This window comes from Mya arenaria, chromosome 2 (genome assembly GCF_026914265.1).
Source record: "Mya arenaria isolate MELC-2E11 chromosome 2, ASM2691426v1".
In the NCBI taxonomy this organism is placed as follows: Eukaryota; Metazoa; Mollusca; class Bivalvia; order Myida; family Myidae; genus Mya; species Mya arenaria.
In genome coordinates this window covers 50,847,573-51,091,365 of record NC_069123.1, presented here as the reverse complement: position 1 = coordinate 51,091,365, position 243,793 = coordinate 50,847,573, and the positions used below count along the sequence as shown (strand labels likewise).

The following is a 243,793-nucleotide window of genomic DNA, read 5'->3' as shown; positions in this document are numbered from 1 at the left end:
ATGCGCCTTGGCGTGAACTCTACAGTAATCGCATAAAGAAGCTAGCGATGTCTAATATTTTCTTTGTAATCTGTCGGATATAATCACATAAAGAGGAAAATCTCTTTTCAAGGGTTTTTCGCTATTCGTTTAACACAGTAAAACCAGGTGTCCTCAGTAACGATTCATTTCATCGGCAGGTACGCTGTTAACTTTTGATATGGGATATTGCACCGTTTACATAGTGTGTGTGCTTTTAATAAATTTTGTCGTCTGCTAATATTATCGACTGCTAAATAATTGCTACTCTGGGATCTTTCAACATTGTTATTCTTTTCAGCGACCTTAATACAGCGATTTATTTACACTTAACAGAGAAAATCTTCTAGTATTCAGTGATTTTGATAATTTGATTATTTAATTCAGTGAAAGTGGCAGATCTGAAGTGATCGTTGAAAAAAGTGGAGGGACAGTTGTTAGCAGCAGCAGACGGACAATTTATCGTGCTATAAATAAACTTGAGGAGCTGCTGGAATGTGCACAGGAGAGTGACTGAAGCTTATTAGGAGCAGTATCCCTACTTAAAGGTAATTGAGCTTAACTATCAGTATTATTTACTGTTAACTGCTAATAAAAGGGTTATATGGTTAATGTATTCAAATAGAATACGAGATGAGTTTTAAGGATAATTCTAGTAATAGAAGAAGTTGTTTAAATATTAGATAGTTAGGAATTTGGTATTACTGTTATTGATAGCTATATGTTGTACTGGCGGTAAGACAATATTAGATATATTTGTCTGTAGATTATATTGTAGCTCAACAATGATTCTTAATTGATGTTGACATTGTAGTTATTGAAAAGTGATTGAGTGGCTGTGCGTTTTGAAACGAGCATTTAATTTGTAGTTTATTACAGTGTTTCATTTGATTGATAGTCCTTAAAATTGATAATGTAATTGGTTTTTGTTAGCATGATTTAAAGGACAAATTTGAAATACTGTAATGATGAAGCTGATTCAATTAACATTGCATTTAAGTGGGAGAAAAGTGTCAGCATTACTGATGTATCATTTTTTTATGCTGTGGAAGGAGGAGGGCCTAATGCAATAGTTCCGTGGATGGGAAGGTGAGCTTGTCTGTCAGAGTTTTGTTTTATACCTTTCTCCTCGATAACATGAGCTATTTTCATTATTTAGTGGCAATTAATAAAGTATATTCACCAGTATGCATAATTCTACACAATTTTTGTGCAAATACATGGCCCTTTAAACATTAAAAAACTTCTAATCAGAATTACCTTTAACCTTCCAACGCTTGATAAGCGACTGGAGTATATTCAACATGATTCGCAACTTAACATATTTGTTTGTACATATTCTTTCCCTTTAAGTCCTTTGAAATTGTTCAAACCATATTAAGGTTAATGTTAAGGTCAACTTTCCAACATTACTGTTGTTCATGTCGAACTATTGAGGAAATTATGGCATGCTGAAGATCATTTTGTTTAAAACTCCGGACAAATGTGTCATAAAATGGATAAAAAATTGTATTGATACAGCCCAGTATAAACGTACAAATATATATTGGATGACCCACTCTCAAGATTGGGCAATGTTTTTTTTTTTAATAAGACGGTCAGAGGTTGTTCGGGTTAGGGTTTTTCATGTTGAAGGCTGTAACTTTGTCATGCAGGGAGAGATTTTTAAATTAATTGGCGCATTTGTCAAGTACATAAAGGTGATGTGTTGCATGCAAGACCCATGTCCCTACCTCAAAGATCGAGGTCACAAATACAGACTTATCAATACAGAATGTTGCTTATTCACATATACAGTATAGTTGGTCGTGTTCTGGATGTAACTTTGTCATGCACTGAGGGATTTTAAAAAAATTGGCAAATGTGTTTGTACAAAAAGACAAGGTGTCGCGAGCCAGACCCACAACCCTACTGCAAATTTAAGGTCACACTTAGAGTTTAATCAATATTGAATGCTGCATATATGCGCATAGAGTATAGTTGGTTGTGTCCAGGCTGTAACTTTGCCATGTAGAGAGGGATTTTAAAATTACTTAGCACATATGTCCAGTACATTAAGACAATGTGTCACGTGCAAGACCCACATCCCTCCCTACATGACCCTTTTAAAAATACTATGCGTATGTGTTTGGTAGATAAAGATGACTCGTAACATGCAAGTCGTATTTCTACCACAAAGGTCAAGGTCACACTAACAGGATTATCATTATGGAATGCTGCATATGCATATACAGTATAGTCAGTTGGCCGTGTCCAGGTTGTGACATTGTCATGCACAGATGGATCTTAAAATAAATTGACACCTGTTTTCAGTTATGATAGCTCTTCCTGAATGTAGGCATATTAGTAATTGCATAATCCGGGGGCATTTGTCACTTACTAGTACAGCTCTTGTTTCAAAATTATGTTGATCTTTCTTAATTAAACGCTCATTTTTTTCCAGTTATAGCCTTCACAAAATGGAAGCATTTTTTTTAAAAACTATGAACATCTTACAAAGGGAGATAACTAGCTTACATAAAATCAATAACACATTTACAGGACAACAGACAACAAAACTGCCACAGATACAATATTATAATTGTATATTTGTATATATGTGATGTTTGTGATGAAGAAGAGGTTTTTTTAAATTAATAAATAAGGGAGGTAATAAGTCTTTATTGGATAAGTTTTAAATATGCCTGCCTTATTTCCAAATAGTGGATCACAATGAACATAAATAAAACACTATTTTAACAATACAGGGAATATTGAAATATGAGCATATTAAGATTTCACAGTGAAATGGTTACAATAAAGATTTTTTCAAAATTCAATATTTTATATTTCATAAAACTGATCCAACAACAACATTTTGGGAAAATATTGCTTCAAAAATGCTGTTACCTGGAATATAAATATGACATGAATTATTATAAATGGAAGCAATGATGAGGGTGATTTAAAGGAGTTGAATCATATAGATACCATTTGCAAGATGTCTACACTGGAGGCTTTGTACATGAGTACTGCCTGACTACTAGGACCCTGGAAACACACAACATGTTAGAATTTCAGATTTGTTTGGGATAAGAGCACACAGCTTACTTTTTTATTTTCATAATTCATTTATTGCAAACAAACTGTTGATTGCTAATGACATTGTCATTGGACTATTTCTTTGATGGACATAATTGGAAAATTGTCAGATGGTCTTAAAACAGCCATATTTGTCACAGTGATTACTTCAGCTGAGTAACTATGCTTTCAATAACTTGCAATTTCTGATTCTTTCTCCATGACAATGCAGAGGCTTTTTGACACAAATAAGCTACTTTAATTAATAAAATTGCTTGGGATCCAGTAGACAGCCAAGTTTAGTGTCTAATCAATATAAACACAATAATAAATCTCCATTGATGATATTGTAAATGGGAGGAAAAGACTGACATATTGCATGGGGAAACTAGTTCCAGATAGACATTTTCTGGACAATTCTGTCTCTCTCAGAAGATTTTTTCACACAATTTGCTGGTGCTGAACAGATTTATCTTAATGATGAGTCCAACAAATATTATGGAAACCCGTGAAGGACAGTAAATAGGGGTGGAACAAGGAAGAGAAACACCAAACACTGAACACTGACTATCGCCTCGATTTAAGATGCTCCTTAATATGAAATATTCTTTGTTTGCAAGATTTTCACAATAATGATTACAACTATTTACTATTTCGGAAGAATTAACTTAAACATGCCATGTGGTATTTAAAATATGCCAACTGCTGGTCAAAACAAGGTCATTGTAACAGTGCTGATGCCAGTCAGAAGGGACAGACACAGTCTGTATAATAAACCTGGTCAAGGTCATTGTAACAGTGCTCATGGTATTCAGGGAGAGCCATATCACAGTCTGTATCACAAATTGTGGACCAAATAGCCTTGGTCAAGGTCACTGTAACAGTGCTCATGGCATTCAGGGAGAGCCATATCACAGTCTGTATCACAAATTGTGGACCAAATAGCCTTGGTCAAGGTCACTGTAACAGTGTTCATGGCATTCAGGGAGAGCCATATCACAGTCTGTATCACAAAGTGTGGACTATATAGCCTAGGTCAAGGTCACTGTAACAGTGCTCATGGCATTCAGGGAGAGCCATATCACAGTCTGTATCACAAATTGTGGACCAAATAGCCTTGGTCAAGGTCACTGTAACAGTGTCCATGGCATTCAGGGAGAGCCATATCACAGTCTGTATCACAAAGTGTGGACTAAATAGCCCTGGTCAAGGTCACTGTAACAATGTTCATGGCATTCAGGGAGAGCCATATCACAGTCTGTATCACAAAGTGTGGACTATATAGCCTAGGTCAAGGTCACTGTAACAGTGCTCATGGCATTCAGCAAGAGCCATCACGTTCTGTATCACAATTTTTGGACTATATAGCCTAGGTCAAGGCTACTGTACAGCGTTCATGGCATTCAGTGAGAACCATCACAGTCTGTTTCATAAATCCTAGACTAAATTAACCTTTGTCAAGGTCACTGTTTTAGTGCTCATGACATTCAGCAAAGCCATCACAGTCTGTATCATAAACTTTGAATTTATATCCTTTGTCATGGTCACTGTTACAGTGCTCATGACATTTAACAAAAGCCATCAGTCTGTATCATAAACCAAGGATTTCTTGGCCTCATCAAGGTAAATGTTACTGTGAGTGTCATCACATTCAGTAGGAGCCACCACAGTCTGCGTTACAGTACTTATTGTGGTCTTCCAGAGCAGATGTTTTGACAAGATACCAGCAATATAGCAATACCATACATTTTATATAAATGCACAGACCTGAAATTGCAACAGGTCAAGGTCAAAATAATTCACTCAGCATATCTACTTCTGGTACCAATTTCTCGAAACTTCTTAAGTCTCTTATAACAGGATTAAGCTAAACTCTCTATTTTTGTTTTTCAATAATTTGCTTAATATTTACTTCTTTAAGAATTTTTATACTTTAGATAGGAATTATCTGTATGTTTATTACATTGAACCATTTTTCATTAATTAAATTAATTAATTAAATTTAAGTATGTATTTTGGCTAATTGATATAAGCTACTTAAGCCTGTTAAGCTTAAGAAGTTTCGCGAAATTCGGGCCTGGTTCTTTTCTTCAGATGTGGTTGGGTTAACTAGGTATTTGGGTTCAATTCCCAACCTGGCTGTATGCATGTTTTTGTTGGTGGTTGTACATCTTCTGACATGTTACCCCCATGAGACCACATTTTCACATATCATTGTGGAAACAAGTTACAATTATAAATTAAATTTATGCACATCACTTTAATGTTGTATGTACAAGAAAAAACTGTTTTAGTGAAAGATAAGTGTACTTTAGTAAGCCCCCATGGTAGATTTTAACCATAAAGACTAAAATAATGTGACAAGACTGCTTAATCAAAATAAATTGGGTTGTATATTTTGACAGAGAGAAGATAGGTTATTGTATTCACAAGATTACATAAATGAAACTTTACAACTTAAGGAAGTGTGTTTAAATCAACTCTTAAGTATCCTTACAATTACCTTTATAGATACTTCTATTAGAAAGAAAATATCTATCGTCTAATGTCTTTATTGGAGTTGGCATATTGAAACGATAAAAAATGAACGTAGAAAGTTTGTTATCTTTTGAAAACATCTACAATGTTAAATCATTGAAAGTAAATAAAAGATTTGATTTCACATGCTGGATAAGAGCTTCGGAACATTGTGCATGACTATTATGCAATTTGTTGAAGGGCTTAACGTTATCAGTTTTGGTCATCAAACGAGAAAAGCAGAAAATGTCAGTCTTCAATTCACAATGGGGCAATATGACTTAATTGATTTGTATAAAAATCAATATTACAATACATTTAAACAAAGAGTGGTTTGCTAAGCAGACATCAGTGCTAGGAGATATGTTTTGCAGGAAATGTACTGCCCGTAATGAAATTTGTCTGGTAATTAATTCCACACAAGTCAAGATACTCAATGATAAAATATTGATGCTTAAATTGATATTTCAAACACATTCAAAATGAAATTTTAATCATCTAAAGGTCCTAGCAGTTGCTTTGTCCAGATTTCTATTACTTATCAACAGACAAATGTAATCAATGCTTTGATTTCTAAATTGTTTTTTCAGTAAGATATTTCATCAGGGCCTCATTATGTGGACACAATTATGTTCAGGGTTTTTCTGCATCAAAGAGTGAAAACTATGCATACAGTACCAACCACAGTCTTTTGCAAAAACAGGTTGCTGTTGAGGGAGAATTTATGTCATCGCTGTAAATCGTGGGGATATTCTAAGTAAGTACTGCGGTAGCCAACGTGGTGGTACATGTATCACCATGTTCATCTGCTGCTAGCGCACATGCCTTCCGAATACGTTCATGCGGCATATCAGCGAGATGGGGTTTAAGGCAACATATGGTATGTTAATAGGTGCCATGGGTACAAAAAGAAGATTGTAATTGGTACCTTGCTTTTACACAGAATGCCTTTCAAACAATTGCGAGGGTAAACAATGTCGTCCCCTACACGTGATTATTAGGTGGCTGGAATATTGAGTTTTTGTTAAAGACTTTTTGGAAATAGTTAATTAATGCTAAAATTAACCTAAGATAGGGCTTTCACCGCTTAAGGAAGACTGCACCAGTAGCTCCGTTCATTTTAGTTTTACACACATCTTTTTTGGAAAAGCAGAGGTTACTGTACGCTTTTGTAAGTGTCAAAACTAATTAAACAATAATGAAATAAGTTTTTACTTAGAAAGGTATCATTGCTCAAAGTGTTTGTTTAAATGTGATTTGTTATGTATGTTACTTTAAGGTTTTTGGAAAATCATGATTGAAAAGTGACTGAGGTCAAATACGCATTCAAAGTTCAAAGCACATTTAAAGCCTTTTTGCCTCATATTCATGTGAAGAATTCCCTTTAAAATCACTAGCTTTTTTTTAATAACAAACAATAAATATCATATAATAATATACTATATTGTATTCAATATATCATATATTCACATTCGCGCAAGTTAAACGCGGGCATTCAAATTTTAGATTAGTGGGAGTAAGGTGACAATAATGTGAAAAAATGGTCTTCAGAAAATTGAAAACAGCTACTCTAGTTACTGTTAATAAACACTTCACAATGCTGCATATAGAGTTGACTTGATGTGGGGTAGGGATGCGGTTAAATTAAAGAAATGAACACGTGTACAGTATGTTATTATTGTGGGTAAAATAGATTGAAAAGAATAAGTGCTCATTAAGAAAAATTTGCTGCAAAATCTGCAAAAAAATGCGTGGTTGGTAGCGTACGCTGTTTTATATGGTATGGAAAAAACAAACAGTGTCAGTGAGATTTGTAAGTAAAATGTTATGGGGATGATATTTTCATACTATGCTTACACACATATATAATATGAACATACTCTTTAGATAAGAGAAACAGCAACATCAGAATCAGCACCATTGACAGGAACAGCACCATCTTCTACAGTAGTAACAAAGTTCTGTATGTTTTTCATTATATAAACGAGTAACAGTTTGTTTTTAATTGTTTTGCTTGTTTTTCAATTAAAGCATTAAATATAACACCTCGACTGGTGAATAGAAATATTTTTTAAAGCAACATTATGTGAACTGAGTAACAAATTAAAATAGATAACTCACTAAGATGCTATATTTAAAGACGTATCATTCAATTTGGCAGCATGTTTCTTATTGATAAAACAGTCAATTTAAAGAGATATTCAATTTTAATTTTAATTAAGTTGAAATTTGAAAATGTCCTGGACGCCTTTTCCCAAAGATACTTACATTGGTAGGTCAAAGATACTTACATTGGTAGGCCAAAGATACTTACATTGGTAGGTCAAAGATACTTACATTGGTAGGCCAAAGATACTTACATTGGTAGGTCAAAGATACTTACATTGGTAGGTCAAAGATACTTACATTGGTAGGTCAAAGATACTTACATTGGTAGGTCAAAGATACTTACATTGGTAGGTCAAAGATACTTACATTGGTAGGTCAAAGATACTTACATTGGTAGGTCTAAATGTAGAAAGGCACTGAACTGGTAAGAGTAAAATTTTAAAATGTCCCTTTATGTAAAGACTGGATGAGATGAGAATGCAATTCTTTAACCTAAATGTGGTCGTACTGCTAATTTATAAATGATTTTCATTTCTAACAAGCTTTTTTTTGTTAATGTGTATGTTATTTTTGGATGTTAAATGACTAGTCAAAATTCATTGTCAGCAGTAACTGCCATGAAATGTTGAAACTTGATGGGTTTTTTTAAACAACTCAAAGTAAAAGTGAGACATTTCCACATTTTATTGCCTTCATGATATTCGTAATACCAATCATACATAAAACCTAGTGAAGTGAGGCTATCTCAGTGTACTATATATTTACTTTACAGCGTTTGAATTTAATATCTGATTTAGTAATTTATTCCGTTTCACACTTGTGATAGGAAAATTATAAACACATAAAACGCAGCATACCGCTTTTGATATTTTGTCGTTCTTTTCAATTTGAAACGGAAAGGAAAACATTTATCAACCCATGTTTGAATTAAGGTGTCTTACAAATTTGTAGCCCAGTGTATAGATTTGTTAGATAATAATCAAATTCAGAATGTGAAAAAAAACGCCTAATAACGTCAAATGCTTTGTAGCATCAATAGCAGAGTTAATCAACAGTAATAATCAGTGGTAAGAATTATGATTTGCGACTTTTAAATAATTTTTATGCAGTTTGAATCACACATATTTCAGCAGACTCATTGAATGGAAACCAACATGAATGAATAAATGTCACTAATTACCATAAGATATAAATTACATCGTTTGTAATATCACTTAAGATGATGAGATTAATTATTAATGTGAATACTTCATACTGTGGTAGGTCCTGATAATGTTTATAAGAGAACTGAAAGGTCTGCCATGCAACAAGAACAAGTCCAGAGTTGCTGTTGCAGTTGATTTGTCAAGGTCATGGAATTAATTTAATTATTTTATTTTTATGTAATAGATTAAACAGCATATTTGAATGTGTCTCAGAGAGACATTCTTGTTATTCTGGGTGGCACTCGACAGCTTTTCAGATAATTCAACATCTTTTTTTGATAAGCTGTAATGTTATCTCCCGCTGAAAGGTTTCGTTAGGTTTATATGTTCTGACGTTGTCTGTCCGTCTGTCTTTACCTCTGTACATCTGAAGCCATTGGCTGCAGAACTTATTGACATAAGTTAATAAAACATGTGTTAAGTGTGTACAACCATTGGAGCACAGACAAGATTCGTCAGGATCGGGTCAGTAACACAAGAGTCATTGCCCTTTTATTAATAAAAATGAAATAAAAAATGTTAATATATCATTACCTTACAGGAATTAATAAAGTTGATGTGATGTGTATATAACTATAGTGTGATGGTGCATGAACAAGGTTTGTCTTGATTTGATCAGTAAAACAAGAGTTATTGCCCTTTAATTACACAAATACAATTGTATCATGCTTTTTTTCACTATTTCATTGATAACGGTAATATTTTAAAATTTAATTTTTTCCATTCCCATTACAATTCTTTTGTCATTTGAATCACTCTTTGCAGAGTTTTGCTTAAACTGTCTTCAAAATGTTCTCGAAAACGATTCATCTGGCAGGTATATCATTTTTCGAATTTGCTTGTTCCAATTACATATTTTTTTGTTATTTCACTTTTAAGTCTGAATGATGAATAGTTCCATTTAATACTGTAATATTTATTTTTGAAATTGTTTTGTTTGCAGAAGATTATTCTTTTTCATTATCTGCTTCCTATGAGGTATGGAAAGTTACAAAAAGAAAGGGAGACTTAGGGACACTTACATATTACAGTCTTGTCCAAACCAAATAAAAATTGTCAAGGAGAGCTTAAGTTGAGATAAATTAAAACCCTTCACTGCATTGTGTAGATTACAAATCAGTTGAAATAGTTTTGAAACTAACTAGAGAAACAGTTAAGAGTTAGAAAATGAGGATAATAGATCACCCTGTGTTTCCACCATGAGAAGAAATATGTGACTTATCTGTCAATCACTGATAAGTGATATTCTTAAAAAAAAAAAAAATCACCAAAAATGTGTCTATAAAAATTTGCATGATTATTGAACATGCAATATTTTTAATTGTACAGATACAAAATTAAAATTTGCATGAAATGGTCCTCTAGCGCATCGTCATCTCAAGTTCAATATTTTGATCTTTTTCTGACCCATTGCTAGTAATGAGATATAAAAAGGAGTATTATGATAGATTAAGGCACTGTCACATATTTGTAACTAAAATCACGGCATTCAACAGGTTTATAAATACAACTTTGGAATGGGCAACAGATAACATGTCCGGCCTTGTCCAAGGCATCACTGTACATAAGAGTGCCTTGTTATTGGCAATTTTATAAACAAAAAGGTAACAGTGTAATTGGCAGGACATTGTCTTCAGAGCAGGCATTTGCAATTGTCTGTACATTGGAGGATGTTGTCATGGCAGCAGCCTAAATGTCATTACTTGAGCAACAGTATATATGGTAGAGTTTTGAAGATGGCCAAATAATGCATGACATGTGCTTTGCAACAGGCTTTATGACAGGTCTTTGTCCTAAGCAACATGCTTCATGACAGGAAGTTGTACTATGGCCAGACTTTGTCCTTGGCAACAGGCTTTATCACAGGAAGTTGTCCTATGGCCAGATTTTGTCCTTGGCAACAGGCTTTATGGTAGTTCCTTATCCTAGGCAAAATGCATCATGGTACATAAATGTCTTTCCTTGGCAACAGGTTTCATGACAGGTACTTGTCCTAAGCAAACAGGCTTCATGGAGGTTCTTAGTCCTTTGCAACATGCTTCATGAAAGGTCTTTGTTGGGAAACAAACTATTACAGGTGTTTGTCATAGGAAGGGCAGGGTTTTGTGTGAGGTTAGGCAACACTATACATGGTAGGTTTTTTTCGTTAGACAGCACTATACATGACTTGGTTTTGTGTTGGCCAACACTTTCACTGCTGGGTTTCGTTCAAGCCAACACTGTACATGGCTTGGTTTTGTGTAAGCCACCACTATCCATGGCTGGGTTTCGTTCAAGCCAACTCTGTTCATGGCTGGGTATTGTGTGAGGTTAGGCAAGACTATACATAGCTTGGTTTTGTGTAAGCAAACTCTGTCCATGGCTGGGTTTCATATAAGCCAACTCTGTACATGGCTGTGTATAATGTGTGAGGTTAGGCAACATTATACATGGCTTGGTTTTGTGTAAGTCAACTCTGTACATGGCTATGTATTGTGTGAGGTTAGACAATGCTGTACTTGGCAGTGTTTGGTGTAAGTTTACACTGTACATGGCTGAGTATTGTGTGAGGTTAGGCAACACTATACATGGCTTGGTTTTGTGTTAGCCAACTCTGTCCATGACAGGGTTTTGTGTGAGGCAACACTATACATGGCACAGTTTGGTGTCAGGCAACTCTGTACATGGCTGTGTATTGTGTGAGGTTAGACAACACTGTACTTGGCAGTGTTTGGTGTGAGGCAGCACTGTACATGGCTTGGCATTGGCAACAATTCATGTGACAGGATCTGGGCAGAAAATACATGGTGACTAAGTGCTAGGGAACATTGCGCTCTGCAAGAAAGTGGCCTATGTAAAAAACTTTTTGTTTTATGAATAGGGTACTTAATTTTTGCAAACACTGTAATATTGGTCGCATTGCTCAACCAGGCCCTCATAAAACTGTGTTCTCTGCAAGACATTTTTGGACATGATTTCAAATTCTTTTTGCAGGATTTCTCTTTGCTTTGAATATGTGCAAATCATTTAAGGAAATAGAGATCATTGTTTTGCTCATCAATCGGAAATTTGGAAAATATTACATAAGCTTTCGGAAGAACATTGTGTTAGTTTATATAATTATTAAGAGATAAGTTATGTAAAATGCTTGGCATGAAGAACAATTTCTTGAGTGGTTGGTATGATGCTGAGTGAGGTTTCAACACAGGTGGAATTTTCATCTATCTTTTTTTCTGACAAATCTTAGATGTGTTTTTATCTGTATTGCTTTGTTGTTCAACACAAAATCTACTTTTTACTCCACATAAACATGAAATATGGTATACGGCTTCTAATGATAGATCACACCTTGATTCATCATAGGTAAAGAGGGTTGTTTTTTTCCTGGGATTTTTTCCCTCAATTTAGTGATGAGGATATGTGTTTTCTCTTTGAGACTTTGTGATCTAGATGTAATTACCTGGTAAAATATACTATATTTATGATGGTTTTATTACTCACAATAGTTTTATTAGAAGTGTTTTATGGAAATGAATACTTAATATAGCTTGCAGCCAGGCTTATTAAGGAAACAATGTTAAACCTGATATGGGCTTGTACCCTTAATTTGTTTGGTCCTTGTTGTCAGCCTTATGCAGAATAAGTAATAGTTATGGCCCCCCTCAACCCAAATTCCCAGGAAAATAGCATGCTAGCGCTTAAATAGCCCCTGTCTATTATTTCAATCATAAGGGTTAACTGTTTTGTACCATATTGTTCAAGGCCACCGTTCAATAAAAAGAATGCAGTATAAGTGAATAGCTTTGTAACTTATCTGACCAAAAGTTATAGAAGGGTTATGGTAATTCCATGGCATCCATTAAAGGAACTTTGGAAGTATATTGCTCCCTAGAAATGAACTAAAACTTCCAAAATGGATTCTTAGGAAGTGCAAAAATTTCCATCATTTTGGAAAAAACTTCCAAAATATAGTGTCAAAAAATGGTGGCAATGTTACTTTTATGAATACACACACTTTCAAAGCAGAAAAAAATGAAGTAAAATCATTATTTATGATATATAATGGTGAAGTTGACAAGTTATAGTTGCAAATTATTTGATTTTTAACCTATTAATGGAACAAATTGTGGTGTTCAACAGAGACTTTAACTTCTACATTTTAGTGAAAAACTTCCAATATGGATTGTAAGGAAGTTAAGACTTCCATTTTCAAATTCTTAATGGAAGCTCTGGTCATTCTACTTGGTATCATTCAAATGTCAGGGAGTTAATGTGTTGACCATAAGTAAAAATTAATACAGGTATTTATATGTCAAGATTGCCAATATTAACATCATATGCAAGACTTATTTACTGCCAAAATTCTTATCTACTATAAAATAATATCAGAAAAATTAAAAAAGCTGCTTATTAACTGATCAACATATGACAGAAGCACATATTAGCCACAAACACATTGCGGTTGTTAAAATTGTAGACATTTGATTGGGTATTTAATAGCAACAATAAGTCTGACAGCACCATAACTGAAGCAAAAACAACAGCAAAAATAGAAATATTGAGTATTGGTTGACAGAGTTGTGTGAAATGCCTCCAGAAATGCAGTAAAAGATAGTCTTGAGGGAGTGAATGTAAGCTCTACTTTGATCTGTCAGTGCAGCCACGTGCAGCATGGGAGTAATATATTTACTTAGATTCATTTGTGGCACATGAGCTTAGCATTAATTAATCTGCAAATTATCCTGTACCACCCCACAAATAACAGATTCTGTTGACTCCTTGCAGGTGCTGGCAAAATATGTTATGATCTTTTTAACCAGCAAGCAATTTTGTATCCTATCAGATAACATTTTTGCATTATGTTCAAGATTTGCAGATACTCAACCGAAACATAAATTATTACATTTGGTTAAGAATGCCATATCCCTTTTGCTCAGAAAGAAACAAATTACAACTTTGATATAATAACATCTAAGAGATGCTAGATATATATATACTTACTATTATTTATTATTAATATGCTTAACCTTCTGTCATTTGTGTTGATAAAAGGTTGTGTTCTGCAATGCACTTTCTTTAAAAGCCTGCACCCTTCTCTGACAAGCAGTGCTGATAAGCCACAAACTGGCTGGTTTCAAGTAGCACCCTACTCATAGCTTGGGGTCCAATTACAAAGCAAACTGAGAGTAAAGACAAGGTCTTTATCATTGCTTGCAGAAATATTTGACATATGCTACATGTTCTTTCAATGTTTCCAACAGCTTTATATGCTGCTCAGCAAAACTCTCCAGTGTGGTGATGTGTGCATTTAATTCCTGGAAAATTTCTCATGTAAGTTATATATTTTGTTTCTAGATGGATAATTCTGTAATATGTTATTTGTAAATTGAAGGGAAGATCCAGTTAAGCTTTATCTGTGTGGAACATAGTGTATATTTTGGGGGATAATTATTCACTCAGGCTTTGTCAAAACAGAACAATATTGGCATACAGACTGACATATCATTAGAGATGCAGCAGAGTAATAGATGTTTATTGGGATACTGATCTTGTCAGAATTATTATTATGTCTACTGATGCTTGATAACATTGCCACAATCTGTGGCACTTTTTCTAATCCTCTTATATCCCTTTGAAATATATATATATTAATAAGCAGGTATAGTATTTAATGATTAAATTTAGGTTTTTGATAGCCCCTTTCATATTTAGTTTTAAGTTTTTTTACCACTTGGGTAAAAAGCTTTTAGTTTTTGTTGATCCCTCCGGCATGCAGTTTTATTTTATTTTACCCATTTAACACACCCCTTATTTGTGTAGTTAAAGTTTTTTATGTATGTGGTTTAAGTTTTTGTTGACCCATAATGTATGTGGTTTAAGTTTTTGTTGACCCATAATGTATGTGGTTTAAGTTTTTGTTGACCCATAATGTATGTGGTTTAAGTTTTTGTTGACCCAAAATGTATGTGGTTTGAGTTTTTGTTGACCCATAATGTATGTGGTTTAAGTTTTTGTTGACCCATAATGTATGTGGTTTAAGTTTTTGTTGACCCAAAATGTATGTGGTTTGAGTTTTTGTTGACCCAAAATGTATGTGGTTTGAGTTTTTGTTGACCCATAATGTATGTGGTTTGAGTTTTTGTTGACCCATAATGTATGTGGTTTAAGTTTTTGTTGACCCATAATGTATGTGGTTTAAGTTTTTGTTGACCCTTAATGTATGTGGTTTAAGTTTTTGTTGACCCAAAATGTATGTGGTTTAAGTTTTTGTTGACCCATAATGTATGTGGTTTAAGTTTTTGTTGACCCATAATGTATGTGGTTTAAGTTTTTGTTGACCCATAATGTATGTGGTTTAAGTTTTTGTTGACCCATAATGTATGTGGTTTAAGTTTTTGTTGACCCATTATGTATGTGGTTTAAGTTTTTGTTGACCCTTGATGTATGTGGTTTAAGTTTTTGTTGACCCATAATGTATGTGGTTTAAGTTTTTGTTGACCCATAATGTATGTGGTTTAAGTTTTTGTTGACCCTTAATGTATGTGGTTTAAGTTTTTGTTGACCCCTGATGTATGTAGTTTGTTGAGTTAATGTATGTGGTTTTGATTTTTATCAACCCCTGATGTAAGGAGTTGAAGTTTTTTATTGACCCCTGATGTATGTGGTTTTAGTTTTTATTGACCTGTGATGTATGTGGTTTTAGTTTTTATTGACCCCCTGATGTATATGGTTTAAGTTTTTGTAGACCCCTGTTGTATGTGGTTTAAGATTTTGTTGACCCCTTACATATGTTTTAGTTCTGAATTACTTTATTTCAAAGATACTGCTAAAGAAGATTTTTTAAACAAAAAGGTGACACAGCCAAAAGGGGTCAAATGTTATAACATCAGCACTCTTCCTATACTCTACCGCCCAGACATATCAATGCACAGAATATGTTCATAAAGTTTTGATAGAAGAATCATGAGAATCCAGGAGACTGGTCAGTAATTCTGGAATATAAAACAAGTCATAAATCAACAGATCTGAAAGGGTCAGGAAAGGGTCAATATTCCCATTATGCCTGCTTGTTTTCCATGAGAGCTGGCAGTGTTCAGGCCAAAGTTGACTCTAATCATTGCTGATAAGCCACAAATGCTGATAGATCCATAACAAGCCAGTAAACAGTGTTAAGAAGCTGTTTTACCTTGTTAAATGCTAAGAACAATTAATCATGCTATTACAATCCCAGCATTCTGGCAAGTATATTGTTAATTGGTTCATGGATGATGGAATTTATTGCCACATTTGTGTCCATTACTTCTTGTCTGGTTTCATGTTGTCAGGTGTGTTTTCAAGTTACCTGAGCATGAAACAAGCTGCAAAAACTGAGGTGTTGATACTGTCTCCCCATACTCTCACTGTGGCATTTATCTGGGGTTTATTATTAATTTGCGTGGGCACAGGCACATGCAATTATTAGGTTGTATTTTTTTGTGACATGTAAGACAGATAAACAGTGACCGCCTGTCCCTTAATTCCATGTTAATTGCTGGTGTGTGCTGTTCATTAATTAATTAAGTCATCTCCACCTTCCTTGCTCACTTATATTGTGTGGTTGAGAGATAATTTATAACATTGTAACGAGGTAAGTGTTTAAAACAAATGATAAAACATTATGGAGGAAAAAGTAAATAAACTTGAGCTATGACAGAAACTTTATTTGAGTACACTCCTATGCACAGGGTACAGAAGGTAGAAAATTCAGCTCTCTATATGCTTATCAAATAATGCTCACACTGAGCCAATTTCTGACCACTGTGCGCAAGAGTGAGTATGTAGTTGCGTTTCTTTTGAGAAACTGATTTTTTTTTTCAATAGTCTGTTTAACAATGAACTTTAAATACAATCAAACCCCGTTGGCTCGAAATCCTAGGGACGGGAAAAAAATATCTGGAGCCTTGGAAAAATCAATCCAAGCAGAAATGCTTACATTCAGTATATAGGAATCGGTCCTTTACATCCAGTTCGAACCAACGAGAAATTTGAGCCAAGCGAGTGTTTGCCAGCGGGGTTAAACGTATGATGCTATGTTTTAATCATTTTGGCATTGTTTCATTTAGTAACTGAATTGATAATCTTGTAAATAAAATGTAAAGCAATTTAAAAATGAAAATGCTAACATTAATCCATTTCCATTATTGTTTAATAACATATTTGTTGACAGTGACACTGAAAAAAGAGCTTATAAATTGTCTTGGCCTTAAAAGTTAATGAATGAAACTTAGCTTCAGTTGTAAATATAATGTTTTAAAACATTGTCATCATTATTATAAACATGAACAGCCTGAATCCTCTTATAAAATGCTGCAAGAGATAAAGGTTAATGCATCATATATCATACAGATGCACCACAGTTGCATAAGCAAACTACTGTCAAGAAAACAAACTCAACTTGTCTCTACAATGTTTTCTGTCATGTTTTTTATGCTTCAACAACTTATGACAACCTCTTTTTGACAGTTTTCAGCCAAATATATTTATTCATTATCACTGTCCCTGTGGCCTTGTTACAATCCAGATAGGTTAATGCCATAGCTCAAATCAAAATCATGAGATCGAGGTTGATGATCAAATCAATTGTACTAGCTGACTTTGATTTGAGTATTTTGTCTGATGCCATTCTTTGGTACAATTGCCTTTTTACCGAAACACCAAAGTGGATTAGAGGTTTTCTTTTGATCCCACAACATCTATGACAACATGCAGAGAACCAAAAACATACTCCTGGTATGAGAACTAACCAGCTTGAAAGTTTCTTTACATATTTGGGAAAAATTCCACTGCAAATAGTTCCTCTGTAGTGTTGTCTGAAAGTTTGCCCTGTACTTAACACCCTAATGAAGTTGGGAGAGATGTAGTGGTAAAGGTATATTTAGCCTCTCACCCAAGTGGTCATAGGTCCTAGCCTCACTGGGTGAACATCAGCATGGCCTCTTGCCCAATTGGTCATAGGTTTAAACCTCACTGGGCAAACATTATCATGGCAACTCACCCAAGTGGTCATAGGTTCAAATCTCATTGGACAAACATCAGCATGGCCTCTCACCCAAGTTGTCATGGGTTCCAACCTCACTGAGCAAACATGATCATGGCCTCTCACCCAAGTAGTCATAAATTCCAACCTCACTGGGCGAACATTTTCATGACCTTTCACCCAAGTGGTCATGGGTTCAAACCTCACAGGGGAAACATCATCGTGGCCTCTCACCCAAGTGGTCATGGGTTCAAACCTCACAGGGGGAACATCATCAAGGCCTCTCACCCAAGTGGTCATGGGTTCAAACTTCACTGGGCAAACACCATCATGGCCTCTCACCCAAGTGGTCATGGGTTCATACTTCACAGGGGGGACATCATCATGGCCTCTCACCCAAGTGGTCATGGGTTCAAACCGCGCTGGGAAAACATCATCATGGCCTCTCACCCAAGTGGTCATGGGTTCCAACCTCACTGGGCAAACATCATCATGGCCTCTCACCCAAGTGGTCATGGGTTCCAACCTCACTGGGCGAACATCATCATGGCCTCTCACCCAAAAGGTCAAGGGTTCAAACCTCACAGGGGGAACATCATCATGGGCTCTCACCCAAAAGGTCATGGATTCAAACCTCATAGGGGGAACATCATCATGGGCTCTCACCCAAGTGGTCATGGGTTCAAACTTCACTGGGCAAACACCATCATGGCCTCTCACCCAAGTGGTCATGGGTTCCAACCTCACTGGGCGAACATCATCATGGCCTCTCACCCAAGTGGTCATGGGTTCCAACCTCACTGGGCAAACATCATCATGGTCTCCCACCCAAGTGGTCATGGGTTCAAACCTCACAGGGGTAACATCATCATGGTCTCTCACCCAAGTGATCATTGGTTCAAAGCTCACAGGGGGAACATCATCAGGGCCTCGAACCCAAGTTGTCATTGGTTCAAACCTCACAGGGGGAACATCATCAAGGCCTCGAACCCAAGTGGTCATGGGTTCAAACCGCACTGGGCAAACATCATCATGGCCTCTCACCCAAGTGGTCATGGGTTCAAACTGCACTGGGCAAACATCATCATGGCCTCTCACCCAAGTGGTCATGGGTTCAAACCTCTCTGGGCGAACATCATCATGGCCTCTCACCCAAGTGGTCATGGGTTCAAACCTCACTGGGCGAACATCATCATGGCCTCTCACCCAAGTGGTCATGGGTTCCAACCTCACTGGGCAAACATCATCATGGCCTCTCACCCAAGTGGTCATAGGTTCCAAACCTCACTGGGCAAACATCATCATGGCCTCTCACCCAAGTGGTCATGGGTTCCAACCTCACTGGGCGAACATCATCATGGCCTCTCACCCAAGTGGTCATGGGTTCCAACCTCACTGGGCGAACATCATCATGGCCTCTCACCCAAGTTGTCATGGGTTCCAAACTCACTGGGCAAACACCATCATGGCCTCTCACCCAAGTGGTCATGGGTTCAAACCTCACTGGGCGAACATCATCATGGCCTCTCACCCAAGTGGTCATGGGTTCCAACCTCACTGGGCAAACATCATCATGGCCTCTCACCCAAGTGGTCATTGGTTCAAACCTCACTGGGCAAACATCATCATGGCCTCTCACCCAAGTGGTCATGGGTTCCAACCTCACTGGGCGAACATCATCATGGCCTCTCACCCAAGTGGTCATGGGTTCCAACCTCACTGGGCGAACATCATCATGGCCTCTCACCCAAGTGGTCATGGGTTCCAAACTCACTGGGCAAACACCATCATGGCCTCTCACCCAAGTGGTCATGGGTTCAAACCTCACTGGGCGAACATCATCATGGCCTCTCACCCAAGTGGTCATGGGTTCCAACCTCACTGGGCAAACATCATCATGGCCTCTCACCCAAGTGGTCATGGGTTCCAACCTCACTGGGCGAACTTCATCATGGCCTCTCACCCAAAAGGTCATGGGTTCAACCCTCACAGGGGGAACATCATCATGGGCTCTCACCCAAAAGGTCATGGGCTCAAACCTCATAGGGGGAACATCATCATAGGCTCTCACCCAAGTGGTCATGGGTTCAAACTTCACTGGGCAAACACCATCATGGCCTCTCACCCAAGTGGTCATGGGTTCAAACCTCACTGGGCGAACATCATCATGGCCTCTCACTCAAGTGGTCATGGGTTCAAACCTCACTGGGCGAACATTGGCATGGCCTCTAGTCCAAGTGGTCATGGGTCCCAACCTCACTGGGCAAACATCATCATGGTCTCTCACCCAAGTGGTCATGGGTTCAAACCTCACTTGGCGAACATTGGCATGGCCTCTAGTCCAAGTGGTCATGGGTTCAAACCTCACAGGGGTAACATCATCATGGTCTCTCACCCAAGTTGTCATTGGTTCAAACCTCACTGGGGGAACATCATCATGGTCTCTCACCCAAGTGGTCATGGGTTCAAAACTCACAGGGGGAACATCATCAAGGCCTCGAACCCAAGTGGCCATGGGCTCAAACCTCATAGGGGGGAACATCCTCATTGCTGCTCATAATGAAAACCAGTTCAGTGATTTTTAGATGGAAATGGACTTAAACATGTTTCTTTAAGCTACCAGTTCTTGATACAACCAATCTAGAAGAAGACAATATAAACTAAACCACACTAGAGATCAAAACTTTTTCTTCAATACATAGAATAGCATCCTTTAGAAATGAACATTTTAGATACCAGAAGATAATAGTGCCATATTTATAGTTTATTCCAGCCTAGCCTCTGTTAGCCATTAGCAGAATTGATATTGAACCAAATAATATCCTACTTTTGTCATTTATATGTGCTGTAGGTTTTTGTAAATGGGAAAGAGGAAATGTCTGTGAAATATTCAAGGAAAATGAATAAATATAGAGGGCTTTGAGGGAAACTTACTTTGTCTTCCATGAGTTTCTTGCTTCCATTATATTAAATCATAAAGCTTTGCATATTCCCATTTTTCAAAAAATGTTATAAAAAATACTTAAATGAATAGTTTTTTTTATTAACAGTCATATATTTTTTTTTTACTTTAAACATTATTACAAGATCCTGTGTAGTAGTTTATACATAATTGTAAGATTTTTCTCCCTTTGAGCAGAAAAAACTTTCATTTATTAACAGCTATTTAACGCTGAGTGTTTGAGTACTACAAATAGGCTGATTATGTTAGCGGAATAATTTTTACCCCAGCTTTGATAGTGTGATGATTTACAAGAGCCTTGATAAAGTAAATAGTTCCATCACCAAGATGACTTGATATAGCCACAATAGAGTGGCTGTTATCAGGCTTAGAAGTTTCTTTGTGAGGGTGTAGGTATTCTGGTGCACAAGTCACAGTACAGATATTATTACATCAAAAGTAGATCACAGTTGTATATATTTTAACCATTAAGCAGCATGCTTTTGTGACACATTTGTTTGTTCTTGTAATGTGAATCTTGAGAGTGAAAGCAAAAGCTTTGTCATCGTAGTGTAAACACTAGAGGATCAAGGGGAAGGGGGAGCCGCACTCAGCGCCCCCCCCCAAACATATCCAAGTTTACTTTTTATTTCAATATACCGTAGGTAACCATAAGAAATTAATTATTCTCTAAATGTACAATTTCAGACCCCAATCCCCCCTGCCAACACTTTAAACCAAATAAATTTCCCTTCTGCGTGAAGGTGAAGGGCACCAGTTAAAAACTTTAAACACATTAAAAAGTTATGCCCCCTCTCACGTCAAATCCATCACCCCAAGGTAAATGTTTGTATTAGGAGTATATATCAATTTTGAAAATCATGATCCATTGTCTTAACAGTATCAAAATTAAGCCTAAATTAAGTGGTTTCACATTTTCAGATAAGAGGCATTAAACCTTTTATATCAGTACTTTATCAGCCAAGAAATGGAAACTTTGTGCAACACCTAGAATTATGAAAGATTATCTGATACAGAATTTAGCCACTGTGATCATTTACATAACATTTGGCAAATTGTAACTCAGTTAACAGGAACCCCAACAAGCAGAATTTGACCCCCAACAAGCAGAAATACAACTTGTAGTAAAGTACACAATAGGCAGTAAAAACAATTAACAGCATAGGATCTTGTGACTAAAAATATAGAAGTGGTTTCTATAGTGTGAGAGGCTTATGCCATAATCACTTTTATGGTATATTGTTTTTTTTGATAATGTTCTAAACATATTTATTTAATATGATGCCAAAACTAAGTCTTACTTTATTTTTGTTCACTCAGTTTATGGTCTGGAGTCTGTTAGCTCCCAAATCATAGGCAAGAGTCAAGTATCACCTAGGTGTCTATATGCCTAAAAGACAACAACCCTGTAACATCTGGACCAATATGTTCTTAAAAAGAATAACCATGTGGGTCATCTATATTATTTTGTTTTTATACACAATCTTTTGCCACCTATCACATTTTATGGCTAAGAAAAAAACAACCTTTTACCACCTGGAATTTCTTTTTGGATAATAAACAAAAAACCTGTGACACTTATGCTATTTGAAGTCTAATAAACAACAATGCTGTGTCCCCTATGCTATTTTATAACTAATAAACAACAAACATGTGACACATATGCTATTTTATGTCTAATAAACAATGAACGTGTGACACCTATGTTATTTTGAAGCTAATAAACAACAATGCTGTGTCACCTATGCTATTTTGTAGCTAGTAAACAACAAACCTGTGACACCTATGCTATTTTGTAGCCAGTAAACAACAAACCTGTGGCACCCATGCTACTTTGTAGCTAGTAAACAACAAACCTGTGGCACCTATGCTATTTTGTAGCCAGTAAACAACAAACCTGTGGCACCCATGCTATTTTGTAGCCAGTCAACAACAAACCTGTGACACCTATGCTATTTTGTAGCTAATAAACAACAAACTTGTGACACCTATGCTATTTTGTAGCCAGTAAACAACAAACCTGTGACACCTATGTTATTTTGTAGCCAGTAAATAACAAACCTGTGGCACCTTTGCCATATTGTAGCTTAAATTAACAACCAACCTGTGTCATCTATGCTATTTTATGTCTAATAATCAACAGTGGTGTGTCACCTGTGTCACCTTTGCTATTTTGTCGCTAGTAAACATCAACCCTGTGTCACTTATGCTATTTTATGTTTTATTTTATTATTTAACAATTAACAATGCTGTTTTGCCTATGCTATTTTGTGGCTAGTAAAGAACAACCCTGTGTCATCTATAGCATTGTGTGGCTTGCAGACAAAAAACTTTCTGTCACATAGACCATTGTGTACAATCAAACCCTCTTCCACACTCCAAGTTGAATCCCTCTCCATTTTGTGTCAGGGATTCTGTTTTCCAGTGCCAAGACAAAGACTAACTGTTCTGCTGTCAGAGGAGATTGTTAACCAGACCATCCAGTGCCTTCATGAGATGATAGGACTTCTCTACAGGCGATTTAATAACCATGTTTGATATAATTTTAAGTAGGAATAAAGTTGAAGTTTCAGATCCCTAAGGACTCAGATTGGTTTATTTGCTACAGTTAGGCATAATTGATTGTCGTTATGCATATTTCATAGTCGGCATAGTTTTGTTCTAACTATCAGATGTGCTGTATTATGTAAAAAAATTAAATCCAAGCAGAAGCCTTTATCTTGCACTTTGTGATGTTTATTTCTGGTTCAAACTTTGGCAAGACTATCAGAGATAACAATTATTATGCACATTGTTGACTTGGACAATATCCAAAGAGTGAAAACTGATTTTTGTTAATACTTGAGCTCTGGAATGAGAAAGAAACCTTCTGAAAATTTATTTCTATTATCCATCATTGTCAACAAATGTTTAATGAATATTGTAAACATATATTTGGTCACTGTAACATAATGTTGTAAAAACATTATTTTCTTTTTTTGTTCATCTTGTGGTTTTTGTTTGTTTTGCAAGTAAACTACTTGAAAGCAAAAGTGGACTGGTGAGTAAACAGCATTAATACAGAGACCAATTTTAAGTAAGACAATACCAGAAAAAAATGTCAAACAAAAGCCTGCAAATTATGGACCTTCCTTGGACATTGGGCTCAGTAGCAAATGTCAAACCAACCTCATAAACAAAATATATTTAAGTCCTAACACACACAACAGAGGACGCTTTCCTGTGTGTGGATGATTTGATGATATATCTATAAACCACTTGAGGGAATGGAGAAGAAGTAATACCTTTATCTGACAGGTATTATGAAATAAGCAATTTATTTATCACATGTGGAGGAATTCCCACTACACTTGAGGTCATAGGTTGGCTTGTTAAGTGACATAAAGATGAGTTTCAGTTTATTTTAGTGTCATTGGATGCAGTTTTATAAAATAAAAGACTCTCAAGTCCACATAAAAACATCCATCACTCCAAATTATCTAGTATGAATGTATGGTCATCTGGGTTTTGCTTAATTTTATTGATAGTTGCAATATGCTTTTAAATAGGTTTTGAAAGATATTTTGCAGGAAAGATAGACACTTCTATCATTTATTCCTGAAAAAGTAATTTGAACATTGTCACAGATAGGGGACAGAGTGAGAGTGCTTCCTTCTTTTAAGTTTCATTGGTCATTAGATTTGCTGTTGTGGATGTAACATCTTGTCTCTTTACAACTTGTGTTTTTTTAACATGCACTTCATGCTTCAATCTAAATGTTGCATTCATACCATCCTTATCAACATTCCAACGAAATCATTGATTATATGACAGAAACTAAATCATCTTTGTTACAAAAACAACAACAACTGAAGCATTTTTTTCATTCCACCTCAAACTATACCCCCCATCTATGTTATGCAACTTTTTACTTGGATTTAGACTTCCTGCCAATTACTTGAAAGTTTCTTAATTACAGAAACATGCATAAATATGTATCTAGATTTCATGGGGAGAAAATCATTAAAAACTTTGATGTATGTGGAGGGAACCATACAGCTGTTCAACACATATCATAGTTGTCAAAATCAAGTTAAACTGTTTATTTTAGCCTGTGCTATGCTACACTGGCGGAAAAGTAGGTGCAATTTGTATGATGGTAAAGTTTCTTGTTTTAAGAAGTTTAGGGGAGGAGAATCCAGATTATGATGTTTATCAGTGCTGGGCTGTGCAAAGATAAATGATGCTTGTGATATATTAGAGAAAAAAGAAAGGAAGCATTGTTTTTTTTATTCTGTATAAAGTAAAAAAATGTGTCATAAGGAAGACAACAATAGCGCAAGATCAAACAAATCTTTTATTTTAGAATTTTAGTACACATTTTAATTAAATCAACACAATTAGTTTGTGAAATGCTGAATCTGTTCAATTGTTAAACTATTTACAGGGTAATGTCTGTTTCATTGTTTATCTATTTATAGAATCTGGTCTTTAAGTTTTTGCAAATACATTTTTTTGCATTGTTATTTTTAATGATATTTTTATCATTATTCTTTTTTATCTCAAGTGAATGGCTATATTTACTTGTTGTTTTTTTGTACTTATCAACAGAGAATGAATTGAAAACTCCTGATTTTCTCAATATTTTTAACAGTGTATTACTCTAGAAATTGAAAGCCAACAGCTATTTAATTTCTTCTGAAATGCAACAAATTAATCATAATGCAGAGGCCTGATATGTTGCCATTTTACATATATGTTTTTTGCATAAAACAATATCTTTATGGAAGTAAATGTTTACATGTATGGCAGTTTCATTTCTTTGGCCCTTTGAATCAACATTTTTGCAGAAGATAGTTATTACTTCATGTATGCATGTTTACTGCAAATCATACCACTATGTAGTAATGGGGTTGAAATCTGAAAAAGAATGTGAGCAAAAGGGATATTGTTTCCATTCAAATGAATAAATAAGCACAGCTAGGTGCATTCATGACTGTAGGTATGTGCATAATGCATGAACTGTTTGTCTTGTTAAACTGTCAGGGAATGATGCTATGATGATTAATGATTGGATAGGTTAACTATGGTGGTTGCTTAGAGATTATGTTACCTGTTTCACAGAAATTGAATCTTTATAAATTGAGATGTTTTCATTTTTTCTTATTTAAAGATTAGACAGTATATGCTTGTTTACTTCTACATACTTGAAATTTAACAGTTTTTTTGTAGTTTCAAAGTTATTAAATATTGTTTTACATTTTAAAGAAAATAATGACAGTTGGAATGTTTGGTAGAAATATTTGTTCTTGTTGGAAATCCTTTTAATTTTCTTATATATTGTAGTCTGATAAGTGTATTATAATGGCTCCTGTTTTTTTGAACTTTTGACACCTTTGTGGACAGTGCCCAGTTATGATCATGGCTCCAAGAGGACAAACATCATGACGTGCGTGTTCTTAAATGCATTCCATTATCTCGAAAACTCCAGGAAAAATAAAATTGCCAAAGAAAAATCAATTGTTAAGTAATACAATAAAAAGCCACAATTTTATTCCAATGAAAGTGATAAAGATCCAGCTTTATTGTCTTGAAGATACTTGTAGGGAAATGTGACAGACTGAACTGGGGAGTATTGTATCAAAACAACTTCTTTAGACTTATTTTATTGTCATCAATTGTACAAAAGATATTTGGTGTATACATATCGATATTAAATTTGATAAATTTTATTTTAAACATGTTTATGTAATTCATCTTGCAGTTATTTTTGGCACAGTCAACAGTTACTGTATCCTATTTCATTATCTTGTCATAGAAGAGTTATATGTTCTAAGGCACAGTCAACAGTTACTGTATCCTATTTCATTATCTTGTCATAGAAGAGTTATATGTTCTAAGTACAAGGTAAACTGGTGCTTTATAAAATGTTGTGAAATCATTAACAAAGCTAGTGTCAAATAATCTTTTTATTTGTTTTGATAAAACAGCGTGCAAGGTCAGAATTAGTTATATTTTTGAAATTGTGCATACCCTAATTTTGCATTGTTGATTTTATTCTTAACTTTATTGTATTCTTTAGCATTTAATGTAACACTACAGGCTGTTATATGGATATTAACAATACAAGTTTCAATGGTCTTAAAACTGATGTAAATTATACTGTGCTTTGTTCTGACACCATGTTTCTGTTAAGATGTCATTAATTCATTGCATGATCACATTGCTTCAATAAACCTGTCAGAGAATATAACCTTGTGAGGGAAAATTGTGGAGAAAATGTTTATTTATACAGGTTGGGCCATATATTGTCATGGAAACATTAGAAGAATGATACATAGTCAGCCAGAGAGCAATACAAATGTGAGGGCTGATCGAAAATTTGCTGAGTCTATCAGAAGCGTAAAAACATATTTATGAGGATATCGGGAAAGTGAGTTACCACAGTGTCATTATATACATCATTTAATTGCCTTTATTTTGTATTTTTTTATGAAAACAGAAGTTACAGATATTATACTACTAGCTACATAAATTTGTTTTATTTTAAAAAAAAATAACGGAACATTGCTACATACTAATTTTAATAAATTATGTGTCCTGAAACTTTCATCTCATTTTGAGTGCATTTTGCATTATTTATCCGCAAATTTTATTTTCTTGCCACGCTAATGATGCCAATATGAAGTTCAACAGCTTTTTTAATTCTCATTTGTAGCTTTAGCACAACCCATACTGTTAGGACACATTTAAATGCTCATCTAATTTTCCAATAAAAGCAAATGTCCCAGACACTGTGATCAGCCCTCCTAGGATTTCTCTGACATTAGATTAATCTATTGCAGCATTCCCAAGAGAGAGGAGACCTCTACAGACTAGATTACTTTCCAGGAAATAATATTATAAATTGGAAAAAAGAAATCCTCATAAATTGATAACAATGAATACACAGTGGTGAAAGCCGAGGCTGCTCAAGATCAATGTAAATGGTGCGCATCTACGCTAATTTACAGATCACGGGATTGGGTCGTCTCTCCTGTGTCTTCTATCAGGGTTTCTCGGTGCTTCATAAAAAAGAGATGGTTTATTGATAGACTTGTTACAGCACCATTTAACAACATTCCGTGGCTATTATGACATACAATTGTTTTAAGGCTTCTGAAATTGTTGATGTTGTTTGAGATGGAAACCGGCTTTAATTGTTGTCATTCAATTGAATATGTATACCACTACAATGGTACAGACATGGTATGTTATACCCACAAGTTAATTTTACTGATGAATTAGTGTAAAGGTTGAAACAAAATACACCAAGTATTTGGTTCCTGCTGTTAACAATTGTTTTGGGGTACAAGCATTATTGAGAACAAATGAATGAAGAAGAAAAGTAAATTTTGAAATTATATCATTTGTTTCGTCTGAGGTTAGAAAAGATAGAGTAAGTTATTGGCTTGGTAAAGGCTGCATATCAGAACACTGCAGTATTGGAATCATGTTGCCAGTGTCCCATGCGGTCTGAATTCTTTGCAATCTGTCAGTTATGTTTCATGTTCCGGTCACATTGTGTCTACACATGTTGTTGATATGTTTGCTTTATCTTAATCTAGAATAATACATTGTTTGCAGCAAGTTGAAGAGGATTGATAAGTATGAAAAATGGTGTTATTAGGTTACTTTTTGTATGTAGGTATTTAAAGAAATTGAAAGTTCAAGCTCAATGCCATATCTTTATTTTTATTTTTTTGTCAGAATCCTCATCTTGGACAAATGTATTTAGGAAATTGTAAAGGAGTAATTTTAGACGAAGGTCTTAAAATTATACAATTTTATTAGCATTTACAATTGAAATATTTATAGATATATTAAGTACATTGTTTAAGAATGGTTATTTTTAAGTAAAATCTCACACGAAAATTTGAGCACAATAGATAGATAACAATTAAAGCTTTAAAAAAAAAAGTTTTTGAACGATATTATCGTTTTATGAATTTGCATTTTATGTCTCTTGTTGTGAAATCGCTTAAACAATTAAGACCAAGCATTTCTTTTATATCTGATTTTGTTGGAAGTAACATAATTAGTCTTTGTAAAACTACAGTTATTACTATAAAGTTTGTGTTTTTAGTTTATAGTTTAATAATTATCATATCAAAATAAAGACTGTGTTCGGGACTTAGCAATATCATTCTGCAATTATATTTTTCAAGTGTTCACTTCTATTTGCAAATAAAACCAGTTGTAAAATCATGACGTTTTTGTTATTCGTATTGTATTCTATTGAAAGAACTTATTAATAAATATGGTTTAAATGTTAGTATAATGTCAATATTAAAACGACGTAGGTAAATATTGAATTAGTCCTTTTCAATTATTGGAAGTCACTATGCCAATTTGTGATGACAACAAAGCAATCAAAGATCGAAAATATGTAATATACTTTATATTTTAATAGCTAGACCAAATAAGTGGTCTTCTGTTTTGTTAATTTTGTACTTACAAGTTGTAAGTCTTTGTCACTTTATATTTTTTGTTACAGTGCATGAAAGTGATTCGAGTTAAGTTCCTTCTCTAAACATCAAGAGAATTGATCCACGTCGTTAAGTAAATATAGTCTTTGAAAATGATCAGCGATACAGTTATATTATGACAATTTTAAGGATGGCTTAAAAACACCTAGTTTTGCACTTTATATCAGCAGTTGACAAGTTTTATTTCAAGCAATAATTAGAATTAAACTTGAAGTATTGTACATATCAATTATATGAACAATATCTGTTGATTTGACAAAGAAAGCCTTTTATTCAATGTCAAGTATCTGTTCTAAATGTGTTGATGTCTCAGTATTATATATTATGGCATGTTATGAAGATGTTTACTCTTCCTTTAACAACACACATTGTAGTGGTTTATGCTTATGTTTTATTTGGCTCTGTAATTCATGATACTGCTGAGAAATCCAAGAAAAAACAATTTCATTGTTTTGTTATAAGTACAATACTTAGTCTCTGCAGTTTAGAGTACAGATTGCAGCTGTCTTGAGTGCATTACCTGGACGGAGGAATTAACACTTGCCTCTCCCAACTCATTTCGACACATTTGACACTGGAATGCTAGAGCCTGTCTTGTTTCCGATGGCAAAAACAAACTACCCTCATCTGGAGCCACCTTTGTTTCCTGTGGCAGAGTAATTGTTTGTTTTTTCCAAGCATCTTCACCTTGTCACTGTTGGATAAAAACATTTATAGTTGGTTTTTATACCTCCAGCTTAGATAACGGGATTCTCATCATGTAGAGCAAATCGTATATTTCTTGTTTAATTGAAAATCTTTTGATGTCCTATTCATCAAAAAATATATTTTGAATGTAATTTGTTATGTTATTTTTAACATCATTAAATTGGTACTTTATGTAGAACACATAAATTGCTTTGTTTCTATTAAAGTCGGAGAGTAAATGACTTTTTTGGTAATAGCTGACAAGTACGTACGTTTTGTAGAGGTCAGGTGATTTCCCTTGAAAAGAACAAGTTACCTTCATACTGTACCTGCTAGTTTATATTCAAAAAAGAGTTGCTTCGTTTATCGCTCTGTATTCTGTTTGACCTTTTTTCACATATGATATTTGTCATTTAACTTGTAACCGATGTGTAAGGTTGACATATTTCCATTAATTTCATGCAGTTTTGGGGCAATGACAAATTAATTGCTTTAACATATACAATAAATATCATTGCTTTCAACATTTTATGTTATTAGTAATTGTTTAATGTAATATACTAAAAGTTTCAGTTGATGGATAAACACAACTTAATAAATCCTCAAACAGAACACCTACGAATTCCAAGAAGTACCGCTCATTCAAGAACAATATAACCGGATAACTGTTTGATAAATTGTCTGAAATGTTCATTTTGGCATATCATTAACAATTTTACAATGGAATGGATTTAATAAATCTAAAAAAAAATAATCTTAGTTTCAAAGCATTGACGGAATAGATAAGCATGACATTATTACATTGGCGAATCAAAGGAACAGCAGTGCTCACCACAGTTCGAAGCAAAACATGATGATGGTAGCAATTCATGGAACATTCTGCTGTGCCCAGGGCCTTGTGTGACATGGCCCGGTATGCAGAAGGATTTGGGATATGCAACAGTCTGATTTACACGCTACATGAATTAATTGAATCAAAATACTTTACCGTTTTAGTTTATACTTATTTTTTCGGCTCGTTTGTGACAAAAGCTCATATAGAATCGCACTCGAATAGAAGTATTCCTGTGTAGAAACCAGTTCTGATGTCCATTTAGGAGGTAATGAGAAAGTTTCCTAAGCGGGGATCGAACCCACAACCTTTTGGATGCGAGGTGGACACCTGTTCCATTAGATCAATCTTTCACCTTTCAATGTAAAAGCATGTGTTGGTTTGCTAATAAAATTTAAAATTGATCATTTTGAATTTGATTGGAGATCACCAAGCTGGACTGTTTGGGTATCCTAATTGTAATTCTAATTTCAAAATTCTAACAATCATGTATGTTTAGGCTTATAAAAGCTTATATTCAGTTGTGAAATAATAAAATGTTCTAGTAATAGAATCATAACACTACTGCAAAGGTAAGTACTGGGACAAGTCCGGTTGCCACTTGTTTTTAACATGACCCTATTTTATGGCGCAATGATACATACATAAACAGGACGAAAAACAAAGAAGTACACACGACACATAATGCTCTTTTTGTGACAACATTATTTTGCTTCTCTAATTACATAAGCTTTGCATATCTTCCAGAAACTTCTACTTAGTTTATCATTGCTGCACCTGGACTTTTAAATGGCATGCAAGTAATTACTTCTATCATATTATGTCTTCTATAAATTTTGCTTCTGGCGAAATTCTGTAACATCTTAGCATCATACATCTTTGCAACGCTGTCATAAAGGTCTGCAATTGGTTTTACAGCTCTCGCTGTGCAAATTAATGTTGCTGTAAATGATTGTTTAAACCCTCTTATTGCTTTTCATTTTCCACTATTTCCCAGTCCTTGTTATTCTCAAACTGTGTTATTTGTCTCCCTTTGAGCATCTCAGCACGCTCATAAATCATTATCATAAATGGATCAGGTAAATCCTGGCCAATATTTGTTCTCAACTTGTGTTTCTCTATTGAAACAAAACAGTTAACATATTTTTATCATTTCCTGATAGGTAAGCAGGCATAAATATTAATTGTAGACATTCCTTGGCAAACTTCATCCCTCATCTACACCAGGCTTTCTGGAAGTGGTGGCTTGTTGATTATAATGGTGCGGATTAGGGAGTAATTGTATGCCAATAATACTCTCGTGCTGCTGTGTATTGTTGTCTGCCGGGAGAAAAGTGCCAATAGATATATATTTTTCTCAATACACTAGAATGAAAATTATTAGTTTTGCCTCTTGTTAGACTTGCGGGACAAAAGGACATCATCAAATTTCTAATGCTGAAAAAAATCAAAACAATTATTACTACGAGTGATTTAGTTTTGTAGTTTTTGCAAACAATTTGTTTACTGAAGACTTTTTTTTCACTATTACAGGTTCTGCACCATACATCCCTAACTCTTAATCTGATATAAAGAGCATGTTAAGGGGTAATTTGGTATCAATTGTGAACGAGCATTGGTATACACAAGGTTCTATTTCTCTTGTTGCAGATTCATTTCCATGCACTGAGTGATTGTAGAATTCCCCAGCTTATTGTCAAATGCACAGTAAGTGATAATAGAAAAACACTAAAGATAACACAAGCTAGGGACAGGTTTGCACAGGAAATTGACAAGTGCATGGGTAATTTGGGAAATAGCTTTCCTTCCAATTGCTGGAAACACATGTCAGCATTGCCTGCCTGGCAGTAAATTATGTAGAAAAAAGAGATGTCACTGTTGAATTACAGGCTGGTTGCAGAAGTTCTAGAGACTGGTTTGAAAGTTGTATTGTAAGAAAATAATCAAGCAATCTTTGAGTGTAAAGACTGATATGATAATTGAAACAAATGATCATGGAACAAAATAAGGAAGCACTGAATGGTGCGTCTATAACATGTTTTTGCCAGTAGTTTTTACAAAGTATGTACTTTTGTAAATCATCAACATTAATTGGGAATAATTACATGAATTTCGTGGTATTTAAGTTAAAAATGTTGAAGCACAACTGGTCTACCGTATATTATTTGAAGGTAAAGGCGAATGAAAGGCACCTATGCTATGCATCATGCTTCAGTTTTGCTCCAAGTTATTTGTGTTTGACAGACGTTCCTACAACAGCCTTCGGGTTCAATAATGTTATGACAGTAATGCAGCACTTTGAAGCATAATGTCATCTCCTGAACAAGGTTCAGCTGGTGGTAGAAGGATTCATTTTGCAAAAAAATAGAATAATAAGGAAGACAATTTCTGCCAAATTGCCAGCGTAGTCACCTAGAAACCATGAGTAAATACAACGGAGTTTTTGCAGTTTGCAGAATAAGTGCAATTTTAATGTCAGACGACTTTGCTAAAAACAAGAACTGCTTGCAATACTTTGTATATATAAAAAAGAGATAGATCATACATGTTCTCATTGCATTCTTGTTCATTCATGTACTTTTTTCACCATTTATTTAGTGATGATTCATTATTGTTTTGATTTTTAAAATAAGCGTACATTTTATATGACAATAAACAAATGTACCTAATCTGATATCTATTACTATGAATATCATTTCCTGTTAAAGAAATCATAATAAAAATATTCACAAACATCTCGTAATTATGTAAATATTATGTGATGATATCCTACTCATGTTTAATGAAGTCGAAAATGAAGAAATTAACCATGATGTTATATTAAATGAACTAAATGTTGATCTTTTTGTTAATTGTTTGAGCTCAGCCATGACATGTTAAATATTTTGAGCTTTTGTTTATTGAATTATTTTGTTGAGTTGACATTTACTAGATTATGATTGTAATTTGTGTATGTTACCTACTCATGTCAAGGTATAAATTTATTTATGTGGCTGCTATACTTTAGCATATTTACTGTACCACCTTCAGCGGTCACCGCTTGTACATTTATTTGAACAGCACCTCCATTGTCTAATATTTTTTGGAGAAAAACAACTATAACAAAAACAACAGGAAAACAAATACAGTTACAATTATAACGTTTTCATGGCATTTGCTAAAATTTTATAAAGATTTTAATAAAGTAGTCATGTTAATTAATTAATTGACAATGTTTCAATAATTCTATTATATCTTAACTGTCATGTTACCAAATAAAAATATGTCACCCTGTCCTGTAAATTTAACTTTGTCAATTAAACAATATATAAGATAAAAAAAAATGTTTTTTAATATTTATCAAGATAATTTTCTTCGTATAAAAGCAGATTGTTTTTTTTTCAACGTGTCGATGGCTAGTAGCTTTGCGTAATGAATTTAAATGTAATTTATATAGTTAGGCATTTGGCCACAACATGGTGGCTATAAAACAAGGACAGGAATGTTATTATCTAATCACTTAAAGCAGTGTTGATTGATGAGACAAGAAAATCAAATTAATAATTCATTGGTTTGGCTTTTAATCAAGATCTCCTTTAAACTGTTATAGGCTGGCTACAGTTATTGGAATGGGTCTCCTGTGATGGTTAATAGTGAAATTTGTTAGCAAAATGGTAGTTTGTGCTTCATAAGGAAATTTGCTCTAAAGAATGTTTTACAAATGAAATTGTATTGTTTTACAGATTAAGTAAAATATAATGAATGAAAAATGTCGTTTGAACTAATTTAACTCCAGACTCTTTTAAAAAGGTTCGCCTCACATCTAAGTATTCGCTGTATCCCTATTTTATTCTAGACTAAATATGTTGCTTTCAATGAGCACAAGACACACACGGCTAACAGTTTTCGACATGATCTTACATCTTCTGCTGTCTCAGGAAACTGATTTTCTCGCAAAAATTATCTTGTCACATTTGGGACGTCGTTCATGCCGTATTCAGCCATTTATGAGGAAAAACAAGCTGAATGATCATCATGGCCCAGACTAATGCCTGTTTCCATCATTGCCTCTGTAACTACCGGACAATCAATATTTTTATAAATATTTAAGAACAAATTGTCTATAACTGGTGTCTTCTCCAAGTTTGATGTAAGTATGCACATGAGTTGCCATGTCGTATGCATTTTTAACGAGCCCTGGTATGTAACACCGAGGGCTGTGAGATTGTTTATGTTGACAGGTCACGGAAGAGATTAAGATGATGCCATCTCCTTGTCTGCACTTCTGCAATGCTCAGTATGTAGGTTATAACTTCTCCGACCTAATATCTTAGAAAGTATGTTTAGAATTAAAGGTCATATTACCCTGCATAAAATATTATTCTAATGTACAGTGCAGCAAAAAACTTGCAGTTGTTGTGCCAACTGTTTGGTTCTGTATGTTTTAAGATCGCCCAGGGTTGCATAGACATTCTTTGAAAGTTTTGGCCATTGACCTGAAAGGCTACGTTGAGGTTATTTGTTGTCATATGCTCTATCAATGTGCTGTGGTTTATTGTGGTGCAATATTATGTTCTCAATGCAGTTATTTTTGGAGCGTTTTATTTTTCATTTAACTTATATATTTAAAAAATGTATTTGCTTGTAAATAAAAAGTGCTTGTTTGCGAATTGTATGGAGTGGGACAATAAACATAGATCTTAACCAAATGTCTTCATTGTGTGAAAGTTACGATGTGAAATATGATAATTTACTTTACATTCTTTCTGAATGAGTTAATTGTTCATTTAGCAAACTATTTGATGTACTGTGTTAGGTAAGGTATGATTCATGTTAATTTCGTGTATGACTTATTCTGCACATAGTAGTTTTAAATGATTACTTGTTTTATTGTTAAGACATGCTAATGTAAATGATTGACATTTTGTTGGTTGCAAGGAGAAAATGAATCTTATTGTTGTTCTTCGACTTTCATTTCTCCACAGGGCAAACAAATTTAACACCAAAACAACTGCAGAGAAGGGATTGTTAGTTTATTGTTTAACTGGAATATTTTAAGATAAATGACATTTGAAAGACAGTAATGCTTGCACTAACACCATGAAGACTTATTTGCTGAGCTTCCTCAGTTTATAAAGACGTCACTGCCCATTTTTTGCCACCCACTAACTCCTATGCAAAACTGTATACCATGTTTAGAGATTGTTGAATCCTAATCTTCGTTTTTTGATATTTATCTTTAAGTCGGTTGCATGAATTTTGATAAATTCTTTGAGTAACCCTCTGAATAAAATATCTGGGGGTAGGGGGTCACAGTTAAGGAAATCAATTTTCATCCTTTTGAAGAAATTATAAGATAACAAGGCGACCTAGCTGAAAATCAGTGTGTTTACATGTTAAGACCTCATCTGATTTATGTGAATTGCTAAGATACAGAAGTATTATGATATAATGACAGGTTGTAAAACCAGCATTATAACATATGTATCACACCGGGATCCTCTTGCATTCCGATGATTTATCATTGGGGTTAAATACAACAATTGTCAGATGTGATTTTTAAGCATTATTTAACTCAAAATTTGAAGTGTTTTTACGAACTAATTTATGTTTGTGTTAAAATAGAGACTAATTGTGTACTCAGTTTGCGTTTAAATATGTTGGAATGATTACAAACTTGTAATTTTATGTCAATTTGGTTATGTTTCCTTTTAAGATGCCTGGAGTGCCCAACTTAATATTTCTTCATTTATATTTTAATGTTACTAGCATCTGAATCATAAATCATGTCCTGTATTTTTCAGTTGGCCTGGTGACACATGTTTGTTTGTGATGTTGGGGGAGCGGCCCGGGTCCCTGCCCCACCCACCATGTGTCAGCCATGACTGATATGGACAAACACATCAAACAGACCAATGACAGACTACATTGTATTAGACAGGTACAGTCAGCATACCATGTGTTCACAGACCTGTTAATTATCATTTGTATGAGGACTGATTTGTAAATAGAAGTGTTTGAGGAAAACATTATTTGTAAAAAAGAACAAACTATTTGTTTAAGTGGAATATCTTTTTTTTTTCGAGAATATCATCGAAAGATAAATACATCCAAATTTAATGATACAAGTTATAACTGGGTTTAAGGGTGTCTCCTTGCTCTTGAAGAGTTTCTGATAAAACATTATATGTATCACCTTTATCATATCTTTGATGAGCAAAATAAATAATGAAAAATATATAAGAAATGTTTTGTCGCTATTGTGCACCATAAAGGCTGAAATTCACTAACAATAATAGAGATTTGCAGACGAAATGGGCGAGTAGAGTATGCAGATCATCATAGCTGGTCCTCTCATCAGAAGGGTGTTGATTTACTTTGTTGGATGTATGTACTTTCCAGAGACTAATTAAGAGTCATAAAGATACAATGTGAAAGATTTTGCTGAGGTTATTGCTACATTAAGCTTGAAGCTTGTGATTTCAACACCTTGCAATAATTGTTATTCCATGTTCACCTTGGAGACTTCAACACATGCGATAACTATATAAGTTTAATCATTTTAACATTCTGTTTCTTGGCACTGTTAAACTTTTCACGTTTTCGGAAATAATATCGTTAACATAGTTTGGGGTTGAAGCCGCACATTTTTTATTTTTAATGCATATTCATATTTAACTCATTTTAATGATCAAACAAAAAACAACAACATATGAAGTGTGTACATATAAAACATATTAGCCTTTACACATGGTTTTTAATTACCAGCTACGTGGCCAAAATTTATCCGGTTAAAATGGCGCCAAAATATCGCTATTTTTATCTATACCTTATGAGAAATAAATCTTCAGGTTAAGATGTAAAGTATGGCTACCCTTTTCACAATGACACTGAACGTATACGCATTCTTGGGTCGTCCAAATACCATGGTTACAGCATTTCTCGAATTATTTTCCTTATTCTTGTCAGCTGAGAAAAACGTGCGTTGACCTGCATGAACAGTTTTCTGGAAAAGGTGAATACACATTTTATCGAACTACTTATATTTGATAATACCAGTATTTTATTCATAAAGCTGATCCTTAAATTTGGTCCACATTAGGGATAAAAAAAATATTACAGCTTGGAATTTTTAAAAGTTTAATATAAAATACATAGTGCTATGTTACATGTGCGTTTAGGAATTTTGTTTACTTCTATTTCATTTTTTTCATTAAATTATTGATTAAGAATATTGACTGTTAAAGTAAAACACGAAACACGTGTTAAAACGATAACAAAATTCGAAGGTAAGTGTCACTGTAAAATTTATGTCATACCAATAGGGTTGACGCACATTTTTTCACTCCCAGCAAAATGCTTAATTGGGTAGAGTATCGTTTGTTTTTGTTTGAATTTGTTGTTGCATAACTTATTGCGTTGATAAAATACTAATTTTACACAGCTTTAACAAAAGATGGACCTCCTTCCGTGGTGGCATGGCATTTAAAAATATTTGTAGCATAAAATGACTCATTAAGTTTCTTTTCTACAGTTTCCTGGAATATCATTTGTTTTACGAGTTGGTGAAAGGATATAAAATCTGGAAAAATGCAAAATGGGTCTGATCTACATCTCAGATCTAGGAAACGATGAAGTTGGTAAAGTGTTTTGTTAAGTTTCTTTGCAATTTATAATTGCATGTTCAGATGAAATACACATGTTAAAATTGTTGCAGCAATAATCCAGGACACATGCTGTGCTGAGTGTTTTAAAGGAAACAGATTTATTCAGAAATCGGTGTTTATGTGATTATGTTGTATCTGATTATACAAAATATGAGTAGTCAATCCGACGTGAATTTTGTCGTTTTAAAGCGTATTAATTGATTCATTTACATTACCGATTAATCCAATACATTTCTAATGATTTCAGCCCAAAACAGTTGAAACAATCTTTTGCTGATTGAACATTCTGAAATAAGTACTCATTGTGTTAAGGGAAGGACATTGTATTATTTCAAGGAAATTGTTGTTTCAGCAACTTCAAACTCCAGGGGGGTTCCAGAATGCAGCACGGGAACTGCTCGAGTGGTGTTCCGATGTCAGAGCCTTTCAGGGACAGTTTGAAAACATTCTCATAGCTTGTCTTACCGTAAGTATTCGACCCCAATATAAAACAGTCGATTATTGTATGTAAGTATCGGTCATTGTCGTTCGATCATTTCCTCCCCATTTGGTATTTGTAAAAAGTTCATTAAACATGGGTATATTTGGTATATTCCAAAGATATTAACGTATACATTGCTTTTTAAAGAACTAGAGAAAATAAGATGTTACACTATTTGTTATTTAGTTAAAAACATAAGTATATTACTTTGTCGCGAGTGTCTTAATGTTAAGACAAAATACCTTTTATTTCTTATTTTAACTATTCTATTAAATTTTTGAGTTTTCATATCAAATTTGTCAAATATATGTACGTTGGCAAATATTGTTTGAATGTTTTCAAAAAGTAAAACGTTCTGGAAGACAATATACACATTTTCGGAAAGCTTATGAATTGGTGCAGTCGGAAGGCTAGGTTTCAAACTTAGGAGCGAGTAAAGAATGTGGAATTATGCTAATAACTTACCTGAGTTGTTCTTTTTTTGCCCTACTTCGTGTTTGTACGTTAACATTTGTGTGTCACGTGACAACTTTTTTCCCCACACTGGGAATTAACATGTCCTGGAAGAGAGCTATCAACGTTTGAAACCATTTTATTGAGATCATTCACCGACTGCAGTTGAATGTATAACACTTTCAACAACACCTGGCATTGATTTTAGCGGTATTTTTTTTTAACGAATCATGATCCCGAAAAAAATATATAATAGGATGACTACCCGAAGTATATGGCGACATTTTTTACGACCGCCAATAAACACGTTTGCTTTAGTGACAGCTCTTTTAGAGAAACCCGTGTAATGAAATTATTTTTACCCGGAGTTCTAGACCATGTCTATAGTTTTCATTGTATTATTGAATTTTAACGAATCAATTTGTAACAGATGAGACCCTCCGTTTTTGTTTTTTTTTGGTCTTATAACCGGCACCAAAACATATTTATATCATAATTATGTGTGTTCCCATATTTAAACAAGCTTACCCAAATCATTCCACAATCTGATGCTGGCTGTGGACATTCTGCTCCAATATTTATATTTAGTCCATAAGGACTATATTACAAATGAATTAACCCCAAACTTCCGATCCATGATTCAAACTCAAAAATTAATAACGATATCCATTTAAATCATATCATAAACAAAAACTATCAACAAATTTGATGCGATTCAGCTTTCTAAGAATGCTTATTTCATAAGCGGTTTATTACAAAATCATTAAAAAAAGGTTTCATCATTCATGTTTTGATATGCGTACAAGGGAGACTGTATCTATTATAATGAAAGGGAGAGAAATACTTATTGACTTGAGGTTTCACAATAATTCGCTAATATTTGCAAAGATCAGTCAGTTAGTGAAGTTTACCATTGACAGTATTATCCTAAGTCTATTGAATTGTATCATATTGAAATCTAGGCCCACGTTTTGTTCAAATAGAAACTCTGGACGACCAAATATTTTTATACAATTTCATTCAGGGCGTGGATCGTTATTGCGATGGTACAGATTTAGAATTACATTTGGAACACGCAAAAAGCTTATTGCAAAAATAAGATGTAATTGATAGCTTGATATACCACAATAAGCATATTGTATTGTAGATTGGACTTCATAAAATGATGATAGCAACTTATGACAAAATTTTACTGCTCCGATAATTTATAACAAAGTACGGTTTTCAGTGTTTTCTTATTGTCGAAACTTGCTTAATGTATATTGATATTGAATTTTATGTAAATGTGATAAATCAATGCATTTTCAAGCGAACGTGATTCAGTTTTAAATGACAAGTTAAACGAATTATTTTAAACACTTCCTTCAATAAAACTTCAACATCACAATGATTTTATAAAAGCTGACCGATCTACTTTGTTTACATTGTTTAAATCCTTGTAAATCAGATAGGAGTTCTTTAGTGTACGTCAATGAGTATAAAAACTGTGTATGATATGATTTTTCGGGTCATTGATCTTTTTTTTAAACGAATAGGTAAAGCAGTTGCAGTTTTACGAACAAATAGATATTTAGCTGCATTTTATCTATGATAAGAAACCGAAAATTCTCAAGATAATTCAACTATTTCTTGTAATTGTAAGAGTTCTTTAAAGCTGCACTCCCACATATATACCATTTTTACAACTTTTTTATTTTTTGTCTTAAAAAGAGCAAACTTTTGCGTAAATTTCTGCAAACAAATGATAAAAGATTGCTGACTAAAAAATCAGATCGCAGATTTTCATATATCTGTTCGAAAAAAATATTTTTTATGGCTTAAAGCTGCACTCTCACAGATCGAAGGTTTTGACGATTTTTTTTATTTTTGTCTTGGAACTAGCCAATTTTTGCGAAAATCCATGGAAACCAGTGATATAAGACTGCTGACAAAAATTTAGATCGCAGATTTTTATATTTAAGTTCAAAAAATAATGTTTTATGCATTTTTCTTAAACCGTTAGTAACGGTTTAAGCCATAAAACATTGATTTTTGAACGGAATTATGCAAATCTGCGTTCTGATCTATTGTCAGCATTCTTTTATCATAGGTTTGCAGATATTCACGAAAAAAATGCTCTTTCCAAGACAAAAAATAAAAAAGTTGTAAAAACGGTAAATCTGTGAGAGTGCAGCTTTAAACAACGGTTTAAGCAAAATGCATAAACATTAATTTTTGAACATAAATATTAAATCTGCGAAATATTTTTGTAAGCAGTCTTAAATAACTGGTTTCCATGGATTTTCACAAAAATTGGCTTGTTTCAAGACAAAAAAAAATCGTCAAAACCTTCGATCTGTGAGAGTGCAGCTTTAAGCCATAAAGTACGACCACTCTTATGACGTAAATGTTCCGGAGGAAAATATACTTCTTATTTTCTAAAGGTTCCAGCAGAGTCATTAATGAGAAAAATATGAAGATGGTCATAAGTTGATTGACTGGTCATTGAGAGGTTACGACTTCCAGGATTCTCGCATAAACATTGGCATTCATATTTCTCTGATTAAACGTTCTAATCCTTTTCTCAAATATGAGATATTTAGCCGTTATGATGAAATATACGTTCTTTTAGTATCGGTGGTGAATTTGAGGTTTTCCTTTTGATAGTAACTTTTATGTGGTGATTGATGTCCTTTCCGAAGATAAAACACTGATACAAAAGAGATCGAAACACAATGTTTAAAAACTCTGAGGCAAGGCAGGTTGCAGTAAATCATTTCTTGTGCTCATTCAATTCTATGTAACTGCCAAAGTTTACTTATTCTTGAATGTAGATATGTCAGCAAACTAGTATATATTCACATACTTCCTTAATTCAACAGCAGTGGACCAGAATGCATCAACACATAATATCTGTGGATGAAAAAGACCGATAGCGCTTAATGGGACTCGCGACACAAAATGTATTGAAATGCCATTCTGTACAAGTGGAAGAGACAATAAATGTCACAGGTTGATTTAATGCAATAAATATGCCCCCACGTTTTACAGATTCGCAATAACAAATTTCTCAGAAATGAAGAAGAACATACGTTGTAAACATTTTAGTTGCATTATTCTTCGCCTTTTGCTAAGAAATACTGAAAAGGAAATTTTGATTCATGTTTAACACTGTCATGGATATCAATTAATATAATTTAAAAACAAAACAAAACACAAAAACAACAACACAAAAACAACAACATAGGTTTGATGTTGATCTAGGTCAAATTAATATCAAATTAAGAGGTACTAGTAAGGTTCTTGCGAATTAATATGGTAATTCTGAAAATCCGTTAAAGGCAGGCTGAAGTGGTAATTGAGTTTTGTAAGGCTTTGATTCGAATCAATATCTGTCAGAACAGGATGAGATTTATTCACTGTGGACAATAATTGTCCAATTAATGGGAAAACAGAGTATTGTTGACCCTGCCGAGAATCTCGAGGACAACATACGAGATCGCTAACGACAAGAATGCTGGAGAAGGGTGATCCTAGGTCTGCATGTGCTATATGAGATAGGTTTACAAAGAAACAACTATGCGATGTTGTTTAAAAAGACTTGACGATGAATTTCTTTTATGTTTCAGGTCGTGAGTCGTGTTGCAGCTCAGCCAGGGTTTGATTTAGATCTTGGGTACAGGTTGTTGGCAGTTTGTGCATCAAACAGGGAAAAGTTTTCTCAGAAAGCGGCAGGTAATAACATTTCCTACTTTGACCGAGATTGTGTCCACGTTTCCTCATAATCAAAATAAAGTTGTATGTCTGAAGACCCATCAATTACAATGGTCCAAGAACACAGGGCATATTGTTGGAGCATAATGTGCCGCCAGATGGTTTTTACTGTAAGTTTTAACAATATTAATAGTTCAACAACATGTACATGTAAACGTTGCAGTTGAGTTTATAGTCGATTGCGAACTCTCCTTAAACTTGCATTTGAATGGTTCTTTGATACTCATGTCAATCATTATCCTTGTATTGTCATTATAAACTTATACAATATACACATACTTTGATGACGTAGCGTACAAAGAGCAGTGCACATTTACGCGTAATCGAAAAATATTTATTGTCTCTATTAGGAGGGAGTCCTTATTAAGTTTACCTGAGAATATGACTTCAACATGAATAATATTTTTAAAAAAACCCAAAGAAGACAAATATTCATTTTCATTTTTTTTTATTCTAAAATATTAATACTCACTTTTTTCTCATATATAAAGAAAAAACAATACAACCAAATTTTTAGTACTAATAATATTTTGGAATAATAAAAACATGAATTTTAAGAAGGAACCACATGTACATGTATTAAAACATATCCTTTCAAATAAGTTTGATTGTATGTGAAAGGAAGTTATTCAACCCGATCCCGTCAAAAAAGGCATCAAATACTATTTAGATGACATCATTTGACGTCATTGAGGCCACATCGTTTCCATTTCTATTTCTAATGCAGTTGTACTGTCCATTTGTTAATTTTTCATATATTCCAAAGATAATCGAAAGCTACACACCCATAGATGACTCCCTTAACATCAACAACACCATTTATAAGCATTTGTATCTCCGCAACCAAGAACTTTCAAAAAGTAACCTAGCTACATTATTTAAAATTACTTACATTTTCTTACATATAGTTTTATTAAGACCAATAATTACTTACAGTGTCCAATGAAAAAATGATACAATTTATAACAACAACAAAAATACAAGACCATATTCTGATGTAACATCGTGCTAACGAGACTGATTAATATAATGTTGTAATAACTTGATTCACAATCAATTTTGAATATATGAGTTTAAACAGACAACAATAGTACAATTTATTGTGCAAATAGGTGGTTTTGTATCTCAAGAACTTTCATATTAGAGCAAAACATATAAATTGAGTGATCAAAAAGTAAAGTAGCATATATATTTTAAAATTATTAAACTTGATTAATTTATAATTAAAACCAATTATACTAGCCAATACGTTATACATTGATAAACTTTACTATCCAATGGATATAACAATAGATAATTAATAAAAAAGAAGAAGAAGAGAGAAACGCTACCGCAAGAGAACATCGTTGCAAAGGGAACCGTTGCATTTTAAAAACGATATTCGGACCGGACCTGATTGAAATTGGTATACACATAATAATCCAGTTAGTTGTAATGCAATTGACAGAACGTCATAAATCTAAATATTTAAGTCATTGTACGACAATAACATAATACATGAAATTGAAAATTTAACATTGCAACTACCATAACATATATCACAAAAAAATCCAGGCTGCGCTTTCATCGTAGTGAATGATTCCATTATCAAGGTCTTAATTCACGGCAATATTAGACATGTTGAAAAGGAGACACACTTGACCATGGGTCCAGCGGCGCATCACTCAAAGATGACGTTGCATACTTCTGCTAGTATCAGATTTTGAAATTGAAAATGATGAATATCACCACAATGACACTGCAGAAACAAACCTGGTAGCACAATTTGACACCCAGACACTGCTTCTAGGAAAACACAACATTTTAAATACCAATACCAGACCTTCAACAAACATGATGCCGACACATCACACGAACAATTTTGATGTAGGCGTCCAACAAGTACAATTTGACGACTCAGGCTTATTTTCAGTTATTTTAATACGCTTCATTTTGTTGGTGTTAAATGTATCAAAAACAATATAAAAAATCTCTTAACACATTATGTGAGACCAGAGTGGAACTGTTCAACAAATGATAGGGTGGTCTCTACCAAATATGCTAAAATCAACATTTTTGCTTTTGGAAAGGGACCGAAAGAATCAACCAAACATCAAGTCGTTTTGGTTTTTGCCTTGTGCCCATAAACCGGAATTATTCTTGAATTTTCGACTACTGGGCTTGTCCCTGTATTTTTCACTGTATTATAGCATTCGTCTAAAGATCTATTAGTCTGACATTAGCCGCGATTTTGCATGGGCTTCTAGGAAACGCTTGAAACGAGCAAATACATAGTGATCACAGAAACACAATACTTCCAGCCAGTGTTGATACAGTATCTCGCAATTTAATCAATTTCATTATGTGCTCTGTTCTGGCTGTCTGCGAAACAGTTCCTGGGTTCATTTCTATTATGAGTTTTGTCACTCCTAAATATTGACATTTCTCCATAAATCGCGTCATACTATGTTTCTATATCAGATATGCCCTTAATTAGATGAAGAACATTCTATTGTCGTAGGGAAATGCACAGAAGAATTATTACGCCTTAAACGAAGTTGAATACGATTTGTGGGAGAAAATACTTTTATTGACTGTCGTGGGAGAACTTTTATTTTGACAAGTTCGTGGCAACTTATTTCTTTATTTAGTTTTGGTCACTATCTTTAATAGTGAAATAATCTCCAATAAAAGGATCCAAAATATAACATTTGAAATTCTGCGTATTGTAGCTATGACAGAAATACATTTAAGCTGTAAAATAGTCCACAAATGGATGTCGCTTTCTCGGTTTTCTCGGTAATAAGCTTAATGAAAACGTTTAACTCGAGTGAATGACTCGTAGCAGGAGCTAGATAAAATTATTCGAGCACAATCAAAATCTGATATAGCTTTCGGGGCGCTATATATTATTTGCCAATATTGATTACGTGCTAGAAGGGATGTCTCCGTATGGCAAGGACACTCGTAAATCATCAGACTCCATTTACGGAGGCTTAATGTAGGCCAAACTCTTTTTGTAAGTAAAATGGTAATGATATTTGTCATTGATCAAGATATAAGAATAGACCTCAACTGAGACAGAATGACTCATTTAATCGCTTAACATTGGTGTTTTATTTCATGTTTATATTTGTGTTTCTTGCGCACGGCTTTTAAGCGACTGGGCCCAATTTCTCGAAACTTCTTAAGCTTAACAGGCTTAAGTCGCTTATTTCAATTAGCCAAAATACATACTGAAAATGGATTTTGATAAATGAAAAATGGTTTGTTCTGATAATCATACAGATAATTCCTACATAATTTCTAAAAAATCTTGAAGAAGTGAATATAACACATTTTATAGAACAATAAAAATAGTGAGATTAGCTTAATCCTGTTATAATGGACTTAAGAAGTTTCGAGAAATTGGGGCCTGGTGTTTAATCACTGAAATGAACATTGCAACAGTAAACTAATTTTAGTATTGATATACATTTGATGTAGTTTTAGTTCGCCACGTTGTTTTGATTGCGATTTTCGCAATTTAACAAACCCGGACCATTTATATACGCTCTTTAACAGCTACGTTTTTGACGTGTGCATGCTTAACTCGGCAACGTTTTTATGCACATGTTTTTAGCTAGAATATGCCACCCACTTTTAACTTTATATCATTCTGGTATGTTGGTATATATATATATATATATATATATATATATATATATATATATATATATGAGGGTTAGTAAAAAAATAACTGAGCCCTAGCTCATGATTTTTTTCATTATTTAATTCACGGTAAAAATATTTAAAACGATTGTTGACCAATATTTTGTGGTGCATATTTTGCGCGGGAAAAACTCGCATAGAGTTACGTGACGTCTCTTTTCCTAACGCCATGGCGGAGGAAACGTTCACGCTGAACAAATTGCTAGACGAGGAAAAATGCATCTGAAATTCTAAAAGCTCTTGAGGAAGTTGCCTCAGAGTCTCTACCCGGATATAAGCGATGAGTGCGATAATTTAATATTGCTCGAAAGATTGTTAGCAACAAGCACCTGTGCGGAAGGACTTTGCCTGCGACGAATAATGAAAATGTTGAAAATCTAGCAAAACTGTGTAACACTGATAGACGATGATTATGCGATGAGATAGCTCATGAGTTAAATCACGGGTCGGCATATCACATTCTGACTGAACGTTTGCAAATGAAGAAAATCACCGGTCGCTGGGTACCCAACATTCTCTTAGAAACGGAAAAACACCAACGTGTGAATATCGCTCGGTCACTCCTACAAAGGTTCGATGAAGAAGGCGATGAATTGCTGCAAAGAATTGAAGCTATTGATGAAACTTGGATGCGATCCTTTGAACCTTAACTGAAGCGAGTAGCGAATGGCACAACAAAAAATCGCCAAGACCGGTAAACTTCCGCCGAAGTCAGAACCGTCCCAAGAGGATGTTGTTATTGGAATCTGTAATGATGGTTTAGATGAACTAGAGTGTGCCGTTGACGGGGAGGTCCAACGAATCAATTTCAGTTGCCTAACAACCGGTATCCAGGCGTTGCCAAGGAGTTGGGATTGAGTTATTTGCTCCAAGGGCGATTACTTTTAGGGATTGTAAACAAGTAGTTTTTTTGTTTACCTAATATAAAAAGTCATGAGGAATGGCTCAGTTATTATTTCACTCGTATATCATATATATATATGTGGATATATTAACATATAGAATATGCTTTCGAATGATGTCAAAAAATTTAGAGCTTTATGATTGGTGGAATATTCTATGCTTTAAAGCATGTACAAAAATACGTTGCCAAGTAAATATGAAAAAAATTCGAATTAATATGAAAACCTAGATATTTGTGGGATTGGGTTATGGAAAAATAACTAATTTCTATCGAAATACCAGTGTTAAGAACTTAACCATTTTGCAAGTACACTATTATTCCTGTCGTTCCATCATTACGCTCAGATATCCTTTGTCCCAGTTTGAAGTTGTAATGGCTGGTAACCCCACATAAAGTTGGTAATATTCGAACATATTTCGTACGAAACTAGAAACATTATGTATTAATTAGTATACGCGTATGGTTCTCCTCCGAAGTAATTCAAATAAGTTCTAAAAGCGCGTGTTGTGAGCTATTGTGAAATAGTTTTGTCCGTTATCCGACCGTTGTGCGTCGACAACGATTGTCATGTTTGTACGAATCTACGTCAACCTCGATTGTTGGTCAGTTCGAGTTAAAAGTAATGATGTCCAATGTTCGAAAAATATTCTAAAAATAGGTCATTAGGTCAAATATTACAAAATCCTCGTTGACACAGTGGCTGCTACCACATTTTTATTGTAAATCATCATGCATCTGATAAATTGTTAGTCTTTAAAAACCTATAAACCAATCTCGTAGCATGACGGGTTTTAAGTTATATCTTTATAGCCATTGTTCTGGATACTAGATTATGGTGGTATATAACTGCCGTAAGATAACCTGTTAACGTTAGTCTTATGATATTTATCTTACCAAAAAATATCGCGAATATTAACTAGATAGCTAGATAATTATCGCGAAAATTATGAGGTTAACACGAAACAATTCGCGAACGCTATCAGGTTATCTTATGGCAGTAATATGCCACCATACTAAATAAACTCTGGTACGCATGTGTGTGTGTGTGTGTGTGTGCGTGCGTGCGTGCGTGCGTGCCGTGCGTGCGTGCGTGCGTCGTGCGTGCGTGTGTGTGATATAGGGCCATTCTTGTCCTCTTATATAAATTATTCTTGTGAGTGTAGCTCCATCTAAAGGAGATCGGGGCACCTGGGTCTATTTGAATGAAATACATAGTTCTATTTGAATGAAATACAGTATATAAATAAATTGAAAAAAATATGTGTTTAAAGTACGTATAGAATGCGGGACCGATAGATTACTTTGATGTTGCAAAACGTATAACTTTTAAATAATCTTCGTACCCTTTTTAAGGTTTCATTTAAATCATTTTCATGAACAATATGGAACTAAGGGACAGGCTAGTCCAGTATCCAACAAAGTAACGATGACCCCGCTTAGAGGCTTACAGACACACAACGAGAGATACACAGCGTCACAATGTATATACTCTTGAGGCCCGAACACATACAATAAACAATATGTCTCGTTTGAACTAGAAACACGATGGGTATTTGAGCGGTGCGGCCAAGCGTAGCAAATCCTATTCATTCAAGGGAGAGTACTCTTCAGCGCCATGAACGTAAAATGGGTTATGTGCCCATGATCTTGAAGTCCTTATACAAATGTAAAAAACAAACATTTGAAGTTCCATTGGTCAATAATCATGGTGTATATATGTATAACAGACATGCAGCACAAAACAGTTCATACATTAAAAAGCAATAAAAGGCTACACAATCAAAGTGACCACGAATTTAACGTGAACACGAATTAAGCAAAATAGTATAATACTGGATTGCTTTGGCATGCTCTGAGAGAAACATGCTGTTAAAATGAACTATTTATATGTACATTTCGTGAAATGTTGTTTATGAATGGGAATATAGTTGAGACCATTAATAGCATTGTAACGGTTTCGGTTGAATTCATCGCATCAAAATACCATTTTTTTTTTCATGGAACCTCTGCCATTTAAGTTAAGCAAGGAGAGATCGTCGCATCAAGTAACGTTCAAGAAAGCAGACGGGCTAATCAACTCCTAAAGCAATTAATACCCGATGAAAAGCGATCTTTCTTGGCATTCATTACAATGTGTGGTTCTATTTTGTAGCATGGGACAATTAATATTGATCACAACTTCTGATGGAAAAATCCTGAAGCAGTCAACAATACTGCTCTTAAAAATAATCGATTTAGTTTTCTCTGTTTATCCAATTTGCTCTTCCTGGGCGGACTAAAAATACACATTATGCGTTTTAAACCAGTGTTCATATGACAGCAAATCATTCATTAAGAATTAATCAATTAGATCAGTAGATACGTTATTTAAGTCAAAACCGGCAGTGTCCTTTGTATAAATGCTACCATACATTGTACTTAACTTATAATGTATTAACAGTCTATCTTATTTAGTGTACTAAATCAATAAATTTTCACCTGGAGTGATGATCTTTTCAAATCGAGGTTTATTGGTATGTTTGACCTTTTGTTCAAATCATCTCAATGCTGTCCATCAACTCGAGTAAAGCGATCGTCTGCTATAGAAGAATTTTACATATGCGTTACCAGTGCCCCCAAATGAATATTCATTGTCGGTGCTTGCTATTGTGTCTGCTGTGTATCAACTGATCATTTGTAAACGGTTACAATGCTAAGTGGCAAAAGACACGTTGTGATCATTGTTAGCGTCTTAATGCTAATTAAATTATCAATTAGAAAAATAAATTTAAGTTTGTGAATCCAGCTTTCATTTATTGTTTTAACGGATTGTTTCGTCTGCATGACAGTGGCTGTAAGTTTTGCTTTGCGATCTAAACAATATATATTGGTGTTTTATCCTGTTTATGTACGGATCATTGATAACAGCACGGGTATAATTTACTGGTGTTAAAGATAGTTTGAATGGCGGGAGGTTCAAATATTCATCGACTTCATTGTAGTGATGTTGGAAAATTGATTGTAAATTTATGATACTTCGTTTAATATTACACGAACTTGTGTTGTTTTGATTGATTTAGGCATTGAAATATAATTAATTGAAACTATCAAAAACACCGCTTTATATGTTAGCGAGTTTGTTAGCGAGTTTGATAAAGTTGTGCCTCTTTTAATGATTTAATTGAGCACCTTTACTTTTATTGAAAATCAGTTTGGCGTAACATAAATTGTTATTGTGTATGTAAAGAGTTATGTATTGTCGTTATTTATTGTGTGCTCTCAAATGTCACTTTTGAAATACTGTAATCGAGATTTTCTTTCGGAGAAGCTAATTTAGCTAATGTTAAACGCTACTCATAAGTTTTTACTTATTCACACAAGTTTAAAAAGTCAATGTGTTTAGATATAACATCTTTTTTCATCCTATAATGTATATTAACAATTTAAGATCATATTAGATATACTATAACAGTAATTTAATTTTACACATTAAACCCAAATAGGCAGGAAAAAACATTGAGTATATGAATGAACGGTTTCTAATTTGATGTTAGAGTCATATCATTTTTAGCTCGACTATTCAGAGAATGAGGTATGAGGCTATACTACTCGCCCCGGCGTCTGCGTCTGCGTCGGCGTTCGGTTCAAGTTTTATAGCAAGTTGGCGTTTTCACTTAAAACTCCATACCCATCAGTCAGTTCACTTAATATTTAACGCATATATGTCCAGGATCATAACACAATGAGGTTACATAACTCCATATTATCCTTTATACAAATTTAGGCCCTTGATCGACTGACGAACTTGGGTCAAAGTTTTAGGGCACATTGTGTTAGGTTAAAGTTTAGGGTTGAAAGTTGGGATTTTAACTAAAAAGTTCTATACCATTCATTCAATTGACTTAATACTTCACACAATTATGGACGACCATCTAATTAGATTACATGACACAATTTCATCATTAATACAAAACATGGCCTATGAATGACTTAGGAACTTACGTTAAAGTTTAAGAACACATTGCGTTCGTTTAAAGTTTAAGATCAAGTTGGGATTTTCACTCAATTAACTACATACTTCACACAGTGGTTAACGGCTATCACACTATTACTCCATATTATCCTGAATACAAATTATGGCCCTTGATCGACTTAAAAGGATTGGGGTTTTGGGGGCAATTTAAGGTTTTAACTTGGATCTCAAATACTGCTCAGTCAATGACCTTCATATTTTACACAGTAGCCCACACAGAAATAGGTTACATAACTCTAAGTTAAATATAAATTATGGCACTTGATTGACTTTTTTATTACTTTTGACAGGTTTTCACAATGTGACCACCACTTGGGTACCATAATAAGCCATTTTCGGATCTAGAAATGCCAATGGATCACACTTTTTTAAGAATAGTTGTCTTATTTGAGGCAGGAACATGAAACAAACAATTATAATTATTCCAATGTAACGTTATAAATTTAAAACTATTTTACACAAATAAATGATCGACGACAAATACTGTGTAAGCTGATATCTGGACAGAACTCATATATATATTATTGCAAATGTAAATGTTTATGGTGTACTTACATAAATTAAAAAAGAGTTAATTTTGTATGATGCGTATTCTAATCAAATTCGTTTTAAACGATGGCTGTACGATTGGAAAACTTCTAAGTTGTATTTCTAGTCAAATTTATATAAGTTTTGTCACCCTAGGGTTAAATTTCTGATTATGTATGTAAATCGTCTCTGTTTGTGTGCCTTGAAATAATGACATAGTAACACTCCTGGATTTGTTCCAGTTGTTTCAATTGTTATGATAATGTGTTTATTTTCGTATAATAAAATTGTCTTGGTCTACTGTTTTGAATTAATAACGTAAATATGTTATGCTTTTTAGCACCTCAGAAGCTTTGTCTGAATGCTTCAGAAAAAATGAAATGAAAGAATGACAAATTGAAAGGCAAAATCATAAGTGAAAACATTTCGTTAATACAGAAAACGTTTATTAATTGAGTCTAAACTGCTGTAAGACTTATTTATTGTAATCAAAAAATACTTGCCTATTGCACGAATGAGGTTTTTGTTGTAACCCTAAACCGCTATTTGATGTATATTGATAACGTTTTAAACATCATAATCTTGATTTTACACAAATCATGATAAAGCTTTTTCTTTGTGAAAGTTAACAGTCTTGAATAAGACGATCAAATAATACAAACATTAAAGCCGAAATGTGCAACGTCTTTTGATAAGAATTTTGTTGACATTGGGAATTTGCATTATAGCTTAAATGAACTCGGGTAATTTTTAACGTCATAATGTATCAATGATCTATGGAATTGTTTGACAAAATATCGTTTTCTAATGCAATTTGCTATTCTTGTCGTTCAATCGTTGTTTTATAAATTCTTCTGTATTTTAAGTAGTAACACAAACAATTTGGTCAGGTTTGGATATATCAAAACATTTAAGATATTCAAACACCCTTTATTTATTTATTTATTAACTTCATTAATTAATTAATGATTTGTGTACGATTGACTATACGACGATATATACACGAGTATTTATATACTATGATGTAATCGTACATTGTAATGTGCTCATGTATGTCTTCGACCTATTGCACATTTTTCTTCTACACTTCTTTGCTGAGAAAGTGGAAAACAGAAGTATAATTTTCAATATTTTATGTTATTAGCAGGATAGGTGTATCATACCTAGATCGGTCGAAAATGTATTCAGCTGGAGTTTTGCCAAATACAAAATGGTTTGCCTCATCGACCAATATTTTGCTTCTTGAGTTATCAACACTTTGAACTTAAAATCCTACTTTAAACATTATACATTTATCTTTTATCTAATTTATATATCCGGATATGACAAAAAAGAAAAACGTTTTGTGTATGACTAGAGACATTTCGTTTATATTGACTTCTACTTTAGCATTTAGACAAAATTACTGCTGGCTTTCAGATTGCTACGTTTAATATATATATATATATTTATAACGATATTCTAATATTTGTAAAATTTGTGTTTTTTGTCTCGGGGTATTGTGTGTCTCGTCGTAAGTCGTTGTACCTTTAGTTAATCGGATCATGGCTTAGGTTTCTAGTCCAAGGGAGAGAAATGTGAAGCATACTTTATATGCGCTGATCATTGGATGCTAATATAACACATACAGAAGGTTTCATTAAGATAATAACAACAACAACAATACTAATAATAATAAAATAATAATAATAATAATAATAAAATAATAATAATAAAGAACGATGATGATAATAAAAGCAGGGACGGGTCCAGGATTGGACGTAAGAGGGGCGCACCAGGAGCCCCCGAACTTGATAGGTTATAATCATGTCGAGTGAGGTGAGGGGATCCTCCATCAATACAGTTAAGTAAAAAAATGGCGCTTTTTGGTGTAAACTATGTTTTATTTTTCGACTATATTGACATGAAATGTTCGCTTGGACAATCTTTATGGGGGGGGGGGGGGGGGGTGAAAGGGGGATTGTATTTAGGAATGCACGTGGCAAGGCCGAATAAAATTGATTTGTAACGAAAAAAACATTTGAATCATTATAAATGGCAATACCTGAAAACTCTTATCAATTCCTTTTGTAACATATGAAGATTGTTTGCTATTAAATTTGATGAGGTTTTCATATGATGCATATTCTGGTTAAATTGTTGAAAACTTTATGGAACCCAAAAGTCAAGGTCAGTGCTTTGGTACCAAATGTTTATATATGACCTAGAAATTTGCTCTAGTAATTCGCACGCCAATGTCGTTGAAATAAGTAAGAAGAAAAACGTCCCAACATTACTCATTTATACTTTATTAGCTCATATGTTGCTGTTTAATTTTGTCCAAGGAAATGCCGACTGTATCGTCTTCGTCTTAGTGTCGTTGGGGGCGTTGTGATCTTGCAAAGAATGACTGTTGAACGCATCTGTGATTTTCGGACCAGTGAGGTCACCGTTCATGTTATCACTATATATGTATTGAGTTATGTCCATGGACCAACTAAGAAAAAAAAGATTGTTGAACCGATGCTCATGCACGTTGCTTTTCATTTTAATTGAATCATTTTCTTTAAGTACTTAAAAGCAAATTCTATTAACCATACTTTTTATCCATTGACCATACTTCGTTATCTCTGTATTTTAAATACTGATTAGTTAGTTAGAATAATGCTGCATTATACATGCGGAGATAGCAAGGTAATGTGTTTCCAAACATAAGCAATTATTACTGAAAACGCTGACTGTTGAAAGACTGCGTGTCAGTTTATTTTCTGGAAACTCTTCGTGCGCCGAAACTCCCCTGTAACATGTGAGCACTAACAGTGTGTGATGGATGTGCTCAATATGCTAATCACTGCGCATACGATCTCACTTTACACTTTATTGTGAGCCGCTATTTTCTCCAAGATAAATGTTTCAAATTTCTGGACTGGGATTTGTTCTCTAACCTTTCACCTTGTTCTGACCCGTCAAAACTCTTTCCCTTGGGCCCCGAGTCGAGCATATCTAAACACTTGATTCATATCCCATACTGACAATAAGTTAGCTATCAAACCCGCAAATTATTTGTATCAAATACCGTCTCTGTATGCTTATTAGCCTAACACATATACAACACTGGTGTACTTACTGCGACCTGACTACAAAATCTCTGTTTAGAGAGCATACCTGTTGAGCGTGAAGTATGTTTGTATGTTGATAAATATATTTCTTCATAGATACGGTAATATATTTATCCGTCTGCTGATTCAGAGTAAATGAAACGTTTAATGATGCGGTGTGGTCGTAAAGTAATGGGTTCAATTTATAAATTTACTTGTAATGTTATCACTGTTTAAAATATGCTCTTAGATGTAATTCTAAATTAGATAAATATGAAACCATGCCAAAGTAAGATAGAGTTTCAGATTTACAAAGGCCCTTATATTTATTGCAGACTACTTACCGTTTAATACTTTAACGACTTGTTTCTTGCCTGTGTGTAATTGGGTTTAATGTTCTATATTTTGTATTCGTGATACTGCTTTATCGCTATCAAAATATATCCACCGTATAATCATCTCAATATGTTTGAAGCTGGGCAGCGCGTGATAATCAGGAAGAAAACACATTTGGGGGAGCTACTCTTGTTTACAATGATTTATTACATTTGTCGAGTATCTGTATGATAAACCGTGATCTATTAAACGGCCAGAATGCTGTTTTCAGTACCCGAAAAGCATTGCGATTGGTATCATTTGTTTTCAAATACTTTGGGATTTGGTGTAAATAAGACCATGAATTCGTTTTGTTTATAAATATAATTCCTCAAAATCATACCATTGTGTTAAAGGATTATTGACTTAGTACTGATAACCGTGCAATCTTATTTGTAATGATGACAATCAAACCTGCTACTGTTTTAATCATCCACTCCCCTACAATTGTCAATATCTAACCGGTGTTCGCGTCGTCAACTGTTTCAAGCTGCTTAATTCAATGACTATGACACGATTGAGCCACTTGAACAATTTGATGATCTCTATCGGGACGTTAAATGGGTGACGGATTCTTTCTTCCCATTCTTCATTGGGTTATTTTACAACCATTGATTTTCTGCTTCAAAATAGAGAAGGCATGTGGTAGGGTCCTTTCGCCGTCTTGTTTGTACACACTTGGGGCCAAGGACAAATTGTCGGTGACGGAGGTGTCCCCGAGTGATAGAAGGACATAAAATAAGCTGCGGAGATCTGAATCATAGCTCTATTAGATTGCTCCATTAGCCCGTCAAATATCGGAACAGAGCCTTTCCCTCTGTGGGCGAATGGTATTTTGAGATGTTATGTATTGATTATTGTTTTATGTTTGGAACTCCGGTTGATGTGATCTGTTTAAATGTTTCTCCAAGATTGATAATATTGTCACTAGCTAGGAATAATTAACCTGAAAGCGGATCATTATTCTACGTTCTCCAATCTGAACAATTTATTCCCGTTGTATTGGCTTTTGAGTATTAATATTTTATGCGTCTGCAGCAGCGATAGTTATTGCTGATTGAGCTGAAGCAGTGTACAAGTAGCTTGATACTGTGTCCTACAGATGCGGTAATGACGTGAGGAGGTCAATAACTATCTAATAGGCTTCTCAAACACTTCAGTTGCTCCAATTTTTAACCAAGTTGCATTGTAAAACAATTTTTATAATCACATAGATAATAGCGGTGTGCTAAGTGAAAACGATGATGTAGAATAGCTGCTGTGTCAAGTATGTGACCGATAGCATTTAAACGATGGTGTATAGCATGCAAACGATGGTGGGTTAGCTGTCATTGATAATGATGATATCGTTATTATCGTGCTGCCTGTTAATTGTGTTGTCATTGTTAAGATTGATGTAAGGTCATAATTGGAAGAAAATCTGCTAATCACTTGAAAACATGAAGTGTAAAAGTTATTATTACTTGTCTTGTTTATTTGTCGTAAACATGATACGTGATTGTTTCCACGAGGTTCAAATGTCTCTATTGGTTTCTGCTATTTTGATTTGCCAATGACCGGATTGCACATCAAATGTCTGTCTGTATTTTTTATCGAACGAACGTAGGCCGACACATTAAGTCCGTGTGACATCAGACTGACGTTGTATCCTGATGTCGGATGTTTGTTGTTTAACTGCCGTTGGTTCAAATTAAAAATAAATTGATGCTAAAGTTGGGCTTTAATGTGACAGAGACCATCGTCATTATCTGAAACTAAATTGAATATTGAATTAGAATCATACGTCAGATTGACGTTGATTTAGAGTTGATATTAAGCATCGGTATAATGGTATGCATTTTGACACCGTAATACTAGTATTATAAGAGTTGTTATGTGAAGCTGTATTATTACCTGACATCACAGCCTCTTCTTTGCAATGTTAAATCTGAAGAGATATAAATCAGAATAAGAGTGGTATTTATTTGTTTTTGTTTTTTTCTGTATCTTTGGATGTAAATATTAAGAAGAAATTGTGGTCACCGTAGCTAATGGTGCGTTCATGCTAAAACATGATTGTATTGAAAAATGTTGCAAGAATTATTTGAAAAAGGATGGTGTTAAAGGGAAACATGAATTACTGAGAATAAATTCTAACAAAACAATTAAAGAAACAACTGCCATATGTAATTTAGCTAGGAAGCATAAAAACTGCTCCATGATATGCATGCATGCATTTTTCGTCAATCGGACAAGATCAGGCAATGACGATAATAAAAACAACAACATTCGTAGCGTTTTTGTTTTTTTAAATCCAATACCAGTTTTTAAAAATTGTGCTAGATACTTCAGAAAATAAAACAAAGTTATTGTTGCACTAAAGGAACAAATATGTTTTACCTCTAACTCATTACATCTATGAAGGATTTTCATAATACAATGGAAACTACATAGACAACATCAAGTAGTACAACAATCAAATATAAACCCTGCTTAGAAGCACAAGATGATTACCAAAGCGAAACTGAATAGGAGATGCAACCCTACAAATAGATCAAGAGCGCATCAAAATAGCTTTATCAGTAAATTATCGAATGACCGCATTGGAACGGTCAGAGAAACAAGAGTTTTCTGGAACTAGAGCTTACTGGGGAGTTTAACTCCTTCATATGCGCATTTATACCCCTCACTTGTTCCGCCATACATCACATTGCTACCCTCGTATATATATGCTTACTGTCGAACGGAAGGAAGTAGCTCCTAACTATTTTAACGTCTTTTGATATGACGCATTCGGGGTCCGAACCCGGACCTTCAGCATAAGCGGCGATTGCTTACAGAAAGAATTATCTACAGTTTGGAAAGGTAAAGGTTATAGTTTGAAAAACTTGAAACGAAACAGCTACAGGAACTTCTCAAAAACACTTTGAGGGCGATTGGAAAGATATCGAAACTATACTAGTAAACATGTCATAAAGTAATGAGTTACCATGTCATAGAGAAATGCAATAAACTAGTATACAAATGTTATATTGAAAAAACATATTGAAATGCATGATTGTTTTTTTTTAAATTTCATAAGTAGTAGACTGTGAGTTCCGTTGTGTGTGTGTACATTGAAACGACAACTAAGAGGTCACATGTACCTATACTATAGGAAATTACTTGAACTAGTAATGCAAATATAAATAAACGAAAAACAATATCGACAGTTATATTTTAATGTCTTTCGGGGCCATTGATTACTATGTCTTAGCGTTCGCTGAAAACAGAATACTGTTCAAGCCCTGGCTATGGGACGTTGACAGTGTTGCACGTATCGCTGCTGTAGTGGACAACCGTCAATGTTCAATCCAACCCAATTTGCTGTTCTCACTTTGGATACGATTTGTGCTCCCGAGGGATCTCTCGTCCGAAATGTATAAAAATCAAAACACCCATACAAGTGAGGGGTATTCCAAAATGGACGAAATTGTCTTCTTTTAGCGCCGGTGTGTTACTCTTCAGCTTGCTATGGGCTGTTCACAGAAGACTTAGCACTTGATTGGCGTTTAGTCTAAAGTATACAAACAATGTACAACAGAAATATCCACGAACATTCGTGCAGCTACTGAGTCAATATTTTTTTTTTAATTCTAAATCAACATTGTAACATCAACATGTCTGACATTTATAATTAATTGAATATGTCTATAAAAATACTATATAATAAACGGAGTTTAATTTACAACCAATCATAATTCAATATAATTCAACTCAAGGAATAGCCAATACAGATAGATAATACAGGACAAAGAGCAAATGACAACGGACACATAGAATACAGGGAATAAACATATTGATATCAAACACAGAAGACAGGGCAAAACATAAGAATATAAACAATTGATATCAAACACAGAAGACAGGGCGAAACATACACGAATTCATATAAACAAATTGATTTCAAACTCAAAGGACAGCGCACAACATACACCAATATTCAATTTGATATCAAACACAGAAAAAAGGTCACAACAGATATCAAATATGATATCAGTGCTATACTTTTAGGTTCTTGTGTTTTTGATGTCTATACATTTGGACGAATTATCTTTTTGTATCTGTAGCGATTGCATGAATCATTTATTTTATTGGTTTCATCGGGGAGCATTAAAAAGGTGACCAAATGTGTAGTAACTTTCGTATTATGTACAAAATGGATGGTTTGTTTTCACACAATGACCACTGTTTTCTTGGCCTTCCAACTGTTCGAGCGATTCCACAGATTCCAGGAACACACCTGTTGTTCTCTAGTGCCAGGTAGCGAAGACCGAGAAACTGTCGGCAATATGATGGCTTCTTTGTATGATTGACATGTGTATCTATTAGGTCTAGATAAAGAGACCTGGGTAGATGTTGCCAGTCGCAGCGGAAAAATAATAACACAGTGGGGGAAAGAGGTCGAATGGTAAACACACTATCATCTCTTGTAGGTTTTGTAATTTGCGAAGAAAAACTTGAGAACAAAATTGAGATTAATAACGAGGTCTACAGGTAAGTAAAATCCAGGGTTAAAATATAATAGGAACGTGATATTGGTGAAGATATTATATTCCTGCGACAAATGATCAGTGAGCAAAGCAGCACCGAATCATTATTTTAAGGGTATATTATACACTCACGAATAATGAAAAGGTTATTATTTTTAATTTTAAGATGGTAACGTGTCTGTGAGTTAATATAAATAGCACATGCATGTACATTTCGAAGAGACCAATATAAAATTGTGCATGTTTAGATTTGCAGTGTCTCAAGTGTGTTCCGGGTATCTGATGATGGGATGAAGGGTGTTTATCATGGAAATTGCATAATCTCTTGGTTTTGAGGCGCTTCCTGGTCAGTCTTGACCTCTCTTCATAAAGTTCATTCTTCTGTTTTTGTGGGAAAGTAAACAGTTCACAAGGAGGTGGAATACTGTTTATTATAGATTTGTGATTTCCAAGACACTCGACTGGCATTAGTTTTCTAGTAGATTTGTTTCTACCATCGACTGTTTTGTGATTTATTAATGGAATTGCAAACCACTATAAAGTGTTCTTGATTAGGTGTGGATCAAAGTTGGCATTGGGGAAGGTTATCATGAATAATAGAAATTAAACGTAATGTATACTTTTGGTTATTACTACTGTTTGGCAACTGCATCTGCCTATTAGGCCTACTGATTGTTCTTTTTTTATATTTTACTTGGCTCAGATATAATGTTTAATTAGTGTTATGTTGCGGAAGTGGCACAATTGTCTTCCAAAAACATGGAGTTATCTAGAAGCAAATCCTTATTTAAGCGTGTTTGATTATAGTAATTGACATCAATTGGAAGCAAACTACAGATTGTGTTATTTAACTCTAATTTGATTGAAGACAAAGTTTATTGAATGCATACCGAAGAAATGCAAATAAAAGCCACAGAGTGCTTCCGCAGGACACATTTATTGAGAAGAACAGTGCTGGAGTTGTCAGAATTGGCCTGCGTGCATTTTACACAAATTTCATGACTCGCGTTCAAAAATCGGACCAATAGCCTGCGGCAGTGAAGCCAGATTTAAAGCAGTATCGCATTTATTGTCCTAACTCAAATTGATGGATAATACTTGAAGACCTTTGCGCTTGTGCGGAAAATCAATTGTATTCATTTTTGTGTCAGCGCAGAAACAGCCTGTATACATCCAATATGGACTGTAGAAACATTCTGAGGTTTTTTAGAGGCAGGGAGATAACTTCATCATTACACTGGCAATGAAATAAATATCTGTTTTATTATGCTGGCAGCTAGATTAGATATCTGGGGAAAAGACAACTTCATTTTTGATTTTTTCTGTCAGAATTTTCCAGTGGTTTATCCACATTTATTTGAACTTAATGCTGAGAATTATGAACATGTTTTACGCAACATCTCTGTGCTTCTACCACTTCATTTAAAACAAGAGGGGTAAAATACTTAGAGTTACGGGTCAAGATGTCGCGTAAAAAACAAACAGTATTGTTAACACTCCACGTGTGCAACGTTTGCTTTGCAATACTGGATGTATTCATGAAACTATTATGGCATTTCATGTTTTGTTTAAAAAAAACCACACACACGCCGTTATCACCTTTTTACCTCATGTCCCATGTGTTTATGATTGGCACTTGCACATTTGGCGTTTCAACTAGTTTGTTAATCTTCTGTACCAATTATTTTTTAACTTCGTTCGAATGCTTATTTTCACATTAAAGGGACCCGCTCATGTTTTGACACCAAAATATGTTTTTTTTCGGAAATGAATCTGAAAACACTTAATTTAAACACTACATATTTTACCTCGATTGTTTAAGAAAGCAATGATAGCTTACACTAAGTCACTCTCATTGGCAAGATGTTGCGCGAGTGTGGTCTTGTGTTCTGAAAACACTTATATTAAATTATTCATATTGATACCGTAATTGCTGAAAAAATACATTAAAATTATAACAACCTATTCAGATTTCGGTGGGGTGCGAACCCACGCCGGTATATTCAAGGAATATTTGAAAACTGACAACAAAACCTCACGTCCTCTAACGCTATTCAAAATCTTGGACTTCAAAGACAATATCTGAACATAATATTATATTAACATTTGTTTAAGGGTTCAATCTATCAATATCTTAGTATAATTTGCCACCTTTTATTTTGTCATACAATTTACTAAAAAACATGAGCGAGTCCCTTTAAAGGCTTTAAAAAAATATATGGTACAAAAATGAGTAAAAAGTATGACCTTCATGGTCATCTAATTCTTGTTTACACCATAATTGATGATTCGACATTTTAGTGGTCGTGCTTTTAAATTTGTTTCATTTGTTGTTTGTTAAAACTCTTTACAATCGTTCAGCAAGCCTGATAGAGGATTGAATTTCAGACTTTAAAATGTCAATTGGAGACTAAAATAATTGGAATATTATGTCAACCAATCGATGCAGTTGTGATGTATTTGTCTTTTGCTATTTTCCAATTACGGGGCTGATCGTCTGTTGAAGAATCAATGATTTATCAGACAATGAAGATAATTGCAAGATAAGTTTGAGCTTCGGTTTCCGTTATATGTGTGCAGTGTCTGCAGTCATTAAACAGTTGAAGTAAATACATATACAGTTCTATCACAGTTTTTTTTAATCGTTGTTAATGTGGTTCTTTGGTTTCATTCGGGCGCAAAGGAAAATTAAAAGCATTTTAAATGTTAATGTTAAACGTTTTTGTTGAGAATTTTAATGAAGAGGTATCTGATACCTCTGTTGCATTGATAACATTAACAACGTGATCGCAGTCAATTATTATGAGCTTCATTTCTCCTGTATTAGTTTAGACATAGCACCTTTTCTGTTTCCTTGGTGACAAATGGAGGAAAACACGACATTATCACTGTTAAAATGAGCGCTGACAAAGAGCGTTTAATTATCTTATGGCCCGGCAACTCCGCCATTGTGAAGTGATGGCCGGAGTGGGCAGAGAATTGGAAAAGTGGCAGATTTGAGACCCATGGTTGGCCTCTTCATTATTTCCAGATCAGGACATCAATATTGATCATCAAAATTCATATAGAGAAATTGTGCACGGCATATTGTTGTTGTCTTCAAGTTTGATTAATCATGACGAAATTAAGTGCTTGTTATTGCAGTATTGTATGGCCAGTTTAGAGAGTTGTTTTCAGAATTTGCAAAATAACGGTGACCAGCATTGTGATGTTAGTAGCTGGAGATAATACCATAATTTTAGAACTAGAATAAACAGACATAACTGAGCATACTACATGTTTAATTTAAATAAAAACCGCTGGTGTGAAAGTAAGACTAACATTAGGGAAAATCAGTTGACATTAGACGCCAAATTTCTTTCCAATCTTCATGAAACCGTCAGTATGTGTGTCTCAACAAAATCCAGGCCATGCTTGAAAACAGATTTCGGATAAAATTCAGGTCAATAGGTCAAACTTTCGAAAAGTCTTATTAATACATTAAAAGGCTACATTCTTTACCCGGGTATTTAATGTACAATTCCTGTCAAAGAGTATATCATGAGATTGAATTAATAATACTGACCATTTTCCCTCCAAACTGTTTAATTTGCCCGGAAAGCGTGTCTATATAATATATTAAGTTAGGTTATGAGTTTTATTAGGTCAGACATGTAGGTAACTTAACGAATCGTTCAAAAGTCTTGTAACACTTACAAAGCCCATTTTATTCAAATTTCTATGAAACCTTGTCATGTCTGCTATTATACAATCTATCAGGTCAAGACCGATCCAAAAGTAGGGCAAAAGGTTAAATGATACAAACTTGTATTCTAGGGGCACATTTTACCATATTTTAAGATACATTTACTTATTAAGAATGTTTCATTGAACTGAAGATATATATGTCAATAATTTATTATCGATGTCCTGTTCAAAGTTGGTCATTAGGCAATATGTATGAATACCTTATAAACATTTAAAGCTGCCATATTTTTTTCAAAATGTTCATGGCACTTGATAAAAATATTTGTCTTATTATTATCAGAACCAAATTGTACAAACAATACATACAACTAGTCGAGTATAGGTCACGTCCGGTCAAAAAGTAGGTCACTATGTGAACCTTTTTTAGTACCATTTAAACATTATATGGAGCCGTATTATCTATTAAATATTGAACATGTTGAAACTCGTTTTCATAAAGCAAGGGTTCTCAATTGAACTATATTTTGCCTCCAATGCCATCTAGTAATCTGCTGTTGCATCATAACAAACACTATTGTATTTTTTTATTCAAATGTGCATTAATCAAGTGGTGTGGTTTGCAAACATGTTATCAAAAGGTTGAAAGGAGCATGAACAATATATTGGCAGAGATCAGGTCGTTCTGATGCCAATCCTCGATCTGAGGTGGCAGGAATTTATGGAGAGCTCGGTTGAGCACCTAATTCTGTGCTGCTCCTTACTGCAGGTGGTTTCCATCAATTGTTTTATCGTCTGTGCTGCAATAGACATGTCTTAACACTTAGAACGTTAATCCATTTGCATTGTTACGCGTTGGAAATGTATGCATTTTCTTTGTTACGTGTAAGAAATGTATCTATTTCATTACAATAATGTGTTTGCTTATTAATTGTTACATGTTGGAAAGATACCGTTCCATGTAACGTGTTGCATATGCAAATACATTGTCATTATGTTTTGGAAGAGTATGCATTTTATTGGAACTTGTTGTTAATGTATCTATTTCCTCACAAGTTGACAAATGTATGAATTCTAGGGTGTTTTGAGGGTTCACATTGCTTCTTTGTGGAATATGTTGTTAAGTAGTTATCTTAGTCTGTACTGTGCACTTTGAGCTCATGTTCTCCTTCTTGTATCCTCTTGTTTGTAAAGCAAACAGTTTTAGTCACATGTTTACTGAAGCATATTCGTCCGAGTAAACAAATGCATAGAATCGTTTTCCTATATATATATATGTTGTTAAACAAAAAGTAATTCCTCCAAAGTTGACTCCCGTACACACCGTTTCATTTTTGCGCCTAGCTAATTGTGGGATCTCTGCCAATAAATTTCAATGTCTGGTATCATAAACAGTTAGATTTGCAGGAACAAAACACATGCTTTTATTTTAAGAAAAGTAATAACTGTATGTAACCTTTCTGCATTTGTTGAAAACGACCGATAAAATATTTCCAGATGATTTCCGACGAGGACTATGGTAGACTATATTGTAATATTTTATAAAGCCCTGACAAATTACATTGGAAATTATTAAGTATTTAGCTGCCGATATTAGCCCCTCATAAAGCAACGGTTGTGAATGGCTCGATTCAAAGTAAAAAGTATCGTATCTAGCAAATAATGCAGCCACAAATACATTATATATATATATATATATTATCTATGCATCATGATTATAACCCAACTCTTTATATGTATACTCTGTTCACATGGAATAATAGTGTTTTCACATGCGTTTACTTAGATTTGAACTGTGAAATAATAAAAGAATATTGAGTTGCGTATTAAACATTTTGAGTTGATTACTTCTAATGTTTGGTTGATGGTCGAATTCTGCATTACATATAGGCATTGATTTATCTGAAATCTGCATTACATATAGGCATTGATTTATCTGAAATCTGCATTACATATAGGCATTGATTTATCTGAAATCTGCATTACATATAGGCATTGATTTATCTGAAATCTGCATTACATATAGGCATTGATTTATCTGAAATCAATGTTTTTAGTACTTTTAGGCCACATCAACCATGACCTTCGGGATATTTTGTAATTAAATCTCTAATCCATCTTTAATGTTCAGAGTCACAGCCACGCCCCATCCCCTCCAAGATGATGTAAGGAAGTATCCAAAGAGAAATATTTTCGATGGTGAATTAAGGTCCATTGTCTCTAACAACCAATAAATTATTGCACTTGCAGGTCTTCTGTCTACATGGTGTGAGGAGCTAGGTCAACAGTTGCTGGTGCGGCACGAACAATCCAGCCCACCAGACAGACGGACAAACGGTCCCGGGGACATGCACCCCCACCTCCAGAAACCAATGGGGGCAATGGGAGTATGGTATGCATTTAGTAGTTATAAGCTTTTACTTCTAATGTGTTAGTATTCTTCCAAATAGAATCTTCATTTTATTATGTTTACAAACGTTACTGTTCAACTAAACATACTGTGTTGTTTTTATTTACCAGTGCTGTTTAACTGCTGGACTTGCATAATAATTCTTGACATTTTAAATCTGTCCTAATTTTTAAAGGAGATCTCATCTGAAATGAACATTTTTCGCCAGAATGGTATGATCGATGTATAGGTGTTGAAGATAGATGAGTTAATTGCAAGCCTTTTCAGTGCAGTGCAGAAATAGTTTTTACCTTCATACCTACATTAAAGGGAAGAATATATCATGAGAACCTGACAACAATGTTTTGATGCACATTATAACGAAGTGTACACATTAAGTGTTAAGTACCATCATGATTAGTGAATATGACAGCTCTTGTCATAAAACTGGGGTTAAGGTTAAAACAGAAGTTTTTATTAATAGACAGCTATATACGTTAATAACTTTTGTTGTAATAACTACAATGCTTAATACAATTAGTACGTCTTGCAAGTGTCAGGTCAACAAAGGCTTAGGTTAAAGAATATGTTATGGTGTTCTTCTTGCTAGTTATACGCCAGGGTCCTATTTCATTTTAGAATCTTAGTCGTTACTTCAATAATCTTAAATCTGTTTGAATATCACAACCTAGCAAACACCCGACGTCGGTAAGACCTGGAATTTTGGTGTTGCCGTCCAAAACCCCCGTCGAGGCGACGTGGAAACCCTGACGTCCTTGCGAGGAGGATTTACGACGTCGTCTCGACGCGTGATACTCGTCCAGTGCCTGTCTAAATGAATTTTCATCTGACAGAAATGATTTCAATAAAACTGAATCGCACTTGATACAGTAATACAGTAATCTCGGTTAACAATACAAAATACATGAATATTTGAGCCGATCGGAACAGATAGAGGTCCAATATAGGACTGATATATGTTTTCAATATTAGATTGATATCGAAAACGCTAACGGACCGTGATAAAAATCATTCTTCTTAAAAAAAGTATTACCTCTTTTAATTAACTTCTTTTTGCATTGATTTGTTTGAAACTTCCATTTTAGATATCCCGAATATGATAAAATAAAGTAATTTATGAAAACAAATATTATAACTGTATATAATTTGACATTTATAAATATGTTCATGTAAATATAATTATATTGTTGAGCTTCATACCCGCATCTTTGCGTGGTACAGCGCGTAAAGTCCACTGTGGCATGGTGGTAACCCCACGTCGGATTTCGACGTCGAAGCGACGTCAAATGTTTGCTGGGAAATGATGTTTTGTGTTTCTATTATTCTGTGTTCATTTGTTATTGCAAAGAACAGAACTTTTCTGCTCTGATAATTTCAATTCGCTACCAAGATTGACCAAGATCTTAATTGAAACAGACCACAGTTGTAATGGAGAAGTTTTATATTGTGACATTAATGTAAATGATGTAAATATTGTCCCATGTTCCATAATATTTAAAGTGACACTCGTTTTTAAAATCAATACATGAATACACATGTCTGACAAACATATATTTTGAGTGATAACCCTTTATAATAAAACTACTTACTAATTAATGCATTAATGGAAAATATGAATTACTGATAAAAATATTTTAACCGTGTATAAATAGCTGAAAACGCACAGATATAAAACGAAAGGTGAGTGCTAAAAGATTTACAGTGATAGACAATCATCTCAAAATGTCGAAATACCGTGTTTTCTGCAACTTATTTTTCAAATTAAACACAGCATCCTTCTTCGTAATAACCATTGTTTTCGATATTTATTCATCTTTTTTCGGTAAATTAAAACATTTGCATTAATTGTGGTACATCTTTTTGGGGAGTAAGGGTACATCTTTAAGAAATGCTTATTGTTATATGTAATTTTCGGCAGAAGTTAGATATACTGCATTTGTTTTAAAAGCATGGTTACTTAGGAGTATTTGTTATTTTATTTCATGGCCATATGTATGAAAATGAATGGTTCAAGTTAGGCATAGAAAGCTGAGCACATTAAAGAAAAGTAAATACTTTATATTTTGCTAATTCGTACAAATTTGCATGTCAAATAGTTACACTTGCTATTCTTTATTTTAATTTAAAAGTAGCAATTTAACACTACCTTTTCATGCATATTTAATATATATGTGTTCACAGCAAATAAACCCCAAGATTATTTACATAACTGTTAACTGAGTTTTGATGGAGATAATAAAAAGAGAAGTGATGCGTGGCTGAATATCAGTCACAAATAACAAGACCGCTGGTAATTTATCATGTAGCCAACACGAATAGATTTGTTATGATGACATTAATATCTGACACACTTACCGTATTATCGTTCGTGTGTGGAGGGATACGATAGTGCGATAGGAGTCATACCTGTGCACTACCTCACTCATAAATGGCGTTTAAGTTTTATTAAATCCGATAGGCAGTTGATACTCATGTGCCTAATTGTCAACGTATAGAAGCTTCAGTTATTCAAATAAAATGACAATGAGTTATCTTTGTTACATGATTAGGCCATGTAAATGGCAAGGTTAATGCAAAGGCTATATATATGGGAACAAAAACAAAACACCACAAAGGGCTGATTTTGGTAACTGACAATGAGTTAATTATTATTTTCTTCCAATGGCTTTATGACAAGAGTTTTGTTTTATTATTATGTTAAGTATATTTGTTGTTGTTATTGTTTTAAAAACATGATGAGTTTTGATTTCTTACTGCAGTTTTAAAGTAAAAGAACATTGTTCATAATTAGGTTCAATACTGTATTGTTCAACCCGATTGGACTGTTATACGATGTTTCAGTTATAATATTCTCCACTGTTTTCGTAAATTAACAGAATATTTGTTTAAATCAAAGTGAAAAGCTACATTCTGTTTAATTTTGTCTCGGTTTTACCCTAAAGCTAAATAATAACATTATATTAAACCATTGTAATGCGCTAGTCAATTATTTGAATGCTTCTGTGTAAAGAAGTTTATTGTAAAGGTCACAAATTTAACAGGTATTAACTGGTCTAGTGAATACTGGGACAGATTTTAATGTTTTGTCAAAGAAAAGCTAGAATATCACATTGACGTCTTTTTTAAACATGTTTCATCCTTCTCGCATGAAGTACATTGAATTACATTCATTTTGTTTGCATGTTCAAATATCTTTTAAGCTAAAATAGCCATTTCGTAAAAATAAATGTACAAGTGCAGCTTCAGGATTTAGGGTTTTTTGATGTTTTTTTACGGGGGATACTTTATGGCTGTGGGGGTAAACAAGGCGCAATATCAATTGTGCTCCCTCCAAACCAAATTAATTAAAGCTTAACGTATGATACTGTGGTTGCCTTCCAATTTCATTTGTCTTATAAAACTTATGATACCCCCCCCCCCCCCCCCCCCCCAATTTTGTGTAAAAGTAATTTCTTATTAAACTACCATATATTAAAATTGTTAAGACTGAAATGAAAAAGTAGCTTTTTGGTATTTGGCTTTCAATTTTTTAACTTTTTAAGACAAAAATATATTGCCTAAATGTACGTTAAAACACATTGTTTACTTAAGGACAAATAAATTATAGGTCAAAACGGCAAATTTATACTGTCAAATTGCCATTGATATCTTTATTTATTCCTGAAGCTCTTTTTCAAAGGCTTTTATGTATTATATGTTTGAAGAAGTAATCCTTGACAGAGAAACATCTATCAGAAATCAATGTGTTACGCCATTTATTAATATTCATATCACCAGTGTAGCTACATATCATATCCTTTTGTCAGCACATTGTAATGGGTTTTCTTTGAGTTCGATTTAATGAAATAGAAAATTGACATTAAGACATTAAAAGGACTGCCCAAGTGATATCATTTCATTCTCCTGTTATGTTACGTGCTGAGCTTTAAGATTGAACTGCTTTAAAAAACAACAACAATTAAATAATTCAGATAATGCCAGGGTAAGTGCATAAACTTGAAAGTTTTAGGACAAGAGATGGCTGTTTCAGAAAAACAAAACATTTTGACATTGCAGGTACAACAAGAAGTTTGGTCCCACATACTGGTAATCGACTTACCATTGTTTCTGCCAACTTTCACTTTTTTTCGATTGAAAATCAGACAAAAAAGTTTTTGATTATCAGCAATAATTGGAGCTGTCATCTCTATCAATCTTCGATTTCATAATCGAAACAGAATCATGCAAAAAGAAAAATAATTAATGTAATTGTTGGCTTTATTTTGGCAAGTGTTAAAACATTCATGTGTAAATCAAACATCATCCATTCTAAGCCCATAATATTATGCAAACATTTTATGTCATATACATTTCAGTTCTGAAGGAGGGGTGCACATCAAAAGGTTTTGCCCTTTAGTCTTATGTCAATCCCTGGATCTGCCCCTGCTTTTTTAAATGATTGGTTTTTGATAATAATAAATAATCATTTTATGCCAAGTTTGCCTCCAGTAATCATCAAAGCTAGATGTCCCATTATTCTTTCAAATCCATTGCATAATCAGTAAGCATCTTTGCGTGGATCTTTAAAATAATATTACTATTTATGTTCAATAAGGCTTGTAAAACTTGTGATTATGAAAATAATTGTATTAAGAGCATAATTATTCATTTTCATTATAATAAGGTTTCAGTGATTTTGTTTAAAAATTGCCAAAATAGAATTATACTCCTTAACTATCCTCCATAATCAGAGGGTAGGGTATTAGCAGAAACAAAGAACTGCCTTGCCCTAACTTTCCTGTATTGTTTTGTGTCATTTAATGATTTCCCTCTTAATAGCAATAATTACATTATTATACTTGGATGGAAGAAGTAACACATCAAATATTGCTGCTTACAAAACATCAGCTGTTGCAACATTGATTCCATGTTTGCTATGATGTTCACATAATGTTATTGTAACTTAACACTAATGCTTGTAATCACATTTACAAGATGTGTTGTTGCAACTTGGTGCACAAATTTGGCAAGTGCTTTGCAAGTCTTGTGTATTATATTTATAAGCTCTTTACTCAGTGTATTTAATACAACAATTTCATTATTCTATCAAACTATTACTGTTCTATGGAAATTGCCATAAATATAAACTCCAGTTCAAAACAAGACTCTCCAGAAATTGTCGCTGTATATTGTAGACCATTTGATACAAAACAATTTCTTCACTAAATTCATTCTGTATACCTGATAATAAACCAAAATTTAAGTTAAAGACAAGAAAGAAAGATTTTTTTTAAAAATGGGGACATAAGGGTGATTTAGGGGGAAGAATTTTGAACTGTTATGCTGCTTTCAGATAGCTTTATTTACAATTTCAATCCCAATACAAGTATTTCCTTCTATTGCTGGCATATAAAATGATTTGTTCATCCATACCTCAGCTGGGCAGGGCAGTTTATATTAGAGAAAAAACAGTTGGATAATTCTGCCAGTTCCTAATGTTCATTAATTTGAACAAGGACGTGGACTTTGATTATGTGTTTCAGATCAGGCTAATGGTTAATATTGGGATAGAGAAGTCACTATTACAATATTGTCTTGAGCAATTGCTTAATCGCATGTCATAGGGCAATTTTGATATGTCTCCATCTAAGAGACCTTATTGCTATGATTTAAACTGCCTGGAAATCTCACATTCTCCGAGCACTGTAGATCAGCAATTCTCCTTGAGGACTGACAAACGCGAAAAATCAATTGTTTTCTATATGACAGGAGTGAAAGACGGACTCTAAGACTTGCAGTCTGATTGAAATCTATTACATGTTGTAGGCAAACGATTACTCGATGCATTATTGATGAGAATCATATAGTGTATATTGTTCCGTAGACACTGTCCGCAAGAGAGCCTGTTACCAAAGAGATGTATTTTGTCGTGATTAGGATTTCCAATAGAGAGAAAATATTTCATACTGACACTTGTTTGACGCAAATAATATTGTGCTGGGATACATGATCAATAGCACTTTCATATTTAACCACTTGATGTTTGCCAAACCTTTCTTGAATAATAATGTGTGTTAGGTATGCACCATTGGAAAGAGGAAACCGATAATAAATAACTGAAATTTGAAAATCAAACCTATACTAATATGTATACATTATTACATACTAATAAGTATGCCTGCCTATAGTCGTCTGTTTTTTTTTTCACTAAGCTTGCAGTCAGTCACAAATCTAGTTCAGGTTTCTGCTATGTACAAGGTCTTGTTCTACAGAATGTTCTTATGAATGTTATGGGCACCTTCAAAACTTTAAAGCATGTTGTATTTTATTTCACTTTAAAGGCAAAAATATTATATGTGTCTTATTTATGTTTACCTAAGGTCAAGGTTGCTCTTTGACTTAAATATTCTCTTGTCTGATACATTTATTAGGAAATTTCCAAATGCTAATTAAAAGTATGATGGCAGTGTATACTACAGAGCTTCAGTATCATTAGTATTAATTCAAGGTCAAACACTTGTAAAGATAAAAATATACATGTCTTTATTGCTTCAGCAGTGTATCAGACTATTATTAGTTGTTGTTTGGACAATAAACTGAAATAACTAGAGATATTTTGACAAAGCAATACATAAAAAAGAACAGTATTTTTTACATAAAACAGTATTTTTTTTACATACTTAAACATTTCAATTAGAGTGTGTGTAAATGATTGACACACAATGTTTTAAGTGATACCTTGACCTTTGGTATAACTGTGACCTTCAGGGTTCAGACCTTGGTCATGCACTTGGTAAGCCTTGGGGAAAAGTTTGCCCAGTGTGGGGCTCAAACCCATATTTATGAGAAAAACTATAGTAATGTGAAAAACTACAGAAACAAGCTCAGTAGCCAAAAGTTTAAACATAAACCCTGCTTAATGGCACTGGGTAAACGCCAAAGACATAGAACACAAAAAAAATCACAAACAAGGAACATGGAACAACAGCACAAAACTCCACAAACAACACAGTGCATATTTATTTTATATATTATATAAAAAAATAGGTATGTTTATCAAGGATTGTTAGGTACCGCCTTGGAACAGTCAGTAAAATTAATTTACTGGGGGTTTAAACCAGTTTACGTGCACAAACCTCAGTCTTATCCCAACGGGTCACGGACATTACGGACCATGGACATTACGGACCAGACATTACGGACCAGATTTAGGGACACTACGGACCAGATTTAGGGATATTACGGACCATCTTCAGAAACTTACGGACCATGATTTATAATGTTTTTAAACAATTTTTTTTTTAATTTATTCACTCATTGGTCTTAAATTTGTTAATAAATACTTCAATATGAGTGCTCAGTATGGCAATTATCTTTAATGTAACTGAAAAATCCCATGAAATTCCAATGTTAAACATCAATGTATTTTTAATATGGAAGATATAACGTCATACTGAGCACTCATATTCAAGTATTTATTAACAAATTAAAAACTAATGAGTGAATAATGAGTGAATAATTTAAAAAAAATATGTTTAAATCATGGTCCGTAAGTTTCCGAAGATGGTCCGTAATGTCCCTAAATCTGGTCCGTAATGTCCCTAAATCTGGTCCGTAGTGTCCCTAAATCTGGTCCGTAATGTCCATGGTCCGTAATGTCCATGGTCCGTAGTGTCCGTAATTCATCCCAACAATCCTGAATAAAGTAAAAACATAAAAGGTAAATCTTATCAAAGTATGCATTAACTTGAGGAAACTTAATAATAAAACAAATAGTAATAGACTAATAAGGAAACCCCAAGTACTTCATGATTAGGGATCCCAACTCTACTTGCAGAATACAATTCAGAGTACCTAATGCAAAAACCTTTTCAAAGATATAGTGACAACCAGAATACTATCTTGGCACTCTAAGTAACAAAGTTAACCAGGTGGCTAGTTTTTACCCTCACACACCATCATCCTCTCCATTCAACCATTAAGGCAAATCCATGCCTTTTTGGTGTATGCTTCTGACATCAGTGAACTAAACCTGGAATAAAAAGTGCTCCTGGTGTATGGCGGTAACCCATTACCGCCGGGACACCAGCATGTCACTCTAACCAACTGAGCTAGCTGGGTGGCTGGTTCTTACCCAAACACTCTACACTCCTAGTTAAGTAAGTATTGGTTGAAAAGTGCCCCTGGTGTGGGGCTCGAACTTCGAACTCAAGTGCACTTGATCACTGGAACAGATCAACTCTTACCAACTAAGCTCACCTGATGGCTGCTTCTTACCCACTTCTACACTACATACCTTGACAATATAAAAGTATGAAATAAATCCTATATACATGTTAGATCTAAATATATGCATAAGATAGGAAAGGGGGCAACTGCCCCCCCCCCCAGTTAATCCAAGTGTTGTACATTTCATTTCAATATTTGGGGTACCTTGGGAAGGGGACACATGCCTCTAAAGGTGTGACTTTTAAGTCAGCCCCCTTTAATGTCAAATCATTACCTGTACCATCCCCTGTCTGGATCCGATTTAAATATGACTTTCACACGCTGATTTTGTAAGTAATTAAATAGTTTTATTTTCTTTTGAAAAAAACAAACAAACAATTTTTACAAAATAAATGCATTGCAATGCATCATTTTTACAAATTCTACATGAAACTAGGGGAGCGCGGCGATATGATATACCGGGTACTGTAATTATACCGTCTTATCAATGACACCAAAGCAGTCCATGGTTCTCTTATTAAGTCAAACAATTATAGTTGGAATTATCAGTTACTGTATATAATCTACTGTTGGCCTAAGCAGTAAACTGTTAAAATCTGTTATTAAATAACTTAAAAATCATGTACAGTATGACTTTGGTATTGATAAACTATTTGCTATTTCATCTGTTTGCTTTGTCCAATATCTTCTGCTCAAGTTTGCAGCAGTCAACAAGAGTGACTGGCCTTTGAAGAGTTTTTATTGGTTGTTATTTATACAGTAACATTTGACTGTATCAGCATGTTTACAGCAAAGGCATTGTGTTTACACGCTGATATTGAGACATCTCGCATAGTTAGCTGTTAGGATAGATTGATAGGGTAACAGGTATCATTTAACAGTGATTATTAGACAATGAGATGTCAAATTAATTATATCAATTAATAATTTGGTAATATACTATCGTAGTGACATTTTTTCATTCATCAGTTAAGAAAAAGAAACCAAAGAAGGATAGAGTGACTGGACTGGATTTTAAACTTTGAAAAAGAAAGAAAAACTATTGGAAGCAGACGATAAAAGTTGGACATTAATTATTTTATTTTATTCTGACCTATGGATTACAACTGGTCTAATTTGGCCACAGATTTTCAGATATCGGTACAAACAGAAGCTGGACTGAAAAGGTAAATCCTTTTTCTCTGTTGACTGTTGTGAAAATAGATCATTAGAGAAGTAGTTTCACTTTACCCAACATGTATAATGTTTACAGCTGAGATCAGCTTAACAGTTAAAGGGAGACAACACAGATAATTGACAGTTAATTTGTATCTGATATTGAAATGCTTCATAGGTTTTAAATGAGATCTTTTTGTCAAGTGGTTGTTATTGTTCTGATATTCAATCTTCTGTTCTGTGTGTTAATCTTAGATCAAACAATTGATACAAGATTGTGCTGTGTTGATCAATGCTATATATATTGTTTTTAAGATGATATATATGATGGGTAGTTAAACAATCAGTACATGAGGTCATCAAGTCTGGCATTTTGAATCATTTTTACACCGAAGTGCCCTGACTAGCCTTTTTGTTGGTACTGATATGTTTCATTTATAGCCACAGGTACAAGGTGACTGTAACATAATACAAATTACATACTGTACTGTACACGTAAGAGGATGTTTACTTAAAGAATTAATAGCTGTTTTGTGGGGGAGGGGGTGGGGCCATTTCTTTATGTATTCCAGTTTAGGTATCAATTAAGTTAATGTTCATAATGGCATTTTAGACATTTTAACATATGTTGAAGGGTACAATACCAAAATATAAGTACTGGTTACTAGTAATCTACACTTGCATTAGTCCATACTCCATCAAGTCAGACAATTTTTGACTTTTTCAACTAAGGCCAGTTAGGGAACAAAATGAATGTTAAAAAAGTTACCTTAATGTGCATTATTCTGTTACACACTAGCATCACATGATTTGAAACACATTCTAGCACTATTATTACATCATTATTTGAAGAAAATAGATGCAAATTAAAAAGCATGATAAATCTGTATGTTTGCAATGTTTGGTTTTATGCTGTAATATTGCACCTATTGGACAAGGTCATTCAATATTTACAAATGTCTGTCTACCTTAACTGCTGTCATAGATTATGGTAGCAGATCAATTTATGGACATGAAGACATTTTTAGAGACATAAATTGCATTGTCCATGCTGACTAAATGCACCAGTCCACTGTAACCACACCCCCCCCCCCCCCCCCCCCCCCCCCCCGATCCGGGGAATAGCGGGGACTTTGACTTTCGTTTAACCAACCCCGGGTAAAATCCCCATCCTGCGGGGACGAACAGATGGTAAAATCCCCGCCAAATGCCCCCGCACCCCAGGGACCCTATGTTAGGCCCATTCCCGCTATATTTTTGTGAAGACAAAACCACCTCATTCACCCAGCACTGCTGGGCCACCTGGAAGGCCCATTTTCCCGGTATACCCCCGGACCTGGGGGGGGGGGGGCGTGGTTACAATTGACTGGTGCATAACAAATGACTGGTGCATGCATTTCTACCTAACGGTAGGAACTTATTATGTATTGTTGAAAGATCTTGAACTCTTTAAATAACACTCTTGTCTTGAGTACTCTGACCAGTGCTTTAATAACTTTGCAAGTAGAACTACAAGGGGTCATATCTAGCATTGTAACACTATCTCAGTGGACATATCCATGAAGCATCTTAACCCAGGGGCCATATCCATGAAACACCCTTACTCTGGCCTGACTTCAGGGCCATGTGATGATGTCCATGAAGCATCCTTACCCATGGGCCATGTCCATGAAACATCCTAACCCAGGGACCATATCCATGTAACATCTTTACCCTGGCCTGACTTAAGGGCCATGTCCATGAAGCATCCTAACCCAGGGGTCATGTCCATGAAACAAGTTTATTACCATTATATATATTTTTCATTAGAATGATCTCCCGCCCCGTAAACTGAAAAACACCTGTTTTGGGAATGGAATACTTAAGTTTTTAAGGGTAAATTATAAGTTAAAATTTTATTTTAAAAATATGTTTGCTAAAATATTTTGCAAACAATGTCAACTTTGCATTATTTAAGCAAAATCTCTGACAGGGTACTAATATTAAATAGCTAGAACAATATGTTGAATTGATCATATGGACCAATAAATACCTTTGTAACTTCACAAATACTGTATGTTACTTGATATTTGCCCATGATGGACATACTGATAGGTCAATAGTGGACACTTGAGTTCAACCTTTCTCCACTTTATTTGTAAATAGTTGAGCTGCTTATGCCTGAAAAGTCGAACATTCTGCCCTGAAGCATTGTTTATCTTGTTGTAACCAACTCTACTAAGCATGCAAACTTTATCATAACCTGATAACGGATTTCTAAAGTGGAGAAAGGGAGGTACAGATGGATGTTAGAATTTCCTGTTCTTGTTTGAACAATGCACTGATATACTTATCCTACCTGTAAATATCGGCATGATCTAGACCTATAATTGGGTGATAATTCTAGTTCATTGCAGTTAAAGATAGATTGCTCATCTTCTGAAAGTATGCATAGCATTCATGATTTGTGGCTAGTTTGTTTTTCAACTAAGACATATAGATGTTTTCATTCAAGCCTTCGTGTTATCGTCTGTCAACTTGTCAGCATCACTTTAGTGCAAAAAGGTACTCGCTAAGGTTTTTGGAACAAAAATTAGTTTTTCCTGGAATGAATTTGAAAACACTTATTTAATCATCATTTTACTCTATGAGTGTGGTATCGAAATTGCAGATAAAATACAATTATAGTATAAAATATTTTAGTTTTAGTTGAGTGCGATCCCATGCTGGTATATTAAGTCAAGCAAAAATGGAAAACATGACACCTTCACCACTAGGCCACCAGGACTTAAACAGAAGTGATGGATAATTTGACCTTTAAACAATACATTGATAATATCATGTGATAATGTCAATCAATCATTCACCAGTATAAAGCTGTAATTAAGTGACCATATGAAAACTGTGGTCTTCAAAGACGATTTTTGAGCAAATATCAACATTTGCTGTAGGCTTCCAGCTTTTTGGTATCTTTGTTTTAACACTCCTTATGATTTGCCACACTATATTGTCATATAAAAAAAGAGCATTTTACAAAATTTAAGTGATTCCTTTGGCCATAACATGAAAAGGTTTTAGGGATTTAAATGAAACTTTGTACATGTGTGGCGCGAGTCAGTACACACATGACCATGTATGGCAAGGCCCATATTTCTGTCTAATATCATGTTGAAAAAAGAACAAAATATGTAAAGTGTTGGCATTTGCTCTTGTTTTGTATGTAAGATATTGCTGCCTAAATACTATTCAAACATAAAGCAATGTTGTAAATATATATATATTATATAATTAAATAAATATATGTATATATTATACCTGTTGAAGATAACATCTCAGATACCTTTTTTTCAAGATACCATCCTGAGCTGTCGATATATACTCTCTTAACAGTTTATTTTCAGCTCTTTTAGTTAAAAACATACGGAATTAGTTGAAATTAAACAATATATCTTTTTTTCTTATGGTTCCGAAATAGAATAAGATGACTGGGTTCAAATTTTATTATGGCAGTTGTAGTTTTTGCTGAAAATTACATCATAGTTAATCTATATATTTCTGTTTGATATTGGAATATTTCGATCAATTAATTAATTTTCAAGCTTTATATTGCCAAATTTTATTCAGCAGATTGCCAGAATATTATACCGCTCTGTGTCCTAAATTGATGTTCTGTGATATATGACATACCTTGTTTGTTGCATGTACAAAACAAAGCTAGAAAAGGCAATAAAAGTGTTTTTTTCTGAAAAGATTAAGCACAAAAACCTGAATGGTTTACAACAGGCACTTGGAACGTTTTTTTTAAAACAACAAAGCAAACATTGTGACTGTCAAAGTTTTACCCCTGTCTGAGATCCATCCCGCTAATGGTGTATACATGTATATTAAAGATAAATTATAGTCTAATATTAAGTTATCATTAAAACATCAATATAGAGCTTGCTTAGTTCTTATGGCCTGAAAGTTCTTTATGGTCACATTTGTGTGTGATACAGGCAGTCTAGAACCATGCCTCCTCTGACATTTCCTCAAATTTGATATAAATGCTCCTGATGTTTCTGCATATACTGGATTAGGCTGTTTTTCAAACTTTTTTTTCACAACCATATATAGTATGGTGTACCTTTAATATATAATACCCTACATCTGAGCAGTTATTAGGCGGGCATGAATTTATACAGAAATCAAATATTAGATAGTCAAATCAATTTCTGCAGCATTTTCATGTTAATTATTCAGATGATTTCAAGAAATTTTATGCTTGTTGACGTTTTCTCATCATTGATTGTGAAAACCCTTACCCTGTTAAGTTTATAGTAATTTATTAAAACATTTTCATTTGAAAAAATCATTTTTGTTCTTGTTTTTCTTATTGTCTAAAAACTGGGCTTGCAAATTGATTATACTTGCATTATCTTCACAAAAAAACAACAGCAATGAAATAATGTTAAAACACGCAAAGGACTTACAGTACCGGTACTACTATAACAAATAATCTTGTCATTACTTTGTCCCTTATTATCACTGGTTATTCAATAAAATTCCTAATTGGCTCAATGCATGCAAGAATTTATAGAAAATCATTTCACTAAACTTGTAAATTATAAAGTACAAAAACTTCCTAAAAGCATGTTAAAACCAAAAAAAACCTGATAAGTACATGGTGCAGTGAAGACCATGTCAGTCATTGACTATTGTTCTTCTGTACTTGATCATACTATATAGATACCATACTACAGCAATTAATCAATCAGTAAAAATCAATTAGTTGGTTGTGATTGTTATATAGGTTCCGTTTGTAGATTTGATATACCTGTTTGCAGTACACCTTGTCTTGTGGCTGATTATAGATAAGTGACAGGTAGTTTAGCCCTAGGGTCATGAACAGCAATCTCTGTCAGGTAGGCAGCCTAACTGTTTCTGGGTGATATAATTAGTAACAAAGTGGTGCATAAGAGATATCACTGAGGATACATTTACACATTTTTTCAAGCTGCATACATGCCCTCCAAATAGCTTAGTTTAGTTTATTCTGTTTATCCTCCAAATGTGAAGAGAAGTATAGTTTATATACACATACACAAATATATACAATACAATACAAAGTATAAACATAGAAAAATAACAACAAAAAACAAACAAACACACAAACATTATGGACACATATAAAGCATAAGGTTATTTACAATATACACAAACAATACATTGCCTCTGTCATATGACAGGAACTGAACATGTAACAATCCAGTTGGACATTCATGATAACAGTTTTGTATATTAACAAAAGCACCCAAGCTTATTTTTTTATTTCAATATTAGAAGATATATTTTTTATAATTAACTCAAAAGTGAACCATTTGGACAATTTGTTCAAATAATCATGCCTTCTTTTTGTCTTTAAATAAGTAATATATGAATTGTTTATTTTCTTTACTAAATCATTATTTTGGCATAAGGAGGTTGCAGCCTGTCTACAGCATGAACTGTTTGGTAGAGCAAAAATAAATAAGTTAATAGTGTGACTGCCAATGCATAGATCTATACTAGTGAGTGTGTATGTGCAAACTTCAAGATAATCACTTAATAAAGCCAATTAATGACTAAATGGATATGTGGCAGTAATCTTAGTCAGAGGCTTTCCCATATGATTAAATGTGAATCCTGCCAGTGATCCAATAGGTGGACTGGAGGCATGGGCAGAAACACAAAGGGTTTGAAACAAGTGTGCCATTTCCTTATATGCAAAAAATAACAGAACAGAATAACACGTTATTGGTCTCAGACTCTCCTATATGTATGATTGACAACTTGCGCCTGTTTATTAGTAATCCTTGAAGGACATAAAATGATGCAGGCATACTAGAACTGTATACATCAAGAGTCAAGATGAATAATACTTTTCAATTAGGTGCTGACTTATTTGTGTTGACAATAAACAGGGTTTGTGTGGAAAAAGATTTCATTGCAATTTATCTTGTGTACATATATGAGAAGTGATAAACATTGACATTGGTATGTGGAGTTCAGCATTGTTGATAGTGTAACAGCTCTGATAATCATGATTTTGTTGTGAAAATTTGAATTGAGTAAATTGCACTTAAGCGTTATCTGTTTTTGAATTTACAATTGAAATAAATATGGGTTTTGAATTCTTTTTGCATTGATTTGCAGTAAATTACAAAGTGGCAAATTTGCTAACAAGGGAGACAATTTTTTGAAGTTAAGGTTGCGTAGCACTACTGGCATTGCTTTATTTGATGTACATATTTACATGAGATGCTGAAATAATTATATTTTGGAATATTAATAATAGGTTCATTTCACATTCTGTCATTATGTATTGAGACCTTTTCAGTTTTCTAGAAGTTGACCTTTGGTTTGTACAATACCATTTCTAAATCTGTCTAGGACATGTCACCTCCTACCACATCCAACATTCCTTATTTAGTCAATCAATAAAAAATCTTGTGGGCAATGTATGAGAAGGATTGCCTAATACATGATAAAGGTTAGCTCATTGAAATAATTGCAGTTGTTTTCCCCAAGAAATACTGGGAAACATCCTATCTGTGTAGGCTGACCGGCAAAAATCACTGGCAAAATTCAGTCACTTATGGTAATTATCATATAGTAAGGTGAACAGTGATTTAATCAATGAACAAGCAGCGTGTTTTCACAACATTCAAACACTTACTAAATGTCTTCATTGTGATGTAAATAACTACAACCTGTGATATGATTTTCAGTGGAACACAATACTTGCTCTTGCTGAACATGTCATTTTGTCAGCTTGTAAGTAATACATAAAGTTTAAGCATACAAGGGTTTAACATTTTGAATGACAGCTGAAATTGATAAGTGACATGGTGCACACTCCAATGTTACAATGCTTAGAGGTTTAAAGAATGTAATATTTCATGATTGTTAACTGAGTACATTGTATTGTTGAAATGATATATTCAAATTATTGTCGCTCTAATAACGCTTTTAAATATATTTATATTATGGATAATGTGCGGTATAATTCATTTGCCTTTTTACAAAGCTTGTCAAAAATGAAACAAACTCAAGTGACATTACCCTGGTATATTATTAATGATTCAAATGATCATGAATTTTTTTTCACGATGCTTTAATTACCAAAAGCATCAATTATTGTTGTGTTATACTAACTAAGTGACTAAACATTGATATATAACGCTTGAAGTTTTTTTTGAATGTTTTCTATCTGTCAAGTGGACATCACAAGTGCTCACTAAGCTGTTACATATTCATAGGGAACTGATCATGTTGTCAGCCTGCACAAGGGCGCTGGAGTGTATATTTCCGATGTTGTTCTATTAATCCAAGAGATGAGTGTATTTGCCAGATTTGTTACAATTATTTTTGCATGCAGCTTGACGCTGAAAAGGCACAGAACAAAAGCATTATAATTATTGTATAACACATAAACAGGAAGTGGTTGGCTATAAAATGCAAGTTGTCTATCTCGGTTTCCCTGCCCCACTTCAAGTCTCAAACAATATTAAATGCTTGCTGATTCTTATCTTGGAAAGTTGAAGAGCCTTTACTGCTAGGTTATTTTCAGATAATCTGAGACTGGTTTCACATATTTTAGCAGATGATTTGGTGTGAAATTAATTGTAAAACATTGCCGTTTTCTTGGCTGGTGTATTACATTCTTGGCTAGATGAATTGGTCTCAAGTATTTGAATTCATCATTAGATTCTCTGAACAGGAAACATTGCTTTTGAAAATATTTGTGTTGTTTTGTTTATTACTGTATCCTGTTACTCTTTAAAATACAATCTCAAGTTTGCATTCAGTGGTTTCTAATGAAAGATGACAATGCTGCTTACATTTGTTCCAATGCACGGTTTAACCATCAAATATGCAATCATCACAAAAATTTTCAGCTTCGTAGTATCTGAAATAAAATCTTAAAGACTGAATAATTCCATGAAAAGTAAATGATAATGGCAGCAGTGTAAATAACTTGTGTGTTTTATTTTCAGTGACCCGAATGTTGGATGGCAAGGCCAGGGCGGGGCGGGCCCTCAGCAGTCATTGTCCGTGGTAACCACGGTGTGGGGGGTGACGCCCACCACACAGACGACGCCCTACAACCACAGCACCCCTAGTGGCTACAACCACACAAGCACTACCATGTCCAACACTAACTACACACAACCACCTCAGGTACTTATGGTATTTTATACATCAGCAGAAGTTTTCATAGGGAGTCGGACAATAACAATCTTAATAGTGAGGATATCCTTATAGCAGTAATTGCACCAAGTCTTGCAAAACCACTTTTAACATCAAAATTACTAGTTGGCAAAGATTTATTTACTCTCAAATGAAAAGTTTGACAATAAGTAAACAGTCCTGACAAACATACAGATGCTCAATTCACTGAAGAGTCCCAACAAGTTGTCTGACTGTGGATATTAAGATTGATGGTTGTACGATATTTTACTGATGCTGTTCGATACTGTTCCAGGGATTTCCGGGCAACCAAATGCAGAAAGCTGGTTACGAGAGCAACACGGCACTTTACCACCGCAGCAACTCATACCCATGTCAGAGGTTGGTTACCATGGATAACACAGGGTAGTTGGTCTGTATTGATCATCAAACCAATGCCATGTTTTTACAAATGTTTTTTTTTGTAACTTTTTTATGCCCTGTATGAAAAAGGTGTGACACACAATATCTTTTTTCATTTTTTTTTAAATATAGATTTATAAAGAAAATACAACTGCAAATCAAATTTTTATGGAAGTATTTGCCAATAACAGTTGACAAAGATGCTTTAAGGTGTTATTGTAGCTACTTATGTGATAATCACAGTGATCAGAGTTAAATCATACCACAGAGTGAAACAAGTACTAAAAACCTTTAAGATAATACTATAATCCAAATCCAAACTATAAACATTTAAACCTTGCAGTGGTTATCCTCCAACTCCAAACACTCCTGGGTCCAACAACCCTGTTTCCATGCCAAAGAATGACAACTACCACGCCCCTCAAGCAGCCCTCTCTGCGGCTGCCCTCGTAGCAGCAGCAGCAACAGCCACTGCAACAGCGACAGCAACAGCCACCTTGATACAGGAGCAGCAGAACCAACAGCAATATGATATGCAGTACAACAATCAATACAACTCTCAGATGCAGGTAATCACAAAGGCCAAATTCACTTGGAAAGCTTGACAAATAATGAAGTTTGTAGTCCAAAGATATATTCTGAGTCAAATAGGCTCATTATTATTACTATTACAATATACGATCAATACTTAATGTAGTTTGCAATAGCGTTAAGAGTTTGAAATATATATCATGCCTTTTTTCTGCCCATATTGGCAAAATATGTGTCACGAAATATGCTATTTGGAGAAAAAATAATCGCTTTACATAAAAATGGGAAATTTTACAGTTAAACAAAGTTTTCTGTCTCCTGCAAATGAGGAAATTATTGGAATATTAGTTTCTTTTCCCTTTCAAAAGACCTGAAATAGCTTGAATATCAATCTGTGTGAGTATAAATTTCTATTGCAATAAATCATGACAGTTAATATAACATACTGATCTCTGAATGTGATGAAAATCAACAATTTCTGAATTCAAGGATCCACAAAACTTGACATAAAACAATTAATTAGGATGTTGAATGAACCATTACCAGTAAAAAGACTTCCATAAAAAAGTATGATTTTATTTTATTTGTACTTTTGATTGGCACTTTTTTCTCCAGATTGGGAAAAAATCATATATTTTGCTAGGGGAATGGGTCTGCCTTGTGGGAACTATAGAAAAGGCCTGTTATACAATACTGATTTATTTTTTATTTTTTTGCATCCAGATGGTTTTAATGCATATCTTACAAAGATAAATTAGTGAGCGAAATTACAGATCACTTTAATCTCAAATCAACGAGTCTAGTATGATTAGGTCATATTTGATTGATATAGCATGATTTAAATGTTTGATAGTTTTATTTGTAAGACTGAAATATTTTAAATGCGATACTTGAGGTATTTGTGGTAAGGTGATGAATTAAGATATAAACCCAAAGGCATGTTAGTGAAGTGTACTTTTTTTTTTTTAAATAAAAAGTTAAGTAATTGGTTAATTTTTAGAAGTACTTGAACGTTGTTTATTTCTTAATTACAACAAAACCAGTTCTGCAATGTTGCAAATTATGTTTCTTATGTCAGCGAAGCAGTTGTTCCTGTCAGACAGATTTGAAATGATCACAATTTCTGTTGACCAAATGGCTGTTTTATATGAAATCCTGAAAAACATTGCGGAAATCCTTTGTCAATAGTTCTGCCATCTGTTCCATTATTCACAGACTAAGAAAACAAAGAGCAACTTGTCATGATAATTCATTAAGAAATAATCTGAGTGAGGTTTCTATCCAGACTTGAATCGATTCCTTTTGCCCTTTTGAGTGAAATGCTCTGTAGGATTGTGAAGTTTTGATCTCTTTAAATGAAAGTATTGCTTTTTTGAGGGACAAAATGTATACCTTGGTCAACAATGTGATATGAAATGCATTAAGATGAACACATTTTATTACACAGTACTTAATTTGTAAATGAACTTGTCTGGTAAAGTGGGCATCAGAATCCCTGTTTTGTGGCTTGAGGGGCGGAAATCAATACAAACCATCAACTGCTCACTTGCTACATTGCCTCAATGGAAACTTGCAGAGCGAAAATGTCCCATTCACAGTCACAAAACAATAACTGAATATAACACTCCCATTTTTGATGTGTGTTTCCTATCTTGTGAATGACCGTTTTCTTTCAGTGGATAGTGTTATTTGACAGTAAATAAGCTCATGTTTAATGAATCATTTTCTACCATTTTTTCAAACAATGTTAATCTGAATTTTCTTAAACATTGTTCTAATATTTTTTTTTAATCTTTATTTAAAGTGTTTGTTTATTGTTTAGCAAAACAAATTTTCTGGTTATTGCATTAAAGCCTATTTTGCTAGGTTGTGATAATTTCATGGTTGCCTGTTCGATTATTTATTTTGATGCACATCATTAATATCAACTACAGAGATTAGACATTAAAATGATGTTAATTCTTTTGACATGTAACGATCCAAATCAAATATTATGAATTAATTTATTCAGTCCCGTTATCAATGAAATATTTTATGCTGTTATGTTATTTATTGAGCAATGGCATAAAGATTTGTTAAACTTCTGAAGCCCATTAAATTTATGAAAAGAAAATGAGAGTTTCACTTCAGTGTTAACTTGAAAGTGAATTTGCTTTATATCTGTACAAAAGTAAACATATTGATTCAAAATTAAAGTGATTTAATGGATAATCTCCTGATATGGCTTGTATAGCTTTTCAGCTTTTCAACAAATTTTATGCTATTTTGCCAGCAGATTATTGATTTTCCTTTTTGAATGCTTTGTTTACAGCTATCACCTGACGATTGTAAATTGACCTCTTCGCTTGTGTCTATTTAAAGATTTGTCCCGTTTATATCTGATTTCAATTGATGTTTCATGGTAGTAGTGTGGAAAAGACCGCAAAATGCCTCCATTAAATAGTTACAACAATATTAGTTTATCTGATAATGAGTGGCCTATAAGATAATACGTTTTTGAATTGTGTATGAGAACAGTTGCTGATATCAAGTGTTTAAAAGTGAAAAACGGGTATGAAGAAAGTTTAAAGAGGCACATTCTTTGTTGAAAGAATCAATGCTTGGTTGGGTGTAAACTTGTATTAATGTATGTATTGAAGCTTATGGTTGAGTCAATGTATCAAGTCTTTGTGATCAGTTAGCTTCTTGAGCTAAGTTTATGAAAGCTGCAAATGAACTTGTGAAATGATACAAATAAGAATGGTTTTTAACTCTTCAAAATGGTTTAAACACTTAATCATGCTCTAAATTCCCATAAAGATAACATGAGACCTCAGCATGTCAAAACTAAGAAGAAATGAAAGTTTATTTCTTAAACCCACTAAATGCCGAAGGTTTATTCATGATTTTGTAAAGGTCACTCCAGTTAATGAAATGTCAGCTTTACAGTAGCAAATACCAAATGCTATTTGTGGCCAGTAATGCTTCAGTTCTCTCTGAAGACAATTGATCAAAGTTCTATTACATGAATCAGTGTCATCATTTTCCAATGTATACACTGTCAAGAGAATAGTATACATAAAGACATTGTTCTCAATATTAAAATTTAATAGATAGGGTTTCTGTTCATAATATATTTTTGTAAATTTGTGGTTTAATATTAACTCGAAGTACTTTTGTGTGGAAAAACAGCATTCATTTATGTGGGAGGCTTTTATATAACCAGTAAAATAATAAAAGAAAAAAGTTGAACCAACTCTAGTGCACCATTACATAAGACAGATGATCAATGTTCTTGTATCTTGACAAAGTCTAAACAGACTGTTTTTCTTTATGTAAGAGAAGTAAGCATTATCAGTTTTCAACAGTCAACAGTTTCAAGATTGTTTGTGTTTATAATGTTTGTTATAACTTAAAGGTCACACAATATGAAGCTTGTGTGTAGTGATAATGTTGATACTTTACAATTCAATAAATGTGCTGATATTTAGTAAGCTACTTAATACTGACATTAACATACCGGCTATCTGTGCTTCATAAATAAATTTGCTTGCCTTTTCGATTGTTACTACTATGCCTTAAGGTTATAAGATAAGATGTCGACTAAATTGCTTGATTTAAATATTCATAGTATATGGGTTGTGTTTCTTGTAGTTGTATTGTTAGATTTAATAGACATGAAAGAGACTTAGTTTAAACTTTACAAAACCTGTCACTCCTAATCTATAACATCAGCGTAGGTTATTCTGATAATACATGTACTTTATGTCCATCCTTACGTTTAATCATTTTCTATTAATCTAAATATGGCACTGTTTATTTGTAAAACGTCATGGATGTAATTTCAATTTACCAATCATATTTCCCCCATTGTCTCAAATATAGAACACCAGTGGGTGTAATCGCTCTGACGAATCTGAAAGCACTAATTATTGGAATGAATTGTTGGAAGATTAATTCTACTTTACTCAGATTTCTACTGAAGTAAAAGAAGCAAAAGCATCTGGCAAATTTGCTGGGATTAATTCGGGGGTCAATATTGTATTGTATTTATAACTACTATAATTTCAAAAGTTTGTAATTGAATGTTATGTTTGGCCCATATACTGATAAAGTAAAATCATCCGGGTTTTTGATGTGATAGTATTCCCCTTTCATTCTTAAAAAAAAACATATATAACTTCCTCTGGAGTGTTTCAGTGGGCAATATATATATATATATATTATTTTTTATACAAATGTTTCATATTTTTTGGTCAGTACCTGGAGTCATTGATTTTGGTAGGGTTATAATTGAACTAATCTGGAAAATGAATTTAAACTGCAAAACTACCTATAGATAAATTCCTTCCTATCAGTTTCCAATAATAGGCATCAGTACATTGTATATCATCTAGATCTTCTAGATAATTTTAGCTGTGTCAGCCTTTAATAGATGACTGTTATGGATAATGAAACAGTTATGTAACATGTTTACTGTATAGAGTTTTGGCAGTTTAGTAACAAGACATGTTTTCATTTCCAGATGGGACCAGGAAGCCAGCCCCCACAGTACAATAGCCAGGGGTATGGGGGGATGCCTCAACGCCACCCAAATCCCATGGGGATGGTTCGCACGCCTGGTCCGGGCCCAGGACCCATCAAGAACAATATGATTGGGGGCATGTACCAGCGGCGGTCTGCCTCTGCTCCCTATCCCCCACAGATGATGAACAAGATGCAGGGCATGCCCAACACCCGCCCTATGTCACAGTATGGGGCTCCACCAAATGGGGCACAGGTACGTGGGTTACCATAGAATTAACAGTTATGGGGATCTTGTTGGAATCATTATTTAAGGCCTATACTGAAACATCAATACTAGCAGCCCTTCTATATATTATGTTCAGTTTCTATAAATCTAAAATAATCATAATCATTTATGAGGGAAAATCGAATTTGCATAACCTTTTAGCATCGAAATGTCAGACAGTATCAAATTTCTTATTGTTAATTAAATATTTCTGGTGATAACATTTTCCAAACTCATTTAAAATTTTAATTGTACCAGCAGCTGGTTAGGCATCATCCCACTAATCTGTTGTTAAATGGACATGAATATAAATATTTTTCGCATTGCTGGCTTCATTGAAGTTCAAGAAGACTCTTGTTTAATTTATAAAAAAAATAAGGTTTTTCATTTTAACAGTTTGAAAAGTTTTTTATGGATTTTATTTTTTTATCATTTACATTGCGCTGAGTGTGAGGCAGTTTAGTGAAGAGATGAGCGATGAATATAATATTATCAGAACTTGGTTAATCATTAATGCTTTTTATATTACAAGGTGTTATAATTAGACAATTTTTATTCTGTGGTGTTACGTCCATATGTTTTTACCAGGATGTGTAAAACTTTAGTGTTGTGTTTCAGTATGGGCCTCAGGTACCCTACACCCAGTTCCCTGGGAAGCCTGCATACCCGAGCCAGCAGCCCCTGCCCAGCCCCACCTACGGCCCCCCAAACCCGGGTGCCATGCGGCCAAATGGACCCTATCCTAATGGCCAGAACCCATACATGAACCAGGGTCAGTTCCCGCCATCACGGCCAACTATGAACGGTCAGACATACAACCACTTCAGCTCCAGTCCTACACAAAACAACTTCCAGGTAGGTGATGAAAAGAGATGTTACCTAAGTGAAGTGGAGATGAAGGAATAACGCATCAAATATTAAAATGATTATATGCGTTGATAGCAGCTGACTGCACTAGTGCAATGATCAGCATGATTATGTCAGATAAACACTTGTTGAAATAGAACACTTGACTTTATTCATGACTGTGTCTTTAACTCATTATCTTTAAAAATACTTCTTGCTTTTCAGATTTCATATGAATAATTTCTCTTCCTTGGAGTTCTCTATAATTAGAAACTCAAATGAGGTCATTACACTGAGAGAGGTTGAAATGTCATTGCCTTTGTGGAGGTTGAGGATTCATGTTATACTCATCCTTCACAATCAACAACCATATTTCAATCCCCGATTTACTGAGCATGCTTAAATTTTTCTTAAGTATTCATTAATATATATTCATTTAACTGCAATTTTTGCTCTTCATAAATGATTATTGTGTATATACAGTAACAGCTGTCTTTCTGTCAATTGATTTTTATTAAGAAACCTATAACATTTCAACATGTAACCACTTGTTATAAGGTTATTATTTTCTCTATGTATGGGCTTTGTTTGTGTCACTTTATATGCGCGTTACTGTTAGGTAATATGAGGCTTGTGCAGATTATAAAGCATAGTTGTCATGAACGTCTGATTAAGATGTCTTGCCTGAAACAGTAATCAAACATGTATTATGGTCTGCTTTCAAGAAACTGAAGATAAATTACTTTCGCTAATTAGGCCACCTGTTAACTGGGAGGTTAATTATCATCTTTGTTTGCTTAAGGCTTTAAATAACTAGTAAGTTGCAAAATTATGAATGAAATCATAATGTTTATGCTAGGCTATTTATGACACGCAATTGAACAAAACTTGATGATTCGTCTGTTCCTTTTAAATAATGAATATCATTTTGCAAGATATCAGTTTGCAGTTTATCTGTTTCACTCTTTCAGCCAAACAACAACATGAACTACCCACATTCTCCGTTGTCAGGCAACCCGACCCCACCAATGACCCCTAACAGTGTCCCCTACCCACCAGATGTGAAACCCAACATGATAGCACCGGTGGCTATAAAGAAAGGTAAAGCTGGAAACATTTATATTCATAGGGCTTATCAGCACACTGCTGTGCATTTGGGTGTAGATGATGATAATGCCCTTTGCAATGAAACGTGAAAAATGAATTGGAAAAGTCGTAGTCTTTCTATGAAATATGTAAGGAATCAGAATGTGCCCAATACCGATAATGAACAAAGGTGAAGAAAGGGTTAGTGCTACATTACTTACTACTTTTATGTTGACATTTCAATAAAGTAATATTGACCCCTCTGTTCATGAATTAACATGTAATGATGTCAATTTAGTAAGAATATATGCTCAACATAGGGAAGTTTCAATTTGCAGATTTGGAAATTGTTGTCATCTTTTGTGATTGGTCTTATATTTGCCCCTGTTACATAAATTTAGGAGAAAAGCCCTTTGCATTTTGTTGACATTTTGTTGAAACAGTTTAAGTAAGTGGAGTTAACACCAAGTGTGGTATTCACCATGTAAATACTGCAGACATAAATAAAGCAGTATAAACCTTCTAACAATAATGTTAATGCATGATAGACATGTACTTATTGCTTTGCCTACATATTGTACTGTTATTTAGCAAATCTTCCTTAATGGTGATTATTGACCTCAGATATTGGGTTTTTTTTATTGTCATTCGGCCTTAGTTATGTGCAATTTGTTATCTTAAGGGGTATATAGTGCTTTAAATCATGTGTCTTCCTTGCATTCAAAGCTATTTGACATTACAAGTATAATAAATGAAATCAGTTCTCGACTGGTTTGTCCTTTTAAATGAAATGCTTGTATGTGCATCAGATACCTTGATATCATGTGATGTCTCAGCACACATATATGCCTTAAAACAGCGATCCTTTAACTAGGAGTTCTGTGCATTTCACAAATATACCACACAACAGCGAGCCTTTAACATGCAGTTCTGTGCATTTCACAAATATACCACACAACAGCGAGCCTTTAACGAGCAGTTTTTTGCATCTCACAAATATACCACGCAACAGTTAGCCTTAAATGAGCAGTTTTTTTGCATCTCACAAATATACCACGCAACAGTTAGCCTTAAATGAGCAGTTTTTTGCATCTCACAAATATACCACGCAACAGTTAGCCTTAAATGAGCAGTTTTTTGCATCTCACAAATATACCACGCAACAGTTAGCCTTAAATGAGCAGTTTTTTGCATTTCACAAATATACCACACAACAGCGAGCCTTTAACGAGCAGTTTTTTGCATCTCACAAATATACCACACAACAGTTAGCCTTAAATGAGCAGTTTTTTGCATCTCACAAATATACCACGCAACAGTTAGCCTTTAACAAGCAGTTTTTTGCATCTCACAAATGTACTACACAACAGCAAGCCTTTAGCAAGCAATTAGATGCATCTCAAAAATAAACCATACAACAGCGAGCCTTTAACCAGCAGTTTTTTGCCTCTCACATACATACCACACAACAGCGACCCTTTAACCAGCAGTTTTTTGCACCTCGCATACATACCACACAACAGTGAGCCTTTACCCAGCAGTTTTGTGTTTCAGACGTGGATGAGTTACGTTTAACGTTCCCAGTGCGTGATGGTGTCGTGCTCCCACCATTCAGACTGGAACACAACCTGGCAGTGAGCAACCATGTCTTCCACCTCCGAGAGTCTGTCTACCAAACACTCATGTGGAGGTTTGTGCTGTCTGCAATATGTTGCATGATAATTAATGTGTATTTGTGAACTATGTGATTTATGGGTTAACTTTATCTGTCCTCATAATGTTCCACAGCACTTATTGTGTCGTTGTGAACTTGAAGATATAAGAGTTAGAATGATCAACTTTTTACATTGGTTTGCAGTATCATCCTGAAGGAATCTTATTTTGTAGGATATGTTTGTGAAATACAAATAGATTAAATGATGAACCAGTTTTTATGTTAAATTATCAGGAATGAATACATCTCTTCCTGCACATACATATAAGATTTTGTAACAGATGTTCTATTCAGCTAAAAATATATTTTGATAAATGAAAGAAAATTAAAGCATAAGCTGTAAATGTTGACAGATCAGTATTGTTAGTTTTACTAATCTCTAAAGTATTTGTGGTGTCAGAGAAATATTAGTCAATTCTCGACTTGAATGTAAAGTTTTTAAACCCAAGTTTTGTTTCCTTAAAGATAATGAGACATTTCCGGAAGAAGAAAAAATCAAGCAAATCAAGATCTAATTTCATTTAAATTAAATTTACCAACTTCCTTGTAGTTTCAGCCTTGCATTGTTTAACTGATTGTGACTTTAACCCATTATCAGTGACAAACATTCCCGATATAATTACAAACATTACAAGCTTTATAAACCGAAGGGAGACAACCCAGTTGTAATGACTTAATGGCAGTTAAATATTTATGAGTCGTAGGCAAGGTGTTTATAAGAGATGATGGGTGATTAAATTACATTAAAGAAATGTTATTCAGATAATGTGCATAATTAAACAAATCAGATGCATCTATGGAAACAGCTTTCTTACCAAAAAGTTTGTAATTGGATTCACTTGTTTACTTTGTTAGTTTTACTTTTGTTTTTAAGCCCGTAATATCCCTTGATTTATGTCATGTTTGGCCTGATGACCATTGCCATTGATTTCAGATCTGACCTGGAGCTACAGTTGAAGTGTTTTCACCATGAAGACAGACAGATGAACACAAACTGGCCAGCCTCGGTGACAGTGAGTGTAAATGCCACGCCCCTTCAGATAGAACGTGGGGAACACAAGACCGCCCACCGACCACTATACCTGAAGGAAGTGTGTCGACCCGGTCGCAACACCATACAGATCACCGTGACTGCATGCTGCTGTGTATGTATTGGCTGATTCATATCTATTTCATGAACCAGACTCTTTCAAATAAGCTATAATTAAACAATCTGAAACTGAGAAAAGATATTGGCAGGCACATTGTACTGTGCAGTTAGTAACAAGAATGATTAATTGTTAGGATGAACTTGTAAGTAGAATTTCACAAGCCTTTAATAGTGGCCAAATAAGAACAAATTGTAATGCTTATTTTTTTTCTGTTAAATTTTGAACAGCTTCACAATTCATTAACTTATGTGAAACTGAAGTGAGTTTCATTCACTTTAAACTTGTATGCATGTTTCACCTATTCCCACACAATATCTTTTTTCTTCCAGTCACACCTGTTTGTGTTACAACTGGTACATCGGCCGAGCGTGAGGTCTGTTCTGCAGGGTCTGTTACGTAAGAGATTGTTGCCTGCGGAACACTGCATCACTAAAAGTAAGACCGTCTATATAAATGTGAACGTTTTTAACAATGATTTTGTCATATCGCTGATGTTAATGAAGTTTTTTTTTTTTCACTTGTCTAAACTTTTTTTTGTTTTCTTTACCAATAAATTTGAAAATTTGGCAGGAAAAACAAAACAATATTTCCTAAATGTATCCAACCCCATTTGATTTGTAAAAAAAGAAAACTTGTTCTGGATATTTATTGACACCTTTCTTTCAGTTAAATAGTTATGAGTAGATTTCCTTTTGTGATTAATTTATCAAAAATTACAAGAAAGAAGAAATCAAGAAATTGTTATTTGACTTTGAATACAATACCCGGTACATATACTGAGATATTGTGAAAATAACACATTCATTTAGCTTTACTTGTATTGAACTCATAGAAAAACATGGAAGCAGCTGTCACATGTAATGTTGTAAATAATCATTTAAAGGCAGGTCTTTGTTGAATATACCTAGTTTTTCAGCAAGTTTAGTCCTTAAAACATGCAACATGTGTCATAAATAGCTTTAAAGATTGTCAATCAGTAGTATTATTGTATGCGCTCGTTTCTGTTTTGCTTTTAAAGAATAAGGAACAATGTTAATCATTTCATAATAAACAAAGATTGTTAAGTAAAATTGTAATAGAAAAAAAGCAAAATGTCAATAATGTTTCTGGTGCATAAAGCATGAAAAGATGGATTATTAATGGTTAATGCAGAATGGGACCTCTGCTAGTTCCTTGTACCCATATGTTGTTGAATATAGTAAGGAAGAGATGGACCTGAACCCATGGTCTGGTCTTTTTCAGGTTATTTATTTTATTTGCATTTGAAAGGTCATTATGTGAACATTTCCTTACGAAAGGATGCTTAATAGCCAAATTTAGATGCATATGCGTTTTCAAAGTTCAGATATATTTTATGATGAATATGCTGGAGATATGTTAATATGGATTCAATGTTTTTCAGTCAAAAGAAATTTTACAAGTGCTGCGTCGAACAACGGCATGGCAAACGGAGATGATGGGGTGGAACAGACAGGCATCAAAATCTCGCTTAAATGTCCGATCACTTTCCGACGGATAGCCCTACCTGCACGTGGCCATGACTGTAAACACATACAGGTACAAACACCATTCAATATATTAGTTTTACAATCAAAAGAACATTAGTCATGTTTTGTGAGGATTGATTTTTTTCAAACATATTTTTTTTCTTCCACATCCAGTGCAGAGCATCATGTTGTAATATAAATATAAAGCTGATCTAGCTATCAATATAATTGCCTTTAACTAACCTATACAGTTTGTACGAACTCAGACAAAATCACATTCACCTGGTTGGTTGCTTTTTTTCTACTATCAGTTGCCCAGAAGTTTTCCATCAAAGGAAGGGCATATTTCTCTCAATGTTATTTAATTGTTTTTTTCTGGTTGTCAAACTGCTGACATGAGTGATAATATGCGTAGGGCGAAGGTTCTTGCTTTTGTAAATAAATACTAATTTTTTTCAGATAAATTTGTTTATCCCCTGAAAAGAAGTACAAGAAACTTCAAGATATGAAAAACAATTTTTAGATCAAAGTAAATGGCACACACATAAAACATAGTTATATAACACTATAACAATGTCATGTTTTTATAAACAAGTTCTTGAGACATTTATATTTGGTGATTTTAAATGTTGATAATTCTGTTGCAGTGTTTTGACCTGGAGTCGTATCTGCAGTTGAACTGTGAGCGAGGCCAGTGGCGGTGTCCCGTCTGCAAGTGAGTGTACAACATCATGTTTGATCCCTTTATTATTGAGTTAACACTCTTGCCAACCAAACATCCAGTTTAACTATAATTATGCCACCATTGTTGGTAGTGGTAAATCCCTGTTAATAAGGTAGTCAGATGGTGAAGTCCGGCTAAATAGTCATTTTTGTACGCATTGTTGATTAAATTATTTATTGATCAGATGTCTATATACACATAAATGAAGCAAAACATTGATTAGGCATTGGCCTAATTTTCTGTTTATCACAACTAGTGAAAAATGTTAGCTTTGGATTATTTACATTCACTTATATGGATGCCCATTATGATAAGACTGTGTTGCCATCTTCAGCCCTTATAATGTCCTCTCCTGTGTTTTTTAGTAAGCCTGCGTTGCTGGAGGGTCTTGAGATTGACCAGTATATCTGGGGCATCCTTACCAACCTGAATAACACAGAGTTTGAGGAGGTGACCATCGACCCCACTGCCAGCTGGAAACCTGTACCGATGAAAAACATAAAGGAGGAGGATGCTACTCGTATGTCAATCTTACATAAATTAACTTGAAAATTAACATATTCTCATTCAAATATTTCACTTTGATTTTTTTAAAAGGTGTCCTATTTAATCTGCACTGTCTACTAGTTCTATAATAACTTAAAATATAATTCTTTGTACTTGATATGGCTTGAATTTTATGAGTGAAAGACTGTCTTTACCATTTAAAAAAACAACTTTTGTTCATTCATGGTGTGTTGTATTTCAGCTGATCATGTGCGCGATGGTTGAAGGCAATGTCACCAGCAAGCATGCAGCTCCCCACCATGAACAACTGGGACATGGGACCCCAACACTCGCCATACAATAACATGAACACTTCTTCAGGTATGAAAGGTTTTTGCAAATATTGTTTGTTCATATTGTTACACTGCTCTTATTGTTTGTCATGTTAAAGACTCAATTTACAAATGAGTAATGTCTGTAATAATGTTAAACTCAGAAGAAGAAACTGCTTGCATCCTTTCTACAGTCCTCCTGCACTCTTTCTGAAAGAGAAATTTTGTGAATTGCAGGTCCACCATACTCATCAGGAAACTTCACAGGAGGTCAGTCAGGCGGTCCAGGCACACCAGGCTCTTACCCACAGAACGTTCCCAGCCCCCAGAATGGCAGCTTTAACATGCTTCCCATGTCACCCATGAACAATACCATGGCAAACTTGACTATGAACAGTGGTGGTGATATGATGAACAAAGGCATGAATCCATCGAGCCAAGTCAAGGTCAATACCCACTCTCACCACCCGCCAACTCCCCACTCGTCCGTCACACAGACCAAGTCATGAATAACAATACAGTCACCTCTACCAACACGAGCCAACCACAGTCCATGAATAACCATGTCTCGTCCAATGGGACGTCCCTCCCTCCACAGCAAGTCACACCCTGCAGCCAACCAAACACCTCTGTAGGCGATGACCTTAATTTTGACCCCACCGCCATCATTGACGATGATGGTTCAGGTCCTACCCTCGATGTAAGTTGTGTAAGTTGCATTATTTTGTATAAACATCTGTTTGACAACAAAAACAAGCTGTTTCAACTTTAATGTATCAGTTCTTAATAAAACCTTTTAAAAAAGTAGACCTGCAATCTTTTCCAAGATTACACATACTGTGGAGTTATAATTCAGAATTCTTGCAAAATGTTCCATTTTTCTTTTCAGCTTGACACGTTGGGAGGAGATCCCCTGGAGTTGTTATCATATCTCGGGCCAACAGACGACTCGGACAACCCTCCAAACAGTTCCAATGTCACAAACACTACAGCCTCAAATAACGAGGACATTCTTTCTCTGTTTGACTCATAGCTACGGCATGACAACATGTCATTGTTTATTTATTCAAATCAAAACGTACACTTACGCAATTGTGGCAGGAAATTGAAGAATAATGCTGTGATGAAGGGTTAGAAGTGTGAAAATGGCAAACTGGAATTTGCTGTAAATTCAGTGATACTTGCAGCATTGGTGTGATGACGTCAGAGGGACATGTTGTTGCTGAACATGACGGCAGTATTAAGGGCGTGAGTGTACAGCGGGCATCTCCGATGTCGTACAATGGACTAGCAGTGCTAACTGAGACAGCAGCTGGAATGTCTCTATACTTCGTGATAATGCTGTAAAGCATAAACAATGTGCTATAGGCCAGTGATTGCGGGGCAGTGCTTCGTTGGTATTTGTTACGTTTTACTTTTAGGTGTTATTTAGATTTGTTCAACCGAAATGGTGCAAGATGAAAATGGCATGGTTACCGGAGTTGTTGGATAGAGGGTGCATAATGGTAAGACATTGGTCAGTGAAACCAAAACCAATCTCCTGTTGATTGCTGACCTCACCATGTGTACTGGATGCAACAAATAATGAAGTTCTGAAAACAGCAAAGGATTCTCAGTCGAGGATGAGTGATCTCAAAACATACGCGAAAGGTGTTAATTTTGAAATAAAGTGGTTGCAAAACTTAACTACCGTGCTTATTGTGATCTTTAAATTGACGGTGTGTTTATTTATTTGAAAGCCAAGACAGTATTGTGCCCAAAATATTATTAACTTTGTGCCTGTGTTACTCAGTTAAGTGTAGTTAAGTATGTACTTACAATATCAGAAGACTACTGGAATCCCTGGGAGGTTGTTGATGTAGTACAAACTATGACTGGAAACTGAAATGTTTCCAAACAACATTGTGGGAAGGGTTGCCATCCTACGGCAACTCAATTTGTATGGTTTTAAGAGAGATGTGTTTGTGTAAAGGAGATATATTATAGTTAATTTACTTTTGATAGGCAGCAGAGAGTACTATAAATGTGTTGACCATGGTATCATTATAACAATGAAAAAGCATCTCAAGTCTCGAATGACAATAATTGTATTTAACTATATATAAAGTTCTCGCAAAGCGAATATTTTATCCTTGTTGTTAAGAATTGTTCAAACTCAGCAAAGCAACAGAACATTGTTCTCATTTTTGTCTGGCAAATTGTTATTCTTGTTGAAGATTGTACATGTTTTGTCATCTTGGATTCATTTAATGTCAATTTGGTGGCTACTTGTTAATGTACAGATAAATAGCAATATTAAAACTTTGATGCAATAGAACTAAAATTAGGTGTGTGTGCCTACGTTGCTTATAAGTAATACTAAATAATGTTCATCAGAAGCATTTAGCATTACAAACCCTTTAACAATACATTTCACACCTGATCTTATCGTTGTCTACACTCTGTGGCAAATGCAAGTCACACAAGTGTTGACAAGTTCCAAGACGAACAAATTTTAATACTATCTTGACAGAATTCTGAAAAAATGGATATGGCTTTACAATGTACTAAATGACCAAACTTATTAAATTTTCTGTTAATACCTCTTCATTATTCTCAGGAAGAAACTTCTTTATGATGCTGTTGATGACCTTAGTTTCTATTTTTTTAGTACAAAAATTTATTCTTTTCGATAGAATAATTGATACACTTAATATCTCAGAAAAAGCTTGAATCCACAAATTATAAGGGTAAAGTTTGGGGTAAATGGAAGAATCATGATGACCAGAGAAATGTTTATGGGGGTAAAGAAAATACAAGTCTTGTCTATCAGATAACATTTTTTTATCAATGTGCATGTTGTAAGCAATATAAAACAGGTTTTAAATCAAATAATTACCATTTGCTTGGATCAGATAGTGTATTAATTGAACTTTCGCTTTCGTATTTATAATTTTGCTAGCAATGTATGTGCTACACAAAGCTTAAAAGTTGGATGCTTAATTTTTTTTGTTTTATGTGAATTCCTGTAGGGCAGTTAATATATATATATATATTTTTTAATGACAGGTTACACAGATTGTCTTTTTGCACCATAAAATATATCATAATGACTACACAACTAGTTTTACTGTTATTTGTGCAAACTGGAACAAAAATTGTGGTTTCTGGTACATTAAACATATTTTTGAATGAATGACGCAATATATATTGATAATTGGCAATTCTCATCATACCATGTTATATCATTTGAATGTAAATTCATCATTAATTTTACACATAACAGCAATTTATGACTTATTTGATGTTATATTTATTGAAACATGTTTTAATTATTATTTTCTGGACAAATCTTGTATGTTGGTTGAAATATGACCTTTTGTATATTTTTCCATTGTTATTTATGTTAATGTATGATGCATATTACTGTACAAAGTTTTGTTTATATATTATTGTTTCTGTATTTTTAGACAACAGTGGTAGATAGTTGTTGCTGTATATATGTCCATATTATTATATTTAAATATTTTGAACAAAATATTTCTGACACATACTGACTAGCAATTTGGGCTGAACTGGCTGGAAACATAGATGTCCATACAGATACCATGTCAAGTGTTTAAAACTAAGGCAATGTTATGTTTTGAATCAACAATATATATGTAAACTTTTATTAAACCAAAGTAATGTCAAAAATCTGTTAGTTACATGGGACTGTCTGTGTCAGTATTTTTTGTGTATTTTACATTCAGTGGCCAGTAAAATCGGAGTTTGTGTACCAGTATTTTGTAAATGGAGCTTTAAAACCAACAAACGCATTCAATCTTTCAAATGGCTTTTGATGTGTTCCCTGTAACTAATAGATACAAAAAAGGAAAGTTTTATAACAAATCTCAAACCTAGTTCGTTTAGCAGTCTGTTTCTTGGATGACAAAGAAATGTCAAAGAAAACTCCATAATGAGTTGCGACTAATAAGTAATTTGGATTATAAAACTAAGGGATATGTGTACAAATGTATGGTGTCATATTTCCAAGGTCTGACCAGTGTTAGCACGAAACACTCTCATTACATTGCTTGGTACAATCTCTCTTGTTAAGAATCTTCTTCTCATTACCACACATTTAGAATCTGGTTGTGAATTTATTAACAGAACCCTTTCCTGTGATGGTACACATCTGCTCTCTTACTGTTATCTCAAATGGACTAGATCACTTGGAATTGTCAAGGGATTGCTTTACTGTGACGAGGGGTTACCTTACCATGAGGGGTTGCCTCACTGTCACATGGGGTTGCCGTACTGTAACAAGGGGCTGCTTCATGGTCACTGTCACGCAGGGGTTGTCTTATCGTCACAAGGGTTTGCCTCACTGTCATGAGGGGTTACCTTACTTTCACAAGGGTTTGCCTCACTTTAACGAGGGGTTGCCTCACTTTCACAAGGGGTAGCCTCATGGTTATGGGTGGTAGCCTCATTAACACTAGAAAACTGTCACATGGGGTTTACAAAGGGTTACCTCACTGTCACAAGGGGTTACCTCACTGTCACAAGGGTTTGCCTCACTCTGTCACAAGGGGTTACCTCACTGTCACAAGGGTTTGCCTCACTGTCACAAGGGTTTCCTCACTGTCACAAGGGGTTACCTCACTGTCACAAGGGTTTGCCTCACTGTCACAAGGGGTTACCTCACTGTCACAAGGGTTTGCCTCACTGTCACAAGGGGTTACCTCACTGTCACAAGGGTTTGCCTCATGTCACAAGGGGTTACCTCACTGTCACAAGGGTTACCTCACTGTCACAAGGGGTTACCTCACTGTCACAAGGGTTTGCCTCACTGTCACAAGGGGTTACCTCACTGTCACAAGGGTTTGCCTCACTGTCACAAGGGGTTACCTCACTGTCACAAGGGTTTGCCTCACTGTCACAAGGGGTTACCTCACTGTCACAAGGGTTTGCCTCACTGTCACAAGGGGTTGCCTCACTCGCAAGGGGTTGCCTCGTGGTCATGAGTGGTAGCCTCATTAACACTAGAAAACTATCATGAGGTGTTGCCTCACTGTCACGACCGGTTGCCTTATTGTTACAAGGTAACTGTCACAAGGGGTTGCCTCGATGTCACAAGCGGTTGCCTCATTGTCATGAAGGGGTCGCCTCATGGTCATGTGGGTTTGCCTCACTGTCACAAAGGGTTGCCTCACTGTCACGAAGCATTAAGTGTCAACCTGTCACTTTTGCAATACATTTCACTACTTCAGACAAATGACATGACAAGATGGTATTTATGATCAGAATATTTGTAAGACATAAGTGATAATCTCCATTTGAGTCTCTGTCCCTCCCATTGTTCAAACCCTTCTGAGAAGGGACTCTTTCAAACCAAAATAAAGAATGCATTATCATCATTGTTTCAAAATGGCTTTTAAAGTGCAATTTCACTCATTTACTGCTATATCAAACTTAAAGCGAAATATTTGCAAAGATTGTTGCATTTTTTACAAAGAAACTTATTTTTTCTTTGTGGATGTCGGCAAACTCTGATGCTATTTTAACAAGTCTGTTTATACGTCTTCCATTCTTTTGACTTGTCCAGTACGTTGTTTCATTGCAAGCATTTAAATTGATCAGGAACAAATTCATAAAGTGGACCGAAGATTGTTACCCATTAACTTTACACGTCATCTATGATTTTATGTACATTCGCTCAAATTCTGACCCTCTGCTCACTCCTGTATAATCTTGCTCTGTTTCTTATCTGCATAATGTTTGATTGTTCAAAATATTTAAGACCGCAACAAGTTGCTTCAAATGTCGAACTTCTCTCCATCATCAAACATGAATGTATTAAGCTCATGTTCATGACAGTAGGTTCAATAAGATATGTTCAAAAGGATTTCTAAAATGCATCTGATACTTTAATGTTTTAAACATACAACAAAATTATTTTTGACTAAACATTTTGGTGAACATTTTGATTTGCTTACAAAATGCAATATTGAATGTTTCTGTAAGAAATAAACTCATTCATATCTTTTTAAATTATGTTCACATTTTAATTGACTATTGTCAGGTGTACATTTGATTAAACATCAGTCTCGGCAAGTTCAAAGTGTCTAGACAATTATCATCTTTTTTTTCTACAAAATCTCCCTTTTGAGGTATTTTCTTTTTGAATACTGGATGTAAATTTTATGTTTCTGTACAGTTACAAAATGTGAAAGTGTAGAAGACTTGTGTACAAAGCCGTGCAATTTGCCTGCTGCGACCAGCGGACATTGTTTGCACCAGTTACTATATATCTTAGTCCCTTTCATGTGATCATTATTTATCTAATAAAAACAAAATATACTTGATATCTGTTCTTGTTTTTTGCATACTCGTACATGTCATAGAATGGTAGTTCATCTGGTGTCAGCGTTTTGGAACAACTTGGACATAATAACTGTCCAAATATTCACAAGAAACTTAGTTCACAAAGTTACAATGACAATACATATGTAACAAGGTCTATAGCACCGGCTTTAGTCATTGTCGAATTATGCGCCTTGATCATCTTCAAAAACAAGTGTTATAGGATAAAGAACTGCTACAAAGATGGTTTATATATGTTTGCCCTGAAGAAAAGTTTTATTGGACTGTATTTTTTATTGATAGTACATCTGACCTTGACTCGATAGGTAGGTCACTTGGTCAAGATCATGAGAATTTGTTTTTATCTTCTTTTTAAGAATTTACTCTAGGCTGTGATGAAATTGGTGTGTGCTTAAACATTGAGCTTTAACTCGCAAGATATGCATGAAACTTGGTTTGCATGTTTACAATGTCTTGGGCATATATATATATGACCAAGTATCTTAATTCTGGCTAAAATACTTCATGAATGGTGCTCCTAGACCAAATAAAATGGATGAGCATTAGCATTCATTTGCAATGCCCTTGTTAAATCCCAGTTTCAACACTTTTCAAGTTGCCTAAGATTTGCGGTCACAAACATTGTTCATGATTGACAGTGATGCAACCATTTTTATCCGCGCCTTTTCAGGCCATTAACCATTGATAATTGCAATATTGGACAGTTCATGGCAAAATAGTCACTAGTTTTCTTATTCAAGATTGCAACTGTGCCACAGTGATATTAACAAGCAACCACAATTTTGATCAAAAACGACTAAGCCAATAGAATTAGAGAGAAATATGACCCTCAAGGCATAAATACAACTGTTGCTATCACCCAGGGGGTTGTACTTGCAGGACCGGTGTGGCTTTAACCATGGCCGAGGGATTTAACAAAGCATCATCACTCCTTAAATGAATTTTTTCATGTTTCATTGAAGCAAGATATAGGTATAATGGGTGAACAGTTATTAGTGCCAACTTCTTATGGCATAAAACAGTTACTAAATGCCAACTGCTTATGGCATAAAACAGTTAAATTGCTAAATGCCAGCTGCTAACAGCATCATACCAACTGCTCATGGCATAAAACAGTACATACCAACTGCTTATACCATAAAACAGTAAGTACCTGTCAACCGGCTATGACATAAAACAGTTCATGCCAATGGCTTATGACATTAAACAGTTGTTAACTAACACCATCATATCAAAATATAATATATAACATAAATAGGTTTAGCTTGTTTATACCTTTATTTGATGCCATCTTTGACATACAAGTCATTTCATATTGAACCTAATTTTAAAAGGAAATCATTTCACATTAATTTTATATTCAATGAATTCAGTAATTTTACTTCAATAGGTCCAAGTTCTACTTCTTGAAGTTATGATGGAACACTGACAACTGGTAAATAAATGTAATGGTTATCATTTTCGTTCAAAAATCATTATTACATGATGGTATAGATTCCAAATTATCATATGTTTAAACAAGGCACTTTATCATCTATAGATCTGTATCAATGCTTAATATTTGTTTTCCAATCCAAGGTGCAATCCCTCTCAAAATTCTGAATAGTTATACATAATCAGTATGTAGTGTCCGTATCATTATCATATTTTACACATAACTGGGACTAGATGATCTATAACCATCAGTTTCATCACCAAAGCCGTAAACAATCTCTCCACCTTCATATTCAGAATAAAAGCCATATGGAGTTTCACAATTCCAACCATCCTCATCAGTGTCCCCAGTGAGATCCCAGTACTGCACCCTGTTACCCAGCTCCGTGCCGGTGTAGCCCTCGCCTGCCCCAGTCTGAGAAGTTCCCACAGGCTGCTCCCCGGTTGAGTTAGGTCCGATCCACATGTGGTCAAGGGAAGCAAGCAGCAGGTCAAGCCTGTTGTCAACATCAGACATTGTGTACTTATCAGCATTCCGAGCCATCTTGTTTGAATCTGAATGACAGCAGTTACTCATATTTTTATAGGCTTTTTTTAAGCTTTTTACTTCTTTGACACAAATATATATTGATCAAATACTACTTAATAAAAACACTGAATTTTCTATCAATCAATTAAAATACAAATTACTGCCCATAGCTGTTTCATTTAAGAAGTTCTTATTTTGTTTTATTCCAAGGATCTCTTTGCTGCCATGAACATGATAACAACATGAAAATATGAGCAAACCTTTTTTGAACTTGTGTTTAACCTCTGCCAGGACTTTGTCAAGATCAAAGCCAACCCAGGTCTTTAAATGTCCCCACAGGAATTCCAGAATTTCGTACTCATTTTTCTGTTGGGTCACATCCCGGTGAACCATGGAAAAAGCTTCATTAAGGATAGTAACAAACATATTCAGAAGCACAAACATAACAAACATGAAAAACAGGAAGAAGTATATTGGTCCGAAAACACGGTGAGTATCTATGATGTTTTGAAAGTTGAAAGAGCCTAGGGAAAAGGAAAGGAGAGTCTCAAATCCCTGAATGATGTTCTTAAATCCACCAGTGGTGGAGCCGAAGAGAAAATGTCCACATGCAACAAACGCAAACAGCAAAATGGCCAGTATGAGGGTGAATGCGGACAGTTCCTTTGCGGCGAGCTTCAGGGTGCCAGCAAGCATGGACATGCGGCGATTGAAGCGGAGAATGTGAATCAGCTTCAGAATGGAGGAGAAAATGGCAACAGCGAGCAGCGTCTGAAATAATTCATCCCACGATGATATACGCTGGAAGTTGTAGAACTTGTCTGAAAGAGTAGAACAACAATTGTTATCTTAGATATAACAAACAAACAAAAAATGTTATTCAATGCCAAACTACTTAACAGTCAGTAACCATGCATGGCTATGTAACGTACATGATCATGAAATTTGTAATCAACTTATTAGCAGATGCTTAGCAGACTTAGAGGCATTGCATAGACATTTACTCATAAATGTAATGAGAATCATAGCTAGCAGCATCAGTCAGTATAATTACACTTAAAAAAATAATTTCACCATCTCTACTGCCACTGACAAGTGTAATTAAAGTCAACATTGATAATGGTGATCTTAAAACAGAATTTCCATGACCATTACTGCTAAACATTTCTTCCATCATTGTAAATCAGAAAAAATATTGTGGTGAAAGATGTTTAAGAATTAGAATATAAAGAGGATAATTGTATGTTTCAGAATAAGTATACTAATGAATTATTTACTTTTAGTGTTCACGAGGGTAAAATATATTGCAATCCTACACTCAAACAACTCTTATTTTTATTTCATGCCTAAAATTCATAAAAAAAATATGATTATAATTGATTTTTAATTGGAAATCATGCCATATTCAAGCAAAATGATGTCTTTCTGGAAGTGACATAATTGATTTTTCCCCAGCAATGTGTGCATTTATGTTCTTTTTTTAATTGAAATGGGCTTTAAAAAATGAGAGAAACTGTAAAATATTATTTTGATAAACTCACTTTTTCAAACGATGATATATAATGCACCATTATTTTTAATTAATCACTGGAAAGCGTGTGTTAAAGTAGCAGAAATTACGTTTATGAAACAAGCAAATGTTTAACAATGAACATTAAGTATAAGTAACAGCATTAAAAAAAAACACATCAAAGTATTGAAGAAATAAATCATACATTTCAAACACATTATACTACCAATGAAACATACAACCTTTTAGTTTTGTGACACTTTCCACTGCAATGGCTGTCATGGCATGTCTCAGCAAGTACATGACCACACATATGACTGAGATGAGTAATGTCAAAAACTGCATCATATTCCAGAAGCTACGAAAATGTTTTCTCCCATCCGTCCTGATCTGCTTCAACTCCAAAGCTATGAAATAGACGACACAAGCAAAAGCGCATAACTCACTGATGATGACAAAAATGCCGTATCCCCCAAGGTATGAAAAGAGTCTGAATGTGTAGATTTGCGCCTGTGAAAGAATAAGCCCTGTTGTTGGTAGTTCAAATGACACTTGACCCACAGTGAATAAGTTGGTGTTCGGGTTATAGGTTGTAAACTCTAGCATCACCAGTCTTGTGTACCTGTCAATCCAGTTATTCATTTTCAAAGTAGCAACCATGTTGGTCACATGACTACGAGGACCAATAAGATCAGCCACATAGCCTCCACCATTGTAAATACCCAGCTGAAAATGAATCAGAGTCATTAAACATGGTGAAATCCCCAACCTAGTATTCTATTTGGAAAAAATACAAGCTTTGTCGGTAAAAGTAGCATTGTTTTCACATAATATTTAGAATATGTATTAAATAATTCAAATATCTAGGATCTGTGCATAGGAATGGTTCAGACTGTTTACTATTATTGTGTGATGATATGGTGTGGACAAAAGTGTAATGAAAGGACATCCATGTAGAACAACAGACAGACCAATAATTGGAATGATGCCTACCATTACCATGGCATGAAGCATCCTCAATCAATTCTTTGTTTCAAGGTTAAGTTCCTACCTGACCAGCATATGGTACCCCATTCAGCTCCATTGTAGACTTGTAGACCCAGTGACTTGCAGTCATGTGATCCGCCACAGACTGATTTGTCACTGGTCCCCATCCCTCACTATATGACCTTGTACTGTCATGACCTTCAGACAGGTCAAAGCTGCAAGCCTCTATATAAGGAATCATCTGGTGTGCTCTGTTGCATGTATCTAATGATAAGAATTGAATACAAAGATAACAATTGACATACATTTTTTTTTTTCATATTTGTAAAAGATGTGGTTTAAAGTTTAATCAAGAAACACTCAATTACATCTATGGGTTACAAAGAAACATAATATTCATAAACCTAGGCTATGTGATTTAAGTACAGTTAAATTTGAGTACCAACCTTTTTCCACTCTGTGTTGTCGCAGCCTGAGGGGCCCAATCCTGTATGCAGCCTGTGTGGCAATCAGTCTTGACCCTGGTACTAGGGTGGCCCCATTCCAGTCTTGGGCAGGGTAAAGGGCTGGAACCAACAATGTGTCCACCCAATCCCAAAGGTCACCAATGTCATGCACCTAGAACAGAACAGTACTGATGCAAGTTTCAAAAGGTTTATGATATGACATTCAAAATTGAATTCTAGGAGTATACTACTTATTTCCGATGGTGTCCTTTGGTTGCTGCTAAAGATACAGATGAGGGAAAGCGATAGTGCACAAGGGAGTCCAGGATAAATAATTTAGCTTTTATTTCGAATAGAACTCTTCATTCTTAAAGCACTTCTAATGTAAAGCACCGATGGGAGGCAACTTTATTTAGATTAACCAGTACTCAATACCCTCGAAGCTGAGCATCAGAACAGGGATCAACTGGTACCATTTTCATTATTGTCTCTGGTAAGATGCTGTTAAGCAAATGGACAGTCTACGCCTAATATACAAAAACCCAAATATTTGAAGATATCTTTAATTAATTGGAGAGCTCTTTAAATCAATTAAGGAACTCTTCAAATCATATGAAGAGCTTTTTTTATTCAATCATTTCTTGCTATCATGATATAGTTAGTGCCAGCAGGTATTATTTTGTATTTTTACTAAATATTTGTTTGTTATTTATTCTAAATAAAGAAACTACGAATAACAACTTTTAGACCATAACTTTCATAAGGAAATCAATTATTTGCAAGTTACACCTTAATATAGGTTTTTTCTAAATATTTACCTAAACATGTAAAAACCTAATAACTGATCTGGTTCAACACTGAAAGTATTACTAACTTCAATGAAGCTCCCTGTATGCCTCAATTTAAGTTGAATTTGCAAAAAAACGCTTTTAATGAATATTCACCCTAGAGAGATTCTTCTTTGGTGAGATCATGCTTAGCAGTGTCTCCTTGGACCTGTATGAGTTGTGGTCCCTGTTGTGGGAGGCAACTAGAATCAAGATGACCAGGTACATCATGTAAAAGCCAATCTCCTGGACCACTCGGAACATCTTCAACTCATTTAAACGCTTGCTTCTCACGGCCGCAAGCTTCTTCTCATTTGGAGGTTCAACTTTTAGACTCAACCTTTTTGCTGTAATATACAGGTGAATTTTTCCATTTTTAAATAGATAAGGAGTGAAACTTTCTTAAGATAATTTGCTTTGGGAACAATTCATGTCACAGACTATAATAAGAAGTATGTAAACCTATGCATCCAAAACATTTAAAATTGACCTCACCCCAATTAAGTGATTAAAATAAACTGAAAGAAAAATGTAACTAAAATAAAACAAATCTTAAGCATACTCCTTGTGGGTGTGGCTGTCCTGCTGATGTCCCTGGGGTGAAGGTCAGGTAGGTCAGAGATCTCTTCCGTTGCAGATACCTCCTCTGTCTTACGTAATATTGCGGCCACAAATATACCAACCAACAGGATCTGGAGAAAGTTGGATAAGGGAAGTAGTACACAGCTATTAGAACAAGACTTGTGTATTGATGTAATATCAAGTCACACACAATAATGACAGAAACACACTTGATATTCTTAATTGTTTTCAGCTTCTTTTAATAGTCTTATAAATTCATTTATAGCATGTCTGTTTTAAAAGAAAAAACAACAACTCATAGCATTGTTAACATCAGTGCCATATTTAGCTTTGGCCATCATACAAAAGAAATTTTCATGTAAACATGTTGCCAGTGACAATATGGAGCAGTCCACCATAGCCTTTAACTTTGACTTTAATTACAGACGAGTTAAGCCACTTCTTTATGAAACAACAAACAAAACCAACCTCATGCTGTAAAAAGGTATTATATTTAAACACTAAATTACCTTAGCCGGCTGTATAATCGAGACAGATTCCACGATGGTCAGGAGCATGGAGGTAAGCCAGGCAAGAGACTTTTCTTTCCCCCACTCGATACTGTACAGAAATGTTATTCCAGCAGATATAGAGGATGTCAGAAACACCATAGTCCAGGCAATGTACACACACCAGTGGGGTAGGAGTAGCTTCCCTTGCCTTGCAGTTGTCCCCCTTGCAGGGTTGTTTTTCATGGTAATGTCTTCTATCTCGGGTGAAACAGAGTCAAAGGAAAATATGGATTCAGTTGGTGACCTGGGCTCAGCCCTCGGTGAGATGGCTGGTGAATTGGTGAAGGACATTGAACGCCTTGGAGTTAAATGTCTTTGTGGTAATTTAAATGGCAATTTTTCTTGTTCTTCATTTGAATGTAATTCCACATTTTGTTTAAACCTCCATGCTTGAGAAGTTTCATTTGCAGTATTGAGGTGGAGGGGTGGGGCTGGAGTGTGGTGGTGCCGGGCCACAGGTACAGAGGGTGGTGAGGCATTGTTCTTGCTGGATACAAAAACAGCTGGGGCAGGGGTTTCTGTAGGGGTCAGCAAGTCTAGATTGCTAGGAGTGCATGGAGGGGATTCTTCAGAAGCAACGTCTTGAAATGTAACGGAAACTTTTTTACTTGGCCTGTATGATCTATGCTTTGGACTGGATACATTTTCAGAGATAGGAGATACTTGAGTTCGTGTTTGAGGTCTAAATATATTGTAAAAGTTCTGTGTGAAACTTGATGCTGGTCTATGAGGACGAAATGCCTGCTCTTTTTGTCTTTCCTTTGGTTTGCTTCTGCGAAAAAACTGATCTATCAATATGGTGACTGGGAACACGAGAATACTTGTTACTACACTAGTGTATATTTCTTGAAGAGTAAACTTAAAAGGTCCAAGTGTGTACCCCTGAGCATTCCGTAAATTGTCTTCAGCGCGATAGAACATGGCACTGGCCAACATAGACATCATGAGAAGTGAGAAGAGGCAAGAAACCCTCTGGACTCGTGTAAAATTACTCCTGTTAGGCCTAGCAAACACTGATATCCACAGGTGCGAGTCTGTGAGTCTTTTTCGCGTATCGGAGTAGAAGATGTTGCCAAAGGAAGCGATGTCCTCATGAGCGGCAACGGGAAGCAGACGGTCCACCATTCCATCATCCTCTTCCACTGCCAGCCACCTGTTACACAGGAACACATACCTGAAACATTAATGGTGGGTAATTCCTAACTGTTGTCAGTAAAACACATAGGCAACTTTAAAAAGGAATTTGTCATTGCTTTGAACTAAATTTGCTTGCTTTGCCACAAATATCGGGAAGTTTGCAGAAGTTTTACATTAAGATAACATATTCTGTTGAAATTGCATGTAAAATGGTACAAATGAATTTCAATGCACCCACATTGATGGTAAGGGTATGGTGTATTGTTTTTCAACAGCGATATTTAGATTTCTCGTATCTACGAAAACAAACATATGTGCACTTGACACATGTTACACTAGCCCAACATTTGCGAGTATGGGTATAATCTCAATAATATAATAATACCATACTTTGATCAAATAATTTGGCGCTGTAATATCTATGAAAACAAACATATGTGCACTTGACACATGTTACACTAGCCCAACATTTGTGAGTATGGGTATAATCTCAATAATATAATAATACCATACTTTGATCAAATAATTTGGCGCTGTAATATCTATGAAAACAAACATATGTGCACTTGACACAAATTACACTAGCCCAACATTTGTGAAAAAGGTAAAATATTGACAATATGATCATACCATATTTTGATCAAATAATTTTGCATTAAAATATGTGATGAAAGTGTTGAAGTCTTGACACCATGTCCTGAAAATTTCAAGACACCATCTTAAGCAAGAAATTGTAAACAACTGTTTACTGAATTTTTCCTTTATTGTCGGCAGTTGCCAACATTGAAGTATGATGAGTTTTTTATAGATCTATTCTAAAAAAAATCTTCAGCGTAGGCATTATTCAGTTTATTGAGGAGTCTAATGCTTGTAGAATTGGGGGAGGACTTTGTCTACAAGTGGGATAAAACATTTAGGAACAGTAGAACACCAGTAGACTTGGTAGACCATCAACCACTCTGACTAGAAACAAGGATCCTAGTCAACGAAAACATTGTAACTAGCATGTGAGACTCAACCACCAAATTTCCATAAATCAAATAAATCAACTGTAACCATGTTGCTTTTATGAAGGAAATCAATACCCAGTAATTTATGCTCACCTCTTATCTGTTAAATGAACTAAATGTTTATTGGTGAATGAAACATGGAACAGTTCTGAGAAAGATTACTCTTTGACCTTGATTTGTAATTGTTGTAAAACTGATTGCAGTGATGTAAAAAAAGCAAAACAAAACAACAATATATCTGACCTCTGAGTATGACCTTGACCGTTGACCTACAGAAAGAAAAAGGTCAAGCAGACGACACAGCATTTGTGAACATTTAAAATCCCCCATGCATTGCCAAGTTACAGTCTGGACAAGCCTAAATACAAGGAATTTTGACCAATGACTCATGACTTTCAACCTACAGACATGGGTCTATCACCAGACATGCCATCTTCTCATGATGAATATTTGTACAATGTTATTTTAACACTCCATGCATGTCCCATTTAGTCAAGAGAAGCAAAAATTCAAGAGATTTTGACTAACTAACCTTGAATGTGACCTTGACATTTTTCCTACAGACATGGGTCATGCACATGACATACCATCTTGTCATGGTGAACATTTGTACCAAGTTCTTTAAAAATCCCTTGATGCATGGCCAAGTTACAGCTGCTCGGATAAGCCCATATACAAGGAATTTTGAGCAATGACCCTTGAGTGTAACCTTAGCATACAAACATTGGTCTAAAACCAAACATGCCGTCTTCTCATGGTGAACATTTGTGCGATGTTATTTTAAAACGCTGATGCATGGCCAAGTTTCAGCTCAAAAGAGCCAAAGCACAAGGGATGTTGACCAATGACTCTTGAGTGTGAACTTGACCTTTGACCTACAGACATGGACCTTGCATGCACATTGTCTTCGCGTTGTTAACATTTTTACCAAGTTATTTTAAAATATCAATACATGCAAAATATCAAGGAATTTTAACCAAAGACCCGAGAGTGTGACCTTGAACTTTGACCTACAGACATGGTCTCACACAAGACATACTGTGAACATTTACTGTAAAGTTACTTTAATACCTCCCAATGCAGGGCCAAGTTACAGACTAAACAAGACGAAATAAGATGGACAGACGACAAACTTATGCACACAGGCACATAAACCCATGAGCCATTGTGACAACTATGTCCCAATGAGTTGTGAATTTGTTAATGACAAACTCTACAGTCCAACAGATCAAACTTTAATAAATTTCAGTTACTTCAGATAGAGAAAAATTATCAAAATTGATACTTGTAAAAATTATGTTGTTACTGTACATAGTACTACATACAAGTATGAACAGCTTTTTTTTTTTATACAGGTATGTGTGCAAGATGAAATTGTGTAGTTGATATCCAGGACACATGGAAAATTTATGGTATAATCATACAGGTTTTTATGGGTAAGCTGTGAAATGTCAATGGTAATCACATGTACAAAGTTATCGAGGAAGCATTTAATGAAAGAACTGGAGAGCCTACCATAACAGATGGAACTAGAAATGTGTCCATAGGACACGGATGCCCCCACTTCGGTTTTTTGTCACAGAAAATAAGCCATAATGATTTTTGAAGTATTTTTGGCAAAAAAGGGCCGTAACTCCTAAATGACTAAAGCGATTTCCATGACTATCGAACTTGATCAAGATATTATGGTCACAAACATGTGTTTAAAGTTTGGTGAGGATTGGACAAACAGTTTTCAAGAATTAGATCGGAAACAATCTTCGGGACGTATTTTTCAAGTCTTTTTTTGCAAATAAAGGGCCGTAACTCCTAAATGACAAAAGCGATTTCCATGGCTATCGAACTTGATCAAGATATTATGGTCACAATCATGTATGTAAAGTTTGGTGAGGATTGGACCCCTTCTTTTCAAGAATTAGATTGGAAACATATATTTTTGAAGTATTTTTGGCAAAAAAGGGCCGTAACTCCTAAACGACTAAAGCGATTTCCATGACTATCGAACTTGATCAAGATATTATGGTCACAAACATGTGTTTAAAGTTTGGTGAGGATTGGACAAACGGTTTTCAAGAATTAGATCGGAAACAATCATTTTTGAAGTATTTTTGGCAAAAAAGGGCCGTAACTCCTAAATGACTAAAGCGATTTCCATGACTATCGAACTTGATCAAGATATTATGGTCACAAACATGTGTTTAAAGTTTGGTGAGGATTGGACAAACGGTTTTCAAGAATTAGATCGGAAACAATCTTCGGGACGTACGTACGTACGGACAGACGTACGTACGGACAGACGTACGTACGGACAAGGGCAACCCTATATGCCGCCACTTTGTGGGGGCATAAAAAGATACTGCAAATGACTTTAAAGGCATTAAACTGCACCAATAGCTTAATTGTAGAGTTTACGCATGGGAGGAGAAGGTTGCTGGTCTGATCCCTTGCTTTGTCATAACAAAGAATGTAAACAATGGTACATTGGTAACAGTAGGCCCTCTAGCCTGGTGCTTGGCATTAAAAGGGTAGTACTGGAAGAAAACCAGAGCTGTCGTAAAACAGAGGATTTGACTTAACGCCTTTGAAATGAATAAAATAAAGATGTATCTGTGAAAAACTCTCGTCAGTGTTAGGTATCATGTCACTTGAATTAACAGCATCAAGAGATTTGTCAAACAGTGCGACTATAATGCTGCATTGTATGAGGTACTTAACTAGACAGTATTCATAATTGATAAAATTTTAAATAAACTTCCTTTGTCATCAAGGGTCATAACTTGTATATTGGATAATATGGAGTTATGTTACCAATTGTGTAAAGTATGAAGTCCATTGAATGAATGGTATTTGATATCTGAGTTAAAATTTACCTCAGGTTGCCATAAAACTAACCAAACAGTTTAAGTCAATCAAGGGCCATAAGTTGTAGGATGATATTGAAATATGTAACATAATTTTGCGACATCAACGAACAATTGTGAAGTGTATTAAACTAATTTGGATCAATGGTATTCAAGATATAAGTTCAAGTCACAACATGCCCTACATCTGATGGAGGAAGTTATTGAAGGGCCATTATCTGTATTGAGTGTCATACAACATTGACAAACTTAACTGTGTGATGGCCCTGAGCCACTGTCTGAAGTAAGAAGTCCTTTGAATGAATGGTATTGGAGATCTGAGTTAAAACCCAAAGATGCCCTAAAACTTGAACCAAACTTTCAATCAAGGGCCATAATTTGTATTAAGTATAATATGGATTATGTAAACTTATTATGATTGTGATGGCCGTAAAGAATTTTGTAAAGTATGAAGTTAATGGAATAAAGGGCTTGGGAGTTGTAAGTGATACTCCCAACTAGAACTTGAACCAGAAACACAACATGCTAAAACTAAAAACCTGACACAACCTGCCCTTAAACTAACCTAAGTTCCTCTGTCAATCAGGGGTCATAATTTGTTTTAAGTATGATGTGAAAGGTACTAGGTGTTATAATGAAAATGCCAACCTGTATTTAAACTTTAACTGGCCATTGATACACAGGCTGAGTTGAGTAGTATAGCCCTCCTTATTCTTGGAATAGTCAAGCTAATAATTCAGGTAGGTATCAGTGAATAATTCTGTGGGTACCTGATGTGTCACAATACAGTTATGTTACCTGTTTCTGAAAAGGAATGATAATAAGGATTCTTTATCTTTTATCATTATTTTTTTATCTTTATCTGAAGGCCAACTGCAACCTTTACATGTTCAGCTATTGCGATGACATATGTGTGTTGAAATTTCTCTAATTTCAATGTTATTTGCGTTCTGTGAAATTTACATTTTTAAGATTCATCAAAATAAACATTCTTTTTTTCAAATGGACGCAGTAGATACAAGAAAACACAAAAAATATTAACAGATGTTAAACATTCTATGTATTACAGTAATAAATACTATGCATCACGTCTGTTCATTTAATTTTCTGTGCTTCCTTGTGAATAAACTTATTCACTGTAAACAACGTACAGGATAGCTGTGAACAACTTATTCACTGCAAACAACATACGGGATAGCTGTGAACAACTTATTCACTGCAAACAACATACGGGATAGCTGTGAACAACTTATTCACTGCAAACAACATACGGGATAGCTGTGAACAACTTATTCACAACAAACAAGTAATAAAGGCAAACTGCAAAAATTTGCACGAAGAAAACTTTGCTATGTTCGTGCCCAAATTTACCATATAGTGAAAAGATACTTAATTTGCTCTCTAAGATTTAGAGCAAATGTGACAAAAAATAAATATGCGGATAATTTGCATCAACCAAAGAAATCCATGAGAAACATGTTGCTTTCTATGTTAACAATCAATACCCAGAAATTGTAAATCATTTACCTTTTACTAAATTGGTAGTTTTTTGTTTTGACTTCATGTATACAAACACTACATTTTGATTCAACTTCAAGAAATTTCTTCTTTCTACATATTTTTCTTCTTTTTCATTTAGGTATGTGTTCTTTGTGCAATATTAAAGGGTGAAGTTTGTAGTATGTAAAGATATATCACCAATTACTTTTAAGGCATTAAACCAGGCCAATAGCCTAGTGGTAGAGCATATGCCTGGGGAGCAGCAGGTTGCTGGTTCAATGGCACGGCATGTCATACCAAAGCTGCTATGATGGCAACAGTACATCCCCTTACTGGTGCCTGTCATTATATTTTTATAAGGGTAGTACTGGGAAAAAGACAATTCAGGTATCTGTTAAAGGTGAACTTTTGTGCTTAGCATACAACAACACATTGTTTTTCAAGCCTTTTTATTGTCAATGATTTTGCTGACCTTGAGAAATGTTGTATTGACATCTGTGATACTGAATGTATTATGTATGTAATACGTCAATTGATATTATGTTGTCATTCCTTGTCCTTCCTTTCTATTAACCTTCCTTGAAAATATTGTCTGGGATTTGTAAATTATTTTCATGCTAATTTTAGTATAAACAAGGTACATGTATTCACAAAAGCAGTCACATATGTGAATAATATGCCCACTCGCAGTCTTGACACTACAATTGTAAACTGTTCCCTGATTGGCCTTTCATCAACTTTTTTTGCAATTTTTGTTTTGTAAACTAATATAAAAAGGAGCCTTACTCTCTCTTACATTGGTGGATTGTAACAAAAGTCGATCTTGATCTGTATTTTATAGTGTAAGACCTGTGTACCAAAATTTATTTAATTCCGCTGGACCTGTCACAAGTTATCATATTGATGCTGTTATTTTTGCAAATTCTTCATTGAAAATGGGAAAATACTCCATGTAACCAAAGTCGAAATATCTTTTAGTTTATGGTGTTAAACATGTATACCATAAGTTATTGAAATCTGTCAACGCTTTCATAAGTGTCTGGACACCAAATTTTTGCTAAATTCTAAGTTGCAAAGGGGACTGAACTCTGTCACAACTCTGCCACTAATTTGTTGTTTGTAACCAGAATCAAATTTGACCTGCATTACATAGTATTAAACCAGAGTACTAAATAGTATTCAAATCCATTGTAATAAGCTTTCCACTGGACAAGGCATGTATTGCAAATTCTAAGTTTGAATGGGGACATAACCCTGTCAAAATTATTGGGGTTTGTAACCAAATATCTGTATTTTAAGGTATTGAACATGTGTACTAAAAATTATTTAAATCTGTCACCCCTTTCATGAGTTATCATTCAGACAAAACCGAACAACCAACCAACCCACAAGCTCTCTTCAAAAGTTAAAACCCGATAGTTGTGAAAAACTTATTCACAGCAAACAACAAACCAGTAGAGGTGAGAAGACTGATATTCCATGACAAACATTGATATAAACCTGTTCTTATAAAACAAACTGAACAGTTATTGAATCAAACACACTTTGCATGGTTTTCAGTCAGTTCAAAATAGTTCATTTTTTACATAAAGAAAAAGTTTTTTTCTTAATGAAAAGAATCTGTAGTTAAGTTATAAAGTTATTGAAACCCATGTCCTACGTACACATTTTCATGTCCGAAGAGTTCTCGTACAACGACCCTGCTGAGGTACCATCCCTGGCGACTCCCAGCACCTGAGTTATCGTGCCAAACTCTCAGGAACACAAGGGAACCCAGCTGCTCGTCTGCACTCAACACAAAATTATTAATGCTCCCTCGGTTGAACTCCTGAAAATATGTGTGTACATGTATATAGGGTCTGCGTGGGATTCAAGCATTTATGTAACATACATGGTTATAGCACTTGTTCTTGAAGACCAAGATCTTTGTTGTTGTTTGTTGTTTAATTTACCAAGTGAACAATAGGAATGTCTGACTATAAGAATTAAAGGTGCAACAATTTGCTTTGATGTATTGAAAAAAACGGTTCAAGACTCGCCAATTCGATTTGACACAGAAACCGCAAAAATTTGATTTGATCCGCATATTAAGCATGCATGCCACAAAATGACCCGTGGTTTCCGCATTCTAAACAAGTGGACTTTTGTTATGCGGTGTGGGATTGGTTAATATTTAATCTGGCATGAGGATGAACATTGGCAAACCTTTAAACGCTTCTCATCCCGAAGCTGTCTAACACCTGTGTCAATGTGGTCCCCTGCCAGCACGAAGCTGATATTAGAGGCTGTTCCTGCCCCCTGCCGCATCCCTGTGTACACAGTCATCTCATAGAAGTAGCTGTCACTCACAATATTGTCAACCAAGGGCAACACTCCCCACTGTAAACAAGGGGTGAAAAAATAGGTAAGGATAACTGAGTCAAACACTGCATCTGGTGGGCAACACTCCCCACTGTAAACAAGGGGTGGAAAATGGTAAAGATAACTGTGTCAAACACTGTATCTGGTGGGCAACACACCCCACTGAACACAAGGGTTGGAAATATGGTAAAAATAACTGAGCCAAAGACTTATCTTGTGGGCAACACACCCCACTGTAAACAACAGGTGAAAATATGGTAAAGATAACTGAGTCAAACACTGTATCTTGTGGACAACACACCCCCACTGTAAACAAGGGGTAAAAATATGGTAATGATAACCGTGTCAAACACTGTATCTGGTGGGCAACTCACTCCACTGTAAACAAAGGTTGGAAATATGGAAAAGATAACTGTGTCAAACACTGTATCTGGCACGCAACACACCCCACTGTAAACAAGGGGTGGAAATATGGAAAAGATAACTGAGTCAAACTCTGTATCTGGTGGGCAACTCACTCCACTGTAAACAAGGGGTGGAAATATGGAAAAGATAACTGTGTCAAACTCTGTATCTGGTGGGCAACTCAACCCACTGTAAACAAGGGATGGAAATATGGTAAAGATAACTGAGTCAAACTCTGTATCTGGTGGGCAACTCACCCCACTGTAAACAAGGGGTGGAAATATGGAAAAGATAACTGAGTCAAACACTGTATCTGGCACGCAACACACCCCACTGTAAACAAGGGGTGGAAATATGGTAAAGATAACTGTGTCAAACACTGTATCTGGTGGGCAACACACCCCACTGTAAACAAGGGGTGGAAATATGGTAAAGATAACTGTGTCAAACACTGTATCTGGTGGGCAACTCACCCTACTGTAAACAAGGGGTGGAAATATGGTAAAGATAACTGTGTCAAACACTGTATCTGGTGGGCAACTCACCCCACTGTAAACAAGGGTTGGAAATATGGAAAAGATAACTGAGTCAAACACTGTCTTTGGTGGGCAACACACCCCACTGTAAACAAGGGTTGGAAATATGGAAAAGATAACTGAGTCAAACACTGTCTTTGGTGGGCAACACACCCCACTGTAAACAAGGGCTGGAAATATGGAAAAGATGACCGAGTTAAATTCTGTAATCTGGTGGTCAACACACCCTACTGACAACAACAGGTGAAAATATGGAAAAGATAACTGTGTCAAACACTGCATCTGGTGGCAACTCACCCCACTGTAAACAAGGGGTGAACATATGGTAAAGATAACTTTGTCAAACACTTCAAGTAAGTCTTTAACAATCTAAAGGGAATCGCCGATTTTTTAACAAATGATTCTTTTTAATTAAATCATGCAGAAAAGGGAAACCGAAAATTTGTTACAAAATTAAAAAAATAAACATCATATCAGATCATAACAACACTTTATTGACACTGTATCATGATATACCTTTTGTATGTCCTTCTTATCCTGTCTCCAAGCCCACACAACACCGACCACGTACAGCACTGTGACGGTACACAGCAGGGCTAGCACCGCATGGTTGTCACGGAGATCTGATTCCATTGTGCTGAACACACGCTCAAAGTTGATATGGTTAGGTGGTACATAGAACTCTGAGCCGAATGATGTCAGGTGGTTACATAGACAGCGTGTGAAGTTGGTGTTTGACAACTGGCTCGTCTGAAGGAAGGTTTATGTAATTAGACCTAGTTTTCAGAGTAAATAAATGAACATGTACTGACTTTGATTTCCTGATTTCCTGAAAAAACAACAACATAATTTTGTCTTGAACTACAAGTATAATTATAATCATTATGTTTTGGGATATTTTTTTCTAAAACTGGATGCGCTTGAATTCCTTTGCATAAAGAATTAAAAATTGGATGAAAGTATAGCAAATACCACACATCCGTCGCTTGTCCATGAGTCAGCTTTTACGTTCCAGTAATAACATCCTGAGGTCACGAGCTGAAGGTCATAAGTGATGGTCACTCCTTGCTCAAGGTCATTGTCATAGTATACAGACAGGTCCTCATAACTGTTGGGTTCAAAGGCATTTTCATCTGAAAACAAGATAAAAAGAAATTGTTTAAGTTTTTTTGTGGACAAAATTTGCTCTACAAACAGTAAAATAAATAAGTTTGCTAGTAATGAACTTAAGCTGAAATTTTGTTTGGAATATATTTCATTTGTAATACATCTCAGCATTTAACATCAGCTGTCAAAGCCTGACACAACTTATTAAAAGGTGATGAGCTTTTAAACACTATTATCAATTTGAATGTACTCTAGTGTCCCAAATAAGTGAATGAATCTTACCATAATTTCTGATGGCCACATACCACCAGCCTGTCCCATGTAGCTGTATGAGGTCTGCTGTCACAGTAAGCGTGTACCTCAATTCCAACTTGATCGCCTCGGGTAAATCTGTCACACCTTCTATATTGTCCACTGATTTGGGTAGAGTCTCTGAGAGTTAATAAAAGACACATAACCTCAAAAGGTCTTAATGTTTGCATGTACTAAAAGACTCTCCATGGCAATATTTCACAAGTACTTGGAAGGTCCAAGAAAGTTTTTACATTTAAAAAAAAATGATCAAAAAACATTATAGTCATTCCATTTATCACACCATTTTCCCAAACTGAGGTGGATACAAGCAATGAATGTCTGGCCAGTAATCATTGACAGGACATACATGATCACCTGCAGGGTGGAGTGGGTGTTATCAAACCACCATCTCACCACCAACAGCCACTAATGGAACTTCTCCAGAAATGTTCAGCAACTGAATGTCTTGCATTTGGACGTTGCAAACTTTATTCATGCATTGTCAATCGCAGCATTAATACCATAAATAAATTATAGACTATAATCTACTTTTTGTAGACTAGTGAACAGTTCAGTTATTGGTAAATGTAGATATAAATTATTTAGAAATATGGCTCTAAATTATTTATATCTTCATGTAACAATAAATAAACTGTTAACTAATCTATAAAAAGTATTTGACATTATTTTGAGGTTTCTCATTGCTTAGAAACAATGATCAGCTAACAAGAATTCTACAAGAAAAAAACATTTAGCAATATTTGACCAAGGGAAATAACTGATATTAGGGCAATTGAAAGTCGACACCAACTGAAGTTGTCTCTCTTTAACTAATCCGAAAACTTAATAAAAATTAAAAGATAAGAAATAAATCTACCAAATTTTGGAAACTTACCATGCTGCAAATATTTCAAAGCGGTAGGATTTTCACCATGTTGTACGAACACCTCCAGTGGGACGCTGGTGTTTTCTGGCAACACAATTATGTGAATACTGCTGGTGTTCGAGTTCACCCAGAAACTGTGCACATCCATGTCTGAACGGTCTTCCAAGTATGCCTGCAATAATATGACACTGGTTTGGCTCAAACACATGACCTTTTGATGAGAGGCAGACATTTATACCACTAGACAACTCTCCATCTATTTACATTTGGTAAGTCTAACAATTAATTTTACTGTAGAGAAGTGAACATCTTTAATGTAACCCCGGTCAATTGACCAGTTGCAAGTTGTCAATGGAACAATCATATGCCCAATAACAGGATAATATCTAATGAGTAAGCAAAAGCACATGATTCCATCACCCAATGAATTAACTGAAAACCTCGCCAAATAATCTCAACAATTTGTTGCAATTGCTTTGGCAACTGGTCAATTGGCTGAAAAAAACAACATTTCTATTATTCCAAACTGATTAAATACTGCCTTTGATAAAAGTTTTAACAGTTAATTATTATGGACAAGGTGCACACAGGCGATAACTTAAGCCTCACCTCTACATGGTGGGTAGAGATCTGGGCAGGGTCCAGTGTGATGTCCAGTTGTATGCTGTGTGAGAGGTTGACCACAGGAATGTCATGTCCACTGCTGTCCACAAGATTTAGACTGACTACTGGGGAGTGGATGAACTGGGCACTGTGACTCCAAAGGTATGGGTTCATGGGAAACTCCACTAACTGGAATAGGCAGAGAATGTTAAAAGAACATAAAATGTTAATGAAAGCATGCAATTTTATCTTTGTTTATAGATAAACAAGAGGGCAAATATAGTCTTATATTACGCCTCCAACATAAATGATGCAAGGCCATTGGTCGAGGACTGGTCACACAGTGACCCCATATTTTTCCATATTGGGTGACCAAGTTTATATTGTACCAAAAAATGGCATCTATTTTCCGATTCCGATGAATATTCTGATAAATAAATGATACATTCAAACATATAAACAGGTTGTCAACGTGATATATGTTACGGGGTTAGTAGTGACCAGATATCAGATATACAGGGCGCAGGAAACCATATTCAGGTTCGAACTTCGCTCTCACTCGATATGGTTTCCTTTGCCTCGTATGTCCCATATCGGGTCACCTACTCACCCCTTCACTAATAACACCGCTCACCTGATAAAAGGCTTTGACAGTGCTCTAGACATTTCTATAATTAAAGGGCAATGACTCTGTGGTGACTGCAGCAATTTGGCTGGTTATCAAACTTGTCCGATGTATAATGCCACTACACATTCTTAACATATTTAGTGATGATTGGACAAAGGCTTTTAAAGTTATTAATTGGACAAGACCAAATTTAGGTAATTATCATAGTTAAAGGGCAATAACTCTTAGATGACTACAACAATATGGCTTGTTATTGATCCTGTCCAAGATATGATGCCTATACATGTTCTGATTGGACAAAGGCTTTTAAAGTTATTGATCAGACAGGACCAATTTAAGTTAATTTCTATAAATAAAGGGTGATAACTCTTGGGCGACTAAAGTGATATGGCTGGTTATGGTACTTGTCCTACAAATTATGCCAATATACATTCTGACCAAATTTGGTTATTATTGGACAAAGGCTTCGGACAACATATATATAGTGAATACTAGACCCACCCCTGGCGGCAATGTTTTCTTTATGAATCACAATTGGGTGAAGGAATTTGATATATGGTAGGCTAAGAAACACTTCTGTGAAATTATTTTCTAAATCGGGCCAGCTGATTCTGAGGAGAAGATTTTCAAAGTATTCCATAACGAGATATATAGTGAAAAGTACTTCTGCCCCCTAGTGGCCATTTTTATTAACAAATTAAAATGGGGTGAAGGAATTTGATACAGGGTTACCTATGCTAAGGAAGATTTCTGTGAAATTGTTTTGAAATCGGGCCAACAAATTCTGAGATGAAGATTTTTAAATCTTTACATTTGGTTGCCATGGCAACAAGAGTTCTGCATGGAACCACTTTTATTGAAGGAATCTGAAAAAGGATCGCCAAAGGAACAGTCCTGTGAAGTTTGGTTGAAACTGTCCCAGTAGTTTAGGAGAAGGAGAAGTTGTTTGAAGGGAAATGATGATGGCAGGATGGACGTCGAACTATGACAGACTATCACCCTGGCACAATAGCTCACACAGGTGAGCTAAAAAAACTTGATAGCAAAGTAAGTATACATCAGCTAACATTAAATACTGAAATGATTGTAGTAGATGCTCACATTCACATCTACATAGGGATCTGAGAGTGAATCATTGGGTAGCAGGACATCAGCTCTTGGCAACACAAACTTCCCAGAACTTGTCTCCATATTGCCTTCTCCTGTCAAAAAAAATAATACAGTCCTCTGTCTTGACCTTTAACAATTGTCAAATTGATAATGAACTTTAAAAGGGCTTTATTTTAGAAATATTATCAATAAGTTTTACACTAAGTGACATTTATCTAATTTTTGAAATTGACATTCCAAACAACTATGGATTATTTTCACCTTATGAAAATACCTCACTGTTTGTAATGTAATCCAACATATTCTAATACTGAAGTGTACAGACCTATCTTGTTGATCTCTTGCCTGCGAGTGAGTATGGTGAATGCGTCGGTGTACAGGTCGAGCTCCTGGCCAGGTGTCTGTGTCTTCACCAGCGTCTCCACTATACGGTCTTTTACTGCAAACACCGCAGTTATCACCTTCTTCGCCTGCATTCAAATGCGTATAGTGAATGGCAGCATACACTATTACTAAATATTTAAAACAGACACTTGGTACTAATTTCTGTTCATTTATTCGGAAAATTATAGTTGAGAAAGAAATGTACATTAATTTTACCATAAACATCCAATCTTGTTTTGAGCAAATTGGGTCTTTTTTTCAATGACATAAAAACATTTATTTTTTTTATTTTGCTATTTTTTTTATAACAAAAACAGCACATTATGCATACAATACCTTGCTTAAGACATCAGAGTTTGCAGTAGCCTGCTCCTGTTGCTCCAGCTGCTCTTGTCCAGCCTCTGTTCCATCTGCAGCTGTAACCTCCGATATGAGCTCTGTATCCACCGCCATGGTTTCCAGTGTACTGGAGGCAGAATGCCGAGCAGCCAGCATCACATTTCCCACACTTGATAGCATCTCTATAGAAATATAGAACATCATGTAAGATTTCATTGTTACTAACAAAAACTCCAAATTACAAGAACTGTCACTGACACAGCGCGCTTGATTATTCCGCCACTTTTTAGTTTAATGATTGCAAAGTTTAAGTGAACCATGCATGGATCACTGCCAAATTAAGTTAAATGCAAAACATATACCAGAATTTCAAATAACAAAGGGGCAAAATTTGCATTATATGTAAGATAGAGTTATCATACTTGATTATTTAAAAGTTTTAATGCAATATATCTAGTAGTTGCTGAGTGCCTTATATGTGCTTACATGTAAAACCTTAACCAGAATTTTTAAGCCCATAATAAAGGGATAATTATTTGCATTACATGTATATGCAAGATTATTAATATCTTCCAAATATAGTGTATAGTGTAGGATAGGTTCACTCTAACCCCGAGCATACAAAGTAGGCTGTTTTGCGGAAACGAGGTTTACTGAGTTACAATAGAACAAACTGCGCAATTTGGGATGAACCTAACTTACACAAGCAGCCATGGTAGATGCTTTTTCGTCCACCTCAGCTCAACAAAATATTGTAAAAATGTATTTTATTTATATTTTTACATACAGATTCTTGACTTAAATGTGGTTACATGAAAAACCTTAAACATAATTTCTATGTCAAAAAAGGCCCATAACTTGCATTATATTCAAATCAGTATTACTGGGGGGGGGGGGGGGGGGTACAGTGAGTAGTATAACTCTCATCATTCTTTAAATAGCTGAGTTAAAAATGCTTTTTTCAACAGACTGCATATTTCTCAACTTTACACCCAACCACCATAATGTACATCAGGAGTTGATAAAACTTAATGCATAATTCATTTATCCATCAATTGAACCTCAAAAAGCCTTACATCACATTATTTGCATTTATTTTGAATGATTTCAGACTCTTAACATTCTTCTACTGGGCTTAGTGGGACAATGAGCTATGATGAATCAAGCGCACCTTTGGCAGCAAGGATGACCTGGTCTGTGGACTGCAGCTTGGATGGCTCAGACATGATGGTTTCAAACTCCCCTGACATCTTTGTTATAGCTGTCATTGCTTGGGACTGATTAATAAGTACAAATTTCAGATTTAAAATGATTATAACAATGAATTATTGAAAAAAAGATTTGTTCAACAATAGCCGTATTGTTTTGTTGTTTATTGGCTTTATGATTAACAATCAATATTTTAATAAATATAATATTGCAGTTTCATATTTCTGCAAACATATATACTGAAATAGCTTTGTTACCTGTGTATCAGCTGTCAGTTCGTCTGTCTGTACAGTAATGACCTTGAAACACAGAGCAGTCTGTTGAAGGGCATCCAAAGTCACATGGTCAGTGCCCGACAGGTGCTCGACAATTGTGGAACGGATCTGAAAAACATTGCAATTGCTATTAAAGAAAAATATTGTGTTCTTTTCACACAACCTTTTCTTATAGTAATTTCTTAATTTTATCTATAAAATCTTCGTATAAGCATTCAGCATAACAAGTTTTGTCATAACAAATTCTTCACTGAGATAAACCAATTTTTCTATTTTCAGTTACAGCAACATTGACCTTGATCCCAAATGCAATCTCAATATACATCTTCACACAACCTTGCTTTATACCAAGTTTCAACATGTTATTCCTAATTTAAGTTATTTGGCAAAAATCATCCCTCTTGTTTCTTGACATTGACCCTACTGACCAAAAACAATCCCAAGGTAGGTCTTCACAAACACTTCCTACAAAACATTATTATAGAATACCCACTTTTTTATCTTTGGCTACCTTGCCCTTAATCTTAAAAGTAATCTGAGGCTAAGCCTTAATATAAGCTACCTAAATGCTAAGCTTTATCACTATCCATCGATGCTAGCTGAATTATTAAATGAAGACCATTTTCTATTTAAAGTAACAGTGACTTTGATACAACAAGCCCCAAAAGTCCAAAAGCAACCTAAAGATATGTCTTCACACAAGCTAGCTACATCTACACACAAAGTTTCAACACTATACATTACTGCTAGTTGAATTTAACAGAAACCATTTTCCTTTTTTCAGTAACTGTGCCTTGACCTTGGCCAGGGTACGCCTTCACATAAGTTACTTACACAAGAAATTCAATCATGATTATTCCAAGCGAACTCATGTAATAGAGTGGAAGCCATGTTTCATGACCAACCTCTCGACCGGCAGCAGGCCACCAGTCAGACAAACAACATACCCCAATATGATAAAAATTTATCTTTCATATATATGCACAAACCACAATGTTCTTTTGCTTTTCAACATCTTCTAGGCCTTGTGTCTCAACTGCGTCTTCATTGTCATCTACATCAATGTTGGGAGTCTCACTGGTACTGGTTACTACAGATGGGATGTCTTCACCAGAGTCCTTGTATAAAACATACATCATTATCTTAGAAAAATAATTCCATACTCACAAATAAATGAAAATAGTTTTACAGAAGGCACTTGTTTAACTTATAGCATCCTTTTTATGTCTGTTCCTATCACTAAATTTGCTCATTACTAGAACTCATATTACTCCAGCTAAGGTTATGTTTTAGTTTAGTTGTGTCTTCTAACCAGTTTTTCCTTCTTTCTTAGGTCTGTCTCTCCAAATTTTCACTCACCTTTAGTTGAGGATAAACACCATGGCAACTATGAGCTGTTACCTTTATCCATTGCCTTGAAGCTAAGAATGGATGACAATGCAGCAATAAGCCATTTGTCTCCTTTACATTGTAGTTGAGGACAGACACCATGGCAGCAATGAGCAATTTGTCACCTTTACATTGTAGTTGAGGACAGACACCATGGCAGCAATAAGCCATTTGTCTCCTTTACCTTGCAGTTGAGGGCAGACACCATGGCAGCAATGAGCCGTTTGTCTCCTTTACCTTGCAGTTGAGGACAGACACCATGGCAGCAATAAGCCATTTGTCTCCTTTACCTTGCAGTTGAGGACAGACACCATGGCAGCAATAAGCCATTTGTCTCCTTTACCTTGCAGTTGAGGACAGACACCATGACAGCAATAAGCCATTTGTCAACAGTACATTGTAGTTGAGGACAGACACCATGGCAGCAATAAGCCATTTGTCTCCTTTACCTTGCAGTTTAGGACAGACACCATGGCAGCAATAAGCCATTTGTCACCATTACATTGTAGTTGAGGAAAGACGCCATGGCAGCAAGTAGCTGTTTTTCTCCCATACCTTGTAGTTGAGGACAGACGCCATGGCAACAATGATCTGTTTTGTCTCCCTTACCTTGAACTTGTGGACAGAGGCCATGACAACAATGAGCTGTTTTTTTGCCCTTTCCTTGTTGTTGAGGACAGACACCATGATAACAATGCACTGACTGTCTCCCTTACCTTGTTGTTGAGGACAGATGCCATGGCAACTATGAGCTGTTTGTATTCTTGGTCCTGTCCAGCTTCTTTCATCGTGAACAGAGGGCCAGACCTGTCCTCTGCCAGGGAACGCACTTCTGCAAGATCATGCTGTGGCTTCGGTAGTACCTGAAATTATCCAATATACTGAATGACAAATGTTTTGAGAATCTTTCTTATTTAAGATGCCCAGGCACAAAGACTCTAATGATCTGTTAAGATAGTTTTGTGTGTAGCTTAAAAGACTCCCATAAACCGTAAGGGTAATTTCAACCAAATTTAACAGAAATTTCACCTAGTTTGAAATTTTACTTGCTAAGAATTTAAGTTCTAATGAATGTTCTAATGTTCATTTAATATTGATTTCTAGCTTTAGCTGACCTTTGATTCAAGAGTAGTCTCCACATATTCTCCAATAGCATTTGAGATTCGGACAACAATGTCATGTGCATACTCCATTTCCTTTCTTCCAAGCGGAAACTTGGAGGGTGCTGTGAAGGGGTCTGTGCCATAGTAGAGGAGCTGGGTATCAGAGCCCCCTCTCACTCGTGTCCAGAATTGGTACAGCAGCCCCTCCCCCCTGAACTGCTCCTCCCCAGGGTTCAACCAACCACGACATGAGATCTCAAACACTGTGCTCAGGGCATAACCTGAAAAGTTACTTCCAGCTATTTTTTGTTGTTGTTTTTATTTGTAAAGACCAACAAAAGCAACAGAAAAAGAACTGAAATAAGCTTTAAACAACAACAAAATTGATTTACAAAAACTAACTAACTAATAGTAATTCTAAATTTGAATCTAGAATATAGAATAAATTGTCTGAAGACAAAAAATTAAAAATATCTTTACTGATTTTTTTTTTAGATTAATTTAATTAAATTTGAGATTTTAGAGATGTTCTAGCACTGCTGAAACTTTTTTAGAAACTTTATTTTTACCAAAAGACCAATCACTAGAGACATTTGCCCTTAAAAAACTCCTCGAGAGCCTTCTCTCTATTTCATTAAGAATCTAATTCTAAAACATCAATTTATACCATACATTAATAGAAAATTCTAGAAACTCTAAATAAATCCTGATATTAATGCATTCTAAAAAGTGGAGAAAAATATAGTTGACTTAATCAATCTAGAACACCTAACAATGGAACTAAATTTTAAACAATGAGGTACTGAATTTAAAATATATTTATATTTGCACATCCAAGCCTCTGAAGTTTCATTTATGTTACAAGGTCAGACAGCTTGGATTAAAAAGATCTGGCAAATATATCCAATGCCAGACGATTTATTAAAAATATTAAAAAGCATTATGTAAAATGAAACATGACAATGTGACACAAAGTTGAAGTACTTAATTTGAAGAACATATACATGTAATAGTTTCAAGCAATTTCTATACTTACTAATGGAAAGATGTATCTATAACATTTCCATTCTAGTTTGCAGATGTGCACAACACAAGTATATATATTTCATAATGACCCAAACATTTTTTTTACATCTTTACAGCTCAACCAGACTAGTCTTTTTGCAAAGCGATACCAGTATCAACCCTTAAATATAATTTAAGCTTACCTGAGAGAGGTTCTATGGAGCAGTTTCCCCCGTAGGGTGGCAGGTTAGTGATGAAGGCGTACTCAGTAAATGTTGCAGTGTAGCCATGCACTTTAACATCTAGACGGAGATGGTACCTGCGGCCCCCTTTAAGCACCCCCCCAACCAGGGCTAGACCAGCACTCACCAGGTCTGAAACATAGAAGAATGGAGATTAATGTGAAGCCTGAATACGTTTTGGGCAATGACACTTTTCCTCTGACATTCAATGCTTTCTTATAGTGGGAAACAACTGTTTGTATGAGACAGCTAGTATACCATACAGAAATAAAAGATTGTAGCAGTCCAAGATCAGTCATCATAAAAGGGAAATAAGGTAATAATTTTTATCATATTTTTATCCTACAAATAACCTTTTAAGAGCTTTTAAAGTGCAGTAAAGAGTTAACCTGTGGAGGTAATGTTTTCAAGGTCATGTTTTAACACATTGTCATGGTGATCATGTAAGTACAGTGACCAGTGGAAATCTATGGTGTCCCAGTAGTGACATGTCTCACACACAGCCAGCAGGCTAAACTCACTCGATGGGTTCATCTTCACCTTACAATTCACCATGCACCTAAAACATCAATTAAAGTGCACTGCAATAAAAATCTTGTAAACTAAGAACGGTTAAGCAAATGTGAATCTGGATTATTTTTAGTTTCTTGCACAGAATAGTATTTGCCAACAATGCTCTTTTTTTAGAGCTCACAAGATATGCAGTGATTTGAATGACATACAGCTTTTAATCATTTACTTAAAACTGTGTTTTCCAGCACACTTGGATTTCTTTTTATTTTATGTGTTTGGTTCCATCTTTAACATTGCAAGGTATAATAGTTTGATGTAAAAATTAAATGCCTTTCCCATGACATGAAAAGAAACGGGTTAAACTATGGCCTACCTGATTAAGACTTGAGGAGGGTCGCCTTCCACCACATGGACATGTTGTTCAAACATACTTCTCCTTTCTTTATCAATTACTACAAGTCTGAACACATTCACAGATGTTGGGTTCAGCAGCAGTGTAGATATTTCAAAACTCCCTGATGTAACATTAATCTTTCCTACACCAGTACCAAAGCAACCTCCTAATGAATCATCGGAAGAGTTCTTTCGCTCTTCAATTGAAGGTATATAGATTGTAATAGGAGAAGTTTCATCAAATTGTTCATGCTCCTGTCTGCACCACCATTCATATTGTAAATGTGCTTTGGAGCCTACTGGATTATCTGGATCAGAAGACATTGACATTCCATCTATTTTGATAACTTTACTGTAACTAACTGATCGAGCACTGCCACCTTTGATTGCGGCAACTAAAGGTGATGGTGATACTTGTAGAAATGTATAATCATCTGAGAATAGGCCAGGGATGCCTTTCATGGAAACATTTAACGTAATTTTATAAACTCCAGGGTCAAATGACCTTGGTTGGAAGTAAATCTTAAGTTTGTCAGTTTTAGCTATACTGATGTTATATGGCTTCAGCAAATAGTCCAGATATGTTTCTCCTGGCACAACCTTATACACATGCCAATCATAAACTGCAGCATTTGAGGATTCACAATTTATAACCGCTGTACTGCTTGTGACAATCAATTCTGAAACAAGCCTTTTCAGTGGTAAATTGACTGTGTTTTTTCCACCAATTATGTTTACTTTTGGATAGAAGCAGCTTACACCACGTACAATTGCAATGCTTGAAATGTTTGCACTTGAAACTTCATTGAATATAAATACAGATACAGAAAACATTCCTTCTGATGTGAACATGTGCTGATGGTGCATGCCATCTGAAACACTACTGGATATGAACTTTATCCCATTTTGAGAATGAATATGTCCAAGGCAATAGTCTCCTCCATAAAGTGTCCGACTCCCCGTGACATCCCAGAGATAGCAGGACCTTGTGCCTTTGTAGCTCATATAAAGGGTAAAGACCATGGTCGTGTAGGCTTTCAATGGTCCATTATTATTCAGTTTGTGGGGGTAGACAATTTCATACATTTCAATGTCAACTGAACGTTGTCTTGAATAGAGCTCGTTATAAACCGTCAAGGTCACTGTATACATACCTTCATATTGAAAATTGTGTTCGATCTGTGAAGCAGAAGTGACAGTTGTATTTCCATCATTAAATTCCAACTTATACTGTAATTTATTCCCTGTCGATGTTTTTATTTTGAAGATCACAGGCCTTTGTAATGGAAATATATTGCCCAAGTCACCATGGCCAAAGTTGAAAACCCCGACAGTGGCACTTTGCTGGTAAAATCGAGACATATTCACCCCAGATATTTCCTCCAAGATCCAAATAGTCCTTAAAGCTTTTTGACTTGAAACAGCATTCCAAACAAAAAACTCCAGTTTATATTCCCCTGGATGAGCATAAACAACAGTGTCAAGAATGGTTTTGTTTTCAATTAGTTCCAAAAGAAACTGTCCAGTTTTATTCTGACCAAAGCCAAAATTGTAGTAATACTCAGCATAAGACGCTTTACCAATGGTAAAGGAGACATGTAATGCATCACCGACTTCTAAGTATGATTTATCAGTCTCTACTTTGACATCTGTTACAACAGCCTGTACAAAGGTACCTGTTTCAAACGTCAAAAAAGAAACATGGTTGCTACAATTTACAAAAATGTCCACCCATCCGAATAAAGATTCATCTATTCTGACATCAACAGTTAAAGGATGGTCTTTCTCAAGTTGTGCCACATCAGCAGTATTTGTCCATGTGTCTGCAACAAGGGCCTCACAAATGACAGCAGTGGGAGGAGAGGAATCAGCCTTATAAGCAACTGTAGTTGATATAACACCTGGTGGAGATGCTGTTACCGGGGCAACGGAAACCTGCACTCTCTTCAAGGGGTGTTCGACATATATGGGCCCTACTGACTTGTAAATGAGTGAAATTGAATTTCTCAATGTAATATTCAAATAAAATATTCCAGGGCTGTCATACAAAATGAAGAACATTGAGTTTGTGAAACCTCTCACTTTGTTGTTTTTGTCAATGACATCCTGCCTGCCATTCCCATAGTTTAGTTCTATGACGATGCTGCTTCCTGTTGTAGTGTTCACAGACAGGTTCAAGTAGTCCCCAGGTTTTATGGCTTGTTTCCCCACCATGACACTGACACCACTTATTTTCTCATCTGAGGTAATCTCATGCTCTAACAACATCCAGCTTATCACATTGGAAACATTGACTTTCACTTCATACTTTCCAACTGGAAATGAATGCTCTACATATGTCGGTACATATTCACTTATTTCATCCAAGTCGTAATGTGTTAGATCGCCATCACCAAATGTCCACTGTAGATGTAAATTGTTGAAAGTGCTGTATGATCGCACCTCAAAGCGAACCTCCCCTGTGTAGAGTGGGTCAGGGTGAAGGACATCCAAGGTCAGAGAGGTCAACACCTTCTCAACTATGATGTAGGTAGACACAGTGGCTTCACTCTCTCGGTTCGTCACTGTGATGGTCACTGTGTAGTTACCAGCCATCATGTAACTGTTTGGAAAAGAACCTAACTGATGATTGGCTTTTCCATATTGAAATTTGTTATAGGTAATACAGTTTAATAAAATACAAATTAAACTGTTTTTTGAAGTAGTATATAAAAAAAAAAAATATATATTGAATGGAACTGTATAACAGTATAAACTATGTCTTTATCAAAACCTTTAGCTAAGCAAACAAGTTCACATAATATGTCTCTTAAGACAATGCTTTTTAAATTTTAGATTTATTTCCTTTAAAAATATGCTTATGTTATCATAAAAATTGAGTTGGCCATCATTAAAATTTTGTGCTGACACTACTCTTATTGACTAATTAAAATAGGCCTTAACTCACCTCTTGTCTAAGTATTTTTTAAATGATCATCTTACTTATGTTCCAGTTGGAGAGGGTGTTGAAATGCAAGCATCTCCATAGCTGTGTGCGTCCAGGCCTGCCCATCCCCATACTGCACCCTGTAGGTGACATGTGACCCTCTCACCATAGTGACGACCCAGGTTGCCATGGTACCAGCAGGAATGGCAACATACGATTGGCTGATTTTCAGACCATGGATAGGGTCTTGATTTTCATCAGATATTGCTACAAAAATGAGTTATTAAATCAATATTTTATTCAGCATTGTAATGAAATTCCAAAAGATATATATGATCTGTCATGAGTCGTCATATAATACACAATTTTATTCAAGGACTTCAGGAAATATGTTAGTAAGCTACTTGTGTAACTTGCTCTAGTGATGAGCTGAATACCACAAAGCAATGCAATTTCCCGCGCTACATGCATTCCAGAAATGTAGTACCAGTTACGAGTAATAATTTAAAACCACATGTACATCCAATCATTTTAACTATGTTTATAAGTAGAATTCATACTAAAGATGATATCCAATAAGAATAACAACAAAAAACACTTCACTTTAAACGTCATATCCGGCACGATGACGTCATAATTTGTGATATGTTCATGACGTAATTTCCAGTTTCAATACACTAAGTAATGATCTTCAATAATTTGTTTACAAACATGTGGAGTGATATATTTTTCTGACCAATTAATAGAAATAGAGCAATGTTATATTACACATGTATGTATAATACAGAAAAATGTGTGATGGCTATATTGAACCGGAAACAAGGTATAGCATGTGATAAAACAGTATTTGTTAGTTGAATATATTCAATAATATATTCAGTATATTTTTTATTAAGAACAATATCAAGTCACAGATACATTTAAAAGAGTTTGCTTATTATTTCATGCAAGCATGTATAAGATCACAATGAACTAGCCCTACCAGCACACAAACGGCCTGGTCTGAAGGTGGATATGTCCAGGTAACCTGGCTGACACTGACATGTGTATGAGCCAGGCAGGTTCTCACATACAGCAAACTCGGAACATTCATTCAGGGCTGGATCTGAACACTCATCGAGGTCTTTAAAATGTAAAAGTTCTTATTCAACATTGACATCATTACAAGTTTTGTCTGACTAGCAAGAGACTTTTGTACACACAAGTCATTTCATGTTGGTAAGTATTTAAAAATTTTTTTTAATTAATTCATAAAATAAGTTAAATTTAAAGTTTAATACATATGAGTACTGTTTTAGCTTTTGTTTACAGATAACACTTACCCTGAATTATGATATATGTGACATCCATATCAAACTGTGTCCAAAAAGACAGGTTGCTCATCAGCAAATTAGTCGTGTTCTCTGTGTCATATGTGTGGTTGGCTGGGAAGAAAACAGTCAAGTTTACTAGTAGACTGCCCGAAGTAACTACAGTAACCTTGAGGCCATATAAAGGAAGCCCTAGAGATGCAACATAGTTGGACATCTGAAAAGGGATAAAGTAAACTATATATATATATATATATATATATAAATACGTATTTCAAAAAACTATATAAACGTATTTCAAAAAACAATTTCAAAATAGTGTCCTCATTATAAAATATTAATAATGATGAAATATGAAAACAAGAAACACAATAACTGTTCAAATTGAGATCATCATCAAACCAAAGAATCACTATAGTGTAAAATATGTTTATTTACACTTCGGCTGTTTTTTTATTCTTATTTAAAAATATATTAAATGTGGCACATTGAAAGTAACTGTATGGTTATTCAGTGTGTGTATACCACGTGATAAATTTTGTCATATATATATGCTACGTCGGAAGGGAATGGTTTACTTAAAATAAAGACTTAAATCAAGGATAACTTTTCGCTTACTACACCATTTTAAATGAAACAAAGACGAGTCTATGCCACTTAAAGAGCCCCACCTTTAATTTTAACCGGAGTTTGATAAGGTGATTAGTTTCATCAAACACTTTGACAAACCTGTTTTCAAAACAATGTTTTGACAGTGCTCTGTCAGACGGCCGTATTGTGAAAAGGTTTGTCGAAGTGTTATAAGAAACTAAACTCTCAATCAAAATTTGGTAGAAGACTGAAGGCTGGGCCCCGTAAGCGGCATAGACTGCGCTATGTTTCATTTAAAATGGTAAAGAAAATGAAAAGTTATCATTGTTTTAAGTCTTCAATCGAAGCAAAATATTGCCTTCTGACGTAGCATTTATGACGTAATTTATCACATGGTATACACACACTGTTATTGGAAGTAAGGAAAATACCACAATATACAATATGTCAACATTTGTAAAAGAACATTCAAATGAATCTAGAGCTTGTGTTATGCAAGACAAACTAACCGCAGCGCCCACAACAGTGGTGCTGTAAATAATCTGGTCCTCACTCAAGTTTTCAAAGTGAACTTCACTGCCATTCATTGTTACGATATGGACACTGCAGCTGTACACTGATACTTCTAAAACAAACAACACAATCGAAAATGAAATATAGATAAACAAAGTTTTTCTCTCAGTGTAAAAGTGTGCATGCATGTGTGCGTGCGTGTGTGTGACATCACTTTTTACTCTTAGATATATTAGATTTGTCTCTTATTTGAAAATGTATCATCAAAATGCCAGAATAATGTTTCAAATCTTTTGGAAAAAACAACAAAATAATTCTGTTTATATACAAACATATAAAAATATTTGCGGTTAGATATTGCTTAGTTCAATTTCCTCAAACTTCTTACACCAAAACATGTTGCAAAGGATGTATTTCTTACATTAGAGTGTACCTCAAATCTAACGGATATAAATAACACAACATGATCAACATGATTCTGATTTTTTTTAAGTTTTGCCTCCCCCACCCAATTTGTATAGTAACAAAAATAAAACTACACTATATAATGAAGTTTATAACTAGAAATTTCTTTGATAATCTTTAAAAACGTTACCCTTACATAAAATGACAACATTTATCAATGTCTTATGATAAAGCGTGATAGCAATGGCGTACTTCTAAGTAAGGGAAATAACTCAATGGTACTTCGGCTACTTGTAATACAAACATACATGTACCTTTACATAGTCCATTTTCAGTCATGTAGAAATCTGGCAAACAGTGACATTCAAAGCTTCCCAATGTGTTACTGCAAGAGGCGTTAGGAGGACAAGGTCTTTTCTCACACTCATTGATGTCTTTCCAGAAAAACAAAGAAAAAGAAGCTGATATACATGTACATTGTATTTAGGGTAAGGTCTAATGGTTTATCCGCACTTATTATCAATTTATATAAATAGACAATTGTATTTTTTTTTCTTTTTGTACTGTTTAAGATTCTTCTTTGAAATAAAACAACAATAAACTGTCTACCTTCGCACTGGTTTGAGCTTCTGTAGAATCCTGGTTCACAGTCGCACACAAAGGAACCCGGTAAGTTTCGACATGTTTCCCTCTCGCTACACGTGAGGGTGCTACACTCATCTATATCTATGTCCAAACAGCGTGATATGAAATGCGGGCAACTCTCTAAACTACATGTTATATTGTATATAAAACTAAATAGAAAACAAAACAACAGTGTTGGGATGGCATGAGTAAAATTTTAGTTTTGTTTGAAATTAAAGAAAATCTGCTGCATTTTGTTAGACACAAGCAGTGCCTTAGAACTGCGGGTCACGGACACTACGGACCATGGACATTACGGACCAGACATTACGGACCAGATTTAGGGACACTACGGACCAGATTTAGGTACATTACGGACCATCTTCAGAAACTTACGGACCATCATTTGTAATGTTTTTAAACATTTTTTTGTTAATTTATTCACTCATTGGTCTTAAATTTGCTAATAAATACTTGAATATTAGTGCTCAGTATGAAAATTATCTTTAATGTAACTGAAAAATCCAGGAAATTCCAATGTTAAACATCAATGTATTTTTAATAAAATATTATAATCATTTGAATAATAATGAACGAAATATGTGTTTATCCTGTTTTCATATGTGATCGATTGCTTTCTGAAATAAACTTTGAATCGTCATATTTGTTTGTTTTCCGTTTCAACTGTTTTAATTGAAAGGTTCAGTCAAGGCGGGGAATCCACGTGACCAAATGGTTGGTTTCAGTGCAAGACGGCGTCACAAAAACGCTCGACTCGAGCCGAAAATCAACGTTATATCTATAATTATGATAGTTTCTTGGAATTTAAACATAGCCTATCATATGCCTACCTACCTAGTGTGTATTTACATATCCATATTTTCCTTGAAACTGTTACCGTTTTCGAGAACACTTCTGCAATGTTTCCAACATGTACACAATCCGACTGGAAGGTTACAGTTCCATTTATCATTTTGGCTCAGATTTAGTAGAAAATGAGATAAAAGTTCAGGAAAACCGCATAAAACACTTAAGTTTTGTTTACATATAACAGGTACGGGTATTTGTGAACAAATATATTAATGATTTTAAAAGATATGAGAACGAAATGAAAATGATAGGTTGCAGCTCCGATTTTTACAAAGATAGGTTGCAGTTGTTTCGTAATGTCAACATGCCATAACCTCATTTTCCGCTAAATCTGAGCCAAAATGATAAATGGCAATGTAACCTACCAGTCGGATTGTGTATTGAGCCGTGGGTTCAGTGAAAGTGCGCCGTTACAATGGGTTTTCACACTTTTATGAATGCCAATTAAAGGTTGTCAGTATAATGTTTGTTTCTTTTGTTATACACCGCCGATAATTGCGGGTACAATTATAACTAATAAAGACTAATTAAGGCAACAGAAATTGCCAGTTTTAAACATCAGTTTGCAAGAATTGCAACAAACACACATCGTTTATTTAATATATGCTCGATTTATTTTGGTAAATAAACTGTTCTGGAAAATACTTCTGCTCGATTTATTTTGGGAAATAAACTGTTTTGGAAAATATTTCTTCTGTTGCTTTTAACTGATTTAACTGCCGATCTTTCAAATTTCGTTCATTATTGTTTACATAATTGTTATAAATGCATAGGTCTTTAACACCTTTTGAAATTTCACAGGATTTTATATTGCGATCTATTCGAACTTCACGGGATTTTTCAGTTTTATGGAAGATATAACGTCATACTGAGCACTCATATTCAAGTATTTATTAACAAATTATAAACTAATGAGTGATTAATTTAAAAAAAAAATATGTTTAAATCATGGTCCGGAAGATTCCGAAGATGGTCCGTAATGTCCCTAAATCTGGTCCGTAGTGTCCCTAAATCTGGTCCGTAATGTCCATGGTCCGTAGTGTCCGTAATTCAGAACTGCGATGATAATTCTTTTACCAGTCAAGTACTGTTTATTGTTGTGGATCCAGAAATAAGAAAGGGATCAAAGACTGCGGGCAATACTGAAATATTGTATTGCCGTAAACATTTTCCAAATTGAACTGCTTTAAATGATATCAAAACTAAAGTCAGTGAAAGGAAGTGGTCATGATCATACGATGACAATTTTGATACATGTGTTTTCTTTAGTCAAAATGTCATTGCTGCAGCAGAAATATAAAAATTGCTCAATGTCATGGTTATACAAGTAAAGACAGTTACACATGGTCCAATTTTCACTGCTATAGCTTCAAAAAGTTCTCACCCAGGACACATTACAAATTATGTGAACTTATTTTTAATGAGAACAGTTGTTTTAGAGAATATTTTACTACAATTGTATAAGGAAACCCAGCAAGGTCCATGGAAGCCATGCTTGCGTAAGCAATGAACATGGCTGGAAGGAATTAGAAAGAGGATCACATAAAGAGCATGTCTTTAAATTCATTTCGAAACCATGCCGAGGTTTTATTGAAGAAGATTTTTTAAACTGTCCAGTACAGTCTTGACAGGCAATACATATCCGATTCTCCAGTCGGCTAATATTTAACAAACTAATTGAGGAATTTAGTAGATGATACCATAAAGAAACTTGTTCAAGAAAAAACAACTCGAAACTGGTCAGGACATGCAGGGAATTTCCACTTATTTCAACGGTCCTGCATCAAATTAAAATAATCTGAAAAAGGACAAAGGTGGCCTCAATTGAACTAACTATCGGAGGGTTTACACTGGTATTTCTTAACACTATTCCATCAAAAGGGCAAAAGGGAGACTCGAGAAAGTAAAAGTACAAATTTTGTACTACTATATGTCAATTTGTCTTGTTTTATCTGTAGTGTACATCGTTAAATACATGTACCTTCACAAAAAGATGGTGATTTGAATGCAAACCCATCCAAACACTGGCAATGGAATGACCCTGGCGAGTTTACACAGACGGAATTTTCCTGACAATTGTAAGTCTCGCATTCATCAATATCTGGAAAAAAAACAAGACAAATATATGAATACATAACAGGAGTGTTATAAGGATTAGTCTAATAATATGTGAAATAAATTCCAAACACATGGATTTGTTAGGCCATAAAATTAAACTGATTCGACACTGGAGTGTAAAACTAATATTAAAAAATGACTTGTTTCACTAAAATAGTTTTGTTCAAAGCTCAGAGAGAGCATTTTAAAAGTTAACTCATTTCGAAAAGTCATGTTTGAAAATAAAAGTTTTAGATATAAGGACAGCAGATGGTACCTTGACATGCGCCAGCGATGTTGATGAAACCTTCCTGACAACTGCACAGGTACGATCCAATATTGTTGTTACATATCGAGTTGGTTTGACAAACATCAAACACATGGCATTCGTCAACGTCTGTTGAAAATAACACATCTGTTAAAAAGTACTCATGATTATACGTCCTTAGAGGAATACTTTAAAGTGAATTACCATTTTTTCATATTAAAGCAATCATGGCCAATAACACTTCTTTGCCGAGGCTACAAAAGTCGTGTATGGTGCTCATACCATATCATAGCTAGACAGTGCGTGTCACATATATTAACTGGTATCAGTAGTCTTTCTTGTCATCTTGTACCTTCACAATAAGCCCCTGATGCTTCGAAGCCGTCGTGGCACTGGCAACTGTAACTGCCCACAGAGTTGATACAATCTGAGTTGGCCCAGCAAATATATGCATCTTCACACTCGTCTGTATCTAAAACAAAAGAAAGCATGGCTTTATAGTTTGTTTGTGGTGTTTGTATTTGTGAATGTGATGTAAGTTTGTTTTTAGTGTTTGTTCATGTGATGTTGATATATTTGTGTCTATAGTACTTTGTCGTATGGGCCCTTGCCTCAATTTGCCCCTAAAAATGGTTTATTTTTGAATTTTCTCCTTCTGGGTTTGGGCCTGTTTTTACATTGTATGATGTATGTTTGCTTATAGCAGCGGACATATAAATAACACAATGAAATATACAGAGAAGAGCACAGTAGCCTAACAATTAAAATCGTAAAATGTTTCTCTTAATTTTCTATTTTCCAAGGTAAGACATTTCAGATTTAGGATCTTGTAGATGCAATAAGGTTATATAATTCATAATCCCACGCAAGTAAAAGCAAGAATGCACGCTTGTTAACGCATTAACGACACATTATTTTATCAATTTGATGCCGATATAAATGTTACCGATGCACAGTCCCTGGTCAAATTGGAAGCCGGAATCACAGACACACTCGTAGCTGCCGACTGTGTTGTTGCAGGTAGAATCAACCATGCATACATTATTGTTGCATTCGTTCACATCTGCAAAAGAACTATAAGTTATCAAAACATTAAACTCGTCTTAAAGGAAATTACAAAAACATATTATTGAAAGGAATACAGATACTTTTGCAAAATCATGTTTCCAATAACGGTAAACACGAACTCATAATAGGTTCTACCTATACACTCATTGTCTGCAGAAAGATGAAATCCTGGTTGACAGATGCATTCATATCCACCAAAAGTGTTTGAACATTCAGAATTCAAATTCGATATGCAAATGGTTTCTTCCGAGACACACTCGTCGATATCTGAAGTTGGCAATAAGGACATGTTTGTTAAAGAACAGTGTAATACGATTGTAGAACTTACAAACATCATTTTCTTTAGCTGCTGTCAAAAATAATATATTTACTGTCAAATTGTGAAAATCAAATTAAAATTAACAACAAAGACAACTCGTTTACCCTGACACAGACTGTTTTCCATTTCAAATCCAAATTTGCAGATGCATTCAAAGGTGTTACCCTTCATCACACAATCAGACCGTTGTGGGCAAATGTCCTGTTGTGTACACCAATCTGTAAAACCCATCAAATCGAAAACATCATTAACCATACTACTGTAGCATGTCTCTTAACAGCACAAGAAAAAATGGTAAGCCAGACGATTCTGACACTTAAAATGTATGTTGATTTAATTGAGTTAGTGTTTTACCTATTTTGGTAGTATATCGTAAAGTGGTGTCGTCTTGTTCAGGAGTGGTGTTCGGAGGTTGCACTTTCGGCGCTGTTGTGACTACTGATGACGTTTCGGTGCTCAGGAGAACATTATAAGGACTTGTGGTATAAGAACTCCCAGTATTCTCATTTTCTTGGTCAGAAGCGGTGTTCGTTGGTGGTACATTCGGCTTTGTTGAAACTACTAACGGCGTTTCGGCGCTCGATGGTATAGAAGTTGGTTTTGTTTTATTAACACTGTCTGTGCTGTCATTTCCATTCGGAAGTGTTGCATTCGAATCTGTTGAAATAACTGATGGACTTTCGGTGTTCAGCAGTATAGTAGTTGGAGTTTTGTTATCAGAACTTTTACTTTGTTCAGTTTCTAGGTTGGTAGCGGTCTTCGTTGGAGCAGCATTCGACTTTGTTGAAACAACCGATGGTGTTCTGGTGCTTATGAGCATTGTAGTCATATTTGTGTTAAAATTACTTACATACGTTTTAGTTTCTATGTCAGGCAAGGTGCTTGTAGCTGGTCCATACGTGTCTGTTGAACCTACCAATGGAGCTTCGGTGCTCAGGTGTATAGTAGTTAGACTTGTACTATCAGAACTACTAGTATTCACAGTTGCTTGGTCAGGAACGGTGATCAGAGGACGTGCTGTCCAATCTGTTGAAACTGCTGATGGAATTTCGGTGCTCAGCAGTGAAGAAGTAAGAGTTGTGGTATCAGAGCTTCCAGTTTTCTCAGTTTCTTTGTCGGGAGCGGTGTTCGGAGAAGGTGCATTCGACTCAGTTGGAACACCCGATGGTGCTTCAGTTCCCAGCATAGTAGCAGTATAATCGTTGTTATAAGAACTAACAGTAGTCTCAATTTCTATTTCAGCACGGATGCTCGTAGGAGGTGTAATCGACTCCGTTAAAACTACCGATGACGTTTCAGTGCTCGAGGGTAAGTAAGTTGGATTTCTGTTCTTAAAACTGTCGGTACTCTCAATTTCTTGCTGAATGGTACTTTGAGATGGTTCATTGGACTCTGTTAATACTGACAATGTAGTCTCGTTGCTCAGTTGTATACTAGTCGAACTTGTTTTATAAGAACTACCAGTATTATAAGTTGCATGGTCAGTAACGGTACGTATAGAGGATGCACTGGGCCCTTTTGAAGCTTTAAATGGAGTTTCGGTGCTCAGGGCCTTAGTTGTTGGAATAGTGTTATAAGATTTGCCAGAACTCCCAGTTTCTGAGCCAGGAACATTGCTCGGAACTACTGAAATAACCGATGACCTTTCGGTACTCAGTAGTATAGTTTTTGAACTTGTGATATAAAAACTTCCAGTATTCTGAGTTTCTTGGTCAGGTTGAGAGTTCGTAGATGGTTCATTCTGCTCTGTTGAAATTACCGATGGCGTTTCGGGACTCAAGGGTAAAGAAGTCGGACTTTTTTCATAAAGACTGTCTGTTTTTTCAGTTACTTGATCAAGAAAGGTGCTCAGTGGTGGTGCACCCGATTCTGTTGAAACTACCGCTGGCGTTTCGGGACTCAGTGATAAAGAAGTTAAATTGTTTTTATAAAACCTGTCTGTGCTTTCAGATCCTTGATCAGAAACGGTGCTCTGTTGTGGTGCATTCGGCTCTGTTGAGCCTACCGATGGTGTGTCGGTGCTCAGGTGCATACTAGTTAGATTTGTGCTATCTTTACTGCGAGTATTCTCAGTTGCTTGGTCAGGGACGGTGCTAGGTGAAGTTGCATTCGGCTCGGTTGAAATTACCGATGAACTTTCGATGCTCAGGTGTGTAGAAGTTAGACCTGTCCTACCTGAACTGCCAGTATTCTCATTTACTTGGCCGGAAACGGTGTTTGGAAGAAGTGCATTCAACTCTGTTGAAACTGCTGATGGAATATCGGTACGAAGCAGTATATAATTTGGAATTGTCTTATTAGAACTATCAGTTTTCTCAGTTTCTTCTTTGGGAGATGTGTACGTAGGAGGTTCATTTGACTCTGTTGAAACAACTGATTGTGTTTCGGTTCTCATGAGTATAGTAGTCATATTTGTGTGACGAGAACTGGCAAAAGACCCAGTTTCTAGGTTCGACAAGGTGCTCGGAAAGGGTTCATTCTGGACTGTTGAATCTACCGATTGAGTTTCAGTCTTTATGTGTATATTAAAAAGACTTGTGTTATCAGAACTGTCAATATTCACCGTTGTTTGGACTGGTACGGTGCTCGGATCTGTTGTATCTACCAATGGAATTTCGGTGCTCGGCAGTGTAAAAGTCAGAGTTGTGGTATCAGAACTTCCGGTTTTCTCAGTTTCTTTGTCAGGAGCGATCTTCGTAGGAGGTGCTTTCCACTCTGTTTGAACAACTAATGGTGTTTCGGTGCTCAGCAGCTTGGCAGTATAACTGTTGTTATAAGAACTGACAGTAGTCTCAGTTTCTATTTCAGGATGGATGCTTGTAGGAGAGGTATTCGACTCTGTTGAAACTGCCAATTTGGTGTCGGTGCTCATGGTTATGGTAGTTGTATTAGTGTCAGTACTCTCAATATCTTGCTCATGAATGGTACTCAGAGCTGTTGCATTGGGCTGTAATGAAACTGACGATGTAGTATTGTTGCTCAGTTGTATTGTTGTCGGACTAGGATTATTAGAACTACCAGTTTTATCAGTTGCATTGTCAGTTCTCGGAAGTGGTGAATTTGGCTTTATTGAAACTACCAATGGATTTTCGGTGTTCAGGTCTAACGTTGCTCGACTTGTGTTATATGATTTGCTAGTAGTCTCAGTTTCTTGGTCAGAAACATTGCTCGGATCTGCTGAAACCACCGATGACGTTTCGGTGCTGACAAGAATAGTTTTTGAACTTGTGATATAAAAACTGCCAGTATTTTGAGTTTCTTGGTCAGAAAAGGAGTTTGTAGAAAGTTCATTCGATTCCGTTGAAACTACCGTTGGTTGTCCGGTGCCCAAGGGTATAGAAGTTAGATTGTAAGAACTGCCTGTGCTTTCATTTCCTTGGTCAGGAACGGTGCTCGATGGTGGTGCATTCTGCTCTATTGAGCCTACTGATGGCGTTTCGGGACTCAGTGGTGTATGATGTGCACTCGTAACTGTTGAAATACCCGATGGTGTATCGGTTCTCAAAGATATAGTAGGCATAGTTGTGTTTACAGAACTGACAGTAGTCTCAGTTTCCAAATCAGGCAATGTGCTTGAAGCTGATGCATTGGGTTTTGTTGAAACTAGCGATGTAGTATTGTTGCTCAGCAAAATAGAAGTCGGACTTGGGTTATCAGAACCATCAGCATTATTAGTTGCAAAGTCAGTAACGGTACTCGGAGATGGTGCAATGGTCTCTATTGAAACTTCCAATGGTGTTTCGGTACTCAGGGCTAAAGTCGTTTGAATTGTGTTATAAGATTTGCTAGCAGTCTCAGTTTCTTGGTCAAAAACATTGCTCGTATCTGCTGAAACCACCGATGACGTTTCGTTGCTGAAGAGTATAGATTTTGAACTTGTGATATAAAAACTGCCAGTATTTTGAGTTTCTTGGTCAGGAATGAAATTCGTAGATGGTTCATTCGATTCCGTTGAAACTACCGTTGGCGTTCCGGTGCTCAAGGGTATAGAAGTTAGATTGTAAGAACTGCCTGTGCTTTCATTTCCTTGGTCAGGAACCGTGCTCGATGGTGGTGCATTCTGCTCTATTGAACCCACTGATGGCGTTTCGGGACTCAATGGTGTATGATGTGCACTCGTCACTGTTGAAATACTCGATGGTGTATCGGTTTTCAAGAATATTGTAGGCATAGTTGTGTTTAAAGAACTGACAGTAGTCTCAGTTTCTAAATCAGACAATGTGCTTCGAGCTGATGCATTTGGTTTTGTTGAAACTAGCGATGTAGTATTGTTGCTCAGCAAAATAGAAGTCGGATTTGGGTTATCAGAACCATCAGCATTATTAGTTGCATGGTCAGTAACGGTACTCGGATATGGTGCAATGGTCTCTATTGAAACTTCCAATGGAGTTTCGGTATTCAGGGCTAAAGTTGTTTGAATTGTATTATAAGATTTGCTAGCAGTCTCAGTTTCTTGGTCAGAAACATTGCTCGGATCTGCTGAAATCACCGATGACGTTTCGTTGCTGAAGAGTATGGTTTTTGAACTTGTGATATAAAAACTGCCAGTATTTTGAGTTTCTTGGTCAGGAATGGAGTTCGTAGATTGTTCATTCGATTCCGTTGAAACTACCGTTGGCGTTCCGGTGCTCAAGGGTATAGAAGTTAGATTGTAAAAACTGCCTGTGCTTTCATCTCCTTGGCCAGCAACGGTGCTCGATGGTGGTGTACTCTGCTCTATTGAACCTACTGATGGCGTTTCGGGACTCGATGGTGTATGAAGTGCATTCGTCACTGTTGAAATACTCGATGGTGTATCGGTTCTCAAGAATATTGTAGGCATAGTTGTGTTTGAAGAACTGACAGTAGTCTCAGTTTCTAAATCAGGCAATGAGCTTGGAGCTGATGCATTGGGTTTTGTTGAAACTAGCGATGTAGTATTGTTGCTCAGCAAAATAGAAGTTGGACTTGGGTTATCAGAACCATCAGCATTATTAGCTGCATGGTCAGTAACGGTACTCGGATATGGTGCAATGGTCTCTATTGAAACTTCCAATGGAGTTTCGGTACTCAGGGCTAAAGTTGTTTGAATTGTATTATAAGATTTGCTAGCAGTCTCAGTTTCTTGGTCAGAAACATTGCTCGGATCTGCTGAAATCACCGATGACGTTTCGTTGCTGAAGAGTATAGTTTTTGAACTTGTGATATACAAACTGCCAGTATTTTGAGTTTCTTGGTCAGGAATGGAGTTCGTAGATTGTTCATTCGATTCCGTTGAAACTACCATTGGCGTTCCGGTGCTCAAGGGTATAGAAGTTAGATTGTAAGAACTGCCTGTGCTTTCATTTCCTTGGTCAGGAACGGTGCTCGATGTAGGTGCATTCTGCTCTATTGAACCTATTGATGGCGTTTCGGGACTCAATGGTGTATGATGTGCATTCGTCACTGTTGAAATACTCGATGGTGTATCGGTTCTCAAGAATATTGTAGGCATAGTTGTGTTTAAAGAACTGACAGTAGTCTCTGCTTCTAAATCAGACAATGTACCTTGGGCTGATGCATTGGGTTTTGTTGAAACTAGCGATGTAGTATTGTTGCTCAGCAAAATAGAAGTCGGACTTGGGTTATCAGAATCATCAGCATTATTAGTTGCATGGTCAGTAACGGTACTCGGAGATGGTGCAATGGTCTCTATTGAAACTTCCAATGGAGTTTCGGTACTCAGGGCTAAAGTCGTTTGAATTGTGTTATAAGATTTGCTAGCAGTCTCAGTTTCTTGGTCAGAAACATTGCTCGTATCTGCTGAAATCATCGATGACGTTTTGTTGCTGAAGAGTATAGTTTTTGAACTTGTGATATAAAAACTGCCAGTATTTTGAGTTTCTTGGTCAGGAATGGAGTTCGTAGATGGTTCATTCGATTCCGTTGAAACTACCGTTGGCGTTCCGGTGCTCAAGGGTATAGACGTTAGATTGTAAGAACTGCCTGTGCTTTCATTTCCTTGGTCAGGAACGGTGCTCGATGGTGGTGCATTCTGCTCTATTGAACCTATTGATGGCGTTTCGGGACTCAATGGTGTATGATGTGCACTCGTCACTGTTGAAATACCCGATGGTGTATCGTTTCTCAATAATATAGTATCCATAGTTGTGTTTAAAGAACTGACAGAAGTCTCTGTTTCTAAATCAGACAATGTACTTTGGGCTGATGCATTGGGTTTTGTTGAAACTAGCGATGTAGTATTGTTGCTCAGCAAAATAGAAGTCGGACTTGGGTTATCAGAACCATCAGCATTATTAGTTGCATGGTCAGTAACGGTACTCGGATATGGTGCAATGGTGTCTATTGAAACTTCCAATGGAGTTTCGGTACTCAGGGCTAAAGTTGTTTGAATTGTATTATAAGATTTGCTAGCATTCTCAGTTTCTTCGTCAAAAACATTGCTCGGATCTGCTGAAATCACCGATGACGTTTTGTTGCTGAAGAGTATAGTTTTTGAACTTGTGATATAAAAACTGCCAGTATTTTGAGTTTCTTGGTCAGGAATGGAGTTCGTAGATTGTTCATTCGATTCCGTTGAAACTACCGTTGGCGTTCCGGTGCTCAAGGGTATAGACGTTAGATTGTAAGAACTGCCTGTGCTTTCATTTCCTTGATCAGGAACGGTGCTTGATGGTGGTGCATTCTGCTCTATTGAACCTACTGATGCCGTTTCGGGACTCAATGGTGTATGATGTGCACTCGTCACTGTTGAAATACCCGATGGTGTATCGGTTCTCAAAGATATAGTAGGCATAGTTGTGTTTAAAGAACTGACAAAAGTCTCTGTTTCTAAATCAGACAATGTACTTTGGGCTGATGCATTTGGTTTTGTTGAAACTAGCGATGTAGTATTGTTGCTCAGCAAAATAGAAGTCGGACTTGGGTTATCAGAACCATCAGCATTATTAGTTGCATGGTCAGTAACGGTACTCGGATATGGTGCAATGGTCTCTATTGAAACTTCCAATGGAGTTTCGGTACTCAGGGCTAAAGTTGTTTGAATTGTATTATAAGATTTGCTAGCAGTCTCAGTTTCTTCGTCAAAAACATTGCTCGGATCTGCTGAAATCACCGATGACGTTTTGTTGCTGAAGAGTATAGTTTTTGAACTTGTGATATAAAAACTGCCAGTATTTTGAGTTTCTTGGTCAGGAATGGAGTTCGTAGATTGTTCATTCGATTCCGTTGAAACTACCGTTGGCGTTCCGGTGCTCAAGGGTATAGACGTTAGATTGTATGAACTGCCTGTGCTTTCATTTCCTTGGTCAGGAACGGTGCTTGATGGTGGTGCATTCTGCTCTATTAAACCTTCTGATGCCGTTTCGGGACTCAATGGTGTATGATGTGCACTCGTCACTGTTGAAATACCCGATGGTGTATCGGTTCTCAAAGATATAGTAGGCATAGTTGTGTTTAAAGAACTGACAGTAGTCTCAGTTTCTAAATCAGGCAATGTGCTTGGAGCTGATGCATTTGGTTTTGTTGAAACTAGCGATGTAGTATTGTTGCTCAGCAAAATAGAAGTCGGACTTGGGTTATCAGAACCATCAGCATTATTAGTTGCATGGTCAGTAACGGTACTCGGATATGGTGCAATGGTGTCTATTGAAACTTCCAATGGAGTTTTGGTACTCAGGGCTATAGTTGTTTGAATTGTGTTATAAGATTTGCCAGCAGTCTCAGTTTCTTGGTCAGAAACATTGCTCGGATCTGCTGAAACCACCGATGACGTTTCGTTGCTGAAGAGTATAGTTTCTGAACTTGTGATATAAAAACTGCCAGTATTTTGGTCAGGAATGGAGTTCGTAGATGGTTCATTCGAATCCATTGAAACTACCGTTGGCGTTCCGGTGCTCAAGGGTATAGAAGTTAGATTGTAAGAACTGCCTGTGCTTTCATTTCCTTGGTCAGGAACGGTGCTCGATGGTGGTGTATTCTGCTCTATTGAACCTACTGATGGCGTTTTGGGACTCAATGGTGTATGATGTGCATTCGTCACTGTTGAAATACCCGATGGTGTATCGGTTCTAAAGAATATTGTAGGCATAGTTGCGTTTAAAGAACTGACAGTAGTCTCAGTTTCTAAATCAGGCAATGTGCTTGGAGCTGTTGAATTGGGTTTTGTTGAAACTAACGATGTAGTATTGTTGCCCAGCAAAATAGAAGTCGGTTTTCGGTCATCAGAACCATCAGCATTATATGTTGCATGGTCAGTAACGGTATTCGGAGATGGTGCAATGGTCTCTATTGAAACTTCCAATGGTGTTTCGGTACTCAGGGCTGGAGTTGTTTGAATTGTGTTATAAGATTTGCCAGTAGTCTCACTTTCATTTTCAGGAACATTGCTCGGATCTGCTGAAACTACCGATGACGTTTCGTTACTGAAGAGTATAGTTTTTGAACTTGTGATATAATCACTGCCAGTGTTCTGAGTTGCTTGGTCAGGATGGGAGTTCGTAGATGGTTCATTCGGAAGTGTTGAAACTACTGTTGGCGTTTCGGGACTAAAGGGTATAGAAGTTAGATTGTTTTTATAAAAACTAACTGTGCGTTCAGTTCCATTCTTAGGAATGGTGCTCGGTGGTCGTGCACTCGGCTTTGTTGAAGCTTCTGATTGCGTTTCGGTGCTCAAGTGAATAAAAGTTTGACTTGTGTAATCTGAAATGCGAGTTTTCTCAGTTGCTTCGTTAGGAACAGTGCTATGTGATGATACATTCGGCTCTGCTGTAACCTCCGACGGCATTTCGGTGCTCAGTTGAATAGTTATAAGACCTGTCTTATCTGAAATGGCAGTGTTCTCAGTCACTAGGTCAGACACGGTGTTTGGAAGTGGTTTATTCGACTCTGTTAAAACTACTAATGGAATTCCGGTGCTGAGCAGATCAGTAGTTGGAGTTGTGTTATCAGTACTTTCAGTTTTCTTATTTTCTTGGTCGGAAGCATTGTTCGTATAAGATGCATTTGACACTTTTGAAACAGCAATAGTTTCGGTTTTCAAGAGTATAGTAGTCGCATTTGTCATATAAGAACTGACAGTAGTCTCATTTTCTAGTTCAGGCAAGGTGCTCGGGCGTGGTTCATTCGGGATTGTTGAATCTAACGATGTAGTTTTGGTGCTCAGGTGCATAGAAGTTAGACTTGTGTAATCTGAACTGCCAATGTTCTCTGTCACTTGATCAGAATCGTTGCTCGTCGGTAATGCATTCGAATTAGTTGAAACTGGAGATGGAATTTCGGTGTTTAGTAGTTTAGTAATTGGAGTTGTGTTATGAGTACTTCCAGGTTTCTCAGATTCTTGGTCGAAAGCAGTGATCGTATAAGGTTCATTCGACACTTTTGAAACAGCTGTATGTTCTGTGCTCAAGAGTATAGTAGTCGCATTTGTCTTGTAAGAACTGACAGTAGTCTCAGTTTGTAGTTCAGGCAAGGTGCTGGGACGTGGTTCATTCAGGTTTGTTGAATCTACCGATGTAGTTTTGGTGCTCAGGTGCATAGAAGTTAGACTTGTGATATCTGAACTGCCAATGTTCTCAGTCGGTTGATCAGAAAAGTTGCTCGGAGGTAATGCATTCGAATTAGTTGAAAATATAGATGGTATTTCGGTGTTTAGTAGTTTAGTAATTGGAGTTGTGTTATGAGTACTTCCAGGTTTCTCAGATTCTTGGTCGAAAGCAGTGATCGTATAAGGTTCATTCGACACTTTTGAAACAGCTGTATGTTCTGTGCTCAAGAGTATAGTAGTCGCATTTGTCTTGTAAGAACTGACAGTAGTCTCAGTTTGTAGTTCAGGCAAGGTGCTGGGACGTGGTTCATTCAGGTTTGTTGAATCTACCGATGTAGTTTTGGTGCTCAGGTGCATAGAAGTTAGACTTGTGATATCTGAACTGCCAATGTTCTCAGTCGGTTGATCAGAAAAGTTGCTCGGAGGTAATGCATTCGAATTAGTTGAAAATATAGATGGTATTTCGGTGTTTAGTAGTTTAGTAATTGGAGTTGTGTTATGAGTACTTCCAGGTTTCTCAGATTCTTGGTCGAAAGCAGTGATCGTATAAGGTTCATTCGACACTTTTGAAACAGCTGTATGTTCTGTGCTCAAGAGTATAGTAGTCGCATTTGTCATGTAAGAACTGACAGTAGTGTCAGTTTTTAGTGCAGGCAACGTGCTCGGACGTGGTTCATTCAGGGTTGTTGAAGCTACCGATGTAGTTTTGGTGTTCAGGTGCATAGTAGTGAGACTTGGGATATCAGAACTGCCAATGTTCTCAGTCGGTTGATCAGAAACGTTGCTCGGAGGTAATGCATTCGAATTAGTTGAAACTAAAGTTGGAATTTCTGTGAACGGCAGCAAAGTAGTCAGAGTTGTGGTATCATCACTACTTGTTTTCTCAGTTTCTTTTTTGGGAGCAGTGTTGCGAGGAGGTGCATTCGACTCTGTCGGAACACCCGAAGGTGTTTCAGTGCTCATTAGATTACCAGTCAGATTGGTTTCGTTAGATTCAGTATCTGGTTCAACAAGTATGCTTGTAGGTGATGCTTTCGGTTCGTTTGAGACTACCGATGGTGTTTCGGTGCTCAGGGGAAAAGAATTTGGATGAGTGTAATAAATAAAGTCAGTGCTCTCAATTTCTTGCTCATGAATGGTACTTTTAGCTTGTACACGAGTCTCTGTTGAATTTACCGATGTAGATTCGTTGCTCAGTGGTATAGTTATCGGACTTTGGTCATTAGAACTACCAGTATTATCAGTTCCATGGTCGGGAACGGTACTCGGAAATGTTATATTGGGCTCTATTGAAACAACCAATGTGTTTTCGGTGCTCAGGGATACACTTATTAGACTTGTCTTATCTGAACTGCCAGTATTTTCAGTCACTTTGGAAGTCACGGTGTTTGGATGTGGTGCATTTGACTCTGTTGAACCTAATGGTGGAATTTCTGTGCTCAGCTGTAAAGAAGTTGGATTCGTGTTATCAGAACTTCCCGTTTTTTCAGTTTCCTGGTCGGGGATGGTGTTCGTATGAGGTGCATTCGACACTTTTGAAACACCCGATAGTTTATCAGTGCTCACGAGTACAGAAGTCATAGTTGTGTTAATAGAACTGACAGTAGTCTCTGTTTCTAAATCAGACAAGGTGCTCGAAGGAGGTGCATTCGCCTCTGTTAAAACTACAAATTGCGTGTCGGTGCTCACATGTATAGAAGTTGGACTTGTGTTATAAATACTGTCAGAACTCTCAGTATCTTTCTTTGGAACGATGCTTGCAGTTGATGCATTTGGCTCTGATGGAACCGATGTATTACCGTTGCTCAGCGAAATAGTAGTCGGACTTATATCTTCAGAACTGGCAACATTATGAGTTGCATGGTCAGTAACGATACTCGTAGATGATGCATTGGGCTCTTTTAAATCTGCAAATGGAGTTTCGGAGTTCAGGGCTAAAATTGTTGGAATCGTGTTATAAAATTTGCCAGAAGTTTCAATTTCTTTTTCAGGAACATTGCTTGGATTTGCTGAAACTTCCGATGACGTTTCGGTGCTGAAGAGTATAGTTTTTGAACTTGTGATATAAGAACTGCCAGTGTTCTGAGTTGCTTGCTCAGTATGGGATTTCGTAGATGGTTCATTCGACTCAGTTGAAAACAGCGCTGGCGTTTCGGTGCTCATGGGTATAGAAGCTGGATTTGTGTTATAAAAACTGTCAGAACTCTCAATATCTCGCTTTGGAACGATGGTTGGAGCTGATGCATTGAGCTCGGAAGAAACTACAGATGTATTATCGTTGCTCAGCTGTACAGTAGACGGACTTGGGTTATAAGAACTACCAGCATTATCAGTTGTATGATCAGTAACGGTACTTGTAGATGGCGTATTTGGCTCTATTGAAACCAACAATGGAGTTTCGGTGCTAGGGGAAAAAGTTGTTCGAATTGTGTTATAAGAACTGTCAGAAGTCTCGGTTTCTTTTTGATGAAAATTGCTCGGATCTGCTGAAATTAACGATGACGTTTCGGTGGTGAGTAGTATAGTTTTTGAACTTGTGGTATAAGAACTGCCAGTATTCTGAGTTGCTTGTTCTGGATGGGAGATCGTAGATTGTTTATTCGACTCTGGTGAAAACAGCCCTGGCGTTTCGGTGCTATGGTGTTTAGAAGTTGGATTTGTGGTATAAATACTGTCAGAACTCTCAATATCCTGCTTTGGGACGATGCTTGGAGCTGATGCATTGGACTCTGATAAAACTACCGATGTATAATCTTTGCTCATCAGTATAATAGCCGTACTTGGGTTATAAGAACTACTAGCATTATCAGTTGCATGATCGCCAACGGTACTCGTAGATGGTGCATTTGACTGCATTGAAACTACCAATGGAGCTTCGATGTTAGGGGGAAAAGATGATCGAAATGTGTTATTAGAACTGCCAGAAGTCTCAGTTTCTTTTTCAGGAACATTACTCGAATCTGCTGACATTACCGATGATGTTACGGTATTGAGGAGTATAGGTTTTGAACTAGTGATATAAGAACTGTCAGTAGTCTTAGTTTCTTTGCCACCAACATTGCTCGGTTTTGTTGAAACCACCGGTGACGTTTCGTTGTTCAGTAGTATAGTGGTTGGCCTTGTTATATAAAAGCTGCCAGTAGTTTTAGTTTCTTGGTCAGATACGGTGCTCGGTGGAGGTGCATTCGGCTCTGTTGAAATAGCCGGTGGAATTTCGGTGCTAAGAAGTATATTTGTTGGGGTTGTGTAATCAGTACCTCCGTTTTTATCAGTTTCTTGTTTGGGGGCGGTTTTCCTATGAGGTGCATTCCACTCTAGTGAAACATCAGATGATGTTTCAGTGCTAAAGGATAGAGTTGTCGCATCTGTGTAATAAGAACTGACAGAAGTCGCAGTTTCTACGCTCGGCAAAGTGCTGAGAGAGGGTCCATTCTTGACTGTTGAATCTAGCGATTGTGTTTCGCTCTTTAGTTGTATAGAAGTAAGACGTGTGTTATCAGAACTGCCAGTTGCTTGGTCAGAAACGGTGCCAGGAGGATGTGGATTCGAATCTGTTGTAACTACTAATGGAATTTCGGTGCTCGGCAGTAAAGAAGTCAGAGATGTGGTATCAAAACTTTTGGTTTTCTCACTTTCTTCGTCGGGAGTGGTGCTCGAATGAGGTGCTTTTGACTCTGTTGGAACTACCGATGAAGTTCCGCTGCTCAGTTGTATAGTTTTTGTTCTTGTTTTTTGAGATTCTTGGTCAGTATGGGTGTTCTTATTTGATTCATTCGGCTCTGTTAAAGCTACTGGTGGCGTTTTAGGGTTCAAAGGTGTAGAAGTTGGATTTGTTTTAAAAAAACTGTCTGTGCTTTCAGTTCCGTAACCAGGTACGGTGCTCGGTGGTGGTGAATTCGGCCTTTTTGAAACTACCGTTGGCGTGTCGGTGTTCATCTGTAATATAGTTATACTAATGGTATCGGAAATGTGAGTATTCTCAGTTGCTTTGTCTGAACCGCTGCTCGGTGAAGGCGTATTCGGCTCTGATGAAACTACCGAAAGGTTTTTGTTGCTCATGTGTAAAGTAATTATACTTGAATTATCTGAACTGCCAGTATTCTCAGTCGCTTGGTCAGAAAAAATGTTAAGAGGGGAAGTATTCGACTCTGTTGAAGCTACTGATGAAATAACGGTGCTTAGCATTAGAATAGTTGGAGTTGTGTTATCAGAAATTCCCGCTTTCTCAGTATCTTGGTCGGGAGCGGTGTTCGTAGGATGTCCTTTGGTCTCTGTTGAAACACCCGATGGTGTTTCGTTGCTTAAGAGTGTAGTAGTCGCACTTGTGTTAAACAAACTGACAGAAGTTGCAGTTTTTTGGTCAGGAATGGTGCTTGGACGTGAAACTACCGATGCAGATATGGTTCTCAGGTGCATTATTGTTTGACTTTGTTTGCTATCTGAATTGCCATTTTTCTCAGTCGCTTGGTCAGAAACGGTGCTCGTATGTGGTGCATTCGAATATGTTGAGACCTCTCGTGGTGTTCTAGTGCTCAGCCGTATAGTAGTTGGAACTGTATTTTCAAAACTTCCAGTTTTCTCAGTTTCCTGGTTTGTAGCAATGTTCGAATAAAGTGCATTCGACTCTGTTGAAACACCCGATGGTGTTTCTGTGCTCAAGAATATAACAGGAACAATTGTTCTCTCAGTTTCTTCTTCTGGAAAGGATCCCGTAGGTAGTACGTTTGATTCTGTTGAACTTACCGATGGCGTGTTGGTGCTCAGGGGTAAAGCAGTAGGATGTGTATTATAAAAACTGTAACTACTATCAGTTTCTTGCTCAGGAACGATGCTAGGAGCTACAGCAGTTTGCTCTGTTGAAAACCCCAATGCAGTTTTGTTGCTCAGCAGTAGAGTAGCCCAATGAGGGTTATCAGAACTAACAAGTTTATCAGTTGCATGTTCGGGCGATGTCGGAGACGGTGCAAGCGGGTCAGTTGGAACAACCGATGAAATTTCGGTACCTAGGTGTTTTGAAATTAGTCTTGTGTTACCAGTAATGCCAGAGTTTCCAGTTGTTTGGCCAGGAACGGTTCTCGTAGGTGATTCATTAAGATCTGTTGAATCTACTGATGGGATCTTGGTGATCAGGAGTAAAGAAGTTGGAGAACTTCTAGTTGTCTCAGTTTCTTTGTTCGGTGCGTCGTTCGTAGGCGGTGCGTTCAACTTTGTTGGAACATCCGATAGAGCTCCGGTGCTCAAGAGTATAGCAGTCGAAATCGTGTTATAGGAAGGGACAGGAATCTCAGTTTCTTGGTCAGAAATGGTGCTCGGAGGTGGTACATTGGGCTCTGTTAACAAATCCGATGGCATTTCGGTGCTCATGAATATAGTTCCTTGACTTGTGTTATGACTTGTGTTATAAATACTGTCAGTACTTTCAGTCTCTTGGTCCTGAACGGTGCCATTATTATGCGTTTCTTGACCAGAAGCGGTATTCGGAGTCTGTGCATTCGTTTCTGATGAAACCACAGATAGAGTATCGATGCTCGGAAGTATAGTACTTGGGTTTATGCTATTTAGACTACCACTAGTCTTCGTTTCTTGGTCGGTGTTTGGAGGTAATGCATTCGACTGTGTTGAAATAACTGATGGAATCTGGGTGTTCAGGAGAATTTGTGCTGGTCTTGTGTTGTACGAGCGTTTAGTATTCTCAGTTTGTTGGTCAGGAACAGTATTCGTTGTCGGACCATTAGACATTGTCGATCTCAATGGTGGAGTTTCGGTTTTCAGGAGTATTGTAGTCGGACCTTTGCTTTTAACACTCGCACTATTCTCAGCTATTTCGTCAGGAACTGCGCTTGAAGAAGATCCATTCAGCTTTGATGAAACTTTCAATGGGGTTTCGGTGCTTAAGAGTGATGAATGTGGACTTGTGTTGTAAGAGCTGCCACTGGTCTCATTTCTTTGCTCAGAAACTGTCCCTGGATTTGGTGCCTTTGTCTCGTTTAAAACTGCCGGTGGGGTTTCTGTACCGAAAAGAGTGGAAGTCGGACGTTTGTTATCATACCTGGCAGTATTCACAGTTTCTCGGTCGGGAATGGTGCCCAGAGTCGGAACAGTCGGCTCTGTTGAAACTTCCAATGGGGTTTCGGTGCTCAGGAGTAAAGAAGTTGGACTTGTGCTATCAGGATTACCAATATTCTCAGTTTCTTGAGAAATAGTTCTCGGTAGATATAAATTCGGATCTGCGGATATTACCGATAATGTTTGAGTGCTTAGGAGTGCTCCTGTTGGATTTGTGTCATAATAACTGTCAGAAATCTCAGTTTCTTGGTCAGGAATGGTGCTCGGAGGTTTTGTGTTATAAGAACCCACACTCTTCTCCGTTGCTTGATCAGAAACCGTATTCTGAGTCGGTGTATTACGCTCTTTAGAAACTACCTCTGTCGTCTCGGCGCTCAGGAGTATAGTTGTTGGACTTGTGTTATAGAAACGGCCAGCTATCTCAGTTTCCTGGTCATGAACGGTACTAGAAGGATATGCATTGAGATCTGCTGATGTTACCGATTGAAGTTTGTTGCTCAGGAGATTATTTGTCGGACTTTTGTTATTAAAACTGTCGGTTTTCTCAGTTTCATGGGCAGGAACGGTGCTCGAATATGGCTCATTTGATTCTGTTGAGAATATCGGTGTAGGTTCGGTGTCCAAGGATATAATTGTTGGACTTGTTTTGTAGTGATCGCCAGTATTGTCTGTTTCCCGGCCATGAACAGTGCTCGAAGGTGTTGACTTCTGCTGTGTTAAAACTTCCGAAGGTATTTTGGTACTCAGGAATATTGTAGTTGGTTGTGTGTTGTAAGAACTGCTATTGTCTGTGTTTTGTTCAGGAACGATGTTCGGATATTTTTCATTTGGCTCTGTTGAACGTATCGATTGAGTTTCGGTGATCTGAAATATAGTATTTAGATATGTGTTAAAATAACTGCTAGTATCCTCTAATTCGTGGTCATCAACTGTCTTCAGTGTCTGTACATTCGGCTGTGTGGAAACTACCGCTGCAGGTTCCGTGCTCTTGAGTATAGTAGTCGAACTCATTTTATAATAAGTGCCAATATTATCAGTATCTTGATTAGAAACGGTGCTCGGAGGTTGTTCATTTAGCTTTGTTGAAACAACCGAAGGCATTTTGTTACTCATGCGTATAGAAGTTAGACTTGTGTTATAAAAACTGCCTGTGTTCTGCGTTCCTTTGTCAGGAACGTCGGTCCTAGGGGTTTGGTTCGAATCTGTTAAAAATACCAAAGGAGTTTTGTTGTTTATAAATGCAGCGGTTGGACTTTTGTTATATGCACTGCCAGTATGATCAGTTTCTTGGTCAGGAACGATTCTTTCATGTGATGAACTCTGTTCATGGCCTGTTGGAACTCCTTCTGGTATTTCGGAGATAAGTTGTTTGGTAGTTTGACTTCTGTTAAAAGAACTAACGGTCTTTTCAGTTTGGTCTGGAACGTTGGTCGGATGTCGATCATTCGTCTCTGTTGAAACTACCGATAAAGTTTTAGCGCTTATGAGTATCGTTGACAAATTTAGGTAAAAATAACTGCTAGTATTTTCATTTTCTTGCTTAGGAACGCTGTTTGGAGTAGGTGCATTTTTCTCTGTTGAGACTACCGATGGAGTTTCGTTGTTCTGTAGAAAAGTAGTTTGGATTGTGTTAATAGAAATGCTATCAGCCTTTTCTTGCTCAGAAACGGTGCTCGGAGTTGGTTTATTCGGGTGCGTTGCAGTTTCGATGCCAAGGATTAAAGTATTCAAATGTTTGTTACCAGAACTGCCATTATTCTCAGTTTCATGGTCCGGAACGGTGCTCTGAAAATGTTCGTTGGACTCAGATGAAACTACCGATGGTTTTTCGGTGCTCAGGAGTATATCTGTCGAACTTATATCTGTGTTATAAGAACTTCCATTATTCTCAGTTTCTTGGTCCGGAATGGTGCTCGGAAATTGTTCATTGACCTCAGTTGAAACTACCGGTGGCGTTTCGGTGCTCAGAAGCTCAATAGTTTGACCAGCGTTATGAGAACTGTCAGTATTCTCAGTTTTGTGAGCTGTGATTTGATTTTGTGCATTCGGTTCATGTGTTGAAATTTCCGATGGAGGTTCAAGGCTCTTGAGAATAGTTGTCTGACTTATGTGATAAAAACTGTCAGTATTATTATTATTATCTTGATCAGGAATGGTGCTCGGGTTTGGTGCATACAGGTTTGTTGAAATTACAAATGGCGTGTTGCTACTTATCCGTATAGTAGTAGGACTTGCGTTATTAAAACTTCCTGTATTCTCAGTTCCTTGGCCATGAATGGTGCTCCTGGGGGGTTGGGTCGGATCTGTTGAAACTACTAAAGGAGTTTTGTTGTTTAGGAATACAGCAGCTAAACTTTTGCTGTATGAACTGCCTGTATTATCAGTAACTTGGTGAGGAACGTTGCTTTCGTGTGATGTACTGGGGTCTATTGGAACAACCGATGGTGTTCCGGACATGAGATTTTTAGTTGTTTGACTTGTTTTTAAAGAAATGCCGGTGTTCTCAGTTTGGTCAGGAATGGAAGTCGGATGTGGTTTATTCGTCCCTGTTGAAATTACCGATGGAGTTTTAGTGCTCATAAATATAAAAGGACTTCTGTCAAAAGAACTTCCAGTATTTTCATTTTCTTGGTCAGGAATTTTTTTTGGAGTAAGTGCATTCGAGTATGTTGGAACTTCAGATGGAGTTGCGTTGCCCAGAAGAATAGTAGTTGGGATTGTGTTATCAGAAATGCCAGTATTCTCCGATTCTTGATCAAGACCTGTGAACTGATTCATTGCATTCGGTTTTGTTGAAATCACTGATCGAGTTTCGGAGCTCAGGAGCAAGTTAGTCGGACGTCTGCTGTTAGAACTGATACTTATCTCAGTTTCCTGGCCAGGAATGGTTCTCGGTGGTGCATTCCGCTCTGATGAAACTACCAATGGAGTTTTGGTGCTCATGAATATAGTGCTCGAATGTATGTAATGAAAACTGTCACTGTTCTCATTCATTTGCTGAGAAACGGTGCTCGGGGGTGGTTTATTCGGCTCTGGTGAAACTTCTATAGTTTTGGTACCAAGGATAATAGTAGTCAAGTGTTTGTTACCAGAACTGCCCGTATTCTCAGTGTTTTGGGCTGGAACCGTGCTCGGTGTCTTCGCATTCGGTCCTGTTATATCTACCGATGGCGTTTCGGTACTCAGGAGTATATCTGTCGGACTTGTGTTATAAAAGCTGCCATTGTTCTCAGCTTCTTGGCCCGGAACGGTGCTAGGAGATTGCTTATCGGACTTATTTGAAACTACCGATGGAGTTTCCATGCTCATGAATATAGATGTTTGACTTGTGTTATAAGAAATGTCAGTATTCTCAGTTTGTTGGTCAGGAGTTATGACTGGATTCTGTGCATGCAGTGCTTGTGTTGAAATTACCGATGGAGGTATCGTGCTCTTGAGAATAGTAGTCGGTTTTATGTGATAAGAACTGCCAAATTCAGTATTTTGATCAGGAACGGTGCTCGGAGGTAGTGCATTCATCTTTGTTGAAACTACCGATGGCGTTTTGTTACTCATGCGTATAGTAGTAGGGCGTGTGTTATCAAAACTGTTTGTATTCTCAGTTCCTAGGTCAGGAATGGTGCTGCTATAGGGTTGGTTCGGATCTGTTGAAACTTTCAGAGGAGTTTTGTTGTTTATGAATACAATGGTTGGACTTTTGTTATATGAACTGTCAGAACTATTAGTGTCATGGTCAAGAATGGTTCTTTCATGTGATGTACTCGGGTGTGTTGGAACTACTGGTGGTGTTTCGGAGATGAGTTGTTTGGTTGTTTGACTAGTGTATAAAGAACTGCCAGTGTTCTCATTTTGCTCAGGAATGGAAGTCGGATGTGGTTTATTCGTCCCTGTTTGAACTGCCGATGGAGTCTCGTTGCCGAGAAGAATAGTTGTTGGCATTGTGTTTTCAGAAATGCCTGTATTCTCCGTTTCTTGGTCAAGAGCTGTTAATTGATTCCATAGATTCGGTTCTGTTGAAACTACCGATTGAGCTTCGGTGCTCAGGAGCAAGGTAGTCGGACTTCCGCTATTAGAACTGACACTTATCTCAGTTTCCTGGCCAGGAATGGTTCTCGGTGGTGCATTCCGCTCTGGTGAAACTACCAATGGAGTTTCGGTGCTCAGGAATATTGTGGTCGAACTTATGCTATGAGAAATGCCACTATTATCATTTTCTTGCTTAGAATCGGTGTTCGGAGTTGGATTAATCGGCTCTGTTGAAAATACTGTATTTTCGTTGCCAAGGATCTTAGTAGTCAAATGAGCGTTACCAGAACTGACAGTGTTATCAGTTCCTTGGGCAGGAACGGTTCCCGGAGTCTGCACTGATGAAACTACCAAAGGCGTTTCGGTGCTCAGTAGTATATCTTTCGGACTTGCGTTGCCGTTATAAGAAGTGCCAAAATTCTCAGTTTCTTGGCCAAGAACGGTACTCGGAGATTGTTCATTAGACTCAGTTGACACTACCGATGGAGTTTCGGTGCTCAGTTGTATAGTGGTTTGACCTGTGTTATGAGAACTTGCGGAATTCTCACCTTGAAGATCAGGAGAAGTGATTGGAAACTTTGTATTTGGTGAAAATACCGATGCAGTTTCGGTGCTCAGGAGTAAAGAGGACGGACTTCCGATATATGAATTGGCACTATTATTAGTTCCTTGGGCAGGAACAATTCCCGGAGAAGGTACATTCGGCTCTGATGAGACTTCCAATGGAGTTTCGGTGCTAAGAATTAAAGTAGTCTGACCTTTGTTATCAATTTTGCCATTATCCTCAGTTTCATGGTCAAGAATGGTGCTCGGATTCTGTTCATTTGGCTCTGTTGAATATACCGATGTCGTTCCTTTGCTCGGGAGTATAACAGTTGGACTTGTGTTATAAGATATGCCATTATTTCCCGATGCTTGCCCCGGAACGGTGCTCAGAGGTGGTATCTTTGTCTCTGTTTGAACCACCGATGGGGTGTTGGTGCTAATGAGTAAAGTTGTTGGAACTTTGTTATAATTTATGCCAGTGTTCTGACTTTTTTGGTCATGAACCGTGCTCGGAGGTTCAGCAATAGGCTCTGTTGAAACTACCGGTAGCACTTTAGTGTTGATGAGTGAAGTAGTAGGAGTTATGATATAAGAACTGCCAGTATTCTCAATTGTTTTGTTAGGTACGGTCCTCGGATATGGTGAGTTCGGCTCCGTTGAAACTACCGATGGCGTATTGGTGTTCAGAATCATAGTAGTTTGATATGTGTAATAAGAACTGTCAGAATCGTCAGTTTTGCCATTTGTCGTTTGCGTGCCTTTGATCTCTTTTTGTACGAAACTATTTACGGTTGATATATAGTTTGTTTTCTTTGTTAAATTATTTTCAGAAGTCAATGTTGCCTGTTCAGTTATATCCAAACGTCCACTTTCTGTGACGCTATGCTCAATTAAACCATTGTGTGTTTTCTTTGTTATATTCTTTTCCGGATTTAAAGTTGTCTGTGCAATTATTTTTACATGTTCACTTTCTGTGAAACTATTTGCGGTTGTTTCATTGTTTGTTTTCTTTGTTGTATTATTTTCGGAATTTGAGGTTGTCTGTTCAGTTATATTTGAAGTTATTTTATCTGTAGTAAATGATGTTGTTAAACCAGCACCTTCACTCAATGATGAAAACGTGTTTCGAATGTTGCTTTTACTATCTGGTACAATCTCTCTTGAAGACGATAAAGGCCTGGTCGTCAAGTTTGTATAACTGAATGTTTCTACTATGTTTGTGATTTCTGCTACCGGATCGTTCACAGCTATGCTTGGCTTAGTTTGATCTGTATGTGTAACATCATTTAATGTAACTGTTTGCGTTAACGTTTCTTTGCTTTGTTGTTTATTCTGTCCACTTTCGCTGTATATTTCATTGATTCTCGTGCTGAATAATATAGTTTCGTCTATATCTGAAGTTACCTCGGACAACACCTTACTCGTCGAAGCTTCAGTTGTATTCGTTGTCGTGTCAGGATCTTTTGGACGTACTGGCGTTTCAAACATATGTGTGTCCAATATCGGGGATGAATTTGCGGATGCTTGTTTTGTAAAAAACTCTGCTTCGAAAGAAAATCTTTCTTCTTTTTCAAAATCAGAAAATTCTTTAGTTGTTGACATTGTACCAGAAGCCGCAGACGTTGAGGCCTTTACATCAGAAGCTGTGTTTTCGCTCACTATTGCTTCAGATGTAGCTCTATGTGTAATATTATTATCCAAGGTTGTCGCTACAGATGAATATGTCTTCGACGTGAATTGCGTGGAATCGTTGAATATTGGTAAGATCGATGCACTCGTTGTTGTTTCGCTTGTATCATGTGAATGTTCATCGTTTGGATTTACAACAGAAGGCGATGTTTTCTGCTTCGCTGGTGCACTTTCGTTATATGTAATTGCTGGTGGCGTTTTGGCAGTTTGAAGGTCAAATTTAGATGAATCCTCCGACGTTGTCTGTTTTGCGTCCAGGATATCGATGTGCGTATTTGTTGACTTCGTTGACAAGTTTGGTGCTTGGTCTGCAAGAATTAATGTCTTCTGAGTGGTTTGAACGAATTCTTCAGTTGAGTTTTCTGTTGGTTTCTGTTTTGAGTTTTGGGTATGTTGTGAAGTGTGTTGTGAAGTGCGTGGACTTATTGTGGGCGATCGCACAGTCGAATCGGCCGCATGTAAGCTTGTTGCATTGTTTAGGTCGGCATTAGCGTCTTTACCTACAAACCCCATCACTGTTGTCGTGCTGACGGCATGTTCTATATTCAACATTGTAGGTTCTTGTTTAGCTGTTGGTAACATTGAATTGAACAAACTGTTCGTTTCAGTGTGTCTTTGAATTTGTCTTGTATTCCATAGAGTATGCGGCTTTGTTTCGAGCACGTCTGTTGCGGGTGTTATTTCCTCATCGGTTGTTGAATTCAGCTCGATATTATTTGTAAAAAGAGCTGCCTGTTCTGTACTTGTATCATCTGTTGAAAGTAGTTTGCGTTCAGGTGAACGAACGTTATATCCCAAAACAGATTCTAATGAACTAGTTTGATACATAGTTGCTGTACTTAATAATTCGCCATTTTTATTTTTTGTTTCCGTTTGTTTAGTTCTGGTTGACAAAATACCGTTCGAAGGAAAACTATCACCACTGTCTGTTAATTGAATATCGCCGACGTGTTTCTCATCGTAAGGGGAAATTTTACTGGTGGAAATAACGGAATGTGAAGACGTAACAGAGGTTGCTTCATTGGTTGTGGTTTTAAAGTCATTGATCAAACTATCATTGACATATGTATTATTTGAAATATTCATAGTATTGTTTTCGACATCAATATCAGTAGATTGTTCAATAAATTGTGTGGTGTCGTATGGAATGTTTTCTGATTGTGTAGAAAATGTTTCTTTACTTACTTTTTCTTGTGTTGGCAAAAGCGTTGTAGACCTTGCAGGCATTGTCAAAGGTATTGTTCCGTCTGAGTTTTCACGTGTAGTATGTGGGATTCCATCTTTAGTTTGGTAAGTCATTGGAAAACCATTAGTTAAATAATCCGATGATGTTTGGGTATTCACTGGCTGGGATAGATCTTTGTTAGATATGAAATAACTGATTGTTTCACTCACTGATGTTATGCCGACTTGACTGTCAGTGTCAGCACGAGAATGTTCCGTAGACGTGTTTTGCACCTGTGGTTTCTTTCCATGATATTGCGGAGTAGTCTCGTTGTTGGCGGGGGTATCTTTCATGTTATGATAGGTCGATCCCTCACTGTTCGCGTTTTGGGTTGTCACTTGCTTATAGATACTTTCCCCTACTGAGGTTCTAGGTATTGCAGTCTGGCCCTTTCGGTCAATTATCGATGTTTCCATAGTATGGGCAGAAATAGGTACACTATGCATTTCAGTGTCGCTTTGCGTATCAACTTCTAATGCCGTACTTGAATGAGTGGATGCATATTGTTCACTTAAGTCCATAGTTCCTTCGTATAAATTGACTTTGCCATGTGTTGTAATACTGATGTCATCGATAATTGGTGTTTCCAGTATGGGGTTCTGTGTTGATTTTCGAATAGTTTTCATAACATTTGCTTCGGTGTTTAGTTTTGAATTCTCTTCTGGTGTTATAACTGTATCGTCAACTGTGCTTTCCCAAAACATTGATGTGGTTCTAGTGGTTTTAACCGAGTTTGTTTGTGTGGTATGATACTCTGGTGCACCAGAAACTGTTCGAGTAGTTGCTGGAAAATGTATAACATAAAGAATAAAATAAAAAACGCAATAATTGCCAATGCATGCCTTAAACATAAATAATAAATGTAAAAATATATATATTTCTTTTCACTGATACGTACAAGGGCCTTAAACTGTGGTATTTAAGTAATCAAATAATAAACAATTTAGATATGTTGAAATATCTTTATAAACATAAAAGTATAAACAAAAAAATCTAATAAAAACAAAGGTAACCTATAAAAAGTGTTGCGGTACCATATGTAAGACCTGCACCATTTGTTATAAAAACTGCACCATGTGGGAACTATTTTAAAACAAGGCCTGCACCACATGTAGATAATCTACACCTTTTGTGATATGTTTGCGCCATGCACCATATGTAAACAAATCTGTACCATATGTGAAATTAGTTGTGCAATGCACCATATGTGAAATTAGTTGTGTCATGCACCATATGTGAAATAAGTTGTGCCATACACCATATGTGAAATTAGTTGTGCCAGCAGCAGCAGCAGCAGCAGCAGCAGCAACAACATCAACATAAGCAGCATTTGGTTCGTCGTTATCAGGAGCAGCAGCACCACCATAATCATCTTCTACGTTTTATTTACTTCTATTCAACATACATTATGTTTTTGCAAACCATTTAACAGACGCAATTGCAACTACGATCTTGGACATTTTTTGTGTTCAAAACTAATTAAATAAGTGAGAAACTAAAAAGGAACTATAACATGTTATTGTTTTTTCTTAGCAGCCCAAATCAAAGTAAACAGATCATTCAAGGGCAGATAACAATGCAGTACAAAGTTAAGATTTATAGCAAATTCCTTCACGTAGTTTCAGAGGACTATTTAAGACAATAATTTTGAGGTAAAGCAATGGAAACTGGTAGATAACATTGCAACAGGTCACTTTTAACACTGTTATCAATTAATGTCAAAATTGCCGTTGAATTCTTTTTCGTAGCTTTGGATTGCAAAAAGAGCAAAAAAGCCAAATAATTGACATTTTTGTATTGTTCACAGCTACATGTTGTCACAATCAAAATCCAAAGTTCCATTACCATCCTTCAAGTAGTTACAATGTACTAAGTTATGCTTTAGGCAACTTTTCGAAAATCATTATTTGGGAAAAAAATCAAAGTTCAAGGGAAGAAAACTTCGCAAAAACGTTCCCAAGAGGTAAAATGCATATGCTCTGCAAAATATCTCATTGTTGTATATGAATGCTCAAAGTTCAATTAACTTTATTTCAATAGTGTTATGTCTCAGAAAAAGAATTGTTTGAAGAAAGAGCGAATAACTTTGCCAGAGAATAACGGAGAGTTAAATTTACTTCGCTGCGAACAAGGTCAAATGACTGTCTATAAATAACCAAATTGTTATTCTATATCTGCAAGTACTCGTAGTTTGCAAGTTATGCTTTGAACGAACTTTTTAAGAATATAAAATAACAAGGGGAGATTACTCTGCAACAATTAGAACAAAAGTTATAAAACACTTATAAGTCTTATGTTGTATAAAACGTCAAATTGACATCGTTTACTGTTCAAAGTCTCTATTAATTCCTTAAAATAGTTTTGAGTAATGCCCAAGACAAATTGTTAAATTGAAATGAACATGGGATATTACTTTGTTGCAAAGTAACAAAGAGTTATGATTTTTGCAAGGTGCTCAACTTAAACATGCCATCTATATTTACTCCAGGTTAGATCCAAATTCTTGAAGAAGTTTCGAAAATCTGCTTTGGAAAGAATGGTTTAAGAAGAAGAAAAACGAGAAGAAAATATAAAGATGAAGAAAAATGATAACTACAGGTATCCCAGGATGGATGAACCAGGCACGCAGCATGACACAGGATGTTACTTATTCGGGCAGAAACTTCTACAAAAATCAACAGGACTATCATTCCCCACATACACAGCTTGGGCACAAGACAATAAACTCCATGTTACATGATAAGTTACATCCAGATCAGGTGAAGGTGTTTTGGAGATAAAGTGCTCACAGCGATATCCATGTTCACTTTATTGAAAAAAAAACATAGCAAAGGGACGGCATATACCAAATTGCCTTATACCAAACACTACTGTGAAGTTTCAACCAAATACGACCATGGATTTTTAGGTATACCCCAACACGAGATGAAAGAACCCCGAATCAAAATTCGGATTTTTTCCCCATATTTTACATATATATAGAATAGTATTGTTTTTCATGATACACTGCAGATGTAATTCACATATGATGCTGATTTTCTATATGTAGTACAGAGATGATTTAAAAATATTTTCCATACGGTGTAGTGTTTATGACAGATGGTAAAGCGTTTTACGTATGGTGCAATTAACATATGGTACCGTAACACGCAAGAAATAAACATATAACATCAAGATCGGCAGTAGCATTCATTCCCGGGACCTCCGTACTTGAAGACATGATCTTAACCGATGGTCCACGTAGGCATCGATGTGTAACGTGTGCTTTGTTATACTATAAACACTATTTATGATATTTCGATGTTTTTTGTTTACGTATTACATGTTGAACATACTTTTGGGCAACGTTATCATATTTGTCGACACTTTTCGTTGTCGAAAAAAACGTTCAATCAAGTATTCCTTGTTGTGTTTTATGTATACAAGCGTGGCTTTAATGTTGTTTAAGAAATATGTAGGCTTTAAAGCTGCACTCTCGCAGATTTACCGCTTTTACAACTTTTTTTTATTTTTTGTCTCGGAAAGAGCAATTTTTGCGAAATATCTGCAAACCAATGATAAAACATTGCTAACAAAAGATCAGATCGCAGATTTGCATATTGCCGTTCGGAAATTAATGTTTAATGGCTTAAACCGTTACTAACGGTTTAAGAAAACTGCATTTATATAAAACATTAATTTTTGAACTGCAATATAAAAATCTGCGATTTATTTTTTGTCAGCAGTCTTATCACGTGTTTTCCATGGATTTTTGCAAAAAATGGCTCGTTCCAAGACAAAAAAAAGTTGTCAAAACGTTCAATCTGTGAGAGTGCAGCTTTAAAGAGGTGGACTTTTAATCCTCTCAAGAAAGCGCCTTTAATCCTCTGAAGAAAATGCTTGGTTATATATCTCTCTCAATCTCCAGTTTGTCGTTAATACAATCATTGTAAAATGTCTCAACGCTACACTTCATGTATGTATCTTTAACTTCGAATTTTGTAAATATGTTTCACTAGTTTGCATCAAAATGTTTACATTAAAATTATAAGAACAGTCATATGTTATCTGACTGTTGTTTCCCTACTAGCATAAAACATAGTGACCATGAAATTATTGAAGTGAAAACCTTCCTACCTGACATCTCTCCGACTGTCGGTGACTGCCTTCTTTCAGTATTTCCTGTTGAGCTTTGCTCAGTTGCAAACACAAAACGTTCACTATTTTGTGTTTTATAAGCTGTCTCTTCTCTGTTAGTGAAATGGTTTGTGGAAAAGCTCTCTTCAACGGTTTCAGTAACACTTACTACCGTTGCTGGATATGTATTTTTAGTTCCTTCTGAAACGTTGCTGTCAAAAGCTTTTGTAGCGTTGTCATCAAACACTATTGTAGAATTGCGCTCTGGAGCTGCTGTGAGTTTGTCTTCTAAAGTCCCTGTAACTTTTAACGTCTGTGTAGCTTTGCCGTTTGACGTAGTTGATCCTTCGGATTTTCTATCAAACGCTGAAACTGCTTTGTCGTCTAACGTTGCAGTGAATTTGTTCTCACCCTTTATAGTAGTTTTGTCGTCTAACGTGGGTGTAGCGACGCCATCTATTGTTTCCGTAACTGTGGTGTCTAACGTTGATGAATCGACACCATCTAACGTCCTAGTTGCTTTGTCGTATATTGTTGTTGTTTCTGTATTGCTTACCGTTGATACAGTGTTTTTGCCATCTGAAGTTGATGTTGCTTTTTCGTCTAGCGTCTGTGTTACTTTGTCGCCAAACGTTGATGTAGCTTTGCCGTCAAGCGCTGATGTTGTTTCCTTGTCTTTTAACGTTGATGTGGCTTTAAAGCCAAACGTAACTGTTGCTTTGCTATCTAACGTTGATGTTACTTTGTCATTTGGTGATGGTGCTGCTTTGTCATTTAACGTTGTAAGTTCTATGTTGTCTACCGCTGTAGACACTTTGTCATCAAACGTTACTGTTATTTTGTCATCTAACGCTGTAGTTCCTTTGCCATAAAATGTTGCTGTTATTTGTTCATCAAGCGTTATAGTTACGTCATCCAGCGTTGTTCTGCTTTTGTCATTTAACGTTGCTGGTACTTTGTCGTCTACCACTGTAGTTCCTTTGTAATATGGTGTTGCTTTTGATTTGCCATCTAACGTTGTTGTTATCTTGTCGTCTAACGTTGTTGCTGCTATTTTATCTAGCATGGAAGTGTCTTTATTGTCTAATGTTGTAGTTATTTTGTATCGTGCCGATGCTGTTTCCTTACCATCTAAGGTTGCCGTTGTTTTTTCATCTAACTTTGGTGTTCTATTGTCATCAAATCTTGAGGCTGCTTTTTCATAAAACGTTGTAGTTGTTTGGTTGTCAAACGCTTCAGTCCCTTTTTCGTCTAACGTTGATACTGGTTTTTCATCTAACGTTGGTGTTGTTCTGCTTCCTAGTGTTGTTGTTGCATTATCATATAGCGTTGTATTTGCTTTGTTATTTAACGTTGTAACTGCCTTGTCAGCAAACGATGTTGTTGTTTTGCCATCTAACGCTGCAGTCGCTTTGCCATAGGCTGTTGATTTCGATTTTTCATCTAACGGTGTAGTTGTTTTGTCATCTAACGTAGTTTTTGCTTTGTTTTCGAACGTCGTTGTTGCTTTGCCATAAACCGTTGTAATTGCTTTGTCATCTAACGTTGTTTTTGCTTTGTTTTCGAACGTCGTTGTTGCTTTGCCATAAACCGTTGTAATTGCTTTGTCATCTAACGCTGTTTTTGCTTTGTCATCTAACGTTGTTTTTGCTTTGTTTTCGAACGTCGTTGTTGCTTTGCCATAAACCGTTGTAATTGCTTTGTCATCTAACGTTGTTTTTGCTTTGTCATCTAACGGTGTAGTTGTTTTGTCATCTAACGTTGTTTTTGCTTTGTCATCTAACGGTGTAGTTGTTTTGTCATCGAACGTTGTTTTTGCTTTGTCATCTAACGGTGTAGTTGTTTTGTCATCTAACGTTGTTTTTGCTTTGTCATCTAACGTTGTTTTTGCTTTGTTTTCGAACGTCGTTGTTGCTTTGCCATATACCGTTGTAATTGCTTTGTCATCTAACGTTGTAATTGCTTTGTCATCTAACATAGTGGTTGCTTTGTCATCTAACGACGCTGTTGCTTTGCCATTTAAGGTTGCCTTTTCTTTACCATAGAACGTTGTAGTTGCTTTATTATCTATCGTTGTAGCTGCTTTGTCTTGGAATGCTGCATTCGCTTTGTCATATATTGATGTTGTTGTCTCGTCATTTAACGTTGTTGTTGCTTTATCATCTAACGGTGTAACTCCGTTGTCATTAGACGTTGTTTTAACATCACCTGGCACTCTAACTGTGTCTGCATACGTTGGTGTATTTATCTCAGTTAATGTGCCATCCAACGCCGATGTAGCTTGTTTGCTAATAGACATTGTAGTTGTGTCGTAAGACCGTGAGGTACTTTTTTGATATCCTAAAGTGTTGATTGCGCTATCTAACGTCGACGTGGTTTGTTTATTGACAAAGGAAGAAGCTTGATCATACAACGATTTGGTACCTTTTTCTCCCCATGTTGATGCAATGTCTTCATTTTCGGCGGCCGTTGATGTGATGTGTAAAGCTGTCGAACCATTCCTGTGTTGTGTTGATGTATCGGTTCGGTTCGTCGTAGTGCCGTTGTTATCCGCAACAGATGTTGCTTCGTCGAATAAGGTAACAGTTATGTGTCCATCACTTTCGTTTGTGCCGGTTGTTGTTGTAATATATCCTTCAGCAGTTTTATCCCCAATTGCTGTTTTTTCGTTGGGTACGGACGTTGAACTGCTATTGTGTTCGGTCATTACTACATGAAAACACCATAATAGCAGAACTTTCAGCAGATTCATTGTACCAAAGTGATTCATAGGAAATATGATAACCGTTTGAAAACAAGGGCGTGAATTTCATAGTTTTATACTAAGCCATCTCTGCAATTTGTGTCGTTCTTAAAAGACATGCGTGTTTGAGCCTTGCGAAGCAAAAACGACCGAATCATGCGAAAAAAATGAAAGTGAGACTTAAGAAAATTCTTCTTTGATTATCTGAACGCGGGTCTTGAGTATGACGGCGGTAAAGAGGACGCATCTGCCTCGGAGCCGAAATAATAGGTAATCAGAGGATAATGTGAAGTACGTTTTGGGATCTCCATGTCATAATTTTGCTTGATGTTGGTGTCAAATGGTGTTTACCAAACAAATATATACAATAGTAAACTCAGCTCAGATCTTCATTGTTCATTGAATTTATTTTTGAAGAAGTGTCAAAATTACAGTTACCGACAATATACGAGGGATGCTGCACATATCATATGTGAAATCTAAACAGCCGTAACGAGGTATAAAACACTACCTAAGTTCTAAGTTTTGCTAGTGCGTTTTCGAGTTTTCCTAATGAATGTTTAATATGTAACATTTCTGATTTAGTATATTTTTTTCTAAGCTACATGTAGTACATAATATACAATAAAGTGGTCTAGATTATGAATTCATATGAACAAGTTTAATGAAAAAGAAGATGAGTTTCAAAGAAATATTGTCAAATATTAGGAAGTGTTCACTAAGTTAACTTTTTTTATATGTAATCGTCCCCAGGGATTTACTGAATTAATGAAATGAACTTAAATGTAAACTATACAAGTTAAGTTTGTGCACTTATTTGAAATCAATTACTAGTAGTCGAAAATATTTCGTAATGCAGTGGCCATTTATTCGGCATTTAGATTGGTCCTACGGTATCCTTTTGTTAGTTAAAGCATTCTATGATAATTAATAACACAAAGAAATATAAATGCTACATCTCGAACCCTGGTCTTGCTAAACTGTTACGATCACCTGCGATCAAAGTATAAATTCGAGATGTAATTTCCGGGCAAATGATGCAGGCGACGCATAATTTTAGTACAAGAGACAATAAAAAATGGTTCTAGCAGGTGGATGGACACGCCAGTGAACAAGATAAACAATTACCGTGTTTGATCGTGTAACATTAATGATTTCTAAAATAATATACTATTTCACACACGGTTATAATCTTACATGTACAGTACATATTTTAGTATGTCCTAACACAGAGGGCTTCGACTTTTTTATCTAAGGCGACTATAAATTAATTGCTAGGTTTTCATACCCGCCCGCGCCGGCCTCTTTTTTACCGCCGCGCCTTAACTTTTATTGACTCTAATAACAATCTTGAACTATGGTCTGTTTCTGCGTTTAGGTTCCGGTACTCACTAGCGGTTTCTAACATCGTCCAATTTTATTTTTGATATCAATTTTGGGAGGAAAAAGGCAATAAAATATGCTCATAATGCACCATTTCTGACTACAAATTGTTAAACTTTCTTGAGGAAGCAACCCCAAATCACGATGCAAACAGTTTATGCCATACACTTTCGCTTTTGTGGGAGGGCGCATGTCAAAAGGTTGCGCCCCTTAGTTACGCCCCTGTAATGTCAATTCCTGGACCCCCCCCCCCCACCACTCCCGGTATTGTCCGGCCGGAACGGCGTTTCTTCAGACCTACGGTACGTGTCGATGTACAACATATACATGTCGCAAATAGGAGATCATGTTCGTGGTTCGTCTTGAAACACATGCATATGGTCCATTACCACCCCCCCCCCCCCAAAAAAAAAAAAAAAAAAAAAAAAAAAAATTAGCATGGACACATATTTACGGTGAAATAGTCATCTAAGAAAATAATGAAAATTAATAAACAAGTCACGACTGCACCCATTTAAGAAAAAATGGGTACAAAATTAGCAATTAATTAATATTGGCATAACTATCGAACTGTGGGTGGCCAATATTAACAAAATTATCACGACATCACCCACAATACTTATCACTTTGTTTACATGTAGTTCGCATTTTGTAATGGAACTAGAATTTGACAATGTTCTATTTTCTTCCGTGTTAAACTATCTTATGTTTATAATTATGTCAGTGGCCAGACATGAATTGATTACTGTATTACCAGTTAAACACTAGTGTTCAACTAGATATCAATTTAAGTATTTAAACAGTCATGGAATAAAGTTAATCTCAGTCAAATGATCTTAATCCGATAAAAAATATTCATGCAAGGGCTAAAATGCGGGAAAGTAGGCGTGACTTTTGCGGTATTGTGTCATATTTAGATTGTGAGTGTCTCATTGGTTGGTTTACAAATTACGGATAGCTTTGGTCGTTGCCGCAGTTAATAGTTCTCGTTAGGAGTATTGACAGCACACGCTTGTATTAGTTCCATTCGTGAATATGGAAGAATTATCAAAAGATAAAACGGCTAAACTCAGGGATAAGTACATTGGGTATGTAAAGTATTTAATAATCAGCCTATTTCGAGTTGTCATTTGGTTTACAGCATTGTTTAATGCGTCTATGGTACTGGTTTGGCGGGCAGTAGCATGGATGCTGGTAGGTAATACTAATAATAACGTTTAACAAGGTGAAGGTCATTTACAGTGTTATTCACAGTTAAATCAGAACAATACGTAATATTTGTGTGAATGCATATACATATTTTGATTGACTTTTAATGACTATTTATAAAATATTTGCCAATTCGTTCTTTTAAATAATAACATGTATTAGTATTAAATTCAGTACGCTGGTCACTGCCATTTTCACTCAAGGGTCTCACTCATTTCTTGTAAAATGCATTTTTTTTGAGTAAATAAAGTGTGCAAACCATTAGGAGTGTTAAAACAGTGAGCAGTGTCCGCCAGTTTTGACTGGTTTTTGAAAGATTTTCTTACTAGAACAGGTATTGACAGAGTAAAACTTATGGTTACATGTACATAAACTAGGAGTCAATGACCTATCATTGTTAATTATTAAAATTTGTGGCATTGTGTATCTCGCGTAAAATCAGGGCAGCAAAGGGGGCAATTAATAAGGCATTTTTTAAACATAGCGTGTGAAGCAGTGCCCATGACATTACTCATGTAGAACCCAATAAATATTTAATTGTCATTTTGAATTGAATGCTATCTCAATAGAAGCTCTAATAAACAACATGTTTAATTCATAGTAAAAACGAGATGATCAAAGAGTGTTTAAGTGTAAATTGAATAATCTAATAGTGAAGGAATAGATCACATGAAGGTCGATTTCTATCAAAATTCTGCCGATTTCCTTTTATACATACAAAATTCAGCACTTATTTCTCAAAGAAGTACTTCTGGGAATTAAGCAACAATTTAACTCCTGAGAAACCTTGCCAAGACAAAACTAGGCGAGCATATGTTTTTACGAGTTCTTGCTTGATATATGAAATTAACAAATGAAATCAAGCTTATGCACCAGTCAGTTGTGACCACGACCCCCCAGGTCCGGGGAATAGTGGGGACTTTGACTTTCGGTCCAGCCAACCCCGGGTAAAAGCCCCACCCTGCAGGGACGAACTGATGGTAAAATCCCCGCCAAATGCCCCCGCACCCAAGAAGGCCCATTCCCCGCTATATTTTGCGCAAAGACAAAACCACCACATTCACCCGGCACTGTGGGGAAACCCGATAGGTAAAAACAGGCCCCTTTTTCCCGGCTATCCCCAGACCTGGGGAGGCCGTGGTTACAATTGACTGGTGCATTATTTTTGTAATCAGGATGTGGACATTGGTGTTGCATTTATGCCTGTTTTCAATGAAGCTATTTAATGAATTACCATTTATGGAGTTTGTCACACAAAGATTTTTACAATGCTGGCAATACATTTGGTTGTTTTTGGAAAACCGATTGCTATAAATAAATATGCAAATTGTAAGAAAAGAAATTAAGGTACATTGTATTGTCCCAGCTTTGGTATTGTAATGAAACTTGGTATGCATGTTAACAATGATAAAAAATAAATGTACATGAGTACAAAGCTGCTAGTACACATATCTCAGGCTTAAGTATTTATCAACTGGCAAAAACAGAAAGGCATTGGAATCTTCTTTGGGTGCTCTTGTTTCAATTTTATATCATCATATATCTGAATAACTTTTTTGTAGGGAAGCATGCCAGTTGTTTTTCGCAAGTGACCCTCTGAAAATAACAAAAGCCAAAGGCCAGTACATGTATGATGAAAATGGCAATCAGTACTTGGATTGCATCAACAATGTTTGCCATGGTAAGTTAAAGTTTCACACATCTCATTATTAAAGGGACTGTACACCAGATTGGCACCAATTTTTTTTTTCTGTAACAAATCTCAGGACAATTATCTAATAGAATGTGTTACGCTTTGATATCATAATTGTAAAGAAAGTACCAAAATGTAAAAAAAAAAATTGTTTGGAGACCGGGTTTGAACCCGTGTTGCCAAAATTTCAGTCCAGCATCGTATCTACTGAGCTACGACGGCTTACTCTAATCTGGTGACATAATTAAGCTATACACGTACTTCGGTAATATCACGTGATAACACCGACTAGCCAATCACGCATAAGGAATGAATTCTACCTGGTAAACATACCCAGTAATCTTTTTTAATTGTAAAATACGAAATATTTGCTAATCTTAAATATATTGTAAACTATGTAGTACTTCAGTTAGTAAGTTTCAATGCATTGTACACATCTATGCCAAGTTTATGTCAGTTTTCGACAATTTTCTCTTTTTTTCGCTATTTTATCATACAGAGTACAGCCCCTTTAAGTGCACTGTTAGCATTTTATTTAAAATGAAGTGTTTTGTGGTCATTAACTTAAAGTGTATAACTGATATATAACTTATGTAAAAAGAGAATGAGAATATGTCTGCAGAATAAAATGTTATCTTATAAATATCATGAAATATCCATATTGTTTTATTAGATTGAAACACTCAACCAAAAGGATATTTTTTAGGACTTGTTTGTATTGAATAACTACATTTCAATGCATGAAATATGTAAAGAGCTGTACTTGAGACATTAAATATGATAGGATCATATGGCCTTAAAAAAAATTCATTTGGTTAGGGTTACCTGACCCTACTTACGAAATAGACGCTGATCCAACTGTTTTTATAGTCAGCTTCTTAAAAACTAAAAAAACCTGCGCTTTATACAGAATTTTACTTTAATGTCATTCTTCAATGATGAAAATAACATTCTTATATAAAGACTAATAAATAAATAGCCTACCTATTATGAAAAGGATGTAACCCTAACCAAACCATTTTGTTTAGGCCTATGTATTTGCATGTTCATTCATGAAATTCAACATTTAAACAGTGACAGGGCAAACTCTTATATTTTTCTATTTACTTTGAATTTTACATTTGTAAGTATAAAGTTATTCACATTGTTTTTGAGACATTCACATATCATTCAAGAATGTTTCTTAATGTGTCTTATAGGAAATTAATTGGACTATTCCAGTGTTGTTTTTAATGAAAGAATATTATGTTGAATATTGTGTTAATTAATGAACTTAGCATACAAAAGATATGCTTCTACAGACCTTCTGGTGGTCCTTGAACTCCTAAAGCTTTCTGCTATGCAGTATTTTTTTATTTTCTATTTTATTTTTTTTTTTTTTTTGGGGGGGGGGCTAAAATAATCTGTTTGTTTTTAGTAAATTATTATTTCATGATTACCCTAAACCCTTTAACTCATAATATTGAAGAGTCTGAAAATCACTTAATTTTATGTTGACATTTAGACTGGATCCTATACTGTGAGCAAAGCTTATCTTTAATAATCTTACATGAGTTATGGAATAATCTTTCAATGGTACATAAGGCAAAATAAAAAAATAGGTCCGTTTCAGGTTACCCAACCGACCCTATTTTTTTCCCGTCGACCCTAACCTATTTTTCCCTGAAAAAAATTGATTTGGGTACGAAAAGTATTTGTTACGAAATGTATACGAAAAGTTGACAATATTAGAGTTGGATTTCTGATTGTATTTACCGTAATTCACCTTAGAGTTCGGACACCTTAAAAATAATTATTTTTTTCGCTGTCCGAATTCATTGAAAATAACCATTTTTACATTTTATCTCATGTATGTTAAACCTGCTTTTTTCTTCATGTCTGCATTTTACCACTTATTAATTTATCCGTAATTATCGATGGTTATAACGCCTTTAAGTGTAACTCCTTCATCAAGTTAATTAAAATCCCATTCAACACCATTTTATACATGCATTGAAATGAATAAACACCTTCTATCGGCTTCAGATCAAACAGTCACACTGTGTGACGTCACATAACTCACAGTTATACCCACGAGGATCTCGTGAAGAGCATGGATATAGTTATGCAGGATTAATGTGTCTGGGTGGTGTTTTCGATTGTAACTTAAGTATTGCATTTCTAACTTTAATTCATCACATTAAATAGTTACCTGTATCATTGAATGTGTTGTTTTTTATTGTTCTATTGATGTTTCAATGTGTATTACTGTACGATTGTTGCTTCATAAAGTCTATATTAAAAGTGTGGTACAAGTTTATTGGCAGATCGTTTTACAAACATGTCATGTCTGTGTTTTCTTAATCCCTTGATTGCCCTTGTTGTTTCTTTAATCCTCCATTTAATATATATCATACTTCCTTTTCAACAGGCAATAAATCGTTTAGGATGGGTAGTTACTAATTAACTTGTCACAGTGATGTATACGGTTAGGTAATCTAGCCAGGCAAATACATTTTACGGATAAAGATCAATTATCTTTGTCTGTGAGACTTAGTAACTGTAAAAGTCATAATCGATGTCCTTTGGCTGTCCGAAAATTAGGTAGTCACTACACAAAATAAATTATTTTTGAAATTAATAATGGGTGAATTACGGGTAGTTTGTGCTTGTGTGACAGATATATTTCAATTCTTGAACTTTATTTTCTTGTCAGATACAAATGTGTCAGATACTGACTTTCGGATTGATATGTCAGACTTAAGTATGCAATTTTGGCAATAAAACCTGCATGTTACTTGTTCATCAAACCTTAACCCCCAGGTCCTCTTGACAGCATTGAGGTTTCCTTGGCTGATGGCTAATATGGTAAATTTGCTGTCCCACTCTCCATGTAATTATGTAACAGGCAGGTTAGCACACTACAGCGGGTGATTGAAAGCAAAAGAGTGCATAAAGAAAAGTAAAACCGTTTGTGGAAAGAGTGGTGTACCATAACTTAGTTGAAATCCAACCATCATTGTCAAAGTATTTAACCAGACAAATAAAGATTGTTTCCTTTGAAGCATGGAACATGTTTAAACACTGCTGATAAACCTGAAAATTGATGACTTTTATTTTTGGTACAGTCTGAGTCAACAGTTACTGAAATCGATATATATATATATATATAAAAAAATATAAAAAAAATATAAAAATATTCCGACCTACCTACCCTATTTTTTTTAGCAGCGTTACCTGAAACGCACCTATTTTTTATTTGGCCTAACTGCAAAAACTATAAAAAAAGAGAGTTATAATTGGGTAAAAACTCATTCCTTCAAATAGACAGTATTAAATGTACTTTTGATAACAAAAATAGACAGTATTAAATGTACTTTTGATAACATAATCAGTGCTTGAATTGAAAGAAAATTGCAAAATAAAGTGAGAGAAATGAAACACATTTGGATAGATTTAACTCCATACAAAATGTGCAGTTTAATTTCTGGAATGGAAATGCTGCATTAACTATATGCATTAGAACCTAATAAGTCTTAAAATATAGAATATTTATGATACCTAGAAATTAAAAACAACCATTTTCTTTACTTCAAGTAGTGAAATTTTGCTCTTTTCAAATTTGATTTGTTATTTTTGTGAGTTTTCATACATTTTTGTCCCAAATGTAATTTTTGGTGAGTTTTCGTACATTTTTATCCCAAAGGTATCTTTTTTATACTTTTAAAATTAACACATGTGTGCCTTTAAACATGAGTGTTCACATTTATGTCAAAATCTGCTACAGTATTAATAAAATACCATTTATGAACAAAGAATGTTATGATAGAAGAAGTGTTTTTCCTGCTCTCAGTTGGTCACTGTCACAAGGATGTAGTGGAGGCTGGCTATCATCAGATGAAGAAGTTGAACACAAACAGCCGGTTCCTACATGACAACATTGGGAGACTCGCGGAGAAAATCACAGCCACCATGCCGGAGGAGCTCTGTGTTGTCTATCTGTGTAATTCAGGGTCAGTACACAACCATAATTATGAAATAAATTAATTATTTAATAGCATTCCTGATATAAAACAGAAGTCAGAATATGGTACCATTTTTGTGGCAGTACATGTAGATTATACTGTATAATAACCAAGTTTAACACTCTTCATAATAAATATAATAATAACCATGCTAATGAAATAGAGATTAAAATTTAAAATTCAATAATTTGCCGTGTTATTGATGATGATGATAGACACAAATTTCTGAGATATGAGATACAGTATATCAAATAACCTTTATATAAGATACTTAAAGCTGCACTCTCACAAATTGGACGTTTTGGCAACCTTTTTGTCTTGGAACGAGCCAATCGTTGGAAAATCTATGAAAACCAGTTATATAAGACTGCTGACAAAAAATAAGATCGCAGATTTTTATATTTAAGCTCAAAAATTTATGTTTTGAGCATTTTTCTTAAAATGTTAGTAACGGTTTAAGCCATAAAACATGAATTTTCGAACGGAAATAATTTATGAAAATCTACGATCTGATTTTATGTAAGCAATCCTATATCATTGGTTTGCAGATATTTATGCAAAAGTCTGCTCTTTCCAACACAAAAAACTAAAAAAAGGTGTAAAACTGGTATATCTGTGTGAGTGCAGCTTTAAAATATATGGCTTAATGCAAAGTGGTTAATTCTTGTTATTTCAGGTCAGAAGCCAATGACCTTGCCTTGAGGCTGGCCAGACATTACACCAAAAACACAGAGATGATAACAATGGACCAGTTAGTAGATAATAGCCCAGCTTTAAATGATAGGGAAGATTGCCTGAATTAAGCCATTCTGTTTTTATCTTATTTGTCATCAGTGAGAAATTGCATGAAGCATAAGTGTTGAATTATTTATTATGTTGCTTGATCTCAGGCATATAACTGATGTATCTCCTGATTTTGTTTTTTGGTGGTTGTTTTCGTGCTATCTTTTGAGAAATTGTATGAAATGGCCATAAAATACATATCTCGATTTCTGTTTTATTTGATACATGACGTCAACAAATCTGTTCATTTTAGACATTAATACATTTAGGCAAATTAGTTGTATTGGCAAGACTAAGAAAAAGGTTGAATAAGTTGTAGTTATTAAAATTGATGCAGTGTTTTGTGTTGGCCATTTCAGTGCGTACCATGGTCACATAATGTCCTGTATTGACATCAGCCCATACAAACTCAAAGTTCAGAGGGACGGTGTGCACACTTGTCCCTCAAATGTCTATGTGGTAAGTCACCAATCTCCTTAATAAAATTATCTTCATCTTAGTATTTGCCCAGGTTGAAAATTCAAAGCTTGATGTAATGAATGTTATTGTTTTCGCATTATGAATAAAGGTCAAATGATATTTAAAAGCCAACTAAACATTCAAACTGTTATTATATCAATTGGATATCTGTGTCCTTCTATTTTTGAAAGTGTTATAAAGCTCCCTGTGTTGCTTTCAAATATTTTGAGCAGATTTTTATATTAAAGGTCATAATTTGAAATATGTAAATTTGGCAACCTTCAGTAGCATTTTGTAACAAGCTGCAATATTTGTAAACAACCTTGATGGATTGTGTTTATTAGCTAGCCAAGCAGATGGGAGATGTTATCAAAATAGGGCCTAAAAAATAATTCTGGTTTGGGTTACTCGACCATGCCTGTGAAATAGGTGCCGACCCTAATGTTTTTATTGTCCATGTGTAAAAACAAATAAAAAATTGTTAGTGTGTGTTTTAATATGTTGTTTAAAAACATTTGAAGCTTTATACCAAAGATAACTTAAACAGTATGTATACCTCATTGATGACAATAACATTGTTACATATAGCCTAGTAAGAAACAAACAAAAACAAGCCTACCTATCTTCCTTACCTGTTTCTGGACCAGATGTCACCGTTACCAAAATATTATATATTTTTTTGCCTAGCCTTAATATTTTTTTTGCCTTGCCTGAATACTTTCACTTTGCTTTCATGTCCTTTGCTGAAACGTTGGAATGATTGTTCAGAGCTTTGTTAAAGTTATGGGCGTTGTTAAGGACACGTCGTTAACTTGAAAAGGAAAACTAGTTTGTGATATGCTTATATATTTAAATAACATGTAACAGAAAACTGTAACTGAAATAGAAATCTTGTTACAAATATTGCAGATCACAAATGTATTTATTAAACTTCCAGAACAGTAAGATTTTAATGTTAAATAATGATGATGATGTTAACAACACTCGAAACAATTGCTCAGAACAATCGGTCAATTGTATTCAAGGCATTCTTTAAAAAGACACTTAAAGGATTATGATAGAGATATATATTTATTATATATCCATCATAAATTCACACGCAATACAAAATCGTAGTCCACTCTTGTGACGTCACGTCATAACAAGTAATGTTGCGCAATGTTAAAATGACGTCATAAAACAAAATAGTGCCTAGTTACTAAAATGATATTTATTATTAAAACATGTGGCTTTTAAGTGATATAACCAGTTACGTATTCAATAAAAGGGTTATTAGTACTGCGTTGTGATCGGGAACGTCATATTCGACTCTGGTGGATTTTTGCAGATTTTTTGCTAGCGCCTGGTGAAATCTGTAAAATCCACTCGAGTCGAATACAACCTCCTGGATCAAAAAAAATATATATATATATATATATTCATTTTTTAGTGCATGTAAAAGATAATTAGATTCAGCATCTCCTAAATGGAAACAAATGATGTAATACAACACTTGATAGTTTTCTGTTGAATTGCTCAGATCAACTGGCTTACAAAAAACAACCGATTACCAAAAAAGTCAACCTTACAGCTAATTAAACTTTGTACAGATAACATTTTTCCTTGAATAGTGTGAAACTAGTGTGAGATAAGTGTTCACATTGCCTAAACTATGATGTTAGATAAGTGTTCACATTGTCTGAAGTATAGTGTGAGATAATGAAGTACAGTGTGAGATGAGTGTTCACATTGTCTGAAGTACAGTGTGAGATGAGTGTTCACATTGTCTGAATTATGATGTGAAACCAGTGTGAGATAAGTGTGCACATTGTCTGAATTATGGTGTGAATCTTGTTTGAGATAAGTGTTCACACTGTCAAAATTATTGTGTGAAACTTGTGTGAGATGAGTGTTCACATTGTGCGAATTCTTGTGTGAAACTTGTGTGAGATGAGTGTTCACATTGTCTAAATTATTGTGTAAAACTTGTATGAGATGAGTGGTCACATTGTCTGAATTATGGTTTGAATCTAGTGTGAGATGAGTGTTCACATTGTCTGCAGTAAAGTGTGAATCTAGTGTGAGATGAGCGTTCGTGTAGTCTGAAATATTGTGTGAAACTATTGTGAGATGAGTGTTCACATCAATTGTCTAAATAATTGTGTAAAACTAGTGTGAGATGTGTGTTCACATTGTCTTAATTATTGTGTGAAACTGGTATGAGATGAGTGTTCCCATTGTCTGAATTATGGTCTGAAAAAAGTGTGAGATGAGTGTTCACATTGTCTTAAGTAAAGTAAATGATTACTCTTGATTTTGTAACTCTCCTTTGTTTCATATCAGGTCATAGTATTAGTCATGTTAGAATTGATTACTTAATATTTACGCGCTCCCAGGCACCCTGCCCAGACACATACAGAGGGAAGTTTGTTGACTGTGATTACCCAGGTGAGGATCTGGGGAAACTGTATGCTGATGAAGTGCGGGACATCTGCAAGGTTGTGCATGCCAAAGGTAGAGGAGTGTGTGGCTTCATCGCAGAATCTATGCAGAGCTGCGGAGGACAGATCGTTTTTCCACCTGGCTACTTGCAGAAAGTATACAGGTAAACTAAGCAGTTCTTTTTATTTCTGCGCTGTAAGTGTGTTGTATGTAGTTAACACTTAAACAACTTCTAAATGGATGGACTGGTATATGTCCACGTTTTATCCCATAATTTGGATGGACTGGCATATGTCCACGTTTTATCCCATAATTTGGATGGACTGGCATATGTCCACGTTTTATCCCATAATTTGGATGGACTGGCATATGTCCAGGTTTTATCCCATAATTTGGATGGACTGGCATATGTCCATGTTTTATCCCATAGTTTGGATGGACTGGCATATGTCCAGGTTTTATCCCATAATTTCATAGCTTCATAGTTTTTCTTGCTTACAAGTCTTGTTTCCAGCTAATTAAGCAGCACAGAGTTCAGAAATTTCAATTCACACTAAATACACCTGAATGTTAACTTTGTTTTGCATTAAATTTCACCTCCATTAATATTTGGCATTGTATGATTTATGTAGTTTTTGTACATTTCACAAAATGATGTGTGTAGTTTTTAACTGACATAAATTCCATGAAACTCTTCGATTCAATGTTTAAAAGTTTTCAAGAAATGTCCAAGATAATCTTTTTAATATTTGTTGTTAATTATCATTATTATTATTTTATTATATACTATGTTTTAAAGATAAAGCATTGCTAATATTCAAGAGTGTATCATGTATCTGTTAGAATATTATTCGGAGATCGTGTGGTGTGACACATGAGGTGTCTTACCCATGGTAGGGAAAACGGGGAATTCCAGGCCTGTTAAAATGTAGAAGTGTCTTTAATAAAGTATTAAATATTCTCTTACGTTAATGTTGACTGAAGACAAATACATAAATAATAACCTGTGGCACATGTTTATTGAGTATATTTACCTGACCTTGGGAGGTCAACCTTCTTAAACTAGATTTTGGTCAAGGCTTGAGCCAAGTTATTGCAAAGGCAGATAAAAGTTGATCAATGTTATGCCTTAAATAATTTGACCTCATATTTTATCTTCACTCTTTTCTATATTTGAGGTTTTCAGTCATGCCTGTTATGCATTTTAATTAAGATGGCCTGACAAAAAGACAGATTGCTCCACTCCAAAGTGCTTCAAAAGTTTATGCAAATTTCAAACATTTAATGAAGAAAAAAATGGTAATTAAACATTTAATGAAAGTAAAATGTCAATGCATTTAAGATACCATATTGTTAACTTAGACACTGAACATTCATAATTAAGAAGCTGGTGGTTAGTCATTGGATTTCCTTTTTTGTATTGCTATGGCTTTGTCCTGGACAATATTGAATAGAACTGATCAAGTCAACACTTTGCTGTGGGGTATTGAAAGGTTAAAACACTCACCACTCTGCAGGCTTTAGAAAACTCTTTATTGAAACATGTAAAACTTGTAAATACTAACCTCAGTGTTTTCTTCAATTTTTATGGGGTGTTGGTGGGGCCATTTGATAGGGGAAAAATAGCATTGTATTTGCAAAAAGGGGGAGAATACTAACATGATTCATATACTGCACGACTTGATTTCAAATCTTTTATTCAACAAACCTATCAACATTTTCATGCATGGCACTATATTGCTACATTTGCTTAATGTTAAGACGTTAATGCTCCTCTGTATAAACATAGTTTTTATGCTAAAGGGGATTTTTTACCTGGGTAGCAAAAAAAATGGCAGAATGCAAAATCTTTCATAAGGCTATTATGATATGATTAGTTGAATGAACACAAATATTGTTGTCACTGGCATAACTTACATTATTTGATAATTGAAAGAAGTTGATTAAGTTATCATGAACATCTCAGTATTTAGTATAAACAACAACATAATAGGCATGTTAGACATGAACATAGAAATGAAAATTGCAGTTTTGAAATTGTTGCAGATTTTGGTATTCAGTGTTTCTTGGTGGCAATTTGATAGTTAATAGTTTTAAGCCAAGCACACACACAGTGTATATTGTATATATACACATTGTTCCAGTCATGTGCGGGCAGCTGGTGGGGTGTGCATTGCAGACGAAGTCCAGGTGGGTTTTGGGCGTGTGGGTTCCCACTTCTGGGCCTTCCAAACACAGGGTAAGTGGCCACAGTAATGAAGCTCCTGCAGGGTTTGCACATAAAGTAATGGTACAATAGCATTGCCTTACAAGTGATTTAGGTCAGTGTTGGTGTTGACTAGCAGTCATACATGCTGCATGATGATGCCATACTTCTGAGAGGCTTAATATCTCCAAAGTTATGTATCTGATTTCACTCTAAATATGGATGTGATGTTGTTACATTTAGCTGTTTACAAAACACACAAGTGTTTACATTGGTTTAAGAATGCTTGAGGTTTTAAGTGTGTTGTCAAGTGTTGTTAGATGACATGAGAAGAGAGGTAACATCAGTGTATTATATGGTTCTGTCTTTGTCTAATGACATCTATAATGGCTGTCTCATTAAACCAATTAAGATATTTGTCTCCTTGATTATTGTGGATAGTTTATTGTGAGATGAAATTGATTTGACTATTGGAACACTTTTTATCTGTTCTTAAGTAGTTTTTAAAGTAATTATACCACTAGTATTGGTAGGGCTGTTTGTCTGGAATCAGGTGACCCTGAAATATATGATCACTTAATATAAGGCTGCTACCTCTTACTTAGAATCAGTGCCTGGTTTCATTCTATGTTATTGGATTATTGGGAAAAACACTGTCAATTATGGGGAGCATTGATTATTTCTCCTGGTTTTGTATCTTATAGAAACAGACAAGCCCATGACCACCTTCTCCCATCTTATATCCATACAGTGATCAGTTAGACACCATCCTGTATTAAACTTACATCAATTTTGATTTCAACCAGCCAAGCAATTTTATAATTTGCATTTTCAATACAATATGATGAATCCACTTTTTACAATGATCAATGGAACTGTTTTTGCCCTATTAGGTTTAATGTTAAATGAATGCACTTGTCTTGAACACAGTGAAAGCAATAGGACCATTTTACCATCAATTGCAACATATGTGTGATTATTAGAATTGTTTATTCTTTGTTGTAATGAGACAGATGTTGAAACAAATAGCTAGGCTGGAGAGGTCTTACTTGTATTTAGATAATACTCTATTTTTAACAGTAATGATTATTCAGAACATGCATTTGTAGAATGATTTAAAAGCTCATGTAATAAGTTTATGACTTTAATAATTCAACAGGACAGTCAATTGATTTGAAGAATTGGATATAACATGTATTGTTATATGCATCTAGATTTGAATTTAGAAGAAGAAATCTTAATCTCATTTCTTATACTCCCTTAGTATTCAAAGTGACACTCTTAATCAAATTCAATACATACACTTGTATAACAAACATAAATTTTGAGTGATAAACCTTTAACTACTTACTCAATAATGCAGTTAGGCCACACCAAATTAATGTTTAGTTCCTCTGATTTTTGGGTAAAATACTGCAGGGACACACTGCTGGTAAAATCCCTGCCAAATGGCCCTGCAACCCCTAATACCTATGTGAGGCCCATTCCCGACTATTTTCAATATGAAGACAAAACCACATTCACTAGGCACTGCGGGGCCACCTGAAAGGTAAAAACGCAGCCCATTGCCTCTGCTGTCTCTGGTATACACCTGAAACAAGGGCGAGGGGTGGGCGAGGCAGTGGTTACAATTGACAAGTGCATTACAATCCCGGATTATGCTGCAAATAAAAACAAAATATAAGGTGATAAAGTTAGGCTTACTTATGTTGAGGTATATCCAGACCAGTGTTTATATCGCTATTTGTGAAAAGATATTTGTTCAAAACTGTTGTTTTGTCAGAATTTGATCCAAAATGAGCTTGATGCATCAATTTGGACCAAACAATGACTCATGTTCCAGTTAAGTTGACCTGTCATCTTCAGCATCATCGTAACGAGGTATAATTTGGGTCCCTTGTATTATGACTTGAATAAAATAGTACTAAGTTGATCATTCCGATTTCCATTTAAAAGGAGTCACTAATTACGCAATATAATCGCTACCAGTCTCAGATACACACTCTCTATTGCATAATGATTGCTTTAAATAATGATCCTTTAGTGCATGAGAAGATTAACAATGATTTCAAGCATGCTCAAAACATATTTATTGTCGAAAATAAGATTTAATTTCCAAACTTTGAGCCGCATTTTTTATACTGGAAGCCGCCATTTTGATTGAATTTATTGAAACCCATGTTTAACCCATCAATATACAGTGTAAAAACCTACGCATCGGTAACTTCCCTTTATTAAAACACGAAAACTAGCGTAGAAAAATTATACTTGATTATTTTTGGTCTTTTAATAAATTATTACCTGAAAAAAATCTGCTTGGCGATCAAAATGGAGGGGCGGGCGCACAAAAAAAAAATAAAAAATATTTTTTTACATTTTCAAAAAAATAGGAGCAGTAAATCCGCGGAACGAAATATCAATTTGGTGTGGCCTTATGGAAAATATTAATTACTGATCAGATTGTTACTGTGTATTTAATAGCAATAAGCCCAAAAATATTAAATGATTGATGAATGCTTGAAGATTTAGTGTGCTCTACTACAGTCTCATAAGGTAGAAATCTCATGTTTTTCTGCACCTTTCTTTCAAATTAAATTTGGTATCCTCAATATGAACCATTGTTTTTGACATTTATTTATCATGTCTTGGTATAATGAAACAATTGTATTAATCGTGGTAAATATTATTTGGGAGTAAGAGCGCATCTTTATCTGATTCTCCTGATCTCACAATATGTAGTCCTACACTTATTGATAAGATGGCCTTAATGACCTTGAAGTAAAAGGCAGTGACCTTGAAGTTGATATTGATGTTGTATTCATCTGGAATAAACTAGCTGGTTGTGAAAACACAGCACTTCAAGGTTTTAAGCCAGTCATGAGCCTATAATTAGACTTTTGTGAAGTTATTTTGTATCATGCTGCAGTCATGTGAACTGTTCTTTATTATTTTTATTCTCACATAGCCAACACATCAAGGCATCAATAATGTTTTATTCTTGTCACTGTATTATAGTTTTGAACTGATTCTGAACTATTAAAAAAATATCTGTAGGAATTAAAAGGAGGCAAAAGTTCAAAGTTCTTACAAAACAATTATGTCATACTTTACATTATTTCAACAGTTTAGAATGAGATGTTCAATACATATGTTTTATCTCCTTATATATTATTCTTTTCTCTCTCGTATCTAGGTGTGATCCCAGATATTGTGACTATGGGTAAGCCGATGGGTAACGGACACCCAGTGTCAGCGGTTGTTACAACCAAGGCAATTTCAGCTGCCTTCAAAGACTGCGGCATGACTTACTTTAACACTGTAAGTCTTCTCAATCATATCATTTGTTGTCATCTTTAGATGGTTATTGCTTGTTACTGATATACAACTACCCCGGTATCATTGAATGAATTTTTCTATGCTTCACCAATTAATATTGGTACACCATTTTTACACTTATTTACATTTTATGTAATTACCATTCTAATTAAAGCCCTTACAAAATATCAAAGTATTATTATTAATCAATGCTTGATAAATGTTTGTTGACATATGCAATAGGTTGTTTTACAAAGAGTCCAATGTAATTGCCTGTTGGAAAAAAATAATTGATGCAGGTCAACTGAACCTATTCCATCATGACATTTTGCAATGTGCAAAATGGCCGTCATTTAAAAAGAGCTGTGGGTTGGCCAAGGTGTCAGGAGATTCACATACGCATTTTCCAGGGCCCTCAAAGAGGATATCAGTACCAGTAACCTAAGAAGCTGACCTCATTTCAGCTTAATGCTCTCTTCACAATTCATCTTAAAAAAATTAATATTAACTTCATTTCTGCTTATGCATTTTAGTTCGGAGGGAACCCTGTCTCGTGTGCCATAGCACTGTCTGTTCTTGACGTCATAGAGAGGGAGCACCTGCAGAAGAACGCCCTTGAGGTGGGCAACTATCTCATGGCCCGGGGCAGTGCGCTCATGGAAAAACATGAGATGATCGGAAATATTCGTGGGTTTGGCTTATTCGTAGGTTTCGATCTTGTTAGGAATAGGAAGACACGGGAACCGGCAACAGAGGAAGCCAAGTTTGTGGTGCAAAGGTACTTATTCATTGCTAACCTGAGATTTAAATGTTAATGATGTGATTTTCAAGATAAAAGCAAAAATGTACGTCCAGGGGTATTGGTCTTCTAAAACACAATTCAGATATATTCTACGAGGCCTGTATGGGGGAAATTGTGCTTCATGAGCTGTTAGTGATAGTATGAACTGATGCCAACCTCTGGTGAAGGGAGATAATCCAATAATATATGATAGTGTTTTCTCTGTATTGAGTTATTCTTTCTCAGCGGTAATTTTATCACATGATGCACATTCTATTTTTCGTCCTTAGTATTTTCATAAACTGAATATGTAGAATGTTCTATTCTCTATTATAGAAAATAGCACAAGTGCAATTCTTCATTATGTATTGCACAAAATCAATTAACATGACCATATTCAGAATGATATTCACATGAATCCTGTGCTTTTGTCTTAAGCATAACAATGACAAGTAGTATGTGTACCAATTCCAATCACTGTGTGTTAACATGTTTTTATATATGGCCTGGGATTAAGTTGAAGGAATGTGCTTTGTTAATTTGAAGGAATTTGCATGGGCACTTGCTTGTGGTGTACATCTTTAGTTTATTGAGTAGCCGAGATCACTTGTGTGATGTGTGTTTTCAGGATGAAGTCTGACTACAAGGTGTTATTGAGTACAGACGGGCCGTACGACAATGTCCTCAAGTTCAAGCCTCCGATGTGTTTCACCAAGCAGAATGTGGACGACGTGATTCGCGACCTTGATAATTTGCTCGGTGTGATCCCCCAGCACAAGTTTGAGCCAAGCCACCGCTGGACGGTAGTAGATGCCTCACCGCTGGGCTCCAGGGTCATGCTCCTGAAGTCCTCACTATGAACAGGTCTACTGTGCTACTCAAGTCACAACTGCCATGGAACAGTTAATAAAAATGATCATTTCATGTGTCCTGTTGACACTTGTTATTGTGAAAATTGGTAACAGTATTCTTATCTTGCCGACTTAAAGCTTATTCGTATAATGTAAAGATTGATACTTTTGGAATGATGCATTGTGGGCAACCCTGGCTCTTTATCCTCATTACATTAATTAGTGCCTTTGGAAAATTAACTGACAAATTATTTGTTTTCATGAATAATAATGAGGTAGTGAAGGAAAATAAAATGCTTCACTGTACTGAATGAAGCAGGGCAATATATTGTACCACAGGTATCCAACAATGGAAATATGGTCACCTTAAAAACATTCTGTGTTCAATGCAGATTTACCTATTTTACCAAAAAAAATGATCACATTACTGTGGTATTTGAAACTATTTAATGTCATGTTTGTTTTGGCATGAGCTTATTATTGTTACACTGGAGAGTTTCAGTGTAAGTTTTAACATTAAAGGTTTTTCATGCGTTCAGTATTTTAAGCTTGACTTTTCGAAGAATAAGGAGAGCTATTATACTCACCCTAGTGACGGCATTGCAGTCTGCGTCCAGTTAAAGTTTAAGGTTTATTTTTAAGCTTATTTTCACTTATAAAATCAATACTGTTTACTCAATTAGCTTAATACTTTATACATTTGATCAGGAGTTTCATACAATTAGATTCCATAACTGCATATCATCCTAAATACAAATTATGGCCCCTGATTTAATTAGGAACTTATGTTAAAGTTTCATGGCACAGTGTGTCAGATTTAAGTTTAAGAGCAAATTGTGATATTCACTAATAAATCCTCTACCCTTCATTCAATTCACTTCATACCACACACAACTGTTATGGCCGTTATACTTTTAGGTTACATAACTCAATGTTATCCTAAATACAAATTATTTCTTGAAAGTTTTGTTTAAGTTTAAGAGAACTTGGGTTTTTTAACTCTGCTCTCAAATCAGGGTCATTCACTGAACTTCATACTTTACAAAGGCACTGTTGTTCATAGCCGTCACACAATTAAGTTACATTACTTCATATCATCACAAATACAAGTTATAGCCTTTATTGATTTTTTTTATTCCCCCAGAAGGTGGGCATATCAAAATCGCACTGTCCGTTGTGTGTTCAGTTCAATTTCCACTGTCTGAACTGCAACTTTCTTTTGTATTGACAGTTGTTAAAATAACTTGTCACATGTGTTGGACACATCAAGACAGCATTTCACATTCCTTTCTTAATCCACACATTTCATTGCTACTTATTTCCATTTCCAAATGACCTTTGATCACACTTCAGTACCTTTTGAGGGGCATTCATCACATACAGTGACAGCTCCTTTTACTCTTTTTTTTACATATATCATCATTATTGCATACATTTCAACAACAAAGTGGTGTATAGTCCAGCTCGCTTTTCTTCAACAGCTCTTGTTATTATACAAATGATAGCTTTGAAATGTTCAACCAAATGTTTGAGTTAGAACAAGTGTTCATAAAATGTCATATACACATTAGTCACATGGTTCAGCTATATAAGCATTTAACATTGTAAAGTTTTAGCTTTATAAGGGCATATGAGTTGTATTCATTAGAGGTCAATTATGGCCATGATGTATGTTTCAAGTGGCATTTACAGAGATCTATTTTGTTACCCTATATTGATTTGAATTGTAAGATAAAGATTGTTTGAAATACTCATAGTTATAGCCTAGTCTTGTTCTCAGAGGTACATATAAGTGACATTTCAGGTAAACTTATTTGGATATTATTGCAAGGGTTGGAATGATATGACCATTTGTATTAATTCTTGGATATATAACTATTGCTGTAAGGTAATCTTTTGTTTCAAATCATGGGTTAAGACTTGTTCATTAATTTCTATTGAAGGTCATATAGGTTGTTCTTTTTTGTCTTGAATATGATATTATTATTGAATATATTGTATCTAGTTTTACAATATGCATGTTTATCCTAAGACATGGGGAGCTTAAAATAAATTGAAACTGTTCAATAATGTTCTCCTATTGTAAATTCTTTAAAAAAAATCAAACATTCCATAACATATCTTGACTTTCAAAAAGTTTATTGTGATCTTTATATATGGCATTACTTCCTGGTCCTTGTGAAAAGTTGCACTATAATTGATAAATAATTGACCTTGTTGTGATTTAAATATAAGCATAAAACTATGATTAATGACAATTGTTATCTTAAATCATTTTACCTTGAACACGTTTTTATGCAGTTCATTTTGAAATGCTTGTCTTATTAAGCAATGCTTTTATGACTACTGTATGTATTTTTATTTTATTTTTGGGGATAATAACAATAAAATTTAAAGATGTATGTATTTTAGTGCGGTTTGAGTGTTTTTATAACCCTCGCCTTACAATGAATCATAATTTTGTATTGTTTTAGTTACACATATATTTAAAGTAATTCTAGTACCTTACAATTATGAAAATCTTGATTCCTGTTTAAACCTTTTAGTATTTAATGATTTTAACTGACGAGAAAGTATTTAAATTGTGTTTGTATAATGTTGAGAATATTAAAGAAGCAGTCTTGTGATACAAATGAAATGAAGTTTAAATTAAATATAAGTATTTGTTAACTTTACATATGATATTTCATGCATATGAAAAATTATTATGAATATGTAGATCTAGGTAATAAAGATGCTGTGTATCATATCTCTGTTCTAAATTGATCCTTGACTGTTAACTGTTGAAACGCTGCCAAAAGAAAGCTTTAGGCACTGGCATTCACTGTTTGAACCCCTTCCCGAAGACACACTGTAGTCGCTGACTTTCACTGTTTGACACCCTGCCCAAAGATACTCAGAAGTCACTGACTTTCACTGTTTGACACCCTGCCCAAAGACACTCTGAAGTCACTGACTTTCACTGTTTGACACCCTACCCAAAGACACTCTGAAGTCACTGACTTTCACTGTTTGACACCCTACCCAAAGACACTCTGAAGTCACTGACTTTCACTGTTTGACACCCTGCCCAAAGACACTCTGAAGTCACTGACTTTCACTGTTTGACACCCTGCCCAAAGATACTCAGAAGTCACTGACTCACTGTTTGACACCCTGCCCAAAGACACTCTGAAGTCACTGACTTTCACTGTATGACACCCTGCCCAAAGATACTCAGAAGTCACTGACTTTCACTGTTTGACACCCTGCCCAAAGACACTCTGAAGTCACTGACTTTCACTGTTTGACACCCTACCCAAAGACACTCTGAAGTCACCGACTTTCACTGTTTGACACCCTGCCCAAAGACACTCTGAAGTCACTGACTTTCACTGTTTAACACCCTACCCAAAGACACTCTGAAGTCACTGACTTTCACTGTTTGACACCCTACCCAAAAACACTCTGAAGTCACTGACTTTCACTGTTTGACACCCTGCCCAAAGACACTGAAGTCACTGACTTTCACTGTTTGACACCCTGCCCAAAGATACTCAGAAGTCACTGACTTTCACTGTTTGACACCCTACCCAAAGACACTCTGAAGTCACTGACTTTCACTGTTTGACACCCTGCCCAAAGACACTGAAGTCACTGACTTTCACTGTTTGACACCCTGTCCGAAGATACTCAGAAGTCACTGACATTCACTGTTTAAAACCCTTCCCGAAGACACACTGTAGTCACTGACTTTCACTGTTTGACACCCTGCCCAAAGATACCCAGAAGTCACTGACTTTCACTGTTTGACACCCTGCCCAAAGACACTCTGAAGTCACTGACTTTCACTGTTTGACACCCTGCCCAAAGACACTGAAGTCACTGACTTTCACTGTTTGACACCCTGCCCGAAGACACTCTGAAGTCACTGACTTTGACTGTTTGACACCCTGCCCAAAGACACTCTGAAGTCACTGACTTTCACTGTTTGACACCCTTCCCAAAGACACTCTGAAGTCACTGACTTTCACTGTTTGACACCCTTCCCAAAGACACTGAAGTCACTGACTTTCACTGTTTGACACCCTGTCCGAAGACACACTGTAGTCACTGACTTTCACTGTTTGACACCCTACCCAAAGACACTCTGAAGTCACTGACTTTCACTGTTTGACACCCTGCCCAAAGACACTGAAGTCACTGACTTTCACTGTTTGACACCCTACCCAAAGATACTCAGAAGTCACTGACTTTCACTGTTTGACACCCTACCCAAAGACACTCTGAAGTCACTGACTTTCACTGTTTGACACCCTGCCCAAAGACACTCTGAAGTCACTGACTTTCACTGTTTGACACCCTGCCCAAAGATACTCAGAAGTCACTGACTTTCACTGTTTGACACCCTGCCCAAAGACACTCTGAAGTCACTGACTTTCACTGTTTGACACCCTGCCCAAAGACACTGAAGTCACTGACTCACTGTTTGACACCCTGCCCAAAGACACTCTGAAGTCACTGACTTTCATTGTTTGACACCCTGCCCAAAGACACTCTGAAGTCACTGACTTTCACTGTTTGACACCCTTCCCAAAGACACTCTGAAGTCACTGACTTTCACTGTTTGACACCCTTCCCAAAGACACTGAAGTCACTGACTTTCACTGTTTGACACCCTGCCCAAAGACACTGTGAAGTCACTGACTTTCACTGTTTGACACCCTGCCCAAAGACACTCTGAAGTCACTGACTTTCACTGTTTGACACCCTGCCCAAAGACACTCTGAAGTCACTGACTTTCACTGTTTGACACCCTGCCCAAAGACACTCTGAAGTCACAGACTTTCACTGTTTGACACCCTGCCCAAAGACACTCTGAAGTCACTGACTTTCACTGTTTGACACCCTTCCCAAAGACACTGAAGTCACTGACTTTCACTGTTTGACACCCTGTCCGAAGATACCCAGAAGTCACTGACATTCACTGTTTAAACCCTTCCCGAAGACACACTGTAGTCACTGACTTTCACTGTTTGACACTCTGCCCAAAGATACTCAGAAGTCACTGACTTTCACTGTTTGACACCCTGCCCAAAGACACTGAAGTCACTGACTTTCACTGTTTGACACCCTGCCCGAAGACACTCTGAAGTCACTGACTTTCACTGTTTGACACCCTGCCCAAAGACACTCTGAAGTCACTGACTTTCACTGTTTGACACCCTTCCCAAAGACACTCTGAAGTCACTGACTTTCACTGTTTGACACCCTTCCCAAAGACACTGAAGTCACTGACTTTCACTGTTTGACACCCTGTCTGAAGACACACTGTAGTCACTGACTTTCACTGTTTGACACCCTACCCAAAGACACTCTGAAGTCACTGACTTTCACTGTTTGACACCCTGCCCAAAGACACTGAAGTCACTGACTTTCACTGTTTGACACCCTGCCCAAAGATACTCAGAAGTCACTGACTTTCACTGTTTGACACCCTACCCAAAGACACTCTGAAGTCACTGACTTTCACTGTTTGACACCCTGCCCAAAGACACTCTGAAGTCACTGACTTTCACTGTTTGACACCCTGCCCAAAGATACTCAGAAGTCACTGACTTTCACTGTTTGACACCCTGCCCAAAGACACTCTGAAGTCACTGACTTTCACTGTTTGACACCCTGCCCAAAGACACTGAAGTCACTGACTCACTGTTTGACACCCTGCCCAAAGACACTCTGAAGTCACTGACTTTCATTGTTTGACACCCTGCCCAAAGACACTCTGAAGTCACTGACTTTCACTGTTTGACACCCTTCCCAAAGACACTCTGAAGTCACTGACTTTCACTGTTTGACACCCTTCCCAAAGACACTGAAGTCACTGACTTTCACTGTTTGACACCCTGCCCAAAGACACTCTGAAGTCACTGACTTTCACTGTTTGACACCCTTCCCAAAGACACTGAAGTCACTGACTTTCACTGTTTGACACCCTGCCCAAAGACACTCTGAAGTCACTGACTTTCACTGTTTGACACCCTGCCCAAAGACACTCTGAAGTCACTGACTTTCACTGTTTGACACCCTGCCCAAAGACACTCTGAAGTCACTGACTTTCACTGTTTGACACCCTGCCCAAAGACACTCTGAAGTCACAGACTTTCACTGTTTGACACCCTGCCCAAAGACACTCTGAAGTCACTGACTTTCACTGTTTGACACCCTTCCCAAAGACACTGAAGTCACTGACTTTCACTGTTTGACACCCTGTCCGAAGATACCCAGAAGTCACTGACATTCACTGTTTAAAACCCTTCCCGAAGACACACTGTAGTCACTGACTTTCACTGTTTGACACTCTGCCCAAAGATACTCAGAAGTCACTGACTTTCACTGTTTGACACCCTGCCCAAAGACACTCTGAAGTCACTGACTTTCACTGTTTGACACCCTGCCCAAAAACACTGAAGTCACTGACTTTCACTGTTTGACACCCTGCCCGAAGACACTCTGAAGTCACTGACTTTCACTGTTTGACACCCTTCCCAAAGACACTCTGAAGTCACTGACTTTCACTGTTTGACACCCTTCCCAAAGACACTGAAGTCACTGACTTTCATTGCTTGACACCCTGCCCAAAGACACTCTGAAGTCACTGACTTTCACTGTTTGACACCCTTCCCAAAGACACTGAAGTCACTGACTTTCACTGTTTGACACCCTGTCCGAAGATACCCAGAAGTCACTGACATTCACTGTTTAAAACCCTTCCCGAAGACACACTGTAGTCACTGACTTTCACTGTTTGACACTCTGCCCAAAGATACTCAGAAGTCACTGACTTTCACTGTTTGACACCCTGCCCAAAGACACTCTGAAGTCACTGACTTTCACTGTTTGACACCCTGCCCAAAAACACTGAAGTCACTGACTTTCACTGTTTGACACCCTGCCCGAAGACACTCTGAAGTCACTGACTTTCACTGTTTGACACCCTTCCCAAAGACACTCTGAAGTCACTGACTTTCACTGTTTGACACCCTTCCCAAAGACACTGAAGTCACTGACTTTCATTGCTTGACACCCTGCCCAAAGACACTCTGAAGTCACTGACTTTCACTGTTTGACACCCTGCCCAAAGACACTCTGAAGTCACTGACTTTCACTGTTTGACACCCTTCCCAAAGACACTCTGAAGTCACTGACTTTCACTGTTTGACACCCTGCCCAAAGACACTCTGAAGTCACAGACTTTCACTGTTTGACACCCTGCCCAAAGACACTCTGAAGTCACTGACTTTCACTGTTTGACACCCTACCCAAAGACACTCTGAAGTCACTGACTTTCACTGTTTGACACCCTGCCCAAAGACACTCTGAAGTCACTGACTTTCACTGTTTGACACCCTGCCTAAAGACACTCTGAAGTCACTGACTTTCACTGTTTGACACCCTGCCCAAAGACACTCTGAAGTCAATGACTTTCACTGTTTGACACCCTGTCTAAAGACATTCTGAAGTCACTGACTTTCACTGTTTGACACCCTGCCCAAAGACACTCTGAAGTCAATGACTTTCACTGTTTGACACCCTGTCTAAAGACATTCTGAAGTCACTGACTTTCACTGTTTGACACCCTGCCCAAAGACACTCTGAAGTCACTGACTTTCACTGTTTGACACCCTGCCCAAAGACACACTGAAGTCACTGACTTTCACTGTTTGACACCCTTCCCAAAGACACTCTGAAGTCACTGACTTTCACTGTTTGACACTCTGCCCAAAGACACTCTGAAGTCACTGACTTTCACTGTTTGACACCCTGCCAAAAGACACTCTGAAGTCACTGACTTTCACTGTTTGACACCCTGCCCAAAGACACTCTGAAGTCACTGACTTTCACTGTTTGACACCCTGCCCAAAGACACTCTGAAGTCACTGACTTTCACTGTTTGACACCCTGCCCAAAGACACTCTGAAGTCACTGACTTTCACTGTTTGACACCCTGCCCAAAGACACTCTGAAGTCACAGACTTTCACTGTTTGACACCCTGCCCAGAGGCACTCTGAAGTCACTGACTTTCACTGTTTGACACCCTTCCCAAAGACACTCTGAAGTCACTGACTTTCACTGTTTGACACCCTGCCCAAAGACACTCTGAAGTCACTGACTTTCACTGTTTGACACCCTGCCCAAAGACACTCTGAAGTCACTGACTTTCACTGTTTGACACCCTGCCAAAAGACACTCTGAAGTCACTGACTCACTGTTTGACACCCCAACCAAAGACACTCTGAAGTCACTGACTCACTGTTTGACACCCTGCCCAAAGACACTCTGAAGTCAATGACTTTCACTGTTTGACACCCTGTCTAAAGACACTCTGAAGTCAATGACTTTCACTGTTTGACACCCTGTCTAAAGACACTCTGAAGTCACTGACTTTCACTGTTTGACACCCCGCCCAAAGACACTCTGAAGTCAATGACTTTCACTGTTTGACACCCTGCCCAAAGACACTCTGAAGTCAATGACTTTCACTGTTTGACACCCTGTCTAAAGACATTCTGAAGTCACTGACTTTCACTGTTTGACACCCCGCCCAAAGACACACTGAAGTCACTGACTTTCACTGTTTGACACCCTTCCCAAAGACACTCTGAAGTCACTGACTTTCATTGTTTGACACCCTGCCCAAAGACACTCTGAAGTCACTGACTTTCACTGTTTGACACCCTTCCCAAAGACACTCTGAAGTCACTGACTTTCACTGTTTGACACCCTTCCCAAAGACACTGAAGTCACTGACTTTCACTGTTTGACACCCTGCCCAAAGACACTCTGAAGTCACTGACTTTCACTGTTTGACACCCTGCCCAAAGACACTCTGAAGTCACTGACTTTCACTGTTTGACACCCTGCCCAAAGACACTCTGAAGTCACTGACTTTCACTGTTTGACACCCTGCCCAAAGACACTCTGAAGTCACAGACTTTCACTGTTTGACACCCTGCCCAAAGACACTCTGAAGTCACTGACTTTCACTGTTTGACACCCTTCCCAAAGACACTGAAGTCACTGACTTTCACTGTTTGACACCCTGTCCGAAGATACCCAGAAGTCACTGACATTCACTGTTTAAAACCCTTCCCGAAGACACACTGTAGTCACTGACTTTTACTGTTTGACACTCTGCCCAAAGATACTCAGAAGTCACTGACTTTCACTGTTTGACACCCTGCCCAAAGACACTCTGAAGTCACTGACTTTCACTGTTTGACACCCTGCCCAAAAACACTGAAGTCACTGACTTTCACTGTTTGACACCCTGCCCAAAAACACTGAAGTCACTGACTTTCACTGTTTGACACCCTGCCCGAAGACACTCTAAAGTCACTGACTTTCACTGTTTGACACCCTTCCCAAAGACACTCTGAAGTCACTGACTTTCACTGTTTGACACCCTTCCCAAAGACACTGAAGTCACTGACTTTCATTGCTTGACACCCTGCCCAAAGACACTCTGAAGTCACTGACTTTCACTGTTTGACACCCTTCCCAAAGACACTGAAGTCACTGACTTTCACTGTTTGACACCCTGTCCGAAGATACCCAGAAGTCACTGACATTCACTGTTTAAAACCCTTCCCGAAGACACACTGTAGTCACTGACTTTCACTGTTTGACACTCTGCCCAAAGATACTCAGAAGTCACTGACTTTCACTGTTTGACACCCTGCCCAAAAACACTGAAGTCACTGACTTTCACTGTTTGACACCCTTCCCAAAAACACTGAAGTCACTGACTTTCACTGTTTGACACCCTGCCCGAAGACACTCTGAAGTCACTGACTTTCACTGTTTGACACCCTTCCCAAAGACACTCTGAAGTCACTGACTTTCACTGTTTGACACCTTTCCCAAAGACACTGAAGTCACTGACTTTCATTGCTTGACACCCTGCCCAAAGACACTCTGAAGTCACTGACTTTCACTGTTTGACACCCTGCCCAAAGATACTCTGAAGTCACTGACTTTCACTGTTTGACACCCTTCCCAAAGACTCTCTGAAGTCACTGACTTTCACTGTTTGACACCCTGCCCAAAGACACTCTGAAGTCACTGACTTTCACTGTTTGACACCCTGCCCAAAGACACTCTGAAGTCACTGACTTTCACTGTTTGACACCCTTCCCAAAGACACTCTGAAGTCACTGACTTTCACTGTTTGACACCCTGCCCAAAGACACTCTGAAGTCACTGACTTTCACTGTTTGACACCCTGCCTAAAGACACTCTGAAGTCACTGACTTTCACTGTTTGACACCCCGCCCAAAGACACTCTGAAGTCAATGACTTTCACTGTTTGACACCCTGTCTAAAGACATTCTGAAGTCACTGACTTTCACTGTTTGACACCCCGCCCAAAGACACTCTGAAGTCACTGACTTTCACTGTTTGACACCCTGCCCAAAGACACTCTGAAGTCAATGACTTTCACTGTTTGACACCCTGTCTAAAGACATTCTGAAGTCACTGACTTTCACTGTTTGACACCCTGCCCAAAGACACTCTGAAGTCACTGACTTTCACTGTTTGACACCCTGCCCAAAGACACACTGAAGTCACTGACTTTCACTGTTTGACACCCTTCCCAAAGACACTCTGAAGTCACTGACTCACTGTTTGACACTCTGCCCAAAGACACTCTGAAGTCACTGACTTTCACTGTTTGACACCCTGCCAAAAGACACTCTGAAGTCACTGACTTTCACTGTTTGACACCCTGCCCAAAGACACTCTGAAGTCACTGACTTTCACTGTTTGACACCCTGCCCAAAGACACTCTGAAGTCACTGACTTTCACTGTTTGACACCCTGCCCAAAGACACTCTGAAGTCACTGACTTTCACTGTTTGACACCCTGCCCAAAGACACTCTGAAGTCACAGACTTTCACTGTTTGACACCCTGCCCAAAGGCACTCTGAAGTCACTGACTTTCACTGTTTGACACCCTTCCCAAAGACACTCTGAAGTCACTGACTTTCACTGTTTGACACCCTGCCCAAAGACACTCTGAAGTCACTGACTTTCACTGTTTGACACCCTGCCCAAAGACACTCTGAAGTCAATGACTTTCACTGTTTGACACCCTGTCTAAAGACATTCTGAAGTCACTGACTTTGACTGTTTGACACCCTGCCCAAAGACACTCTGAAGTCACTGACTTTCACTGTTTGACACCCTGCCCAAAGACACTCTGAAGTCACTGACTTTCACTGTTTGACACCCTGTCTAAAGACATTCTGAAGTCACTGACTTTCACTGTTTGACACCCCGCCCAAAGACACTCTGAAGTCACTGACTTTCACTGTTTGACACCCTGCCCAAAGACACACTGAAGTCACTGACTTTCACTGTTTGACACCCTTCCCAAAGACACTCTGAAGTCACTGACTCACTGTTTGACACTCTGCCCAAAGACACTCTGAAGTCACTGACTTTGACTGTTTGACACCCTTCCCAAAGACACTCTGAAGTCACTGACTTTCACTGTTTGACACCCTGCCCAAAGACACTCTGAAGTCACTGACTTTCACTGTTTGACACCCTGCCCAAAGACACTCTGAAGTCACTGACTTTCACTGTTTGACACCCTGCCCAAAGACACTCTGAAGTCACTGACTTTCACTGTTTGACACCCTGCCCAAAGACACTCTGAAGTCACTGACTTTCACTGTTTGACACCCTGCCCAAAGACACTCTGAAGTCACTGACTTTCACTGTTTGACACCCTGCCTAAAGACACTCTGAAGTCACTGACTTTCACTGTTTGACACCCCGCCCAAAGACACTCTGAAGTCAATGACTTTCACTGTTTGACACCCTGTCTAAAGACATTCTGAAGTCACTGACTTTCACTGTTTGACACCCCGCCCAAAGACACTCTGAAGTCACTGACTTTCACTGTTTGACACCCTGCCCAAAGACACTCTGAAGTCAATGACTTTCACTGTTTGACACCCTGTCTAAAGACATTCTGAAGTCACTGACTTTCACTGTTTGACACCCTGCCCAAAGACACTCTGAAGTCACTGACTTTCACTGTTTGACACCCTGCCCAAAGACACACTGAAGTCACTGACTTTCACTGTTTGACACCCTTCCCAAAGACACTCTGAAGTCACTGACTCACTGTTTGACACTCTGCCCAAAGACACTCTGAAGTCACTGACTTTCACTGTTTGACACCCTGCCAAAAGACACTCTGAAGTCACTGACTTTCACTGTTTGACACCCTGCCCAAAGACACTCTGAAGTCACTGACTTTCACTGTTTGACACCCTGCCCAAAGACACTCTGAAGTCACTGACTTTCACTGTTTGACACCCTGCCCAAAGACACTCTGAAGTCACTGACTTTCACTGTTTGACACCCTGCCCAAAGACACTCTGAAGTCACAGACTTTCACTGTTTGACACCCTGCCCAAAGGCACTCTGAAGTCACTGACTTTCACTGTTTGACACCCTTCCCAAAGACACTCTGAAGTCACTGACTTTCACTGTTTGACACCCTGCCCAAAGACACTCTGAAGTCACTGACTTTCACTGTTTGACACCCTGCCCAAAGACACTCTGAAGTCAATGACTTTCACTGTTTGACACCCTGTCTAAAGACATTCTGAAGTCACTGACTTTCACTGTTTGACACCCCGCCCAAAGACACTCTGAAGTCACTGACTTTCACTGTTTGACACCCTGCCCAAAGACACTCTGAAGTCACTGACTTTCACTGTTTGACACCCTGTCTAAAGACATTCTGAAGTCACTGACTTTCACTGTTTGACACCCCGCCCAAAGACACTCTGAAGTCACTGACTTTCACTGTTTGACACCCTGCCCAAAGACACACTGAAGTCACTGACTTTCACTGTTTGACACCCTTCCCAAAGACACTCTGAAGTCACTGACTCACTGTTTGACACTCTGCCCAAAGACACTCTGAAGTCACTGACTTTGACTGTTTGACACCCTGCCCAAAGACACTCTGAAGTCACTGACTTTCACTGTTTGACACCCTGCCCAAAGACACTCTGAAGTCACTGACTTTCACTGTTTGACACCCTGCCCAAAGACACTCTGAAGTCACTGACTTTCACTGTTTGACACCCTGCCCAAAGACACTCTGAAGTCAGTGACTTTCACTGTTTGACACCCTGCCCAAAGACACTCTGAAGTCAATGACTTTCACTGTTTGACACCCTGCCCAAAGACACTCTGAAGTCACTGACTTTCACTGTTTGACACCCTGCCCAAAGACACTCTGAAGTCACTGACTTTCACTGTTTGACACCCTTCCCAAAGACACTCTGAAGTCACTGACTTTCACTGTTTGACACCCTGCCCAAAGACACTCTGAAGTCAATGACTTTCACTGTTTGACACCCTGTCTAAAGACATTCTGAAGTCACTGACTTTCACTGTTTGACACCCTGCCCAAAGACACTCTGAAGTCACTGACTTTCACTGTTTGACACCCTGCCTAAAGACACTCTGAAGTCACTGACTTTCACTGTTTGACACCCTGCCCAAAGACACTCTGAAGTCAATGACTTTCACTGTTTGACACCCTGTCCAAAGACATTCTGAAGTCACTGACTTTCACTGTTTGACACCCTGCCCAAAGACACTCTGAAGTCACTGACTTTCACTGTTTGACACCCTGCCCAAAACACACTGAAGTCACTGACTTTCACTGTTTGACACCTTTCCCAAAGACACTCTGAAGTCACTGACTCACTGTTTGACACTCTGCCCAAAGACACTCTGAAGTCAATGACTTTCACTGTTTGACACCCTGCCCAAAGACACTCTGAAGTCACTGACTTTCACTGTTTGACACCCTGCCCAAAGACACTCTAAAGTCACTGACTTTCACTGTTTGACACCCTGCCCAAAGACACTCTGAAGTCACTGACTTTGACTGTTTGACACCCTGCCCAAAGACACTCTGAAGTCACTGACTTTCACTGTTTGACACCCCGCCCAAAGACACTCTGAAGTCACTGACTTTCACTGTTTGACACCCCGCCCAAAGACACACTGAAGTCACTGACTTTCACTGTTTGACACCCTGCCCAAAGACACTCTGAAGTCACTGACTTTCACTGTTTGACACCCTGCCCAAAGACACTCTTAAGTCACTGACTTTCACTGTTTGAAACCCTGTCTCCGTTTTGTCTCTGTGTTTCTCTATTTCAAACTTTAGTCTGGCAACTGGCTAAAACTAACTAAAATTGGCTCAAAAGACCCAATGTTTCTAATATCTTGAACTGAAACTGTTTCAAAAGACCCAATGTAGTTACTGGCTTTAACTGAAATTGTATCAGAAGACTGAATGTTGTAACCCGTTTAACTGAATCTGTTACAAAAGACTTAGTATTGTTAGTGGCTTTAACTCAAACTATGTCAAAAGACCTAATGTTGTAACTTTAACTCAAACTCTTATCAAAAGTCCAAATGTAGTTACTGGCTTTAACTCGATCTATAGCGTATATTAGGGTTAACCTTTGGGAATGTCATGTGCGTATCTTGGGGGCCACCTTTGGGAATGTCATGGGCGTATCTTGGGGGTTACCTTTGGGATCGACATAGGTGTATCTTGGGGGTAACTATTGGGAATGGCATTGGCGTATCTTGGGGTAACCTTTGGGAATGTCATGGGCGTAACTTGATGGCCACCTTTGGGAATGTCATGGGCGTAGCTTAGGGGTAACCTTTGGGATTGACATGGGTTTATCTTGGGGGTAGCCTTTGGGAATGTAATATTTATATACCCAAAACATTTGCATGGGCATAAAATGAGCAGATCGGTATACTTTCCACAATTGTGTGAACATAAAAAAGTTTCGGAGAGGAAACTTGAATTTGGTCACATTCTGAAAATTATGGACTAAACTTCATAACTTACCAGACGGTTGTTTATACTAAACGTCGAGGTATAATGTCAATTGACATTTCGACCAAAAAGTGTCACACACACGTACCAAATGCCCCCGATTTGGCATTGTCGGTATGCACTTTGTGTTGATGGTTAAAAAAAAAATAAGTTCAATGATCTAATACCTGATTTAAGACTTCATAACTATGCTACTTTGAATTCATTTTTGATTTTCATTATGTTATTTTATAATATTATTAAATATATTAATATCTACACAGAAACAACATGATATATTCTCACTAAAATCAATAAGTTAAGGTTTGTCGCAATATAAATAGAATATATTTTCGAAAATGAACAATTTACATTTTGCAATGCATTTAGCTGCTGCGACAATTATCCTGAGTAGTCTAACAACACACTACACATTGCAGCTACTCGACATTAGATGACGTTACCCGCACAGAAGTACAAGCGTAGTGGATTTGTAGCTATGTGGGCCTATGGAACGCACAGTGATTTGATGGGAATGAACTCCTGCTTTGATGTCATTTGACCTGTACAACATTTAGTGAAATTTAACCTGAAATCCTTACTTTTTTCTTCATATTTATCAAATTACTGTGATGAAACGCCTTTGCTGCTTCAGTGTAATGGTCTACGTACTATCATGTGCTATCCCATTCTGCTATGTACATACTTATCAACATGTTAGGTGCGTTCTCCAGTTCGTTACGTGCAAACTCGTTATGTTATGAGTACTGATTGTTATGTTACGTACGTTCTTTATTTCGTGCACAATTCATAATATATGTGCACTGATCAATGTATTAGGTGCATTCTCCGTTTCGTTATATGTGCACTGATCAATGCATTAGGTGCATTCTCTGTTTTGTTATATGTGCACTGATCAATGCATTAGGTGCATTCTCTGTTTCGTTATATGTGCACTGATCAAAGCATGAGGTGCATTCTCTGTTTTGTTATATGTGCACTGATCAATGCATAAGGTGCATTCTCCGTTTTTATATAAGTGCACTGATCAATGCATTAGGTGCATTCTCCGTTTCGATATAGGTGCGCTGATCAATGCATTAGGTGCATTCTCTGTTTTGTTATATGTGCGCTGATCAATGCATTAGGTGCATTCTCCGTTTTTATATAAGTGCACTGATCAATGCATTAGGTGTATTCTCCGTTTCGTTATATGTGCGCTGATCAATGCATTGATCAATGCATTGGGTGCATTCTCCGTTTCGTTATATGTGCGCTGATCAATGCATTAGGTGCATTTTCCGTTTCGTTATATGTGCGCTGATCAATGGATTAGGTGCATTTTCCGTTTCGTTATATGTGCACTGATCAATGCACTGATCAATGCATTGGGTGCATTCTCCGTTTCGTTATATGTGCGCTGATCAATGCATTGGATGCATTCTCCGTTTCGTTATATGTGCACTGATCAATGCATTAGGTGCATTCTCCGTTTCGTTATATGTGCACTGATCAATGCATTGGGTGCATTCTCCGTTTCGTTATATGTGCACTGATCAATGCATTAGGTGCATTCTCCGTTTCGTTATATGTGCACTGATCAATGCACTGATCAATGCATTCGGTGCATTCTCCGTTTCGTTATATGTGCAATGATCAATGCATTGGGTGCATTTTCCGTTTCGTTATATGTGCACTGATCAATGCATTGGGTGCATTCTCCGTTTCGTTATATGTGCACTGATCAATGCATTGGGTGCATTCTCCGTTTCGTTATATGTGCACTGATCAATGCATTAGGTGCATTCTCCGTTTCGTTATATATGCACTGATCAATGCATTGGGTGCATTCTCCGTTTCGTTTTTATTATGTGCATACTTCAAATTGTCACCTCTACTGATCAATATGTTAGGTACGTTCTATATTTCATTTTGTGCAAATTTCATTATATTATGTGTATTGATCATTGTATTAGGTGCATTCTCCGTTCAGGCAGTGTTACCATTGGATCATTGTTGATCATGGGTTAATTCAATATAATTGTCGTTGTAGATCAAGCTGGGACACATCTAAACTGTAGAATAAGCGGTGAACATCTAATGAAATCGTGTCTGACGCGTAACAAATACATGACAAAACGTATTTTATTCGTGGTTATTCAAATTATATTGTGACAAAGAACCATGCACATTTTACTGCTAACTACTAGCTTGCTTCTATGTCTCCTCAGAATTGTGTTACATCCACGACAATTTTTCACAATTCAACTGGCCCCAATAACACGAAAATACTCAAGTCAAATCTCAATCTCAGTCTCAACTCTTTTTATCAAATTACAGCATCACATGATTCAAAATTGTAAATGTTTTACCCTTTTTAAAGTCACATTCTCTCATTCATTATGTTGATAAAAAAAATTGGTCAATATTTTATAGAAAACAAAATTGAGAGCAAAAATTGTACTTGAGTCCTATTTATTAATTTTTGAGTTTTACTGAAGTAAATTTTGTGCTGTAGAAAGATTTTTTTTAGAATATTGAGCAATCATGTTAATCAACATAATGTAGGTGAGAATGTGCTTTTGAAAATAGTTAAACATTAGTATTTTTTTAATAATGTCATACTGTAATGTGGAAAAATGAGTTGAGACTGAGATTGAGATTTGAGTTAAGTATTTTCGTAATATTGGGGCCAGATCTGGGGCCCTTTCCGACAGTCCTTGTGGCACGCTTTCAGGATGGAGTCCCTCTCACTGGTAATTTGACCAAGTTTGATCCGTTGTTTTCTGTTTGGAAGCTACCTGCGCATTAGTTTACATGAGCTGAGAAACCATGTACATTAAAATTAACTAAGATGAGATCAGGGGGGCAGGCAGTCAAATGCTTTTGAGAGTTCCATTAGAACTGCACCTACATATTTGTTCTCATCAAGGGCTTTTCCAGTTTACCGACAACCTTAACAGTAATCATAATATTGCATAAAAAACGCATCTTTTTTCCAGGATTTCAGGAATACACTGATAGGTTTCCTGTATAAAAGGAACAGACAATATGTGAAAATGTTGTAAACAAATCTCCTGTTTGTGTCCTTTTGTCATTTCAAGGAGCGATGGACAAGACCGGCGTGTCCCTGCTAGGATTCCAAGTTCAGCTTTTTTTCGCACGTATGCTTGTGGCAAATAAGTGGCAGTCCCCTATTGTGCACGGTTGAACCGAATGGCACTTGTGGAATATATTATATGCTATTATATACTATTATATACTATTATATACTCTGACATTTACTTATCAATTTAGAGTTCTAGGTATTGAAGGTACATGTCTTCAAATGTCTGACGGCTTTCAATCAGGCTGAACCTCTCACACTCTCGTTACGCAACCGCTGTTTTGAATGATAAACATGGTTCGGTTACTCCTTGAACGCCTCACCCGCAAGCAGATATTGAACTCTATAAAACTGCATTAGTCAGATCTATAACTACAATCTATTCACAGTAATTATGCATCCTGTTCGCGGACCAGGTGTTGAACATAACATAAGCGCACAAACGATACTAATCATTGACGAAATGAAAACAGAATATATGCAATGACATACTTGAGTGTGTAATGACTTAACCTTTAAAATTATGTATCAAGTCACTGTACCACTTGAAAAAAACATACAACAAAATACGATATCACTATGAGGTCACTCTCAGGGTTTAGGTATGTGGTAAATCTCAGGGTTAAGGTATGTGGTAAATCTCAGGGTTAAGCTATGTGGTAAATCTCAGGGTTAAGCTATGCGGTTAATCTCAGGGTTAAGCTATGTGGTAAATCTCAGGGTTAAGCTATGCGGTTAATCTCAGGGTTAAGCTATGTGGTAAATCTCGAGAATAAGGTATGCGGTTAATCTCAGGGTTAAGCTATGCGGTTAATCTCAGGGTTAAGCTATGTGGTAAATCTCGAGAATAAGGTATGCGGTTAATCTCAGGGTTAAGCTATGCGGTTAATCTCAGGGTTAAGCTATGTGGTAAATCTCAGGGTTAAGGTATGTGGTAAATCTCAGGGTTAAGGTATGTGGTAAATCTCAGGGTTAAGCTAGGTGGTAAATCTCGGGGTTAAGCTATGTGGTAAACCTCAGGGATAAGCTATGTTGTAAACCTCAGGGTTAAGGTATGTGGTAAATCTCAGGGTTAAGCTATGCGGTAAATCTCGAGGATAAGGTAAGTGTAAATCTCAGAATTGATTTATGTGGTAAATCTTAGGGATAAGGTATGTGGAAAATCTCAGGGTTAATGTATGTGGTAAATCTCAGGGTTTAGATATGTGGTCAATCTCAGGGTTGAGGTATGTGGTAAATCTCAGGGATAAGGTATGTGGTCAATCTCAGGGTTGAGGTATGTGGTAAATCTTCGGGTTAAGGTATGTGGTAAATCTCAGGGTTAAAGGGTGTGGCAAATCTCAGGGTTAAGGTGTGTGGCAAATCTCAGGGTTAAGGTATGCGGTAAATCTCAGGGATGAGGTATGCGGTAAATCTCAGGGATACGGTATGTGGTTAATCGCAGGGTTAAGGTATGTGGTAAATCTCAGGTTTAAGGTATGCGGTTAATCTCAGGGTTAAGGTATGCGGTTAATCTCAGGGATATGGTATATGGTGAATCTCAGGGTTAAACTATGTGGTAAATCTCGAGGATAACATATGCGGTTAATCTCAGGGTAAAGGTATGTGGTAAATCTCAAGGATAAGGTATGCGGTTAATCTCAGGGTTAAGGTATGTGGTAAATCTCAGGGATAAGGTATGCGGTTAATCTCAGGGATAAAGTATGCGGTTAATCTCAGGGTTAAGCTATGTAGTAAATCTCGAGGATAAGGTATGCGGTAAATCTCAGGGTTAAGGTATTTGGTAAATCCCAGGGTTAAGGTATGCGGTTAATCTCAGGGTTGAGGTATGTGGTAAATCTCAGGGTTGATGTATGTGGTAAATCTCATGGTTGATGTATGTGGTAAATCTCAGGGTTGAGGTATGCGGTTAATCTCAGGGTTGATGTATGTGGTAAATTTCAGGGTTCATGTATGTGGTAAATATCAGGGTTGATGTATGTGGTAAATCTCAAGGTTGAGGTATGTGGTAAATCTCAGAATTGATGTATGTGGTAAATCTCAGGGTTGAGGTATGTGGTAAATCTCAAGGATAAGGTATGTGGTAAATCTCGAGGATAAGGTTTGCGGTTAATCTCAGGGTTAAGGTATGTGGTAAATCTCAGGGATAAGGTATGCGGTTAATCTCAGGGATAAAGTATGCGGTTAATCTCAGGGTTAAGCTATGTAGTAAATCTCGAGGATAAGGTATGCGGTAAATCTCAGGGTTAAGGTATTTGGTAAATCCCAGGGTTAAGGTATGCGGTTAATCTCAGGGTTGAGGTATGTGGTAAATCTCAGGGTTGATGTATGTGGTAAATCTCATGGTTGATGTATGTGGTAAATCTCAGGGTTGAGGTATGCGGTTAATCTCAGGGTTGATGTATGTGGTAAATTTCAGGGTTCATGTATGTGGTAAATATCAGGGTTGATGTATATGGTAAATCTCAAGGTTGAGGTATGTGGTAAATCTCAGAATTGATGTATGTGGTAAATCTCAGGGTTGAGGTATGTGGTAAATCTCAGGGTTAAGTTATGTGGTAAATCTCAGGGTTGAGGTATGCGGTAAATCTCAGGGTTTAGATATGTGGTAAATCTCAGGGTTGAGGTATGTGGTAAATCTCAGGGTTAAGGTATGCGGTAAATCTCAGGGTTGAGGTATGCGGTAAATCTCAGGGTTGAGGTATGTGGTAAATCTCAGAATTGATTTATGTGGTAAATCTCAGGGATAAGGTATGTGGTAAATCCCAGGGATAAGGTATGTGGTAAATCTCAGGGTTTAGATATGTGGTAAATCTCAGGGTTTAGATATGTGGTAAATCTCAGGGTTTAGATATGTGGTAAATCTCAGGGTTGAGGTATGTGGTAAATCTCAGGGTTAAGGTATGCGGTAAATCTCAGGGTTGAGGTATGCGGTAAATCTCAGGGTTGAGGTATGTGGTAAATCTCAGAATTGATTTATGTGGTAAATCTCAGGGTTGAGGTATGCGGTAAATCTCAGGGTTGAGGTATGTGGTAAATCTCAGGGTTGATGTATGTGGTAAATCTCAGGGATAAGGTATGCGGTAAATCTCAGGGTTGAGGTATGTGGTAAATCTTCGGGTAAAGGTATGTGGTAAATCTCAGGGTTAAGGTGTGTGGCAAATCTCAGGGTTAAGGTATGCGGTAAATCTCAGGGTTAAGGTATGCGGTAAATCTCAGGGTTGAGGTATGTGGTAAATCTCAGGGTTGATGTATGTGGTAAATCTCAGGGTTGATGTATGTGGTAAATCTCAGGGTTGATGTATGTGGTAAATCTCATGGTTGAGGTATGTGGTAAATCTCAGGGTTGATGTATGTGGTAAATCTCATGGTTAAGGTATGTGGTAAATCTCAGGGTTGATGTATGTGGTAAAACTCATGGTTGAGGTATGTGGTAAATCTCAGGGTTGATGTATGTGGTAAATCTCATGGTTGAGGTATGTGGTAAATCTCAGGGTTGATGTATGTGGTAAATCTCATGGTTGAGGTATGTGGTAAATCTCAGGGTTGATGTATGTGGTAAAACTCATGGTTGAGGTATGTGGTAAATCTCAGGGTTGATGTATGTGGTAAATCTCATGGTTGATGTATGTGGTAAATCTCAGGGTTGAGGTATGTGGTAAATCTCAGGGTTGATGTATGTGGTAAATCTCATGGTTGATGTATGTGGTAAATCTCATGGTTGATGTATGTGGTAAATCTCATGGTTGATGTATGTGGTAAATCTCAGGGTTGATGTATGTGGTAAATCTCATGGTTGATGTATGTGGTAAATCTCAGGGTTGAGGTATGTGGTAAATCTCAGGGTTGATGTATGTGGTAAATCTCAGGGTTGAGGTGTGTGGCAAATCTCAGGGTTAAGGTATGCGGTAAATCTCGGGGTTAAGGTATGCGGTAAATCTCAGGGTTGAGGTATGTGGTAAATCTCAGGGTTGATGTATGTGGTAAATCTCAGGGTTGATGTATGTGGTAAATCTCAGGGTTGATGTATGTGGTAAATCTCATGGTTGAGGTATGTGGTAAATCTCAGGGTTGATGTATGTGGTAAATCTCATGGTTGATGTATGTGGTAAATCTCAGGGTTGAGGTATGTGGTAAATCTCATGGTTGATGTATGTGGTAAATCTCAGGGTTGAGGTATGTGGTAAATCTCAGGGTTGATGTATGTGGTAAATCTCAGGGTTGAGGTGTGTGGCAAATCTCAGGGTTAAGGTATGCGGTAAATCTCGGGGTTAAGGTATGCGGTAAATCTCAGGGTTGAGGTATGTGGTAAATCTCAGGGTTGATGTATGCGGTAAATCTCAGGGTTGATGTATGTGGTAAATCTCAGGGTTGATGTATGTGGTAAATCTCATGGTTGAGGTATGTGGTAAATCTCAGGGTTGATGTATGTGGTAAATCTCATGGTTGATGTATGTGGTAAATCTCAGGGTTGAGGTATGTGGTAAATCTCAGGGTTGATGTATGTGGTAAATCTCAGGGTTGAGGTATGTGGTAAATCTCATGGTTGATGTATGTGGTAAATCTCAGGGTTGATGTATGTGGTAAATCTCATGGTTGATGTATGTGGTAAATCTCAGGGTTGAGGTATGTGGTAAATCTCATGGTTGATGTATGTGGTAAATCTCATGGTTGATGTATGTGGTAAATCTCAGGGTTAAGGTATGCGGTAAATCTCATGGTTGATGTATGTGGTAAATCTCAGGGTTGATGTATGTGGTAAATCTCAGGGATGAGGTATGTGGTAAATCTCAGGGTTAAGGTATGCGGTAAATCTCATGGTTGATGTATGTGGTGAATCTCATGGTTGATGTATGTGGTAAATCTCAGGGTTAAGGTATGTGGTAAATCTCAGGGTTGATGTATGTGGTAAATCTCATGGTTGATGTATGTGGTAAATCTCATGGTTGATGTATGTGGTAAATCTCATGGTTGATGTATGTGGTAAATCTCAGGGTTAAGGTATGCGGTAAATCTCATGGTTGATGTATGTGGTAAATCTCAGGGTTGATGTATATGGTAAATCTCATGGTTGATGTATGTGGTAAATCTCAGGGTTGATGTATGTGGTAAATCTCAGGGTTAAGGTATGTGGTAAATCTCAGGGTTGAGGTATGTGGTAAATCTCAGGGTTGATGTATGTGGTAAATCTCAGGGTTGATGTATGTGGTAAATCTCAGGGTTGATGTATGTGGTAAATCTCAGGGTTGATGTATGTGGTAAATCTCATGGTTGATGTATGTGGTAAATCTCATGGTTAAGGTATGCGGTAAATCTCAGGGTTGATGTATGTGGTAAATCTCAGGGTTGAGGTATGTGGTAAATCTCAGGGTTGATGTATGTGGTAAATCTCATGGTTGATGTATGTGGTAAATCTCATGGTTGATGTATGTGGTAAATCTCAGGGTTGATGTATGTGGTAAATCTCATGGTTGATGTATGTGGTAAATCTCATGGTTAAGGTATGTGGTTAATCTCAGGGTTAAGGTATGCGGTAAATCTCATGGTTGATGTATGTGGTAAATCTCATGGTTAAGGTATGTGGTTAATCTCATGGTTGATGTATGTGGTAAATCTCATGGTTAAGGTATGTGGTTAATCTCAGGGTTAAGGTATGCGGTAAATCTCATGGTTGATGTATGTGGTAAATCTCATGGTTGATGTATGTGGTAAATCTCAGGGATGAGGTATGTGGTAAATCTCAGGGTTAAGGTATGTGGTAAATCTCATGGTTGATGTATGTGGTAAATCTCAGGGATGAGGTATGTGGTAAATCTCAGGGATGAGGTATGTGGTAAATCTCAGGGTTAAGGTATGCGGTAAATCTCATGGTTGATGTATGTGGTAAATCTCATGGTTGATGTATGTGGTAAATCTCATGGTTGATGTATGTGGTAAATCTCATGGTTAAGGTATCAGGTTAATCTCAGGGTTAAGGTATGCGGTAAATCTCATGGTTGATGTATGTGGTAAATCTCATGGTTGATGTATGTGGTAAATCTCAGGGATGAGGTATGTGGTAAATCTCAGGGTTAAGGTATGTGGTAAATCTCATGGTTGATGTATGTGGTAAATCTCAGGGATGAGGTATGTGGTAAATCTCAGGGATGAGGTATGTGGTAAATCTCAGGGTTAAGGTATGCGGTAAATCTCATGGTTGATGTATGTGGTAAATCTCATGGTTGATGTATGTGGTAAATCTCAGGGTTGAGGTATGTGGTAAATCTCATGGTTGATGTATGTGGTAAATCTCAGGGTTGATGTATGTGGTAAATCTCAGGGTTGAGGTATGTGGTAAATCTCAGGGTTGAGGTATGTGGTAAATCTCAGGGTTGATGTATGTGGTAAATCTCAGGGTTGATGTATGTGGTAAATCTCAGGGTTGATGTATGTGGTAAATCTCAGAGTTAAGGTATGTGGTAAATCTCAGGGTTGAGGTATGTGGTAAATCTCAGGGTTGAGGTATGTGGTAAATCTCAGGGTTAAGGTATGTGGTAAATCTCAGGGTTGATGTATGTGGTAAATCTCATGGTTGATGTATGTGGTAAATCTCAGGGTTGATGTATGTGGTAAATCTCAGGGTTGATGTATGTGGTAAATCTCAGTGTTGATGTATGTGGTAAATCTCAGGGTTGATGTATGTGGTAAATCTCATGGTTGAGGTATGTGGTAAATCTCAGGGTTGATGTATGTGGTTAATCTCAGGGTTGATGTATGTGGTAAATCTCAGGGTTAAGGTATGCGGTAAATCTCAGGGTTGATGTATGTGGTAAATCTCAGGGTTGAGGTATGTGGTAAATCTCAGGGTTGATGTATGTGGTAAATCTCATGGTTGATGTATGTGGTAAATCTCAGGGTTGATGTATGTGGTAAATCTCAGGGTTGAGGTATGTGGTAAATCTCAGGGTTGAGGTATGTGGTAAATCTCAGGGTTGATGTATGTGGTAAATCTCAGGGTTGATGTATGTGGTAAATCTCAGGGTTGATGTATGTTGTAAATCTCAGGGTTGAGGTATGTGGTAAATCTCAGGGTTGATGTATGTGGTAAATCTCATGGTTGATGTATGTGGTAAATCTCAGGGTTGAGGTATGTGGTAAATCTCAGGGTTGATGTATGTGGTAAATCTCATGGTTGATGTATGTGGTAAATCTCATGGTTGATGTATGTGGTAAATCTCATGGTTGATGTATGTGGTAAATCTCAGGGTTGATGTATGTGGTAAATCTCATGGTTGATGTATGTGGTAAATCTCAGGGTTGAGGTATGTGGTAAATCTCAGGGTTGATGTATGTGGTAAATCTCAGGGTTGAGGTGTGTGGCAAATCTCAGAGTTAAGGTATGCGGTAAATCTCGGGGTTAAGGTATGCGGTAAATCTCAGGGTTGAGGTATGTGGTAAATCTCAGGGTTGATGTATGTGGTAAATCTCAGGGTTGATGTATGTGGTAAATCTCAGGGTTGATGTATGTGGTAAATCTCATGGTTGAGGTATGTGGTAAATCTCAGGGTTGATGTATGTGGTAAATCTCAGGGTTGAGGTGTGTGGCAAATCTCAGAGTTAAGGTATGCGGTAAATCTCGGGGTTAAGGTATGCGGTAAATCTCAGGGTTGATGTATGTGGTAAATCTCAGAGTTAAGGTATGTGGTAAATCTCAGGGTTGAGGTATGTGGTAAATCTCAGGGTTGAGGTATGTGGTAAATCTCAGGGTTAAGGTATGTGGTAAATCTCAGGGTTGATGTATGTGGTAAATCTCATGGTTGATGTATGTGGTAAATCTCAGGGTTGATGTATGTGGTAAATCTCAGGGTTGATGTATGTGGTAAATCTCAGTGTTGATGTATGTGGTAAATCTCAGGGTTGATGTATGTGGTAAATCTCAGGGTTGAGGTGTGTGGCAAATCTCAGGGTTAAGGTATGCGGTAAATCTCGGGGTTAAGGTATGCGGTAAATCTCAGGGTTGAGGTATGTGGTAAATCTCAGGGTTGATGTATGCGGTAAATCTCAGGGTTGATGTATGTGGTAAATCTCAGGGTTGATGTATGTGGTAAATCTCATGGTTGAGGTATGTGGTAAATCTCAGGGTTGATGTATGTGGTAAATCTCATGGTTGAGGTATGTGGTAAATCTCAGGGTTGATGTATGTGGTAAATCTCATGGTTGAGGTATGTGGTAAATCTCAGGGTTGATGTATGTGGTAAATCTCATGGTTGAGGTATGTGGTAAATCTCAGGGTTGATGTATGTGGTAAATCTCATGGTTGAGGTATGTGGTAAATCTCAGGGTTGATGTATGTGGTAAAACTCATGGTTGAGGTATGTGGTAAATCTCAGGGTTGATGTATGTGGTAAATCTCATGGTTGATGTATGTGGTAAATCTCAGGGTTGATGTATGTGGTAAATCTCATGGTTGATGTATGTGGTAAATCTCATGGTTGATGTATGTGGTAAATCTCATGGTTGATGTATGTGGTAAATCTCAGGGTTGATGTATGTGGTAAATCTCATGGTTGATGTATGTGGTAAATCTCAGGGTTGAGGTATGTGGTAAATCTCAGGGTTGATGTATGTGGTAAATCTCAGGGTTGAGGTGTGTGGCAAATCTCAGAGTTAAGGTATGCGGTAAATCTCGGGGTTAAGGTATGCGGTAAATCTCAGGGTTGAGGTATGTGGTAAATCTCAGGGTTGATGTATGTGGTAAATCTCAGGGTTGATGTATGTGGTAAATCTCAGGGTTGATGTATGTGGTAAATCTCATGGTTGAGGTATGTGGTAAATCTCAGGGTTGATGTATGTGGTAAATCTCAGGGTTGAGGTGTGTGGCAAATCTCAGAGTTAAGGTATGCGGTAAATCTCGGGGTTAAGGTATGCGGTAAATCTCAGGGTTGAGGTATGTGGTAAATCTCAGGGTTGATGTATGTGGTAAATCTCAGGGTTGATGTATGTGGTAAATCTCAGGGTTGATGTATGTGGTAAATCTCATGGTTGAGGTATGTGGTAAATCTCAGGGTTGATGTATGTGGTAAATCTCATGGTTGATGTATGTGGTAAATCTCAGGGTTGAGGTATGTGGTAAATCTCATGGTTGATGTATGTGGTAAATCTCAGGGTTGAGGTATGTGGTAAATCTCAGGGTTGATGTATGTGGTAAATCTCAGGGTTGAGGTGTGTGGCAAATCTCAGGGTTAAGGTATGCGGTAAATCTCGGGGTTAAGGTATGCGGTAAATCTCAGGGTTGAGGTATGTGGTAAATCTCAGGGTTGATGTATGTGGTAAATCTCAGGGTTGATGTATGTGGTAAATCTCAGGGTTGATGTATGTGGTAAATCTCATGGTTGAGGTATGTGGTAAATCTCAGGGTTGATGTATGTGGTAAATCTCATGGTTGAGGTATGTGGTAAATCTCAGGGTTGATGTATGTGGTAAATCTCATGGTTGAGGTATGTGGTAAATCTCAGGGTTGATGTATGTGGTAAATCTCATGGTTGAGGTATGTGGTAAATCTCAGGGTTGATGTATGTGGTAAATCTCATGGTTGAGGTATGTGGTAAATCTCAGGGTTGATGTATGTGGTAAATCTCATGGTTGAGGTATGTGGTAAATCTCAGGGTTGATGTATGTGGTAAATCTCATGGTTGATGTATGTGGTAAATCTCAGGGTTGATGTATGTGGTAAATCTCATGGTTGATGTATGTGGTAAATCTCATGGTTGATGTATGTGGTAAATCTCAGGGTTGATGTATGTGGTAAATCTCATGGTTGATGTATGTGGTAAATCTCAGGGTTGATGTATGTGGTAAAACTCATGGTTGATGTATGTGGTAAATCTCAGGGATGAGGTATGTGGTAAATCTCAGGGTTGATGTATGTGGTAAATCTCAGGGTTGAGGTATGTGGTAAATCTCATGGTTGATGTATGTGGTAAATCTCAGGGTTGATGTATGTGGTAAATCTCATGGTTGATGTATGTGGTAAATCTCAGGGTTGAGGTATGTGGTAAATCTCATGGTTGATGTATGTGGTAAATCTCATGGTTGATGTATGTGGTAAATCTCAGGGTTAAGGTATGCGGTAAATCTCATGGTTGATGTATGTGGTAAATCTCAGGGTTGATGTATGTGGTAAATCTCAGGGATGAGGTATGTGGTAAATCTCAGGGTTAAGGTATGCGGTAAATCTCATGGTTGATGTATGTGGTGAATCTCATGGTTGATGTATGTGGTAAATCTCAGGGTTAAGGTATGTGGTAAATCTCAGGGTTGATGTATGTGGTAAATCTCATGGTTGATGTATGTGGTAAATCTCATGGTTGATGTATGTGGTAAATCTCATGGTTGATGTATGTGGTAAATCTCAGGGTTAAGGTATGCGGTAAATCTCATGGTTGATGTATGTGGTAAATCTCAGGGTTGATGTATGTGGTAAATCTCATGGTTGATGTATGTGGTAAATCTCAGGGTTGATGTATGTGGTAAATCTCAGGGTTAAGGTATGTGGTAAATCTCAGGGTTGAGGTATGTGGTAAATCTCAGGGTTGATGTATGTGGTAAATCTCAGGGTTGATGTATGTGGTAAATCTCAGGGTTGATGTATGTGGTAAATCTCAGGGTTGATGTATGTGGTAAATCTCATGGTTGATGTATGTGGTAAATCTCATGGTTAAGGTATGCGGTAAATCTCAGGGTTGATGTATGTGGTAAATCTCAGGGTTGAGGTATGTGGTAAATCTCAGGGTTGATGTATGTGGTAAATCTCATGGTTGAAGTATGTGGTAAATCTCATGGTTGATGTATGTGGTAAATCTCAGGGTTGATGTATGTGGTAAATCTCATGGTTGATGTATGTGGTAAATCTCATGGTTAAGGTATGCGGTAAATCTCATGGTTGATGTATGTGGTAAATCTCAGGGTTGAGGTATGTGGTAAATCTCATGGTTGATGTATGTGGTAAATCTCAGGGTTGAGGTATGTGGTAAATCTCAGGGTTGATGTATGTGGTAAATCTCAGGGTTGAGGTGTGTGGCAAATCTCAGGGTTAAGGTATGCGGTAAATCTCGGGGTTAAGGTATGCGGTAAATCTCAGGGTTGAGGTATGTGGTAAATCTCAGGGTTGATGTATGCGGTAAATCTCAGGGTTGATGTATGTGGTAAATCTCAGGGTTGATGTATGTGGTAAATCTCATGGTTGAGGTATGTGGTAAATCTCAGGGTTGATGTATGTGGTAAATCTCATGGTTGAGGTATGTGGTAAATCTCAGGGTTGATGTATGTGGTAAAACTCATGGTTGAGGTATGTGGTAAATCTCAGGGTTGATGTATGTGGTAAATCTCATGGTTGAGGTATGTGGTAAATCTCAGGGTTGATGTATGTGGTAAATCTCATGGTTGAGGTATGTGGTAAATCTCAGGGTTGATGTATGTGGTAAATCTCATGGTTGAGGTATGTGGTAAATCTCAGGGTTGATGTATGTGGTAAATCTCATGGTTGATGTATGTGGTAAATCTCAGGGTTGATGTATGTGGTAAATCTCATGGTTGATGTATGTGGTAAATCTCATGGTTGATGTATGTGGTAAATCTCAGGGTTGATGTATGTGGTAAATCTCATGGTTGATGTATGTGGTAAATCTCAGGGTTGATGTATGTGGTAAATCTCATGGTTGATGTATGTGGTAATCTCAGGGTTGAGGTATGTGGTAAATCTCATGGTTGATGTATGTGGTAAATCTCAGGGTTGAGGTATGTGGTAAATCTCATGGTTGATGTATGTGGTAAATCTCAGGGTTGATGTATGTGGTAAATCTCATGGTTGATGTATGTGGTAAATCTCAGGGTTGAGGTATGTGGTAAATCTCATGGTTGATGTATGTGGTAAATCTCATGGTTGATGTATGTGGTAAATCTCAGGGTTAAGGTATGCGGTAAATCTCATGGTTGATGTATGTGGTAAATCTCAGGGTTGATGTATGTGGTAAATCTCAGGGATGAGGTATGTGGTAAATCTCAGGGTTAAGGTATGCGGTAAATCTCATGGTTGATGTATGTGGTGAATCTCATGGTTGATGTATGTGGTAAATCTCAGGGTTAAGGTATGTGGTAAATCTCAGGGTTGATGTATGTGGTAAATCTCATGGTTGATGTATGTGGTAAATCTCATGGTTGATGTATGTGGTAAATCTCATGGTTGATGTATGTGGTAAATCTCAGGGTTAAGGTATGCGGTAAATCTCATGGTTGATGTATGTGGTAAATCTCAGGGTTGATGTATGTGGTAAATCTCATGGTTGATGTATGTGGTAAATCTCATGGTTAAGGTATCAGGTTAATCTCAGGGTTAAGGTATGCGGTAAATCTCATGGTTGATGTATGTGGTAAATCTCATGGTTGATGTATGTGGTAAATCTCAGGGATGAGGTATGTGGTAAATCTCAGGGTTAAGGTATGTGGTAAATCTCATGGTTGATGTATGTGGTAAATCTCAGGGATGAGGTATGTGGTAAATCTCAGGGATGAGGTATGTGGTAAATCTCAGGGTTAAGGTATGCGGTAAATCTCATGGTTGATGTATGTGGTAAATCTCATGGTTGATGTATGTGGTAAATCTCAGGGTTGAGGTATGTGGTAAATCTCATGGTTGATGTATGTGGTAAATCTCAGGGTTGATGTATGTGGTAAATCTCAGGGTTGAGGTATGTGGTAAATCTCAGGGTTGAGGTATGTGGTAAATCTCAGGGTTGATGTATGTGGTAAATCTCAGGGTTGATGTATGTGGTAAATCTCAGGGTTGATGTATGTGGTAAATCTCAGGGTTAAGGTATGTGGTAAATCTCAGGGTTGAGGTATGTGGTAAATCTCAGGGTTGAGGTATGTGGTAAATCTCAGGGTTAAGGTATGTGGTAAATCTCAGGGTTGATGTATGTGGTAAATCTCATGGTTGATGTATGTGGTAAATCTCAGGGTTGATGTATGTGGTAAATCTCAGGGTTGATGTATGTGGTAAATCTCAGGGTTGATGTATGTGGTAAATCTCAGGGTTGATGTATGTGGTAAATCTCATGGTTGAGGTATGTGGTAAATCTCAGGGTTGATGTATGTGGTAAATCTCAGGGTTGATGTATGTGGTAAATCTCAGGGTTAAGGTATGCGGTAAATCTCAGGGTTGATGTATGTGGTAAATCTCAGGGTTGAGGTATGTGGTAAATCTCAGGGTTGATGTATGTGGTAAATCTCATGGTTGATGTATGTGGTAAATCTCAGGGTTGAGGTATGTGGTAAATCTCAGGGTTGAGGTATGTGGTAAATCTCAGGGTTGATGTATGTGGTAAATCTCAGGGTTGATGTATGTTGTAAATCTCAGGGTTGAGGTATGTGGTAAATCTCAGGGTTGATGTATGTTGTAAATCTCAGGGTTGAGGTATGTGGTAAATCTCAGGGTTGAGGTATGTGGTAAATCTCAGGGTTAAGGTATGTGGTAAATCTCAGGGTTGATGTATGTGGTAAATCTCAGGGTTGATGTATGTGGTAAATCTCAGGGTTGAGGTATGTGGTAAATCTCAGGGTTGAGGTATGTGGTAAATCTCAGGGTTAAGGTATGTGGTAAATCTCAGGGTTGAGGTATGTGGTAAATCTCAGTGTTAAGATTTGTGGTAAATCTCAGGGTTGATGTATGTGGTAAATCTCAGGGTTGATGTATGTGGTAAATCTCATGGTTAAGGTATGTGGTAAATCTCAGTGTTAAGATTTGTGGTAAATCTCAGGGTTGATGTATGTGGTATATCTCAGGGTTGATGTATGTGGTAAATCTCAGGGTTGATGTATGTGGTAAATCTCAGTGTTGATGTATGTGGTAAATCTCATGGTTAAGGTATGTGGTAAATCTCAGGGTTGATGTATGTGGTAAATCTCATGGTTGATGTATGTGGTAAATCTCATGGTTGATGTATGTGGTAAATCTCATGGTTGATGTATGTGGTAAATCTCAGGGATGAGGTATGTGGTAAATCTCAGGGTTAAGGTATGTGGTAAATCTCATGGTTGATGTATGTGGTAAATCTCAGGGATGAGGTATGTGGTAAATCTCAGGGATGAGGTATGTGGTAAATCTCAGGGTTAAGGTATGCGGTAAATCTCATGGTTGATGTATGTGGTAAATCTCATGGTTGATGTATGTGGTAAATCTCAGGGATGAGGTATGTGGTAAATCTCAGGGATGAGGTATGTGGTAAATCTCAGGGTTAAGGTATGCGGTAAATCTCATGGTTGATGTATGTGGTAAATCTCATGGTTGATGTATGTGGTAAATCTCATGGTTGATGTATGTGGTAAATCTCATGGTTAAGGTATCAGGTTAATCTCAGGGTTAAGGTATGCGGTAAATCTCATGGTTGATGTATGTGGTAAATCTCATGGTTAAGGTATGTGGTTAATCTCTTGGTTGATGTATGTGGTAAATCTCATGGTTAAGGTATGTGGTTAATCTCAGGGTTAAGGTATGCGGTAAATCTCATGGTTGATGTATGTGGTAAATCTCATGGTTGATGTATGTGGTAAATCTCAGGGATGAGGTATGTGGTAAATCTCAGGGTTAAGGTATGTGGTAAATCTCATGGTTGATGTATGTGGTAAATCTCAGGGATGAGGTATGTGGTAAATCTCAGGGATGAGGTATGTGGTAAATCTCAGGGTTAAGGTATGCGGTAAATCTCATGGTTGATGTATGTGGTAAATCTCATGGTTGATGTATGTGGTAAATCTCAGGGTTGAGGTATGTGGTAAATCTCATGGTTGATGTATGTGGTAAATCTCAGGGTTGATGTATGTGGTAAATCTCAGGGTTGAGGTATGTGGTAAATCTCAGGGTTGAGGTATGTGGTAAATCTCAGGGTTGATGTATGTGGTAAATCTCAGGGTTGATGTATGTGGTAAATCTCAGGGTTGATGTATGTGGTAAATCTCAGGGTTAAGGTATGTGGTAAATCTCAGGGTTGAGGTATGTGGTAAATCTCAGGGTTGAGGTATGTGGTAAATCTCAGGGTTAAGGTATGTGGTAAATCTCAGGGTTGATGTATGTGGTAAATCTCATGGTTGATGTATGTGGTAAATCTCAGGGTTGATGTATGTGGTAAATCTCAGGGTTGATGTATGTGGTAAATCTCAGGGTTGATGTATGTGGTAAATCTCAGGGTTGATGTATGTGGTAAATCTCATGGTTGAGGTATGTGGTAAATCTCAGGGTTGATGTATGTGGTAAATCTCAGGGTTGATGTATGTGGTAAATCTCAGGGTTAAGGTATGCGGTAAATCTCAGGGTTGATGTATGTGGTAAATCTCAGGGTTGAGGTATGTGGTAAATCTCAGGGTTGATGTATGTGGTAAATCTCATGGTTGATGTATGTGGTAAATCTCAGGGTTGAGGTATGTGGTAAATCTCAGGGTTGAGGTATGTGGTAAATCTCAGGGTTGAGGTATGTGGTAAATCTCAGGGTTGATGTATGTGGTAAATCTCAGGGTTGATGTATGTGGTAAATCTCAGGGTTGATGTATGTTGTAAATCTCAGGGTTGAGGTATGTGGTAAATCTCAGGGTTGAGGTATGTGGTAAATCTCAGGGTTGATGTATGTGGTAAATCTCAGGGTTGATGTATGTGGTAAATCTCAGGGTTGATGTATGTGGTAAATCTCAGGGTTGAGGTATGTGGTAAATCTCAGGGTTGAGGTATGTGGTAAATCTCAGGGTTAAGGTATGTGGTAAATCTCAGGGTTGATGTATGTGGTAAATCTCAGGGTTGATGTATGTGGTAAATCTCAGGGTTGAGGTATGTGGTAAATCTCAGGGTTGAGGTATGTGGTAAATCTCAGGGTTAAGGTATGTGGTAAATCTCAGGGTTGAGGTATGTGGTAAATCTCAGTGTTAAGATTTGTGGTAAATCTCAGGGTTGATGTATGTGGTAAATCTCAGGGTTGATGTATGTGGTAAATCTCATGGTTAAGGTATGTGGTAAATCTCAGTGTTAAGATTTGTGGTAAATCTCAGGGTTGATGTATGTGGTAAATCTCAGGGTTGATGTATGTGGTAAATCTCAGGGTTGATGTATGTGGTAAATCTCAGTGTTGATGTATGTGGTAAATCTCATGGTTAAGGTATGTGGTAAATCTCAGGGTTGATGTATGTGGTAAATCTCATGGTTGATGTATGTGGTAAATCTCATGGTTGATGTATGTGGTAAATCTCAGGGTTGATGTATGTGGTAAATCTCAGGGTTGATGTATGTGGTAAATCTCATGGTTGATGTATGTGGTAAATCTCATGGTTGATGTATGTGGTAAATCTCATGGTTGATGTATGTGGTAAATCTCAGGGTTGATGTATGTGGTAAATCTCAGGGTTGATGTATGTGGTAAATCTCAGGGTTGATGTATGTGGTAAATCTCAGGGTTGATGTATGTGGTAAATCTCATGGTTGATGTATGTGGTAAATCTCAGGGTTAAGGTATGTGGTAAATCTCAGGGTTGATGTATGTGGTAAATCTCATGGTTGATGTATGTGGTAAATCTCAGGGTTGAGGTATGTGGTAAATCTCAGGGTTGAGGTATGTGGTAAATCTCAGGGTTGAGGTATGTGGTAAATCTCATGGTTGATGTATGTGGTAAATCTCAGGGTTGATGTATGTGGTAAATCTCATGGTTGATGTATGTGGTAAATCTCAGGGTTGATGTATGTGGTAAATCTCAGGGTTGAGGTATGTGGTAAATCTCATGGTTGAGGTATGTGGTAAATCTCAGGGTTGATGTATGTGGTGAATCTCATGGTTGATGTATGTGGTAAATCTCATGGTTGATGTATGTGGTAAATCTCAGGGTTGATGTATGTGGTGAATCTCATGGTTGATGTATGTGGTAAATCTCAGGGTTGATGTATGTGGTAAATCTCAGGGTTGATGTATGTGGTAAATCTCAGGGTTGATGTATGTGGTAAATCTCAGGGTTGATGTATGTGGTAAATCTCAGGGTTAAGGTATGTGGTAAATCTCAGGGTTGATGTATGTGGTAAATCTCAGGGTTAAGGTATGTGGTTAATCTCAGAAGATTCCGTAAAAAATCTACCGTTTTAATTTCCTTGCATGTAGTTGGCGAATGCATTTTGCGACAAAAGCGGAAATTGAATGCGGTTTAAGGGGCTTCGGGATAAATTCCTCTTTCAATAGGTTGAAATGTTAACCGTTTCATTTATCAATTTAGTAAACTAACACAAGCATCCTGACACGTGACGCTCTTAGCAACTGTAGCAGGTTTGTTCCTCATCCAATAAAATAACAATGATTTAAAATATTATTGCAGAAATGTAAAAAGTCAATGTATTTGTTTAGAGGAATCCATTAAAGTGACAACATCACTTATGGCTACAAATAACAAGTGATTAAATATTTTGATAGTGTCGAGTCAGTACGTAAACTGACCTCTAAATAACTTCATGCTAATTTTAATAAAAACATCATCTACCCTCTCTGTAAGGTTTCACTTCATCGACATTATTTTTTAAGCATGCTTAAAATATGTTGTGGCGTTTTCTTGCTTACCTATGTGATTGGTAAATATCGCTACAATTCGTAATTTTTAAACTAATGTATCAGAATTGTTTCGTTTTATAGGCTGTTAAACTATATTCCTGAATTCGGAACAGTGCGACTTATTCATTATATGTTATATTTATCAAGGTCAACCGAACAGTTGGCCTTATGAAGAGGGAGGGTGTCTACTGTTTGTGCAAGCGGGGAGTGAGGCAAGCGCCAATGATCTTTGGGAAGACGCGACCCTAGCGGCCGACACGGACATGTACGGACACCAGCGCACCATCGCGGAGCTGATGAATGTTACAAACTTTCGCAGTCCCCTCATTGACCAGTGGGATACATTAGGCCTCTACTGGGTGAGAATAGAATTATATTCCTGTCTTATTCGAGAAGGATTGTAAACGCGTTCTTTGAAGAGAAAATTCCTTTGTTGACTTGTATTTTCACACCCTCTATATTTGCCCCCTAGATGTATCGTTTGGTTTGTGTTTTTCGTTGTCAATAATAACTTACTATTCCTAATGACTATGTGCTGTACTTTAAATTACAGCACCCTAGTGTATAACACTGTCTATGTTATCATCAATTTTTCTAGATTTGCAAATAAAAGCAATTTGGTTGTTGAAAAATAAATATTTGACAATTATAGACAAATCAATAACATTTGGAGTGATTTTAACCAAACTAAAAATACACCAGTTTTATACATAGGGTTGCATGTTATGACTTAATGTTGTGGCCACAATGAGGGAACCAGGAAGGTGACTGTACCTTCAGTTGTAATGCACACAATTGTGTTTGACTTTTGAGTTCAAGAAAAGCTTCATAAATATTTACGAAACTGCTTCGATAGATGCTATCATTTGGACAGGTGGAGCTGGAATTCTACAACCAGGACGGACTGTTTCTTAGACGGTTCGAATACAGCGCTGCCGTCAGTAGCAACATGAGCGAGGTTCTCAATTCAGACGACATTGTAATGGAACCAAACACAACCAGTACCTACAGGTATGTTGTATGCGTTTACGAGGACGGACTCAACATTCTGAATTTATCTATGATAATGATAATGATAATGTTTACTTTTATAGTACAATTCACGTATACAGTGTAAGACCATGCTGCTCATAATGCTGACAATGGTGTTGGTGATGCCAATACTGCTGCATCTGCTGCTGCTGGTAATGATGATATACGTAAAAGTGTTTAATACATCATTTTCAGCGATTATGAGCCGACATTATGGCTGTACAACAAATTCAACCTGTCGGAAGTGGCTGCTATGATTATCAACACACACAGTACGGGTGTAACAGGGCAGCAGTTCCTCGTAGCGGTTGGCGGCGACACCAGCAACATGCCTGCACCAGGTAAACTCGCCGTTTGGTACAGATGCATTGCCGTACCGATATAAATAGGGGATAATATGACAGTACGCTTTTCTGGCGACCTGTATCATGTCGAGCTCGGTGTGTAAATGCGATTGTGAAATCGTAAAAAAACTTTTTGGTGGCTTGCGCCTCGTGTAATCCGAATCTGCAAAAATCCACTCGAGTCGAATATAACCACGTGGATCAAAACGCAGTTATATGCTTCCATTTTATTTTATTTATATTAATTTATATCATTTTCACTGATGTGCTTTTCGCGTTGTTTTTATTAAAATCACGTAACGTTCACTAACCGGGTTAAGTGTGTAACAGTTTTACTAACGTTTTAACATTTTTCTAGCGCAAAAGGAACGTAAAATCTGTGGAATATCTGTGCAATTTTAAAATTTATTTCACCGAATGATAACAGAGAGCAAATGTTCAGGAATGACTCGTACTTTCTGTTTTCACTAGGTAACTTAAATTTCGATATTGCGCCGACATTTAACAAATATCCTCTGTATATGCCTTAATTATTTTAGTGATAAAATACAAACGACTTTATACCACATGATCAGGCTATTGGGAGTGTTACTTGATCCCCTTCACGTTGGGTATCGCCCCCGTACAACCCGTGGAGTCTGGGAGCGAGTGTGTGTACCACTGTCTGGGGGTAACGGATTGTAACGCCGTTGGCATCTTCCGCCAGAACGGGACATTCAAGGTACATTTTTAATATTCGTTATAAATCCTCGTTGGAAAAGGAAGAAATAGTTTGGCTTTAGAAATTGTCATCAAATGTGTTTAATTTACTGATATAAGCTGAATGATTCCATTATTAGAACCGCTGTAAAACAGTGACACATCATTAGATAAATGTAAGATCGGGCTGACAGAAATTTGAAAAGTAAACGCATTGAGTCTTGCAAAAGAGTCTAACTTCAAATGTATCGAGTAAAAAACAACAACAACAAAAAAACAACAACGAGTGCTCCGTTTTTGCGTCCTAAATTCAGATGTTCCAGTGGTTCTAGGTATATATTTATATACATGTAGTATTTTTGTTTATTAATGAATCTTTAAATCATATTAAGTGTTTTGAAAATATAGCTTTATAAGAAAGTACAATTGCTCTAACATTTCTACAATAGTTCATAATTATGTGTTTCGAATTAGACTGTTATATACCAATGTTCGAAATAGTAAGATATGTTAAGTCATCTTACTTTTCGTCATCGGCGCACAGTGTCTGCCGCTGCCAGAGGTGCCGCAGATGTACCCAATGCAGGACTGCAATCTCGCCTGTCCGAGTGGGGACCCCCTTGGGGAGTGCGGAGGGGAGGCGGCCCCGAATGCCGCGGAGGCGTTCATGTCTGTCTACACCGTGTGTGAGTAGTTTAATAAAAATAAGATCGCACTAACTTGTAAAGTTTATTTATTGTAAACGTTTCGGCATAATGCCTTTATCAGTAAATACAATAAACGATATAAACAGGAATTACTGTGTTTAGAATTAGACAATGATCGTCCCATAATAGCGGATACTTATTATTTTAAAAAACAAGTTGAAAAGAAAAGAAAACAAGAACTAAAAATGTATTAACCATGATTCCTTGCAGAATACAAAACTGTTGCTGAACACGAAATTAATCCTTTTTTTCTTAAAAAACAAGAAGACATGATTAGTTGCAATAAGGATCACATCGCGTTAAAGGGACTAGACACCAGATGATACAATTTCAAAAAAGAAAAGAAAATTCTCAAAACCGCCACAAAATTTATATCGTTGTGTACCATGCATTAAATCTTACTAATGTATCGCATCGCTTACAACACGTATCTTTCGCACATTTTGCGTATTTTCCAATTCGAAATTCACTGGGTTTGTCCACCACTTAAATTGCACTTAGTTTAAAAAATAGAATCGTTTTATGTTTCTGTACTTATCACGTGAGTTTCTCAAGCTAAATATACACAATATTTTTCGTCACCATTGTTTAATAGAATTGAAATCATATTGGTCCGCATTTTTAAAATCATTTAAATCACATCTGACTGGAAAAAAGTCAGTACACAGGGAAAAATAATTTAGTCTGTATGCCGGTAAGCTGTACCTACCATTACAAAAATCCCATTTTGAACATCGGAAGTCGTTAAAGGCTACCGTAAAGTTGACATGAGATCGCTTATATAGATTTTGATTAACTTTGGAAAGTCTTCAAACTATAACTTATTTTGAAATGATCTAATTTAACAAATAAACACTATTTAGTGACACCCCTAAACGAACGTTTCAATCATTGCTTATTGTTTTCAGATGACATGCGCACAGCGCTCATGGAGATGCAGACAGTGCGCACTGGCGGTCCACCCACTGTGGTTAAGGTGACCGCCGTCAGTGGAACACCCGTTCTGGTAAGTAGCAGTGGTACTTGCACGCGATTGATATACACTGTAATTCGCTCAACAAAGGGTGTGGTCTGATTGTCGAAATGCATATATTTATATATGATGACATTGCTGCCCTTCCCTTACACAACTGCTTGGACGAATTCGGTCGTACCTTGCTTGGCAGCTACCTTCCTAATATGCTGCCCTATTTTGTATTAGAAAATAAAGAAAGGTTGCAAATCGCTTGTTGTGGGATGTTTAAGAATCAATGAATTTGTGGTTTAAGATCCATAGACATGTATGCTTAGCTACAATAAACGGCACTCCTCAGGTGCCACTAACGACGCCTTTGTACCTGGCGGGTATCAAAGTGGACGCTAACGCGGGATACTTCACGTTGGCGGTCAGCCAGGATCCATGTTCCGAATTTACTAGCAGTCTGGACGAGGTGATCGGCGACAACACCGGGCGAGTTCAGGTATACAACTGTAAGAAGTTCGTGAAACAGCGTTAGCACAAGTTCAGGTACGCAACTGTTAGAAGTTCATGAAACAGCGGTAGCACAAGTGCAGGTACGCAACTGTTAGAAGTTCATGAAACAGCGGTTACACAAGTTCAGGTACGCAACTGTTAGCAGTTCATGAAACAGCGGTAGCACAAGTGCAGGTACGCAACTGTTAGAAGTTCATGAAACAGCGGTTACACAAGTTCAGGTACGCAACTGTTAGAAGTTCGTGCAATTGCGGTAGCACAAGTTCAGGTACGCAACTGTTAAAAGTTCGTGAAACAGCGGTTACACAAGTTCAAGTATGCAACTGTTAGAAGTTCGTGAAAAAGCGGTTACACAAGTTCAGGTACGCAACTTTTAGAAGTTCGTGAAACAGCAGTAGCTCAAGTTCAGGTACGCAACTTTTAGAAGTTCGTGAAACAGCGGTAACACAAGTTCAGGTCCACAACTATTAAAAGTTCGTGAAACAGCGGTAGCACAAGTTCAGGTACGCAACTTTTAGGAGTTCGTGAAACAGCCGTAGCTCAAGTTCGGGTACACAACTTTTAGGAGTTCGTGAAGCAGCCGTAGCTCAAGTTCAAGTACGCAACTTTTAGGAGCTCGTGAAACAGCGGTAGCACAAGTTCAGGTACGCAACTGTTAGAAGTTCGTGAATTAGCGGTAGCACAAGTGCAGGTACGCAACTGTTAGAAATTTGTGAAGCAGCGGTAGCACAAAATTAGGTACGCAACTGGTAGAAGTTCGTGAAACAGCGATAGCACAAGTTCAGGTACGCAACTGTAAGAAGTTCGTGAAACAGCGATAGCACAAGTTCACGTACGCAACTGTAAGAAGTTCATGAAACAGCGGTAGCACAAGTTCAGGTACGCAACTGTTAAAAGTTCGTTAAACAGCGGTAACACAAGTTCAGGTCCACAACTATTAAACGTTCGTGAAACAGCGGTAGCACAAGTTCAGGTACGCAACTTTTAGGAGTTCGTGAAACAGCCGTAGCTCAAGTTCGGGTACACAACTTTTAGAAGTTCGTGAAGCAGCCGTAGCTCAAGTTCAAGTACGCAACTTTTAGGAGCTCGTGAAACAGCGGTAGCACAAGTTCAGGTACGCAACTGTTAGAAGTTCGTGAATTAGCGGTAGCACAAGTGCAGGTACGCAACTGTTAGAAATTTGTGAAGCAGCGGTAGCACAAAATTAGGTACGCAACTGGTAGAAGTTCGTGAAACAGCGATAGCACAAGTTCAGGTACGCAACTGTAAGAAGTTCGTGAAACAGCGATAGCACAAGTTCACGTACGCAACTGTAAGAAGTTCATGAAACAGCGGTAGCACAAGTTCAGGTACGCAACTGTTAAAAGTTCGTTAAACAGCGGTAGCACAAGTTCAGGTACGCAACTGTTAGAAGTTCGTGAAACAGCGGTAGCACAAGTTCAGGTACGCAACTGTTAAAAGTTCATGAAACAGCGGTAGCACAAGTTCAGGTACGCAACTGTTAAAAGTTCGTTAAACAGCGGTAGCACAAGTTCAGGTACGCAACTGTTAGAAGTTCGTGAAACAGCGGTAGCAAAAGTTTAGGTACTTACACGTATCACATTGTGATAATGTTTAATAATTTAGATAATAATTCCACATTAGTTGAACTGAAAGAATTGTTTTATGTTCTTGCCAGGAGTTTCTTAACGGGATGGAGCACGCGATATCGCCAGTATACGCCGACTGTCTTCAGATAAACTTCTCCCAAACAGGACTGTATTCCGTCCAGTTGTACCAGACTGACAGTACGCTCTTTTATTTGCGTTTGCTCACATGACAAACATTTATTGATAAAAATGTAAATGAAATAAGATGATCGACATTCGAAAACATCATACTGTCCACAAGTATACATTTTTGCACACAATGTATATTCTGACTCGACAATAAGTGATCCAATGTAACCAATCCATCAGAGATGAAACAACACGTTTAAATACAAATACATACATATAAAGCATTCGAACACTAACGATGGCTATTTTGACCCTGAGGTGACTATTTTCCAGACAGTTTCGTGTTCGCGGAATATTTAGCCGTGTTCGCCTCCTGGATTGGTGGAGTATCCTCAACATCAGGTTGGCATCAATTTGTGATAATATTCATTTAAACGTGTCATTCTAAGTACTTACCATTTATAATGCAGATTTTCAGTGCCATTCTTTTATGTGGCTGTTCCTCGTAGTTGTAAACGTATATAAACTACGAACCATTCCTATTTTTAAATACTCGAAGACTTCCATCCACAAATTAGATAGTTCTCTCATTATGCACCAGTCAATTGTAACCACGGCCCCTCCAGGTCCGGGAATAGCGGGGACTTTGACTTTCGGTCCAGCCAAGCCCAGGTAAAAAACCCGCCCTGCGGGGACGAACTGATGGTTAAATCCCCACCAAATGCCCCCGCACTCCAGGGACCCTAAGTAAGACATATTCCTCGTTAACTTTGGCGCGAATACAAAACCATCGCATTCACACGCCACTGCGGGGCCACCGGGAAGGTAAATACACGGCCCATTTCCTCGGTATAACCCCGGACCTTGGGGGCCGTGGTTGCAATTGACTTTTGCATTAATGGTCATTGACAATGTTGATGTTTGGTAGCCCCATATCAATCTCGTATCATTTGAAAGGCATTTGTTTGCTAATTGCTAACAAGTTCATTAATATTTTTAACATAAAGTAACTACAGTTTGTTTATATACCCTTGTTTTTCGACTGAAATGGAACGTAAAAGACTTATGTTGCCATCTTTGAAGGACAAAACAACTTGCTTAATTGTTTTATTAGTTTTGGTACTAGTTTTACAAAATGATTTATAATGAGTTACAGACTTATTTTATTTAATGATGCTGCATTGCATGGACACAAATATTACAATGAGAATATCAATGTAAAGTGAAATACAATATTTGAAACCAATTTAAAATCAAACATGCAGGGGGCGTGTGGGGGGGGCACGTGCTTTTCAAACATCAGTTACGTCCCTTCTCGCGAAACACACATATATATATATATATATATACTAAGTGATTTATAGGCAAATATAATATGAGTTATGCCTGATGTATACTGAATTGCAGTGTTAAAACATAAAGGACTTGTCTAGAAGTTATAGAGAAAGGTGTGTGGGAGAGGTAAAAAGATGGCCCCTGATACCGATTCTCAAATTACAATTAGTCAAAACGTTTGGAAGTCTGAATAAAACGTCGATTATGTACTTCTACATTCTTTCAAAAATACAAGGCATTTAAAACTTACACAGATTACAGGATCAGAGACCTTGAACTTGTTTACCGGATTCTTATCAATATATTATAACGTAATTTCAGAAACTCCTCCAACCTTGTCCAGCAGTACCTATGTGCCGTCAGGCGCGTGTATCGGGAGGCCCGCGATGGACGACCCCACAGTGGTGAACCTAGCAAACGCCTCGGCCTACCTCAACAATCCCGAGACGACGGCTTATGAACCATACGCCTACGTGAACGTGCCGTCTGGTGCCACAGGGGTCCTCATGGTGAACTTCAGCAAGAATACCGACATGGTACTATTAAAAGCCCGTCATATTTATGTTACGTCAAGACGTTTTATGCAGTTTTCGCTAAAAGTAATTCCTTTAAGTAACATGTAAACCGATCTAGGAATATTCATACTTTCACAAATTAAATTTGTATCCATACTTATTTATTATTATACTGTCGACCCGTGATGACACACTGGTTGTAGCAGCGTGGCCATGGTTGGCGAGGGAAAAAACAACAACAAAAATACCGACTGTATTGAAACTTTTGCTTGTTATCGTTAGGACGTTTGGGTATCAAGAGTTATGGTCAGATCGGACAGCAACGTCAGTGTGTCTGTGCACGTTCTGACGGACAAAACCTGTACAGATCCCGTTGACTTTGCCATTGCTCCGACCAAAATCGAGCATGTGACCAATAGTGTGAACGTCAACGGATATACCGTTAAGGGACCAGTGAACGTGCCGCTGAGTACTCTAACTCAAGATGCGCCGGTGTTCTGTGGACATCGCTTCTCGATTGAATTCTCATTAGAATTAGACGCCGCTCTGAATGTTAGCATTGAGGAGTACGGTATCCGGGCTTACATAATGGGCTGTATGTTTGACAGAGGTAAGTCTTCGTCTGAGATATCAAAATAATTGTTTTTCAGTAATATAATATTATCTTTTCTTTAATTGATTTACCCAGTCCTGGGTTCGACCGGAACCCATAGACACTAGTCAGGCTAGAGCAAAAAAAAATGTATTTCCTAAATTCGATTTGTTTCCGTAGTAATCGTTCCCACAGGAATATGTCTTATTGTTTGGTCTAAAATGGTGTTTTGAAACTTATATCGAGATGAAAAACCGACCAAAACAACATGTTTGGACAAAATTATGTGTCCATTTCTTACACGAAAACCTTGCTTCTTATTTAATTTCGTGACATTTTGTATAAGAAGTGCATAGTGTTGTATACATCACAGTGCCTCGAATTTTAAATTTAGACTTTAAACATCCTTTCTGACCAAACAATGTTGCATATTGCGGTGTTTGTTCCATCCGCGTAGTGAACGAAATGTAGCTTAATTACTGACCTGTTCTTGTGCTTCTAGCCATGCCGTCCGCACATGTTCTAATCTTATGCATTTAAAACAGGACAAGCGCCATCTCCAGCTGAATGCACACCAGGACAGAACCTCGTAAGCGCGGAGATTGTCTCGGTCTCCTGGTGGTTGCGTCCGGAAGTGGCATCCATACGCTTACTGAATGGTCCGGGGATCCAGTTCGCCAACACGCCCGACACGTGGCTCCTGATTCCGATGACGCACCCTGACGTGCATCTCCAGAAAGTTCTGGTCATTGGTACGTATATCTACATTATTAATTCAGTTTACAAATACATGTGCCAGATTTAGAACAAATGCAATTCCATTTATTTAATTTAGATATCGTCTTATAAGAACAATGGAAACCTTACTTCTTTAAAACATGTTTCTAAGGTAACGTGGGATGGGCAGAAGTGACGTTTGGAGGGGCGAGCAGGACACCCCAATCGCAGACGACGTCCCAAAGTGGTACCTTGGAGATGGTGTTCGATGGCATCGTTGGAGACGCTGTCAACATTTCCGGACTGGTTAAAAACACGGCGGATAAATATATTTTGATAACCGTTGAAATTATCGCCTGTATCCAAGGTAACAATTGACACACTATCTACCATTGCCTCCATGGCCAGCTTTTAAACTAGTAGTTTTCTGTTCACTTTTTGCGTCGTCTGAAAAGGCGACAAATAGGTATTATGTTTGGCGCGGACGTAACTGTTGATGGTGGCAGCGGGGAAGCTCATGTCCAATACATATTTGCAAACATTAATTCATTATAATGTTTATCATTACCAACCATTGTGGTATTTTTTATAGACATTGGTCTGCATTGATTGTTGAGTTTCCCCACCTTTTCCAGAGCTATGCCACTTTTTATAATAAAATGGAAAATTCATATGCTGATAATAACCTTAATATAAAATAGTTTCCTAATTAAAATAAAACTTGGTTTAAATTTTCATTTTCAAATTGTCTTGATGCCAAATTTATATTAGTATATACATGTGCAGTAGGCATATGTGTATGGCAAACAGTATGTTGGATATTCGTTTGCAACTTTCATCTAGTAAGTTTAAAAACGAGTTCTGAATTAAGTCAGTAGTATTTTAATGATAATACTTAGTATGCTAGTTTATGAATAATACTTATATGTCCAGGAATCCAGGAGTTTCCGTGATTGAGATAAACGATTTTCTGGAATTGATTTTAATGGATACAAAACTCTATTTTCAGATACAAGCACATCAACAACTGAAATAACGACGCCAGTTCAAACGTCATCAACAATACACACGTCGTTAAATCCGACACCAACAAATCCGACAGCGACGCCTGTTCAATCATCGTCACTAACAACACTACACGCGTCGTCAAATCCGACACCAACAAATCCGACAGCGACGCCTGTTCAATCATCGTCACTAACAACACTACACGCGTCGTCAAATCTGACACCAACAAATCCGACAGTGACGCCTGTTCAATCATCGTCACTAACAACACTACACACGTCGTCAAATCCGACACCAACAAATCCGACAGCGACGCCTGGTCAATCATCATCACTAACAACATTACACACGTCGTCAAATCCGACACCAACATATTCGACAGCGACGCCTGGTCAATCATCGTCACTTACAACCCTACACACGTCGTCAAATCCGACACCAACATATCCGACAGCGACCCCCGGTCAATCATCATCACTAACAACACTACTACACACGTCATCAAATCCGACACCAACAAATCCGACAGCGAAGCCTGTTCAATCATCATCACTTACAACACTACACGCGTCGTCAAATCCGACACCAACAAATCCGACAGCGACGCCTGGTCAATCATCATCACTAACAACACTTCACACGTCGTTAAATCCGACACCAACAAATCCGACAGCGACGCCTGGTCAATCATCATCACTAACAACACTGCACACGTCGTCAAATCCGACACCAACAAATCAGATAACTACTCATGTCCATACGTCACCAGTAGTTGTAAAGACCTCATCAAATTCGACCAATCAGACAGGAGCGTCTGTGGCTGCCGGATGCTGTCCATGTTTTCAATCTATGAAAAACCTTACTGAGACGGAACTTGGCATTGTTCTTAAAGAAATTGTAAAACATCTTACCGTTGTAAAATCTGAAACGTCGGCCTTTAAGCGCACCAAGACATCTGCACCGGACGAAAGGACCTCATCCAAGGTCATTGGGACCGTTGGAATGGCAGTCATGTTTACAGTCGGCTTCACATTCGTCCTAATGGACCTTGGACACATCATTTCCGCTTACTATTTCCTGAAAGCTTTGCTTTCGAAACTTATTTGATCTGCACTTTCCTTCAGAACCATTGTACGTTTTTATGAGTAAATGCGGAATAACAGTGATGCGATTGCAATTAAACATTGCATTCGAAACGTCCTTGTTATCGTATATAATCGCTTGATAAGTTTTATTTTGAGTAAGAAATTGTAAACTCTCTGTCTGAAACAACTATCAGTAAATATATATATGTATATATCCCTGTGTGTTACTTACTTTGTTTATTGCATTAAATACTGGTGTAAGCTATTTAGTATGTCTTATCATAGATACCCTAAACACTGCTACAAAATGTAATAACTCGCTAGATGACGCCGGGAAAAATTGATGGGCATCCGATACTAAATCTTTGAAATTTATTTACGGTTTTGGGTACATTTGGATTGCACAAGATGTAGGAAATATAGATCTATATACACTTTTAAACAACGACTAATTGTCTGTTTCGTCAAAACTGGCATAACAATGTGAGTAATTCTTCAAAGTGGCACAATTATAAACAATACCAAACAATTCTAAATACAGAAAGGTACCTACATCTGGAAATTAAATTAAATATGAAATTGTTTCTGCTATACTTAACTGATCAAACAATAAATTCATCATAGAACTTGGTAGAGTATAAGTATCTTCCATGGCCGAGAGTGTAAGATAGGCTCATTCCGACCCGAGCGTAGGGTGTTTTGCGAGTGTCCGCAAAACACCCTGCGCGAGGGTCAGGATGAACCCATCTTACACGAGCGGCTATGGTAGATGCTTTTCTCCCACCTCAGTTAAACAAAATTAAGTAAAAAAGTATTTTTTGCTTGAACTCTTTTGTGCTTAGTAAAAATAATTGCGTATGGATATGCGATAATTCGTGGTCGTCATGGATATGCGCGCAGTGATTCCGATTATGTTAATAGTCAAATCGGTGTTTAAATAGTTCTAATGAGAGTGACGCATTATTTCTTGAAAGGTGCGTGAAAACTGTTTTATGGTGACATTTGAAGCGAGAAATAGTTAACTAGCGTTCTAAATATTGCCACAAGACCAGGTTTCCATGACGACAGTCTTCAACAAGGGAGGTAATTACATTGTGTTGACCGTTAAAAAGGAATTCCATACGGGCATTTTATCTTCGCCAGTGGGCAAGATAAGAATTTCTAGCCTAGTTAAATAATTGGATCTACTTATCTGAGGTGGGAGAAATATAAATACTCCACAAGATGAGAGACTTTTTATATGTTGACTGAATCAAAATTTGACAAGCAAGAATCTAAATATGGTCTTTACATTGTGCAGATTACGAGCGAGCGAGAAGAACGGGAATGCCAAGTTTGTACAGAAGGCAGTCTTAAATATGTTTATGCACTTCAGGCCCAGCCTTAACATTTGCCAGAATTGCCTACGTACCAAACAAGGTTACACAAAGGTATACAAGTAATAACACCAAAGTGACTGGGCATTAGAAGCAATACTAGTTATAGGCCACTTAGAATTCAAACGTTTTTAGAGAAATGTTATGCCGTCAATAATAAACAATTATACGTTAATCAAAAGTAACATATTGTATTTAGTAATATTCGCTATTCCAGTACAATCAGATTTCACTAAAATATTAAATATACTTGACAAGCGGTGATCGAGCGGTCGGAAATCATGAAAATGCTCCTCAGCCTCACAGACCATGATCTAAACAATAAAAATATGCTTTGGGTTGCATTCACCCGAGAGAGAAACAATGTATGCATTATTCTTCGAAAATGTTGCCATATTTTCGTTTGTTGTAAATGTAAGTCATTACATACATGTATATAAATGTGACTTAAGTTTGCTTTTTTTATGGATTCCGAATGCAGAATTCTCTTTTCATGGAATCAGCATACATACCCCCGGTGTCCGGATTGCCGTCTAAAATGGCCCGGAATACGGGGTACTAAAGGGTGAGCGGGAGAGTTTGACCCTCTTCCTTATACGTATATACCAGACAAGTTTAAGAAGCATATGATAACGTTAAAAACAACCCCATTGTTTATACAGTATGTGTTATACACGATAGTTAAACATGCATACAAGGGTTACGTGCGCAATACAAGCTGTGTTTGTGGGGCAGATTCTCTGCTTGAACCCCCCCCCCCCCCCCAAACAATATGACCATTACTTGTCGCCGGAAATATTTTTATTCCCGGTAATAATGAGATCCTTATGTCCACATGGAGAGCTGTTCACCGTTTCCTTGTTAAACACAAGAACAATTATTACTTTAACTGTCGTCATTTCTCATTTTCAAGTTGGGGATCTTGGCATGTCTAAATATTTATTTTTGTGTCTACCCAACTCGATGCAGTTAAAAGTACTTTGGGTCATTTAGTGCGTTTAGCAATTAAGAAAAGTGGATTCAAACATACAGACATAGCGGTGTTTGACCGTCATTTAATTTATTTTTAAAATGCCAGCAACGAAGGTGCATGTCCTACCAGCGAGCTGCGACATAGGAGAGGAAGGTGAGAGTTCCGGTATCCAGGCGTCCTTCCGTTCGTTTTTAACATGCATGAAAATCACGGGACTGCACCACTTGAAAAGGCGCAAAACCAATGGCGGCAAAATTTGGAAACGATTAGCATGGATGTATAGACTATTTGTGCCAGGTGTTTTGTTGGCGAATTTTGTGTTTTCAATGGGAGAGTTTCGCAGTATCACCAGTTTTGATGCATATTCGTTGGATCACATGATAGCATCAATTTCATTTCTGCAGGTGACATTATTTTCTCTGAACAACATTATTCGAGGTAGAAGATGGGACAGGTTCTATAAAGCTTGGGACGAGTACACGGAGGTTAACAAAATCGAAACAAGCCGTTGGATCAGAAAGTTCTCACTCGCGGTCATGTGGGGCTACTTTATCTGGATTGCTACAGCGGCTGGGTTTCTCGCCTTAAACATGTCCAACCCCAGGCAACCGTCGGGATTCGCCGAACTTCTTCCGGATTCCCTTATGTCACCAGTAATGGTCTTCACCAGTATTGCATACTTTTTCTGTGCCTCGACGTCATTTTTGCTCACAGCACAGTTTATTCTCACATGCACTGCCATTTGCAGAGTTCTGCACGTGTTGTACAGAGCAATGTGTATATCTATTGAACATGACGACACCCTCAAAGAGAAAATGGAAATGTTTCGGCAGCAGCACGAGAAATGCTGCCGCATAATAAGCCTCGCCGACGACGTTTTGTCTGTGTTCACCTTGGTAACGGTGTTCACGACCATTCCGCTCATCGTGATCACGCTGTACTTCGTGTTGTTCGACAAGTCGGAGGTAGAAACGTTGGCATACGCCGCCACGTGTTGGTCCATCACGCTCAGTGTTCTCCAGCTAACCGTCATCTTTCTGTTTGGCGGCGCAGTTAACTATATGGTAAGGATGAATATAGGGACTCGGCGAGAATAATGTACGGCGAGAGCCTGTACAATTTATTTGACTAAAGATTGACTGATGTATGGCCTGCTTGAAACGTACTTGGTAGTCTAAACGAACTTTTACTTTCTTTTTTATTTTGATTACAATTTCATTTACCATTCTCCGACTCAGAGTGTTTAAATCCCAAAGTTACACTCTCACAGAATGACCGTGTCGACAACTTTTTTCGTCTTGAAATGAGCAATTTTTGCGTAAAGGTCTGGAAACATGTGATACAAGACTGCTGAAAAAGTTCAGATCGCAGGTTTTCATATTTACGTTCAAGATGTTTCATGGCTAAAGGCGTTACTAACGCGTTAAGAAAAAAGAAATCTTTCAGCAGTTTTACAAGCAATTGTTATCTGTTCTATTGTGAGTTATTTTATATGACTGAACTGAAGGCATCGATGCCAAGACCAGGCCCCAATATCACGAAAATACTCAAGTCAAATCTCAAACTCAGTCTCAACACATTTTATCACATGGCAATAAAATTTATTAAAAATCATATATGTTTTTTACAGTTTTTTATTCGCATTCTATCATAGAATACGCTGATAAAAGCCTTTGGTTGAATTCCTAAGTAAATATATTCTACAGCCAAAAATGTATTTGAGTACAATTCTGTATTCTTTATAAAATACTCAAGTATATTTTTAGCTCTAGAATTAGTTTTCTTTTAAATATTAACAAAATATTTTATCAACACATTCTATCAGAAAATACGTTTTCAAAAAGAATAAAACCATGCAAAATTTTGATGAATATTATGCTTTTATATTGTGAAATGAGTTGAGACTGAGTTTGAGATTTGACTGAAGTATTTTCGTGATATTGGGGCCAGTTGATTCTGAGAACAAAATAAAAGTTAAAACTGTTAATATGTGAGAGTGCAACTTTACACACTCTTTTCGCGAATACATTATTTTGTATTTTTGAAAAAATATACTCGAGAGTGCTCACAATAGTATCATATATACACGTGTTATACATGTGTTTAATGTTAAGGTTGAAACACTGTTGTAGGCGCACAGACCGGCCACGTTGCTGTATGGATTGGACCTGAACAGGACAGCGCAACTCTCCGTTCAACAGGTACTAAGGCTGTAATTAAGAAACTGTAGCTGTTAGTATAATTCGTTCCAACAATGCGGTAATAATGTGATGGACACGTCGGAATAGTATAATTATCTTAGAATTGTATGAACTGATAAATGAAATGTCAGTGTGTTTACTATCACGACATAAATCGGACAGATAATTTCGTTGAAATATTCATGTTCTTTGTGCAGCTGGGTGTATTTTTGACGCGACTGACGAGCCAGCCTATCGGGATGACGGCCTTCGGCCTGTTCGTCCTCGACAAACCTACCATCTTCACGGTACGTTCACGGCTGTAAACCATCCAACTTGCTATATGAATAACACACATTTATCTTACATTAAACATT

At 36.6% G+C, this 243,793-nt stretch overlaps 6 protein-coding genes across 6 annotated transcripts in view; 3 read left to right on the top strand and 3 right to left on the bottom strand.

Annotated features, from left to right (window-relative positions):
* The first annotated feature begins 328 nt into the window (after positions 1-328).
* Positions 329-103,825, top strand: LOC128207979 (zinc finger MIZ domain-containing protein 1-like). Its single transcript, XM_052911225.1, is given in 22 exon segments — positions 329-566; positions 36,676-36,812; positions 38,891-39,004; positions 43,081-43,186; positions 66,257-66,398; positions 83,774-83,957; positions 84,262-84,347; positions 84,712-84,937; positions 89,404-89,658; positions 90,289-90,525; positions 91,488-91,617; positions 93,157-93,292; positions 94,251-94,461; positions 94,797-94,902; positions 95,870-96,024; positions 96,602-96,669; positions 97,044-97,202; positions 97,427-97,545; positions 97,734-97,922; positions 97,925-98,196; positions 98,386-102,027; positions 102,092-103,825. Coding segments are annotated over 20 exon segments (3,099 nt in total). The 5' UTR covers positions 329-566; positions 36,676-36,752; the 3' UTR covers positions 98,530-102,027; positions 102,092-103,825.
* A 1,294-nt stretch (positions 103,826-105,119) lies between these two features.
* LOC128215583 (polycystic kidney disease protein 1-like 2) lies at positions 105,120-138,176 on the bottom strand. The gene is made up of 31 exons (XM_052922296.1): positions 138,060-138,176; positions 137,337-137,452; positions 136,249-136,453; positions 135,909-136,049; positions 134,983-135,193; positions 131,981-134,602; positions 131,484-131,653; positions 131,056-131,226; positions 129,860-130,128; positions 129,461-129,607; positions 128,345-128,473; positions 127,338-127,463; positions 127,043-127,148; positions 125,869-126,053; positions 125,474-125,618; positions 125,140-125,240; positions 123,417-123,599; positions 122,817-122,979; positions 121,910-122,059; positions 121,493-121,653; positions 121,037-121,270; positions 119,424-119,597; positions 118,883-119,046; positions 110,669-111,884; positions 110,140-110,269; positions 109,695-109,924; positions 108,751-108,922; positions 108,369-108,568; positions 107,560-108,043; positions 106,068-106,628; positions 105,120-105,833 (listed from the first exon to the last, which is right to left on the bottom strand). Exons 1-31 carry the CDS (start codon positions 138,082-138,084, stop codon positions 105,493-105,495), a joined length of 9,432 nt encoding a protein of 3,143 aa, XP_052778256.1. The 5' UTR covers positions 138,085-138,176; the 3' UTR covers positions 105,120-105,492.
* A 3,044-nt stretch (positions 138,177-141,220) lies between these two features.
* On the bottom strand, positions 141,221-142,648 carry LOC128206508 (uncharacterized). The gene is made up of 4 exons (XM_052909037.1): positions 142,551-142,648; positions 141,957-142,076; positions 141,614-141,733; positions 141,221-141,340 (listed from the first exon to the last, which is right to left on the bottom strand). The coding sequence occupies exons 1-4, from the start codon at positions 142,644-142,646 to the stop codon at positions 141,290-141,292; spliced, it is 387 nt and encodes a 128-aa protein (XP_052764997.1). The 5' UTR covers positions 142,647-142,648; the 3' UTR covers positions 141,221-141,289.
* Positions 142,649-143,725: 1,077 nt separating this feature from the next.
* On the bottom strand, positions 143,726-172,889 carry LOC128215579 (mucin-16-like). Its single transcript, XM_052922285.1, has 3 exons — positions 170,183-172,889; positions 143,908-165,410; positions 143,726-143,800 (listed from the first exon to the last, which is right to left on the bottom strand). Exons 1-3 carry the CDS (start codon positions 172,887-172,889, stop codon positions 143,726-143,728), a joined length of 24,285 nt encoding a protein of 8,094 aa, XP_052778245.1.
* A 2,366-nt stretch (positions 172,890-175,255) lies between these two features.
* Positions 175,256-194,774, top strand: LOC128220037 (alanine--glyoxylate aminotransferase 2-like). The gene is made up of 10 exons (XM_052928286.1): positions 175,256-175,396; positions 177,080-177,198; positions 181,043-181,202; positions 181,891-181,965; positions 182,357-182,456; positions 184,832-185,040; positions 187,022-187,116; positions 190,277-190,401; positions 190,932-191,176; positions 191,808-194,774. Exons 1-10 carry the CDS (start codon positions 175,344-175,346, stop codon positions 192,037-192,039), a joined length of 1,413 nt encoding a protein of 470 aa, XP_052784246.1. The 5' UTR covers positions 175,256-175,343; the 3' UTR covers positions 192,040-194,774.
* Positions 194,775-241,334: 46,560 nt separating this feature from the next.
* The window catches only part of LOC128215576 (gustatory and pheromone receptor 39a-like), a 4,682-nt gene continuing 2,223 nt past the window's right edge, over positions 241,335-243,793 (top strand). The window contains exons 1-3 of the mRNA XM_052922269.1: positions 241,335-242,300; positions 243,369-243,437; positions 243,635-243,724. Of these exons, the coding sequence (XP_052778229.1) occupies positions 241,335-242,300; positions 243,369-243,437; positions 243,635-243,724 (1,125 nt within the window). The remainder of the gene's footprint in view (positions 242,301-243,368; positions 243,438-243,634; positions 243,725-243,793) is intronic.

What these genes read in the sequence shown, in the direction of transcription:
- LOC128220037 (XM_052928286.1), top strand. Translation starts at nt 175,344, where the DNA reads ATGGAAGAATTATCAAAAGATAAAACGGCTAAACTCAGGGATAAGTAC. An exon ending in CTCAGGGATAAGTACATTGG is followed by an intron (nt 175,397 to 177,079) that starts GTATGTAAAGTA and finishes ACTTTTTTGTAG; the next exon opens with GGAAGCATGCCAGTTGTTTT. An exon ending in TACTTGCAGAAAGTATACAG is followed by an intron (nt 185,041 to 187,021) that starts GTAAACTAAGCA and finishes ACATTGTTCCAG; the next exon opens with TCATGTGCGGGCAGCTGGTG.
- LOC128206508 (XM_052909037.1), bottom strand. Translation starts at nt 142,646, where the DNA reads ATGTATGCATGGTTGATTCTACCTGCAACAACACAGTCGGCAGCTACG. An exon ending in TGACCAGGGACTGTGCATCG is followed by an intron (nt 142,077 to 142,550) that starts GTAACATTTATA and finishes CTTTTGTTTTAG; the next exon opens with ATACAGACGAGTGTGAAGAT. An exon ending in CATCGCTGGCGCATGTCAAG is followed by an intron (nt 141,341 to 141,613) that starts GTACCATCTGCT and finishes TTTTTTTTCCAG; the next exon opens with ATATTGATGAATGCGAGACT.
- LOC128215583 (XM_052922296.1), bottom strand. Translation starts at nt 138,084, where the DNA reads ATGACTGAAAATGGACTATGTAAAG. An exon ending in ATCCCTATGTAGATGTGAAT is followed by an intron (nt 123,600 to 125,139) that starts GTGAGCATCTAC and finishes TGCCTATTCCAG; the next exon opens with TTAGTGGAGTTTCCCATGAA. An exon ending in CTCTTCGGACATGAAAATGT is followed by an intron (nt 111,885 to 118,882) that starts GTACGTAGGACA and finishes TTAATGTTTCAG; the next exon opens with GTATGTGTTCCTGTGTAACA.
- LOC128215579 (XM_052922285.1), bottom strand. Translation starts at nt 172,889, where the DNA reads ATGACCGAACACAATAGCAGTTCAACGTCCGTACCCAACGAAAAAACA. An exon ending in GACAGTCGGAGAGATGTCAG is followed by an intron (nt 165,411 to 170,182) that starts GTAGGAAGGTTT and finishes TGTTACCAACAG; the next exon opens with CTAAACAAGAACCTACAATG. An exon ending in TGAGCACCGAAGCTCCATTG is followed by an intron (nt 143,801 to 143,907) that starts GTAGGTTCAACA and finishes AATGCTCATAAG; the next exon opens with CACCAGAACACCATCGGTTG.